This window comes from Scyliorhinus torazame, chromosome 2 (genome assembly GCF_047496885.1).
Source record: "Scyliorhinus torazame isolate Kashiwa2021f chromosome 2, sScyTor2.1, whole genome shotgun sequence".
NCBI lineage: Eukaryota > Metazoa > Chordata > Chondrichthyes > Carcharhiniformes > Scyliorhinidae > Scyliorhinus > Scyliorhinus torazame.
Genome location: NC_092708.1, coordinates 166,552,726 through 166,823,801, shown reverse-complemented (window position 1 = coordinate 166,823,801; position 271,076 = coordinate 166,552,726). Strand labels below are relative to the sequence as shown.

Genomic DNA, 271,076 nt, shown 5'->3' with positions numbered 1-271,076 from the left:
GGGATCCTGGAGCTGTGAAGCAACTGCTAACCACTGTGCTACCGATTGGGATCCTTTATATTAAAATGTGAAAATGAAATCATTTTCCATTTTTATATGCTTTTGTTCTATTTTGAACTAGATGATCTTCAGCTTAATATTAGACTCTTCCTCTGTGGTTGGAAATGCTGTTTGGAGCAAACGTTTCTCAAAATTACATTTGTGTTGAAAAACTTGAAACGAAAAATTCTTTAAAATTGATGTAAATTAAATGTTTCATTTGTATAGCTATGGATCTATTGAGAACCATTTTTTTGCAGTCACAAGCATGTAGTCATCTGATCATACCACTTCTTGCTACCAGAAGAGCAAGAACTTTAATTTCTAAGGTAACTCTTCATATCCGATCCATTACATTTAAAGGCTAGTTACTTATGGAGGCCAAGGCAGCAGTCAACATGCACACTGCATAATGAAATTAATAATCAATTAAACTGTTTTGATGATGAAGGACAAGGAAGAAATATTGTTCAGGACACCAGGAAAAATGCTTTGCTCCTTTTTGAATGATTCCATAAAGCCTTGTATGTCCAGTTGAACATGCAACCAGCACCTCCAACAATACAGCATTTTCAGTACAGTGGGGAGAGTTGGCCTCAATTATATGCTGAAACACGGGACAAGCTGAAACCCAAAACTCCTCTAACTCAATTTTTGTTTGTCTGCTAAATCATCTAACCAATACCACTGCACAGTGTTGAGTACCTTTTCCCATTTCAGCACCTTCTGTACTGTATGATTCTATGATTAGATAACCAACCATTCCTCCACACAAAGGTGGGAGATATTACAAGCCATCAACTGACATATTGTGATGCTGAGGAAGCCTTTTACAGAATTTGGGCCCTGTCTATGATTTGAAGGGAAAATATTTTAAACTGTGTTTAATCCAGTTTATATTATGCCCTTTTTGCAATTCTTGGATCTGGACGATTGGCAATAGCTGGCCTTTCTGTCGGGCGTATTTCTGGAATTTCTTGCTATCTCTGTTAGAATTCAAATGTTCATGTCCTGTTCTATATGCACAAGAGATTTTAACAAGAGCGGAAGCTGGGAGTCAGAGCGGAGGTTTACTGAGAGCTGAGAGCCGAAGCGGAGGTTGAAGAAGAAATATTTAAAGACTAATATTTAGTACTCTCAAATTAACAACTTTAGAGTTTGAAGAAATAGGTCTGCATCTGTCTTGTGAGATGGTGGTTTACGCTGTGGTGGTGAACGCTCTTAACTTCGCCGGTTGTGGCTCAGGATCATTTGCTGCATAGGATGAATGTGGGCTGACAAGGTGCAAGATACACTGGATTCTTTTCTCTGGACCCTATTCTTGGCCAGCTGAGCTTTTTATTACCGCTTGCCTCTTCCAAAGCTCCTCCAAACAGCCAGCCTCACAGGTCACAGCTTTCGGTGACTCTCCAGTTTCAGTGTCTGCCATCTTCATATCTCCCTTGCCAGTCTCCTTGTAACAAAGGCATGGAGGTCCAGCAGGTTGTGACCAGTTCAAGGTACAAAGTCTTCGGGTAATTGGTTGTCATTCATCTGGTGAACATGACTAACCCCACAGATGACATTGGCTTTGCAATGGGTGTATGCTGATGGATTAGCACGGTCAACCAACACTGTATAGATGACCTTGTCTTGCCAAGAGATGTTGAGGACAAGTCTGAGATAGCGATGGTGAAAACTTTCTCCAGGTCTCGTTACTGCAGAGGAGTGTGCTGAGGTTATGCACTTTGGAAAGAGGAATTTAGGCATAGACTATTTTCTAAATGGGGAAATGCTTAGGAAATTAGAACCACAAAGGGTCTTTGGTGTCCTTGTTCACAATTCTCGTAAGATTAACGTGCAGGTTCAGTCGGCAGTTAGGAAGGCAAATGCAATGTTAGCATTCATGTCAAGAGGGCTAGAATACAAGACCAGGGATGTACTTCTGAGGTTGTATAAGGCTCTGGTCAGACCCCATTTGGAGTATTGTGAGCAGTTTTGGGCCCCGTATCTAAGGAAGGACATGCTGGCCTTGGAAAGGGTCCAGAGGAGGTTCACAAGAATGATCCCTGGAATGAAGAGTTGAAGTATGAGGAACGGTTGAGGACTCTGGGTCTGTACTCGTTGGGGTTTAGAAGGATGAGGGGGGAATCTTATTGAAACTTACAGGATACTGTGAGACCTGGATAGAGTGGACGTGGAGAGGATGTTTCCACTTGTAGGAAAAACTAGAACTAGAGGATACCATCTCAGACTAAAGGGACAATCCTTTAAAACAGATGAGAAGGAATTTCTTCAGCCAGAGGGTGGTGAATCTGCGGAACTCTTTGCCGCAGAAGGCTGTGGAGGCCAAATCACAGTGTCTTTAAGATAGAGATAGATAGTTTTTTGATCAATAAGGGGTTATGGGGAGAAGGCAGGAGAATGGGGATGAGAAAATATCAGCCATGATTGAATGGAGGAGCAGACTCGATGGGCCGAGTGGCCTAATTCTGCTCCTTTGTCTTATGGTCTAATGGGTGCAGGCTGAATAGACTTTGCAGTTTGGTGTTCTCAGTCAGGTTCCACGCTCACTTAGCTTGGACACAACAGATGCAGCTTTTATAATCTGTATGTTGATTTCAGCATCGAATAAAAGATTGATGGTGATTGTGCTGCTGATATACATGAAGCTATCACCAGCCTCCAGCATCACATTATCAATGTTGAAAGATGTCATTGTCTTTCTGATGCTGGTGGTCAAACCAAACTCTTTCCAGACCTGAGAGAGTCCGTACATTTGCCACTGAATTCCTCAGTATGAAATGCTAATATGGCATTGTCAATGTAGAGCAACACTCTGGGAATTTACCTGTCCTGATGTGGAATATACCACACATTTTTGTTATGGATCTCAGATGGGCAAAGCTAAACAGTTTTCTGTCAGTTTTGGTATGTAAGTAGGCACCATCTTTACCAACCAGCCCCTGGGCATGATCGGGTCTCCCTCCATCAAGATCAACAGAGAAAGCCATCCAAACGTGGAATATTTCACATACATGGGGAGCCACCTTTCCTCTAAGGCTGACATTGGTGCGATCCAACATCATATCCAATCTGCAAGCGCCTCCTTCGGACGCCTAAGGGTGAGAGTCTTTGACGACTGTGGCATCCGTGATGACACCAAGATCGTTGTGTACAAGGCAGTTGTCCTCCCAGCTCTTCTGTATGGCTCAGAAACGTGGGCGACGTACAGATGGCACCTCACGGTCCTATGGAGGTACCATCAATGCTGTCTTGAGACTGATTCTCCACACCAGGACAGGCAAACTAATATCAGGGTCCTTGAAGGAGCCAAGAGCACCAGCATAGAGTCCATGATCATCCAAAACCAACTCCACTGGGCCGACCATGTGCTCAGGATGTCGGTCCCGACTGTCAAGGCAAATCAGCACCAGCTGAAGGAAGGCTGAACAAGAGGACAAAGGAAGCGCTTCAAAGACACCCTGAAGGCTTACCTCAAGTAATGCAAAATAGATGTCAATGCCTGGAAGACCACTGTTCTGAGGAGATCTACTTTTAGGAACCTCCTGATTTGAAGAGATACAATTCTTCGAAGCAAGAGGACTTCTGAAAAAGCCTGAGAAAGGTATACCAGCGATCTAGAGTCCCACCTCCCTGAAACACCTGCCAAGTGTGTGGTCAAAGATGCGGCTCTAGGATCAGGATCATTAGCCATGCAGGAACCCACAGCCCATGACCAGTAACACGGAGCTTCTTTGGTGGATAATCATACTTGTTAGCGAGTGATTGCCAATTAAGAATAAGGCACTACAGGTAAAGGTAAATTACAACAGCAAAGAGAAGAATGTACCATCAGAGGTCGGTACCAGAACACAACCCTGTTTAACCCTGGTCTGAAGTTACCCTGTCATTGCTCACCCATTATCTTGTCATGGAAAGAATAGATCATATTGACCAGCTTTGTCGGGCAGCCACTTTTCTCCAACAGCTTAAATAGACTTCTCATGCTTCAGCGAGGTAAATAAAGGCAATATATCATGGTCTCCTTTGTTCATGGCATTTTTCTTGCAGCTGCCAAATCAATTTCAGATCTTCCAGTTCCGAAACCGCATTGGGATTCGGGTCACGCTCTGTGACCTGACAAGGGCAACAATACTTCTCCCAGTGCTCAGCAGGCAGATGTCTCGATATTTGTTGCAATCTCTGTGGTCACGTTTGAGATTGTACTTGGCTGCAATCATTGCATAATGTGATGAATGTAGGAATTTCTTGTATATTATATTTAATATCTGTTGCAGTATGTTTTTTTAAAGCCTGAGTTCAGAAATATCTATCTTTCAGTAATATTAGATAATCTAGCTTAAGGAATCCAGCCTCTCTGGCTGCAAAAGGTTCAATTAAGATGTTGTACAAGTGAGATCATCATTCATTCCAATCATGCATATTGTTTATCTATATAGTGCTAATGGAATTTTGTTTATAGAAAGAAGGTTCCTTGGGGTTTAGATAATTGAACGGTTGACGCAGCCTCAGTAAGATGGTCATAACCCAGTCCGTGGGATATTATAATAACATAATAATAATCTTTATTGTCACAAGTAGGCTTACATTAACACTGCAATGAAGTTAATGTGAAACGCCCCTAGTCGCCACATTCCAGCGCCTGTTCGGGTACACTGAGGGAGAATTCAGAATGTCCAAATTACCTAACAGCACGTCTTTTGGGACTTGTGGGAGGAAACCGGAACACCCGGAGGAAACCCACGCAGACACGGAGAACGTGCAGACTCCACACAGACAGTGATCCAAACCAGGAATCGAATCTGGGACCCTGCCACTGTGAAGCAACAGTGCTAGCCACTGTGCTGTCGTGCCACCCATCAAAATGACTTAATTAATGGGAGGAGTCAGCTCTGTAGCAGGCAGTTTAGCTTTTTGCTTGGAGCTTGAAGCTGAGCAGGAGATTTTGCCAACAGCTGTCAGGTTAAGCAGTCATCTCCTAAAGACAGCAAGATTTGACTTCCGGTTGCGGCGAGACTTCCGTTTGCGACGATGCGGGGCTACGCTGCACATTTCGGCGGCTCCAGCTAGAACGGACTTTTGGGCTCTCCAGAGGAGCCCCAACGGAAATTTTTTGACCACTTCTCGTGTGGGAAGGGGAGAGCAAGGTTCCCCTTCCATAGTGTATGGAGGGGACCAGAAGTGGAGCGGGGAAAAAAGCGGCTTTGGAGCAGCGAAAGAAACGAGGGAGAAAAAACAAGATGGCGGAGATCGAGCAGCATGGGGGCCGGAGCAGCAGGAGTTTCTCAGGCGCTGTGTGGAGGAGCTTAAAAAAGAGGTGCTGGCGCCACTGCTGACGGCGATCGAGGGGCTGAAGGAGACCCAGAAGGCCCAAGAGGTAGAGATCCGAGAGGTGCGGGGAAAAAACCACCGAGAACGAGGATGAGATCTTGGGCCTGGCGGTGAAGATGGAGGCGCACGAGGCGCTGCTCAAGAGGTGGGCCGAAAGATTCGAGGACCTGGAGAACAGGTCAAGGAGGAAGAGTCTTCGGATTCTGGGTCTCCCTGAAGGGGTGGAGGGGGCCGATGCCGGGGCGTATGTGAGCACGATGCTGATGGGTGCGGAGGCCTCTCCGAGTCCCCTGGAGCTAGATGGGGCTCAACAGGTCCTGGCGAGGAGACCCGAGGTCAACGAACCGCCAAGGGCGATAGTGATGAGGTTTCATCGTTTCGCGGACAGAGAGTGTGTCCTGAGATGGGCCAAGGAGCGGAGCAGTAGATGGGAGAATGCGGTGATCCGAATCTACCAGGCCTGGAGCGCGGAGGTGGCAAAGATGAGAGCTGGTTTTAATCGGGCCAAGGCGGTGCTGCATAGGAAGAGGGTGAGATTCGGAATGCTGCAGCCAGCGCGACTGTGGGTCACATTTCAGGATCGACACCACTACTTTGAAACGCCTGAAGAGGCTTCGACCTTTATCCAAACGGAAAAATTGGATTCAAACTGAGGGTCTGTGGTTGTGGGGGGGATGTCGATTGTATACAGGGTTTTAACTATGCGTAAGGAATGTTCCACGGGTGAGGCGATGGATGGGGATGGGGGAAGAGATTTGATGGGGTGACTGTGGGGAATGTGGGCGCCGGTGCTGGAGGGAGGGGAAGCCCAGGGATGGGGGAATTAGGATAAGGCCGCAACAGGAGCTGCGCCACAGGGGGTGGGGCTGGCTCAGGAAAGCGCGGGCTTTTTCCCGCGTTAGGGAAGGGCAGAGGGGGGGGGATGGAGGAGCGCGATGAGGGGGGATTTCCACCCGGGGGGGGAGGGGGTCAACGGGAAGGCGGGGGAAGCTGGGGTCAGCTGACTTACGGAAGTGTTATGGGGGGAGCTAAAGAGCTAGATTTGGATCTAGCGGGGAGAGAGTGGGGGGGGGGGGGGAAATAGGGTTGCTGCTGCATTGGCCGAGGGGGAACTGAAACCGGAAGAGGTGGTCGGGGCAGGGGTTTCCCGTCTGGGGGACTGGAGGGTGCGGGAGGCACAGGCACGGGACTGGCCTAAAACAGGAGATGGGTAGTCGGAGGGGGGGTAGGGGGGCGGGCAGCCCCCCAATCCGGCTGATAACGTGGAATGTGAGAGGCCTAAATGAGCCGGTTAAGAGGGCCCGAGTGTTCGCGCACTTAAAGGGACTGAAGGCAGACGTGGTCATGCTTCAGGAGACACATTTGAAGGTGGCAGACCAGGTCAGGTTAAGAAAGGGATGGGTAGGACAGGTATTCCATTCGGGGCTGGATGCGAAGAATAGAGAGGTGGCAATACTGGTGGGGAAGCGTATGTCGTTTGAGGCCAAGAACATAGTAGTGGACAATGGAGGTCGATACGTGATGGTGAGCGGTAGGTTGCAGGGGACGTGGGTGGTATTGGTAAATGTATACGCCCCGAACTGGGACGATGCTGGATTTATGAAGCGTATGTTGGGGCGCATTCCGGACCTGGAGGTAGGAAGCTTGATAATGGGGGGCGGATTTTAACACGGTGTTGGACCAAGCATTAAATCGTTCCAGATCTAGGACCGGAAAGAGGCCGGCTGCGGCCAAGGTGTTTAGGGGATTTATGGACCAGATGGGGGGAGTGGATCTGTGGAGATTTGCCAGGCCTCTGGCCAGAGAATTTTCTTTTTTCTCCCATCTACACAAAGCCTACTCCCGGATAGATTTTTTTTGTTCTGAACAGGGCGCTGATCCCGAAAGTGGAGAGAACGGAGTATTCGGCCATAGCCATCTCAGACCACGCCCAGCACTGGGTGGAACTGGAGCTGGGAGAGGAGAGGGACCAACGCCCGTTGTGGCGTTTGGATGTGGGATTACTGGCAGATGAGGAGGTGTGTGGGAGGGTGCGGGGGTGCATTGAAAGGTATTTGGAGGCCAACGGCAACGGGGAGGTGCAGGTGGGGGTATTATGGGAGGCGCTGAAGGCGGTGGTCAGGGGAGAGTTAATCTCCATCAGGGCTCACAGGGAGAAGAGAGAGGGCAGGGAAAGGGAGAGGTTAGCGGGGGAGATTTTAAGGGTGGACAGGAGATATGCAGAGGCCCCTGAAGAGGGACTACTCAGGGAGAGGCGAAGTCTCCAGACGGAGTTGGACCTGTTGACCACAGGGAAGGCAGAGGCACAGTGGAGGAAAGCACAGGGGGCGACGTATGAGTATGGGGAGAAGGCGAGCTGGATGCTGGCACATCAGCTCCGTAAGAGGATGGCAGCGAGGGAGATAGGTGGAGTCAAGGATGGAAGGGGAACTACGGTGCGGAGTGCGGTGAAAGTAAATGAGGCATTTAAGGCCTTCTATGAGGAGCTGTACAGATCCCAGCCCCCAGCGGGGGAAGAGGGGATGCGACGATTTTTGGACCAACTGAGGTTCCCGAGGGTGGAGGAGCAGGAGGTGGCTGGTTTGCGGGCGCCAATTGGGTTGGAGGAGCTGATTAAAGGACTGGGGAGCATGCAGGCGGGGAAGGCCCCGGGTCCAGATGGGTTCCCGGTTGAGTTCTATGGGAAGTACGTAGACCTGGTAGACCCGTTGCTGGTGAGGACTTTCAATGAGGCATGGGAGGGGGGGGACCCTACCCTCGACAATGTCTGAGGCGATGATCTCTTTGATCCTGAAGCGGGATAAGGACCCACTGCAATGTGGGTCGTATAGGCCGATTTCGCTCCTTAACGTGGATGCTAAGTTGCTGCCAAAAGTGCTGGCTACGAGGATCGAGGACTGTGTCCCGGGGGTGATTCACGAGGACCAGGCGGGATTTGTAGCCCTACCTGCTACAGTAGTGAACTCGCCAACATTGAGGGCATTTAAAAGTTTATTGGATAAACATATGGATGATAATGGCATAGTGTAGGTTAGATAGCTTTTGTTTCGGTGCAACATCGTGGGCCGAAGGGCCTGTACTGCGCTGTATTGTTCTATGTTCTATGTAAAGGGCAGGCAGCTAAACACCAATGTGCGGAGGCTCCTAAACGTGATTATGATGCCATTGGTGGAGGGAGAGGCGGAGATAGTGGCAGCTATGGACGTGGAGAAGACCTTTGACCGAGTAGAGTGGGAGTATCTCTGGGAAGTGTTGCTTGGTTTTGGGGAGAGGTTTATCAGTTGGGTTAAGCTCCTATATAGAGCCCCAGTGGCGAGTGTGGTTACGAATCGGCGGAGGTCAGAGTATTTTCGGCTGTATCGAGGGACGAGGCAGGGGTCCCCCCTGTTGTTTGCATTAGCAATTGAACCTTTGGCCATGGCATTGAGGGAGTCCAGGAAATGGAGGGGGGTGGTCCGAGGGGGAGAGGAGCAACGAGTGTCGCTGTATGCAGACGACCTGTTGCTGTATGTGGCGGATCCAGTGGAGGGGATGGTGGAGGTCATGCGGATTCTAAGGGAGTTTGGGGACTTCTCGGGCTATAAGCTCAATGTAGGGAAAAGTGAGCTCTTCGTGGTGCATCCAGGGGACCAGGGAAGTGGGATAGACGACCTACCGTTGAGGAGAGTGGAAAGGAGCTTTCGGTACTTGGGGATCCAAGTAGTTGGGGGGGCCCTGCATAAACTTAATTTGACGCGGCTGGTGGAGCAGATGGAGGAGGACTTGAAACGATGGGACATGTTGCCACTCTCGCTAGCGGGCAGAGTACAGTCGATTAAAATGATGGTCCTCCCAAGGTTTCTTTTTGTGTTCCAGTGCCTTCCAATTATGGTCACCAAGGCCTTTTCTAAGAGGGTAGGCAGGAGCATCATGGGTTTTGTGTGGGCAAACAAGACTCCGAGGGTAAGGAGGGGTTTCTGGAGCGTAGTAGAGACAGAGGAGGGCTGGCGTTGCCGAATCTGGGTGGCTACTACTGGGCAGCCAACTTGTCGATGATCCGTAAGTGGGTGATGGAGGGAGAGGGGGCGGCATGGAAGAGGTTGGAGATGGCGTCCTGCAAAGGAACGAGCCTGGGGGCGCTGGTGACGGCACCGCTGCCGCTCTCGCCGACAAGGTACACCACGAGTCCGGTGGTGGCGGCAACGCTAAAGATCTGGGGGCAGTGGAGACGACACAAGGGTGCGATGGGAGCCTCGGTGTGGTCCCCGATCAGAGATAACCATCGTTTTGTCCCAGGAAGGATGGACGGGGGGTTTCAGAGCTGGCATCGGGCAGGGATTAGAAGAATGGGGGACCTGTTCATCGATGGGACGTTTGCGAGCTTAGGGGCGCTGGAGGAGAAGTTTGGGCTACCTCCGGGAAACGCTTTCAGGTACATGCAAGTGAGGGCGTTTGTGAAGCAGCAGGTGAGGGAATTCCCGTTGCTCCCGGCACAGGGGATTCAGGACAGGGTGATTTTGGGTGTATGGGTCGGAGAGGGCAAGGTGTCGGCGTTATATCAGGAGATGAAAGAAGAGGAGGAGGCTCAGGTAGAGGAGCTGAAGGGCAAATGGGAGGAGGAGTTGGGGGAGGAGATTGAAGAGGGTCTGTGGGCTGATGCCCTAAGTAGTGTTAATTCCTCTTCCTCGTGTGCCAGGCTCAGCCTGATACAGTTTAAGGTTATTCACAGAGCGTATATGATAGGGGCGAGGCTGAGTAGGTTCTTTCGGGTGGAGGACAGATGGGGGAGGTGCTCAGGAAACCCGGCTAATCACACCCATACGTTCTGGTCGTGCCCGGCACTGGATGGGTTCTGGACGGGTGCTGCTAGGGCTAGGTCTGAGGTGGTGAAAGTCCAGGTCAAGCCAAGTTGGGGGCTAGCACTATTTGGAGTGGCGGACGAGCCGGGAGTGCAGGAGGCGAAAGAGGCCGGTATCCTGGCCTTTGCGTCCCTGGTAGCCCGGCGGAGGATCTTGCTAATGTGGAAAGATGCGAAGCCCCCCAGTGTGGAAGCCTGGATAAACGACATGGCAGGGTTCATTAAGCTGGAGAAGATTAAGTTCGCCTTGAGAGGGTCTGCGCAGGGGTTCTTCAGGCGGTGGCAACCGTTCCTAGACTATCTCGCGGAGCGTTAGAGGGAGGTCGGTCAGCAGCAGCAGCAACCCAGGGGGGGAGGGGAGGGGGGGATGTTTCTTTCAGGGGGGGTAGAAGGGTGGGCGGGGAAGGGGGTTTCTCCTTGGGGCACTTGAAAAAGGAAATACATAAACATATGGGAAAGTCGATATGTGCAGGAGGAACCCGTTGTACAAAGTACTGTATTATGTTGAATTGATATGTTTATGTCTTGCTATGTGACTTTTCTTTTCTTTTTTTGTTACGGGGGGGGGCATTTGAATGGTTGAAAATCTTTGTTTGAAAAATTCTGAATAAACATATATTTTTTTAAAAGACAGCAAGACTTATAGCTGGTGTCTGAAAGCCTTTCTCTCCCTCTTCAAGCAGTCTTTCCAAAACATTTCTATCCAGAGGACAGCAAGTATCTCTGTTAACTTTATCTATTTAAGGGGGCGGCATGTGGCGCAGTGGATAGCATTGGGACTGCGGCGCTGAGGACCCGGGTTCGAATCCTGGGTCACTGTCCGTGTGGAGTTTGCACATTCTCCCCATGTCTCCGTGGGTTTCACCCCCGCAACCCAAAGATGTGCAAGTCAGGTGGATTGGCCATGCTAAATTGCCCCTTCAATGGATTTAAAAAAATAATTGGATGCTCTAAATTTTTTTTTTTTTTAACTTTATTTATTTAAAAGTGCTTTTGTCCTGTGGTGGGGTTGCATAATTAAAGATAGAAACAGTATCAGAAGTTGAAGTGTTTCCTTTTATTGTAAAGAATTGTTCAACTGTTAATTGAAAGCTATTTTCTGTGACGTTAATCTATTTAATCCTATGTTAAGAATAAAGTTTGTCACACAGGGTATCGCTGTACGCGGACTTCCTGCTCCTGTACGTATCAGACCCGCTGGCTGGGATGGACAGTATACTAGGAATATTGAGAAAATTTGGCAGGTTTTCAGGGTACAAACTGAACATGGCTAAGAGTGAGATGTTTGTAGTGCAGGCGAGGGGCCAGGAGAACAGGTTGAAGGGGCTGCCATTTAGGATGGTCGGGGAATGTTTCCGATACTTAGGGATACAGGTGGCACGAGACTGGGGCAGGCTGCATAAGTTAAATTTGACTAGAGTAGTGGAACAAATGAAGAGCGAGTTCAGGAGATGGGATGCACTCCCGCTATCACTTGCGGGGAGAGTGCAGACGGTAAAGATGACAATCCTCCCAAGATTCCTGTTTATTTTTCAGTGCCTCCCGATTTTCATCCTTCTTCCAAAGGGTCAACAAAGATTATTATGGGCTATGTCTGGGCGGGGTAGTCACCGCGGGTGAAGAAAACGATGTTTGAGAGGAACAGTAGTGAGGGGGGGCTGGTGCTGCCAAACCTCAGCAACTACTACTGGGCGGCCAACATAGCCATGGTAAGGGGTTGGATGGTGGGTATGGGGTCTATTTGGGGGCGAGTGGAGGCGGCTTCGTGCAGGGGCACCAGTTTGGCAGCCCTGGTCATGGCCCCCCTACCTCTCCCGCCGGCCAGGTACTCCACCAGCCCAGTAGTGGTGGCAGCCCTGAGGATCTGGGGCCAGTGGAGGAAGCATGTAGGGGAGGTGGGAGCATCGGTCTGGTCTCAAATATGCGACAACCACCGATTCGCCCCTGGGAGAATGGACGGTGGATTCCGAGCGTGGCGGCGGGCGGGGGTGGGAAGGATGGGCGATATGTTCTTGTGGGGGGGGAGCTTCTCGAGCATGAGGGCCTTGGAGGAGAAATTCGGACGAATCAGAGGGAATGACTTTCGGTACTTGCAAGCGCGTGACTTCATACGTAGACAGGTCCCATTCTTCCCACGCCTCCCGCCAAATGGGATCCAGGACAGCGTAGTGTCTAGGGGAGAGGTAGGAGAGGGGAAAGTCTTTGATACTTACCATGAACTTATGAAAGGGGAGGAGGCCCAGACAGAGGAACTGAAGCTCAAATGGGAGGAGGAACTCAGCGAGGAGATGGAGGAGGGGGTATGGGCGGAAGCCCTGAGTAGGGTAAATTCAATTGCAACATGTGCTAGGCTCAGCCTGATTCAGTTCAAGGTCGTCCACCGGGCCCACATGGCGGTGGCCCGGATGAGTACATTTTTGGGGGTGGAGGATAAATTCGCTAGGTGTGTGGGAGGGCCAGCAAATCACGCCCACATGTTCTGGGCATGCCCAAACCTTAGGAGATATTGGGAAGGATTTGCAGACGTCATGTCCCAGGTACTGAAAACTAGGGTGGTGATGAGTCCAGTGGTGGCAATTTTTGGGGTCTCGGAAGACCCAGGGGTCCAGGAGGAGAGGGAGGCCGACATCTTGGCCTTTGCTTCCCTGGTAGCCCGGTGACATATACTGCTGGCTTGGAGGGACTCAAAGCCCCCAAAGACCGAAGCATGGCTCTCGTATATGTCGAGCTTTTTAGGGCTGGAAAAAATTAAGTTCGCCTTATGAGGATCTGTATTCGGGTTCACCCGAAGGTGGCAACCATTCAAGGACTTCTTCGCGGGGAATTAAATGTCAGCAAAGGGCGGGGGGGGGGGGGGTGGGGGGGGGGTAGATAAGAGTAGTATAGGAGGGATGGAGGGATAAATAGGCGGGTACTGTTTATGAGAGAGGTGTGGTATTTTGGACTATGTTTCTGCTTTGTGTTGATATTTGTACATTGCTGTACACTGCAACTGTTTACAATGCCAAAAATACCTCACTAAAATTGTTTTAAAAAACAGAATAAAGTTTGTCAGGGCAGCACAGTAGCGCAGTGGTTAGCACTGCTGCCTCACAGTACCTCGGACCCGGATTCGATCCTGGCCCCGGGTCACTGTCTGTGTGGAGTTTGCACATTCCCCCCGTGTCTGTGTGGGTCTCGCCCCAGAATCCAAAAAAGATGTGCATGGTATGTAAATTTGTATTTAGAGAACCCAATTCATTTTTTCCAATTAAGGGGCAATTCAGTGTGGCCAATCCACCTACCCTACACATCTTTGGGTTGTGGGGACGAAACCCACGTAAACACAGGGAGAATGTGCAAACTCCACATGGACAGTGACCCAGAGCCGGGATCGAACCTGGGACCTCGGCGCCATGAGGCATCAGAGCTAACCCACTGTGCCACCGTGCTGCCCCCAGGGTAGGTGAATTGGCCATATAAATTGCCCCTCAATTAGATAAAAATAATTGGGTGCTCTAAATTTATTTTAAAGAAGAATAATTATGTTTTAATATAAAATATCCCTATTGTCAGTGGAATCACTCCTGGAGCAACATATCCTTTCATCATAGTTTTATAAATTTAAAAAAGTGTTTGGGGTTCTTGTCTAGTATCCTAGCAAACCATAAGACCAGAAGACATCGGAGCGGAAGTAAGGCCATTCGGCCCATCAAGTCCACTCCACCATTCAATCATGGCTGATTTCAACTCCATTTACCCGCTCTCTCTCCATAGCCCTTAATCCCTCGAGAAATCAAGAATTTATCAACTTCTGTCTTAAAGACACTCAACGTCCCGGCCTCCACTGCCCTCTGTGGCAATGAATTCCACAGACCCACCACTCTCTGGCTGAAGAAATTTCTCCTCATCTCTGTTCTAAAGTGACTCCCTTTTATTCTAAGGCTGTGCCCTTGGGTCCTAGTCTCCCCTGCTAATGGAAACAACTTCCCTGCATCCACCCTATCTAAGCCATTCATTATCTTAAATGTTGGGGCCTAGTCTGGGATCTTAACAAAATTGGGGGCTCATCTGGGACTGTTGAACTTAAAAGACAGTATGAGGCATTGAATTTTGACTTTAAATGGCTAAGCGTTTCCTGGGTGTGGAAGAGGTTACTCTGGTTGGTTTACAAAAGGTGGTTAAAACAAAACTTTTGGATTTTGCAGTCAATCTGTAGTTGACTTTACCTGAAGGCGTGAGGAAGGTGGAGATAATTCAAGTGATAGCTCAGCATTTAAATTTGCCAGAGACACCATCTGAATCATTAGAATTAGCTAAAATTCAATTACAAATGAAACAATAAAAAATGCAGGAAAAAGAGAGAGAGGAAATGGCAAAGGAAAAAGAAAGCTTCTCAAAGGGTAATTGAAATGAGAAAACTTGAGGTGGAATTGAAAGATTAGCAAGGGAAGAAAGGGATAAAGAAAGAGTGACAATGGCAGAAGAAAAAGATAATTTGAACTTCGGAAACTGGAACTGCAAAGCGAATATTAACTTGAAATGTTGGAGTTAAAGGCAGAAGTTAAGGAAAGTCTAGAGGAAGGATTAACCTCTCTTAATCAAACGGCTAGTTGGGATATGTTTAAATATATTCAAGCATTGCCAAGGTTTGACAAGAAAGATGTGGAAGCCTTTTCTTAAATCTTATTTGAGAAAGTAACTAAACCATTGAATTGGCAAAAGACCATGTGGGTATTGTTGGTTCAAACAAAGTTAATAGGTAGAGTTAATGAAGTGTTTGCATCACGGTCAGGAGATTTCTAGAAATTATGATGAGGTGAGAAAAGCCATCCAAAGAGGATATAAACTGGTGACAGAAGTCTACAGACAGAAGTTTAGAAATTTAAGGAAAGATACAGGTCAGACAAAAAAGGGTTTGAAAGAATTTTTAAAATAATTTTGATCAGTGGATAAGAGCATTAAACATAGACCAAACGTATGACGCTCTTGAGGAAACAGTTATTTTGGAGGAATTTATTAGACACATAGAACATACAGTGCAGAAGGAGGCCATTCAGTCCATCGAGTTTGCACCGACCCATTAAGCCCTCACTTCCATCCTATCCCTATAACCCAAAAACCCCTCCAAACCTTTTTGGACACCAAGGGTAATTTTAGCATGGCCAATCCACCTAACCTGCATGTCTTCGGACTGTGGGAGGAAACCCACCCCGACACGGGGATAACGTGCAGACTCCGCACAGATAGTGACCCAGTGGGGAATCGAACCTGGGACCCTGACGCTGTGAAGCCACAGTGCTAGCCACGTGTGCTACCGTACTGCCCTAATGATTCATTTCCTGTTGTACTGAGAAGAGCAAATGGTTAAAAATGCAAGACGGGTGGCAGAAATAGATCATTTTGAATTGGTTCACAAACTAAGTTTGGTTTTCAACATGAATTTCAATCTGTCTATGATGGAAACTGCGGAAAGATGAAATCCACAGATGGGCAAGGCAAATTAGGTCTAGTTGGAGGTATTAAGGGGAGTTTGCCTCAAGTTAAAAAAGAAACTTATGATAGTGGTAGAAAAATAAGAAAATTTAAATGTTTTCATTGTAATAAGATTGGACACCGTCGCAGTGTCGGTGGCTTAAAAAAGTACTGGGAAGACGGACTCTTTAAGACAAGGTAAGCCAGTGGGGTTTATCAAAGTGGCAAAAGAAACCATAATTGTAACTGAAGAGGTGCAAAAGAGTGCGTAGTCTGTTCAGAGGTTGGTAGGTAAGCAGGTTCCTGTCCAGTATCCTAGCAAATGTTGGGGTCTGGACTGGGAAATGTTGGGGTCTGGACTAGGATCTTATTAGCCAAGCATACTACTACCCCCCCCCCCCAAGTTTAGGGAAGTTATATCAATGTTCAGCCTATGAAATTCCATGTTGATCATAGCTGTCAATCCCATGCAGACATTTCAGCCTGTCAATCAAAGAGTGGGCATCTTTATTTTTGTTTGTTTGCCTAGCACAATGGATTTGGTTCACAGAGAATCTAAGGTCTGAGTACCCATTGAAGTAGATGGACTGAGGTGGGTGAGCACCTTGCACCTCATGAGGGGGGAACTACACACTTGAGGTGGGTGGTAGCTGACTAATGGGCCCCGATGGTTCCTTCCACCCTTGGAGACATCATTTGTTTTCAATACCAGTCAAGTTTAACTCATCATTTGGAACTGCTATCTCCTGTGTTGCATAAATGTTTTGCAGCAAAACTGACGTGTCCTCTCCGCGCAAGCCTGGACAAAAATTATTTATAATTCAACCTCCCCAGTTGAGTCCAAAAGGAATGCACAGTACTACATTTGGCACCAGCTTGGTTGCAGGAGTTGCCTGAAAGATTACGTATTTAGGCATCGGTCAACCATCGGGCTCCACTCCACTCCACTGTAGCCTTAGCCTACAACTCTCCAGAGGTATCCACAAGGCAGTGGAGTTACCTTCCCTTGGCCGGCAGTTTGGTTTGTGAGTGTGTGTGCCACATGCCATTGGGTCTGCATCTAGGGGCCGAACTGCTGAGTTACACCGAAGCTATATGCTTGAGCCACGAGAGGCTCAGTTTCCATGTGTTACCATGAGGAGGCAGAGCTGAAGACAATCCATGGGGAGGCTGGACACTTGTCAGAGGCTTTATGCACTTGGCTCTCCTTTTTGAATTCCTGCTAGCCAGCGGTATGTGCTTCAAATTAGTACACATACAGCAGGAAGCTTGCTAACCTTCTTCACCCTATACTAGATGTCTCATAATATACACACAGGTAAATGATGATGCACAGACAGGCAGTGATTGACACACAGGATGACCAGTGAACACACAGAACACAGCAGCCAATCACCAGACTGGACACGACCACTATAAAGCCAGAGGGCACTAGTTTTCCTGCTCTCTTGGGAGCCAGCCTCTGAGACGGTCAGAGCCCGTGAGCAGCAACTAGAACATACACCATGTGGTAGTAAGATAGTCTGGTCAGGTTAGCCTCAGGTCTCCAGTCAAGTCAGCATAGTGTCACCCACAGTTAATGTATGTATGATAGTTCGGAGATAGTGGTGGCGATGGATGCCGAGAAAGCATTTGATAGAGTGGAGTGGGATTATCTGTGGGAGGTGCTGAGGAGATTTGGTTTTGGAGATGAGTATGTTGGATGGGTGCAGCTGTTGTATAGGGCTCCAGTGGCGAGTATAGTCACGAATGGACGGGGATCTGCATACTTTCGGCTCCATAGAGGGACAAGGCAGGGATGCCCTCTGTCCCCATTATTGTTTGCACTGGCGATTGAGCCCCTGGCAATAGCATTGAGGGGTTCCAAGAAGTGGAGGGGAGTACTTAGAGGAGGAGAAGAACACCGGGTATCTCTGTATGCGGATGATTTGTTGTTATATGTAGTGGACCCGGCGGAGGGGATGCCAGAGATAATGCGGACACTTCGGGAGTTTGGAGAATTCTCAGGATATAAACTGAACATGGGGAAAAGTTTGTGGTGCATCCAGGGGAGCAGAGCAGAGAAATAGAGGACTTTCCGCTGAGGAAGGTAACAAGGGACTTTTGTTATTTGGGGATCCAGATAGCCAAGAATTGGGGTACATTGCATAGGTTAAATTTAACGCGATTGGTGGAACAAATGGAGGAGGACTTCAAGAGATGGGACATGGTATCCCTGTCACTGGCAGTGAGGGTGCAGGCGGTTAAAATGGTAGTCCTCCCGAGATTCCTCTTTGTGTTTCAGTGCCTCCCGGTGGTGATCACGAAGGCTTTTTTCAAAAGGATCGAAAAGAGTATCATGAGTTTTGTGTGGGCCGGGAAGACCCCGAGAGTGAGGAGGGGATTCTTACAGCGTAGTAGGGATATGGGGGGGCTGGCACTACCGAGCCTAAGTGAGTACTACTGGGCCGCCAATATCTCAATGGTGAGTAAGTGGATGGGAGAAGAGGAGGGAGCGGCGTGGAAGAGATTGGAGAGGGCGTCCTGTAGAGGGACTAGCCTACAAGCTATGGTGACGGCCCCATTGCCGTTCTCACCGAAGAAATACACCACAAGCCCGGTGGTGGTGGCGACTTTGAAAATTTGGGGACAGTGGAGACGGCATAGGGGAAAGACGGGAGCCTTGGTGGGGTCCCCGATAAGAAATAACCATAGGTTTGCCCCGGGGAGAATGGACGGGGGATTTGGAATATGGCAAAGAGCAGGAGTAACGCAACTGAAAGATCTGTTTGTGGATGGGAGGTTCGCAAGTCTGGGAGCGCTGACCGAGAAATATGGGTTGCCCCAAGGGAATGCATTCCGGTATATGCAACTGAGGGCTTTTGCGAGGCAACAGGTGAGGGAATTCCCGCAGCTCCCAACGCATGAGGTGCAGGACAGAGTGATCTCAAAGACATGGGTGGGAAATGAGGGACGAGGGGGAGATTATGGTAGATGAGCTGAAAGGGAAATGGGAAGAAGAGCTGGGGGAGGAGATTGAGGAGAGGCTGTGGGCGGATGCCCTAAGTAGGGTAAACCCATCGTCCTCGCGTGCCAGGCTAAGCCTGATTCAATTTAAGGTGTTACACAGGGCGCATATGACTGGAGCACGGCTCAGTAAATTTTTTGGGGTAGAGGATAGGTGTGCGAGATGCTCGAGAAGCCCAGCGAATCACACCCACATGTTCTGGTCATGTCCGGCACTACAGGGGTTCTGGGTGGGGGTGACAAAGGTGCTTTCGAAAGTAGTGGGGGTCCAGGTCGAACCAAGCTGGGGGTTGGCTATATTTGGGGTTGCACAAGAGCCGGGAGTGCAGGAGGCGAGAGAGGCCGATGTTTTGGCCTTTGCGTCCCTAGTAGCCCGGCGCAGGATACTGTTGATGTGGAAGGAGGCCAAGCCCTCGGGGGTGGAGACCTGGATAAATGACATGGCAGGGTTTATAAAGCTGGAACGGATTAAGTTTGTCCTAAGGGGATCGGCTCAAGGGTTCACCAGGCGGTGGCAACCGTTCGTCGAATACCTCACAGAAAGATAGAGGGAATGGAAAAGAAGAAGGCAGCAGCAGCAGCCCAGGGGGGGTGGGGGGGGGGGGGGGCGGAGGAACCAGAAGGACTCTCAGGGATGTTAATATATATGTATAATATGTATAGGTCGTTGCTATAAATAATTGTATGTTGGACTGTTAAATCATATTTTTGGAGAGTGTTTATCTGAGACAAGGCAGTTGCCATTTAGTTTTAGTTTTAGTTTTTGTTATATATTATTTATTCTTTGTTTATAAAACAGGTCATTATTATTTATCCTGTTATATTATTGTGTAAAGGATACACTATGTACTGTGATGGTGGACCAAAAATTTTCAATAAAATATTTTTTTTTAAAAAGTATGCATGATAGTTAAGAGTTCAATAAAGTTGAGTTGCATTTCTTCAAGTGTTGGAAGCCTGTCTCTCTCACTGCTGCAGTAAACGCAGTCCTCTCAGACCCGGCATACCCAACACATCATGGTACCAGTGAGTCATGCTCGAGTTTGACGGACCTACCTTGAGATAGTCTGCCTTTGACCAGCGATCACCAATCTGGTAACATGGACAGCGTCCGCCATCCCCCGCAGCTCCGCATCGCCAGCAACCTCGGTGCTAACTGGAAGATTTTCAAGCAGAAGTTCCAGCTGTATCTTGACGCCACCGACCTCGAAACCGCATCGAATGCCAGGAAGATCGCTCTCTTCCTCTCTACAGCCGGGGACCACGCTATCCACATCTTCAACTCACTCACCTTTGCTGAAGGCGAGGACAAGACAAAGTTTAAAACAGTCCTGCTGAAGTTCGACAGCCACTGTGACATCGAAGTCAGCGAGAGCTTTGAACGCTATGTGTTCCAGCAGAGGCTTCAGGGTAAGGATGAACCTTTTCAGTCCTTCTTAACCCATCTCCGTATCCTCGCGCAGTCCTGCAACTAGGGCTCCACTTCCGGCTCCATGATCCGCGACCAGATCGTTTTCGGGGTCCACTCCGATCCCCTTCGCCAGCAGCTCCTTAAAGTTAAGCAGCTCACCCTCACCATCGCCATCGAAACCTGCGTCCTCCACAAGCACGCTAACAACCGGTACTCCCATATCAAGGCGGCAGAGATGGCGCGGCAAAGCCCGCACAATGCGGAGCGGGTGCAAGCTGTAAAACAGCTCCAGGGCCTGAGTCTGGATGAGGGCGGCCATTTTGTGCGCTTTTCCCGGGCTTCTGCGCCTGCGCGCCACGACCAAGAGGACGGCGAGGCCGACGACAGAACTGCGCAGGTGCACACATCGTGCGACCGCACCGCGCGTGCGCGGTGACGCACGGAGCGTCCTGACGTCGCGCCATGACGTGCAACAACTGTGGCTCCGCCCATTTAAAGCGGCAATATCCCGTGAAACCTCGATGCTGTCTCCAGTGTGGCAAGCTTGGACACTACGCAGCCCTGTGCAGATCAGCTCAACTGCCCAATACACAGCAATCACAGTCGCAGCGCAGGAACGTCCGGTCAGTACAGCAACCTGTTGCAGACTCCGACTCCGACATGGTTCCAGATTCCGACACCGAGGGCCTCACATCCCCATTCCGGGTGGGCATCATCACCAAGCATACGATGCTTTCAGCGAAGAAGGTGAAACAACTCCCAGTGATGAGCATTGATCCGGACGATGAGTGGTGTGCCACCCTTACGGTCAACAAGGCTCGCATACGCTTCAGACTGGACACCGGCGCTTCAGCGAACCTCATTTCAATGTCTGACCTTGACACCATCCACGTCAAGCCAAGCATTCTTCCACCGGCCTGCCAGCTCCTCGACTACAATGGCAATGCCATTGCTGCCACTGGCTCATGCCAGCTTGCGGTATCCTATCGTTCTTCATAAGAAACCCTGCGTTTTGAAATTGTAGAAACCAACAGAGCTTCCCTGCTCGGTGCTCAGGCCTGCAAAATCCTGAATCTTGTGCAGCGGGTTCACACCATGTCGTCCGCAGAGGCAACGGCCTCGCCGGATGTCAACTTACAAGCCCAATTAGATGACATCATAGCTCAATACTACAGCATCTTCGAAGGTATGGGTACACTCCCTTACCGATACAAGATACTGCTGAAGCCGAATGCCACACCTGTGGTTCATGCACCGCGCCGGGTGCCGGCACCCCTTAAGGACCGCCTCAAGCAGCAGCTGCAAGACCTCCAGGTCGAGGGCGTCATTTCTAAGGTCACTGAACCCACGGACTGGGTTAGCTCCATGGTCTGTGTCAAAAAACCGTCAAGGGAACTTCGCATTTGTATCGACCCCAAAGATTTGAACCGTAACATCATGAGGGAACACTACCCTATACGTAAACGAGAAGAGCTCACCAGCGAAATGGTTCACGCCAAGTTTTCACGAAGCTGGATGCCTCCAAGGGGTTTTGGCAAATACAGCTGGATGCGTCCAGTCGAAAGTTGTGTACATTTAACACCCCGTTTTGTCGCTACTGTTACAACCGGATGCCCTTTGGCGTCATCTCCGCCTCGGAGATGTTCCACCGCATAATGGAGCAAATGATGGAGGGCATCGAGGGGGTGCGAGTGTACGTCGATGATATTATTATCTGGTCCACAACTCCTCAGGAGTACATCGATCGCCTCAAGCGAATGTTCCTCAGGATCCACGATCATGGCCTCCGACTCAATAGAGCCAAATGCTCGTTCGGTCAAGCAGAAATAAAGTTCCTTGGCGACCATATTTCGTAGTTCGGTGTGCAGCCAGATGCAGACAAGGTGTCGGCAATCAATGCCATGAAGACCCCGGAGAACAATAAGGCGGTCCTCCGCTTCCTAGGGATGGTCAATTTCCTTGGGAAGTTTATCCCCAACCTTGCATCACACACCACAGCTCTCTGCAATCTTGTAAAAAAAACTACGGACTTCCAGTGGCTCCCCGCTCATGAGCAAGAGTGGCGTGAGCTCAGGGCGAAACTCACCAAGGCCCCGGTACTGGCGTTTTTCGACTCCGCCAAGGAGACGAAGATCTCCATCGACGCGAGCCAGACTGGCATTGGGGCAGTACTCCTCAAGCGCGACAAATCATCCTTCTGGGCCCCAGTCGCATATGCCTCCAGAGTCATGACACCTACTGAGCAACGATGAGCTCAGATTGAAAAAGAATGCCTGGGCCTCCTCACAGGGATTGACAAATTCCATGATTACGTGTATGGACTCCCCAAATTCACGGTCGAGACAGACCACATGTCATTGGTTCACATCACCAAAAAGACCTCAATGATATGACGCCACGGCTACAACGTATCATCCTCAAACTCCGCCACTATGATTTCGACCCGGTCTACACCCCGGGCAAAGAGCTCATTGTGGCCGACGCACTCTCTAGATCCATCACCACGCCGTGTGAGCAGTCGGACTTTGTCTGTCAGATAGACGCTCAGGTGAAGTTTTGTGCATCCAACTTTCCGGCCACTGATGAAAGGGTCGTGGAAATTCGTCAGGAGACGACCAGGGATCCTTTACTTCAGCGGGTAATGCGACATCTCACGGATGGTTGGCAAAAGAGGCAGTGCCCCCAGTTTTATAATGTAAAGGACGATCTAGCGGTAGTGGACGGCATATTAATGAAGCTGGACAGGATAGTAATCCCACAGAGCATGCGAGAGCTGGTCCTCGGCCAAATCCACGAGGGTCACCTGGGGGCCGGGAAGTGTCGCCGTCGGGCCTGAGAGTCAGTATATTGGCCAGGCGTCAGTCAGGATATCGCCAACACGGTCCTCAATTGCCCAACGTGTCAAAGGTTCCAGCCGGCTCAGCCCAAAGAGACTCGACAGCCGCATGAACTGGTGTCCTCTCCATGGTCCAGAGTTGGTATTGACCTCTTTCATGCAAAGGGCCGATGTCCTCCTCGTGGACTACTTTTCCAACTATTCCGAGGTGGTCTGACTGACTGACCTCACGTCAGCAACAGTCATCAAGGCATGCAAAGAGACTTTTGCCCATCATGGCATTCCACTTACAGTTATGACTGATAATGGCCCTCGTTTCTTCAGCCAGGAGTGGACGGATTTTGCCCAGCTGTACAATTTTACGCACGTCACTTCAAGCCCCCACTACCCCCAGTCGAATGGGAAGGCTGAAAAGGGGGTCCACATTGTTAAAAGTCTGTTGTGCAAAGCTGATGACTTGGGTTTGGATTTTAACCTGGCACTGCTAGCCTACAGGACGACTCCTTTGTCCGCTGGCCTGTCCCCAGCACAGCTGCTGATGAACCGCACACTACGAACGACGGTGCCGGCTATCCACATCCCGGACCTTGACAATTTTCCGGTCCTGCAGAGGATGCAACAGTCTCGGGATCAATGCAAGTCGGCGTACGACGCCCACGCCACAGATCTCCCTGCTCTGGCTCCTGCTGACCGAGTTCGTGTTCAGCTACCTGATGGTGGCTGGTCTGCCACGGCTGTGGTGGTTAAGCAAGTGGCCCCGAGATCGTTCCTCGTTCGCATGCATGATGGCTCCTTTCTTCGGTGTAATAGGCGGACACTGAGGCTACTTCCATGCCCGCCACCTGAACGTGATGTCCCGCCTCGCATGCTGGTTCCTCAGGACGCGCCCTTCCACGAGGCCACCGATCTGCCAGTTCTTTTACCGACATCTACATTGGAGACAGTTCCGCCCGTTCAAGTGCAGGCGGCCCCTGACCCACCCTTGAGGCGGTCAACCAGAACTCGTCGCCCGCCACAGAGACTGAATTTATAGACTGAATGTTGCATTGCCTTATGATCCGTTTACACATCTGTACATATTGTTTCTTCCTAATTTGTTATCTGCCCTCTATCTGCACTAGACACCTTCCCATGTAAATACGTTAACATACTTTGTATATAGTCAGGCTCCTGTACACACACACACTATTTATTGATCTGCACACATTTTTTAAATAAGTAAAAAAAAAGGGGAGGGAGATGTCATAATATACACACAGGTAGATGATGGTACACAGGCAGGCAGTGATTGACACACAGGATGACCAGTGAACACACAGAACACAGCAGCCAATCACCAGACAGGTCACGACCACTATAAAGCCAGAGGGCACTAGTTTTCCCGCTCTCTTGGGATCCAGCCTCTGAGACAGTCAGAGCCCGTGAGCAGCAACTAGAACATACACCATGTGGTAGTAAGATCGTCTGGTCAGGTTAGCCTCAGGTCTCCAGTCAAGTCAGCATAGTGTCACCCCACAGTTAAAGTATATATAATAGTTAAGAGTTCAATAAAATCGAGTTGCATTTCTTCAAGTGTTGGAAGCCTGTCTCTCTCACTGCTGCAGTAAACGCAGTCCTCGCAGACCCGGCATACCCAACACATCAAGATGGATTGCATTGACTTGTTGGAAACACAAGCATGCTTTGACACAATGAATTTTAATATGGCAATAACCAAGTTAAGGGCCTTTGTGCTGGTTAGTTCTCTCATTGGAAACAAGGCCCCACAGGGCCATCTGTCACTTGTCTTTCGGTTTTGCTTTTACTGAACACTGACCCTTTACTGACCTTTGTTCTATTGACATATTTTGCTATCTTAACTTTATGGCACTATTAGCACTTCTTAAATCCTTAATGCAACCTTTGTATTGTGCTCATGACATCTTTATCAATGTCTCCTTGGCTCCGACTTATCCGTGGCCTTACATTCTGCCCCACACCCCTCTCCAACGATATAATCCATCCCATTTCTGTCCCTTTTCATTTCTGTGGAAGTCATATGGACTCAAAACATTAACTCTGTTTCTCTCTCCACAGATGCTGCCAGACCTGCTGAATTTATCAAGCATTTTCTGTTAGTTCAGATTTCCAGCTTCTGCAGTATTTTGCTTTTATTAGAATAATAACATTGTACAGTACCTGCTGCGTTAACGTGACCATGAAGTCATTGTTGTGAAATACCATCTGGTTCAATAATGTCTTTTCGGGAAGGAAATCTGCCATTGCTCTGGCTTATACGTGAATCCAGACCAACAGCAATGTGGTTGACTCTTAACTGCTCTTCAAAATGGCTCAACTAGCTACTCGGTTGATTCAAACCATAACAAAGACTAAAAGGAATGAAACGAACATACAACAATGGTGTATCCAGCCCAGTCGACCCTGAAAAATCCTCCTTACTTTAAAAAAAAACCTCAAGAGTACCCAATTCTTTTTTTCCAATTAAGGGGCAATTTAGTGTGGCTAATTCACCTATCCTGCACTCTTTTTGGATTGTGGGGGCGAGACTCATGCAACCATGTGGAGAATGTGGAAACTCCTCATGGACAGTGACCCGGCGCTGGAATCGAACTCGGGACCTTGGCGCCATGAGGCAGCAGTGCTAACCACCATGCTGCCCAAAAACCTCCTTCCTAATAACTGGTGCCCGGGAGAGTTATCTCACATAGTGTAAGGTGCTCAATGAGTATAACTATGCTTACGACCTACCATGTCATCCGCCATCCCCTCAACTGATGAATCAGCACTGCTGATCTTGTAATCCTCTACGTTGAACACAAATTGGAAGAAGCACTGAGGGTGGCAAGGGCACAGAATGTACTCTGACTTCAATATCCATCACCATAGTGGCTCAGTAGCATGACTACTAATCGAGATGGTTGAATCCTCAAGTACGTAGCTGCTAGACTAGATCTGCGGCGACTGGTGAGAAAGTCAAGAGAGAGAACCTTCTGGACCCCTATCCTCACCAATCTACCTGTCACAGATGCATCAGTCCATAACAGTATTGGAACTACCACCCCACAGCCCCTGGGGAAACAAAGTCCTGTCTTGACATTGAGGATACCTCAATTGAGTATTGTGTGACAGTACTACTGTGCTAAATGGGATAGATTTTGAACAGATCCAGCAACTCATACCAGGCATCTATGAAGTCCTGTAGGCCATCAGCAGAAGCAGAATCATATTCGACCACAATCTAAGTTTGTGATGATATTGTCCATGCTATCATCACCATCAGGCTGGGAGTCAAACTTGGTTCTATGAAGATCACAGGAAGGCATATCAGGAGAAGCACCAGGCTTATCCAGAAATGAGTTGTCAACCTGGTGAAGCAACAACAGGACTGCTTACATGCCAAACAGCATAAACAGCATGCAACAGGCAGAGCTAAGCGATCCCACAACCAATGGATCTAAGCACTACACTCCTGCCATGTCCAGTTGTGAATGGTAGTGGACAATTAAACAACTCACTGGAGGAGGAGACTCCACAAATATCCGCATCCTCTATCGTGGGGATCCCAGCACATCAGTGCAAATGATGGGGCTGAAGCATTTGCAATAACCTTCAGGCATGAGTACCGAGGGGATGATCCAATCTGTTGTCCTCATGAGAATCACAGCATTACAAGTGTCAGTCTTCAGCCAATTCAATTCACACCACATGCTATCAAAAATGATTGAAGGCACTGAATCCTGCAAAGGCTCTGGGCCCCAACAATGTTCTGGCAGTAGTAGCAAAGACTTGTGCCCCAGAACTAGCCATTCCCTATGCCAAGCTGTTGCTGGTAATGTGTAAAATTGCCCAAGTATGTCCTGTCCACAAATCAAAACTAGCCAATTACTGCCCCATCAGTTGATATCAGCAAAGTGAGATTAAGCAGCACTTATTCAGAACTAACTGTTCACTGATGCTCAGTTTGGGTTCTACTATGGCCACTCAGCTCCTGACCTTATTACAGCCTTTGTCCAAACATGGATAAAAGAGCTGAACTCCAGAGGTAGGGTGAGAGTGACTGGCCTTGACTTCAATGCAGCATTTGACCAAGTGTTGCATCAAGGAGCCTGAGCAAAACTGGAGTCAATGGGAATCAGGGAAAACTCTCCATTGTTGTGTCAGAGATAGCATAAAGGAAGATGATTGTGGTTGTTGGGGGTCAATCCCAGGACATCACTGCAGAAGTTCCTCAGGGTAATGTTCCAGGCCCAACCATCTTCAGCTGCTCTATCAATGACCTTCCTTCCATCATAAGTAGGAATGCTGGCGGATGAGCACACAATGTTCAGTACCATTTGTGACTCCTCAGATACTGAAGCAATTCATCTCCCATGTGCAGCAAGACCTGAACTACAACCAGGAATGCTAAATGACAAATAACAATTGCCCCACACAAGTGCCAGGCAATGACCATCTCCAACAAGGGAGGATTTAAGCATCTCCCCATGATGTCTGACGTATTACCATTGCTGAATTCATAGAGGTATGGATAGAGTAAATGATAAGAAATTGTTCCCACTCGGGAGCATCAAGAACTAGAGGGCAAGATTCAAAACAATTGGCAAAAGGTGTAACAGTGATAATGAAATATTTTTCTCCCAAAGTGTGGTTAGAGTCTGGAACAAACTTCCTGAGAGGATGGTGGAGGCAGGTTCAATCAAGGTTTTGTTAAAACCCCCACTACTGTCAAATGCAAGAGTATCCCGAAACCCAGACCGGTAACTTGGAACCCTGATTCTCAGTGGTATATTTTCAATTTGGTGTACATGTGTAAAAAATTGTGAACCAGGGAGGAATAGTTCAGTCATTGTATGAACAATTAATAAAGAATATTTATTAACTTAAAAGAAAAAATACTACAAGAAGGACAATAATATGCTACAACACACAATTACACTGATGGCTATACACAAAGTATTACAGTAAATTACCCCTTGGTTCCAACTACCTATGTTCCCTAAAACTGAGTCACCCCTTTGTTCCCAAACAACTCTACGAGTGCAATCAAGTAAATAATTACCACTCACAAGTTATGTGGCCATGTTTGGGTAAATGGTCTTCCATTTCAGCGAAGGTGAAATCTGCTCCGTTTGAGTTTTGATCTTAACAGGCTCCATTTTCGGGAGACAGTTTCTGCAACTGGGTGTGACTGGTGATAGCTAATGATGTTTGCCTTTGTCTCCCCCTTTTGCCCAGTCACTGCTGTGGATATAACACTTTTTCCCTTTGATGTTATACATCGTGTGAATTTGACTTTTCCATATACGTGTCAATTTCCTTATCTCTCCACTTTGAAGTCACCGTTGTTTTCCTCTCGTCACCTAGGTAAACGCTTGCTTTTCTCAATGCATCTCGACATCTCACTGTTTTATTTAATTTAATTTTATCTTTTGGACAGCACGGTAGCACAAGTGGATAGCACTGTGGCTTCACAGTGCCAGGGTCCCAGGTTCGATTCCCCGCTGGGTCACTGTCTGTGCGGAGTCTGCACGTTCTCCCCGTGTCTGCGTGGGTTTCCTCCGGGTGCTCCGCTTTCCTCCCACAGTCCAAAGATGTGCAGGTTAGGTGGATTGGCCATGATAAATTGCCCTTAGAGACCAAAAAGGTTAGGAGGGGTTATTGGGTTATGGGGATAGGGTGGAAGTTAGGGCTTAAGTGGATCAGTCCAGACTTGATGGGCCGAATGGTCTACTTCTGCACCGTATGTTCTATCCCAGTTTCATTTTTGAAATTAATTTCCTCCAATTCCTAGTATTCAAAAGGAAATTGAATTGCTTTCTGGAAAAAAAAAGTGCAAGTTTACATGGATAAGGCAGGGGAGTGGGACTGTAGAATGCTTTCAGAGAGCCAGTGCAGACTATGGGCTGACTAGCCTCCTTCTGCCATGTATAGATTAAGTGACAGCATCTTCCAAACCTGTGACCTTTACCACCTGAGAGCAGTAGATGCATACATAGATACATAGAAGATAGGAGCAGGAGGCCTTTTGGCCCTTCTAGCCTGCTCTGCTATTCATCACGATCATTGCTGATCATCCAACTCAATAGCCTAATCCTGCTTTCTCCCCATAGCCTTTGATCCCATTCTCCCCAAGTGCTATATCTAACCACCTCTTGAATATATTCAATGATTTAGCATCAACTACTTCCTGTGGTAATGAATTCCACAGGCTCACCATTCTTTGGGTGAAGAAATGTCTCCTTATCTCTGTCCGAAATGGTTTACCCTGAATCCTCAGACTGTGACCCCTGGTTCTGGACACACCCATCATTGGTAACATCTTCCCTGCATCTACCCTGTCGAGTCCCGTTAAAATTTTATAAGTCCCTATGAGATCCCCCCCTCATTCTTCTGAACTCCAGCGAGAACAATCCCAACCTAGTCAATCTCTCCTCAGATGACAGTCCCGCCATCCCTGGAATCAGTCTGGTAAACCTTCGCTGCACTCCCTCGAGAGCAAGAACATCCTTCTGCAGAGAAGGAGACCAAAACTGCACACAATACTCCAGGTGTGGCCTCACCAAGACCCTGTATAATTGCAGCAACACATCCCTGCTTCTATACTCAAAACCTCTCGCAATGAAGGACAACATACCATTAGCCTTCTTTGCTGCCTGCTGCACCTGCATGTTACCCTCAGCGACTGGTGAACAAGGACACCCAGGTCCCGCTGCACCTCCCCTCTCCTAATTTACAACCATTCAGGTAGTAATCGGCCTTCCTGATTTTGCTTCCAAAGTGAATAACCTCCCACTTATCCAGATTATACTGCATCTGCCATTGATTTGCCCTCTCCCAACCCGTCCAGATCATGCTGTAGGATCCCTGCATCCTCGTCACACTTCACCTTCCCATCTAATTTGGTATCATCTGCAAACTTTGAGATGTTAACATTTTGTTCCCTCATCCAAATCATTAATATATATTGTGAATAGCTGAGGTCCCAGCACCGATCTCTGTGGTACCCCACTAGTTACTGCCTGCCAATTTGAAAAGGACCCATTAATCCCTCTTTGTTTCCTCTCTGCCAACCAGTTTTCTATCCACCTCAATACATTTCCCCCAATCTCACGCTTTAATTTTGCACAATAATCTCTTATGCGGGACTTTGTCAATGCCTTCTAAAAGACCAAATATACCACATCGACTTGCTCCCCCTTGTCGACGGTACTGGTTACATCGTCAAAGAATTCCAACAGATTTGTCAAGCATGATTGTCCCTTCATAAATCCATGCCTACTGATCCAGCCATTGCTTTCTAAATGTTCTGCTATAAAGTCCTTGATAATGGATTCAAGCATTGTCCCCACTACCGATGTTAGGCTTACTGGTCTATAATTCCCTGCTTTCTCTTTACCTCCCTTTTTGAATATTGGAGTGACGTGAGCTACCCTCCAATCTGCAGGGACAGTTCCAGAGTCTATAGAATCCTGGAAGATGACCACCAATGCATCCAATATTTCCATAGCCACCTCCTTAAGCACTCTTGGATGCAGATTCTCAAGCCCTGGGAATTTATCTGCCTTCAATCCCATCAATTTTCCCAGCACCATTTCCCTACTAATGTTGATCTCCCTCCGTTCTTCCCTCTCACTAAACCTTTCGTTCTCCAACATTTCTGGTATCAGGGGCGAAATTCTCCCCCAACGGCGGGATGTCCGCCGACTGGCGCCAAAGCCGGCGCCAATCAGACGGGCATCGCGCCGGCCCAAAGGTGCGGAAGGCTCCGCATCTTTGGCGGCCTAGCCCCAACATTGAGGGGCTAGGCCGACGCCGGAGGGATTTCCTCCCCGCCAGCTGGCGGAAATGGCGTTTGTTTCCCCGCCAGCTGGCGCGGAAATGCGGCGCATGCGCGGGAGCATCAGCGGCCGCTGTCAGTTTCCCAGCGCATGCGCGGGAGCGTCAGCGGCCGCTGTCAGTTTCCCGCGCATGCGCAGTGGGGAGAGTCTCTTCCGCCTCCGCCATGGTGGAGGCCGTAGCGGAGGCGGAAGGGAAAGAGTGCCCCCACGGCACAGGCCCGCCCGCGGATCGGTGGGCCCCGATCGCGGGCCAGGCCACCGTGGGGGCACCCCCCGGGGTCAGATCGTCCCGCGCCCCCCCCCCACGACCCCGGAGCCCGCCCACGCCGCCTGGTCCCGCCGGTAAATACCAGGTTTGATTTACGTCGGCGGGACAGGCAATTCCTGGGCGGGACTTCGGCCCATCCGGGCCGGAGAATCCAGCGGGGGGTCCCGCCAACCGGCGCGGCCGGATTCCCGCCCAATCTCCGGGAGCGGAGACTTCGGCGGGGGCGGGGGCGGGATTCACGGCGGCCAACGGCCATTCTCCGACCCGGCGGGGGGTCGGAGAATGACGCCCCTGATTTGTGTCCTCTTTTGTGAAGTTAGAACCATAGTATGCATTCAATTGCTCAGCTATTTGTCCTTTATTATGCATTCCTGTTTCTGTCTGTAGGGGGCCTACATTTCTCTTTACCAATCTCTTTCACTTCACATGTCTATAGAAACTCTTAGTGTCAGTTTTTAATGTTCCTGCAAGTTGCCTTTTGTATGTACTTTCCCCTTCTTACTCAATAGCTTTGTCCTGCATTGCTGAATTCTAAACTGCTCCCAATCCTCAAACCTATTATTTTTCTTGGCCAATCTGTATGCTTCTTCCTTGGATCGGATATTATTTCTAATTTCCTTTGTAAACCAAGGATTGGCCCTCTTACCCACTTTGCTTTTGTGCCAGACAGGAATGAAGTTCCCCCATGCGTTCCTTGAATGTTTGCCATTGTCTATCCAGTCATCCTTTAATTAACTCTCCCCAATCTATCAAGGCCAACTCATGTCTCATATCTTCATAATTCCCTTTATAAAGATTCAGCACCCTAGTCTCTGAATCAACTATTTCACTCTCCATCTTGATAAAAAAAATTCTACCTTGTTATGGTCGCTCATCCCCAAAGGGTCTTGTACAGCCAGATTGACAATGATTCCCTTCTCATGACACAGTACCCAGTCTAAGAGGACCTGTGTCTAGTTGGTTCCTCTGCATATTGGTAAGAAAACATGGATGGTAACATCCAGCCCTTCAAATTCCTCTCCAAGCTACACACCAACCTGACTTGGAATTATATCTTCATGAAAGGCAGGTCATGTTTGACTAATTTAGTGGAATTCTTTGAGGACATTATGAGTGCGGTGGACAATGGGGAAATGGTGGATGTGGTGTATCTGTATTTCCAGAAGGCATTTGACAAGGTGCTGCACAAAAAGCTGCTGCACAAGATAAAGGCGCATGGTGTTATGGGTAATGTATTAGCATGGATAGAGGATTAATTAACCGACAGAAAGCAAAGAGTGGGGATAAATGGGTGTTATTCTGGTTGGCCATCAGTGGCTAGTGGTGTGCCTCAGTGATCAGTGTTGGGTCCACAATTTACATAAATGATCTGGAGTTGGGGACTAAGTGTAATGTGTCAAAGTTCGCAGATGCCACTAAGATGAGTGATAAAGCCAAGTGTGCAGAAGACACTGAATGTCTGCAGAGGGATATAGATAGTTTAAGTGAGTGCACAAGGGTCTGGCAGATGGAGTTCAATGTTGATAAATGTGAGGTCAACCATTTTGGTAGGAATGACAGCTGATAAACAAAATTGCAGCATGCTGCTGTGCAGAGGGACCTGGGTGTTCTTGTGCATGAATTGCAAAAAGTTGGTTTGCAGGTGCAGCAAGTAATTAAGGCGGCAAATTTAATTTTGTTCTTCATTGCTAGAGGGATGGAGTTTAAAAGCAGGAAGGTTATGTTGCAGCTGTGTAGGGTGCTGGTGAGACCACACCTGGAGTACTGTGTACAGTTTTGGTCTCCTTACTTGAGAAAGGATGTACTGGCACTAGAGGGTGTAGAGGAGATTCATTAGGTTGATTCTGGAGTTGAGAGGATTAGCTTATGAGAGACTACGTGGACGGGGACCATACTCATTGGAATTTAGAAGAATGAGGGGGAATTTTATAGAAACATAAAATTATAAAGGGGATAGGATAGAAGCAGGGAGGTTGTTTCTGCTGGCGGATGAAACTAGAACTAGGGGGCATAGTCCTAAATCTGCTCCCCCTTATTTTGAGGCTGAGTTGAGGTGGAACTTCTTCACCCAAAGGGTCGTGAATCTGTGGAATTCCCTGCCCAGTGAAACAGTTGAGGCTACCTCGTTAAATGTTTTTAAGCCAAAGGTAGATAGATTTTTGAATAGTAAAGGAATAAAAGGTTACATTGAGCAGGCGGGTAAGTGGAGCCGAGTCCATAAAAAGATCAGCTATGATCTTATTGAATGCCGGAGCAGGCTCAAGGGGCTCTAGTTCTTATGTTCTTACAGCTTTAGGCAATAGGACAGATGGGAGATACTGAGCAAAAATACTGAGTCAAAAGAAAAATACTGCAGATACTGGAAATCTGAAATAAAAACAGAAAATGTTGGACTACTCAGCAGGCCTAGCCACCTCTGGAGAGGGAAATAGTGTTAACATTTCAGGTCAATGACCAAACATATTTGTTCCTCTGTGATATATTACAATATTTCACCCAATTAGTTATTTAAGCTGCAACTATTCCTGTAATACTTTAGACATGTATTTAAAGTTGAAGGACAATTGTGAAAAATGACATGGTTTTTGAAGGCACACTATTTTGGATTCAAGGAAATTTGTGGTTGTTCATTTGTGCAACATTGTTGGGAGTTGGTAAAGAGACTATCAACACAACTCCTTCCACAATGGGCAGGTTTAGCAGCCAAGGCTCATTCAACCCACATTCATCCATTGAATGCGTATCAGAATGCGCTTTATACAATTATCCCTCCTTTATTGTTAGGAAGTCAGGTATGATGTGGACCTGGATAGAAGACCCTAGCAAGTGAGGCTACTGGCCACAGCTCAAAGTTGGAAATTAACTCCTTGGTTGCCACGTCCATTAGTGGACACAAATCATTTATTTCTTTTATGAATAGACCTGTAAATTAATTTGGTATGAAGATCAGTTCTCTATTCAAAAAGAACTTGCATCTCTAATATGTTAATCAACAAACCAATTTAAGAAATAATGTACCCAACTGAATTATTCGGAGGTGATTGGTATGATCAATTTAATCTAATTTTCCTCTCGTGAACAATGTATTTTTAATTAAAAAAAAAAAACCAGCATGAATGCTCTGTAGCAAGACCTCATTACAAGACAGCAACTGTGATGAGGTTAGATTATGGGTAACTGGTGCGGTACAGAGTTGTACGCAGTAGTCAGGTGCTGTGTTTAGTTGTTGTACTCTCCGGAATTGGCTGATAACAGTTCATTGCAGTTGTGATGTCGGTGGCTTTGGAACTGTTTGGCTACATCGAAAGAAAGAAAAATCAGTCCAGCACTGCTTGTTGAAAGTAATCAAAGACTGGAATGAAGGTTTTTTTGAAAATACTGTACCACAATTTTATTAGCTTTTTTCACGTGTGCACAGTATGGCTTAAGTTTTAAAAGAATAGTATGTGTCACATCAACATAATAAAATGATTTTGCTACTACATCACTACCTGGACAAACACATTAGAGAACAAATGTATGCATGAATTTATTTTTGACATTTAAAATACATTTAGTGTAGTTCTACACTATTTCTACCCCGATTCGGCATGTTTTGTAATGTAGTTGCTGAGAAGTGCAGATGTTAAAACAGAAAACCTAAAGTCATCCCTGTCAATCTTAAAAACTCAATTGTGCACAGAAGCTGATGCTCCTGAAGTTCAGTGTCTCTTTGCCATGTGTAATCAATCACTCATTATCTTCATTCTCATCATTCTGCGCATGATATATACTCTGATTACGTCTCTTAATTAGTTTTATTCCACTGCTTCCATTCTCATGCTCGTTGCTAATTCGTTTCACAGCCTTTGTGCGTGTGCTTTTTCCTTCTCCCTCAGTCATGCTGCTGTCTCCAGACTTGCCCAGATCTTCATTTGCAGAGTCCTGCATCTCATCAGAAGATACAATCATAGAATCAGGGAGATCTCTTATATCAGAGAAATTTGCTGAGGAGTCCATAAAGGGGTGGTCTGGTGATGGTTCTATGGAATGTGTGCTGAGTTCCCCATTATCATCATCTTCCAGTGTTATTTCATCTGGATTTATGGAGGAAGAAAGTCCAGAAGTGTCTGTGGTATAATCACTGGGCTCCTCAGGATTATCAGCGCTGTCCAGATCATCCTCTTCCTCCATAAGCCCTTCATTTTCCATCTGTTTCACTTTAGCATTCAGGTCAGTGAGGCCAAAGGTGGCACAGAACTCCGTTGTCTGGGGGTTAATCACATGGAGAGGTTCCCTTGATCTCTGTAAGTGTGCTGGGTCATAGGCAGGCACTATCTGGCTGAAGTTACTGGGGATCTGGAGGTTATGGCCTTGCTCTTCCAACAGTTCTTCAATGTCTTCTCCTGACACACTGAAGTCCCACCTGTATCAAAACAGAAGAAGAGATCAATACAATTGGCAAAAGTAACACAAAGAAATCAGATGAATATAAACAGGATTTTAAGGGTTAAATCAAAATTTTACTTAGCTGAACACAAGTAACAGTTTGGGTTATGGAATCATAGAATGGTAGAGTCTATTTGGCCCATAGTGTTCATGCTGACTTTCTGCAAGAGCAGCTCAGCTCGTCTCTCTCTTCTTTTCCTTCTGGTACTCATCTACTTCCCTTCTGAAAGCCACAATTGAATCTGCCTCCAGCACCTTCTTAAGCAGTGCATTCCAGATCCCAATGATTTACTGCACAAAATCTTTCCTCAATTCATTCATGGTTCTTGCCCTTTGTTTGACCCTTCTGCCATTGGGGTTCCTATCCACTATATCTACACTCCTCACGATTTTGAACACCTCCATCAAATCTACTCTTTTAAAAAATTTTTTTAGAGTACCCAATTCAATTTTTCCAATTAAGGGGCAATTTAGCGTGGCCAATCCACCTAGCCTGCACATCTTTGGGTTGTGGGGCCAAAAACACGGGGAGAATGAGCAAACTCCACAGGGACAGGGACCCAGAGCCAGGATTGAACCTGGGACCTCAGTGCCATGAGACAGCAGTGCTAACCACTACGCCACCGTGCTGCCCCCATCAAATCTACTCTTAACTTTCCCCAAGAACAGCCCCTGCTTTTCCAATCTATCCATGTAAGTGATGTCTCTCATCCCCAAAACCATTCTCTTCAATCTTTTCTGCACCCTCTCTCAAGCCTTCACCTAAAGTATGGTGTGCAGAATTGAACACAATATTCCAGTTGAGGTCAAACCAATGTTTTATGACCGTTCAACATAACTCCATTGCTTTTGCTCAGTTTGAAAATGAGGACTTTAGAATTGTGCATTTTCAGCTTTAAAATGCATGGATTTCAAAAACAACCTGATTTTTCAGAAATATTTATCCTATTGTGAAATAGGCACTTTAAATACTGCAAATAGGCTAGACTTACTTTGCATGTAGACTGTTATTTTCTGGCATGTTCCATGTTTTAGAGGTGACATTAATTAAATCATTTGTAGCTTTTAGAATGGTCAGCCATTCAGAATCATACTCTAGGTGATCTGAAGCGTTTGGGTCATGCTCTATTTCCACAATCTAAAGTCAAGAGAAAAAAAAAAGCATTGAAAGTGCAAATCACACACTATGCTGCAGCCAGTAATGTAGAAATTAATAGGTTCTATTCAATATTCTACAAGCCTAATTTATCATTACAATGATATTGCACTTTTTCTCTGGCCTCTTGTTCAATAACACTGAACACTGAATGCAACCACGAGTAGCAGAAATAAGTCTTTATGCTGGTCATTTGTTTCCAATCAAAATTATGTCAAATGTTACACAATACCTGTAGAAAATCTCTGCGAGGGAGGCATTTATCTAGAGCCAAAAATTTTGTTGCTTTTGGCAGCTGCTCACCGTTACTCTTCTGTAAGGGAACAAAAAGAATAAACCACTTTGGGTTAAGTTGTGTCAATGTACAGTTATAACAGACCATATCATCTTCACCATCAGAGCCTTGGTAAACACACTAATTAAAATTAATTCTCTGAATGCGAATGGCATTGACAAGGTTGGTAATTATTGTCCATTGCTGGTTGCCAATGTGTAGTGGTGGTGAGTCACATTCTTGAATTGTTAACGGCGATTTGTTACAATGGAGTGAGGGAAATTAAGAGTCCACCACACTGGTGTGGACTAGAATCACCAGACCATATAAAAGACAACAGGTTTTCTTCTCTGAAGGACATTAATGAGCCAGATGGGATTTCCATCAGCTTTAAATTCACACACGTGATAAAAGTCAACTAAATTTCTCAAGTTCCCAAGGTTCTCCACCTTAGTAGGCCAGGTTTCAGAATTACTAATCCTATAACAGAACCACTTCACAATCGTATTACTGAAAAAGGGATACCACTCACTACCTATCTCCAATTCATAGTAGCCATTGAACACCTGCCAAAAATTATCGAAAGGACATTATGCTTGGACATAACAGTTTGTGAATAAGGTAATGCAGTACACATCTACTCTATGTGAGAATCATATTTATTGATAAACAAGGTTAGGTAATCAATTACTGTAAACATGTAGGTCCTAAAGCTGGGAAGAGAAATTCAGCAAATCTTGCAGCATTCATGTACCAAAGTGCGCAACCAATATGATCTTTCTTAATTATCCAAGGCACATTACCCACTATCTTTGAAATATGTAGCACGAGAGTGATCCCTTGATCAAGTCAGAAGAGGGGTCATTACTGTACCTCTTTTTATATAGTGCGAGTTTCTCTTCAGAAAAGCAAACAAATATATTGCCCCGGATTTTCCGCTCTGGATCAGGACCAGAACCCCTATTTCTGACCCTGATCAGACAAAAATATACACACTTGCCCTCCTCCGATTTTTCAGGGTAATCTTCCAAAGGAGGACTTGCAGAACTCAAATTAGCATAGGACAACACGGAAGAGTGACGAGGATCCACACAGAAGCCACACCACTTTTATGGAAGTGGCTGCAATATTCTGGTCAGTAAAGAGTTTAAATGTCTCAAAGCTTTTTTGAAAAACTAAGGAGAGAAGGTAAGTGGCTGGAGGAGGGGAGTGGGAATGAGAGAGAGAGAGAGAGAGAGAGAGAGAGAGAAAGGGGTGGGTAAGGGAGTAAGTAGTGTGAGCAAGATAAATGGATAAGGAAGGCAAGGAGGATGGGTAAGGTAGCTGGGTGGGTGGTGAGGTTGGGTCGGGTGAAAGTGATTGGTGGACCAGTTCTGTAGTCACCCAGGTTTTAAACTGGGTAACATTTCCTGGGTAACTATTCACACAAGTTGGAACCGTCCAAAGTCTCTGGCTCTAACTCAAGAGTTGAAGATTTTTTGGAAAGTCCCAGGGAACAGGGGAATTGTCCATCGCAAGCCCAACATCTCAGGCAATTCCCACTGAGGTCACTGCGTTGGAACTTCAGAGGGATCCATTATGCATCTTGAGAGCATGTCTGGTCTCTAACTAGCTGGAGACAGAAGATTTGTGCAAATGTCAAGTTTGACTGGACATGCTATAGTAAGATAGCATTCTTCCTTCCCATTCCTTGGTTTGAGTTATCATCTCTTTCACCCTCAACAGCAAACATTTAAAAAAAAGTATTTTAATTCAAATTTTACCATTTGAAAAACATTACAACACAACACAACCCCCCCCCCCATTCCACCTCTTTCCCTCTCTCTCTTTCTCCTCCCTCCCCCCTGAACAGTAACTAGTTCTCCAAAATGCAGAATATACCCCGGCAGGTCTGACACACCGAATATGGCCCCCAGGGGTCGGCTCCAAGTCCACATGCAAGATTGCTGAAAAGCAACCTCCAAAATGTCTCCAACGTTGGGCAGGACCAGAACATATGTAGATGATTAGCTGGGCCCCCCCCCACACTGTTCACAGATGTCCTCTACCCCCTTAAACAGCCATCTCATCCTCTAGTTCATCAGCTGCTCTCAGTGTACCACCTTTAGCTGAATCAACCCCAGCCTTGCACACGAGGTTGTGGCATTCACCCTCCGCAGCATCGCATACCACAATCCCTCCTCTAGTGCCAACCCCCTCCAGAGAAACATCTTCCTCCAAAAGCCTTCCTTAAATCGATGAGACAACTCCATCCTCCAAAACGAGGAGGCAAGTGCTACAGGAAAGATTGGAAAGAACTTTTTTGCAAAGTCCTGCACGTACTTAAAACCCTCCCCACCACAAACCCAAACTTGTGAGACGCCCCTCCTAGAACAAGTCCTTCATCTCCATCACCTCTCTTCTCAATGGCAAACATACTGTTTACAATAGTCGAGTGCAGCAGGAGTTGTTTTTTGGAAGTTGGGTGAAAAGCAGTTTACTCTGCAAGTGATCTGTGACACACCTTCATGAACGAGCGAAGTGGAATCCCACTTCATTTTCAATACAGGCTGGAAACCGAGCTGCCCCCCCCCCCCCCCCCCCCCCCCCGCCGAACCATTTGGACAGCCTCCAAAGTAATTCCTTCTCTTACCTTCAATACATTTTTACACAATACCACTTTCTCTCTCTGCTTGGCAGGATGATGAAGATCATAGCCAGCAGTAACATGGGGAGCATTTGGCACATTATTCTTGAGCTGGCATTTAGGAATAGCAGCCAATTAATCCCACACCCTTTCTCTTAACCCATGGCTCTGCAAATTTCCTTCAAAATATATATCCAATTCCCTTTTGAAAGTTGACCTTCAATTTACAAGTGCTAGAAATATTCATCAATTCTAGTAGATGTGACACATTTCATAACCCTTGCTTCTTCCGCATCTTCAATAATGGAGCGTATTATAAGAATTCCATTAGCCTCGGCAAAACAAACCAGTTTGCACCCAATTTCTGCTGATATTGAAGATCAACACGCATTAATTTAAAACACTTACTCGCATTAAGAGAATAACAAAATCCTAAAGAATTCATAATTCCTTATAAAATAACAGAACAGTGTATTCTGCAAGTTGGAAATGAAATCAGAAATGTTGGAAATCACTCAGCTGGTTAAAAGGAAGAACAAAGGGAAGGTCTGTGATAGGGTGGTAGATAGAAGAGATGATGGTGCAAGGATGGTGGTAATGGCAGAAGTAAATAAATAAAAGATGTATCCAGAGGAGGAGTATATGGGAAATGCAAAATCATCAACATCTGCCACACAAGAAAATCAAAACAAAAATAGGGCCAGTGGCTATGACCTGAAATTATTGAATTCTACGTTCAGTTCAAAGGCTGTAAAGTGCCTAATTGAAAGATAGGATATTGTTTCTCGAGCTAAATTTCCAAGTTTTCACAATACGCCATTATGATAATAATAATCTTTATTATTGTCACAAGTAGGCTTACATTAACACTGCAATGAAGTTACTGTGAAAATTCCCGAGTCTCCACACTCCGGCGCCTGTTCGGGTACACAGAGGGAGAATTCAGAATGTCCAATTCTCCTAACAAGCACATCTTTCGGAACTTGTGGGAGGAAACTGGAGCACCGGGAGGGAATCCACGCAGACACCGGGAGAAAATGCAGACTCCGCACAGTGACCCAAGCGGGAATCAAACCTGGGGCCCTGGCGCTGTGAAGCAACAATGCACCTTCACTGTGCTGCCATGAAGGTGCCGTGAACAGGCATGCTTGCTTTTCACAAATGTAGTGTCATTTCTCTAGTTTCACACCACAAACAACAAGCATACTTTATTTCTGTAACATGCAATTAAGATAGAAGATGTAAAGTCTACATTTTTCCTCTCTCATCTTACCGGATGCTGCATTAAAGCTGCAAACTTCACATGTAGATGTGCTGCAAACCAATAAGAAGGCTTGAGATGCTGCAGAAGTTCTGTAGCTGCAGGACTGCCCAAAGTATTGGCCTCAACGTCTGGACGAAGGAAGGTCTTATGCTTAAGCAGTTGTTTTTTGTTACCATAGTGATAGATACCTCGTGGCCAATCATGTGACAGGAAGATGTCCATGTGTTGTTTTATCTGAAGATAGAAAATAAGAGTAATGATGATGGTTCATTTCTTTTTTGCCCTTTGATGTGAAATGTAGACATGTAAGAAATAGACAACCTATGAAGGATGGTCCAAGCTTTATTACCTCTAACACAGGACAAATTGCTTGTGTCTTGTGAACGCGGAGCTATTAATTTTTAAAATTATTTTTGCATGGATGAGAGCGTCACTACAAGACCAGCATTTGTTGCCACCCCTAACAGCCCTTGAGAAAGTTGTGATGAGCCACCTTCTTGAACTGCTGCAATCCATCTGGTGTAGATAAACACTCAGTGCTGTTAGGAGAGTCCCAGGTTTGTGACCTAGCAACAGCAAAGGAAAGGCAGTATAGTTCAAAGTCAGGATGATATGTAGGTTAGAACATAGAACATACAGTGCAGAAGGAGGCCATTCGGCCAATCGAGTCTGCACCGACCCACTTAAGCCCTCACTTCCACCCTATCCCAGTAACCCAATAACGCCTCCTAACCTTTTTGGTCACTAAGGCCAATTTATCATGGCCAATCCACCTAACCTGCATGTCTTTGGACTGTGGGAGGAAACCGGAGCACTCGGAAGAAACCCAAGCAGACACGGGGAGAACGTGCAGACTCCGCACAGACAGTGACCCAGCGGGGAATCGAACCTGGGACCCTGACGCTGTGAAGCCACAGTGCTATCCACTTGTGCTACCGTGCTACCCTGCGGTACAGTTCCAAGTCAGGATGATATGTAGGTTGGAGGGGAACTTGCAAGTAGTGGGGATTCATATAATCCGCTGAACAGCCTTTTTAAAAACCTTTGCCTAAAATATAAACTATTGGGAACGCAAGATGAAAATTCAACATTTCTAAATGAAATACATGGAAAATTGCCAAGCATCATTGGTAGAAAGCTCAACTTGCATGTATAATATGGGATACCTGTGGACCTTCTTTCTCTGGATAATTAATGTCAACCACCATTCACAACTGGATGCGGCAAGACTGCAGAACTTTGATCAGATTTGGTTGTGGGTTCGCTTAGGTCTGGCTATTGCACGCTACCTGTTGGTATGCTAGTAGCTCGGTGTGCAGCTTCACTAGGTTGACATCTCACTTTTAGGCCTGCCTGAATGCTACTCCTGCCATGCCCCCTAAACTCTTCATTAAAAACAAAATATATATTTTATTTCAAACTCGAACAAAAATTGGGTTACAAAACCGACAATCACAATTACTACAGTTTGTAACATTTTTCCCCTTAATCCCCTCCACCCCGACAAACAATGCGATCTGTGAACATGGATAAGAACAGACGCCAACGCACATAGAACCCTTCCTCCAACCCTCACAGGGCAAACTTGACCTTCCCCAGGCTCAAAAATTTGTGCAGGTCCCTACCCATGCCAAACGTCAGTTCAGCAAAATCCTTCACCAGGCAATCAATCCTGCAGCTCAGAGACTCCAAAAAAATCACCACCAAGGGGCACAGCGCGATATGAAACTTAACTATCTCTGACATAGAAAGCTCTCTGTTTCTCACACCCTCAGAACATCTTGCCATGGTTCGCCTCTCCACATTTCTCACAGCGATCCTCCATCTCCCCCACCCTCACTCGGTCCCCAGTTCATCTTCCCACCTGCCCTTAATCCTTTCCACTAACAGCATCTCTCTCTTTCTCAACGACCTATGAATATCTCCAATCCTCCCTTCCACCCACACATCTGCAACAAATAGCATTTATACTCCGGCATTTCAGGGAAAGTGGGCAGTTTCTTCCATGCGTATTCCCGAATCGAAGCATTGGAACTCGCTTGGGTAACTCAAACTTCTCCCAAAGCTTCGCCAAATCTGCTAACCATTCCCCTAAAATTAGATCCCTCAACCTCCATATCCCTGCCCTGTCACCTCATACATTGCGTCATCTCTGTGGGCGCAAACCTATGATTCCCACCCAACGGATCAATACCAACTCCCACCCAAAGTGCTTCCATAACTGATTCCACATAACTGATTCCAAATCTTTATTGATGACACCACCACCGGGCTATTGGTATATTTTTCTGGGGCAAATGGAGCAGGACCACTTACACTCGACCCCTTGCAGGAGTCCTCCACCCGCACCCATTCTGACCACCCCCCCCCAACCCATTGTCTCACCATCTCCACATTAGCTGCCCAGTAGTAGTGCAGAGATTCGGAAGCACCAACCCCCCCTCACCTTTTCCTCCGCAAAAGGGCCCTGCTAACCATCTGTATTTTGCCTGTCCACATATTCAAAAATAAATCCACCTACCATTCGAAAATAATACCACTGGGAGACAAATTGGGACTGGAAAATCAATAGGAACCTAGGTTACGCATTCATCTTAACAGCCTGCACCATCCTTGCCAATGGCAAGATGTCCCAGCTCCTCAGATCCCCCTTAACCCCTCCACCCAGCCCCATTAAATTCCACCTGTGCATCGTTACCCAATCATGCGTCACCTGAATCGCCAAATATCAGAACCTGACCGTAGCCACCCTAAATGGCAATGCCCCAAGATTCATACTCATCCCCAAGTCATTCACTGGGAAAAACTTACTCTTTCCCACATTCAATTTTGTACCACGAAAAGGCCCTAAATTTCTCCAAAAGTTCAGAATTCTTCCCATACACTCCCAACGGGTCCGCCACATATAGCAACAAGTCATCTCCATACAACACCCATGCTCCTGACCCCCCTTCACAATTCCCCAACACCCAGAAGGCAATCACCAAAGGCTCTATCGCCAATGCAAACAATAATGGTGACAAAGGGCACCCCTGCCTCGTTCCCCTGTGCAGCCTAATGTGCATAGAATCCACGGCATTCATTCACTCACCATTGGGGATGCGTGGAGTAAGCTTACTCATGTCCCAAATGTCAGCCCAAACCTCCGCAAGGCTTCAAACAAGTGCAGACACTCAAAACTCGGTCAAAGGCCTTCTCCACATCCATTGACACTATCACCTCTGGCACCCTGCTCCCTGACGGGGTCATGACCATGTTCAATAGCATCTTAATGTTGTTCTACAGCTGCTGCCCCTTTATGAACCACATCTGATCTTCTGATACCACCTCGGGGGCACACCCCTCCAATCGCCTTGCTAGCAACTTCATTACCTTCACGTCCATACTTAGCAACAAAATAGGTATGTATGACTCATATTCCAACAGATCCTTATCTTTCTTAGGAATTAAAGAAATAGAGGCCTATGACAATGTACCCAGCAACTCCACCCTTTACAGTGCGTTCTTAAACATACTCAGAGAGATAGGGTGGCACGGTGGCGCATTGGTTAGCACTGCTGCCTACAGCGCTGAAGACCCAGGTTCGAACCCAGCCCCGGGTCACTGTCTGTGGAGTTTGCACATTCTCCCAGTGTCTGCGTGAATTTCACCCCCACAACCCAAAGATGTGCAGGTAGGTGGATTAGCCACTCTAAATTGCCCCTTAAGGGGAAACAAATAATTGGGTACTCTAAATTTATTTTTAAAAAAACACTCAGGAGGTGCTGGTCCAAATCCCCCAAAACATTTAGTAAAACTAGACCAGGAAACCATCCGGTCCCAGCGCCTACCCAGATTGCATCAACCCCCCCCTTCAACCCCAATGGCTCCTCCAATGCTTGCCGCCTTCTCCTCACCCACCTCTGGGAACTCCAACCCATCCAAGAAGCATCACCCCCCCCCCCCCCCCCCCCCTCCAATTGGCAGGCTCAGACCTACACAATCCCTGATAAAAGGCCTCAAACATCTCATTAATTCGGTGTTGACCACCCGCCCCCTGGACGTGCACAATTTCCCACACAGCCCCCTCAACTGTTGGGCTAGCAAGCGACTAGCCTTATTGCCGTACTCATACTGGGCGCCCATAACCCTACGAAGCTGACACACCACTTTTGCCATTGTCAGTCGGTCAAAATGCCTCTGCAATTCCTTCCTTTCCGCCAGAAGCTGCCAGGTCAGGGTTGCCAAATACCTGCGGCCTAACTCCACAATACCCTCCAGCACCTCAACCTCCCCTCCACCTTATCCCTATGGGGATGGAAGGATATCTCCCTCCTAACCACCGCCTTCAATGGGCTGGATTCCCCGCACCCTGCCGCCTAAATCACGGCCGGCGTGGGGGCGGAAAATCCATTTTCCCGCACCGGTTCCCCGATTCTGCGGGCCCCAAAAAGTGGCGTACTCGGAGAATACGACGTGCCGCCGAGGACCTACCTGGGGCCATTGACAGAGGCCCGCTCTGCCATTCTCCGCCCCTGACCGGCCGAAGTCACGATGGCGTGGGTCTAATATGGTCCAGCCGGTAGGGATACTCGCATGGCGGCTGCGGACTCAGTCCGCGGCTACTCTGGTAGGGCTGATCGGAGGGCAGGGGGGGCCTTATAGGCAGCAGGGAAATGTTTGTGCCGGCGATTTGGGGGGTTATTATTCGGGTCCAGCTCCACGGTCAGAGTCCGCCATGGAGTAGGGCGGCCACCGCCTTGCGCATACGCGGCCTCCGACCCGGAAGAGCGGCGGCCCGTATCTGTAGCAAAAGCTGCCAGATCTATGCCGGGTCCCTGCTAGCCCCCTGCAGGGCTAGGAATTAGTGGCCCTTTCAAGCCAGTTTTTCTGGCGTGAAACTCCACCATTTTGACGCCGGAGTGGGGACATAGTCCCAATAAAGGAGAATCCAGCCCAATGTCTCCCAGAAAGTAACTGCAGAGAGTTCCCCCATTCTGATTAAATTCCACGTCATTCTTTATGGCTAATTGCACCTCATCACAAAACACTTTAGCCACGAGCAACCCCGAATCAAATCTCCACCCTGCCTCAAGCCTCAGGTTCAAAATGACTATGCTTGCATACTAGCCCCCACCACAAAATCGTCTATTCGGGAGTATACCCGATGAACTTGGGAGAAAGGAATATTCCCTCTCTCCCAGGTGCCTGAACCGCCACAGATCAATCCACCCCACCCCCTCCCCCCATCTGTTCCATAAACACCTCCAGCTCCTTTGCCAGCCCTGTCCTAACCTTGACCTGTCCACCCTTGGGGGCAGCACACAATTAAAATCCCCCTCCCCGTTAACAGCTTATGGGAATCCAAATCTGGAATGGACGGCAAGTTTCTCAGCAAAATCCACATCATCCCAGTTGGGTGCATACACATTGACCAGAATTACCGGAGTCCCCACCAACACCACACTCACCATTACAAACATACTCTCCTGATCTTGCACCTCCTGCGACACTACAAAAATCACTACTTAACTAAATATGGTCGCAACGCCCATTGACTTAGAGTCGAACCCGGAGTGGAATGTCTGCCCAACCCACCATCTCCTCAGTCACATCTGATCACTTACCTGTAAATGCATTTCCTGCAGAAAAAACACATCTGCCTTTAGACTTTTAAATGTAGGAATACCCTTGACCTTTTAACCGGCCTATTTAGCCTTCAGCCATTCCAGGTTACCACCCTCACTGGGGGCTTCAGCCCCCCACTCCCCCAAAGGTCTTCCATCATCCTCCAATCTGTCAACCCATCTATCCACTCTTCAAACTACTCATGCCCACACAAAATGGCCACCCCCTCCATCCTTCCAGAGGTCTACCTTGAAAAGCAACTGTTTCACAAACCCAACCACCCCCCACCCCGCCATACTTACTCCGCACTTCTCCTCCCCCTACAGACCGACCAAAATATCCCTGGTAGGCTAAACCAACAGCCCCTTAAGCACTAGAAAGTGCACATAAAATAAAACATCAGCCTTCCATACAAAAATCAACAACATATTACAGACTCAATAAAACATACCTGTGACAAACAAAGGGTCCCAACCCCAACCCAACCCGTGGCCTCGGACAAAGTTATTTGCCTCTTCTGGCGCCTGGAAATAATGTTTCATGCCCTCAAACGCTACCGACAACTTGGCTGGGTAAAACACTCAAACCGAAACTTGCTCTGATAGAGCACTGCTTTAGCCTTGTTGAACTCCATTCACCTCTTGGCCAGATCAGTTCCAATAACTTTATAGATCCAGACCCGATTCCCCACCCAGCTACAATCAGAGTTGCCTTGGCCCACCTCAGTATCTTCTCTTTATCTTGAAACTTGTGCATATGCATAATCATAGCCTGGGGCAGCTCCCCCACCCTCAGCTGCTGTCTCAGGGACCGGTGCACCCGATCCACTTTGGGGTTTTCTCAAGTATCTTTTCATCCACCAACTTTTCAAACCTCATCATCACTAGCTGGTGGCACTCGTTTTCTCCCTCTGGCAAACCCATGATGCGCAGATTCTGCCATTTGGACCGATTCTCATGGTCATCGGCCCTGGCCTGCAGCACCTTGCATATTTCCCCCAACATCGACATCTCTGCTTCCACGGATACGATTCGGTCGCTCTAGTCGGAGATTGTCTTCACTTCTTTCATCGTCGCACGCTGTGCATCCAGGCCCTTTGCCACAGAATCCCGTGAAGAGGTGCTAACGCTCCCTCAATTACTCTTGACCAGTCTCCCTGCATTTCCTTGCGCTGCTGTCTAAACTCATCTTTTATTAAAATAAATTTAGGAGTATCCAATTATTTTCCCCTCCAATTAAACGGGCAATTTAGCGTGGCCAATCCACCTACCCTGCATATCTTTGGGTTATGGGGGTGAAATCCACGCAGACACGGGGAGAATGTGCAAACTCCAAACAGACAGTGACCCGGGTCCGGGATCCAACCTGGGTCCTCAGCGCCATAGGCAGCAGTGCTAACCACTGCGCCACCGTGCCGCCCTACGGAACTCATCTGTAAATGAAGCTCATAAGCTGCTCCATTTGCGATGTGGCCGTGGATGGCGACCCATCCATCTCCACCAATCTTTCCAACAGTGCTGTGCCAGGAGGTTCCTCCAACTCCTGAGTTAGGGCTCTCACCGACTTCTGCCGGCTCTGATACCCCACTGTCATCCCACACTGGGGGAGAATCCACCATTCACCTCACAATTTGTCACCAAAAACCACCGCTTGAATGGGCAGAAAGTTCCAAAACCATCACCTCCATGCAGGACCAACCTGTGTGCGACCGATCAGACAATGGCCGTCACCGGAAGTCCACTGTTCATTACACCAGGGTTGCTCCCCTTGATGGGAATAGTAAAGAGGAATGAGATGGGCTATGAGATTAGATTGTGATTGAATAAAATTCTGCTGTTGCCGATGGTTCACAATGTTTCAAGGATGCTTTAAGCAGCTAGATCTTTTCTGAAACTATATAGTTTAGCACAGCAGTATTGCTGCACAGCCCAATAGACGGCAAGCCTTAATCTCCACAAGGACTGTGTGGTGGTCAGTACAACTAACACTGTTGTGGACAGATGTATCTGCAACAGGTAGATTGGAGAGGTCGAATAGGTTTTTACCTTGCTGGTTTGACTCACCACAAGGACTGTGTGGTGGTTACTACCACCAACAAGGTCATGGACAGATTCATCTGCAACAGGTTGATTGGCAAGGGCGAGGTCCCTTGTTGGTTTGACTCACCACCTTGGGGAAACGGTTGTGTAGTGGTATTGTCACTGGACCAGTAATCCAGAGACCCATGGTAATGCTCTGGGAACCTGGGTTCGAATCACACCACGGCAGATAGTGGAATTTGAATTCAATAGAAATATGGAATTAAAGGATAATGATAACAGTGAAACCATTATCGATTGTTGTAAAAATCCAACTGGTTCAGCAATACCCCTTTAAAGGAAGGACAGCTGCCTACATGTGACTCCAGCCCACAGTAACGTGTTACATTTCAGAGGCCATTTATCACTTGAAACCAGATGGATCACCTGGCATTGACAATGGCAAACACAGCCCTGTCGACCGTGCAAAGTCCTCCTTACTAACATTTGGGGGCTAGTGCCAACATTGGGAGAGCTGACCTATAGACAAGTCAAAATCACAGAATCATATCTTACAGATAATGTTCCAGACATCATCAGCACCATCCCACTAACAAAAAGTGGCATACCAGAGGTGTGAGTTACCCTGGGAACCCTCAACATGTCTCATGGCATCAGTTCCAACTGATGGGCAAAGAAACCTGCTGATTACCATGTACCTCGTCCCCTCTGTCTATGAATCAGCACTCCTCCATGCTGAACACCACTTGGCAAGGAGGTATGAGGAGAGATTGAATCGGTTGGGATTATACTCGCTGGAGTTCAGAAGATTGAGAGGGGATCTCATAGAAACCTAGCAAATTCTAACATGACTGGACAGGGTAGAAGCAGGAAGGATGTTCCCATTGGTGTGCGTGTCCAGAACCAGGGATCACAGTCTGAGGATATGGGGTAGACCATTTAGGACAGAGAGGAGGAGAAATTTCTTCACCCAGAGAGTGGTGGGCCTGTGGAATTTGTTACCAGAGGAAGTAGTTGAGGCCAAAACATTGCATGTTTTCCAGAAGCAGTTATATATAGCACTTCGGGCAAAGGGGATCAATGCATAAGGGTGGAGAGAGTGGGATTAGTCTATTGAGTTGGAGGGGCGAAGGGGCCCCGAGAGCAAAAAGAGGATCAAACAATATGTGGGGGGGGGGGGGGGGGGTGAAAGTGGGATTAGGCTATTGAGCTGGTTGATCAGCCATGATCAATATGAATAGTGGAGCAGGCTCGAGGGCCGAATAGCCTCCGCCTGCTCCTTTTTTCTATGTTTCTATGAAAGAAATGACTGCTTTCCCCCAGACACCAAAACAGATTACTGACCATGGGCAAACTAGGCGACGGGAACTGTGCAGATATGTATGGATGACTACTGGAGGTTCACTTACCCCTGGAGCAGACAAGAGTAAAGTAGAAGGAAGGGCTAGGTAGGGAGCTAGAGGGAGGGCTCTGGATCAAGGAACTGCACAGATCAAACATCACCTCCATGTGCACAGGGTTAAGACTAACGCACCTAACCAGCACAAGAATGAGCGGATTCTTTCAGGTGTAGGAAAAGTGTGCCAGGGAGGCCCGGCCAACCAAACCCACGTGCTCTGGTCTTGCCCAGACTTATCGGATACTGGACATCCTTCTTTGAGGCCATGTCCAGGGCTAAGAGGGTGAGGGTGGAGCCCTGCCCGTTGGCGGAGGTCTTCAGGATATCAGAACAGCCAGTGGGGAGTGGGTCAGACGCCCTGGCATTTGCCTACCAGATTGCGCACCAGAGACTCCTGCCCGCCTGGTGATTGGCAGCACCACCTAAAATTGCAGACTGGCTGTCCGACCTGGAGGACTATCTCAAACAAGAGAAAATAAAATATGCCATTAGTGGATCAGAGGGAGGGTTCCACAGCAACCAGCATCCAATAAGCATAGGCGGAGGGGGAAGAGAGAGCAGAGGACATGTATCCATTTCAACTTTCACTTTCATTTAGGCTAAACAAGCGCACATTGTAATACAAGTTTTATGACATCCGTTGGTGGCCATGGTGTGAGTGGTCACACACAGGACAGCTCCTGCTTGAAGGCACAAGCTCTTTTACCCGATACTGTTTGGAATTTTGATGAAAAGGCGAAGGTGAAGGTTGTAGCAGTAGTTTCCCCTGGGAGCGGTATATCCGCTGGTTACCAAACCCGGCAGAAAACTGAGGGCCATTGGTCTGAAAATCTATTCCCCAGAGAGCAGCGGAGGATAGGTCATTGAATATGATCAAGACTGACTTGAATAGATTTTTTTTATTTTAAAAAAAATATATATTTTATTCAGATTTTTTCAGTCAAACAAGAACAGTACAAGATTTTCCCCTTTTTACAACTTTAAAACAATATAAATAATAATGACCGTTTTTAACAAATAAATAATATATTAACTGAACGGCAACTGCCAACAACAAAATAATAACTCTTCAAAACAATGAAGTCCCACACGCCAGTATAAATAGCTAATATACAAACAACTATAAGAAACCCCTGAGGGCCCGCGTGGCCCCCCCCCCCCCGGGTTGCTGCTGCTACCTTCCCCATTTCCCTTATCGTTCTGCGAGGTAGTCAAGGAACGGTTGCCACCGCCTGGTGAACCCTTGAGCCGAACCTCTTAGTGCGTACTTTATCCGCTCCAATTTTATAAACCCTGCCATGTCGTTTATCCAGACCTCCACGCCCGGGGGCTTAGCTTCCTTCCACTTAAGCAATATCCTTCGCCGGGCTACTAGGGACGCAAAGGCCAAAACATCAGCCTCTCTCGCCTCCTGCACTCCCGGCTCTTCTGCAACCCCGAATATAGCCAACCCTCAGCCTGGCTCGACCCGGAACCCCACCACCTTCGAAAGCACATTTGCCACCCCCACCCAGAACCCCTGTAGTGCCGGGCATGACCAAAACATGTGGGTGTGGTTCGCTGGGCTTCCCGCGCATCTCCCGCACCTGTCCTCCACTCCAAAAAATCTACTTAACCTTTCTCCAGTCATATGCGCCCTATGTAGAACCTTGAATTGTATCAGGCTGAGCCTGGCGCATGAGGACGAAGAGTTTACCCTACTTAGGGCATCTGCTCACAGCCCCTCCTCGATCTCTTCCCCCAGCTCCTCTTCCCATTTTCTCTTCAGCTCATCCACCATGATCGCCCCCTCGTCTCCCTGTAAATATCTGACACCCTACCATCCCCCACCCATGCCCCCGAAATCACCCTGTCCTGAATCTCTTGCATCGGGAGCTGCGGAAATTCCCTCACCTGTTGCCTCGAAAAAGCCCTCAGTTGCATATACCGAAATGCATTCCCCGGTGGCAACCCATATTTTTCCGTCAGTGCTCCCAGACTCGCAAATGTCCCGTCTAGGAACAAATCCATCAGTTGCCCAATCCCTGCTCTCTGACAGACTTTAAAATCCCCCATCTATCTTCCCCGGGACAAACCTATGGTTGTTCCTTATCGGGGACCTCCCCGAGGCACCCGTCACTCCCTTATGCCGTCTCCACTGCCCCCAAATTTTCAGTGTTGCCACCACCACTGGACTTGTGGTGTACTTTATCGGGGAGAACGGTAAAGGCGCCGTCGCTAATGCTTGCAGGCAGGTTCCCCTACAGGATGCCATCTCTAGTCTTTTCCACGCCGCTCCCTCCCCTTCCCCCATCCACTTGCATACCATTGATATATTGGCGGCCCAATAATAGTCACTTAAGCTCGGCAGTGCCAGTCCCCCCCTATCCCTGCTACGCTGCAGAAACCCCCTCCTCACTCTTGGGGTCTTCCCAGCCCACACAAAGCTCATAACACTCTTATCCACTTTTTTGAAAAAAGCCTTGGTAATCATCATAGGGAGGCACTGGAACACAAAAAGAAATCGCGGAAGGACCACCATTTTGACCGCCTGCACCCTACCCGCCAGTGACAGGGGCACCATGTCCCATCTCCTAAAATCCTCTTCCATCTGCTCCACCAATCTTCCTAAATTAAGCTTATGCAAGGTTCCCCAGTTCCTGGCTATCTGGATCCCTAGGTACCGAAAATCCCTTGTTACTCTCCTCAGCGGCAAATCATCTATTCCCCTGCTCTGTTCCCCAGGGTGCATCACAAACAGCTCACTCTTCCCCATATTCAGTTTATATCCCGAAAATTCCCCAAACTCCCTGAGTGTCTGTATTATCTCGGGCATCCCCTCCACTGGGTCCGCGACATACAACAACAAATCATCCGCGTATAATGACACCCGGTGCTCTTCTCCTCCCCTAAGTACTCCCCTCCACTTCCTGGAGCCCCTCAGCGCTATGGCCAGTGGCTCAATTGCCAACGCAAACAGTATCGGGGACAGGGGACACCCCGGTCTTGTCCCTCTGTATAGACGGAAGTAGTCAGATCTCTGCCTGTTTGTGATCACACTTGCCACCGGGACCCTATATAAGAGCTGAACCCACCCAATAAACCCCTCTCCAAATCCAAATCTCCTCAACACTTCCCACAGGTAATCCCACTCCACTCTATCAAATGCTTTCTCAGCGTCCATCGCCACCACTATCTCCGCCTCTCCCTCCGGCGGGGACATCATCATCACACCTAGCAGCCTCCGTATATTAGTGTTCAACTGTCTCACCTTAACAAACCCAGTTTGATCCTCTTGAACCACCCCTGGGACATAATCCTCTATCCTCATCGCCATCACCTTGGCCAAGAGCTTGGCATCTACATTCAGAAGGGAGATTGGCCTGTAAGACCCGCACTGTAGCGGGTCTTTGTCCCTCTTCAGGAGCAACGATATCGTCAGGGGCAACGTTCCCCCCTTCCCTGGCCTCGTTAAAGGTTCTCGTCAGAAGCGGGGCTAGTAGGTCCATATATTTCCTATAGAATTCCACCGGGAACCCATCTGGTCCCGGGGCCTTCCCTGCCTGCATGCTCCCAATCCCTTTTACCACCTCCTCCACCTCAATCTGTGCTCCCAATCCTGTCCTCTCCTGCTCCTCCACCTTCGGGAATTCCAGCTGATCCAGGAAGTGCATCATTCCCTCCTTCCCTTCCGGGGGTTGAGCCTTATACAGCCTCTCATAAAATGCCTTAAACACCCCGTTCACCCTCTCTGCTCCCCGTTCATCTCACCCTCCTCGTCCCTCGCCCCACCAATCTCCCTCGCCGCCCCTCTCTTCCTCAATTGTTGGGCCAGTAACCGGCTCGCCTTCTCTCCGTATTCATACTGTACTCCCTGTGCCTTCCTCCATTGTGCCTCTGCCCTGCCCGTGGTCAGCAAGTCAAATTCCGTATGCAACCTTCGTCTTTCCCTGTACAGTCCCTCATCCGGAGCCTCTGCATACTGTCTATCCACCCTCAAAATTTATTTCAACAATCGCTCCCTCTCTTTACTCTCTTGTTTCCCCTTATGGGCCTTTATGGAAATCAGTTCCCCTCTGACCACCACCTTCAGTGCCTCCCAGACCACTCCCACCTGAACCTCTCCATCATCGTTAATCTCCAGGTACCTTTCGATACATCCCCTCACCCTTACACACACACCCTCATCCACCAACAGTCCCATATCTAATCTCCAGAGTGGGTGCCGTTCCTTTTCCTCTCCTACCACCAGGTCTACCCAATGTGGGGCATGGTCCGAGATGGCTATGGCCGAATACTCCGTCCCTGTCACCTTCGGGATCAGTGCCCTTCTCAGGACAAAGAAGTCTATCCGAGAATACACCTTATGAACATGAGAGAAGAAGGAAAACTCCCTACTCCTGGGCCTAGTGAATCTCCAGGGGTCTACTCCTCCCATCTGCTCCATGAAATCCTTAAGCACCTTGGCCGCTGCCAGCCTCCTCCCCTAGACCTGGACCGGTCCAGCCCTGGATCCTGCACCGTGTTGAAATCTCCCCCCATTACCAACTTTCCCGCCTCCAGGTCTGGGATACGCCCCAGCATACGCTTCATGAAGTTTGCATCATCCCAGTTCAGGGCATATACGTTCACCAGAACCACCGCTTCCCCTTGTAATCTGCCACTCACCATCACGTATCTACCCCCACTGTCCGCTACTATGGTCCTCGCCTCAAACACTACCCGTTTCCCCACGAATATAGCCACCCCTCTATTTTTTGTATCCAAGCCAGAGTGAAATACCTGTCACACCCATCCTTTACGTAATCTGACCTGATCCGCCAGTTTCAGATGCGTCTCCTGTAGCATGACCACATCTGCCTTTAATTTCTTTAGGTGCGCGAGTACCCTTGCCCTCTTAAATCGGCCCATTCAGCACTCTGACATTCCACGTGATCAACCGGGTTGGGGGGCTCTTTACCACCCCCCCCCCCCCAATGTCGACTAGCCATCCCCTTTTTTAGACCAGCTCCTCACCCGGTTCCCACGCTCCCGTTTGTCCCCCCGATGGTGTCCTCCCGTCCCGTCCACCCCGCCCCATAACAGCTCCCCCTTTCCCTTAGCAGCAGCAACCCAGTTAACCCCCCCCTCCGCTAGATCCCTTTCTAGCATAATTGCTCCCCCCATGTTGCTCCCAGAAGTCAGCAAACTCTGGCTGACCTCGGCTTCCCCAGTTTATCCTTGGCCCCCCATTGTGTAAGGCCCCCTCCTTCCTGCGCTCCCTTTCCCGCCGCAATTACCATAGCGCGGGAACAAAGCCCGCGTTTCCCACTCGGCCCCGCCCCTAATGGCGCAGCTCCCTCTCTCCTTCCCCCTCTCCTTCCCCACCGGCGCCCACAGTTCACCATCCCCCCCCCCCCCCCAACGAGGGGAATAGAGAAAATTTCCCCCCCCTTCCCCATCCCATACAATCCCCCCACTACTTTATTACAGAAACTCTTTCTCTCTCCAGTCTAGTCCAACTTCTCCTCTACAATAAATGTCCACGCCTCTTCTGCCGTCTCGAAGTAGTGATGTTTCCCTTGGTGTGTAACCCAGTCTCGCTGGCTGCAGCATTCCAAAGTTAACTTTCTTTCTATGTAGCACCGCCTTGGCCCGATTGAAACTCGCCCTCCTTCTCGCCACCTCCGCACTCCAATCCTGGTACACGCGGATCACCGCATTCTCCCACCTGCAGCTCTGTGTCTTTTTCGCCCATCTCAGGACCATCTCCCTGTCCTTATAGCGGTGAAACCTCACCACTATGGCTCGAGGTATTTCTCCTGCCTTTGGTCTTCGCGCCAGGACTCAATATGCTCCCTCCACTTCCAATGGGCCAGTCGGGGCCTCCGGTCCCATTAACGAGTGAAGCAATGTGCTCACATATGCCCCGACGTCCGCCCCCTCTGCACCTTCGGGAAGACCCAAAACTCTTAAGTTCTTCCTCCTCGAGTTATTCTCCAGGGCTTCCAGCCTCTCTACACACCTTTTATGCAGTGCCTCGTGCGTCTCGGTCTTCACCGCCAGGCCCTGTATTTCATCCTCATTCTCGGCAGCCTTTGTCTTTACATCACGAAGCTCCAACTTCAGGGCCTTCTGTGCCTCCTTTAGCCCTTCAATCGCCAGTAGCATCGGGGCCAACACCTCCTTCTTCAGCTCCTCCACACAGCGCCGCAGGAACTCTTGCTGTTCATGGCCCCACACCGAACGGCCTCCTTCCGCCGCCATCTTGCTTAGTGCTTCCCTTCCTTGCCGCTGCTCCTGAGGATCCTCTGCAATCCGGCCACTACTCTCTCCTTTCTCCATATATATCCGGGGGGGATTCCCTTCTATTTCACCGCACAATGGTTTTAGCCGTCAAAAATTGCCGTTGGGGCTCCTAACAAGAGCCCAAAAGTCCGTTCCAACGGGAGGTGCCGAAACGTGTGACTCAGCTGGTCATCGCCGCACCCGGAAGTCCACGTGAATAGATTTTTGATTGACAAGGGAGTCGAGGATTATGAGGGACAAAAAGGAAAGTGGATTTGAGGCCCCAATGAAATCAGCCATGATCTTATCGGTGGCGGAGCAGACTTGAGAGGCTGAATGGTCTACTAATTGTGTAGTTGTATCCTCTAAAGCTAATTAAACTTCTTCTAGTAGGAGAAGTATGTAGCCAGAGTCAGGACTGGTACCAGGACGGTGATATCCATATATCCACTATGTGGCAGGTTTAGCAAATTTAAAGATTATAAATTGGCACATACGATTCAATTGCATAGCTAGACTGTTAACAGCAAAAAGCAGCTCCCCAATATTTTTATGCAAGTGTTTATTCACTTATCACTTTTCAGTGCTGCATTACTTCCATTCTACTGCAACAGTCTGGGGCTGGTTTAGCACAGGGCTAAATCGCTGGCTTTGAAAGCAGACCAAGGCAGGCCAACAGCACGGTTCAATTTCCGTACCAGCCTCCCCGAACAGGCACCGGAATGTGGCAACAAGGGGCTTTTCACAGTAACTTCATTTGAAGCCTACTTGTGACCACAAGCGATTTCTTCTTCTTCCTTTTTTGGGTTTGCTGTTGGGATTGTAAGAGGTGAAAAGTTGATGAGGGGATGCATGTTCTAATCCCCCCTCCTGTTTTATGGGACTGTTGTGTTTAGCATTTGTTTGGTTTGTTTTTTGGGGGAGGCGGTCTGGGATTCAGAAATCTTTGTTTGGGTAGGGAAGGGGAAGGTCAGCACGAAGCCTTCGTCCTTGAGCGAAAGAAGTGAGGGGGGGGCTGTCACGCTAGCAGGTAATGCTGGTGAACGGAAGTGAGGTGGTGGGGGAGAAGGCAGAGAGAGAGGTTGCTGCGACGTAGCAGGGGGTGAGGGGTGACATGGGCGGAGAGGGGGGGGGCCATCTTGGATGGGCTGGGTATAGGGTGAAATTATGGGGACAGGGGTTAAGTGGGGGAGATGACGGATGGTAGAAGGGATTGGAGGCTGGTAATGTGGACCGTCTGGGGACTGAATGGGCTAGTTAAAAAGGTTGCAGGTGTTCGTGCACCTCAGGAGCTTGAAAGCAGGGGTGGTCTTTCTGCAGGAGACACACCTCCATGTGAAGGACCAGGTTAGGTTAAGGAAGGGGTGGTTTGGGCAGGTTTTCCACTCGGACTTGGATTTGAAATCGTGGGGAGTGGCGATTTTAATGAGCAAAAAAATAGGATTTGTGAGTGCGAAGGAGGTGAGGGATCCGGGTGGGAGATACGTGATTGTGAGTGGGGTATTGGAAGGGGGGCCGGTAATGTTGGTAAATGTGTATGCCCCAAATTGGGATGATGTGGATTTTATGAGGGGGTTGCTGCCAGCGATCCTGGATTTGACCATGCAGCAGTTGATCATGGGAGGAGATTTTAACTGTGTCCTAGAGCTGAGGGTGGATAGGTTGAGCCCCAGGTCGATGGGTAGGGTACAAATGGTAAGGGAGCTGGGGGGAGGGGGGTTTATGTAGAGGATAGGTAGGGTGGATCCATGAAGCTTTCAGAACTCGGTGGGGAAGGGAGTGTTCCTTCTTTTCACACGTCTATAAAGGTGTATTCGAGGATTGATTACTTTGTAGTGAGTCGGGAGATTTTGGTTGTGGTGGAGGGGGCAGAGTATGCGGGATAGTTACCTTGGACCATGCACCCCACTGGCTGGAGATTCCGTTCAGTTCGGAATGAGAGCAGAGGCTGGGGTGGAGGTTTGATTTGGAATTGTTGGCGATGGAGGATTTTGTGATACGGTGCGGGCGGCGATTAAGGAGCATGTGGGGTTGAATCAGAATGGGGAGGTGTCGGCGGTCATTTTTGAGAAGCACTGAAGGCAGTGGTACTAAATGGGCTTTCCGCAGCCGTATTCATAACCGTAATATTCACGTTTTCACACATATCCCTAAACTCACCATTAGAAAATTCTCCCCCATTGTCCTTAAGGAATTTTGCCAGTGGGCCCATTCCTGTCCCTATCCATTTTTCCACGATTTGATCCAGAATTACTCTCTTTTCTTTACTTTGTACAATCGTTGATTGACTAAATCTGGTTACTAAATCTACAAAATAAATATATTATTGGCTTCATCCCAGGTCTTAAGGTCCATGGCCACAATGTCGTTAAAATCCCTGGCCAAAGGTAGGGTTACTATCGGTCGTGCTGCTGTCCTTCTGTACTTCCTACAAACTTCACAACGATCATTAACCTGTTCTATCAGTTTAGTGTAGTCTTCATCCCTTATCCCTGCATCCTTTAATAAATTTTTCAGCCTCAGAGGAGACGGATACGCGAATTGCCTATGCAGTTTTAATACAAGAAGCTTTTTATCAGCTAAAGTCCCATTTTCTTTTTTATAAAAATATATTTTAAAGTTTTCAAACACAATTTTTCCCCCTTACAAATCAACAAAAACGGCAACATGATAACTGATAGATAACATGGTTTAAATAAAATAGTGAACTAACAAAATAGTGCTCCCCCCCGCCCCTTCACCCCATCTAGAACAAAAACAATTTACCCCCCCCACCCTCTGGGCTGCTGCTGCTGGCTATCTATTTTCCCCCTAACGTTCCGCTAGATAGTCGAGGAACGGTTGCCACCGCCTGGAGAACCCCTGAGCCGATCCTCTCAGCGCTCATCCGCTCCAGTTTTATGAACCCTGCCATATCGTTTATCCTGGCCTTCACGCCGGGGGGTTTCGCTTCCTTCCACATGAGTAAAATCCTTCGCCGGACTACTAGGGACGCAAAGGCCACAATATCTGCCTCTTTCGCCTCCTGCACTCCCGGCTCATCCGCTACCCCAAATATAGCTAACCCCCAGTTTGGCTTGACCCGGACCTTCACCACCTTCGAGATCACTCCCCTCCAATGCCGGACACGACCAAAACATATGTGTGTGGTTCGCCGGGCTTCCCCCGCACCTGTCCTCCACTCCGAAGAACCTGCTCAACCTCGCTCCCGTTATAGGTGCTCTATGTAGCACCTTAAATTGGACCAGGCTAAGCCTGGCACACGAGGAAGAGGAATTTACCCTACTTAGGGCATCAGCCCACAAACCCTCCTCAATCTCCGCCCCAAGCTCTTCTTCCCATTTTCCTTTCAGTTCTTCTACCAGCTCCTCCCCCTCTTCTCTCATCTCACGGTATATTTCGGACACTTTGCCCTCCCCGACCCACACCCCCGAAAGCACTCTATCCTGGATCCCGTGTGTCGGGAGCAGCGGAAATTCCCTCACCTGTTGTCTCGTGAACGCCCTCACCAGCATATGCCTAAAGATATTCCCTGGAGGCAGCTCATACTTTTCCTCTAGTGCTCCCAAGCTCGCAAACGTCCCATCTATAAATAAGTCTCCCACTCTCCTAATTCCTGCCCGGTGCCAGCTCTGGAACCCTCTGTCCAACCTCCCTGGGGCAAACCTATGGTTGTTCCTGATCGGGGACCACACGAGGCTCCCAACACACCCCTCTGTCGCCTCCATTGCCCCCAGATACTTAATGTTGCCACCACCACTGGGTTCGTGGTAAACCTTTTCAGGCAGAGCGGTAGTGGCACCGTCACCAGCGCTTTTAAGCTCGTTCCTTTTCAGGACGCCATCTCCAGTCTTTTCCACGCCGCCCCCCTCTCCACTTACGGATCATCGCCACATTGGCGGCCCAGTAATAGTCGCCCAAATTCGGCAACGCCAGTCCCCCCCTGTCCCTGCTACGTTGCAGGAACCCCCTCCTTACCCTCGGGGCCTTCCCTGCCCACACAAAGCTCATGATGCTCCTATCTATTTTCTTGAAAAATAGTGAGTGCAGGCCTTAGTGATCAATATAGGGAGACATTGAAACACAAATAGGAACCTCGGGAGGACCATCATCTTAATCGCCTGCACTCTGCCCGCCAGTGACAGCGGCTGCATATCCCACCTTTTGAAATCCTCTTCCATTTGCTCCACCAGCCGAGTCAGATTGAGTCTGTGTAAGGTTCCCCAACTCCTGGCTATCTGAATCCCCAGGTATCGGAAGTTTCTTTCCACTCTCCTTAGCGGCAGGCCATCTATCCCTCTACTCTGGTCCCCAGGGTGTATTACGAAAAGCTCACTCTTTCCCATGTTAAGCCTATATCCCGCGAAATCTCCAAACTCCCTCAATTACTGCATAACCTCGGTCATCCCTCCCACTGGATCCGCCACATACAGCAGTAGGTCATCTGCGTAGAGTGACACTCGGTGTTCCTCTCCCCCTCTAACCACCCCTCTCCATTTCCTGGAGTCACTCAGCGCTATGGCCAGTGGTTCAATTGCCAGCGCGAACAGTAATGGGGACAGAGGGCACCCCTGTCTTGTTCCCCTATCTCTGATCTTTGCCGATTTGTGACTACACTTGCCATTGGGGCCCTTAACCCAGCTGACAAACCCCTCCCCTCCCCGAACCTCCTCAGCACCTCCCATAGATACTCCCACTCTACCCTATCAAATGCCTTCTCTGCATCCATCGCCGCCACTATCTCTGCCTCCCACTCTGATGGGGGCATCATTATCACCCCCAATAGCCGTCGCACGTTGACATTCAATTGTCTCCCCTTTACGAACCCTGTCTGATCTTCGTGCACCACCCAACGGGGCACAATCCTCTATCCTCATTGTCAGCACTTTTGCCAGCAACTTGGCGTCCACATTCAGGAGTGAGATAGGCCTATAAGACCCGCATTGCAGCGGGTCTTTATCTCGCTTCAGGATTAGTGATATTGTCACCTCCGACATTGTCGGGGGTCGTGTCTCCCCTTCTCTGGCCTCGTTAAAGGTTCTTACCAGCAGCGGGGCCAACAAGTCCACGTATTTCCTGTAAAATTCCACCGGTAACCCGTCAGGTCCCGGGGCCTTCCCTGCCTGCATGTTCCCCAGGCGTTTGGTCACCTCGTCCACCCCAATTGGCGCCCCCAGGCCTGCCACCTCCTGCTCCTCCACCCTCGGGAACCTTAGTTGGTCCAGAAACTGCTGCATCCCCTCTTTTCCCTCCGGGGGTTGGGACCTATATAACCTCTCATAAAAGGTCTTAAACACCTCATTTACCTTCCCTGCTCTCTGCACCCTAGTTCCCGTTTCATCCCTAACTCCCCTATTTCCCTCGCCGCTGTCCTCTTACGAAGCTGGTGGGCCAACAGGCGACTCGCCTTTTCCCCATATTCATATCTCATCCCCTGTGCCTTCCTCCACTGTGCCTCGGCCTTCCCTGTGGTCAGCAGGTCAAACTCCATCTGGAGTCTTCGCCTCTCCCTATATAGTCCTTCGTCCGGGGCCTCCGCATATCTTTTATCCACACTCAAAATTTCCCCCAGTAATCTTTCCCTCTCTTTGGCCTCTGTTTTCCCCTTGTGAGCCCAGATGGAGATCAACTCTCCCCTGACCACCGCCTTCAGCGCTTCCCATACTACCCCCACTCGGACCTCCCCATCATCATTGGCCTCCAGGTACCTTTCGATACATCCCCGCACCCTTCCGCAGACTCCCTCATCCGCCAATAATCCCACATCCAGTCGCCAGAGTGGGCGCTGTTCCCTCTCCTCTCCTAGTTCTAGATCCACCCAATGTGGGGCATGGTCTGAAACAGCTATGGCCGAGTACTCCGTTCCTTCCACCCTCGAAATCAGTGACCTTCCCAAAACGAAGAAATCTATCCGGGAGTATACCTTATGGACATGGGAGAAAAAGGAGAACTCTTTGGCCAGCGGCCTAGCAAATCTCCACGGAGCCACTCTCCCCATTTGGTCCATAAACCCCCTAAGCACCTTGGCTGCTGCCAGCCTTCTTCTGGTCCTGGATCTAGATCTATCTAACCCTGGGTCTAGCACGGTATTGAAGTCCACCCCCATTACCAGGTTTCCTACCTCCAGGTCCGGGATACGTCCCAGCATCCGCTTCATAAATCCCGCATCGTCCCAGTTCGGGGCATATACGTTGACCAGCACGACCTCCATTCCCTGCAGTCTGCCACTCACCATCACATATCTGCCCCCGCTGTCCGCTACAATGTTCCTAGCCTCGAACGACACCCGTTTCCCCACCAATATGGCCACCCCTCTATTCTTTGCGTCCAGCCCTGAGTGGAACACCTGTCCGACCCATCCTTTCCTTAACCTAACCTGGTCCACCACCTTCAGATGCGTCTCTTGAAGCATGGCCACGTCTGCCTTCAGTCCTTTTAAGTGCGCGAACACTCGGGCCCTCTTAATCGGCCCATTTAGGCCTCTCACGTTCCACGTGATCAGCCGGACTGGGGGGCTGCCCGCCCCCCTCCCCTGTCGACTAGCCATCACCCTCTCTGTGCCAGTCCCACGTCCCGCGCACCCACCCGCCCTCCAGGCGGTGCATTCCCGCCTCGACCACCTTTTCTCTTACCAGCTCCCTTTCGATCTCAGCAGCAGCAACCCAGTTGGCCCCCCCTCCCTCCCCCGCTAGATCCCCATCTAGCATGGTTACGCCCCCCATATTGCTTCCGAAAGTCAGCTGACTTCAACTGACCCTGGCTTCTCTCGCTCTCTCCTTGACCCCGTGTGAGGAACTCCCATCCTCCTTGCACCTATCTTCCCGCCATCATCTCACTGGCGCGGGAAAAAAACCAACCCGCGCTTTCTAGAACCATCCCGCCCCCTATGGCGCAGCTCCCCCTACAGCCCCATTCCCATTCCCCATCCCCCGCCTGTGTCTCTTTTTCCCCCCCACCTGCGCCCACATTTCTCAGTGTCCCCCCCCCTCCCCAATTTACACCTCTATACATCAGCATTGTCGTTTCCCCTCCAACATCAGTCCCTCAGTTCTGGTCCAGTTTCTCTTTTTGAATGAAGGTCCATGCTTCTTCCGACGTTTCAAAATAGTAATGTCTATCCTGGTGCGTGACCCATAATCGCGCCGGCTGCAGCATCCCGAACTTTACTTCCTTCTTATGCAGCACCTCCTTGGCTCGATTGAAACTCGCCCTCCTTCTCACCACCTCCGCACTCCAGTCCTGATACACTCGTATCACCGTATTCCCCCATCTGCTACTTAGTACCTTATTGGCCCAGCTCAAAACAACCTCTTTTGTGTCTCTTTAAGCCCCTCAATTGCCTGTAGCATCGGGGCCAGCACCTCCTTTTTTAGCACCTCCACACACCGTCTTAGAAATTCATCCTGGTCCGGTCCCCATGTCGCCTGGGCTCCCTCCGACGCCATATCGTTTCTTTCTTTCCTCTGCCGCTGCCCTCGAGGATCCTCCGTGATCTGGTCGCCGCCACCAGTCTTTTTCTTTCACACTGGGGAGGGGGGTGGGGGGGGGGGGGTGGGGGGGGGGCGGGTGGGGGGAACGGGACACTCCTTGTTGCTTCACCCCACACCGGGTTTCGTCGCAAAAATTTCCCGTTGGGGCTCTTAAAAAGAGCCCGAACGTCCGTCAAAGCTGGAGCCGCCGAAACGTGCGGCTTAGCTGATCATCGCCGCAACCGGAAGTCTAAAGTCCCATTTTTCAACTGCAATTAACATATCCTTAACAACTCTACTTGAAATATTATTTGTCAGTGATGGAATACAATAGTGTCCCGACTGTGAAAATTCTACGTCCACTGTCTTTTCAAAAACTGTTGCCTTATCCTATTCCATATTCAGTTTCACGTGTGCTTTCTTCATCGATGGTCTGCTCAGAAGCAAAGGTATCTCACTTGATACAACATCCGTGCTAATTAAATGATTCACTCCGGCAATATTGCAAGGGATCACCACTCTTTTCAGCGACTTCAGAGTATTAGCATCCCCAAAACTGAAACTTGTGGAACTTTCAAATTCCTTAACCTTGTTACGATTTTCAGCATTCAAGGAGTCCAGGTAACATTTTAACCAGTCAATTCCACACACAGTAGATATGCAGCCACTGTCCAATACAGCACAATTGAAAGATTCTGCAACACCTCATTACCAGCGTAAAACGGCTTGTTAATAGGACAATGCCTTCTTTCTGGTCACTATCCTTTTCCTTTTCTATGCCATGTGTCGCTTCAAACATTCTATTATAACGTATTGGACAGTTGAAAGCATAAATGGTATTGGGAGTCACATCGAAAACATTGATTTATCATGCCCCGTGCATTTCTGGGGTTCATCCTCGTATTGTAGGATCTAATTGGGATTCTGTGTTCACAATTTCCGGGTTCCGATCTCCTTCTATAGTTTTGGAACCTGTTCGTAGCCGTACGATTTCACCATCCTGTTAGTAGTGTATCTTCCATATTATGCCTTATTGCAGGCGGACCTATTTGGGTCATCAGAATCGAATGTTTCCCCAGAAACTTTTTTATAGCTTCTGTCATCTGATCGAATAAGGTATCCTTATCTGCAAACTGAACTCCTGTCAAAACCAGGAGCCTATTCATGTTGCTCACTCTAGCACGGTCAAGTAATTTAAAGGCCAACACAGATTGTGGAAATTCCAGGTTGCGTTTCTGCAGCCTTTTACATAGTCTGCCAAATTCCATTATATAGTCTTCAATGGAGAAATCCTCTATTTTCCGGAACCTATCAAATTCCGACCATGTTTCACACGCACTTAAGTCATCCTTTTTATAAATCTTATCCATATAATGTAAGAGTCTGCAGATCTTCTGAATCTAACTCTACCAATTCCAGCTCAGAAAACACTTTGCTCTGGATTTTACTGTCATAAGGTAGAGAAAGAACCAATGCCATACCTTGTTTTCTTTTTCCCAAGGCAGTTACCTTAGTCCACATAACTACTGCACTTCTCCATTGGTCGTACGATCCCCTTTCAGAAAATAAGGGGAGGTAGTCATATTCGGCCATCTTTATCCTAGGTTCAGCCATATATATATATCTTTTCTTTTTCTTCGCACTCACTCCTTGGTTTGTTCTGGAAAAGTTGTATCTTTCAACCCTTCACATTTGCACAGCAATCATTCTCTGCTACCATTTGTCAGACGTTTAGCTGCTGTTGTGTAGAGTCAACGGTTCTGGCCCTTTTCACCAACACCTTTATTTCACTTTAACAGATTCTGCACAAAACTCTATCATCACATCACCTGACACAAAGGCCACCTGAAGCCCCATTACATAATCAATGTCAATTATTGGATACTTAACATAAATGAGACCACTAATTGGAATGTCTCTTAACCCATTACTTAACAAATATTGCAGATACGAACTGGGGATGTGGTGTTGGACCCGGGGAACATAAACAAGGCGTTTAGGAAGTACTACCAGGGACTGTACAAGGCAAACCCAGGGAGGAGGGGGACATGGGGCAGTTTGTGGACAGCTGGAGTTTCCCCAGGTGGAAAAAGCAAAGAGGCAGGCGTTGGAGAAGCCCCTGGATCTGAGGGAGGTGCTGGATAGTTTCAGGGGTATGAAGTCGGGGAAGGCCCCAGGGCCAGATGGGTACCCGGCGGAATCTGCGACGGACCTGGCGCCACGTATGTTGGGGGCGTTTAATGAAGTGCTGGAGAAGGGGGAGCTGCCAGAGACGATGGCGCAGGCAGTAATCACACTAATCATGAAAAAGGGGAAGGACCCGGTGGAACGTGGGTCGTATAGACGTATATCACTATTGATCACGGATGTGAAAGTATTGGCTGGCGGGGAGGATGGAAGATTGTGTCCCGGGGTGTTTGCAGAAGATCAAACAGACTTCATGAGGGGCAGGCAGCTTGCGAGCAATATAAGACAGCTGTTGAATGTTGTGATGAATCTGTCGGGGGCTCGGGTACCGGAGGTGGTGATGTCCATTGAGGTAGAGAAGGCATCTGATCGGGTGGAGTGGCGGTATTTGTTTGAGGTTTTGTGCCGACATTTGTAGCATGAGGGCGGTTGCTGTTTGTGGCACCAAAGGTGAATGAGGACAAATAATGAGTTCGTGGAGCTTTGACTTACACAGGGGTACGAGGCAGGGGTGTCCGCTGTCGCCGTTACTGTTTGCGCTGGCCATAGAGCCGTTGCCGATGGCTCTCAAGGGGTTGGCGGAGTGGCCGGGGATTAACAGGGGACAGAGGGAACATCGGGTGTTGCTCTATGCCGATGACCTGTTGCTGTACGTTTCGGATCCGCTGGAGAGTATGGGAAGGATTATGGGCCTGCTGTGGAAGGGTAGGGAAGAATTGGGATATACAAATGGCTGGGGGAGCAGGGAGGCAAGCGGGTGGTGAAGCTCAAGGAGAAATGGGGAGGTGAGGTAAATTGGGGAGTATGGAGTGATTCACTGCATAGGGTAAACGGAACCTCCTCCTGTGCAAGGATGAGTCTGATACAGTTTAAGGTGCTACACAGGGTGCATAGAACCTGGCTAGAATGAGTGGGTTCTTTCAGGGAGTAGCAGATGAGTTTAAGAGGTGTGGGCGGGGGCCAACGAATCACATGCACATGTTCTGGGGTTGTGAAAAATTGGGAAGATTCTGGGCGGGAGTGTTCGCGGTCTTAGCCAGGATAGTGGAGGAGGTGGACCCGGAGCCTTTGGTGGCGCTATTTGGGGTTCCAGAGTTGGGACTGAGAAAAGGTGGGGGATGTTTGTGACCGTGTGTGAGGAGCTGTTCGTCGTAGGGGGGCAGGGGGTGAAAAAGGGGGAAAAAACCTTATACAGACTATATAGTTGATTGCTGGGAAGTATGTATCCCGGGGTGTTTATTTGCTGTAACCTGCTCTGATAATTAACAAAATACATTAAAAAAAGTAAAACAACTTTTACATGTAGGCATTGTCTAATAACTGAAACCACTGTTGGTGTTCTAAATTTTGATGCACGCGTTGATTTTTGACTTGTTCTGTAACGGTTGATATAAAATGTGAAAAGCTCAACAAAAATACTTAAAAATGAAAATGACTGCCTTTGACATTAAGGCAGGATTTCACCGAGTGCAGCATCAAGGAGCCCTCACAAAACTGAAGTGAATGGCAATCCGGGGGAAAAGCCTTTGCTGGTTGGGAGTCATACCTAGCATAAAGGAAGATGGTTGTGTTGGTTGGAGGTCAATCATCTCAGTTTCAGGACATCACTGCAGGAGTTCCTAGGCCCAACCAACTTTAGCTGCTTCACCAATGACCTTCCTTCTATCACAAGGTCAGAGTGATCACATGTTCAGCATCATTCATGACTCCTCCGATACTGAAGCAGTTCATTTCCAAATGCTGCATGAGCAAGTTTCCCAGTTTGGGCTGACAAACAGCAATAAACATTTGCACCACACAAGTGGCAGGCACTCACCATCTCCAACAGAGAATATTTAAAATTTTTTTTTTTTTTTTTTTAAATTCTCCTCCTTTTTCACATTTTCTCCCACATTTACATCCATCAACAATAAACAATAATCAGCAAGATATGTCAATCCCCATAATAACAACGATCCCATCTACCCACCAACCCGCATGTTTACATAAACAAATGACAAAAAGAAATCAGGGATTACCCGTAGTCACCCTTAATCTTACACAGCTCCCCCCGCCGGTCTCCAGCTCCTCCCGTCCACTGCCTCTTGTAAAACTCCTCCTCCCAACCTCTGTTCCTTCCCCCCAACTTTCCACCCCGGCTAGACCACTTGGACCCTGTTCTGCCAGGCTCCGATGGCCGCAGACCCTCCCCCCACCTCACTCCAGTTCACTGGCCGGCTTAAACCAGCCAGCGTGGAGGCCCCCGCCCGGGTCCCTTTCCCATTTGCCCGGCCCTAGGAAAGCCCAAAGATCCCCTTTTAGCACACAAACCCCGCATATCCACCTACACCCCAAAGAACTCTCATTTCGAGTGAAAGTCCCGTCCCTTCCCTTGTCCAAATATATACCACACTGGCTCCTTTAATCTCTACACCCACACACAGTGATACAAAAAAGAAGAAAATACAGTCATGAGGTTCCATCGGCACATGGCCATTCCTCAGTTTGTCAGTTCTGCTACAGTCCTTCTGCTTTCGCAAACTCCTCCACTGCTTCCGCCGTTCCAAAATAAAAGTCCCTGAGCTTGTAAGTCACCCTCAGCTTTGCTGGATATACAATGCCGCACCGCACCTTGCTAATGTACAGTGCCCTCTTCACCCGGTTGAAGGCAGCCCGCCTCCTTGCCAGCTCCACCGTAAAGTCCTGGTATACACGTATACCAGCTCCAGCCCACTGCACCACCCGCTTCTACTTGGCCCAGCTCAGGACCTTCTCCTTCACCTTCCGCATCTCTTTCCCCATCGAGGCAAGTTGATCACCGTGCTGCAATAACGTCTCCTCCACTTCCTTCAGCGCCTCCCCTTGCTCTCGCACCTCCGCCACTGCGCTCGCCACCTCCGTCCTCACCGGGGAAACCGCCTCCTCCACCAGCACACTCAAAACCTCCCTCATCTCCTTCCTCACCGTCTCCATGCATTTCGCAATCTGCGCCAACTGCTTTTCAAATTCCGCAGCCATCACCTTAGCGTAAGCAATGCGGCCTTCCCTGGTGCTCCAGCCTCCATTTTCCTTGGTGACCCCGCGGTGACCTTTCCACTCCCCGACAGACCTTCAGCTGTTTTTTTTTCCGGCCGTTTTCTTGCTCACCCTCGACAATTTTCTTTGAACAACAGAGAATCCAACCATCGCCCATGACATTCAACTGCATTACCATAGCTGAATCCCTGACCATCAACATCCCAAGGGTTACCATTGGTGCCAAACTGAACTGGACTAGCCATATAAATACGGTGGCTACAAGAGCAGGTTGGAGGTTAGGAATCGTTTTTTTTAATAAATATTTTATTGAAAATTTTTGGTCAACCATCACAGTACATTGTGTATCCTTTACACAATAATATAACAGTATAAATAACAATGACCTGTTTTATAAACAAAGAATAAATAATATATAACGAAAACTAAATGGCAACTGCCTCGTCTCAGATAAACACTCTCCAAAAATATGATTTAACAGTCCAATATACAATTATTTATAGCAACGACCTATACATATTATACATATATATTAACAACCCTGAGAGTCCTTCTGGTTCCTTCCCCCCCCCCCGCCCCCTGGGCTGCTGCTGCCGCCTTCTTCTTTTCCATTCCCTCTATCTTTCTGTGAGGTATTCGACGAACAGTTGCCACCGCCTGGTGAACCCTTGAGCCGATCCCCTTAGGACGAACTTAATCCGTTCCAGCTTTATAAACCCTGCCATGTCATTTATCCAGGTCTCCACCCCCGGGGGCTTGGCTTCCTTCCACATCAACAGTATCCTGCGCCGGGCTACTAGGGACGCAAAGGCCAAAACATCGGCCTCTCTCGCCTCCTGCACTCCCGGCTCTTGTGCAACCCAAATATAGCCAACCCCCAGCTTGGTTCGACCTGGACCCCCACTACTTTCGAAAGCACCTTTGTCACCCCCACCCAGAACCCCTGTAGTGCCGGACATGACCAAAACTTGTGGGTGTGATTCACTGGGCTTCTCGAGCATCTCGCACACATATCCTCTACCCCAAAAATTTACTGAGCCGTGCTCCAGTCATATGCGCCCTGTGTAACACCTTAAATTGAATCAGGCTTAGCCTGGCACATGAGGACGATGAGTCTACCCTACTCAGGGCATCCGCCCACAGCCCCTCCTCAATCTCCTCCCCCAGCTCTTCTTCCCATTTCCCTTTCAGCTCATCTACCATAATCTCCCCCTCGTCCCTCATTTCCCTATATATGTCTGATACCTTACCGTCCCCCACCCATGTCTTTGAGATCACTCTGTCCTGCACCTCCTGCGTCGGGAGCTGCGGGAATTCCCTCACCTGTTGCCTCGCAAAAGCCCTCAGTTGCATATACCGGAATGCATTCCCTTGGGGCAACCCATATTTCTCGGTCAGCGCTCCCAGACTTGCGAACTTCCCATCCACAAACAGATCTTTCAGTTGCGTTACTCCTGCTCTTTGCCATATTCCAAATCCCCCATCCATTCTCCCCGGGGCAAACCTATGGTTATTTCTTATCGGGGACCCCACCAAGGCTCCCGTCTTTCCCCTATGCCGTCTCCACTGTCCCCAAATTTTCAAAGTCGCCACCACCACCGGGCTTGTGGTGTATTTCTTCGGTGAGAACGGCAATGGGGCCGTCACCATAGCTTGTAGGCTAGTCCCCCTACAGGACGCCCTCTCCAATCTCTTCCACGCCGCTCCCTCCTCCTCTCCCACCCACTTACTCACCATTGAGATATTGGCAGCCCAGTAGTACTCACTTAGGCTCGGTAGTGCCAGCCCCCCCACTATCCCTACTACGCTGTAAAAATCCCTTCCTCACTCTCGGGGTCTTCCCGGCCCACACAAAACTCATGATACTCTTTTCGATCCTTTTGAAAAAAGCCTTCGTGATCACCACCGGGAGGCACTGAAACACAAAGAGGAATCTCGGGAGGACTACCATTTTAACTGCCTGCACCCTCCCTGCCAGTGACAGGGATACCATGTCCCATCTCTTGAAGTCCTCCTCCATTTGTTCCACCAATCGCGTTAAATTTAACCTATGCAATGTACCCCAATTCTTGGCTATCTGGATCCCCAAGTAACGAAAGTCACTTGTTACCTTCCTCAGCAGAAAGTCCTCTATTTCTCTGCTCTGCTCCCCTGGATGCACCACAAACAACTCACTTTTCCCCATGTTCAGTTTATATCCTGAGAATTCTCCAAACTCCCGAAGTGTCCGCATTATCTCTGGCATCCCCTCCGCCGGGTCCGCTACATATAACAACAAATCATCCGCATACAGAGATACCCGGTGTTCTTCTCCTCCTCTAAGTACTCCCCTCCACTTCTTGGAACCCCTCAATGCTATTGCCAGGGGCTCAATCGCCAGTGCAAACAATAATGGGGACAGAGGGCATCCTTGCCTTGTCCCTCTATGGAGCCGAAAGTATGCAGATCCCCGTCCATTCGTGACCACGCTTGCCATCGGGGCCCTATACAACAGCTGCACCCATCCAACATACTCATCTCCAAAACCAAATCTCCTCAGCACCTCCCACAGATAATCCCACTCCACTCTATCAAATGCTTTCTCGGCATCCATCGCCACCACTATCTCCGATTCCCCATCTGGTGGGGGCATCATCATTACCCCTAGCAGCCTCCGTATATTCGTATTCAGCTGTCTCCCCTTCACAAACCCAGTTTGGTCCTCATGGACCACCCTCGGGACACAATCCTCTATCCTCATTGCCATTACCTTGGCCAGAATCTTAGCGTCTACATTTAGGAGGGAAATAGGTCTATAGGACTGGCATTGCAGCGGGTCCTTTTCCTTCTTTAGGAGAAGCGATATCGTTGCCTCAGACATAGTCGGGGGCAGCTGTCCACTTTCCTTTGCCTCATTAAAGGTCCTCATCAGTAGCGGGGCGAGCAAGTCCACATATTTCCTGTAAAATTCAACTGGGAATCCATCCGGTCCCAGAGCCTTCCCCGCCTGCCTGCTCCTAATTCCTTTCACTACTTCCTCTATTTCAATCTGTGCTCCCAGTCCCACCCTTTCCTGCTCCTCCACCTTGGGAAATTCCAGCCGGTCCAGAAAGCCCATCATTCTCTCCCTCCCATCCGAGGGTTGAGCTTCGTATAATTTTTTATAAAATGCCTTGAACACTCCATTCACTCTCTCCGCTCCCCGCTCCATCTCTCCTTCCTCATCCCTCACTCCCCCTATTTCCCTCGCTGCTCCCCTTTTCCTCAATTGGTGGGCCAGCAACTTGCTCGCCTTCTCCCCATATTCGTACTGTACACCCTGTGCCTTCCTCCACTGTGCCTCTGCAGTACCCGTTGTCAGCAAGTCAAATTCTACGTGTAGCCTTTGCCTTTCCCTGTACAGTCCCTCCTCCGGTGCCTCCGCATATTGCCTGTCCACCCTCAGAAGTTCTTGCAGCAACCGCTCCCGTTCCCTACTCTCCTGCTTTCCTTTATGTGCCCTTATTGATATCATCTCCCCTCTAACCACTGCCTTCAGCGCCTCCCAGACCATTCCCACCTGGACCTCCCCATTATCATTGAGTTCCAAGTACTTTTCAATGCACCCCCTCACCCTTAGACACACCCCCTCATCTGCCATTAGTCCCATGTCCATTCTCCAGGGTGGGCGCCCTTCTGTTTCCTCCCCTATCTCCAAGTCCACCCAATGTGGAGCGTGATCCGAAATGGCTATAGCCGTATACTCCGTTCCACTCACCTTCGGGATCAACGCCCTTCCCAAAACAAAAAAGTCTATTCGCGAATAGACTTTGTGGACATAGGAGAAAAATGAAAACTCCTTACTCCTAGGCCTGCTAAATCTCCACGGGTCTACTCCTCCCATCTGCTCCATAAAATCTTTAAGCACCTTGGCTGCTGCCGGCCTCCTTCCAGTCCTGGACCTCAACCTGTCCAGCCCTGGTTCCAACACCGTATTGAAATCTCCCCCCATTACCAACTTTCCCACCTCTAGGTCCGGGATGCGTCCTAGCATACGCCTCATAAAATTGGCATCATCCCAGTTCGGGTCACATTCGTTTACCAAAACCACCGTCTCCCCCTGTAGTTTGCCACTCACCATCACGTATCTGCCCCCGCTATCTGCCACTATAGTCTTTGCCTCAAACATTACCCGCTTCCCCACTAATATAGCCACCCCCCTGTTTTTCGCATCTAGCCCCGAATGGAACACCTGCCCCACCCAACCTTTGCGTAGTCTCACCTGGTCTATCAGTTTCAAGTGCGTTTCCTGTAACATAACCACGTCTGCCTTAAGTTTCTTAAGGTGTGCGAGTACCCGTGCCCTCTTTATCGGCCCGTTCAGCCATCTCACGTTCCACGTGATCAGCTGGGTTGGGGGGCTTTTTACCCCCCCCCCCCTTGTCGATTAGCCATCCCCTTTTTCCAGCTCCTCACCCGGTTCCCACGCAGCTGTGTCCCCCCCAGGCGGTGCTCCCCCGCCCATCCCACCCCATGCCAGCTCCCCCCTCTCCCCAGCAGCAGCAGCCCAATAATTCCCCCCCCCCCCCCCACTAGATCCCCCACTAGCATAGTTACACCCCCCATGTTGCTCCCAGAAGTCAGCAAACTCTGGCCGACCTCGGCTTCCCCCCGTGACCTCGGCTCGCACCGTGCGACGCCCCCTCCTTCCTGCTTCCCTATTCCCGCCATGATTATCATAGCGCGGGAACTGAGCCCGCGCTTCCCCCTTGGCCCCGGCCCCAATGGCCAACGCCCCATCTCCTCCACCTCCTTTCCTCCCCCCACCACCTCCTGTGGAAGAGAAAAGTTACCACATCGCAGGATTAATAACATAAAACTCCTCTTTCCCCCCTTTTTACCCCCCCTCTTCGCCCCCCCATACTCGCCCCACCACTTTGTTTCAAACGTTCTTTTTTAATAACCCGCTTATTCCAATTTTTCTTCCACGATAAAAGTCCACGCCTCATCCGCCGTCTCAAAGTAGTGGTGCCTCCCTTGATATGTGACCCACAGTCTTGCCAGTTGCAGCATTCCGAATTTTATCTTCTTTTTGTGAAGCACCGCCTTGGCCCGATTAAAGCTCGCCCTCCTTCTCGCCACCTCTGCACTCCAGTCTTGGTATACGCGGATCACCGTGTTCTCCCACTTACTGCTCAGAGTTTTCTTTGCCCATCTAAGGACCATCTCTTTGTCCTTAAAACGGAGGAATCTCACCACTATGGCTCTAGGAATTTCTCCTGCTCTCGGTCCTCACGCCATCACTCGGTATGCTCCCTCCACCTCCAGCGGACCCGCCGGGGCCTCCGCTCCCATTAACGAGTGCAGCATCGTGCTCACATATGCCCCGACGTCCGCTCCCTCCGCACCTTCAGGAAGACCAAGAATCCTTAGGTTGTTCCTCCTCGCGTTGTTCTCCAGCACCTCCAGCCTTTCCACACATCTTTTATGGTGTGCCTCTTGCATCTCCGTCTTCACCACCAGGTCCTGTATGTCGTCCTCATTCTTGGCAGCCTTTGCCTTCACGACCCGAAGCTCCCGCTCCTGGGTCTTTTGCTCCTCCTTTAGCCCTTCGATCGCCTGTAATATCGGGGCCAACAGCTCCTTCTTCATTTCCTTTTTGAGTTCTTCCACGCAGCGTTTCAAACACTCGTGTTGTTCAGGGCCCCATATTAAACTGCCACCTTCCGACGCCATCTTGGTTTTTGCTTGCCTTCCTTGCCGCTGCTCTAAAGGATCCACCGCAATCCGGCCACCTTCCTCCTTTTTTCATCCGTATCCAGGGGGTTTCCCTTCTGGTTCACCGCACAGTACCTTTAGCCGTTAAAATTGCCGTTGGGGCTCTTATTAAGAGCCCAAAAGTCCGTTCCACTGGGAGCTGCCGAAACGTGCGACTCAGCTGGTCATCGCCGCACCCGGAAGTCTTCGAGGTTAGGAATCCTGTGCGAGTAACTCATCTTCTGACTCCCCAGAGACTATCCACCTTCTACAAGGCACAAATCAGGAATGTGATGGAATCTGCTCCATTTGCCTGGATGAGAGCAGCTCCAACAATGCTCAAGAAGCTCGACACCATCCAGGACAAAGCAGCCTGCTTGATTGTGCCATTCACTCCTTTCACCACCGATGAACAGTGGCCACCGTGTGTACCACCTACCAGATGCATCGCAGGAGCTCACCAAGGTTCCTTAGGCAGCACCTTTCAAACACACACCCACTACCGTTTAGAAGGAAAAGGGCGGTAAACACATGGGAACACCGCCACCTGAAGTTCCCCTCCAAGTCACTCACTACCCTGACTGGAAATATATTGTTGTTTCTTCATCGTCGCGGAGTCAAAATCCTGTAACTCTTAACTCCCTCCTGAACAGTACTGTAGGTGTTCTTACACCAAAGAGACTGCAGCGATTCAAAAAGGCAGTTCACAACCATCTTAAAGGGCAACTAGAGATGGGTCCCTGTAAATTAATTTTTTTTAAAAAACCTGCTACAGGCCCAAATCTGGCAGATACGTTCTTCAGGATTCAGCCAGTAGGGTTGCTACTGTGCAACTCTTGATAATGGGTGACAAAGTTACCCCCATTCAGAGTACATTCTGTGCCCTTGCCATCCTGAGTGCTTCTCAACATGTATATCAATTCACTGGAGAATGGGAATACCTACAAAATAATTCACTCTCTGGAGAACGGAATACCTATAAAATAATTCACTCTTTAAAAAAAAAAATATATTTTTAAAAACAGTACCCAATTTATTTTTTCCTGATTAAGGGGCAATTTAGCGTGGCCAATCCACTTAGCCTGCACATCTTTGGCTTGTGGGGGCGAAAATCACGCAAACATGGGGAGAATATGATAATTCACTTAAAAAAATTATATATATTTTATTGAGGTATTTGAAAATATTTTAGAACAGTAACATAAACAATGACATCAACATGGTAAAATAAACATTCCCTCCTCCCAGTCCAATCTTAACGCACCTCAACCATACGATACGACAACAATCCGCCCCCCCCACCCCTAGAATATTGCATCTGCTGACATTTTAATTTTCCCCGAGAAAGTAGACGAATGGCTGCCACCTCCGGGTGAACCCCAACATTGACCCTCTTAAGGCAAACTTTATTTTCTCGAGACTGAGAAATCCAGCCATGTCACTAACCCAGGTCTCTACACTCGGGGGCTTCGAGTCCCTTTCGCACCCTGAACTCCCGGCTCTTCCGACCCTCCAAAGATCGCTACCTCCGGACTCGGCACCACCCGTGTTTTTCGCACCGTGGACACTGCCTTAGCAAAACCCTGCCAAAACCCTCTAAGCTTCGGGCATGCCCAAAACATGGGGACATGATTTGCTGGGCTTCCCGCGCACACCTATCCTCTACCCCGAAAAACTTACTCATCCTAGCCGCTGTCATGTGTGCCCGGAAGACTACCTTAAATTGTGTCTGGCTAAGCCTCGCACATGAGGAGGTATTAACCCTGCCTAGGGCATCCGCCCACAGACCCGCCTCTATCTCTCCTCCTAGCTAGTCCTCCCACTTGCCCTCAAGCTCCTCCACTGGAGTTTCTTCCGCCTCCGTAAGCTCCTGGTAAATATCCGATACCTTCCCTCCCCCACCCCCACCCAGGTACTGGAGACTACTCTATCCTGTATCCCCCGTGGCGGCAGCAGTGGAAAGGCCGGCACCTGTTTTCTCAGGAAGTCACGTACCTGCAAATACCTAAAACCATTCTCTGCTGGCAATTTAAATTTATCCTCCAAAACTTTTAAGCTGGGAAAGCTCCCGTCTATAAATAGATCCCCCATCTTTCTAATTCCTGCCCTCTGCCAACTCTGAAACCCGCCATCCAGCCTACCCCGTACAAACCTGTGGTTATTATAAATCGGGGTCCAAACTCTCTTATATGTCCTCCATTGCCCCCAGATCCTCAGAGCTACCACTACCACTGGACTTGTGGAGTATCGGTCCAGCGAGAACAGCAGAGGTGCTGTTACCCCAGTGCTCCCAAACTTCTGTCTTTACATGACGCCACCTCCATCCGCTCCCATGCCGCCCCCCTCCGCTCCCATGCCGCGCCCCCCCCACTCCCATGCCGCGCCCCCCCCACTCCCATGCCGCGCCCCCCCCCCACTCCCATGCCGCCCCCCCCCCCCACTATCCACTTCAGAATCATGGCTATATTAGCCGCCCAGTAGTAGTTGCAGAGGTTTGGCAACGTCAACCCATCCTCCCCCCGACTGCACTCCAGCAACACTTCCTTCACTCGCGGGGTTTTACTCGCCCACACAAAGCCCAAAATAACCTTATTCACCTGCTTGAAAAAGGCCTTAGGGATGAAGATGGGGACGCACTGAAAGACAAACAGAAATCTGGGGAGGACTGTCATTTTCACGATCTGTACCATTCCCGCCAGTGATTGCGGGAAAATGTCCCATCTCTTAAAAGTCCCCTTCCATTTGTTCTACCAACCGGGATAGGTCTAACTTGTGCAGTTCCTCCCATTCTCGGGCCACCTGGATTCCCAGATATCAAAAGCTCTTCCCTACCATTCTAAGTGGCAGCTCTCCCAGTCTCTTCTCCTATCCTCTTGTCTGGATCGCAAACATCTCGCTTTCCCCCATGTTCAATTTATACCCCGAACAATTGTCAAATTCCCCCAAGATTCGCATTACTTCCCCCATCCCCTCCAGCGGGTCCGAAATGTACAAGAGCAGGTCATCTGCGTAGAGAGAGACCCGGTGATCCTCCCCCCCCCGAACCAGCCCTTTCCAGTTCTTAGAGGCTCTTAATGCCATGGCCAAAACAAACAGTAGTGGGGAGAGGGGGCACCCTTGCCTCGTCCCTCGGTGTAGTTTAAAATACCCCGACCTAGGACTTCCGGGTGCGGCGATGACCAGCTGAGTCGCACGTTTCGGCAGCTCCCGGTGGAACGGACTTTTGGGCTCTTAATAGGAGCCCCATCGGCAATTTTAATGGCAAATAACACTGTGCGGTAATCCAGAAGGGAATCCCCCCTGGACACGGATGGAAAAAAGAGAGGAAAGTAGCCGGATTGCGGTGGATCCTCTAGAGCAGCGGCCAGGAATGCAGGCACAAAGCAAGATGGCGTCGGAAGGAGGCAGTTTAATATGGGGCCCTGACCAACAAGAGTTCCTGCTGTGTTGCGTAGATGAACTCAAAAAGGAGATGAAGAAAGAGCTGTTGGCCCCGATATTATAAGCGATTGAGGGGCTAAAGGAGGAGCAAAAGACCCAGGAACAGGAGCTTCGGGTCGTGAAGGCAAAGGCTGCTGAGAATGAGGACGACATACAGGGCCCGGTGGTGAAAACGGAGATCCACGAGGCACAACACAAAAGATGTGTGGAAAGGCTGGAGGTGCTGGAGAATAATGCGAGGAGGAAGAACCTAAGGATTCTTGGTCTTCCCGAAGGTGCAGAAGGGGCGGACGTCGGGGCATATGTGAGCACGATGCTGCACTCGTTAATGGGATCGGAGGCCCCGACGGGACCGCTGTAGGTGGAGGGAGTCTATCGGGTTATGGCGCGAAGACCGAGGGCTGGAGCAATTCCTCGAGCAATAGTGGTGAGATTTCTCCGATATAAGGACAGAGAGATGGTCCTCAGATGGGCAAAGAAAACTCGGAGCAGTAGGTGGGAGAATGTGGTGATCCGCGTATATCAAGATTGGAGTGCGGAGGTGGCGAGAAGGAGGGCAAGCTTTAATCAGGCCAAGGCGGTGTTGCATAAAAGGAAGGTCAAATTCTAAATGCTGCAACCGGCAAGACTGTGGGTCACAGGAAACCCGAGACACTACACGTGTAGTGTCTCCCACCCGCCCTCCTCCTCTAACCTAATAATAAAACCCATTGGTGTGAGGTAAGTACCATATTTTATTATTGTTATTAATATTTTTTTTGTTTTTAAAATTTAATTTAGTTGTTAGCCAGATCTTGGTAGAAAGTTAGAGGGATGGCAGGGAAGGGAGTGCAACGTTCCTCCTGCAGGATGTTTGAGGTGAGGGATGCCGTTAGTGTCCCTGCTGATTTTACCTGCAGGAAGTGCTGCCATCTCCAGCTCCTCCAAGACCGAGTTAGGGAACTGGAGCTGGAGTTGGAAGAACTTCGGATCATTCGGGAGGCAGAGGGGGTCATAGATAGCAGCTTCAGGGAATTAGTTACACCAAAGATTGGAGATAGATGGGTAACTGTAAGAGGGACTGGGAAAAAGCAGTCAGTGCAGGGATCCCCTGCGGTCGTTCCCCTGAGAAACAAGTATACCGCTTTGGATACTTGTGGGGGGGACGACTTACCAGGGGTAAGCCATGGGGTACTGGCCTCTGGCACGGAGTCTGTCCCTGTTGCTCAGAAGGGAAGGGGGGAGAGGAGCAGAGCATTAGTAATTGGGGACTCTATAGTCAGGGGCACAGATAGGAGATTTTGTGGGAGCGTGAGAGACTCGCGTTTGGTATGTTGCCTCCCAGGTGCAAGGGTACGTGATGTCTCGGATCATGTTTTCCGGGTCCTTAAGTGGGAGGGGGAGCAGCCCCAAGTCGTGGTCCACATTGGCACTAACGACATAGGTAGGAAAGGGGATAAGGATGTCAGGCAGGCTTTCAGGGAGCTAGGATGGAAGCTCAGAACTAGAACAAACAGAGTTGTTATCTCTGGGTTGTTGCCCGTGCCACGTGATAGTGAGATGAGGAATAGGGAGAGAGAGCAATTAAACACGTGGCTACAGGGATGGTGCAGGCGGGAGGGATTCAGATTTCTGGATAACTGGGGCTCTTTCTGGGGAAGGTGGGACCTCTACAGACAGGATGGTCTACATCTGAACCTGAGGGGCACAAATATCCTGGGGGGGAGATTTGTTAGTGCTCTTTGGGGGGGGGGGGGGGGGTTTAAACTAATGCAGCAGGGGCATGGGAACCTGGATTGTAGTTTTAGGGTAAGGGAGAATGAGAGTATAGAGGTCAGGAGCTCAGATTTGACGTCGCAGGAGGGGGCCAGTGTTCAGGTAGGTGGTTTGAAGTGTGTCTACTTCAATGCCAGGAGTATACGAAATAAGGTAGGGGAACTGGCAGCATGGGTTGGTACCTGGGACTTCGATGTTGTGGCCATTTCGGAGACATGGATCGAGCAGGGACAGGAATGGATGTTGCAGGTTCCGGGGTTTAGGCGTTTTAGTAAGCTCAGAGAAGGAGGCAAAAGAGGGGGAGGTGTGGCGCTGCTAGTCAAGAGCAGTATTACGGTGGCGGAGAGGATGCTAGATGGGGACTCTTCTTCCGAGGTAGTATGGGCTGAAGTTAGAAACAGGAAAGGAGAGGTCACCCTGTTGGGAGTTTTTTATAGGCCTCCTAATAGTTCTAGGGATGTAGAGGAAAGGATGGCGAAGATGATTCTGGATAAGAGCGAAAGTAACAGGGTAGTTATTATGGGAGACTTTAACTTTCCAAATATTGACTGGAAAAGATATAGTTCGAGTACAATAGATGGGTCGTTTTTTGTACAGTGTGTGCAGGAGGGTTTCCTGAAACAATATGTTGACAGGCCAACAAGAGGCGAGGCCACGTTGGATTTGGTTTTGGGTAATGAACCAGGCCAGGTGTTGGATTTGGAGGTAGGAGAGCACTTTGGGGACAGTGACCACAATTCGGTGACGTTTACGTTAAGGATGGAAAGGGATAAGTATACACCGCAGGGCAAGAGTTATAGCTGGGGAAGGGCAATTATGATGCCATTAGACATGACTTGGGGGGGATAAGGTGGAGAAGTAGGCTGCAAGTGTTGGACACACTGGATAAGTGGAGCTTGTTCAAGGATCAGCTACTGCGTGTTCTTGATAAGTATGTACCGGTCAGGCAGGGAGGAAGGTGCCGAGCGAGGGAACCGTGGTTTACCAAAGAAGTGGAATCTCTTGTTAAGAGGAAGAAGGAGGCCTATGTGAAGATGAGGTGTGAAGTTTCAGTTGGGGCGATGGATAGTTACAAGGTAGCGAGGAAGGATCTAAAGAGAGAGCTAAGACGAGCAAGGAGGGGACATGAGAAGTATTTGGCAGGAAGGATCACGGAAAACCCAAAAGCTTTCTATAGGTATGTCAGGAATAAGCGAATGACTAGGGAAAGAGTAGGACCAGTCAAGGACAGGGATGGGAAGTTGTGTGTAGAGTCTGAAGAGATAGGCGAGATACTAAATGAATATTTTTCGTCAGTATTCACTCAGGAAAAAGATAATGTTGTGGAGGAGAATGCTGAGCTCCAGGTAAATAGATTAGATGGCATTGAGGTACGTAGGGAAGAGGTGTTGGCAATTCTGGACAGGCTGAAAATAGATAAGTCCCCGGGACCTGATGGGATTTATCCTAGGATTCTCTGGGAGGCCAGGGAAGAGATTGCTGGACCTTTGGCTTTGATTTTTATGTCATCATTGGCTACAGGAATAGTGCCAGAGGACTGGAGGATAGCAAATGTGGTCCCTTTGTTCAAAAAGGGGAGCAGAGACAACCCCGGCAACTATAGACCGGTGAGCCTCACGTCTGTAGTGGGTAAAGTCTTGGAGGGGATTATAAGAGACAAGATTTATAATCATCTAGATAGGAATAATATGATCAGGGATAGTCAGTATGGCTTTGTGAAGGGTAGGTCATGCCTCACAAACCTTATCGAGTTCTTTGAGAAGGTGACTGAACAGGTAGATGAGGGTAGAGCAGTTGATGTGGTGTATATGGATTTCAGCAAAGCGTTTGATAAGGTTCCCCACGGTAGGCTATTGCAGAAAATACGGAGGTTGGGGATTGAGGGTGATTTAGAGATGTGGATCAGAAATTGGCTAGCTGAAAGAAGACAGAGGGTGGTGGTTGATGGGAAATGTTCAGAATGGAGTTCAGTCACAAGTGGAGTACCACAAGGATCTGTTCTGGGGCCGTTGCTGTTTGTCATTTTTATCAATGACCTAGAGGAAGGCACAAAAGGGTGGGTGAGTAAATTTGCAGACGATACTAAAGTCGGTGGTGTTGTCGATAGTGTGGAAGGATGTAGCAGGTTACAGAGGGATATAGATAAGCTGCAGAGCTGGGCGGAGAGGTGGCAAATGGAGTTTAATGTAGAGAAGTGTGAGGTGATTCACTTTGGAAGGAATAACAGGAATGTGGAATATTTGGCTAATGGTAAAGTTCTTGAAAGTGTGGATGAGCAGAGGGATCTAGGTGTCCATGTACATAGATCCCTGAAAGTTGCCACCCAGGTTGATAGGGTTGTGAAGAAGGCCTATGGAGTGTTGGCCTTTATTGGTAGAGGGATTGAGTTCCGGAGTCAGGAGGTCATATTGCAGCTGTACAGAACTCTGGTACGGCCGCATTTGGAGTATTGCGTACAGTTCTGGTCACCGCATTATAGGAAGGACGTGGAGGCTTTGGAGCGGGTGCAGAGGAGGTTTACCAGGATGTTGCCTGGTATGGAGGGAAAATCTTATGAGGAAAGGCTGATGGACTTGACGTTGTTTTCGTTGGAGAGAAGAAGGTTAAGAGGAGACTTAATAGAGGCATACAAAATGATCAGGGGGTTGGATAGGGTGGACAGTGAGAGCCTTCTCCCGCGGATGGAAATGGCTGGCACGAGGGGACATAGCCTTAAACTGAGGGGTAATAGATATAGGACAGAGGTCAGAGGTAGGTTCTTTACGCAAAGAGTAGTGAGGCCGTGGAATGCCCTACCTGCTACAGTAGTGAACTCGCCAACATTGAGGGCATTTAAAAGTTTATTGGATAAACATATGGATGATAATGGTATAGTGTAGGTTAGATGGCTTTTGTTTCGGTGCAACATCGTGGGCCGAAGGGCCTGTACTGCGCTGTATTGTTCTATGTTCTATCAAGGGAAACACCACTACTTCGAAAAGGCAGATGAGGCATGGACATTTATTGTCGAGGAGAAGCTGGAGTGAGCGGGCCAGAAAAAGAACGTTTGGGACAAACGTGGGGGGGGGGGGTTAATTTGTGGGATGAAGGGGGGAAAAGGGGGAAGAGAGGACTTCCCAAGTTGTTAAACCTGCGACCCTGTAACTTCTCTCTCTTCCTCATGTCATGGGGGAGGGAGTGAGGGAGGATGAGGAGCTGAGGGTGCCGGCCATTGGGGGCGGGGCCAAAAGGGAAGCGCGGGCTTTGTTCCCGCGCTATGGTAATCATGGCGGGAACAGGGAAGCAGGAAGGAGGGGGCCTCGCACAGTGTGAGCCGAGGTCACGGGGGGGAAGCCGAGGTCGGCCAGAGTTTGCTGACTTCTGGGAGCAACTACGCTAGCTTGGGATCTAGCGGGGGGGTAACTGGGTTGCTGCTGCTGGGGAGAAGGGGGAGCTGGTATGGGAAGGCGGGGGGGGGTCGGGGCTGGGGGGGGGGGGGGGGGGGGGGGGAGGTGCCGCCTGGGGGGGATACAGCTACGTGGGAACCGGGTGAGGAGCTGGATTGAAAAAGGAAATGGCTAGTCGTCGAGGGCGGGGGGTAAAGAGCCCCCCAACCCGGTTGATCACGTGCAATGTGAGAGGGCTGAACGGGCCAATTAAGAGGGCACGGGTACTCGCACACCTAAAGAAACTTAAGGCAGATGTGGTTATGCTTCAGGAGACGCATCTGAAGCTGATAGACCAAGTTAGACTTCGCAAAGGATGGGTGGGGCAGGTGTTTCATTCGGGGCTAGATGCAAAAAAACAGGGGGGTGGCCATACTAGTGGGGAAGGGGGTAATGTTTGAGGCAAAGACTATAGTGGCAGATAATGGGGGCAGATACGTGATGGTGAGTGGCAAACTGCAAGGGGAGGCGGTGGTATTAGTGAACGTGTATGACCCGAACTGGGATGATGCCAATTTTATGAGGCGCATGTTAGGACAAATCCCGGACCTAGAAGTGGGGAAGTTGGTAATGGGTGGAGACTTTAATACGGTGCTGGACCCAGGGCTGGACAGATCGAGGTCCAGGACCGGAAGGAGGCCGGCTGCAGCTAGGGTGCTTAAGGATTTTATGGAGCAGATGGGAGGAGTAGATCCCTGGAGATTTAGTAGACCTAGGAGTAAGGAGTTTTCGTTTTTCTCCTATGTACACAAAGTATTTTCACGAATAAATGTTTTTGTTTTGGGAAGGGCACTGATCCCAAAGGTGACGGGGACGGAGTACACAGCTATAGCCATCTCGGATCATGCTGCACACTGGGTGGACCTGGAGATAGGGGAAGAAAAACACCAGCTTCCACCCTGGAGAATGGACATGGGATTATTGGCAGATGAGGGGGGGGTGTTTTAGGGTGAGGGGGTGTATTGAAAGGTACTTGGAACTTAATGATAATGGGGAGGTACAGGTGGGAGTGGTCTGGGAGGCACTGAAGGCAGTGGTTAGAGGGGAGCTGATATCTATTAGGGCACATAAAGGAAAGCAGGAGGGTAGGGAAAGGGAGCGGTTGTTGAAAGAACGTCTGAGGGTGGACAGACAATACGCGGAGGCACCAGAGGAGGGACTGTACAGGGAAAGGCAAAGGCTACATGTAGAATTTGACTTGTCGACTACGGGTAATGCAGAGGCACAATGGAGGAAGGCACAGGGTGTACAGTACGAATATGGGGAGAAGGCGAGTAGGTTGTTGGCCCACCAACTGAGGAAAAGGGGAGCAGCGAGGGAGATGGGGGGGGGGGGGGGGGGTGAGAGATGGAGCAGGGAGCGGAGAGAGTGAATGGAGTGTTCAAGGCATTTTATGAAAGATTATATGAAGCGCAGCCCCCGGACGGGAAGGAGAGAATGATGTGCTTTCTGGATCAGCTGGAATTTCCTCAGGTGGAGGAGCAGGAGAGAGTGGGGCTGGGAGCACAGATTGAGACGGAGGAAGTAGTGAAAGGGATTGGGAGCATGCAGGCGGGGAAGGCCCCGGGACCAGACGGATTCCCAGTTGAATTCTGTAAGAAATATTTGGACTTGCTGGCCCCGCTACTGATGAGAACCTTTAATGAGGCGAGGGAAAGGGGGCAGCTGCCCCCGACTATGTCAGAGGCAACGATATCGCTCCTCCTAAAGAATGAAAAAGACCCGCTGCAATGCGGGTCATACAGGCCTATTTCCCTCCTGAATGTGGATGCTAAGATTCTGGCCAAGGTAATGGCAATGAGGATAGAGGATTGTGTCCCGGGGGTGGTCCATGAGGACCAAACTGGGTTTGTGAAGGGGAGACAGCTAAATACAAATATACGGAGGCTGCTAGGGGTAATGATGATGCCCCCACCAGAGGGGGAAGCGGAGATAGTGGTGGCGATGGATGCCGAGAAAGCATTTGAGAGTGGAGTGGGATTATTTGTGGGAGGTGTTGAGGAGATTTGGCTTTGGGGACGGGTATATCAGGTGGGTACAGTTGCTATATAGGGCCCCGATGGCGAGCGTGGTCACGAATGGACGGGGGTCTGACTATTTTCGGCTCCATAGGAGGGACGAGGCAGGGATGTCCTCTGTCCCCGTTATTGTTTGCATTGGCGATTGAACCCCTGGCCATAGCACTGGGGTTCCAGGAAGTGGAGGGGAGTACTGGGGGGGGGGGGGGAGAGAGAGTGAAGAACACCGGGTATCTCTGTATGCGGACGATTTGTTGCTATATGTGGCGGACCCAGCGGAGGGGATGCCAGAGATAATGCGGATACTTGGGGAGTTCGGGAATTTTTCAGGGTATAAACTGAACATGGGGAAAAGTGAGTTATTTGTGGTGCATCCGGGGGAGCAGAGCAGAGATAGAGGATTTACCGTTGAGGAAGGTAACAAGGGACTTCCGGTACCTGGGGATCCAGATAGCCAAGAATTGGGATACATTACATAGGCTTAATTTAACACGGTTGGTGGAACAGATGGAGGAGGATTTCAAGAGATGGGACATTGTGTCCCTGTCATTGGCAGGTAGGGTGCAGGCGGTCAAAATGGTGGTCTTCCCGAGATTCCTTTTTGTGTTCCAGTGCCTCCCGGTGGTGATCACGAAGGCTTTTTTCAAAAGAATTGAGAAGAGCATTATGAGTTGTGTGTGGGCTGGGAAGACCCCGAGAGTGAGGCGGGGATTCTTGCAGCGTAGTAGGGACGGGGGGTGGGGGCTGGCACTACCGAGCCTAAGTGAGTACTACTGGGCCGCCAATGTTTCAATGGTGTGTAAGTGGATGGGAGAAGGGGAGGGAGCGGCGTGGAAGAGATTGGAGAGGGCGTCCTGCAGGGGGACTAGCCTGCAAGCAATGGTGACGGCGCCGTTGCCGTTCTCACCAAAGAAATACACCACAAGCCCGGTGGTGGTGGCTACATTGAAAATTTGGGGGCAGTGGAGACGGCATAGGGGAGGGACGGGAGCTTTGGTGCGGTCCCCGATAAGAAACAATCATAGGTTCGTTCCGGGGAGAATGGATGGGGGATTTGGAGCATGGCAAAGAGCTGGGGTAGTACAACTAAGAGATCTATTTGTAGATGGGAGCGCTGACGGAGAAATATGGGTTGCCCCAAGGGAATGCATTTCGGTATATGCAATTGAGGGCTTTTGCGAGGCAACAGATGAGGGAATTCCCGCAGCTCCCGACGCAGGATAGAGTGATCTCAGAGACATGGGTGGGGGATGGTAAGCTGTCGGACATATACAGGGAAATGAGGGACGAGGGGGAGATAATGGTAGATGAGCTGAAAGGGAAATGGGAAGAAGAACTGGGGGAGGAGATTGAGGAGGGGCTGTGGGCTGATGCCCTACATAGGGTAAACTCATCGTCCTCGTGTGCCAGGCTAAGCCTGATACAATTTAAGGTGCTACACAGGGCGCATATGACTGGAGTACGGCTTAGTAAATTTTTGGGGGTAGAGGATAGGTGTGCGAGATGCTCGAGAGGCCCAGCGAATCACACCCACATGTTCTGGTCATGCCCGGCACTACAGGGGTTCTGGGTGGGGGTGGCAAAGGTGCTTTTGAAGGTGGTGGGGGTCCGGGTCGAACCAAGCTGGGGGTTGGCTATATTTGGGGTTGCAGAAGAGCCGGGAGTGCAGGATGCGAGAGAGGCTGACGTGTTGGCCTTTGCGTCCCTTGTAGCCCGGCGCAGGATATTGTTAATGTGGAAGGAAGCCAAACCCCCGCGTGTGGAGACCTGGATAAACGATATGGCAGGGTTTATAAAGTTAGAACGGATTAAGTTCGTGTTAAGGGGTTCGGCTCAGGGGTTCACCAGGCGGTGGCAACCGTTCGTCGACTACCTCACAGAAAGATAGAGGGAATGGAAAAGAAGTAGACAACAGCAGCAACCCAGGGGGGAGGGGGGGGGGGGGGAAAGGAATCGGACGGACTCTCAGGGATGTTATTGTATATGTATAGGTATTTGGTATATGTAATTGTATATTGGATTGTATTTTTGGAGAGTATTTATTTTGGACAAGGCAGTTGCCATTTAGTTTCGTTTTTTGTTTATATATTACTTATTTATTTGTTTAAAACTGGCCACGGATATTTATATTGCCTTATTGTTGTGTAAAAGAAACACTACGTATTGTTATGTTTGGCCAAAAAACTTGAATAAAATATATTTTAAAAAAAAATACCCCGACCTCAGCCAGTTGGTACACACACTTGCTACTGGTGCCTGATTGAACCCTCACCAAACCCAAACCTTCCCAGTGCCTCCCACAGGTAATTCCATTCCACCCGATGAAAAGCCTTCTCCACCCGTTCAAAAGCCTTCTCCGCATCCATCGCTACCACCACCTCCGCCTCCTCTCCTTCTGAGGGCATCATAATAACATTGAGAAGCCTTTGAACATTGGCCTCGAGTTGCCTGCCCTTAACAAATCCCGCTTGGTCTTCCCCTATCACCCCCGGGACACAGTCCTCCATCCTTGTGGCCAGTATCTTAGCCAGCAGTTTGGCATCCATTCAGTAGAGAAATCGTCCTGTATGACCCGCATTGCTCCGGATCCTTCTCCTGTTTCAGGATCAATGAAATCGAGGCCTGCGACATTGTTGGGGGAAGGACTCCCTTCTCTCTTGCTTTGTTAAATGTCCTCACCAGCAGTGGGCTCAATATCTCTGAAAGCTTCTTATAGAATTCCACCGGGTAGCCGTCAGGCCCCGGGGCCTTGCCTGACTGCATGCCCACCAGCCCCTTGATTATTTCCTCAATCTCAATTGGGGCTCACAGCCCTTTCACCAGGTCCTACTCCACCCTCGGGAACCTCAACTGACCCAGAAACTGTCTCATCCCTCCACCCCAGCCGGGGGTTCCGACTCATATAATTTACTATAGAAGTCCTTAAACACCTCATTTACCCCCGCTGGGTTCAGGACATACAAGTCTAGACTGACCTCAGGTAAATTCTAGCCAGAAAAAAGTCCGTCAATCTGGAGGAATTAGTTAGGCAACAACGTTGGAAGTATTTCATGTTCTGTATTACAATTGAGCCACATCTATCAAAGTAAACACTGCTATACCAATTTAAGGATATTACAGGGAATGATGACTTATCATTCTTACCCTGGTTTAGCACAGGGCTAAATCGCTGGCTTTGAAAGTAGACCAAGGCAGGCGAGCAGCACGGTTCAATTCCCGTACCAGCCTCCCCGAACAGGCACTGGAATGTGGCAACTAGGGGCTTTTCACTTCATTTGAAGTCTACTTGTGACAATAAGCGATTTTCATTTCATTTAAAATACGTTAGATGTAGAAAACTCGGAATATTGCAACAGGCCCACAGATCAAATCTCCAATTACATGACAATATGAATGACATGGACAGCACTAATGTTTCTAACCTGCTTAAGTTTGAAGACTTCAATATTTCTGACATGATAAGCACTTCGCATTGTCTGCTGATTATATGGCGGATATTCAAAATGGCCTGGAAATTAAAAAAAATCAATAGAGTTTTTAATGTAATAAAAATGACCATCTTTCATTATATTAGGAAGTTTTCCTCATTATACTCCACAAACCCAAAGGGTGGCCCACCAAACCCAAGAACAAAAGTCCTGGGGATAGATTTTAAAGAAACTTTAGAAGTGAAGCCATGTGATCAATACTGGTTCTTTGTGGCACATTAATTCTATAGGACTTCATGTCACATTCATATATTACCATTCATTGGAGTAACACTCCCAAATTGATAACGATAAAAGAAGATGCGTCATTTTAGAATCTGCATTGTTCAGTACAAAATCATTCCAAATAATTGTTTTCGACAAAAATTACAGGATTGCGGCAATTTTTAGTTGGCATTCACTATTTGGGAAATTGAGCTTCGCTAAGTTACAGCAATTTACCTTTCCTGTAGTCGTGTGGTTTAAAAATACCAGAGAGCCCTCCTATACGTACACCACGGTACTTCACCACGCCAGCATACCCTAGAATCAAATAACAAATTTGCATTCTTTCTGAGAAACAGACTTTGAAGATGAGGCCCATAAACCTTTGGCCACCCTTTAATGTTGATACCTTGTTACAAGAAAAACATCAGCCAGTTATCTGAAATCGTTACTGGGCTTCCATTCAAATTCTTTAGCATTTTAGGTAGAATAGTTTACAAATATAAAACAAGAAAAACTAAAAGTTCACATTGGCTCTGCATAGCTTCTGTCAAGGTGATGCAAACCATGTTGCCATTCTTTCTAACCATCCCATCATACTCACAATGACCTAGAATTGTAATTAACATTTTACAGTCAATTGTAAACCTGCTTTTTATAAATACAAAAAAAACACATTTTCAAAAAGAAAGTAATTTGAGACAACAAAGCATTCAACAGGAGCGATTTTAAGTTGAAGACATAATGTCAGCGAGTTTTACAGGTCCTTAAAAATCTTGCTGCCACCTTTTCATAGGAGGTATAATATAATCATGTATTAGCCAAAGTCAGGAAACAATTAACTCCATTATCAGACAACACATTGGCTTTAAAGCCAAGAATTGTTGCAAGATATATACTGAATAGAAATATCAGTAGTGTAATACCTAGGTAGTAAATGTTTGGTGCCACCCATCCTCCGTAAGGCAACTCCTGCAAGTGATTCGAGGCTTCATGATTGCCTCCTATAAAGATGGTGAGAACCGAGGCTTTTTTTTCTCCAGAGTAATATCTACATTTAACAATTCAACATATGCCATTTTACTTCACAAACAGTTCATTTTATACAGCATACATTATTAAGAAAATACAATTTGTTGGTTAGGTACATTTTTCACCAGATATAAAAATTCTACACAAATTTTAAAAAGATGTTTTACATTCCAAACAGACGCTTGCTACAGCAAGCATTTGAACACAGCAGCTAAAAGGTGAATCAATCTTAATTTACACACAATAAACATAAATAATAAACAAATAAATAAAGTGATATGAAAGAACAACCTTGAACACCTACTTACTTGTAAAAGGTTTGCATTTGTCTGTATTTAATAGGTACAGCCATGCAAATCATGTCAGCTTCATTCCTGACTGCTTGAAAATCTCCACAGCACAACAAGAGGTCCACCTTAACATTGTCCTTTTTCTCCAAAAACTGAATACTCTCATAGATTTTGTCCAGCTCACCATGGCAGCAACCTTCTACTGCTACCTTCATTGTAACAGTGTGCAACAGCTTGCACTACAAGTTCCAATGAGCTGGGTGTCTTTAGGAGCAATCTCCCTTCCTGGGCCCTATTTAAGCACACTCATGTCACAGTGTACTGACCCAATTAAACTATCATAGACTCTGAAATTAAAGAAAGGGCAATATTCATTAATTACTGAAGTTAAACTTAAAGGTTTATATATTCAAATACAGCTTTTAAGGTTTTTCTTACAGGCTGTTGAATAAATAGTTGATTAAGAGACTCAAAAATTGAATGCAGTTGTAAATTAAATCTTAAAAGACTATTTAACAATAGAATCAACAGTTAAGATATGACTGCTTAAACTCAGACAGTGAAATATGTTCAACTGTCAATGTCCCATTAGGCCTGAATCAAACTATTAGAACAAAGCATTACCAATTCAACTTCTTTGATAGCTTAATAACTGACCAGAATTATAAACTAGCAAAACATGCCTGGTTCTACAAATCATAAAACAATAAGATATGTAGTTGCTCCCTTTGACTGTTATAATATTGTATAAAATACTATCATACATTAATTAAATAAAATGCTTTAAAAAAAATCATAGTTTTTATGTTTAAGAGGAAAAAAGTAAATTCCTGTTTCAGTTAGCTATATTTCAAAGCATAGCAAACTATTTCAGTAATATCCAAATCTCATCTCTAAATGATAAGATTTCACTTAGTTTAGAATGATTACTCAAACTATAAGTACTTTAAATCCAGGCTTGAGATTCAACATCTACGTAGCTAAAATATCAGTATCCCTATTGAATCGGTTAATCCATACCTGAGCACATGTTTGATGTCATGATAACATGCTTTATGCCAAATAATGATTTTTAATGCATCGGCCGGAAATTGAACATTTAAAAAGAGACTTTTAAAAAACATATAGACTAGAAGTGTGACTGGAGCTTCAACAAATGGCTACCCAATTTGTGTCACTTCCACTCCATGTTCAAATCTACATGGAGACACCACGTATCTCCGACGGAGACACCATGTATCCAAATCAAGAGACTTCAGGAGAATTATATATTCACCAAGGGATTCTTAGACACAAACTGAACTTACAAGGGGAATGCACTAGTCACAACCAGATTGAAAGGCCTGAGCATTTAAGCCACTGCTTTCTTTACAGTAAGCAAGACAAGCAGTTGAGACGGCGATGAGAGAAGACTGGAGCGGGGACCCTCCTTCCTCCCTCTCTCTCCCACCCACCTTCCAAGCTCCAAACCCAGCATCACTGTCTCCAGGTGGATGGCTAAATCAGCCATTTAATCTTAATCAGAAACATCAGTACCACTAAAGGAAAGTCGCAAAACCACAGAATTTAGCCTGGCACCAGCTAAGTAACCAAAATGCAGGTAGTATACCCCTTTATTTCTCAAGACTTAAAATTTTTTATAAAGAGTACCCAATTCATTTTTTTCCAATTAAGGGGCAATTTAGCATGGCCAATCCACCTAGCCTGCACATTTATTTGGGTTGTGTGGGCGAAACCCACGCAGACACGGGGAGAATGTGCAAACTCCACACGGACAGTGACCCAGAGCCGGGATCGAACCTGGGACCTAGGCGCCGTGAGGAAGCTGGGCTAACCCACTGCCCCACCGTGCTGCCCTATTTCTCAAGACTCTTAAGTTGATAAATCTATTCTTACCCACACCGTAATCAATTACCGTGCATGGGAAATTCAGGATTGTGTCCCCACATGCGAAGGTTGCCGTGTATTTTAATCTTATACTTAGATCGGTTCAGGTATATTAAAGCCAAACTCTTCAAGAAAGCCTTCCAATTGCTTATTTTATGATCACAGCGCGTAAAAAGTTAAATGCTCGCTGTCTTACCAAGTATATCCTTTTCAAAAAATCTGTTGCGGTCAAACGAGAGCTAAAAGGGGAAAGCCATTTAACTGCCACAGGCCCCCCCACAAACAATCCTAACACATCATAATATAGAAAGGCAGTTACAGTATTGAAACAAGGGCTACATTTTATGCAGCTAGTTACTTGTTGAACATGACTGACCAACAATAACAAGTTTTTAGGTGTCCTGATCACCAACAACCTGCCCTGGTCCTCCCCATGCCAACCACTATAGTTAAGAAAGCCCACCAATGACTCTACTTTCTCAGACTAAGGAAATTTGACTCTTACCAATGTTTACAGATGCACCATAGAAAGCATTCTTTCCGGTTGTATCCCAGCTTGGTATGGAGCCTGCTCTGCCCAAGACCGCAGGAAACTACAAAAGGTCGTGAATGTAGCCCAATCCATCACACAAACCAGCCTCCCATCCATGGACTCTGTCTAAAATTCCCACTGCCTTGGAAAGGCAGCCAGCATAATTAAGGACCCCACGCACCCCGGACATACTCTCTTCCACCTTCTTCCGCCAGGAAAAAGATAAAAAAGTTTGAGGTCACGTACAAACCGACTCGAGGACAGCTTCTTCCCTGCTGTCATCAGACTTTTGAGTGTACCTACCTAGTATTAAGTTGATCTTTTCTCTACACCTTGCTATAACTGTAACATTACATTCTGTAGTCTCTCCTTCCTTCCCTTTGTACGGTATGCATTGTCTGTACAGCATGCAAGAAACAATACTTTTCACTGTATACTAATAATACATGTGACTATAATAAATCAAATCAAGGAATACCTGCCCAACTTTGACTGCAAACTCATAAACCTAAAATAGTTACCACAGTCGATGTAAAAGGCTGCAAAGAAACTAGAATTACACCCAACAAACCTGATGGGGGTCTATGCTCAAACACTTTGGGTTTGTGTCATAGAAACATAATAAATTAAAATGTTTAATATTAACAATCCAGTGTAGTAGGAATATTGCTTTCACACCAAATCCTGACATTTGAACATGGTTGGGCGAGCAATCTGCAATTTCATTCCTGAATATCTGTAGCAAGCTACTTCTTATACAAACAATTCATTGAATCATCATCTAAATCAGCCTGGACTTAATTGACAGATTACTCCATTCTAAAAATTGATGTACATGGCAAAAATAAACAAAAACAGTTGCCTTTTTAGCTGCTTTAAAAAAAAATGCAAAATCGAATCTATCCCCAGATAAAAGCATTGTTAAGAAACAATTCATAAGACATAGGAGCAGAATTAGGCCATTCGGCCCATCACGTCTGCTCCGACAATCATGGCTGATTAGGTTTTTCATCCCCATTCTCCTGCCTTCTCCCCATAATACTAATCTTTATTATTGTCACAAGTAGGCTTACAGTAACACTGCAATGAAGTGCAAGGACCCTAGTCGCCACATTCCAGCACCTATTCGGGTACACAGAGGGGGAATTCAGAATGTCCAAATTACCTAATAGCACGTCTTTTTGAGACTTGTGGGAGGAAACTGGAGCACCCGGAGGAAACCAACGCAGACACTGAGAACGTGCAGACTCCACACAGTGACCCAAGCAGGAATCGAATCTGGGATTCTGTCGCTGTGAAGCAACAGTGCTAATCATTGTGCTACCATGCTTATTAATTAAGAATCTATCTATCTATCGTAAAGACACTCCGTGATTTGGCTTCCACAGCCTTCTGCGACAATGAGTTCACAGATTTACCTCCCTCTGGCTGAAGAAATTCCTCCTCATCTCTTGTTTTAAATGATAGTCCCTTCAGATAGAGGCTGCGTTTTCAGGTTCTAGTTTCTCCTACTAGTGGAAACATTCTCTCCACGTTTATTCTATCTAGGCCTCTCAGTATTCAATAAGTTTCAATTAAATCCCCCTCTTCCTTCTAAAACTCCATTGAGTACAGACCCAGAGTTCTCAACCGCTCCTCATAGGACAAAAGTCCTTCATTCAGGGGATCATTCTCGTGAACCTCCTCTGGACCCTCTCCAAGCCCAGCACATCCTTCCTTGGATGCGGGGCCCAAAACAGCACACCATATTCAAAATGGGGTCTGACCAGAGCCCTATACGGCCTCTACAGTACATCCCTGCTCTTGTATTCTAGCCTTCTTGACATGAATGCTAACATTGCATTTGCCTTCCTAACTGCCAACTGAACCTGCATGTCAACCTTAAGAGAATCCTGAACAGGACTTCCAAGTTCCTTTGTGTTTCTGATTTCCAAAGTATTTTCCCATTTAGAAAATAGTCTATACCTCTAGTCGTCTGACCAAAGTCATTGGGGATAATAAGTACTATGCCAAAATAGCAATCATTCATGTGAACCTCACCTGGGATGCAAGTAATTTGACCGAGATGCGGTTCACAATCAAGTCCGATTGTTATAACCTGGCACCCACGCTTGAACACTTCCAGTAATGAGGAGGAGGTATTTTTGGTCTTCTCCCCAACTCACAGGAACCTAAGCCAAATGCAATGTATAATCTAGAAGAGTTTAGCCAACAGCATAAGGAGGCGATGGAACAGCAATTCTTCGTACATGCCTGGCTCAGCTATATGCTAGATGAATCATCATTAGCTGGATGTTAAACAAAGTTAGAAAACATTTATAAAGAGCGATTGACAGTTGCAAACTAAGAACGTAAATGGAAAAAGTCTAGAGACAGGGTGTAAGATTGTATGCAGTGGTCTAGCTTATTAGAGTAAACAAAGTGAGACAATGTTCAGTGAAATTAAATTAATCTTTCTTGACTTTCCAAATAAAAAGAAACATAAAATGCAACAATCAGTATAGTTTTTGATCCTTTTAAAATACTAGAAACAATGAGTTATCTATTCACTGGCAACATTTCACTCAAAATTAAAAGATCACTGGAGTTCATCATCCTCAAAGTAAATTAAATAAAACAATTGTTGTGACCAAATAGTGCAGACATACCATAATAAGGTGACAATATTTGTACAGCCAGCCCAGACAATGTGGGAACATTAAACGAATCATATTGATGTGCAAACGCAGATTTATTATTAGAATCAATTAGACAGTTGACAAATTTAAATACTAGGGGTGCGCATTTATTTTCAGGGCTGTTAAGAGACTTACAAGGAGCGTCTAGACAATCCCTGGTCTACCTCCGTAAACTGCAAGTGTGAGTCTAGAGCTGGACTATTTGACTACCGGGGGCATTACCTTAAGAGCCTCAGTTTACACATGCGCTTCTCCCCCATCAAAATGGCCGGGGGCGGAGAGGGGGCGGCACTCTGATTATATCGGACGACCGGAAGAGTTTGCTCCTTCGAGGAGGCCACCAATCAGTAAGCAAACTGACATCCCCGCAACATAGCCGGAGTCTCCGTCTGTTGTTTCCTACCTACCTGCTCTCCCTCCCTCCCGCCAGCCCGAGTTCCGCCGCCGCCGCCGCCGCGCTCTTGGAACCACACCGCCAAACAACCAGCGCGCATGCGCTGCGCCGCCCTCCCCCCATTCAAGTAAACTCAGTGCAGCGCCACGCCGCAACATTCAACACTTTCAGAGGAAAGAAGCCGAAAGGACAGAGAGAAAAATTACTAAACCAAACAAAACTCTGCAGCTCATTTTTCGGAACATATATATATTACAAGAAGAAAGTATAATTGTTTTAAAAAATCTCCAAGCGATAACTTACAATTTATCCGAATCTGCGGGTGATGGATAAGGTAAATATACATAATTCAAATCCTCACTTTCGATGAATTTGATGCGACAATTTATATATTTTAAAAATCAAAACAAGTAAATAAGCCGCCGGCCGGTAGCGCTGTAAAGTCTATCATGCGAAGGGCCGCGTGTTTTTATTGTGCGGCTGTGGCAAGTGCGCTGGCGGTGTTGCGGCTGCGCAGTGCAGTGTTGCCCGGTCCGGCCTAGTCAGTCCGGGGTGTGTGGGGGAGGGGCTCCCGGGGCGGCTTCGCTGCTGCTGCTGAAGATGGCGTGCCTGCTGGAGGCCCCGATGCGGATGAGCGTGCTCTCGGTGAGTATGTAACCCCGCTCGCACTGACTCGCTCTCCTCAGGCCATGGCTGTGAGTCCCAAGCGAAGGGCCGGCATGTCTGGTGTGAGGTGGGCGGCGGGTATTTCCGTGTCTCGGCTGCAGCTCCTCGTATTAGCGTCTACGTGAATATCGGCATGCTGCAGCTCCCGGCTTGGGCCTGATGTTTACTGTAAACCTTCCTCTTTTTAAAGTACAAATCGCCAGCCTTCCTGCATTTCACATAATTTAACAGTAAATATGCACCGGGATAACTCACTTTTGTGAAGGGTTATATGTATGTCTACGTTTTGACATTTATTTTTATGTTTGTGTATCCATTTTAATTGGAAGAAGAAACCTACTTACTCGTATCTATGGTCACACTGTTAGTCCATAGCGGTTATTCTTTAAATCGTCAGGAAATTGCAATTCCCTTAATTAAGAAACTAGTAACTAGATAGAGTACAAACAAAGTGCTGGAACAACTCAGCAGGTTTTGCAGCATCTGTGGCGAAAGACAGTTATAGTTTCGAGTGCAATATGACTCTTCGGAACTCGTTTAGCGTCATTTACGGCACAGAAGTAGCCCATTTGATCCATTGAATGCATGTCCGCTCTCTGTAGAACCGTGCAGTAAGTACCTATTACCTGGCTTTATTTCAGGAGCCATGCAACTTTATCTCCCTCATACCCATTCAGCCTCCTTTTGAAATTATTCATTGTTTCTGCTTCCACCATCCTCATGGGCGACCAGTTCCAGGTCCTAACCACTCACTATGTTGATATAAAAAAAGCTCTTCTCACATCCCTGAAAAACCATAGTTAATTTCCACTGTGTAAGTATGCATTTACTGATTAATTTGGAAAACAGTGATTTCCAGCTTCCTTCTGCCATTTTAAGTGCAAAGACCTCTGTTATCTATCTGAAAAAGCTCAACTGACGTGTCAAAATGTTCAGCACATCATAGGCTGAGTTGAAACAAAACCTTTATAGAGGCAGCATGGTAGCATTGTGGATAGCACAATTGCTTCACAGCTCTAGGGTTCCAGGTTTGATTCCGGTTTGGGTCACTGTCTGTGCGGAGTCTGCACATCCTCCCCAAGTGTGCGTGGGTTTCCTCCGGGTGCTCCGGTTTCCTCCCACAGTCCAAAGCTGTGCAGGTTAGGTGGATTGGCCATGAAAAATTGCCCTTAGTGTCCAAAATTGCCCTTAGTGTTGGGTGGGGTTACTGGGGATAGGGTGGAGGTGTTGACCTTGTGTAGGGTGCTCTTTCCAAGAGCTGGTGCAGACTCGATGGGCCAAATGGCCTCCTTCTGCACTGTAAATTATATGTCTATTTATAAGAATAGAGATGCTGTTTTTCTGAAAACAATTTTGGTCAGATCTTTAAGGTGGAAGTAAAAGACTCAATGGTGGCACCGTAGCACAGTGATTAGCACTGTTGCTTCACAGTGCCAGGGTCCCAGATTCAATTCCTGGCTTGGATCACTGCCTCTGCGGAGTCTGCAAGTTCTCCCTGTGTCTGTGTGGGTTTCCTCCAGGTGCTCCGTTTCCTCCCAAAAGTCCTGAAAGACGCGCTTGTTAGGTGAATTCTCCCTCAGTGTGCCCGAACAGGCGCTGGAGTGTGGCGACTAGGGGATTTTCACAGTAACTTAATTGCAGTGTTAATGTAAACCAACCTGTGACACTAATAAAGATTATTATTAAATGAGTTGGATAGTTCTCCCAGATTATCTTTCAATCACTATTTCCATAACCTTGCCAGACTCTACCCCTCCCTTGGTTCTTCTGCTGCTGATGCCCTCGTCCGTGTATTTGTTACCACCCAGATTCCTTCAGAAATGGTTTGATACAATTCTCATCCTTGTTTCGACATCCCTCAATAGCTTAGCCCCTCCTGGCTCTGTAGGAATGTATTCAAACACCATTGGTGGCCATGCCTTCAGCTGCCTAAGCCCAGATCTCTGGAATGGACTACTTAGAGAGACAGTGACATGATGGGCCAAATGGCTACTTTACCATTCTATGCTTCTAAATCTCATTTCCTGTATATCTTTTGCTCTTTTAAGACACTCCTTAAAATCTACCCCATGCCAAGCTTTTGGTCATCTGTCCTGATATCTCTGTATGTAGTTTGGTGTCGAATTTTGTTTTATAATACCTCTGTAAAGCTTCCTGAGCATCTATTACGTTAAGGTGCTATGCGAACCTTACTGTGCACAAATTAGCTGCCATGTTTCTATGTTTCAACAGTAACAACGGTTCAAAAGTACATCATTGGCTGTGAAGTGCTGTGTCATGTCCTGAGGTTGTGAAAGATGCTATATAAATGAAAATCTTTTGTAGTTAAATATTTGTTTCTGTAAGCTTTGAGGAGAGTTAGTTATTTCTAATAACTTGATTTACCAGTCGGCATGACAGTGGCATTTCAGTAATAATGATGGACTGCATTTAAATAATTCCATACCTCTGTTTTCTCTGGAGAAAAGAAACAACTAGTTTATTTTTTAGTTTTCTGCAAACGTTTCAGATTGGGGATTGCTGTATCAGCAAAAATAAATAATATAAACATTTATCATTTTGAGATTCCCCTGACAGTTGTTTACTTGTGGCAAAATGCACTGTGTTTGCATTGAAGATGAGGATTGCTTGATTGCAGCCTGTTCAGGATCTTGTAGGCTCTCATTTCCCAGCTCAGGATTTCTGAAACTCTAACTGTGACCTAGCTTTTTCTGATGCCTATCCTTGACCAGCTAGATTGGGAACAAATTCAGCTTAGACTGTTAATTACCTAAATTATACAGCAGAGAGATTTGAAGGTTGGAACAGCTTTCTAGTATTTAATTGACTTTAATTGGTCTCAGTGCCTCAAGTTAGAGAAAGGAAAGTTGACCGCAATCTTGCACTGAAGCTTAGCCTTTGCAGTTGAATGGTCAGTCGTTAAATTGCTCATTCGGAGAGCTGGCACAGACATGATGGGCCAAATGGCCTCCCATGTTGTGACAATTCTGTGATCAAGGTGCTTTCCTAAATAATGGCCATTTGGGGAAGGTGGTGTTGAAACATTTATGCCTGTGATCAATTTATTCTCTAAAGGAAGGGAGCATTTGTTGAGAAAAGCAAGTTCTATCATATCTATGTTGATCCCTAGCTCTTTAATCTGAACCTAATGTAATATTCAAACTCAATGCTGAACATTATAATGGGACATTATATGAAACATTAGACACACGGCAAGGATTAATTTATTTATACATACATTTAATTGTACAGTTATCAACTGCTTTGGAAATGTTCAGACTACAAGGTTACCTTTGATGCAAAGTTACTTTGTCACAATATATTCATAGTAAATAAAAAGTATGAGCTATTTCCCCTCAATCACTGCAATCTTCAATGGGTCATTAGAGATAAAAATGCTTTAAATGAATTTTTATTAGTGAACCTCCTCGTACAACACCTGCGATTTCTAATGGAATATTGATTAAAGTTGTATAAATGTAATTTTGACTATTGAGAGAAATTTGGTATTTTTACAACATTGTTGGAGTTCACACGCTTTCCTCCTGAAACCATGATTCTACATTGCAGTCCTGATGCACAAGGGCATATATTGTTTTATGTAGGAAAGAAAGAATAGTAACATTTGTAAAATAATCTTGCAGTTAGCCATTGTTTAGAGCTCTGCATAAAATTGCTGATTACGGTTCAGGAACCTGATTCCAATCTGCTTGCTCAGCTCTCCAGTTGTGGCATGTATCGTTCACTTTCAAAAGGATACACCATCTAACTTAAGCCACCTAAATACTCACTATTAATGATTTTGAATTCTAAGTTGGAATGAATATGAGTTTTTTTTGCAGAGTAATTGTTGCTGAACTGTGCAAAATTTCAGCATTTTCAGTTGTCTTGATAATGCAAAAGAAACAAAGTTCAATGTTGCAATTCTTGATTCGAACGTATGCTTAAATCTCTGATGTTTGCATCTTAGAAACTCACACTAGCTGTGTTTAAGCGATTGTAATTTACTGGTTATTTAATTGAGGTGCTATTTCTTTAAAAAAAAAAATAAGGAGCATGCTGCTTTCCAGTGCAGATTTTAAGGATCTCTTTTGGTGGTCATTGTCACTTAATTCTGCAGTTTCTTGATTTTCTCACTACAGAACAGCAATACAGTGGAACTCTGAGTGTAACAATGAAGGTAAGAAAAAGGGGCAGTAAAATAGTTAATAAAATTACTTTAGATTGTTGTACTGTATATCGGTAGGAGCATGTCAGTTATTTTTTGGGTTACATCAGTGAGTGCAATAGATACCCTAGGTGTGACAAATGTAATAACTCACTAAAAATAATTAAAAGCCTATCATTGTTTACTTAATATGACCTAAGGGACAAGATGGCTATTTCCCTGAATTGCCCTAACTTTTTATGGTCAAACCCAGCTGTAATACAATGAGAAGTTAGATCCAATACTCCTGGGATATTAGATATGACTTGGATGAGATAATATATAGAAGGGGCAAAACATCATTTTACTGTTCTGCCACATTGACATGATGATTGGAAGTATCAGGGTGATGCATTTCTTTTTAAATGGCATTGGTAGTACCTGTGTACAATATAGATGGAAAAGACCTGGCATTAAAATGTCTTAAAATAGATAATGTCATTGCATTTATTCCTGGGCTAATTAAACTGTTACATTTATTCCTGGGCTAATTAAACTGTTACATGAGACCAATGTGTTCTATGGAAAGTAAGTGGGTACGTGGAAAGTGTGGTACAATATTTGCATAGTTGTGTTTGTAATAAAGTGGAAAGCAGGATAACAAATGTAAAACAGCGTGTAGTATTTTATACATGTGGTCTAACCTAACTATTTTCTGCTAAATCTACAACATAGTAATGTGAAAGAGGAATATAATACCATTCTGTAAACATCATGTAACAAACTCTCACCAAAATCTACTCATAGGTTATCATAGAATCCTACAATGGTTATAAGCACTGAAAAAGGCCAATTGATCAGTCATGTCTTTTTCCAGATACCTATAAATTGGTATCCACTGGTTCTCAACCAATTGAACAGTTACTCTCGATTTACTCTGTCTAGACCCCTCATGATTTTGAACACCTTTATCAAATCTCTCTACCTTTTCTTCTCCATCATGCTCACGGTCCAATATGAATGAACCTTCTTCAACAAAAGATCAATGAATGGGCTTAAATTATGAAGAATAAGCATAAGTGTAAATGATCAAAGGTTCGGACAGGACTTCTCAAACTGTGGGCGTGAGATTAGATTTTGAGGTGGAGCAGCACGAGGCTTCTTTAAATCCTTGCTTTCATTATTATTGATGGGCACTGCCTAATTGACTGCCCGCTTGAGGCCCAATTGCTGCTTCAGAAAAGCCTGTGACTAGGCACACGTAGGTGTAGTTTTTTGTGTGGAGAAAACCTGCAGTTTCATTAACTTCCCTCTATGAGGGATGGGATGTGAGGAGTTGGGAAGGTTGCGGGAGGGGAATGTAGGGCACACTCAGCGCCTTGCCCACTCCCACCCGTGCCAGCAAGTGAAGCCTCTTCTCTCTCTTTTCTCCTCCCCACTCTGGGGTGGTCACACAAAGTCTGGGATATTAAAATTGGTATTGGGAAGCACGAGGCTAGGAACATACTTGTTGCTAGGTGGTGATGGTGTCGAACTAAGGAAATGAGGTTACAGTTTTCTCTACATAGTTTTTTTTAAATCAAAAAGCTATCAGCTATTTGGCATGGTGGGTAGTTGGTAATGGAATTACTTTGTCAAAGAAATGTGTTTGACTGAATTGTCTTGTATTAATCTATGCTCTTTATTTAGCTCAGTACTGAGAATTTTAATTTCTCTGAAAATGTAAGGCACAGTCGTTCCTAATGGAACTGAATGATAATCTGAGTCATTAGATGTTTGTAACCTGGTACTTTAAGCTTTACTTTATGGTTTGTAAATCAGGTTAAATTATTACAATTCCACTGGGTTTAATGTTACTTTAGCAAACTGGTGTATGCCATTTGATACAAAAGGGAAGAAATACTCAAGAAGAAGAATTGAAATTTTGATAATTTAATACATTATTGATTTGAAATGTATATAAAACTTATGCTTGATTACTATGCATTTGTATTAAAATAGATGCTGAAATGTTGCCTGGCTCTTGGAGTACTGTTCTCTAGCAGGACAGGGCATAGTTCGAAAGCTTAAAAGAAAAGAGATTAGAGTATGAGTCAGGAGGCAATGCAATATTCCTTATAGGAAGGTGTTACTGTTAAGTCAGAGAATTTCTTTTTTTATTATTCAGATTTTTAATAATATTCTAGAGCCAAAATTGGCTCAAATGTTGCGAGTGTTTAAAAAAAAAAAAACACACCTGTATGCTGACCTAATGCTAACCAGTTGCAGATTAAACATAAGAGATGTTATATCACTTAGTGAGTGCCTTCATGGGCTGACTTCATGAAGTCACAAATTGTTGACGTACACTCAAAAGTGCAGGGCTCCGAGGTAAAGGCAAATTAATTGGATTAAGTGGACAGCTCTTTCAAAGACCAAAGAGAAAATGCTGGAAAATCTCAGCAGGTCTGGCAGCATCTGTAGGGAAAGAAAAGAGCTAACATTTTGAGTCCAGGTGGCCTTTTGTCAAAGCTTTTATCCAGCTCTTTCAAAGAGCTGGCACAGCTACAAGGGACCAAATGGCCATCACCTGTTCTGTCATTCTATGTCTGTGATGAACACCTATGTGATTTTGGAAGGACAAACAATAGGGGACCAGCCCCCTCACAATGTTCCATCTCCAAAAGCCAATGCTTGGTGAAAGTAAAATTCCTGGTATCCCAGAAAATGCTTCATAGAATTTACAGTGCAGACGGAGGGCATTCGGCCCATCAAGTCTGCACCGGCCCTTGGAAAGAACACCTTACTGAAGCCCACGCCTCCACCCTATCCCCGCAACCCCACCTAACCTTTTGGACACTAACTGGCAATTTAGCATGGAAACCGGAGCACCGGAGGAAACCCACACAGACACTGGGAGAAAGTGCAAACTCCACACAGACAGTCGCCCGAGGCCGGAATTGAACCCGGAACCCTGGAGCTGTGAGGCAGCAGTGCGAGCCACTGTGCCATCGTGCCGCCCCAGAGACTTACTGCAACTTGTCTCAGGATGTGACAATATTGTAAGGTACTTGGGTTGACATCTAAACCTATTGATGAGATTAAATGAATGCTTTTTGTAGCACAAGATGTCTGCTTTTTACTGAAGCAATCCAAGACTATTTGTACCACCCCTCTCTTTCCCCATAACCTACTCTGCATCAAGTCATTCCCTTAATTATATAATGGCCTCTGCCTCAACTGTTCCCTGTGCCAAAGCATTTTGTGCTCCAATGTAAACCTACTTGTGACTATAAAGATTATTATTATTATAAATTGTCCATATGAAAACATTTCTCTTAACCTCGTGCTGTGCAGTATGTTAGCCACAAGCCACATTGTTGCTGATTGTGAATCACATTTTGTATTGTGTGTATGTTGCTTTCTTACCAGAGTTTGCACATATAGAAATACAGGAACAGCAGTAGTCAAGCCTGATCTACCACTATTCAATGAATATGGTTGATCTGCAACTGAACGTCATATTTGCCTCCTCTCCCTTAGATCTTTGTTGGACGTATAATCAATTCAAAAGCCAAACATCGCAGATCCTGGAAACCTGAAATAAAAACAGAAAATGCTGGGAATACTCAGCGAGTGTAGCAGCCTCTGGGGCGGGGGTCCGAGATTATGGACATAGTCTTTCAGGTGCCTGGCGGTTTTCTCAGCAGATCTTCTGATGCTTGGAATAAAAAACGTCTTTTGGCATTTTACAGGTGCTGGTTTAGCACAGGACTAAATCGCTGGCTTTGAAAGCAGACCAAGGCAGGCCAGCAGCACGGTTCAATTCCCGTACCAGCCTCCCCGAACAGGTGGCGGTATGTGGTGACTAGGGGCTTTTCACAGTAACTTATTTTGAAGCCTACTTGTGACAATAAGCGATTTTCATTTTCATAACACCATTACACTGGTCACATAGAGCCTCTTTTAAAAAAGGGTGCCCGATCAGCGAGCTACAAAAAGATTACCCCGGGGTCCTTGGCACCGTGAGGCAGCAGTGCTAACCACTGCTCCACCGTCACATTGCCTTGACAAGGTATAAATATTTAGTGATGGAGGATCATGTAGTGGGGAAGCCCTTTAATTATATTTCAATTTCCTTTCTGGGCGGAAAGTTCGTTACCTCACTGGTGAGAGATGTTAAAGTTGCAAAACAAGGTCTCACCAGTGAGAATCTCATTTTCCAATTCTCGTGTGATTTTGCACCCACGTTACCGTTTGCACTCATGGTGAATGTGGGCACAACATTGACCCCGATGTTTCAGATCTGTGACCTTTCATGAGAAAAATCTGTCCATTTTACTTTTAAAATTAAAATTTGATCTGGATTCAATTGCTGTTTTCGGAAGAGAGTTCCAAACTTCTATCAGCCTTTGTGTCTAGAAGTGTTTCTACTTTCACTCCTGCAATGTCTGCCTCTTTTAGACTGTCCTTTCGTCCTAACTTTCCCAACAAATGGAGATAAGGCCCTATCTGTTCCTGTAATATCTTGGATACTGCTATCAAATCATCCCATAAATAGCCGTCTGAATTTAAGGAAGGCAACGCTAGTTTGTTTAGTGTTTCTCCTAGATCCTTGGGATCCAGCTATCATTCTAGTGGATCTACACTGCGCTCTCCCCATGGCCAATGTATCCTTTTGAAGGTGTGGAAAACTACTAGAAATGCTGCAGGCCCTTGCAGAGTTGAAACATGACTCCAACCGACTTGTATTTTATTTCTCCAGATTTAAAGGCCAGCATTCCAGTAGCCTTTTTGATTATTTTCTGTACCTGTTCATGACCTTTTTAATAATTTGTATATTTGGACCTGGAAGTCTCTTTGGACTGCCACTGTTTCTAGTTTTCCACCACTCAGAATGTACCCTGTTCTTTCCTTTTTGCATCGAAAGTGGTTAAATTGGCATAGCCACATCAGTGATATATATTGGGCAACTCTAATTTCTCATTGTTGATGTTATACTGCGGAATATGCTGCACTGACCTTGATCTTTCTATACTGGGTGACCAAAATTACACCATCTTAATTGTGACCGAACCTTTATTTTGCATTAATTTATTACTTATTTACTCTTGTACTCTTAGCCTCTATTTTTAAAACCCAAACTCTGTCAACCTTTTTTATTTCCATAGTCAGGACACTTACACCTCTAAGGAATTTATATTTTGGGCTCTTGGCCATAGTTCGTCTGCCCTTGAAGTAGCCGTTAGATTTTATTTTGGTCAGATGCCCTTAACCAACATCACTAAAACAGTTTGGCTGTTTTATCTCACTGCCAATTGTGGAACCTTGCTGTATGCAAATTCACTTGCCACACTTTCTTCTATTACAACAGTGACTACAGTTCGAAAGTACTTAATTGATTGTGAAATACTTTGGAATGTCCTGAGGTTGTGAAAGGGACAATGTAAAATATTTTTATTTTGTATTTTTGTTTGTTATTCAAGCTAATCTTAATTTTTTGTGATACTCAACTCCGCAGCAATTGGACTCCTTTTATTGACTTACTATTGTGGATAATTATTGTTTTTAATTTTGTAATATATTATAGAATCTGAGCGCACCTGCTTAATTCCATATCACAAACAGAAGATACTGGAAATTGATGTTCTATCATCAGAACTGGGAGATGTTGTTTTAAGTTTGAGCCAGTATAGAAGCAGAGGAAAGGATTGGATGGTTGGGAGAAAGAAAAGAAGGGGGAAGGTATGTGATGGAGTGGAGGGCAGGGGTGATTAAATGGCAGAAGGGATGATGTTGTAAAGCAAAGGGGAAATAAGCAACGTGAGTCTGGAGGAGGTGTAAATAGATACAGCAGAAACTTTAGCAGTACCTGCTCTCTGAGAAATCACAGAGAAATGGGAGAGATCACAGGAAATGGGTGAGAATTTTGGCTTGTGGAACAGTAAGTATGGAAATATCTGTTCGCATATATGGATCTGAAACACAAAAATATAATTTAATTTGGAATTCATATGTAATTTCTTTGCAGTGTTAATGTAAGCTTACTTGTAATAATAAAGAATATTATTATAATGCTTCAGAGGAGATGTCGAGGAAAGAGGTTATGCCTGTGGAAGTGAGTTTTATTGGTTATCTTATGAAACAGAAGGAAAACAGAAAATAACAAAGGTGAACCATGTAAGAGTTGAGTAAAGAGCAGAACTTGTTCAAGGTTGAGTTCCCCCCCCCCCCCCCCCCCCTTTGGTATTTTGTATGTGCTTGTTTTGAGTGAATGGGGGGAAAGTGGACAAAGATAGAAAATAGGAAGTATTTCTGTAAGGATAGCTGTCAATTGGCGTTCTTGCGCACTTCTTTTTTTATTTTGGTTATCCTGCTAAGATTAGAGCTTTGAGTCTGTAGTTATATTTTCCCCAATAGTTAAACTTTAAATCTTTACACAATGCAGTGACTACTTATGTTTAAAATTGTCCACAAATTTTGTGGAGCGCTAAAGGCATTTTAAATCTGTCGGATCAATGCTGTTCCATATCCGAGCTGTCTGAGACTGCACCAACCTGTCAACTTCTCATCCTTCCCCTCTGACATGGGGTTGGATCTGGAATAAGGACTTCCACTACAATCTTTACATTGCACAAATAATTTGACAACCATGCAAAAATTGCAGAATAAACATTGTCAAAATAAACTAATTGAAAGATTTTAACCACGGTCATAAAGGACGAGGACTGGAATTCTTTTAACAACTTTCTCTGGAAGTTTGTGCTCAACAAACTGATCTTATGCCAGAATGTGATATTTTTCAATCTTTTTATCCAATCCTCATTTAACATTTCCGTATTAGGTCGGCAGTAGTCCGACGAGGGCAACGCCTCCTGTGCATGTTCCTTTCTCCTTATTTAAATTAATCATATTAACTTATTGAGTCTTGGTTCTTGCATCAGTTAGATGTTTTAATGGCTCCTGAATAGATTGTCCGTTTAGTGATAGTTGTACAGCATGATGGACATTTGTAGATTTTCATTTACTTTGATCTCCGTTAATGGTGGCCCTACTGCCTTGAAGAAATATTTGTCACTTGCTCTAGATTTAATTCTGTGCTGAAGTGGGGGGAGTGCTTTCTTTGGTATTTCTGTGATTTCAGGCGACATTAGAGAACCTAAGAAGTTAGGTCAGGGAAAGGAGTATAGAGGTAATTATCAATATGTAGTTTAGGCTGCTAGACTCCCTGTATAATAATTGAATTTATGTGACTATAAAACTAATATAAATGACTGGTGAATCATGCTGATTCTCATGAATCACAAGCCCAGTTTATCGCTAAATGCTCTCCCTTCCACCACATTCGTGATGCTTTCCTTTTTTTCAAATGCAATGGAGTGTCATTAGAAAATTGCAGACTTTTTACTATTGCTAACAAAGCCTCTGCTCTGCAACACTGATATGACATTATTTTGAAAAAACAATCCTGCTGGAGACTGAGGTAATGAATTTAAGTAGAGCAAGTATAATGTTGCATGTGCATTGCTCTTTATTCAATGGCATTGCACTCCAGATCTCTGCCATCACCTTCAGTCCTACAACCTCTTCCAGCCCTACACACACATATCTGTGCTCCTCTAATTCAGGCCTCTTCAGCATCCTCGTTTTATTTGTTCCACCATTGGTTTTGGGGCTTTAGCTGCCTAGGCCCTAAACTCTGGATTTCCTCCCTACACCACTTTGCGTTTCTACCTTGCTTTCCTCTTAAAACCTGACATACCTTTTCCTAGCTTTTGATCATCTACTCTGATATCTCCTCATGTGGTTCAGTGTCATTTTGTTTTATAATACTCGTATGAAGTGCCTTGGGACACTTTTTTATGTTAAGTCCTATATAAATGTACATTTTTGTTGTAATAAACTAGTCTGTGGAGTACTATTGTGCATCTCTTATGCTGTTATAAGTCTACTGATACAGGATCTGTAAGAACCCTATTTCAATATTTATTGCATTTGTTCAGACAATAATATGCTTATTCAAAATATAATTCTCACCCTAAACACCAGTGGCTGGCATTACAGCACTGCCTAATATACAGTTTCTTTAAGAAGTACTGTACCATTGAAATTTAAAGTTGAATATATTTAATATTGAATATCGGAGACCGTACTTTGACCATATTAATGTTTTTTTCTAAAGCAGAATTAAAGTCTAATGTGTTGTCCAATACATTAGCCACTAACCACCACTGGGCAGATTGTGAATTCAGATGCTGCTAATTGTAGTTTTGTTATGAGAGTAAGCATTATACATTTCTCAGCCAAATAATGATACGTTCTGGTTGTTCAGTGTGCCTATTTGTTACCTGATAAAATGCTGTTTAGCACGGTGAACAGGCTGCATTAAACATCTGTATGGAGTCCGAGTGAATAGTTGGAATAACCTCTGCATGCTGGAACAACAATTAAGCCCAACCAGCAGTACAACAAGGCACAATATGGCAAAAGGAAAACCACATGTTCTTAAGAGCTTGTTGTGGAACTGACCACAGGGATGACTTTGATGAAATTAGATTACCTCTGGCAGCTGCTGGACAAAAACTTGGAAGCTGCAATTTCTGCACATGTGCTGTGATAAATTCATGCCAGAATTCCAAACTTTGCTGAAGGAGAAAGGCGGTGTTTTCCATTTAAAATTAGTACATGTGGCAAAGAGTGTTACCGTAGCCATTGGTCTAGAAGAGAGTGATAGTCTTGTTTGTAAAATGATACGCATTATCTCTATAGTTTATCTTGCTCAATGTGGTCCATTTATTTTGTGTAAAACTCATACAATTTGGGTGGTAGGTTATTATTGATTACGAGGTTAACCTTGATGAGTGTCTAGTTGCTAACAGAAGGAATCCTGTTCATGAAAAGTGCAACTATTAATCTAAGCACTTCATTCTCTTTAGGAAGTTACAGCCAGCAGTCGTCATTATGTTGACCGGCTCTTTGATCCTGACCCCCAGAAGGTGTTGCAAGGTGTCATGTAAGTACTGTATGAGGATATGTAACCTATATCTTCTGGATCCTTGTGTAAACTTCCACCTCCATTATAATTTGAAAACTATGTCTCACTTGTGAGAAGCTAATCAGTCACATAGACTGCAGTTAATTAATTTAATGACTATTTACAATGCTGACTGTATATTTTAAATTCTGGGAATCAATGAACAAATGGTCTCAGCTGTGGCAATTAAATATACTTTGATCTCTGTATGCAACTGGTTTAATGGAAATTGTTACATAAGAAATATTTGGAACTTTTAGTTTAAAATCATAATTGTGTGGCAGTTTTTTTTAACATGCATACTGCTATGATTTAAAGTCCTGAAGAGAATCACATTTTAAATTCTGATCTCCAGATCAGTCATAATAAATAACAATGAAAGTGGTGTCCTAATTAGTTTTGTAAATAATGACTGTAGACCTCTCTTCTAAAGAAGAAGCTTAGTACTTGGTTCCAGTGATTTTTGACTGAGACACAATTTTGTTTGGCTTGCCTTATCAACCTAGAGGGAAAAAGTTATTTTCTTTAAACATAAGATGAGCTGGGATTTTAAAATGTTAACTCAGCAAATGGTGTTTGAATATCCCTTTGAAAACCAGGAATAACAAGACCAAGCACTATAGAGAAGGGCATCCTAGAAACTGACGTCACCTGAAACTGGTGCAACAACTGGGCAAAAAATACACTGGAAGTGGAAGACTGATGGTGGCCATATGTAGCCCACAGACAGCCCGTTGGTTTACAAAAGAACAATACAGCACAGGAACAGGCCCTTCGGCCCTCCAAGCCTGTATGGGTCATGATACCAACCTTTGCCAAAACCCTCAGTACTTCCTTGGGCTGTATCCCTCTATACCTATCCTATCCATGTGTTTGTCAAGATGCCTTTTGAACGCCGTTAATGTAAAATGGACACTTCTGAAATTGTGGGGATAGATAAGAGTATCCAGGAGTGCAAATTTTGGAAACAAAATCTTTTGCTTTCAAATTAAGTATTGAAGTATCAAACCATTTTGCTTTTGGTGGGTTTTTTTTAATGATCGTTTTGTGTCTTTGCTTAACTTTTTGTGCAGTGACATGAAGAATGCTGTAATTGGAAATAACAAACAAAAAGCAAATCTGATTGTCCTGGGAGCAGTACCAAGGTATTGTAATAATTTTATAATTTTCTATGTTCGGGTCATGGGACCAGGAGTAGGTCCTTTAACTTTGGAGCTCGGTCTGCCATTTGGTGTGAAATGGCTGATCTGGGACTAATTCAACTTGCCCACCGTTTCCCCATTATCCTTTAATATCTTTGTTTAACAGAAATCTAGGGTGGGATTTTCCACAATGCCCCGTGTCGTCTTTTGTGGTGGTGGCGATGGCCTGCCATTGGCAGGCAGCGGGATCAGAAAATCTTGCTGTTATCAACAGAGTTTCCAGTTCGATCTACCCCTTGCAGTGGGGGTTTGCCATCGGTCAGATCGGCCGGAAAATTATTCTCAGATTTTAAAATTAGCAATTGACCCAGCGTAATGACCATTTGTGGGAGAGAGTTACAAACTTCTACCAATCTGTGTCAGCCATCAGTTGGTCGGATTTTTGCCATGTGAGCCAGAAAGTCGTGCCACTCCAGGACTCCAAACTCGACCGAGACTCCAGTACAGTACTGATGAAATGAGGCACTGTCAGAGTTTCCGTCTTTCAGATGAGATGTTAACCAAAATCATCTTTCTGTGTCACCTTCGAAGTACTTAAAAGATCCCATGGCATAACTTCCGACCAGTATTTAAATGTTTATCCATCAATCATCATCAAAAAGACAGATTATCTGATTTTAACATATTTCTGCTGATGGGAGAGTACTCTGAAAATTAGCTGCCACATTTCCTACATTAGAACAGCGACTAGGCTTCAAAGTTCTTCATTGGTTGTAAAGTGTTTTATGACACCTGGTGGGTCGTGGAAGATGTTGAATAAATAAAAAAGTGTTACCTGACTTCATTTTGAAAGGACAAGCTCTAATTATATGCTATGTGCCCTTGTCTTGGATTCCCCAACCAGTAGTAGTTTCTCTTGACCTGCGTTATCAGTTCCCAATAATAACTTAAACTTCGAATAAATTACCCCAGAACCTTTAAAAATGCACCAATAGAAAGGTGGACAAATATTTAATTTTATTTATTCTTTCACAGGATGTGGCTGTCGCTGGCTAGGCCAGCATTTGCTGCCCATCCCTAATTGCCCTGAGAAGGTGGTGGTGAGCGTTTTTTTTAACCACTGCAGTCCATGTGGTAGTGGTATACCCACAGAGCTGTTAGAAAGGGAGTTCCAGGATTATGATCCAACGACTGTGAAGGAACAGCAATATAGTTCCAACACAGGATAGTCTGGATGGCAGGGGATCTTGCAGGTGGTGGTATTTTCATGCATTTGCTGCCCTTGTCCTTCCAGGTGGTGGAGGTCATCGATTTGGAAGGCACTGTCGAAGGAACCTTGGTGAATTGCTGAAGTGCATCTTCTATATGGTGCACACTGCTGACACTGCTTTGGTGGTTATATATGGTGCACACTGCTGCCACTGCTTTGGTGGTGGAGGAAATCAGTGTTGAAGGTGGTGGATGGGGTGGCAATCAAGCATCCCGTTTTCCACATTACCTGAGTAGATGCCAGTGTTGTAGCTATACAGGAAGAGCTTGACGAGGGGCATGGCTAATTCTGGAGCACAAATATCTAGTACTACGTATGGAATGCTGTCAGGTCCCCTAACCTTTGCACTATCTAGTGCGTTCAACCATGTTTTGACATCAGATGGAGTGAATGGGATTGGCTGAAGACTGGTATCTGTGATGGTGGGGACCTTGGGGAGAGGCCGATATGGATCATCGACTTGGCACTTCTGGCTGAGGATAGTTGCCAGTGTTTCTTCCTTGTCTTTTGCACTGATTTGCTTGGCTCCTCCATGATTTTAGATATTTGTGAAGCTGCTGTCTCCAATTAGTTGTTTAATTGATCAGCACAATTCACGCCTAGATGTGGCAGAACTAACTAGTTGGATGTGGCATCACTTAGCTCTCAATGTTGCATGCTGCTTCTGCTATTTGGCATGCAAGTAGTCCTGTACTGTCGCTTCACCAGATCGACACCTCAGCTTGATAACCTGCTTAGATAAGGAAGAACATCTTGTGTGGCTAAGCCTTAATAGCTCCTGAGAAGCATTGCCCATGTTTTGGGACAGATAGGTAATTTCACTTCGAAACAACACATTTGGAGGATGGGGCATGTCAAATTCACTTTCTTGCAATCCAAGGTGTTTTCTGAGGGACTAAGGACTGTAATTGGTGTAGAAGAGACTTTGTTTTTCACTGTAATATATATGTGATGCAGTGAATTTTTGAAGCTGGTGAGGGGCAATGTTCCCTTTCCTATCATTACCAACAATTAACTTGTGCAGGGTGAAAACACTTGTCCAAAATATAGAACTTTTGGAGAGCATCCTGATAATTCAGTTCTTATGCACTAAAAGGACAATTTTCCAGAAAGTTGAATGAAGCAAAGCGAGCAATATAACCAAAGTGAAAATTTAGTATAATTTGAATTATCAAATTTAAACTAAAAAGCCCTATACAGGCCAATTGGTGCAATCTGCTCGAGCAACTTCAAGTATTTTGGAATTAAAAAAATTGTGTACTTTTGACTTCAACTTGAGTTTAAATATTTTCAATTACCTTTTTTGTTTTGCAGGTTACTTTACCTACTGCAGCAAGAGACTTCGACAGTCGAACTTAAAACCGAATGTGCGGTCGTATTAGGAAGTCTTGCAATGGGCACAGAAAATAATGTCAAGTCTTTGTTAGATTGTCACATAATTCCAGCATTGCTACAAGGTACTGCTGTTTTGAATGCATTAAAGTTCAAGCGATCATCATTTTGGTTTGTTTGGCATGAAGCTGCCCTATTGATTTTCATGGTAGTACTGAGTCATTGAGACCAGAACAATCTCAAGGTTCATCCCTGGCCTGTACTATTAGTTATTGTCAGCTTGCTTCAGCATCCTAGGCTACTTTGGAGGTGTGAACAGCCAGGATTCCTGTTTTTGATTGCTGTTCAGTGACTCCTGTTTGGAAAAAGTTGCAAATATTAACATCTGGCTAATGCATGATGAGGTTCAAGCTTGCCTGTGATGTGTTCCAAGCCCATGTGAACAAAATGATGAATGGCCATATAATTAAGTTAATGGAAATTTGCTGCTGCACACAGACCTGATGCGTAACTAGACATTTTTTTATTCATTTGTGGGAATGTTACTTGCAAAGCCAGGATTTGATGCCCGTTCCTAACTGCCCTTAAGAACGTGGTGGTTCATAATTTTATTGCAGGGGTTAACCTGGATCCTTTTTTTTTCTTTTTAATTTTCGAGTATCCAATTTTTTTTTTCCCAATTAAAGGGCAGTTTAGCGTGGCCAATCCATCTACCCTGCACATCTTTGGGCTGTGGGGGTGAAACCCACGCAGACGTGGGGAGAATGTGCAAACTCTACACGGACAGTGACCCAGGGCTGGGATTCGAAACCGGGTCCTCAGTGCCACAGTCCCAGTGCTAACCACTGCGTCACATGCCACCCCCAACCTGGATCGTTTTGCAAATTATTGTAGAATCGTAGAATGGTAACATCACAGAAGGCAGCCATTTGGCCTGTTGTTTCCATGCTCTGTCTTCCAGTTCTCTGGGAGAGCAACTCGACTAGTCCCCCACCTTTTCCTCAGCCCTGAAAATGTTTTTATTTCAGATAATTAATCAGTTCCCTTTTGCAAGCCATAATTAAATCCCTCTCCATCACACTCTTGTGACGAGCATTCTAGATCCTCTCCACATGCCATGTAAAAATGAATTTCCACAGGTCACTGTTGTTTCTGTTGCCAGTTGTTTCCGGTTCTCGACACATCTGCCAATTGGAATGGTTTATCCCTATCTACCAGAGACCCCTCACAATAGAGCCAAGCCTCATTATGCATTTTTGGCTGACAGCTTCGACATCCATTAATTTGTTGAAACCGCTGCACCGAAGGGAAAACATTGCTTACTTGTCAGTTATTTCTCTCTGATCTATTCTGCCAATTACACAATGTTTATTTACATAAGATAGATGTTTCAAGTGCTTGCAGTTCCTGCTACTGATAGTTTAAAATGTCTGGATATAGGTCTAGTAAAAGCTGTTTTATTTTTTTTTAAGGTATCAGTGGCATGGAAGTGCCAACAGTTGGCATGGAGTGTGAGGGGCCATTGGGGAGGGTTTGGGGGGGCATGTGGCACAAGTTGGCATGGAGGGGGTGAGAGCAAGAGGATTTTTTTTTTGTTCTCTATTATTGATTTTATTGCAATTGGGAAGAAGTCCCAGAGCACTGAGGCAGGCCTTTTAAACCTCAACACCTGATCACTCACGTGGCTGTTTCCGAATTCTTTCTGGGGGTGACGGGCTGACTTCTGTTATCACCTTCCCCAAACCCCAGGAGGAAATCTTGCCTTTGTCGGCACTTCAGGTGGATGAGCTGAGCTGGAAAATTTCCTGATTTTCCTAACCTACTTCCATGTTCACCACTACTTTGTTTCCTGTCACTCAATTAAATCTGTATCCATGGTACCACTGTCCTTTTTATTCCATGGGCTTCAACTTTGCTGCCCTTGTGTAGCCCTTTTTCAGATGCCTTTTGGAAGTCCATGTTCACCAGATTAATTTCATTACCTTCATTAACCCCCTATATTTGCACAAGCTCCCAGTGTCTGCATGGGTCTTAACCTCCACAGCCCAAAGATGTGTAGCATAGGTGGGTTAACCTTGCTAAATTGCCCCTTAATTGGAAAATGTAAAAGAAAATTAACCCCCTGTTTTACCTCATCAAAACCTCAAGTAAGTTAGTTGGACATGATTTGTCTTTAACAAATCTGAGCTGGTTTTCCTTAATCCAGATTTGTCGAAGTGGCTCTTAATTTTGTCCAGAATGATCATTTTGAAAGGTTTTCCACCACTGGTGTTACACGTAATGGATTACAGTTGCTGGACTTATTTTGCACCGTTCTTTAAACAAAGGTGTAATATTTGCAATTTTCTTGTTCTTTGGCCCCTGCTTCTAAAGAGAATTGGAAGGTAATGGCCAGGGCCTCCACAGTGTCCACATCCCTCAATATACTTGGATACTGCATCACTGACTCCCTTGATTATTTCCCAACTGTAAACACAACCAGCACATCAAGCCTACCACCTCCACCAATTTGCAGACCATCCAGTGCCTCAAGTTACTTCATCTTTCGCTATGACCTGGGCATCACCTTCCTTATTAAAGACAGATGCAAAGCATTGAGTTAGTGTCTCAGCCATGCCCTCTGCTCTGCTGCATAACTCCCTTTTCAGGTACTAATTGGCCATTCTTCTCATTTTACTATCTTTTTACTATTTATATGAAAATACTTTCACATTTCTCCTTGTATAAGCTGCCTGTCTCAACCCATAACCTCGGACTTCTCATTTATTTTTGTATTTGCCATGATTCTCAATTGTAATATCAACTTGATGTCTGTCACATGCACGCTTTTTCTGCTTTGGATTTGTTGCTTTTCCCCCTTGATGTATCTCTGCTTTTTGAAGGCAGCCCTTTGTTTTGTTTAAATCTTGCTAGTCAGTCTTTGATTCCAGTTAACCAGGGCTGGACCTTTTCTCACCCCATTGAAATTGGCCCTCCCCCAATTAATCGTTCTTACTCCAGATTGCTCCTTGTTCTTTTCCATTGCTGATCTAAAACTTATGATATGGTGATCACAAGTGTTTCCCAGTAACACTTGAACCACCTCATTCCCCAGAGCCATACCTACCATTTTCTCTTTCCCAATTGGGCCAGAAACACATTAATTTGGAAAATACTCCTGAACTTACTTCATAAATGCTTCTCTCTCTCTGTCCTTTACACTACTTGCACATTTGTTCCTCTATATTTTTCCCATTTAGATGATGGCTATAGAATATACCTGGCTGTGTAATGGTACCTCTATTTTTTATTAGCTCTCACCAAATAGATGCTGTCCTTAACCCTTCTAGGCCATCCTCTCTCCTGACCGATGCTCCCACCGCTCCAACGTACCTCATCCACTGACCCCAGATCCTCAAGGCCGCTACCACCATGGGGCTGGTGGAGTATCTCGCCGGCGGGAACGGCAGAGGTGATGTTATCAGCGCCCCCAAGCTGGTGCCCCTACATGATGCTGCCTCCATCTGCTCCCAAACTGACCCTGCCCCTGCCACTCACTTTCTTATCGTAGCAATATTGGCCGCACAGCAGTAATTATTGAAATTTGGCAGGGCAAGCCCCCCCTCCCCTCGATTCCTCTCGAGCATCACCTTCTTCACTCGCGGGGACTTACTCGCCCAGACAAAGCCCAGAATGATTTTGTTAACCCTCTTAAAAAAGAACCGCGGGATGAAAATTGGGAGGCATTGGAATACAAATAAAAATCTTGGTTGGACCGTCATCTTAACCATCTGCACCCTCCAGGCCAGCGACAGCGGTAGCGCATCCCATCTCCGAAACTTGCCCCTCATCTGCTCGACCAACCGGGACAAGCTCAACTTGTGTAACCGGCCCCAGTCGCGCGCCACTTGTACCCATAAGTACCTAAAACTGTCCCCCACTAACCTAAACGGTAGCTCCCCCAGCCGACCCTCCTGACCTCTTGCCTGGACTACAAATATCTCACTCTTTGTCATGTTTAGTTTATATCCCAAAAACCAGCCAAATTCCCCCAATGTCACCATGATCTCACCCATCCCTGCCCCTGGATCTGCTACATATAAGAGCAGGTCGTCCGCGTACAGCGAGACCCTGTGTTTCCCCCCCCCCCCCCCCTGCCGAACCAGCCCTTTCCAGCCCCTTCAAGCTCTCGGAGCAATTGCCAGCGGCTCTATAGCTAACGCAAACAGCAGTGGGGAGAGGGGGCATCCCTGTCTTGTCCCCCGGTGCAGTCTAAAATAGTCCAAGGTCATCCTATTCATCCTTGCACTAGCCTCCGGGGCCTGGTACAACAGCCTAACCCAGTCGATTAAAGCCCCTTACGAACCCAAATCGTCCCAACTCCTCACATAGATAGTCCCACTCCACCCGGTCGAACGCCTTCTCCACGTCCATGGCCACAACTACCTCAACCTCCCTACTCTCCGTGGGCATCATAATCACGTTGAGCAGCCTTATATTGGCCACCAACTGCCTGCCCTTGACAAACCCGGTTTGATCCTCCATAATCACATCTGGCACACCATCTGCAATCCTGGAGGCCAAAACTTTGGCCAGCAACTTGGCGTCCACATGAAGCAGGGAGATCGGCCTATATGACCTGCATAGCTCCGGGTTCTTGTCCCGCTTCACTATTAACAAAATAGTGGCCTGTGACATCGTCGGGGGCAGCACCCCTCCATCCCTCGCCTCATTGAAAATCTTGACCAGCAACAGCCCTAATATCCCCGAGAATTTCTTGTAGAATTCCACCGGATACCCGTCCGGTCCCGGGGCTTTACCCGACTGCATTGCCTTCAAGCCCTCAACTATTTCTTCAGCCCTAATCGGGGTCCCCAGCCCATCCACCAGCTCCCTGCCCACCCTTGGGAAGGTCAGTTTATCCAAAAAGCGTCTCATCCCCTCGGGCCCCGTAGGGGGTTCCGAGTGATAGAGTCTACTGTAAAAGTCTCTGAATGCCCTGTTTAGCCCAGTCGAGTCCCCTACCAAATTCCCATCCCTCTCTATTTCCCTGGCTGCCTCCCTCTTCCTCCGCTGTTGTGCCAGCATTCTGCTGGCCTTCTCCAGATTCGTAAAATGCACCCTTCGCCTTTCTTTTAAAAAAAAAATAAAATAAAATAAATTTCGAGTACCCAATTCATTTTTCCAATTGAGGGGCAATTTAGCGTGGCCAATCCACCTACCCTGCACATCTTTGGGTTGTGGGGGCGAAACCCACGCAAACACGGGGCGAATGTGCAAACTCCACACGGACAGTGAGCTGGGATCGAACCTGGGACCTCGGCGCTGTGAGGCAGCAGTGCTAACCACTGCGCCACTGTGCTGCCCCGCCCCTCTAATTTCTAAGCTGCTCCACTGCCTTGCCTGTGGACAACACCCCAAACTCCGCCTGCAGCCTCTGACGTTCCCTTAAAAGCTCCACCCCCCCCCCCCCCCCCGCGGTCGCCGCATACCTCCTATCTATCTGTCGGATCTCCTTTTTAAAAAAAAAAATATATATTTTATTGAAAATTTTTGGCCAACCATCACAGTACATTGTGTATCCTTTACACAGTAATATAACAATATAAATAACAATGGCCAGTTTTATAAACAAGAAATAAATAATATATAAACAAAAACAAAACTAAATGGCAACTGCCTTGTCCCAGATAAATATTCTCCCAAAATATGTTTTAACAGTCCAATATACAATTATCTATAACAACAACCTATACATATTATACTTATATATTAACATCCCTGAGAATCCCTCTGGTTCTCTCTCTCTCTCTCTCTCTCTCTCTCTCTCTCTCTCTCTCTCTCTCTCTCTCTCTCTCTCTCTCTCTCTCTCTCTCTCTCTCTCTCTCTCTCTCTTTCCCCCCCCCCCCCCCGGGCGGCTGCTGCTGTTGTCGTCTTTTCCATTCCCTCTATCTTTCTGTGAGGTATTCGACGAATGGTTGCCACCGCCTGGTGAACCCTTGAGCCGATCCCCTTAGGACGAACTTAATCCGTTCCAGCTTTATAAACCCTGCCATGTCATTTATCCAGGTCTCCACCCCCAGGGGCTTGGCTTCCTTCCAACAGTATCCTGCGCCGGGCTACTAGGGACGCAAAGGCCAAAACATCAGCCTCTCTCGCCTCCTGCACTCCCAGCTCTTCTGCAACCCCAAATATAGCCAACCCCCAGCTTGGTTCGACCTGGACCCCCACTACCTTCGAAAGCACCTTTGTCACCCCCACCCAGAACCCCTGTAGTGCCGGACATGACCAGAACATGTGAGTGTGATTCGCTGGGCTTTTCAAGCATCTCGCACACCTATCCTCTACTCCAAAAAATTTGCTAAGCCGTGTTCCAGTCATATGCGCCCTGTGTAACACCTTAAATTGAATCAGGCTTAGCCTGGCACACGAGGACGATGAGTTTACCCTACTTAGGGCATCAGCCCACAGCCCCTCCTCAATCTCCTCCCCCAGCTCTTCTTCCCATTTCCCTTTCAGCTCGTCTACCATAATCTCCCCCTCGTCTCTCATCTCCCTATATATGTCTGACACCTTACCTTCCCCCACCCATGTCTTTGAGATCACTCTGTCCTGCACCTCCTGCGTCGGGAGCTGCGGGAATTCCCTCACCTGTTCCCTCGTAAAAGCCCTCAGTTGCATATACCGGAATGCATTCCCTTGGGGCAACCCATATTTTTCGGTCAGCGCTCCCAGACTTGCAAACGTCCCATCTACAAACAGATCTCTCAATTGTGTTACTCCTGCTCTTTGCCATGTTCCAAATCCCCCATCCATTCTCCCCGGAGCAAACCTATGATTATTTCTTATCGGGGACCACACCGAGGCTCCCGTCTTTCCCCTATGCCGTCTCCATTGCCCCCAGATTTTCAGAGTAGCCACCACCACCGGGCTTGTGGTGTATTTCTTCGGTGAGAACGGCAACGGCGCCGTCACCATGGCTTGTAGGCAAGTCCCCCTACAGGACGCCCTCTCCAATCTCTTCCACGCCGCTCCCTCCTCTTCGCCCATCCACTTACATACCATTGAGATGTTGGCGGCCCAGTAGTACTCACTCAGGCTCGGTAGCGCCAGCCCCCCCTATCCCTACTACGCTGCAAAAATCCCTTCCTCACTCTCGGGGTCTTCCCGGCCCCCACAAAACTCATGATACTCTTCTCAATCCTTTTGAAAAAAGGCTTCGTGATCACCACCGGGAGGCACTGAAACACACAGGGGAATCTCGGGAGGACCACCATTTTAACCGCTTGTACCCTCCCTGCCAGTGACAGGGATACCATGTCCCATCTCTTGAAGTCCTCCTCCATCTGTTCCACCAACCGCGTTAAGTTTAACCTATGCAATGTACCCCAATTCTTGGCTATCTGAATCCCCAAGTAGCGAAAGTCCCTTGTTACCTTCCTCAGCGGTAAGTCCTCTATTTCTCTGCTCTGCTCCCCTGGATGCACCACAAACAGCTCACTTTTCCCCATGTTCAGCTTATATCCTGAAAATTCTCCAAACTCCCCAAGTATCAGCATTATTTCTGGCATCCCCTCCGCCGGGTCTGCCACATACACCAATAAATCGTCCGCGTAAAGAGATACCCGGTGTTCCTCTCCTCCCCTGAGTACTCCCCTCCACTTCCTGGAACCCCTCAATGCTATTGCCAGGGGCTCAATCGCCAGTGCAAACAATAATGGGGACAGAGGACATCCCTGCCTCGTCCCTCTATGGAGCCGAAAATACGCAGTCCCCCGTCCATTCGTGACCACGCTCGCCATCGGGGCCCTATACAGCAGCTGTACCCATCTAATATACTCAGCTCCAAAGCCAAATCTCCTCAACACCTCCCACAAATAATCCCACTCCACTCTATCAAATGCTTTCTCGGCATCCATCGCCACCACTATCTCCGCTTCCCCCTCTGGTGGGGGCATCATCATTACCCCTAGCAGCCTCCGTATATTCGTATTCAGCTGTCTCCCCTTCACAAACCCAGTTTGGTCCTCATGGATTACCCCCGGGACACAATCCTCTATCCTCATTGCCATTACCTTGGCCAGAATCTTCGCATCCACATTCAGGAGGGAAATAGGCCTGTATGACCCGCATTGCAGCGGGTCTTTTTCCTTCTTTAGGAGAAGCGATATCGTTGCCTCCGACATAGTCGGGGGCAGCTGTCCCCTTTCCTTCGCCTCATTAAAGGTTCTCATCAGTATCAGGGCAAGCAAGTCCACATATTTCCTATAAAATTCGACTGGAAATCCATCCGGTCCCGGAGCCTTCCCCGCCTGCATACTCTCTAATTCCTTTCACTACTTCCTCTATCTCGATCTGTGCTCCCTGCTCCTCCACCTTAGGAAATTCCAGCCGGTCCAGGAAGCACATCATTCTCTCCTTCCCATCCGGGGGCCGAGCTTCGTATAATCTTTTATAGAATGCCTTGAACACTCCATTCACTCTCTCCGCTCCCTGCTCTATCTCTCCTTCCTCATCCCTCACTCCCCCTATTTCCCTCACTGCTCCCCTTTTCCTCAATTGATGGGCCAGCAACCTGCTCGCCTTCTCCCCATACTCATACTGTACACCCTGTGCCTTCCTCCACTGTGCTTCTGCAGTACCCGTTGTCAGCAAGTCAAATTCTACGTGTAATCTTTGCCTTTCCCTGTACAGTCCCTCCTCCGGTGCCTCCGCATATTGCCTGTCCACCCTCAGAAGTTCTTGCAGCAACCGCTCCCGTTCCCTACTCTCCTGCTTTCCTTTATGTGCCCTTATTGATATCAGCTCCCCTCTAACCACTGCCTTCAGCGCCTCCCAGACCACTCCCACCTGAACCTCCCCGTTATCATTGAGTTCCAAGTATTTTTCAATGCACCCCCTCACCCTTAGACACCCCCCCCCCCCCCCCCCCCCCCCCCCCTCATCTGCACGGGTCTACTCCTCCCATCTGCTCCATAAAATCTTTAAGCACCTTGGCTGCAGCCGGCCTCCTTCCAGTCCTGGATCTCGACCTGTCCAGCCCTGGCTCCAGCACCGTATTAAAATCTCCCCCCATTACCAACTTTCCCACCTCTAGGTCTGGGATGCGTCCTAGCATGCGCCTCATAAAATTGGCATCATCCCAGTTCGGGGCATATACGTTTACCAAGACCACCGCCTCCCCCTGTAATTTGCCACTCACCATCACGTATCTGCCCCCGCTATCCGCCACTATGGTCTTTGCCTCAAACATAACCCGCTTCCCCACTAGTATAGCCACCCCCCTGTTTTTCGCATCTAGCCCCGAATGAAACACCTGCCCCACCCATCCTTTGCGTAGTCAACCAACACAGTACATTGTGCATCCTTTACACAACATTGTAACAATACAGATAATAATGACCTTTTTAAAATTTAAACAAAAACAACAACAAATAAATAAATATTAAATAACAAAAAATAAAAACTAGCCCTAATTGGCAACTGCCTTGTCTCAGGCCACCCCCCCCCCCCCCCCCCCCCAAGTCCTGGGCCGCTGCTGCTGCCTTCTTTGTTCTCCCCTATCTATCTTTCCGCAAGATATTCGACGAACGGTTGCCACCGCCTAGTAAACCCTTGAGCCGACCCCCTTAGGACGAACTTAATCCGCTCTAACTTTATGAACCCCGCCATATCATTTATCCAGGTCTCCACCCCCGGGGGCTTGGCTTCTTTCCACATTAGCAATATTCTGCGCCGGGCTACTAGGGACGCAAAGGCCAAAACATCGGCCTCTTTCGCCTCCTGCACTCCCGGCTCTTGTGCAACCCCAAATATAGCCAACCCCCAGCTTGGTTCAACCCGGACTCCTACTACTTTCGAAAGCACCTTTGTCACCCCCATCCAAAACCCCTGTAGTGCCGGGCATGACCAAAACATATGGGTATGATTCGCTGGGCTTCTCGAGCACCTCGCACACCTATCCTCCACCCCAAAAAATTTACTGAGCCGTGTTCCAGTCATATGTGCCCTGTGTAATACCTTAAACTGAATCAGGCTTAGCCTGGCGCACGAGGACGACGAGTTTACCCTGTTTAGGGCATCTGCCCACATCCCCTCCTCAATCTCCTTCCCTAGCTCTTCTTCCCATTTCCCTTTTAGTTCGTCCATCATAGTCTCCCCTTCGTCTCTCATTTCCCTATATATATCCGACACCTTACCGTCCCCCACCCATTTCTTTGAGATGACTCTGTCCTGCACCTCTTGTGTCGGGAGCTGCGGGAATTCCCTCACCTGCTGCCTCGCAAAAGCCCTCAGTTGCATGTACCTGAATGCATTCCCTTGGGGCAACCCATATTTCTCGGTCAGCGCTCCCAGACTCGCAAACTTCCCATCCACAAATAGATCTTTCAATTGCGTTATACCTGCTCTTTGCCACATTCCATATCCCCCATCCATTCCCCCCGGGGCAAACCTATGGTTGTTTCTTATCGGGGACCCCCCCAGTGCTCCGGTCTTTCCCCTATGTCGTCTCCACTGTCCCCAAATCTTCAGTGTAGCTACCACCACCGGACTCGTGGTATAGTTCCTTGGTGAGAACGGCAATGGGGCTGTCACCATAGCCTGCAGGCTGGTCCCCCTACAGGACGCCCTCTCTAATCTCTTCCACGCCGCTCCTTCCTCCTCTCCCATCCACTTACTCACCATTGAAATATTAGCGGCCCAATAATACTCACTTAGGCTCGGTAGTGCCAGCCCCCCCCTATCCCTACTACGCTGTAAGAATCCCTTCCTCACTCTCGGAGTCTTCCCGGCCCAAATAAAACCCATGATACTCTTTTCTATCCTTTTGAAAAAAGCCTTCGTGATCACCACCGGGAGACACTGAAACACAAAAAGGAATCTCGGGAGGACCACCATCTTAACTGCCTGCACCCTCCCTGCCATTGACAATGCTACCATATCCCATCTCTTGAAATCTTCCTCCATCTGTTCCACCAACCGCGTCAAATTTAGCCTGTGCAATGTGCCCCAATTCTTAGCTATCTGGATCCCCAGGTAACGAAAGTCTCTTGTTACCTTCCTCAACGGTAGGTCTTCTATTTCTCTACTCTGCTCCCCTGGATGCACCACAAACAGCTCACTCTTTCCCATGTTCAATTTATACCCTGAAAAATCCCCAAACTCCCCAAGTATCCGCATTATTTCTGGCATCCCCTCCGCTGGATCCGCCACATATAGTAGCAGATCATCCGCATATAAAGATACCCGGTGTTCTTCTCCTCCCCTAAGTATTCCCCTCCATCCCTTGGAACCTCTCAGCGCTATCGCCAGGGGCTCAATCGCCAGTGCAAACAGTAATGGGGACAGAGGACATCCCTGCCTTGTCCCTCTTTGGAGCCGAAAATATGCCGATCCCCGTCCATTCGTGACCACACTCGCCACTGGGGCCCTATACAACAGCTGCACCCATCTAACATACCCCTCTCCGAACCCAAATCTCCTCAACACCTCCCACAGATAATCCCACTCCACTCTATCAAATGCTTTCTCGGCATCCATCGTGCTTCCGCATACTGTCTGTCCACCCTCAAAAGTTCTTGCAACAACCGCTCCCGTTCCTTACTCTCCTGCATCCCTTTATGTGTCCTTATTGATATCAGCTCCCCCCTAACCACCGCCTTCAACGCCTCCCAGACCACTCCCACCTGAACCTCCCCATTGTCACATTGTCATTGAGTTCCAAGTACTTTTCAATGCATCCCCTCACCCTTAAGCACACCCCCTCATCCGCCATTAGTCCCATGTCCATTCTCCAGGGTGGGCGCCCTTCTGTTTCCTCCCCTATCTCCAAGTCCACCCAATGTGGAGCGTGATCCGAAATGGCTATAGCCGTATACTCCGTCCCCCTCACCTTCGGGATCAACGCCCTTCCCAAAACAAAAAAGTCTATTCGCGAATAAACTTTGTGGACATAGGAGAAAAACGAGAACTCCTTACTCCTAGGTCTACTGAATCTCCACGGGTCCACCCCTCCCATCTGCTCCATAAAATCCTTAAGCACCTTGGCTGCTGCCGGCCTCCTACCAGTCCTGGACTTCGACCTATCCAGCCTTGGTTCCAACACCGTGTTAAAGTCTCCCCCCATTATCAGCTTTCCGGTCTCTAGGTCTGGGATGCGTCCTAGCATTCGCCTCATAAAATTGGCATCGTCCCAATTCGGGGCATACACGTTTTCCAACACCACCATCTCTCCCTGTAATTTGCCACTCACCATCACGTATCTGCCCCCGTTATCCGCCACTATAGTCTTTGCCTCGAACATTACCCGCTTCCCCACTAATATAGCCACCCCCCTGTTTTTCGCATCTAGCCCCGAATGGAACACCTGCCCCACCCATCCTTTGCGTAGCCTAACATGGTCTATCAGTTTCAGGTGCGTTTCCTGTAACATGACCACATCTGCTTTAAGTTTCTTAAGGTGTGCGAGTACTCGTGCCCTCTTTATCGGCCCGTTAAGCCCCCTCACATTCCACGTGATCAACCGAGTTGGGGGGCTTCCCACCCCCCCCCCCCCCTTGCCGGTTAGCCATCATCTTTTTCCAGCTTCTCGCCCAGTTCCCACGCGGCTGTATTTCTCCCAGACGGTGCCCCCCCGCCCATCCTTTCCCGCACCCCCCCCCCCCCCCCCCGCTAGACCCCCCGCTAGCGTAATTACTCCCCCCATGTTGCTCCCAGAAGTCAGCAAACTCTGGCTGACCTCGGCTTCCCCCCGTGATCACGGCTCGCCCCGTGCGGCGCCCCCTCCTTCCTGCTTCTCTATTCCCGCCATAATTATCATAGCGCGGGAACCAAGCCCGCGCCTCTCCCTCGGCCCCGCCTCCCATGGCCAACGCCCCATCTCCTCTCCCTCCCCACCTCCCCCCATCACCACCTGTGGGAGAAAGAAAAGTTACCATACCGCAGGATTAATCATACAATCCCTCTTCGCCCCCCCCCCCCCCCCCCCCCCCCCACTCGTCCCACCACTTTGTCCAAACGTTCATTTTCGTAGTCCAATCATTCCAATTTTTCTTCTACAATAAAAGTCCACGCTTCATCTGCCGTCTCAAAGTAGTGGTGCCTCCCTTGATATGTGACCCACAGTCTTGCCGGTTGCAGCATTCCAAACTTTATCTTTTTTTTGTGAAGTACCGCTTTGGCCCGATTAAAGCTCGCCCTCCTTCTCGCCACCTCCGCACTCCAATCTTGATAGACGCGGATCACCGCGTTCTCCCATTTACTACACCGAGTTTTCTTCGCCCATCTAAGGACCATTTCTCTATCCTTAAAACGGAGAAATCTCACCACTATGGCTCTGGGAGCTTCTCCTGCTCTCGGTCCTCGCACCATAACTCGGTATGCTCCCTCCACCTCCAACGGACCCGTCGGGGCCTCCACTCCCATTAACGAGTGCAGCATCGTGCTCACATATGCCCCGACGTCCGCCCCCTCCACACCTTCAGGAAGGCCAAGAATCCTCAAGTTGTTCCTCCTTGCGTTATTTTCCAGTGCCTCCAACCTCTCCACAGATCGTTTCTGGTGTGCCTCCTGTATCTCCGACTTCACCACCAGGCCCTGTATGTCGTTTTCATTCTCTGCTGCTTTCGCCTTCACGACCCGAAGCTCCTGCTCCTGGGTCTTTTGTTCCTCTTTCAGCCCTTCAATCGCCTGTAATATCGGGGCCAACAACTCTTTCTTCATTTCCTTTTTTATCTCCTCCACGCAGCGTTTCAAAAACTCTTGTTGTTCAGGGCCCCATATGAAACTGCCACCTTTCGACGCCATCTTGGTTTCTGCTTGCCTTCCTTGCCGTTGTTCCAAAGGATCCGCTGCATTCCGGCCACTTTCCTCTCCTTTTTCCATCCGTGTCCAGGGGGAACACCCTTCTGGTTTACCGCACGGTGTTTTCAGCCGTCAAAATTGCCGTTGGGGCTCCTATCAAGAGTCCAAAAGTCCGTTTCACAGGGAGCTGCCGAAACGTGCGACTCAGCTGGTCATCGCCGCACCCGGAAGTCTCAAACGTTCTTTTTTAATAACCCGCTTATTCCAGTTTTTCTTCCACAATAAAAGTCCACGCCTCATCCGCCGTCTCAAAGTAGTGGTGCCTCCCTTGATATGTGACCCACAGTCTTGGCGGTTGCAGCATTCCAAATTTTATCTTCTTTTTGTGAAGCACCGCCTTGGCCCGATTAAAGCTCGCCCTCCTTCTCGCCACCTCCGCACTCCAGTCTTGATATACGTGGATCACCGCGTTCTCCCACCTACTGCTCCGAGTTTTCTTTGCCCATCTAAGGACCATCTCTTTGTCCTTAAAACGGAGGAATCTCACCACTATGGCTCTAGGAATTTCTCCTGCTCTCGGTCCTCGCGCCATCACTCGGTATGCTCCCTCCACCTCCAGCGGACCCGCCGGGGCCTCCGCTCCCATTAACGAGTGCAGCATCGTGCTCACATATGCCCCGACGTCTGCTCCTTCTGCACCTTCAGGAAGACCAAGAATCCTTAAATTATTCCTCCTCGCGTTATTCTCCAGCACCTCCAGCCTTTCCACACATCGTTTATGGTGTGCCTCGTGCATCTCCGTCTTCACCACCAGGCCCTGTATATCGTCCTCGTTCTCGGCAGCCTTTGCCTTCATGACCCGAAGCTCCCGCTCTTGGGTCTTTTGCTCATCCTTTAGCCCTTCGATCGCCTGTAATATCGGGGCCAACAGCTCCTTCTTCATTTCCTTTTTAAGTTCTTCCACGCAACATTTCAAAAACTCTTGTTGTTCAGGGCCCCATGTTAAACTGCCACCTTCCGTCGCCATCTTGGTTCTTGCTTGCCTTCCTTGCCGCTGCTCCAAAGGATCCACTGCAATTTGGCCACTTCCCCCTCCTTTTTCCATCCTTTTCCAGGGGGGATTCCCTTCTGGTTTACCGCACAGTGCTTCTAGCCGTTAAAATTGCCGTTGGGGCTCTTATTAAGAGCCCAAAAGTCCGTTCCACCGGGAGCTGCCGAAAAGTGCGACTTAGCTGGTCATCGCCGCACCCGGAAGTCCTGTAGGATCTCCTTAACCAGTCGGTCCGTCTCTGCCCTATCCGTCCTGTCCCTCTGAGCCCGGATCAAAATCAGCTCCCCTCTCACCACTGCTTTCAGCGCCTCCCAGACCACCGCTGCTGAGACTTCCCCCGTGTCATTGACCTGGAAGTAGTTCTGCGTGCACTTCCTCAGCCTCTCCCACACCGCTTCATCCGCCAACAAGCCCACATCCAATCTCCATTGCGGGCGCTGGAAGCTCTCCTCACTAACCTGCAGTTCCACCCAGTGTGGGGCATGATCCGAAATAGTGATGGCCAAATACCCTGTGTCCACCACCCCCGCCAGCAAATCCTTGCTCAAAATGAAAAAATCAATCCGGGAATAAACCTTATGCACATGCGAATAAAAAGAAAACTCCCGCCACGTCGGCTGCCTAAACCTCCATGGGTCGACCCCCCCCCCCCCCCCATCTGCTCCATGAACCCTAACAGTTCCTTTGCCATTGCTGGCACTCTCCCCTTTTTTGAATACGACCGGTCCAGGCCGGGGTCGATGACTGACAGTATTAAAATCCCCTCCCATCACCAGCTTGTGCGAGTACCCTCTTTATGAATTCTACGTCATCCCAGTTTGGCGCGTACACCATGACGACCTTTCTCCCCTCCAGTTTGCCGTTCACCATGACTTAACGGCCGCCCCCGTCCGAGTCTATTCTGCCCACCTGAAATTGCACCCGCTTATTGATTAAAATCGCCACCCCTCTAGTCTTGATGTCCAGCCCCGAATGAAAGACCTGACTGACCCAACCCTTCCTTAGCCTGACTTGATCCGCCACTTTCAGGTGTGTCTCCTGCAACATCACCACGTCCGCCTTCAGAGCCCTCCGATGCGTGAACACACGTGCCATCTTGACCGGCCCATTCAACCCTCTAACATTCTAGATGATCAGCCTAGTTGGTGGGCACTGCGCGCCCCCCCCCCCTCCGTCGATCAGCCATCCCCTTTCCTGGGCCTGCCTCAAGCCATTGCGCCGCGCTTCCATCCGCCTGCCTCCTGGCAGCCCCCACCCCGACCTCCTCTCTGTCCTGAAACCCAAGTCCCTCCCTCGTCCGCAGAGTAACTCTTTCCCCCCCCCCCCCCCCAGCAACACCACTTTGTAACCTAACCCTGGCCATATATTGAACATATACACCCCCCCCACTCCCACTGTGCTTCTGTAGACTAGCTTACCCAGCTAGCCTGGTGGCCCTCGCCTCCGGCGCCAAGACATCTCCCACCTATTGTTCCATGCCCCCCCCCCCTTTCCCATCGAAACCACTTCCCTCATCAAACCGACCCCAAACAATCTCCCAATTACCATAGGAGACAACCCAACACGAGAAACCCACAAAGAACCCCCCCCAATAGTGCAAATCAAAGTAATAAAAAGTAAAAAGCCCCCTCCAGCCACCCCCACCAAAACACCGAAAACCCATAGAACCGAATAACTTTTACTTCCCCATCTTCACCCAAACTTAAAAGCAGAAGAAAAATGACAATCAAAACATATAAACATCCCTCAGAAAAGTTACAACTTAAAACTAAAAAGTTCTCTGTTCAGCACCAGCCCTTCTTGGCAAAGTCCATCGCGTCTTCGGGCGACTCAAAATAATGGTGCTGGTACTCGTGCGTAACCCAAAGACGTGCCTGGTATAGCAGCCCAAATTTCACCACCTTATACAAGATCGCCTTTATTTGATTGAAGCCTGCTCTCCTTCTGGCCCCCTTCACACTCGGGTCCTGATAGACACGCAATATGCTATTGTCCCATTTGCAGCTCCGCGTACGCTTGGCCCACTGGAGAACACACTCCTTGTCCAAAAATCTGTGGAACAGGACCACCATCACCCTTTGGGGGGTGGGGGGGTGGTCCCCCGGCCGCGGTTTCCTCGCCATCGCCCTGTCCACCTTCAACGGTCGGGGCAAAGCCCCCTCCCCCAGAGGCTTCTGAAACATACTCGCCACAAATGCCCCAGCATCAGCCCCCTCAGGGAAACCGACAATCCTCAAGTTCTGCCGGCGAGCTCTGTTCTCCAGATCTTCCACCTTCACCAGTAGCTTCTTTTGCTGATCCTTCAGCATCTCTAGCTCGACCACTGTTTGTTGCTCTTCCTGGTCCGCCAGCGCTTTCTCCAGCTTCTGAATCGTCCGATCCTGGGCATCCAACTTGCGCTCCAGCCGATTGATCGACTCCTTTGTCGGGTCAAGACAGTCCTGTTTCTGTCTGACAAAGCCTTCTTGGATGACCCGCATCAACTCCTCCGTCGATGGTTGGGCCGTCGCAGCAGGGGTCCAAACAGCCATGTTATCTTCAGTTGCAACCTCCACCCAGCCCTTGCTTATCTTTTTATTTCTTCCTTTTCGATCCCTTGGGGTTCTCCGTTCCATGCATCAATGTGTGGATCCAGAGCCAAATTATCTGCACCTTCAAAGCCAAAACTCAAAACCACAAAGTCAGGCCAAAAGTCCGACCAGATAGGGAGCCACCAAATGTGCGACTTACTCCCTCATAGCCGCCACCAGAAGTCGACCCACTACATTTTCAATCTCGTTTCTGGATCAACAGTATTTGCATACATGCACAGTAACTTAATTTAGATTTAAATTTTTAGCTCTTATTAAAAATAAATTTAGAGTACCCAATTCATTTTTTCCAATTAAGGGGCAATTTAGCGTGAGCAATCCACCTAGCCAGCACATCTTTGGGTTGTGGGGGCGAAACCCACGCAAACATGGAGAGAATGTGCAAACTGCACACTGACAGTGACCCAGAGCCGGGATCGAACCTGGGACCTCGGCGCCATGAGACAGCAGTGCTAACCATTGTGTCACCATGCCGCCCCAATATATCTTGTAACAAATAATTAACTGAAGAATGTTGCTGGGTGAAATAAAGCATTGAGTGTAATAGATCCTCCTTCCATCCGTGAAATAGGTCTCCTCCTTCCGGACCTGAAATTTATAGAGGCTTGCCTTCGATGCCTTCGCACAATATTAACAAGCCCTGTGACACCAGTGGAGGTGCTTTATACAGTAAGTACAATGTATTTGATGCATGAATAGATTTTGTAGTTATTGCATCTGTTTACAAGGGCATTTCAGTTCTTTGGATGCCTGAAGAGAGTGGCGAGATGCAAATTTTATTTTCCCGACTCTGTTGTTTTTAGCTAGCTTTTGCTTTGCAAAATCAGGATATAATCAAGAGTGCCTACTCAAAAGGCATAAGATCACACACAAACCTCTAGATGGCTTCTCTTGCATTGCCAGCTGGCTGACATGGCAACAAAAGCTATTGCTGCCTGCCTTTTAACCACAAGTGTAGTATGGCTCCTTACAAGCGGTCGGCAAGGAATGAGAAACTAAAATGGAGCGTGTGAGGAAAGATGCACACCATCAAAGTTTATTAGTGTGTTGGAAGTTTCGGGAGACCCAAGTTATTTCTGAAGGATATACAGTATTTTAACTTTTGTTTTGTTTCTGTCCCTAGGATGTTACTGTGGTTCCACATCTCATGTCCTTGCTCAGTAGATCTCGATATACACAGGAGTATATCTGTCAGATTTTCTCCCATTGTTGCAAGGTAAGAGACTTGAAATGTAAAAAGTACATTTTGTTTATAAAGGCACAAACTGAAAAATCTTCAAAACATTAATGCTGACTTTTTAACTGTAGACTCAAAAAGCAGTCTGTCATCATTTTAATTATTGTGTTAAACCATCTATAATAAACCTGAACCACATTTGACAAAATTAGCGCAACCATTTGTTTTTGGGAAAGCATGTGCAGTGACTTGTAATTTGAATTTATTTTACAGAAACCTGTGATTAATATTTTTATGTGTTGTATTTTACTAACATGAAGGAGCAAACACCAGAGCTAGTTAAAAAGGATTTTGCATAAATTTGCTTCAGCTCTGGGACCAATCTGCACCATTGGGATTGACCAATTTCAACTGACCACAGAGTAGCAGCATAAGTTTATCTGATTCAACGAAATGGGAGTCCTCTTTAGTGAGAACGTTGGGGTGGGGGTAAAACACTAGTGGACAGGAGCAAGACATAGTGGGGAGAAGTAACTTTATTCTTCATATGGCCTGCTTTGTACTAATTTTGGAGTATTTACTTGTATTGAGTCCCAAAAGTAGGACGATATTTCATTTTTCACCTTGGATGTGAGCAAGTTAATTTTGATAGGAATAGATGAGCCCCACTTTGTCACATTTTGGGATTTTGATGCTAACTATTCTCTGCTTTATTTTCACTGGCCACTCCTGGAAGCTGACCTTTTATTTCCTACTCACTGGAATGTGCTATAGGTTGGCAAATAGCCACCCGCTTATTTATCAGCACCGCCACCCACCTCATCTTCATGCCCAGATGCGAATGGAACACCTGCACTACCCATCCTTTCCTCAACCTTGTCTGGTCCCATAGCTTTAATACATCTCTTGTTTTAAAAAAAAAAGTCACATCCGCCTTCAGACTCCGCAGGTGTATGAACACGCGTGACCATTTCAGCCCTCTCGCGCTCCACGTGACCAGCCTGATTGGGGGGATCCCCGCGCCCCCTCCCTTGCCTATCAACCCTTGACTGCTCCAATGAGTTACAGGCACCAGATTTGTAAGTAAAATATTGAAATTAAACTTTATTTATAATCGGAGAAGAGATAAACATGTAATGGCAAGAATAGAACAACAATCTGTTAATCTAGGTAGTCCCCTAACCCCGTCCCACCCTCCACCCAGACACACACAAGACAGACACACGGAGGAGGAAATGAAAGGATCAAAATAACTGGGTGTGAAATGAATCTTTGCTGCTCAGATTGTGGTCTTTGTAGTTTGTGATCTTCCAAGGATGTGAAGTGTTGAAATCATCGGTTGGTTTGGAACTTCTAATGTTTGACTTCAATTAGAACATGCAGGCTAGAGAATTCTCTCCAGGGAATCTTTTTCATTTGAATGACTTGCACCAGGCTGGCCCTCAGACTCACTGAGATAATATTAGATCCTTCACCTGAGGATTTCAAACAGGTTTTTAAACAGCCCCCTCTACCTGCAGGTGGTGCTGGACTGGAACCTCCCACACATTGAACTGACTGCAGAGAGAAAGGTCTTTAAACACAGGCCATCAGTTGAGATAAATAAGATTCAGCTCCCCAACATTTTAATCAGAAGTGGAAAGTTCACAGGTCGGGTTGGATAGTATTTTGACCACCCGCCTTAGCTGATAGAAAGAGTGTTTTAAATCACCAGCCTTCCAAACAGTTTGAGGTTTTAAAACCAGCCAGCCGGACAGACATTAAAAAGGAAAACCAGGATTGGAAAGAGGTTCCTTCCAATGGATTTTCCACCATGATAAGGCATCAAATTATTAACCATTGCTACCGTTCTGGTATACGGGTTTCTTGATGATTAGGTTTTAAAATCTTGAGTGTGAATACATCTTCCAGTCAACAAATTTGAGTTAACATCTCAAAAGGAATTGAGCTGGCCATTGTATAATCCTGTAACAAAATTAATTTGCAAATATCGGAAACTTTATCAACCAAAAGGAAACTAGTAAACAAGATTATTCTTGTGGAAAAATATATCTCGATAGTTTTATCTACTGGCTGTTCCATGAATCAAAGAGGCTGCACATTCAGAAATGTTAACAAAGTAATTTTTCCTCCACATTGATCTGTTAATCTAAAGTCATGCAAACCGATACAATCCAGGCGTTTCCCCTATTTGATGCAGATCAAAACTCTGCTTCTGCTAACATTAGTTTGATTTTCATTTGCATTCAGAAGGGTAAAAGTTAATGGTATTCTCTGGCACTTAAAGTAAACGCTGTTTGTTAGCACTGTTGACGAATATGATGGTTACATTTATGTAGCATCAATATTCTACAGCCTGTACTTGCCCCTTGCTGCACAACAGCACAAATCTGACTCAAAATTGCTGAATGAGGATGAATACATCCCACCTCCCTTTCTTCGAACTTCCACAGTACAACTAACACTTCTGAATAAGCCTCAAGTTAGAAATGATAAATTGTGGTGAATTAACCTGATTAGAGTGCTTGGATGAGAAGGGAATCCTGGGCATAGTCAGAGGAATTAAGATTGGGCCAAACCTATTCTGGAAGGAGTCAGTGTGGCAGATCATGTACTCCAGTGGGAGAGGAAGTAGTGATTTTAAAGCAAGGACAGTGAGTTGGTGAGTTCTGATCGATTTAAGAAGGATTCTAGTGTAAAAACATAATTATAATTTACAATTATGATTAATCACTAACTGGATTTATTTTACATGATACATTTTCTGTTTCTACTTGTGTATAATTGCATTTGTTTTCTCCCAGCTGGCTAAGTTGATGGCACTGGAGTCTGGGTTGCAATTCCTCACTTTGAGGACATTGCACACCCAATATTATAATTTAAAAATTAACACTTGCTATCTCTGAATACTCCACTCTTTTATTTGTATGCTGTTACTAATTAAATTTAACTAAGTATTAGAAGGTTGAGCACCCTGAAGTGACAGCAATTCTTATGGTGGAGAGATATCTTTTAACATCTTTTCAATCATCAGACATTTTAAAATTCAAGCTTAGTGCACCTTATTCGCCACTTCCTGATTTACTTTGTCTTGTCATTTGCTCATCTGCCAGCATTTCTGAGTAAACCAAGTCATAGAACATAGAAAATACAGCACAGAACAGGCCCTTCGGCCCATGATGTTCTGCCGAACCTTTGTCCTAGATTAATCATAGATTATCATTGAATTTACAGTGCAGAAGGAGGCCATTTGGCCCCCTGAGTCTGCGCCGGCTCTTGGAATGTGCACCCTACCCAAACTCAACACCTCCACCCAACACTAAGGGAAATTGTGGACACTTAAGTGCAATTTATCATGGCCAATCCACCTAACCTGCACATCTTCGGACTGTGGGAGGAAACTGGAGCACCCAGAGGAAACCCATGCACACACGGGGAGGATGTGCAGACTCTGCACAGACAGTGACCCAAGCCGGAATCGAACCTGGGACCCTGGAGCTGTGAAGCAATTGTGCTATCCACAATGCTACCGTGCTGCCCTTGAGAACAAATAAATCTACACTATATCATTTTACCGTAATCCATGTACCTATCCAATAGCTGCTTGAAGGTCCCTAATGTTTCCGACTCAACTACTTCCACAGGCAGTGCATTCCATGCCCCCACTACTCTCTGGGTAAAGAACCTACCTCTGATATCCCTCCTATATCTTCCAACTTTCACCTTAAATTTATGTCCCCTTGTAATGGTTTGTTCCACCCGGGGAAAAAGTCTCTGACTGTCTACTCTATCTATTCCCCTGATCATCTTATGAACCTCTATCAAGTCGTCCCTCATCCTTCTCCGTTCTAATGAGAAAAGGCCTAGCACCCTCAACCTTTCCTCGTAAGACCAACTCTCCATTCCAGGTAACATCCTGGTAAATCTCCTTTGCACCTTTTCCAAAGCTTCCACACCCTTCCTAAAATGAGGTGACCAGAACTGTACACAGTACTCCAAATGTGGCCTTACCAAAGTTTTGTTCAGCTGCATCATCACCTCACGGCTCTTAAATTCAATCCCTCTGTTAATGAACGCGAGCACACCATAGGCCTTCTTCACAGCTCTATCCACTTGAGTGGATAGTCAATAGGAAAAACTTGAAATTGAAATGAATAGGGGCTGGTTTAGCACACTGGGCTAAATCGCTGGCTTTTAAAGCAGACCAAGGCAGGCCAGCAGCACGGTTTGATTCCCGTACCAGCCTCCCCGACCAGGCGCCGGAAAGTGGCGACTAGGGGCTTTTCACAGTAACTTCATTGAAGCCTACTCGTGACAATAAGCGATTTTCATTCATTCATTCATTCATTCATTCATTCATTTCATTTCATGTGAAAATTGCTGTATAAATGCCTTAATTTTAATCTTTATTATTGGTGGTCCTTAGCTGTAGCTTCTTCATTTTAGAAATATAGTTCAGCTATTTTAACAGTTCATTGTAGACATAATGAAAGGACCATTGTTTTAATGACACAAATAAAATTATCCTTTTTCCCCCCCAGTCATATTTCTTTCAAAATAGATGTGTTCTAAGTCAATCCATTTCTGCATGGATAGATTTTTACCATTTTGATCCAACTAAAACTTAACAAATTCTGCCTTTCAAGTCATAACCATGTAGTTGTATTTAATATGTGGATGATCTTTTTTCCTTTCTTCTCTCCCCCTCTTTAAACTTTCTCTTTGGTAAGTAGAGTAGAACAGAAATATTAACATGTCTCTTGTTTTTGTTAGACTCCGGAGCACCAGGCTGTGTTGTTCACCCATGGTGCAGTTCAGAACATTGCCCATCTACTGACTTCACCTTCGTACAAAGTAAGTGCTTGAAAATCATGTTGAGAAGAAATATTCAGTAATGATACTTTAAGTGTAGCCAAGACCCCTGAAGTAACATTATAGCAGAAATGCCCAATTTAATTTCGAACCAAAAAGGAAGAACAATTTTACTTATGAAAACAACCATTTTGGTTTGAATTATTCCTTAATGATCAAAGTTTTTGATTTGTTCAACGGCATACGAGGAAAATGTCATGTGTTTAGGATTATGCTGGAAAACCTCCATAATGTTTTCAATATGCCCTACTGATGTTCTTTGATCTGCAGGAAATGGTTGGTATTCATAGCTACTGGTGCAGGTGTTTATGAGCTGATCATTGATTGGAAGCTGCTTACCAAAGCCAACCTTCTTTCACTTTTCAGTTGATATTGTCGAAGGAATATCTCCGTCAGGCCTCCTTTTTAATATTAAAAACAAACAAGAGCCCGAATCATAGAATCCCTACAGTGCAGAAGGAGATCATTTGGCCCATTGAACAAAGAACAAAAAAGTACAGCACAGGAACAGGCCCTTCGGCCCTCCAAGCCCGTGTCGACCATGCTGCCCGTCTAAACTAAAATCTTGTACACTTCCTGGGTCCATATCCCTCTATTCCCATCCTATTCATGTATTTGTCAAGATGCCCCTTAAATGTCACTATCCTCCCTGCTTCCACCACCTCCTCCGGCAGCGAGTTCCAGGCACCCACTACCCGCTGTGTAAAAAAAACTTGCCTCGTACATCTCCTCTAAACCTTGCCCCTCACACCTTAAACCTATGCCCCCTAGTAATTCACCCCTCTACCCTGGGGAAAAGCCTCTGACTATCCACTCTGTCTATGCCCCTCATAATTTTGTAGACCTCTATCAGGTTGCCCCTCAACCTCCGTCATTCCAGTGAGAACAAACCGAGTTTATTCAACCGCTCCTCATAGCTAATGCCCTCCATATCAGGCAACATCCTGGTAAATCTCTTCTGCACCCTCTCCAAAGCCTCCACATCTTTCTGGTAGTGTGGTGACCAGAATTGAACACTATACTCCAAGTGTGTACTCCAGCTGAACTAAGGTTCTATACAGCGGTCTAAGGTTCTATACAGCTGACCCGCTCCCCTGCCCTATCCCCGTAACCCCCACCTAGCCTGCACACCTTTGGACAAGGGGCAATTTAGCATGGCCAATCCACTTGATCTGCACATCTTTGAACTGTGGGAGGAAACCGGAGTATCTGGAGGAAACCCACACAAACCCTGGGAGAAAGTACAAACTCCACACAGTCACTCAAGGTCAGAATCAAACCCTGGTCCCTGGCACTGAGGCAGCAGTGCTAACCACTGCCACCATGCCACAACAAAATAGATTACAATGAAAAGTTGTAGGAGTTGAATAAGTTACAGATATAAGAAAGGTCATGGCTCTGCTGGGATGGAGATGTAATGGGTGACAGGATTTGTAGAATAGAAGCCGAGAAGCATAGTTTATGGGTCCAGAGTTTGAGAGGCCCACCAAAAGAATATCGACCACTCTAGACTTAAAAGAGAAGCTTTCGAGGCAAATAGAAATATAGGAAATGGGTGCAGGAGTGAACTATTTGGCCCCTTGTTCTTGACCCCTCAGCCATAGGAAACAACATCCCTGCTGCATCTAATCTGTCCAGCCATATCAGAATTCAATGAGATCCGCTCTCATTCTTCTAAACTTTCGCAAATACAGGCCTAGTCAACCCAATTTCTCCTCTTACAAAAGTCTTGCCATCCAGAACTCAGTCTGGTGAACCTTTGCTGTACTTCTCCTATGTCAAGTATATCCTTTCTTAGATGAAGAGACCTAAACTGCACACAATACTCCAGGTGTGGTCTCTCCAAAACCTTGTACAGCTGCAGTAAGACATCCTTGCTCCTGCACTTAAATCCTTTTGCAGGGAAGGCCAACACACTATTACCTCATAACTGCTCACTGCACCAGCATGCAATGAGCTGACATTTAGCATAAGGTTGAATAGGATGTCCAGGCTGCAAATTGTCTGATCTAATCTTAGAGTGGTCATTGAGAGGGATGGAGTTGGTGATCACGGACTTTCAATGTTCAGCTCAATGAAGTTGTCCTCTACAAGACTGAATGGCAGCAGAGATGTTGTGGAGAGGTTGAAGTAGTTGGAGAGGCAGAGCTGTGTTATTGGCATAAGTGTTGAAGCTTGTTACTGACGCCTGACCATCCCTCCTCAGTGGCTACGAGATTGAGCCAGACACGTAACTCTTTTAAGACAGTGCAGAAAGATCGATTCGTTCTGCGAGACATAATTAAGAAATAGGGCTTGCTTGTCATAAACAAACTTTATTAAAACAATATTTAAAATCTTAAACTTCAACTTGACCACTAACCGGTTACATGTAGTTTCTTAACCATAACATTAGTTCCCATCAAACAACACTTCTCATGAAATTACAGCTCTCGTTCCACTTATACATACAGGCAAAGGCAACACTTGCATTTAGGAAGCAATCTTTCTTTTGTTAGGGATATTTGTTCAGAATCCTTTTCCAAAGTCACTCCTCTGTGACTTTTTTCATGACCTCTTTGAAAGCTACTTACATCTTTCGAGTATTTTTAGATGGGTCAGTTTTTGTCCTATGTGTGCAGGAGGGTTTCCTGACAGTATGTAGATAGGCCAACAAGAGGCGAGGCCACATTGGATTTGGTACTGGGTAATGAACCAGGCCAGGTGTTAGATTTGGAGGTAGGTGAGCACTTTGGTGATAGTGACCATAATTCGGTTACGTTTACTTTAGCGATGGAAAGGGATAGGTATATTCCGCAGGGCAAGAGTTATAGCTGGGGGAAAGGCAATTATGCGATTAGGCAAGACTTATGATGCATAGGATGGGGAAGGAAACTGCAGGGGATGGGCACAATTGATATGTGCAGCTTGTTCAAGGAACAACTACTGCGTGTCCTTGATAAGTATGTACCTGTCAGGCAGGGAGGAAGTGATCGAGCAAGGGAACAGTGGTTTACTAAAGCAGTCAAAACACTTGTCAAGAGGAAGAAGGAGGCGTATGTAAAGATGAGACATGAAGGTTCAGTTAGGGTGCTTGAGAGTTACAGGTTAGCCAGGAAGGACCTAAAGAGAGAGCTAAGAAGAGCCAGGAGGGGACATGAGAAGTCCTTGGCAGGTACGATCAAGGAAAACCCTGAAGCTTTCTATAGGTATGTCAGGAGTAAAAGGATGACTAGGGTAAGAGTCGGGCCAGTCAAGGACAGTAGTGGGAAGTTGTGCGTGGAGTCCGAGGAGATAGGAGAGGCGCTAAATGAATATTTTTTGTCAGTATTCACACAGGAAAAAGACAATGTTGTCGAGGAGAATACTGAGATACAGGCTACTAGACTAGACGAGATTGATGTTCATAAGGAGGAGGTGTTAGCAATTCTGGAAAGTGTGAAAATAGGTAAGTCCCTTAGGCCGGATGGGATTTATTTGGGAAGCTAGGGAGCAGATTGCAGAGCCTTTGGCTTTGATCTTTATGTTGTCATTGTCGACAGGAATAGTGCCAGAAGACTGGAAGATAGCAAATGTTGTCCCCTTGTTCAAGAAGGGGAGTAGAGACAACACCGGTAACTATAGACCAGTGAGCCTTACTTCTGTTGTGGGCAAAGTCTTGGAAAGGATTATAAGAGATAAGATTTATAATCATCTAGAAAGGAATAATTTGATTAGGGATAGTCAGCACGGTTTTGTGAAGGGTAGGTCGTGCCTCACAAAGCTCATTGAGTTCTTTGAGAAGGTGACCAAACAGGTGGACGAGGGTAAAGCATTTGATGTGTTGTATCTGGATTTCAGTAAAGTGTTTGATAAGGTTCCCCACGGTAAGCTACTGCAGAAAATACGGAGGCATGGGATTGAGGGTGATTTAGCGGTTTGGATCAGAAATTAGCTAGCTGTACGAAGACCGAGAGGGTGGTGGTTGATGGGAAATGTTCAGCCTGGAGTTCAGTTACTAGTGGTGTACCACAGGGATCTGTTTTTGGGCCACTGCTGTTTGTTATTTTTATAAATGACCTGGAGGAGAGCGTAGAAGGATGGGTGAGTAAATTTGTGGATGACACTAAAGTCGGAGTTGTGGACAGTGCGGAAGGATGTTGCAGGTTAGAGAGGGACATAGATAAGCTGCAGAGCTGGGCTGAGAAGTGGCAAATGGGGTTTACTGCAGAAAAGTGTGAGGAGATTAATTTTGGGAGGAGTAACAGAGTACTGGGCAAATGGTAAGATTCTTGGTAGTGTGGATGAGCAGAGTGATCTCGCTGTACATGTACATAGATCCCTGAAAGTTGCCATCCAGGTTGATAGGATTGTTAAGAAGGCGTATGGTGTGTTAGCTTTTATTGGTAGAGGGATTGAGTTTCGGAACCATGAGGTCATGTTGCAGCTGTACCAAACTCTGGTGCGGCCGCATTTGGAGTATTGCGTGCAGTTCTGGTTGCCGCATTATCGGAAGGATGTGGAAGCATTGGAAAGGGTGCAGAGGGGATTTACCAGGATGTTGCCTGGTATGGAGGGAAGATCTTATGAGGAAAGGCTGAGGGACTTGAGGCCGTTTTCATTAGAGAGAAGAAGGTTAAGAGGTTACTTAATAGAGGCATACAAGATGATCCGAGGATTAGATAGGGTGGACAGTGAGAGCCTTTTTCCTCAGAAGGTGATGGCTAGCACGAGGGGACAAAGCTTTAAATTGAGGGGAGCTTTAAATTGAGGGGAGATAGATATAGGACAGATGTCAGAGGTAGGTTCTTTACTCGTAGAGTAGTAGGGGCGTGGAATGCCCTGCCTGCAACAGTAGTGAACTCGCCAACATTCAAGGCATTTAAATGGTCATTGGATAATCATATGCATGATAATGGAATAGATTGATTTCACAGGTCGGCATAACATCGAGGGCTGAAGGGCCCTCGATGCTGTGCTGACTATCCCTATTCAAATTACTGCGCTGTAATGTTCTATTCTCTTTTGCCTGTCCCAAATCAATTCTCTCTCTTTTAGCTTCGCCCAGCCCTTCAAACAAAGGTCCTCCTCTGGAATGTACAGACTGGAACTTAATCAGCTGCTTGATTGCCCACTCTAGCTTATACAACTACAGGTCATCAGACTCTGTAATAGGATAATGGCTAGTCATGCAGAAAGACAATATATCTCTGTATCACCTTAGGCATTCCCTATGAGTTCAGGGGTGAATGGGACCATGTGACTCAGCCAGGTGTGGGCATATCCTTTTGAGTCTGGGCGAACAACATTTCATTCAATCGGTTCAGCCCTTAAATTGCCTGCTACACCTTGGACTCCCATTTCTAGACCCAAATTCCTAATATCTCCCGCATCTTGACAAGCTAAATTTCAAAACTTTATATAGCTTAATGTTAAATTGGTTTAAATGTAAGTGCATGTATAATTCAAGCATTTATTCAATTCTGTTTCTCAATAGGTTCAGATGCAAGCACTAAAATGCTTTTCAGTTTTGGCTTATGAAAATCCACAAGTTTCTTTGACTCTTGTAAATGGTGAGTAGCGTATTTTGCTGAATTTCGTTGTCTATATATTTTCTGTCCTGTATCATTTCCAAAAGCATGGAATGTTACTTTTCAAATAACTACAATCTAGTATGAAATCCAGTGCGAGTTGAACCATAGAATTTTTAATGGGGCTGTTCAGTCAATGTGATAGTGTCAATCTAGGTGTACTTGCTGTATGAAGTTGTTTTGCTCTTAATTTTTAGAAACCAATTTTACAGAAAAAATTGAAAATCAGTGCAGTGTCTTTTCCCTCCACATAAACATTCTTCCAAAGAATGTTTACTTTGGTGATCGGTGGCACCCTCTGGTGTTTTAGGCTTGTGATTGCATTGATGCTGTTCTATCTTTTTTAGGATTCAAAGCCACAGATGGTTTGCATATTAGTATTTTATACAGTTTTCTGTCGCTGAAATTTGGTTTATATTTGTTTTAGTATAATTAATCTACCATTTGCTGTTTCTGTCAGTGAAGTAAAAGCTAATACTTTAAAAGCTATTACAAACTCTATGCAAACAGCCTCTTTCGAACATTTTGGTTGCAACATGTCTAATGACTCATATTCTTCTATTTTAGTGTTGGTAGATGGCGAGTTATTACCCCAAGTATTTGTGAAGATGATGCAGAGGGATAAACCTATTGAAATGCAGCTGACCTCTGCAAAATGGTACCTAGTCATTTTTTTCACTAGTGACATTTTGTCAAGGGTACATGACGTGCCATTTAAATTAGATCTACAGATAAACTGCTTCCACAGCTTTAGATCACAGCTGTTCAAAACATTATGGTTTATGGTATCATTTCAGGATATTTGCTTTGTCCTTAATACATTAACTGAATTTATTGTATGCTCTATATAATTAACAAAAACACAAAATAAATTCTGAACATTCCAGCTATTTCTGTAACTTACATTCCAATTTTATCATTTTACAGTTTGACTTATATGTGCAGGGCTGGAGCAATCCGGACAGATGATAACAGTATAGTTTTAAAGGTTGGTATGAGATTTCAACAGTATTCAACCTGTTTGTGATTGGAGAGTAGTTTTTTTGTGATGATTTCCCCACCCCCACCCGTAAGGCAGTTCAGCCGTGTAATATTTAAAGTTTCTGACTAAAACGATTTTGACTTCAGGACTGCAAATTCGAGGTAAGTTTGATAAAAGGCAATAAGGGACAGTTCAGTGAGAGTGCAAAGCTCCACTCTTGTATTTGTGCAGTCACTGATCCTTGTTTTGGAGTGTGATCTATAACTGAGATATTGCACAAGACAAATGTCACCTTCAGCATGTCAAAGAAAATCCTAGTATTCACATTGGGGGAAGGAGCAATCAATAGAGGTCAGTTGGTTCTGATTGTGAAAATTCTGTTAAAGTAAGGCTGCTTCAGGATGTTCCATCTTGTTTCAGAATCTAGAATGCTGTTTTTCCAAGTTTCCTTGCTCCAGCTCTAATATATTTTACCTCTTCACAGTAAACTTGCAAGTTAGTTTTACTCTTGAATCAGTTATTCCTTGTCTTGCTGAGCAACAATTCAGGTCTGAAACAAGCTCCAGACTGTTGAAGCTGTTTGTTTTCAATATATTATCTCTGTTTTATTCTAATATGTAATTAACTATGAATTCAACAATTTGAATTGTATAACTACTTGTAAAGATGTGCCCCAAGGCACTGCATGGAAGCAAAAGGAAGTGGAGTCAAAGAAGGATATTTTAAGAACAATGACCAAAAGCCAGGTCAAAAGAGGTGGTTTATGAAGAAGCTCTTAAAGGAGGAGAGCGCGGTGAAGAGGCAAAGAGACTTGGGGAAGGAATTCTAACTTAATGTGCAAAGCAAGCTGATGGCCTGGCCTTATTTGAAATACAGGGTGGGATATGAAGAAGTCCAAATTAACAGCAACAATGAGCATGGTGAGCAGGGTTTGTTGGGCTAAAGAAGGTTACAGAGGAAGGGTGGCAATTGAGGTGTTTAAACTCAGGAATCCAAAATTTTACATTTGAGGCATTGGGCCATGGAGACCAATGCAGTTCAGTAAGCACAAAACTGTCAGCTAAGTGGCACTTCTTGGGGGATAGGATATGATAACTGTGTTTTGGCTGAGCCGAAGGTTGTGAGGGAGGAGAGCATTGAGTGGCCTAGTTTGGGGATTGCAATTGCATGAGGGTTTCCGCAGTATGCTCCCACAGCTGCAGATAAATGTACTCTGTTTACTTCATAAACATCTACCATTCAGTGACCAATGATGTAAATTATTTGTGCACTGCTTTTCCCATTTCAGTTTTAGCAAACAAACTCAAGGTTGCATAGTCCACATGTATTTACCACGCTAATGGGTATTGAGATCACATGCCCAGTGGAGTTACTATTTCTCATTTTTATTTACTAAACAGAAATACAATTGACCATTCCTGAATTTCTAATTAGTCCCATGTGGCTCGGAGCCTGATGTATTGGAGAACATTTTCTTACACCTATTTAAGAAACACAGTACCTCAGCATGCAGTTCTTGTTGATTTTTCTTTACTTTTATAAATGTCTGTCTGCATTAAAAAAAAAAAAAAAAAAAAAAAATTGTTTGCTGGTATGCATATTTCAATTATGAGGTGGGTGCACACCCTCACACAGGTTGTTATGGAAGGATCAGCATCTGTCTTAAATATCTTCATTCTTATCACTGGAGACCTGGCTTATATGGTTTGCCCAGAGATTTTATTGGGAGGATTCTGTTTGTGAATTCTCTATTGTTCAGCAATGATGTGTGGTATCACCCCTGGATCACATGTCTGTGCTTGCTTTTGTCAGTTCTCAAGGCCATTCTCATACATCTTATGTCATCGTCTAAGTAAGTTACAGTTAACCACTTCATAAGAAGAGTATGAAACAAGACCATTTGTTCATTAAGGCCTCTAGAACCATGCACACAGTCTGGAAAGGCTGCTGCAGAAGCCCGATATAGATCAACCTCTGCAGTTTAAATACTGCTGAGGAATATGGACACCAGGCTTTTCCAATGTACTTTTTTCTTAAGAGCCAAATAAAGGCAATTAAAAATACATAATAGAAACAGGCCAGTATGGTCTGCCTGTATCTCTCTCCACACAAGTTGAGTTGAGAACACTGCTTGAAGGCCTTGAACGTTTGGTCATGTGATATTGTAACCATGTGAACAGGTGACATCTGCAAACTTTTCTATTCCTGCTTCTTTGCACTCTGATTTGGCCTCAACTACTTTGTAAAGGTGAATACTCTGAACTGGGGACCTCGGTCAGAGCTGATCTGTTCTTGAACTTCACGTATCTAAGTGCCAGGTCTGGATCAAATAAATTGAGAGATGGTCTAAAGGCTGAGTCTTGGTTTTTGGGGCACTTCTCACAAGGTAGCTCAACCTCAACTCAGCGCAGCACCAACATTTCTGAACCACTCCCCATGATTTTTCATAGAATGATAAAAATTACATTTCTGAGGCCACTTTGCATCAGTTGCCAGTGTTGGTGTTCTCTCCTCTATCCAAGCCCTTCAGAACCTTCTATATTTATCTTCAGATATTTGTTCCATTTTCTTCAAAAGGTGATCAGGTCTCTACTTCGATAGTCACTTGTGGCGAAGCATGGTATGAGGTCTAATAATGAGGTCTTCAGTTCAAGAATCCTCCTCCCATTCCCCCTAGATTTTCCCTTCCCTGACCCCACTATTTTCTCCTCGGCCCACCGTTCACACTCTCCCTTCCTCCCTCCCTGCCTTTTACTTCCTCTCAGTGGGATTGGTGACATTCTGGGAGGGTTGGAAATACTCCAAGCCAGTCAGTCTCCTTTATTGGTATTTAGTACATTGATTTAAGAAAAAATATAAATCATGCACACAGGCTACTGTGTGGTATACAAGTGTTTGAAAAAAAATTTGCCCTGTTTTACCAGATAATGGGCTGGATCTTGCTGGAAAACTCATGGTGTGTACAGTAAATGATGCACATGTACAAATTAAGCAGTGTGTTCCTGGGGTCTTGCTGATTGTTCTATGTCAGTTCGCTGTTTGCTTTGCATAAACACACCATCCTTGACCTCCCCTTTTATTTTTTTTAAAAGCCTGCACAGTCTTCATATTCACTGACTTTTTTTTCTTTCATGGGATGAGGGCTTTGCTGGCAATACCGGCATTTGATGCCCATCCTGAATTGCCATTGTAGAGGGCAATTAAGAACCAATCCCATTGGTGTGGGACTGGGGTTAGGCAGGACAGACCTGATCAGGATTGCAAATGCCTTCCCTCAAGGACATTAATGAACCAGGATGGGGCTTTTTAAAAAGAATTAGAGCCAATGATGGTTTCAGGAGATTTTTTCTTTAACTCATTTTTTCAGTCTTTCATTACATCAGTTTATCTTTCTGTACCTGGTTTTGATTCTAATTCACCCATCTCTATTTTACTACTTTCTTTCACAATCATTAAATCTCTGGTTAGCAGGATAGACTGTTGGCCCCACAGTTAACTGGGGTCCTTGATGCTCCTTTGCCCATGCCACACTGTTACATACCCACGTTTCCAGCAAGTTGCAGTGCAAAGATTCTTCTAACTGAAGATTGTTGAAGGGTTTAGTTAATGGTGCAGTGTGGGATGTCGTGCTTCAGCAGGATCCAGCTTATTCTGCGGTCAAGCTATCCCCCTTGTCAGGTTGCCCACAGAAACCAACTAAGATGTACAGGTATAAGATGTGACATCCTTTGTGATATCATTTGTGATATTTTAATCCATCCAAAATATGCATATGTTCAATTCATTACGTTACACAGATGTTCATCTGATGGAAAGTAAAATGCAGTTTGAAGATGGCCTATTTTTCAGACTGGCTTGTGAAATATAAGTCATTTTGGCGTTCATTCTCATGGTGACAAGGCAGCACTCTGCAAAATCTAATCCTGAAAAATCCTCCAGAGGGTCTCCCACCCACACTTTAAGAAATTTAATGTATTGTGTGTATTGAAAATATTCTGATTAACATCACCAAATTCCTTATCTGTTTAGACACTCCCATGCCTCGTTAGGATGTGCAGTAAAGAGAGGCTGCTGGAGGAGCGGGTGGAAGGTGCTGAAACCTTGGCATATCTGATAGAACCTGATGTTGAGTTGCAGAGGATTGCTAGCATCACAGATCATCTTATTGCAATGCTTGCTGATTACTTCAAATATCCAAGTTCAGTCAGTGCAATCACAGATATAAAAAGGGTAAGTTTCCTAACGAAATTTGCAAACACTTTGCCTTTCCTCAAAATGAACTGCTTGTTATGAGGTAGATAAATAAATTGCAGTATTTAATCTTGATTAGATGATCCATTATAAAACCAGCTTATGTTCAAGGTTTTAACCCAAATAATTGCATAATAGTAATTTACTGTCCACCTAACATTTCGTATTTCTATTCCTTTTGTATTACTCTTGCTGACGAAGATTGGCCAAAGAGCAGCAATCTGTGAATTAATTGTTCCACTCCTGCCTTCAAGGTAACTTCACATCAGTGGGATATAGTCTGCAGGATGAAGATTGTTTTTCCCACTATCTCCAGGAGATGGAGCCCTCCACTTAAAACAAAATTTATCCCATAATTATTGCTGATCACCTTCAATAAATCTTCAGCAAAGACAGCTGTTTGAATTATTTGTGCCTTGTAGTGATGGAACATAAAGCTGGCATTTATTTACTGCAATTAATGTACTATTTCTTTGTTACGTACAGTATCAGCAAAATAGATCTGCTTTTGCCTGGAATGATTAGTCTTATTGTAGCTGTGATTTCTTAAGTTTAAATTGAAAACCATTTTTTAAGACAAACATGTAAGTAAGGCCATCGTTAAAATGGATAACTGCGGAAGAATTGTTTGACATTTTCAAGTTATTTTAATGCACTGGTGCAAGAAAATAGTATTTGAATATTGATTGTATTTGGTGTGTCACTATCTGTTTTATTGACGGTTAATTAATTAATTGCACCATATACAAAATTGTGAAAGTCTTCAATTCTTCATCTTTCCTAATATTCTTCAGCTTGACCACGACCTCAAACATGCTCATGAACTTCGCCAAGCTGCATTCAAGTTGTATGCCTCCCTTGGAGCGAATGACGAAGACATCCGGAAGAAGGTGAGTCTGGGAGAGGGGCGTCCCCCGGTCCTGGCAACCAACAGGCAGGGAGTGACGTCAACCTGAGAACAAGGTGAAGAGAATTAACAGTGACTTTACGAAAGAGCATAATCAGATCTGAAGAATGAATGGGATTGAGACTCATTTGTCTAGAGAAATGAGTTGTGACGTGTTCATGTTGGAATGACAAGTACTGGTGTTTCCTGTGTTGAACCTGCACCGGACCTTTAAATTACATTCTTTGCATGAGTTCGTAACAATAGTAACAAAATAAGCACTGTGAAGTGTAGTGTATAGTACTGACTCACATAATGCAGTAGTACTGTAATACCAGTTATATAAATGCTTGCCTACCTACCTGCTGCAAACCGGAAGTCTCAGCTTCTGTTTCTGTATCACTTTTAATTTGTGGCCTGCTGATGTGTTCATTTGTGTTGCTGATGTGCAAGTTTAACTGTAAATAAAGCTTTGTGCAATGACATTGCTGGTAGCTTGTTTTCTGAATCTACAGTAAACCAAAACACTTTCCAGGTAACTTGAATAATGGCATTTTAAATGTATTTGAACTTTAATCCTTACACAGTGAGTGATAAGCCATCCAGAATGGCATTTTGCCTTATCTCAAATAAGGAAAGACCGTGTTGTGCATGCAAGTGTATCTACCCATCAAGACTGAGAGCCACCAGTGCTGGAAAACATGCATGTTGCTCTGGCAATGTGACTGAAATCTCAACCTTAAGAGTGTCCTTTTGCTGCAACAATGTGGCATTATCAGTTTCTTGTACTTCCTATGCTCTTTGTGAGCAAGATTGTCAAATTTAACAAAGTAATGTGGACTTTGAAAAGAGTCTGCTTACATTAATTTCCTCAAGCAATTGTCACCTCTGGCTTAGAGTGGGGTCCTGGTATCTTACTGATTGCTTAAACCATTTCAGTTTTTTAAAGTTTCAAGTTCAAAATGAAAGAAATGGCATTTTGACCGTTTTCGTTTGTTTGCAAGTTGCAATTCTGCAGTCATCAGTTTCTAACAAAAATGTACAGGAATGATAAAGACTATGAATAAATTGTAGCTGTGTCAGAATCTGAACTTGGGAAGGTGAACAGACCTAAAAATAAACGTGCAGATCCCCAATGTGTTATCCTGTGAGTCTGCATTGTGCTTTTTCTGCGTTAGTTATGCTTGTTACAGACTTGAGTAATATTTAGGTCAGGGCACCTGAAGTGCCTTATTCTAATATGACTTTCAATGTGCGCAGATGCTACAAGTGCCTTTTCAGCACCTCTGGGCAGAATGTTGAGGGCACTAATGTTAACTGAGGAAGTGAAGAAGAACATCCAATAAACAATTTTAAGATTAGAAAACACCTCTTCCACTTTAAAGGCTTTTCCACAGTTGTAGTGAAATCATTTTTTGGAGATAAATTAAAGTACTTGTTGAACTGTTTTTTTGTGAAATTGGTGTAAAAAGGTTAATTGCATTAACCCAAGTTATCGAATCATCACATAGAAAGAAGCTGCTTGACCCATTGTACTTGTATTGGCTCTAGGTCTCCAGGTCTTGCTGTTCTTGCACCCAACTTACAAACTGTATCATTAGGTTATATAGTGTAACCTCATTTATAAGACATAGGAGCAGAATTAGGCCACTCGGCCCATCGAGTCTGCTCCGCCATTCAATCATGGCTGATATTTTTCGCATCCTCATTCTCCTGCTTTCTGATCCCCTTATTAATCAAGGACCTATCTATCTCTGTCTCAAAGACAATCAGTGATATGGCCTCCACAGTCTTCTGCAGCAAGGAGTTCCACAGATTCACCACCCTCTGGCTGAAGAAATTCCTCCTCATCCCTGTTTTAAAGGATTGTCCCTTCAGTCTGAGGCTGTGCCTTCTGGCTCTAGTTTTTCCTACTAGTGGAAACATCCTCTCCACATCCACTATCCAGGCCTCGCAGTATCCTGTAAGTTTCAATAAGATTCCTCCCTTATCCTTCTAAACTCCCCAACGAGTACAGACCCGGAGTCCTCAACCGCTCTTCATATGACAAGCTCTTCATATGACAAGCTCTTCATTCCAGGGATCATTCTTGTGAACCTCCTCTGGACACTTTTTTTTCCAAGGGCAGCACATCGCTCTTTAGGTACGGGAACCAAAACCCCTCTCAATACTCCAAATGAGGCCTTATACAACCTCAGACATACATCCCTGCTCTTGTATTCTAGCCCTCTCGACATGAATGCTAACATTACATTTGCCTTCCTCGCTGCCCACTAAACCTGCATGGCAACCTTCAGAGAGTCTTGAACTAGGACTCCCAAGTCCCTTTATGCTTCTGATTTCCTAAGCATTTTCCCCATTTAGAAAATAGTCTATGTCTCCATCCTTCCTTCCAAAGTGGATAGCCTCATTTTTCCATGTTGTATTCCATCTGCCACTTCTTTGCCCATTCTCCTAGCCTGTCCAAGTCCTTCTGCATCACCCCCGCTTCCTCAATACTACCTGCATATCGTTATCATCTGCAAACTTAGAAACCGGGCCCTCCGTTCCTTCTTCCAGATTGTTAATGTATATTGTGGAAAGTTGTGGTCCCAACACCGACCCCTGAGGCACACCACTAGTCACCGGCTGCCATCCTGAAAAAGACCCCTTTATCCACACTCTGCCTTCTGCCAGTCAGCCAATCCTCTATCCATGCCAGTATCTGACCCTTGCAGGGCTGGTTTAGCTCAGTGGGCTAGACAGCTGGTTTGTGATGCAGAACAAGGCCAGCAGCACGGGTTCAATTCCCGTATCAGCTGAGAATTCTGAATTCTCCCTCCGTGTACTTGAACAGGCGCCGGAATGAGGCTTTTTACAGTAACGTCATTGCAGTGTTAATGTAAGCCTACTTGTGACAATAAAGATTATTTTATTTATTTAACACCATGGGCTCTTAATGTATTTAACAGCCTTAATGTATTTAACACCTTGTCAAAGGCCTTCTGGAAATCTAAATACATCACGTCCACTGGTTCTGATTTGTCTAACTTCCTTGTTACCTCCTTCAAAGAATTCTAACAGATTTGTTCGACATGACCTCCCCTTGATGAAACCGTGCTGATTCTGTCCTATTTTATCATGCACTTCCAAATACTCTGCAATCTCATCTTTAATAATGGACTGTAAAATCTTACCAGTGACCAAAGTCAGGCTAACTGGCTTATAATTTCCCATCTTCTGCCTCCCTCCTTTCTTCAACAGGGGTGTTACATTAGCCATTTTCCAGTCCTCTGGGATGCTCCCTGCCTCCAGTGATTCCTGAAAGATCATCACCAATGCCTGCACAATCTCCTCAGCTATTTCCTTAGAACCCTGGAGTTTAGTCCACCTTCAGACCGTTCCATTTCCCCAGAACCTTCTCCTTCATGATGGCCACTGCACTCACCTCTGCCCCCTGATTCTCCTGGAGTTCTGGTATTCCACTTCTGTCTTCCACCGTGAAGTCTGATGTAAAGTAACTATTCAGTTCCTCTGCCATTTCTTTGTTTCCTATTGCTACTTCTCCAGCCTCCTTTTCCAGTCGCCCAATGTCTATTCTTGCCTCTCTCTTACCGTTTATATATTGAAACCAACTCTTGCTATCTTCTTTTATATTACTAGCTAGCTTGCACTCATATTTCATCATCTTCTCTCCTCTCCCCCCCCCCCCCCCCCCCCCCAACACACACATTGCTTATTTAGTTGCCCTCTGCTCGCTTTTAAAGGCTTCCCAATCCTCTGGCTTCCCACTAATCTTCGTTACTTTTTGTATACGTTTTCTTTTGCTCTTATGCTGTCCTTAACTTCCCTCATCAACCATGGGTGCCTTGTCCTCCCCTTGCCTTGTTTCCTCCTCCTTGGGATGAATTTCTGTTGTCTCCTGAATAACCCTGAAAAACCCCTGCCATTGCTGTTCCACTGTCTTCCCTGCTAGGCTCCTTTTCCAATCGACTCTGGCCAGCTCCTCCCTCGTGTCTTTGTAGTTACTCTTATTTAATTGTAATACCGTCATACCTGATTCCAGCTTCTCCCTCTCAAACTGCAAGGTAAATTCTTATCATATTGTGGTCACTGCCCCCTAAGTGTTCCTTCACCTTAAGATCCCTAATCAAGTCTGCTTCATTACACCTCACCAAATCCAGAATTGCCTGTTCCCTAGTGGGCTCTGTCACAAGCTGCTCCAAATAAACATCTCTTGGACATTCCACAAATTCCTTTTCTTGGGATCCACTACCAACCTGATTTCCCCAGACCACCTGCTTATTGAAGCCCCCATGATGATTGTAATATTGCCTTTCTTATATGCCTTTTCTATCTCCCGGATCTATTTTCTGCTCCACATCCTGACTACTGCTAGGGGGCCTGTACATAACTCCCATCAGGGCCTTTTTACCTTTTGCGATTCCTCAACTCTGCCGACACAGATTTTATGCCTTTTGATCCTATATCGCATCTTGCTATCGATTTTAAATTAATTCATTACTAACAATGCAACCCCCACCCACTTTGCCCATCTGTCTGTTCTTTCGATAGGACACATATCCTTATATTTAGATCCCATCCCTGATCCCCTTGCAGGCACGTCTCTGATGCCCACAACATAGTACCGGCCAGTTTCAATGTCCGCAACAAGCTCATTTACCTTCTTCCGTATACTGCGTGCATTTAAACACCACATCCTTGGTCCTGCATTGACCACATTCCTTCTCATATTTGTCACCTCTTTTTTGCCCTGCCTGAAGTTAGATTCCTGCCACCTTTTATGCTCTCCATTCTATTATGTGGTCTAGAAACTTTACTAATCTCTCCTGAGCCCTCTGCTTCTTCAACATGTTTAAAGTCTTCGTCATTAACCTGCACTTCTACGTTCTCCTTTAACTTTGGTTTTCTAATTCTCCATACAACTGGACCCTCACCCCCCACTATTTAGTTTATATTTATAGCCTTTGTAATCCTGCCAAAATGAATTATTTCACATTTCTCTGTTAATTCTTTAAATATTTGTTTATGGGATGTGAACATCACTGGCTTGACCAGAATTTGTTTCCCATCTTTAATTGCCATTGAGAAAGTGGTGGTGAGACACTTTCTTGAATGCTGCAGTCCTTGAGGTGCAGGTAAACACAGTGCTGTTAGGGTTTATTCAAAACGTTTTTGACCCAGTCACAGTGAAGCAACAGTGATATGGTTCCAAGTAAGGATGATGTGTGGTATGGAGGGGAACTTGCAAGTGATGTGTTTCTATGCATCTGCTGCCATTGTCCTAGGCAGTAGAGGTTGCGAGTTTTGACGGTGCTATCCGAGGAGCCTTGGTGAGTCATTGCAGTGTATGTCTTGTCTATGGAACGCGCTCCTGCCACTGGGCGTCGGTCGTGCTGGGAATGAATGTTTACGGTGACGGCTGGGTCAAATGGGTTGATTTGGTCCAGATTGTGTTGAGCTCCTTGAGTGTTGTTGAAGCTTCACTTATCCAGTCAAGTAGAGAGTATTCCATCGCACTCCTGACTTGTATCTTGTAGATGGTGGACATGCTTTGGGAAGTTGAGGTGAGTTACATTTGCCCAGTTCACCAGCCTCTGTCCTCCTGACATTTGTTACTATCCTCCTCACTGTCTTGAGTTTTGTGCCACCTGCAAACTTTGAAATTATGCCATGTATGGATCCCAAATTCAGGTCATTAATATCTATCAAAAGGAACGGAGATCCCAACGCCAACCCTTGGGAGACACCACTGCACACTTCCTCCAGTCTGAGGAAACAACTGTTGATCGCTAGTCTTAATTTTCTGTCCCTTAGCCAATTTTGTATCAACGCTCTGCAATCACACAAACGTTTGCCAATACGTCGATTTATGTGTCTATTGCAAGACCCTCATCAAAGAGCTCAATCAAGTTAGTCAAACATGATTTGCAATTAGCATCTGAGATGGCTGTCATTGATTAACCCTTATTTTCCCAAATGGCAATAAATTTTGTCCTGGATTAATGTCTCAAAATGTCTTCATCATTGATGGCTTGGTAATGGTTGGATATTTCTCTCCTCTCATTTCAACAAGGGTGCAACATTTTGACACCTCTTCCATCTCTACTACCTTTTGCTGTCTTTGGTGGAGAAAGGTGCAAAGTACTTCAGCCATGCCCTCTGCCTCCACAGATAGATCTCCTTTTTGATCCCTACCTATGACTACCCTCATACTATCTATGCTTATGAAAGATATTTGGGTTTCTTTTTATGTTACCTGCTAATTTATTCTCGTGTACATTTTGCCCCTCTTTTTAGTTTTTCCCCATACAATTGTGTTTGGCTTGCTTCTCTACTGAATTATTGTGACATTTATCATTAACCCTCCTTTTCCAGTTTTATTTTTACCTCTGTATCTGGAGTTATCCAGGATCTCGTTTTCCCTCTCTTGTAGGAATGTGCCTAGTCAGTACCCGAGCTATGTCCTCTTTGAAGGCCTCCTGTTGTCATTCACTGTTTTAGTTGCTGGCCTTTGATTCCATCCACCTGGGTTAGATCCCCTTTTTAAAAAAAATAAATTTGGAGTACCCAATTCATTTTTCCAATTAAGGGGCAATTTAGCATGGCCAATCCACCTACCCTGCACATCTTTTGGGCTGTGGGGGCGACACCCACACAAATACAGGGAGAATGTGCAAACTCCACACGGACAGTGACCCAGAGCCGGGATCGAACCTGGGACCTCAGCACCATGATGAAGCGGTGCTACCCATTGCACCACCGTGCTGCCCTAGACCCCCTTTCAACTGATTGAAATTGCCTCTCCTTGAGTTGGGTATTTTTAAGGATTTTGTTTTGCTTGACCTTTTCCTTAAAAACACAACTGTTTCTCCATATATACGCTATAAAAACGGACTAAATTTCTCCTTAACCACTTCGACTTGGAGGAAAACAATCCCACTTTCTCTTTCCACATAAATTAATTCCCTAATCCGTGATATGATTCTGGTAAACCTCAGATCCTACCCCAAGGCACTTGACATCCTCTCGCAACTGGTGCCCAACTGTGATTTACCCTAAATATTACTAAATTATAGGGCAGCATGGTGGAGCAGTGGGTTAGCACTGCGGCCTCACGGCACCGAGGTCCCAGGTTAAATCCTGGCTCTGGGTCACTGTCCGTGTGGAGTTTGCACATTCTCCCCGTGTTTGCGTGGGTTTCGCCCCCACAACCCAAAAATTTGCAAGCTAGGTGAATTGGCCATGCTAAATTGCCCCTTGATTGGAAGAAATTAATTGGTTACTCCAAATTTAAAAAAAAAAATATATACCTAAATTATTGGTAAAGCTCTGGGAAACAATTTTCACTGGCCTAATTTATGAGGTCCACTTTAGTATGTTATTACAGAAATCTTGTTGCCTCTATGGATTTTATACTAACTGACAAAAGTTAATTCCTGTTTACATTTTGTGATGCAAATTTCATCAACTTCTTACACTGGAAAGTACTTGCACATTGTGTTCAAATGCTCCACTGTCTTAGGGCTTAAGGTAGTTTAAAAAATATATATATGAAAGAAAGATTTCCAAATAAAGGCAAAGGGCCTCATTCCCATATGATTTCTAAAGATATTCATCGAAATTGGCCTGTATTTATACCTCCACAACATGTAATCATTTTTAGACACTTTTTCACCTGTTCCTTCTGCATGCATTGTTAATTAGCGACTATATTATTGACCTCTAATTCACACTAACATCCTTTTTAATATAGTGGGGCAGTGAATCAAATTGCCTTTTGCACATTGTATTGATGCAACAAGACAAATAATTAAATTATATTTGTATGTGGGCGCTGACTTGTATCTGCATGAATGGGAACCAAATCGACTCAAAATTCACTCATCATGCTACGCTGTCTTAATCCATTCATTATTCATTTGTAAATGGTAGGTAGGTGTTCTGCTGCATATACTGGGAAATTGAGTTGAAGTCTCATGGTTTCCTGCTTTTTTCAAGTCCATCCCCCATCCATCCTTCCCCCCCCCCCCCCCCCCCCCCCCCCAATTTCATTAGAATTTAAAACATGCCCATTCTACCTTCACCTACTTACATTCTGCTGTCCAATTAGAAAGCAGTACTTTTACTGATCGTCAATGACTCTGGCTCACAGTCTTGCTGTCCAAGCATCGAGCATTATCTGTAAGGCCACTGAAAGAATATTAATTTAACTAGTGTTTGCCTGAAATTTCTCAACAAAAGTGACATTAGGAGTTCATATTGCATTCTGCATATTATGAAGGTTTGTCAGTAACTTGCGGTATGCTATATTTACTATCAAGAGCAAACGGGCTTGGGCATAATCATTGAATATTACATGTATACAAGACATGCAAAACCTTGGAAACAAAAATATTCCCACTGTGGAATTTTGATTTGTACATTGTAGCACACAGCACATTCTTGCGTCTGCTCGAGGATCTCTGCTGTCTCTGACCTATGGCCTCTACAGTTATACGGCTCTAAAATGAGGTCCGCCCTATGACTTTGAATATATTTCTGCATGAATCATCAATGTGAAACTTCACATGTCTGTAATTCATGTATAACTATTGTTTGCATTATTTGGCATACAAAATCAGTCCACATCAGGATTTCTGGAATATTAAAAGAATGAACTGTGGCAAATAATGCACAGAATTTTGGCTATTGAACTAAGGCTTGTTAAGGTGCTGCTCAAATGATTTGTTTGCTCATCTTATCAGTTCTAACTATTAAGAGCTGTAGAATCCTTTCGGAGTTGTTGTCAACATATATAAATACATTTTTGATTTATCTGCGCAGTTAGAAAATGGATAGATATTATTTTCCAAGGCATTGGTCAGATACTTTCTGCATGAAGTCACGTTTTACATCATGAGTTGTTTTAAATTCTTCCCCACCCTTGCTCAAAATGCTTAGTGAATATTTTTGTAGAGTCCTAGGCCAAATATCAGTCCTGATTAAACCAATTGCAGTACAAGTAAAAGGGAATATTTTTAGCTTGTAGGGAAAACCTGCTGTGGTCTGACATTTTTGTTTGCTTTTCTATGCAGCCTCTCCTGCCCACTCCAAAGCTGTTTTTTGATTTTGAAATAAGTTTTAGGTGTTTTTGATCAATTCCCAATTGGTTCTATGTTCTTTTGTGCTATCATAGTCATTACTTTTATTCGTTCAAAGTAGATAGTTAACCTTAATTTTTGCAGTGCTGCAAATTCAAAGGAAACCCCTTATTTGGATTTCTTTTGTATTTGCATGCAAAGCTGCAGGGAGCCTTTTAACAGCTTCAGGATGGACTGTCTTGTGGTATACCTCATGCATAATTTTAGCAACCGAAAAACTTTGGGACTACTTTGTTCATTGATTTGCTGTAAAAGGTCTCCTATTTGGGAGACCTCTTTTGGGTAATTTTATGATCTCTTGATGAATATGAATCACAGGATATTTAAACCACCCAATTTCTTATCAACGCTATTCAGGATAATGTGTTTCCCATTTGATGCTTTTTAGCAAAAAAGTAATTTCAATTCAACAACATTTTAAAGTGTTTGAGATGTCAGTAGTACAGTGGATTATTAAACTTGATATTTGAAGGAAAATATATATAAAATATAAATTTATTTTGTGGTGCAGTCGTCTTTTTCTGAGGTTGTGGTTAAGATGAATTGTTGGGGCAGAATAGTTGAAAGCTGTGCCGTGTCCCTCCCTATGCTGTACATGGCTAAGGGGCGTCATGCTGAAAAATGCCAGAAGTCTTTTTGAAAGTTCTGTTCTCCAGCCAGCAGGGCATCCCTCATCTTCAATACAAAATGATTCCCCACAAAAATGGAATGCTCACCATTTCAAAACAGATTGAGAATTCAGAAAAACTTTAAATGTTTTTTAATGTTGAGTTGATACCCTTGATGTTAATGAATAAGTTGAAAATGTTGAGGTTGTTGATGAGCTACTACGTTAGTTATTTTCCAGCGCAGTTTTCTAAAACACATTCTCTTCTTCCTGCATTCAGTATAAATCAGCATAAAAATACAAATGCCTGTACCAAAATTGATGCCCTAACTTTGAAAGTTAGCAATATTGTTGCAAGCATTCTGATTTTAGCCATTGTTTAATTAATGATTCGTGATTTAACCATTGTTTAATTCGGTAAAGCGGTAGATGCAGAACTGTTGAACTGTTACCTGTAACGGAAAATTGCTGCTGGGTAGTGCTGTCAATTTAAAGGTTTAAAAAGCAAATCTATTTTTCCCTCATGAGATCCTATCAAATGTTGTAACTTACATTTTACGTTTGAGGAATAAGTAAGTACCTTTAGCACTTTGGGTGGATTATAATTCACGTTCTGCCATTGATAATGAATGGGTGAATATTTGTTTTTTAAATGACACAGTAGATTTAGTTATTTTGTTTTCTTCCTAATAACCTTAAATGTTTTGTGATGAAGGTGTAAATCATCAATGCTCTGCTGTAGCAACATATTTCAAGATTTTTTAATACTATTTTTCATGCAAGTGATCTGAAAGCCGATCAGTCTAGGTATTCAAATTATATCCTGAGCAACCCAAAGATTAGATAACAACTTTCAAGTTCCTTCTATGCATTTTGAGCTATCGGTTTTAGAATAAATCAACAAATGATTGTAAGATAGCATTTCATCCAACTTGGAGGTTGCCATCATTACATTGAAAAACTGAAAATTATCGGAAAATTCTTGTCACTCTATCAACTAACAAGCTTGATTTTGCAATGGAGACTTTTGGGATCAATCCTATGGAAAGGTAATATAAGAGCAAAGTCAGTACAGCTTATGACTGTTGTGGGACATTTAGATTTAAAATTATGAACTGGTTATAGAGCACCATGTCAGCAGGGTTATTGAAATATTGATTATAGTAATTCATAATTTAAGATGTTCATTATTTCCAATAATGTTATTAAAGCATGCATGAACCATATATATGTTACATATATGAATTGAAGGTTGGAATTTTGTCCCCTCTATGCAAAATTAATTATTGCATGAAGAAGCATCTGTCAAGTTCTGGGAAATCTGACTTTTCTGTTGGTATGGCAGTCCAATTTTTGCAGTCTGCTCTACTCTTAGTAACTACCAAAATTGACAATTGTCCTCGTCAGTCACCCCAGCTACATCCTACGAATGCGTCTTAATGTTAAAAGCTACCTACGTTTTTTGCGCATTAAATTATTACAAAGAATTATCACCAACCAATGTATCTTTTTTTTCTTGGTATCTTTAGTTTCATTAACAAACCCTGAGGAAACTGAGTTGCAGTAAGCCAAGCTGTATGAAGGAGAAGAATGTACTAGTTAATAACTTCATTAATAATTTACCCCCCTCACACCATCGTCAGTAATAGCATCTAGCCAAAAGCCTTAATTTCATCAATAGATATTATTTAAAAAAATATATATAAAATGTTCCAATGAGATTCTTTTTAACCATTTGGTCAATTTACTCTGGCACTGCTGATGGTGATTAAATAACAAACCTCATTAAACCTATATTAAAAACTTTTTAAAATGTCATTAAATACTGTATTGCATATGTTTACAGTCATCGTAATTAGATGTGTTACAATGATCCACAACAAACTAGCCATTCTATTGTTTATTCAACAGCGTTTTAAATGACTAACAGCATGGCTAATTCATAGTGGACCATTGTGATGTAGTATTGCCATGTTTAATTGCTGGTCGATTAGTGGTAACGAGGAGTATGTCTCGTTAATTTGGTAGTGGCAACTTTGTCAAATTTGCTCATTTGGTAGTAGTTTCACCTGTTGCACAGAAGGTTCAATTTCCAGGCCTATTCTAGAGTTTGAGTTCACAATCTAGGGGACACCCAAATGAAGTGTAGTGGGTGACTCCTTTCGGTGAGACATTAAGCCAAGAGGCCGGTATCTGTCGATGTTAAAGATCGGCTTTCATTATTCAAAAAAGCATAAAGAGTTCAGGCCATGCCTTCACTTAATGCCATTAAGCAACTGCTGTTTAATGTACTTTGCTATGTGCAGAATGAGTTTGTGTTTGCCAATGTAGGTGGTAACTACATTGTTGAAGGGAATTCTTACTGGGATATGATTAAGTGGAATGAGAAAAATATCATCCTTGATTGAATGGCGGAGCAGACTCGATGGGCCGAGTGGCCTAATTCTGCTCCTATGCCTAATAGTTTTGTATAAAGCAAGTCTTTATATTGGGAGCATAAGCATTTGGCTAAAGATTAATGATGGTTAGTTGGATAGAAGGAACTCTATTCCAATTTAAAAAAATTAAATAGCATCCATATGAGACCGTTTCACTTTTCATCATACTAAAGTTATGGAACAAACCCAATCGGGGTCCACCCTGATTTGGGAACAAGTCTGAGTGAAATGCATTGGAGGAAACTTTGCTCTGGAGGTTTGTCTGGCCCTGTCTATTGATACATTACAGCAGTTGCTAAAAGTTTATATAGTGTAAGTGCAGCCTCTGGAAGACCAGATTTATATTTTAAGTGAATCCAACATTCTTGCAGCTCTATTGCATTATACTGGCTATTGTGCATAACAGGCAAATCATCTTTACATGAGCATGCCAGCCATAAAAATATTTTGAGGTAATTTTAAATAACGTACACAAGATGCACTTTCAGTTAAAGAAGTGTAATTCTGTCCATGTATGTTGTAAAATAAGGTGCACCCACCTAAGTTGCTTATACTTAGATCCTTTTAGTACTGGCCGCAAGAGTATTTAGATGCAAATTACTACTGTCTTTCGCTTTCACCCGCACTGCACCTCACTGTGTCAATTTCAGTTCTTAATTGACGGGTTATCAAGTAAGTCTCATTTTGTCGATGTTGACTTGAAGAAGCAGAGATTTCTTGTCCGTTTACTTGGCTAGGACATTGGAAAGAAACATAATACTTATATATTCTGTGGATCAACGGTATTCTGGTGCTGTTATCATCAGTCTCCAGCGTGGGTTCAGCACTGTTAGTCTCTGTTAGTATTGTTTTCATTTAATTGAACTTGTATGTTATGATTAAATGGTGAGTGTTTGAGGGTGCAATTTAATGTTCAGAGATAAAAATAGAAATTTGTAACTGCTGGAAATCTGAAATAAAAACAGAGGACATTATAAATACACAGCAGGCCTGTGGCATTTGAAAGAGTGTGTATTTGGAGAGCAGAACTTCCTTAATTAAATCTGCTCTCAGAATTTTGGTAAAAGTAAAGATCAGTGAACAATGAGAATCACCTTGCCTCAGTATTGCTGTTGGATACGTTCAGGGAAACATCTGCAGTCCTTCAGATGCAGGGCAAATAGGAATTTGTTTGTGCCATTCTCTGTAAGATTTAACCGGAGTTTGATGTATGAATGAGGACATGCACTTAGGATGTGACTCGCTGACTTAGTTTAATATGTGTTTAATCAAAGTTAGATCTCTCATTGGGCAGTTTTCTTTCATTTATTGTTATTCATTTATGTCATTTTTTGAGAGAAAGAGCAATGTACCTGAAATGAATTTCTGTATGAAAGTGAAATTGAGTTTGAATTGAAAAGATAGTTTAACTTTTCGGGTATAGACTGGAAACGTTGGCATTTCTTTTCTCTTTATGGTCCCTGACAGACCTGTTAGGTATTTACCACTTCTGTCTGTAATAATCCGATAAATCTCACCGCAGCCAAAGGTTTTTGCACTTGGGGTTTATTTAAAATGATAACCTGAGTGACCACTTCATTTCCAACTACAATTCAGAGCTATGTGTGTCATAATAACAGCATTGGTATGTGGTGCTGGTTTCTGTGGCACAATGTCACAAAATAATTCACTAATTGTGAAGTTGGTAATTTTAAATAAGTAATCTACAGCCAAGAAATTCTTTAGGTGGAAAGGTTTATTGAGAATTAAAAATACAAATTGAAATCTGATTTGTTTCATTTTCATTTTCTGGCATAAATTTGAATTTTACAGTCAATACAAATATATATTTCCAGAGACAATCTCCAGAGTATGAGTTTTCAAAACTACCCATGTGTGCATGAAGTTTTTATTTAACGAAAAATAGCCTTCAATAGATTATACTAGTTGAGTTGAGAGACTGGTTACTTCATCATGATTTTCTAAAAATTTCCTTTTATTATTTTTAAGGGATTTTCAGGACTAGCTAAGCTCTTGAACAAAAGTATAATACCAAAATCCAAATTTGTATTGCAAGATTTTAACCAATTTGTAAATAGTGAAAAGTGGAATTTGCGTTTTTATTGCTGTACAAGATTTGATTTAATGTGATTTTATGACTGCTTACAATGCTAAGAATTTGCCATCAGGATGGTTTATGGGAACAGGTGCTATATTGCTTTGCTAAAATGCTGTTTCCCCTCCAGGACACACACAATGTGTAAATTGAATAACAGATGGGCAATAATGTCTATGTAGTTATTGTGCAGCAGTTATTTTCCTCCTGCATGTACCAGTTTATAACAACATTTTGATAAAATGTCCCCTGTGAGGATCAAGTTTAAAGTCAAGTCTGATCCATCTAACAACAGGCTGCAAAGCTTTTAGTAACCTCCCACGTACTGCCCAAGATTTGAAATGAATACACCTGTTTGACCTAAAATTATAACTACGGAACAAATACATCAGCATTCAACTTAGTACACTTATTTTTCTTTTTAAAATTGCTGGCACATGGAGTGCAAATTTAAAAAAAACAACTGAGATGGAAGAGGACATTTGCTTTCTTTGGAATTCCTTAAGAGCCTTGTGGTTAAGATACTGGGCTAGATTGTGACATAATGGTAATTTATGAAATTGAATTCGATGGGTTGCTGGGCTAGCATCAGGGGGTGAAATATGATGGTGAAAGCTGCCAAGTTGATGTAAAAGCTCAGTGGATCACTCATGGGCGGCACAGTGGTTACCACTGCTGCCTCACAGCCCTAGAAGCCTGGGTTCAATTCCGGCCTTGGGTGACTGTGTGGAGTTTGCACTTTCTCCCAGTGTCTGCATGGGTTTCCTCCGGGTGCTCCGGTTTCCTCCCTTAGTCCAATGATGTGCAAGTTAGGTGGATTGGCCATGCTAAATTGCCCCTTAGTGTCGGAAAGATTAGGTGGGGTTACTGGGTTATGGGGATTGGGTGGAGGTGTGGGGTTAAGTAGGGTGCTCTTTCCAAGGTTTGGTGCAGATGCGATGGGCCGAATGGCCTCCTTCTGCACTAAATTCCTTCAGGGGAAAGGGGCTTCTTATCGCTACCTGATCTGGTCTAAAAGTGACTCCAGTCCTACTGTGTATGTGTCACTTAAGGCCCTCAAGGGGCAATAAAGATACTCCCACTAATGCCGCCTGCATTCTAATAACAAGTAAAAAAGAAAATTCTACAGTTTTGCATGTGTTGATGTGGGAATGGGAGGGTGGTAGGTGTAGAGCAAAAGAGGTGTTTTAGAAAAATTGCTTTTAAAAGTTGATTCCCATAAGAAGGGTGTTTGAGGCCGAGGCTGGATGCAAGTGTATCAGACTCTCGGGTGATGGTCTACCTTGGAAATGGCAACCCTGATTGGGAGGCTACACGTTGCCAGGTAAAACTTATAATATTACCTTGAAGAGCAGTGTGTTTTAAGAAGGATTTCATGAGGCAAGGCCTAACATGAAAGGCCTGATCTTAAGGGGTTGGTTTTAACAACTGGGACTTGATTGCATTTTGCCTTTACAACTGGTACTAGTGTTTGAAAAGCACCTTTAATGAGGTAAAATGCTACAAGAGCATTCTCAAACAAAATTTGTCATTGAGCCACAGAAAGAGATATTAGAACAGATGAGGTAGGTTAAAATAACTTTTGTTTTCATCCTGTAAATAAAGGTGTTGATACAGGGAAATCCAATTAACCAAATTTAAGGATTATTTATTTCTAATTTGTCACTTAGTGGCAAACATTTGGCATCATTTTGAAAATAAACTATGAAAACTTAATCGTTTGCTGTGTTTGGAAGGATTCAGAATACAGACACTGCCAATCAAGTCGATATGTTTGATCTACATTTCTTAGATTGGCTGAGTTACCAAGGGTGGCTTGGTGGTGCGGTCGTTAGCACTGCTGCCTCACGGCGCTGAGGACCCGGGGTCGATCCTGGCCCTGGGTCACTGTCTGTGTGGAGTTTACACATTCTCCCTATGTCTGCGTGGGTCTCGGCTCCACAACCCAAAGATGTGCAGGGTCGGTGGATTAGCCACACTAAATTGCCCCTTAATTGGGAAAAAAAATAATTGGGTACTGTAAATTTATATTTATTTAAAAAAAGATTGGCTGAGTTACCAAATCCAGGAGATGAACAATTGCCACTGCATGGGATCTTCCTACAAGCACAGTTCAGTTCAGGAACAATTGCTGCATGGATGGTCTTTTGTCTGCTTTCAAGTTGTTATGCTTTGAGATTCCTGTTGTGGATGGTTGACCTTAGATTGGTGGTGCCAGATATTAGAAAATATAGACCAATTAAACCCCAATGTGTGATTAATGGGTTGGTACTGATTGCTTCTCATCTAAAAGTCTTTCAAGCCCATATGAGTTTCTACTAATCTTGATATTGTAAAATGTTTTTTAAGAAATTGTGAAGTTGTGAAAACTATTTGAATCATTTTGTCCATTTCTTACTGAGCCCCAGCTAAAATAATATGTCTTGTTAAGTACAAAGGCTAGATTTAATTATGCTGCAAGTAAATTTGTGACATCACAAACCCTGTTAGTTACTTACGCTACTGTTAACTTTTCGTTATAGATTATTGAGACTGAAAATATGATGGATCGAATTGTGACGGGCTTAGCTGAGTCTAGTATCAAGGTGCGGTTAGCTGCTGTCAGGTATGGATGGACTCCTGAACTTTCCAGTCTGAAATATAATTTGATAGTTCCAAAACAAATGTAGTGATTAGTATTGATTTGACTTAGCAGTCACTGAATCTTTAATTAGCTTGCTAAGTTCTCCTGTAGCACTTTGCGGGGATAATAGTAGGGCGGCATGGTAGCACAGTGGTTAGCACTGTTGCTTCACAGTAACTTCATTGCAGTGTTAATGTAACACTACTTGTGACACTAATAAAGATTATTATTATTAATAAAATATAGAATGAAAGAGCCCAAATTTGCTAGCTGGCTATGCTAAGATTAATCATGAACTTGAAGTTTAAGCACTGCCGTTAAATAATTTGGAAGTATTCTTTGAGGGCCTGGCACTCTTTGGTAAAATTCTACTCTAGTATAACATCAATACGCTATCAATTTTAAATGATCAGTTGCATGACAGATAAAGTAAATTCTAGTTCTGAGAAAGAATGACTGCATCAGGTAACTAACTCAAGTAAACGTTAGTCTGATAGTTTTGTGATTATGCTTTCAAATTCCTGTTCCTGGGATGAAACTTTTAGCTGGTTGAAACATATATTTTTAAAAAAATGTAATCTAATAACCCTATTGATCTGTGGATAATTGAATTAGTAAATTATTCTAAGATGCATTTAATGAGTAACTAGTTAGGCAAATTCCAGTTTGGTATTGATTTTGTGTAAGATGTAAATTATATAGGTGGAATGCACCTTGAGTTTGTCTACAAGGTTGTTTTGAGTTGTAGTCTTGCATTAAATGGATGTATGTCAGCTTGACTGGAGAAACCCTCTGTTACGAGACTGAACTAAGACCGTAGAGGCCGATCCCAAACATAGAGGACAATGAGAAGAGAACAAAGAAAATTCAGCTGTTTGATCTTGGGAGACAATTTGGGGAAAACCTCTGTCAAGGTTTTGATGGTGTAGAAATAGTAATCCTCAAATTGAATTTTGATAGTGGGACAAGGAGGAAAAGTTTCAAATTAGTCAATGACCGATTTTCTACTGATGTCAGGAAGTTGTTCTTGCAAAATTGATCAATTGGATCAAGTTTATTTAAACTTTTGGACACTGTAAAGGTAGCTTGGTTTTTGGGACTTATCATTTGTGCAGTTCAATTTTTAATGGTTAATCGTTTTTTTAAAAAATGTCGGCACAGATGGAGGCTATTCAGCCATTATTTCTGCAATGCCATCTCTTTCTGTTAGCCTTGGTAACACTTTAAACCCTGCCTTTTCTCCATTTTCCTTAATATGGACTTTCCAAGTAACAGTAAATTTATTTTTTAAGAATGTCAGTTGACTTTCTTTATGGCCATCTGAGGCAAAATCATTCCTAGAATTCTAGGAAGATATTCCCTTTTTCTAGATTCTCCATTAATTGTAATCATTATTTGAATCAACTTAGTCGGGTCATCAATTAGACTTATCTGTTGGATATATATCCAAAGCTTACAAAATCTCATCAAAGCTCAACCTCCCAGGTATTTTTCGTGATGAATAGTTTAGATTTTCCTTGAGTAAACAATTATTTCTAAGGTAAAACTTTCCATTTGATGTATAATAGGTATTTTGCATAATTGAAGTAATACTTTTATGTTCTCTACCTCTTGTGATAAAGCCTGTGACCCATGAGTTTTTTGATTGCTATTTGTACTTGAAGGCTAATGTTTGGTGATTTATATACCCAAACCCCAAAAACATCTGTCTCCAGAATTCCCCATTTAAGCTAGACAACCTGCCATTGTTCGTCCAAATGTACCATTCACTCTTTCCTGAATTGTATTTACACATTCACGTAATCTATTTATGCCCTTTCATAATCTTTTTTTTTTTTAGACCACTCCCCCTCCCCTACCCCCGAGACCACTCCCCCCTCCCCTCACCCCCGAGACCACTCCCCCCTCCCCTCACCCCCGAGACCACTCCCCCCTCCCCTCACCCCCGAGACCACTCCCCTCACCCCCGAGACCACTCCCCTCACCCCCGAGACCACTCCCCTCACCCCCGAGACCACTCCCCTCACCCCCGAGACCACTCCCCTCACCCCCGAGACCACTCCCCTCACCCCCGAGACCACTCCCCTCACCCCCGAGACCACTCCCCTCACCCCCGAGACCACTCCCCTCACCCCCGAGACCACTCCCCTCACCCCCGAGACCACTCCCCTCACCCCCGAGACCACTCCCCTCACCCCCGAGACCACTCCCCTCACCCCCGAGACCACTCCCCCTCACCCCCGAGACCACTCCCCCTCACCCCCGAGACCACTCCCCCTCACCCCCGAGACCACTCCCCCTCACCCCCGAGACCACTCCCCCTCACCCCCGAGACCACTCCCCCTCACCCCCGAGACCACTCCCCCTCACCCCCGAGACCACTCCCCCTCACCCCCGAGACCACTCCCCCTCACCCCCGAGACCACTCCCCCTCACCCCCGAGACCACTCCCCCTCACCCCCGAGACCACTCCCCCTCACCCCCGAGACCACTCCCCCTCACCCCCGAGACCACTCCCCCTCACCCCCGAGACCACTCCCCCTCACCCCCGAGACCACTCTCCCCTCACCCCACCCCCGAGACCCCCCCTCCCCACCTTTCATAATCTTCTACTGTCTTCGTTGCAGTATTTGCTATCTTGGGATCATCTGTTGATATGGATTTATTTCCTTCGGTTCATGATCTAGATAATACATGTGATGGGGCATGTACGTGGGGCTGCACGGTAGCACAGTGGTTAGCACAGTTGCTTCACAGCTCTAGGGCCCCAAGTTTGATTCCCGGCTTCAGTCACTGTGCGGAGTCTGCACGTTCTCCCCGTGCCTGTGTGGGTTTCCTCCGGTTTCCTCCCACAGTCCAAAAATGTGCAGGTTAGGTGGATAGGCTATGCTAAATTTCCCTTGGTGTCCAAAGAAAGTTAGGTGGGGTTACGGGGATAGGGTGGAGGTGTGGACTTAGATAGGGTGCTCCTCCCAAGGATGGTGCACACACGATTGGCCGAATGGCCTCCTTCTGCACTGTAAATTCTATGAATATAATCTGGGGTGGGGTAATTGCAATCCTAGCTATCCCATTTATCTTAATTGTCTACCTCTACCTAATAATAATCTTTATTAGTGTCACGAGTAGGCTTACATTAATATTGCAATTAAGTTACTGTGAAAATCCCCGAGTCGCCACACTACGGCATCTGTTCGGGTACACTGAGGGAAAATTTGGAATGTCCAATTCACCTAACAGCACGTGTTTCGGGACTTGTGGGAGGAAACTGGAGCACCCGGAGGAAACCCACGCAGACACGGGGAGAATGTGCAGACTGCACACGGGTGTAACTTTTGATGCTTTTAGTACTATTGTATTTTCCCTAAATGCAGTGAGTTTTAATGAATGCATTCCCAGTTTATTTGCCTTCTAAGTTTAATATACATCAAGATCTTGTGATTTGTGTGATTTCATCCCAATACAGTTTTTGTTTTTATTTTGTCAAAGTACTTACCTGCACAAACCTTTAGCTTTTCCTCAGCCCTCTTGCATTACATCGTCCTTCTTTAATGTGAAAATTGAAAATAGCTGTTCAGTTCTCCATCCTCTGTTACTGTCTTGAATATGTCAGATTTTTTGATGCAGATCATAGACTAATATTGCCTTGATTTATTACTTCAGATATTGATGGGGATTGGATTTATTTAATCTGCGCAATCACTCGTCTTGAATGTTTGATTACAACTTATTCTTACATTGTTAGCGGGTCATCAAACACTCCATCCACATTTGTTTAAGGCTATATGGGTTTTGAAAGATGTGCATATTTTTCTGATTTCCATTCATAGATGTTTGCATAGTCTGTCCAGATCTGTGCAGCAACTCCGGACAAGTTTTCAGGATCATACAGTGTGGAAACCACTAATGAAGGTGGGTAATGGCATGCATTTTAAGGAGCATTAATTACATTGAAATTTAAGATTAAACTTTGAAGTATTTCGTGTCTAAATAGAGCTCAAGCTGTTGGAAATTAATTTGGTTGTTACCACCAATTTGAGAAGTGCGATGCACGTGGAAATTAAATAAGTTATTTATCTGCAAATAAAGGTCATTTGTGTACTGAGTAAATCACCTGTACAATTCGGTCAAGGACCTGTCAAGTGCACTATTGACAACTGATAGTTATAACAGGTTTGTACTTGGGATATAAATGATGGATCTGATTAAAAGGATCTCTGAAATTAACTTGCAATCCATCAGTGAATACTTCTTATTTAACAATTTGGGGGCGGCACGGTGGCACAGTGATTAACACTGCTGCCTCACAGTGCCAGGGACCCCAGTTCGATTCTGACCTCTGGTGACTGTATAGAGTTTGCACACATTCCGTGTCTGCGTGGATTTCCACCGGGTGCTCTGCTTTCCTCCCACAATTCAAAGATGTGCAGGTTAGGTGGATTTACCATGCTGAATTACCCCCAAGTGTCTAACGGTTAAGTGAGGTTCCGTGGATAGGGTGGTCGTTCAAATGCTCCGTGCAGACTTGATGGGCCAATTGCCTCCTCCTGCACTGCAGGAATTTTATGAAAGATATAATGATCAGGGCAGCACGGGTAGCATTGTGGATAGCACAATTGCTTCACAGCTGCAGGGTCCCAGGTTCGATTCCCGGCTTGGGTCACTGTCTGTGCGGAGTCTGCACATTCTCCCCGTGTGTGCGTGAGTTTCCTCCGGGTGCTCCGGTTTCTTCACACAGTCCAAAGATGGGCAGGTTAGGTGGATTGGCCATGCTAAAATTGCCCTTGGTGTCCAAAACTGCCCTTCGTGTTGGGTGGGGTTATTGGGTTCCGGGGATAGGGTGAAGGTGTGGACCTTGGGTAGGGTGCTCTTTCCAAGAGCCGGTGCAGACTCGATGGGCCGAATGGCGTCCTTCTGCACTGTAAATTCTATGATACTCAATCAACTGTTCTATATGCATAAAATCTATGGTACAAAAGGTGGCAAATTTGGTGTAACAAGTTTAGAATGCTATATTTCAGACCAGCAAATTGTAGGTAAAATTAATATTTTTCTCTCTTTTCATGGGATGTGGGTGTCATTGGCAAGGTCAGCATTTGGTGCTAATTCCTAATGGCCCTTGAACAAAGTGGCTTGCTAGATCATTTCAAGGGGAATTGAGATTTATCCACATTGCTACCCTGGAGTCACATGTAGGCCAAACCAGGTAAGGATGACAGATTTCCTTCGCTAAAGGAGATTATTGAACCAGATTTAATAACAATCGATGATAGTTGTCATGGTCACAATTATTGTGCCGAGCTTCATAGTCCAGATTTATTAATTGAATTTAAATTCCACCAGCTACCCCAGAGCATTAGCCTCGACCTCTGGATTACTAGCCCAGTGACATTACCACTGTCATCTCCACCAGTACAGGACATACAGATTAGCTATGGTCTTATTGAATGGTGGAGAAGACTTGGAGCTGATGGCCTTCTATCACTGAATTACAGAAAATAATCATAGAAAATATAGAGATGTTACTGCATTAATGGAAGCCATTCAGCCGATCAAGTCTGCACCTGCTCTCTTGAAGAGTAATCCAGTCAGTCCTACTCCCCTGCTCCTTCACTGTATTCCTGCAGTATTTTTCTGCTTCAATGTATATAGTCTCTTTTGAAGGCCACTTTGGAATTTGCATTCCCCCTCTATCAGGCTGTTTATCAATCCCTAATCCGTTGGAAACAGTTTGTCTCAATTACAAAATCTAAACCCTTCTAAAATCTAAATCTTAAACAAATGATCAAATCTGCTCTTAACCTTCACTGCTCTCAGTAGAACAACCCCAGCTTCACCAGCGTATATAACTGTCATACCTCATCCATTTTCGTACCCATCTCCAAAACCTTTATGTCCTTCCTAAAGTGCGGTGTCCAAAATTGGGCAGCCTACTTAGCTGGCTCCATACTAGTGTTTTATATATTTAACATAACTTCCTGGCTTTTATACCTTATGCCTCTAGGAAAGCATTCATGATCCTATTAACTACTTGTGAAACCCTGCCCTGCTATCTTCAAAGATTTGCATACAGTTATCCAGAGGTGTGTGTCTCCTTCCATCTCTTCAAAATTGTACCATTTAGCTTGTATTGTCTTTTCATTTTTCCAACAAAAATGTGTCACCTCATTTAACGGTGTTAAATTTCTTTCATACGTCCCACCCATTCCACCAACCTACATGCATCCTCTTGAAGTCTATTGCTGTCTTCCTCACTGTTTACTATGCATCTAGTTTCATGTCATCTGCAAATTTTGAATTTGCCCGGTACCCCTGAAGTTCAGGTTATTAACGTAGATCAAAAATAGCATTGGTTTTAGTACTGAACCCTGGGGAACTTATGTCTCCCTCCAGTCTGAAAGACACTTCACCGCATCTCTTTTTTTACCATCCCTTAGCTGCTGCAATTTTCACCCACATTATTGTTTCAAAAGCTTCTTTGTCATCCATATTAAACTAACTGACCTGTAATCTGCCTTTATTGAAGAAGATGTAATATTTAATATCTTCCAGTCCTTTGGCATCACCCAAGTATCTAACGTATATTGGGGGATTGTGGTCAACCCCACCGCAGTTTCAACCCTTAATTCCCTTAGCAACCGAGAATACGCCTCATCTAAACAGGTGATGTCTCCTTTTAAGTACTGCTAGTCTTTCTGGTATCTAGTTTTATGTAATCCAGTATCCCAACAATATTCTCGTTTATCACGGTTTTGGAAAAGTCCTTTTTCCCAAATGAGCAAAGTGTTGTTGATTACCTCAAAAAGGCCTCTGGTCCGCACAGACAGTGACCCAAGCTGGCAATCGAATCTGTGCCCTAGCGCTGTGAAGCAACAGTGCTAACCACTGTGCTACCTGTTTCCTCCAGGTGCTCCGGTTTCCTCCCACAAGTCCCGGAAGATGTACTTGTTAGGTGAATTGGACATTCTGAATTACCCGAACAGGCGCCATAATGTGGCGAGTGGGGGATTTTCACAGTAACTTCATTGCAATGTTAATGTAAGCATACTTGTGACACTAATAAAGACTATGTATCATTATTATTAAATCATCTCTACTACTCCCCTGTCAACCCGTTTGCTGTCAATAAGCCTATAGAAGACCTTTGGAATTCCTTTTGATATTAGCCACCAAACTATCCTTGTATGTCTCTTTGCCCATCTTATTTCCTTTTTCACTTTTCTGCACCTTCCATATTCAACGAGATTCTTCCTTCTGCTATCACATTGACATCTGTCATGTGTCCACTATTTCTGCATCATCCTACTCTCCCAATACCTTCTTCATCTGGAAATCTTTGGCATTGTTTGCCACCGTATCCTATCCAAGCTCATTTATTATTTTCACTGTTTCCAACAAAGGGGGGAGACAGTGGCACGGTGGTAATGGACTAGTAGTCCCAGGCTAAAACCCTGAGGACATGGGTTCAAATACACCCATTGTAACTGGTGGGAATTTTAATTCTATTGATGTAGTTGGAATTGAAAACTCTTCTCCGTAATGATGACTATGAACTATCATCTATTGTCATAAAAACCCATGCAGTTCACCTAATGTCAGTTTAGTGAAGGAAATCTGTCATCCTTATCTGGTCTGGCCTACATGTGACTCCAGACCCACAACAATGTGGCTGATTCTTAGTTTCCCTCTGTCATGGCCTTGCAAGGCACTAGGTTCAAGGGCAATTAGGAATGGACAACAAATGCTGGCCTTGCCAGCAATGCTTTCATCCCATGAAAGAATGAAGGAAAAAAAGAACTCTGTCTTTGACTCTTTCTAGCTCTGTAATATTTTCTTGAATTAATACTGTTTTCTTTCGCTCTCTCTATTATTTAACCTGCCTGCCAGGATATTGGTGTCAGCTCTGTTCAAGTTTGACCCTCATTCTGTTGATTTGCAGGACTAGGGCAGCATGGTGCTACAATGGTTAGCACTGCTGTCTCAGTGTCGAGGACCCGGGTTTGATTCCGGACCCAGGCAGGTCACTGTCATGTCAAGTTTGCACATTGTCCCCATGTCTGCGTGGGTCTCGCCCCCACAACAAGATGTGCAGGATAGGTGGATTGGCCACGCTAAATTGCTCCTTAATTGGAAAAATTAAAGAAACGATTTGCAGGACTAACATTCTGTAGTCATAAAGTTGCAGAAGTCTAGAGGGACTTCTTTTTGTTGATTAGAAGTATAAAATACCTGTATTTTGCTATGGGACATAATTATGCTGTTGAAATGGACAGTAATTTTGGGAGTCCGGTGGTACAGAATAATGCATAAATTCAGAAATTTCTGACAGCGAGACTATGCTTTTCCATAGGGTGCACTGGACTGATTACGCCCCAGATTGCTATCTCCCTTTCAATCTATGAATTGACAAAAACGTTCAGTCTGACATTCAGTTCCGCTGTAAATTTTCTTGAAAAAGCTGGACCTTTTGAATGAGGCGCAACTGGATTTTAAGGTTGTACTAACTTCATAATTACTGCTGTGAACTTCCTGTGAGTTACCATTGACCAGGAACTGAACTGGACTAACCATATAAATACTATGACTACAGAAGCAGATCAGCGTTCAGGAATCCTGTGGCAAGTAACGCGCCTCTTGTCTCCCGAAAGCCTGTCCACAATCTACAAGGCACAAGCCAGGAGTGTGATGGAATATACTCCCCTTGCTTAGATGAGGACAATTCCAACAACACTCTAGGAGCTTGACACCATCCAACGCAAAGCAGTCCTTTTGGTTAGCATAAAAACAGAAAATGCTGGAAAAACTCAGCAGGTCTAGGCACATCAGCTTTGAGTCCATATGACTCTTCAGAGCTAAAGTGAAAAAGAAATGTGATGGATTTTATACTGTTCGAAGGGCTTGAGCAAAATGGGTCAGGGCTATGTGGGAGCGTGGAAGAATTTTGACGAAGATGTCATGAGCACAAGAAAGTGTTAAAGACTAAAGAAGGTATTGATGGTGGCATAAAGGTAAGATGGAATATATTAATAGCAGAACAAGGGTTAGTGCTCTGAAAGCAAAACTTAAGAATAAGTGACAGATGACCTTGGGAGGGTGGGGGAACAAGTGACAGATAGCCCTGTAGGGGAGGAAGATTGTATTTGATGAACAAATGTGTTAAAAATGGGACTCAAAATGGAAGAGAGAGTTCACAGCCTTGTGCATCTTTTCCCTCTCTCATAGTAAGGGTTCTTCAGAGGTCTGAGTAGAAAAAATGGTTATTTTTGAATTCCCTAATTATTCGGCTGAATGTTTAATGGTATAGATTGTGGTGATCTGTAACCATTATCATTGCTGCACAGTGATCATTAAACGAGTGGTTTTTTCCCGAAAGTGGGGGCAGTTCTACTTCAGTTGTGCTATTCGATGAGCCATTCTGTGTTCTAATTCACAATTTAATACCTTATGCCTTGTGGTATGTTATGGTAGTTTAAACAAATCATTTGACACAGAAGGACTCCTATTTATAATAGAAACTTCCACAATTATAGGCATATAAATGGCTAAAGGGTAGTAAGAAGATGATGGGGGAAATTAGGGACCAAAAAAGAGATCTGCACACGGTGGCAAGGGACTTAATGAGGCACCAACAGAATATTTTACATCTTTGGCAAAGGTGAAGATGCTGCCGAGATCTTAGCAAAAAAGGGTGTATTTGAGGTACTGGATGGGCTAGAAATTGAAAATGGAAGGTATTAAAAAGGCTGGCTGAAAGTTGTTACGTTACCAGGACCAAATTGAATGCATCCAAGAATGCTGAAGGAATGAAAGGTGGAAATTGCTGAGGTACTGGCCATAATCTCTCAGTCCTCCTTGGATATGGAGTTGGTGCCACAGGTCTGGAGAATTGCAATTATTGTACCCTCTTTCAAATAAGAATATTGATAAATCCAGCAAGCACAGGACAGTCACTTTAAATTTAAAAAAAAAATTTAGAGTACTCAATTCATTTTTCCAATTAAGTGGCAATTTAGCATGGCCAATCCACTTAGCCTGCACATTTTTTGGTTGTGGGGCGAAATCCACACAAACACGGGGAGAATGTGCAAACCCCACACGGACAGTGACCCAGAGCCGGGTTCAAACCTGGGACCTCGGCGCTGTGAGACAGCAGGGCTACAGTCACTTTAAACTTGATGGTGGGAAAATTATCCTGCACAATGTTAACATTCACTTGGCCAGGTGCAAAATAAATAAGGAAAGCCGGAATGGATTTGTTAAAGGCAAATTGTGTTTAACTTGATTGGTGAGGTAACAGAGGTTGGTGATGTGTTGGGTGTTCTGGATCACATACAGGTCACCAACACTTGCTGTGCCCGAGACAGTTGCATTTGTTGAAGGACCGGAACGTGGTCGAGGTCTGGGACATGAATGGACGGCACTGTCGTCCTCCGGGTGCGACCCATGAACAGCTGGGCTGGTGACAGGCCAGTGGACAGTGGGGCCGAGCGATAGGCCAGCAGGGCGAGGTAGAAATCGGACCCAGCATCGGCAGCCTTGCAGAGGAGCAGTTTGACTATGTGGATGCCCTTCTCCGCTTTGCCGTTGGATTGGGGGTACAGGGGACTGGATGTCACATGCACAAAGTTGTACCTCCTGGCAAAGTTGGGCCATTCCTGGCTTGCGAAGCAGGGGCCATTGTCCGACATCACAGTGAGTGGGATGCCATGTTGAGCAAAGGTGTCCTTACAGACACTGATGACTGCAGACGATGTGATGTCGTGTGAACGTACCACCTCCGGGTAGTTCGAAAAATAGTCGACAATCAGGACATAGTCCCTGCCCAGCGCGTGGAACAGGTCGATGCCGACCTTGGACCAAGGGGACGTGACCAACTCATGGGGCTGTAGGGTCTCACGTGGTTGGGCCGGCTGGAAGCGCTGACAAGTGGGGCAGTTGAGCACTGTGTTGGCGATGTCGTCATTGATGCCGGGCCAATACACTGTCTCTCGGGCTGGTCGCGGCACTTCTCCACGCCAAGATGGCCCTCGTGTAGCTGTTCCAAGACGAGCTGGCGCATGCTGTGCGGGATGACAATGCGGTCCAGTTTCAGGAGAACACCATCGACTACCGCCAGATCATCTCTGATGTTGTAGAACTGCGGGCATTGGCCCTTGAGCCCTTGTTAGGTGACGCATGGCACGCTGTAGCAAAGGGTCAGCCGCTGTCTTGCGGCGAATTTGGACGAGGCGTTCATCCGTGGCTGGTAGATTGGAGGCCACGAAGGCCACGTGCGTCAACCTGGCAGACAAATCCTTTTGGGTCACATGGAGTGTTGACTGCGCTGGAGAGAGTGTCGGCGATGATTAGGTCTTTGCCCGGGGTGTATACCAGCTGGAAGTCGTATCGCCGGAGCTTGAGCAGAATACGCTGGAGCCAAGGCGTTATGTCGTTCAAGTCTTTCTGTATTATATTGACCAGCGGGCGATGGTCGGTCTCGACGGTGAATTGGGGAAGGCCGTACACATAATCATGAAACTTGACGACACCGGTCAAAAGGCCCAGGCACTCCTTTTCTATCTGCGCGTAGCGCTGTTCCGTGGGGGTCAAGGCGCGTAACTCGTATGCAACGGGGGCCCATGATGAGTCCTCATTGCGTTGCAGGAGCACTGCCCCAATGCCAGATTGGCTGGCATCGGTCAAAATCTTTGTCTCTTTCGTTGGATCGAAAAAAGCTAAGACCGGGGCCGAGGTGAGTTTGGTTTTGAGTTCTCTCCATTCGCGCTCGTGGGCAGGAAGCCATTGGAAGTCTGTCGTTCCTGACCAGGTTCCTGAGAGCTGTAGTATGAGATGTTAGGGATGAACTTCCCTCGGAAGTTGACCATGCCCTGAAATCGGATGACCGCCTTCTTGTCCTCTGGCGTTTTCATGGTTGTGACAGCAGCCACCTTGTCCACATCCGGCCACACATCCAACTGGGAGATGTGGTCCCCTAGGAACTTGAGTTCCGTCTGACCAAAGGAGCATTTGGCTCTGTTGAGGCGTAGGCCCTGCTCCCGTAGGCGTTTGAACACACGCTGGAGGCGACTGACATGCTCCTGCGGGGTGGTGGACCAAATGATTATGTCGTCGCCATAAACGCGAACACCTTCAATGCCTTCCATCATTTGTTCCGTGATCCTGTGGAACACTTCTGACGCCGATAATTTCCCAAAGGGCATCCTGTTGTAACAATATCTGCCAAAGGGGGTGTTAAAGGTACACAGTCTCCTGCTGGATTTGTCGAGCTGTATTTGCCAGAATCCTTTCGAGGCATCAAGTTTGGTGAAGAGCTTGGCACGAGCCATCTCGCATGTGATCTCTTCGCGCTTGGGAATTGGATAATGCTCATTCATGATATTGCGATTCAGATCCTTGGGATCAATGCGAATTCTCAGCTCGCCGGAAGGCTTTTTTCCGCATACCATGGAACTGACCCAGTCGGTTGGTTCTGTAACTCTGGAGATCACTCCTTAGTCTTGGAGGTCCTGCAGCTGCTGCTTGAGGTGGTCCTTGAGGGGTGCTGGGACTCTGCGAGGTGCATGCACCACAGGTGTCGCATTCTGTTTGAGTAGGATCTTGTAAGTATATGGGAGCGTGCCCATGCCTTCGAAGACGTCGCGGTGCTGGTCGATGATGGCGTCAAGTTGCGCCCTGAAGTCAGCGTCCTGGAAGGCGGACCTGTCATCAGGAGAGAGAGAGAGAGAGAGAGTGAACTCTTTGAACGAGGTTCAACAGCCTGTGCGCCAAGCAGGGAGTCCTTCGAGGAGCCCACGATCTCGAAAGGAAAGATGGCTTTCCGTGACTTGTGCATCACTTCAAGTTGGCACGAGCCGGTAGCAGGAATGATGTTGCCATTGTAGTCCAATAGCTGGAAGGCCGATGGAATGATGGCGGGTTTGACACACAGGCTTTGGAAAGCAGACCACGACATGAGATTGGCGGAGGCACCAGTGTCCAGGCGGAATCGTATTTGGGACCGGTTGACCGTCAGGTTGGCACACCACTCATCGTCTGGATCGGTGCTGTATACCGACAGCGGCTGGTGTCTTTGCTTCGGGGACAGCCTGTTTTTCGTTACAACACCGACTTGAAAAGGAGCCTTTGGGTCCTCGGTGTCACTGCTGTGTGGGAGGTCGGCATCGGACTCGGTGACCGTGGGTTGAATTGCCCGAACATTCCTGCGAGGCTGGCTGAAGCGATATGAGTTGGCAGGCTGAGCTGCTCGACAGCAGGCAGCATAGTGGCCAAGTCTTCCACATCGTAGACATTGTCGAGATTTTGCGGGGCATTGCCGCTTTAAATGGGCGGAGCCACAGTTGCCGCACGTCGTGACATCAGCATGTTCGCTGCGCCACCGCGCATGCGCTGTGCGGTCGTGCGTGGTGCGCGCCTGCGCATTGTTCCTCAACTTCGCTGCCCCCTCGGTTGGCGCGTACAAGCGCGGGAGTCCGCGAAAAGCACGCGAAATGGCCGCCCTCATCCAGGCTGAGGCCCTGGAGGTGCTCAATCACTTGGGACCCGTTCCGCCTCGTGGGGACCTTGCCGCGCCCTTTCAGCCGCTTGTATATGGGAATACCGACTCGTGGCGTTTTCATGTAAGACACCGGTCTCGATGGCGGTCGCTAGGGTGAGTTGCTTTACTTTGAGGAGCTGCTGACGTAGGGGGTCCGACTGAACACCGAAAACGATCTGGTCGCATATCATGGGGTCGGAGGTGGGACCGTAGCTGCAAGATTGCGCAAGGATGTGGAGGTGAGTAAGAAAGGATTGAAAAGGTTCATCCTTACCCTGCAAACGCTGCTGGAACACGTAGCGTTCGAAATTTTCATTCACCTCTACGCTGCAGTGAGTGTCAAACTTGAGGAGGACCGTCTTGAACTTCCTCTTGTCTTCATCATCTGCAAAGGTGAGAGAGTTGAAAATGTGGATGGCATGGTCCCCGGCCGTGGAGAGGAGAAGAGCAATCTTTCTGGTGTCCGAGGCGCCCTCCCTGTCCGTGGCTTCGAGGAAGAGCTGGAAGCGCTGTTTGAAAATCTTCCAGTTGGCCCCGAGGTTGCCAGCGATGCGGAGCGGCAGCGGCGGGCTGATGTTGTCCATGTTGCAGGATGACGGAATGTTGGCAGAAGGCAGATCACTTGCAGGTAGATCTAAGAAGTGCTAGTATCCCACCACGCCTGTTATCATGATGTGTTGGGTGTTCTGGATCACATACAGGTCACCAACAGTTGAAATAATGCAACGCTATTTTATTGAATCATTAACTGTTTAAAGTTACTTAGACTGTGGGTTAATACGATACTAGCTTTAACTAAAGACCTTTGCCTTGTCCTAACCTGTCGATGCACTCAGCACATGGTGAATGTCTGTGTTGCAGGCTGTGAGCTCTGTCCTCCTAGCTAGCTGGAACTCAAATGAGCGGGACCTCTGATGCCCCCTGTCTTTATAGTGCGTGTGCTCTCACTGGTGATTGGCTGCGGTGTTGTGTGTTGATTGGTCCCACTGTGTGTCCATCAGTGTGTGTCTGCACCATGATATACTGGTGTATATTATGACAGTTCGTACAGGTAATGCAGCTGATGTATATGTAGGGTGGAATTCTTCCCCCCCCCCACCGCCCCCCCCAAGCCGGGTGGGAGAATCGCCCGGGCGCCGCCCCGACGCCCGCACGCGATTTCCCTCTCCCCCCCCCCCCCCCCCCCCCCCCCATCCCCCCCATCCAAACCGGCGCGGCGCGAATCACGGCTGGCCGCTGAGAGAATCGCCGCTTGCTGTTGGTAATGGCCGAGCGGCGATTCTCCGGCCCGGATGGGCCGAGCGGCCTGCCCAACACGATAGGTTCCCGCCAGCCCTATCCACACCTGGTCGCTGCCGGCGGGAACAGCGCGGGAACGCTGGGGAGGGGGGGGGTGGCCTGTGTGGGGGGGGGTGAGGGGGTTCCTGCACTGGGGGGGGGCGGGCGGCTCAAAAGAGGTCTGGCCCGCGATCGGTGCCCACCGATCGGCGGGATAGCCTCTCTGAAGGAGGACCTCCTTTCTCCGCTGCCCCGCAAGATCAATCCAGCATCATCTTGCGGGGCGGCCGCAGGGAGGACAGCAACCGGGCATGCGCGGGTGACGTCATTTACGCGGCGCCGCTTCTAGCCCCCCCGGGGGCGGGAGAATAGGGGGCTGGGAACGGCCTCCGTTACCGGAGTGAAACACTCCGGTTTTCAATCCGGCGTCAGGACTTAGTCTCCCGATGGGAGAATTGCGCCCATGGACTTCCAATAGGCATTTGATAAAGTTGCATTTTGCTTGCCAGAAATGTTGAAGCTCACTGAATAAAACAGGCAATGTCAGCTGGATACAAAGTTGGCTGAGTGGCAGGAAACAGTGTGGTAAATTGTTGTTTTTCAGACAGGAGGATGGTATACAGTTGGGTTCCCCAGGGATCAGCACAAGGGTCATGGCTTTTCTTGATATTATTACAATCCCAGACTGAACCAAAACCCCAATATTTAGTTTATTTGTAAGACAGTGCAGAAAGAATCCTTCACCTACCAGTGAATGCATGAAGAAATAGTGCTTGGAAATTTTTGAAACAAAACTTTATTATGAATACAATATTAACTTCACACCCGAAAAGAACAGCTTACAATCACCCCTCAAAAACTACTACTGGATTTCCCATTAAACACCAAGAAAAAGAAACGTACAGCTCTCAATCGATCTTACTATGGGAGAATTGTGGACTCTGAGTCACTCAGATCAGACTTCAACTCTTCCAAAACTTTTTCCCCAAAACTCCCTCTCTAAAGCCTCACAAATGACTCTCTGCATTCCTTGGCTACACCCAGCAATGACCTCATCTCCCTAAGCTAAAAAAACAAATAACCTCTGCAGGCTGCAAAGCACATTAACTCCCTTAAAAGTCCATTATTCCAGACTGAAAACCACATTCTTTTGTCAATTTCACCTTCTCATAGAATCATAGAATTTACAGTGCAGAAGGAGGCCATTCGGCCCATAGAGTCTGTACCTGCCCTTGGAAAGAGCACCCCACTCAAGTATATGCTTCCTCCACCCCATCCCCTTAACCCAGTAACCCCAATTAACCTTTTTGGACTCTAAGGGCAATTTAGCATGGCCAATCCACCTAACCTGCACATCTTTAGATTGTGGGAGCAAACCCAGGCAAACATGGGGAGAAAAAAAGCACCCAGGCCCTGCAAAACAATTATTTAAACCAACATGACCACTGGAGCCAAACACACTCTAACCCCAAACTTAACCCTTGAATTGCCTAATACTTAGAATCCAATATTCCTGAAGTCTTCCAATCATCACAATACGCATTAATGACTTAGACTTAAATGTATAGGGCATCACTTCAAAATTGCAGAGAACACAAAACTTGGAAGTATTGTGAACATTGAATTCAAGGGGGGCAGGCTGGTGAACACTTGCCTTGAAATTTAATGCAGAAAAAAGTGCTTTTGTAGTGTAATGTTGAAAGCACCACCGTCAATTTTCACTGGAATGTTTTGCTTGCATTCTTCATGTTGGAGAATACAGTTGATGAAGTAGCCTGTTTTCTTTTATCTTTCAGTTATTACAAAATGCTCCTGATGAGGTCCTTGTCGTGGCGTCATCAACACTGTGCAATCTTCTCCTTGAATTCTCTCCAAGCAAAGAGGTTCGCCTTTATCAAATGAATGGGCATTTCACTGCCACTGCTGTTGGTATTAATTATTAAATGCACCCGAATGTTATCTGCCGACTGCCAAAATAAGTTGTTAGCAATTTGTTTCATATATTCATTTGGCCATAATAAGATGTAAAATTGTATTCTATTGTCCAACTGAATTACATTTTTATACTATTCATTTGCCATTGGAATAACGCAACACAAAATTGCTCAAACGTGATTGGTTTAAGTTGTTCGTGCTGTTGCTGTTGAAATGGCGAGCGTCAAGGCGATACATAATTTTGGTCTGATTTTTATATCTATTATCAGATTCTGAGCCTTTGGGAAGAGCTAGAAATCCTTTTTTGAAATAAATTAATTGTTTAAAAAGAATATAATCTTGTATTTTACAGCCTATCTTGGAGTCAGGGGCTGTAGAGCTATTGTGTAACTTGACTCAGAGTGAAAATCCAGCCCTCAGAGTCAATGGAATATGGGCTTTAATGGTAAGAACTTCTCGTACTAAGGCTCATCATATTGTCCTGTTTAAACTGTTTTGTTCTTACGATCTCACTCTATTTAGACAATGGTTCAAGAGATTTTTTTGTTTGCAGCCCCACTCATTTTAGTTGTAGAGCTGTCTGGATGACAGGTCTGTTACTTAGTTGCTTTTTCCAATGTGTTTGTTGCAAAGTTTACTTTCTGCAAAACACCGATAGAAGCAGACGCAGCCTCTGCATGAGTAGAAACAATTATTTGACATTTAAGTTCCACCGAGTAGACACTTTTAAGCTTTTTCTGCATGTGATGAATTTACAATGGGCAATATTGAAGATTATTTTGAGATTTGGTAGAAAACAAGGTCAGCATTGAACAGTTAAGTGTAGGAATGTTATCAAAAAAGTTGTGATTAAATTAAAATGCTTAATACACTCCCTTACCAATCAGTTCTTGAATTTGTTGTTTTTCCAGTATTCTTCCCCATCCCTTTTTTGGAGGCGGGGAATTACCAACATATTACCAAACCAAAGAGATTAGACAAGCATGACTAAATACTTGGGTCAAAGATTTGCAGTGAAGATTTTTTTGAGCACTTGTGGTTTGTGTGAATCAATGGTGATGCACACATTTGTATCCCATCCATAACTTCCCCAGAGAGGGTGGTGGTAAGCTGCCGCCTTGAACTGCTGCAATCCATATGGTATAAGTAGACCCACAGTGGTATTAGGGAGGGAGTCTCAGGAATTTGACTCGGTAATGGTGATGTATTTCCAAGTCAGGATGGCATTTGATTTGGTATGGAGCTTGGTGGTGTTCCCATGCACCAATTCCCTATGTTCCTCCAGGCAATAAGGCTGACGTTTTCGGAAGGTGCTGTCAAAGAAGCCTTGTTGAATTGCGGCTGTGCATCTTGTACATGGTACCCACTGCAGCCACGGTGCATTGATGGTAGAGGAAGCAAATGTTTAAGATGGTGGCTGGAGTACCAAGTGGGGTGTTTTGCCCTGGATGATGTTGAGCTTCTTGAGTGTTGACTGCACATATCCAGTCGGTGTCGAGTATTCCATCGCAATCTTGACTTTTGCCTTGAATTTGATGGACAAGCTTTGGGATGTCAGGAGTTCAGTTATTCACTACAGAACACCAAGCCTCTGATCTGTTCTTGTAGCCACAGTATTCGTGTGTCTCATTCAGTTATGCTTCTGGACAATGGTGACCATGCAAAATGTTGATGGTGAAGAATTCAGTTTTGATAATGCTGTTGAATGGCAGGGGGGGCTAGATTCTCTTTTTGTTGGGAATGTTTATTCCCTGGAGTGTGGAGTAAATGTTACTTGCCATTTGACAACCCAAGGCTGAGTGTTGTCCCGATCTTGCTGCGTTGCTGCATGTGGGGACGGACTGCTTCATTATTTGAGGAGTTGCATGCAGAATTGAAAGCAATGCTGTCATCAGTGGACATCCCAGCTTTTGACAGATGGAGGGTCATTAATGAAGCAACTGAAGATGGTTGGGCCGAGGACCCTACCCTGAGGAACCCCTACAATTATGTACTTGGAGCTGACATGATCAGCTTGCAATAAACATAGCCATCTTTCTTTGTGTTAGTTATGACTCTGGCCATCTCTCTCTGGTGTATGTGGCTCAATATCACATATTCAATCAGTGAATGATCTCAGGAGCCAAATTATCACTGAACTTATAAGGATTGAAATTTTGGGAGAATGCACAACTCCTTCATCTTTATTGTGATTTGTGTACTCCAGACAAAAACAATAATTGGTGTTTGAATTAATAATTATCTTCAAACTAGCAAAATAGATTAAAATAAAATGCCACAATGTTGGACTGTTTAAACCGGCAAATATATTGCTTGGATTATTTTAAGACATTTTTGTACTTCATGCCAATTATGTGAGTTTAAGCATAGACCCCAAATTGTTAATTAGTCCATATAACTCTGGTCTTGACCTCTCCTGTTAAATATTGTTTCCTTTCTCCCATTCTCAATCATGTTTAATTTAACATATATAACTCCAATATGCATCAGGTTGCTCACAATTGTTGGCTATTAAAGCATGGAAGATGGCTGGCTACTTGTGCCAAAGTCCCTGTGGCCAACACTCTACAAAGGCTATCTACTTAGTTTCTTTTCCCATATGCTTTTACTCCACAAATATTTATCCACTTCAGTATTTAAGAGCCAATATGTTCTGGTTTATATCAGAGTAAACCTCTGTTGAAGAAAATTCTCCCAATGTTCCCTTCTTCAGGCACTGGTTCCTTGGTTATATCCTTTACTGCTGATGTTTCTTCGTAACATTATTTTGACCTGACTAAAGACTGATTCAATTAATATGTGAATTTTGCTTTACAACTATAATTTTCATGATGTATTTCCCAGATATTTAACGCTTTCATTGAAGTACAGTTTTGCAATCTGCCTGCGTCTCTGTAGAAGTGAAAAAGATGTACCTCAGGGGATGGGTATATGTGTCACAATCCCAGGAATGTCCTAAAGCTGGGCCGGAGGGGATGAGGTGCTTTTTGGACAGAATGACCTTCCTAAGGGTGGGCAGGGGGCTGGTAAATGGGCTGGGGGCCCCGATCAGGACCGAAGAAATAGCTGAGGGCTTGAAGGCAATGCAGTCGGGTAAGGCCCCGGGGCTGGACGGGTATCTGGTGGAATTCTACAAGAAATTCTCGGGGATATGAAGTCCATTGTTGGTCAAGGTTTTCAATGAGGCGAGGGATAGAGGGGTGTTGTCCCCGATGTCACAGGCCACTATTTCGTTAATATTGAAGTGGGACAAGAACCCGGAGCTATGCGGATCACATAGGCCGATCTCCCTGCTTAATGTGGATGCCAAGTTGCTGGCCAAAGTTTTGGCCTCCAGGATTGAAGATTGTGTGCCGGATGTGATTTATGGAGGATCAAACCGGGTTTGTCAAGGGCAGGCAGTTGGTGGCCAATATAAGAAGGCTGCTCAATGTGATTATGATGCCCACGGAGAGTAGGGAGGTTGAGGTAGTTGTGGCAATGGATGTGGAAAAGGCGTTCGACCGGGTGGAGTGGAACTATTTATGGGAGGTGCTAGGACAGTTTGGGTTCGGTAGGGGCTTTATCAACTGGGTTAGGCTGTTGTACCAGGCCCGGAGGTTAGTGCAAGGACGAATAGGATGACCTCGGACTATTTTAGACTGCACCGGGGTCAAGACAGGATGCCCCCTCTCCCCACTACTGTTTGCATTAGCTCGGCAGCACGGTAGCACAAGTGGATAGCACTGTGGCTTCACGGCGCCAGGGTCCCAGGTTCGATTCCCCGCTGGGTCACTGTCTGTGCGGAGTCTGCACGTTCGCCCCGTGTCTGCGTGGGTTTCCACCGGGTGCTCCGGTTTCCTCCCACAGTCCAAAGATGTGCAGGTTAGGTAGATTGGCCATGATAAATTGCCCCTAGTGAGCAAAAAGGTGAGGATGGGTTATTAGGTTACGGGTATAGGGGGGAAGTGAGGGCTTAAGTGGGTCGGTGCAGACACGATGGGCCAATTGGCCTCCTTCTGTACTGTATGTTCTATAGCGCTGCTGGCAATTGCTCTGAGAGCTTCAAAGGGCTGGTTCGGGGGGGGGTGGGGGGGAACACAGGGCCTCGCTGTACGCGGACGACCTGTAGCAGATCCAGGGGCAGGATGGGTGAGATCATGGTGACATTGGGGGAATTTGGCTGGTTTTCGGGATATAAACTGAACATGACAAAGAGTGAGATATTTGTAGTCCAGGCAAGAGGTCAGGAGGGTCGGCTGGGGGAGCTACCGTTTAGGTTAGTGGGGGACAGTTTTAGGTACTTATGGGTACAAGTGGCGCGCGACTGGGGCCGGTTACACAAGTTGAGCTTGTCCCGGTTGGTCGAGCAGATGAAGGGCGAGTTTCGGAGATGGGATGCGCTACCGCTGTCGCTGGCCTGGAGGGTGCAGGTGGTTAAGATGACGGTCCTATTGAGATTTGTATTTGTATTCCAATGCCTCCCAATTTTCATCCCGAGGTCCCTTTTTTTAAGAGGATTAATAAAATCATTTTGGGCTTTGTCTGGGTGGGCAAGTCCTCGCGGGTGAAGAAGGCGATGCTCGAGAGGAATCGGGGGGGGGGGGGGGAGGAAGAGGGGGCTTGCCCTGCCAAACTTCAGTAATTACTACTGGGCGGCCAATATTGCTATGATAAGGAAGTGGGTGGTGGGGGCGAGATCGGTTTAGAAGCAGATGGAGGCAGCTTCATGCATTGGCACCAGCTTGGGGGCGTTGATAATGGCACCTCTGCCGTTCCCACCGGCGAGATATTCCACCAGCCCCGTGGTGGCGGCCTTGAGGATCTGGTGTCAGTGGAGGAGATACGTTGGAGCGGTGAGAGCATTGGTTTCGTCCCCAATATGTGACAACCACCTGTTTGCCCCAGGGAGCCTGGATGGGGAGTTTCGAGTATGGCGAAGGGTGGGAATTGAGAGGAGGGAGGACTTGTTCCTGGAAGGGAGCTTCCCTAGCTTGAGGACGCTGGAGGAGAAGTTTGGGTTGGGGACTTTCTGCGCAGGCAGGTATCATTCTTCCCACTCCTGCCACTAAGGGGGATCCAGGATAGGGTAGTGTCTAGGGGATGGGTGGGGGAGGAGAGCGTCTCCGACATCTACAAGGAACTAATGGGGGCGGAGGAGACGTAGACCGAGGAGCTGAAGCGTAAACGGGAGAAGGTATTTGGGGGAGAGATGGAGGATGGCTTATGGGCGGATGCATTAAGCAGAGTCAACGCGGCCGCTACATGCGCAAGGCTGAGCTTGATCCAATTCAAGGTGGTCCACCGGGCCCACATGACAGTGGCCCGGATGAGTAGGTGCTTTGGGGTGGAGGACAGGGTGTGTAAAATGTGCGGGAGGACCAGCGAACCATATCCGCATGTTCTGGGTGTGTCCAAAACTTTGGGGATTTTGTCGGGTTTGCGGACGTTATGTCCAGAGTATCGAAAACAAGGGTGGCAATGAGCCCAGTGGTGGTGATTTTTGGGGTGGCGGAAGATCCAGGAGTCCAGGAGGAGAAAGAGGCAGATGTTCTGGCCTTTGCCTCCCTGGTAGCCCGGAGACAGATATATATATTTTTTTGTAAAATATTTTTATTCTCCACTTTCACATTTTCTCCAGAATTTACACCCCACCCACAAGCAGTAAATGGTAACAAATACAAAATCAATTTCCTTATCAACAACAACGATCCCATCCTCCCACCACCCCAAGCAATGGCCCACCTGACAATATAAACGTCAAATAGAACAAACCCTCCCACGGTGGGACAAACAAAGGAGAAATAAAAGAGAAAGGAATTAGGAATCGCTTATGGTCACCATTAACCTATAGAATCTCTTCTCTCCCCCCCCCCCCCCCAACATTCAATGCTATCTAATCCCCGAAAGAGCACCGTAGATGATACCCATCCTAACCTCTGTTCCTTTTCCCCCCCCCCCCTCCTCCTTTCCACCCCAGCTAGACTCATCAGGACCTATTCTGCCAGGCTCTGATGGCCGCAGCCCCTACCCCCACCTCACGTTCACTGGCTGGCTTAAACCGGCCAGCGTGGAGGCTCCCGCCCGGGTCTCTTTCCCCCCTTGCCCGGCCCCAGGAAAACTAAGAAATCCCCTTTAGTACACAAACCCCGCATACACACCCAAGCTCCAAAGAACCATCATTGCAAGTGAAAGTCCCCTCTCTTCCCTTGTCCAAGTATATACAATGTTGGCTCATTTAGCACATACACCTGCCGCAGTCAAAAAATACAGTTACATGAGGCTATATCAGTACATGACCACTTCTCAATTCAGCCACAGTCCTTCTGCCTTCGCAAACCCCTCCGCTGCTTCCGCCATCCCGAAATAGAAGTCCTTGGATTTGTAGGTCACCCTCAACTTAGCTGGGTATACTATGTCGCACCGCACCTTACTGATGTACAGCGCCTTCTTCACCCGGCTGAAGGCAGCCCGCCTCCTCGCCAGCTCCACCGCAAAGTCCTGATATATGCGTATACCAGCTCCAGCCCACTGCACCACCCGCTTCTGCTTTGTCCAGCACAGGACCTTCTCCTTCACACTGTACCTACAAAAACACAGAGTCACTACTCTTGGCGGCTCACTCTCCTTTTGTACAGGCCTCCACGACCGATGAGCCCGATCCAGTTCATATCGGGAGGGATCATCACCCTCCCCCAATAGCTTCGCCAACATCGTGGCAAATTACTAAGTCGGCTTCGGGCCTTCCACTCCTTCGGGCAGACCCCCAATCCTCAGATACTGTCGCCTGGACCTGTTTTCCAAGTCGTCCATTTTGGCTCGCAGACCCTTGTTGATCTCTATCACCTTCCGCATCTCCTTCCCCATTGAGGTAAGTTGATCGATGTGCTGTAACAATGTCTCTTTCACTTCCGTCAGCGCCTCGCCTTGCTCCTGTACCTCCGCCACTGCGTTCAATACCGTCGCCCTCACCGGGGCAATCGCCTCCTCCACCAGCACTTTCAATACCGCCCCCATCTCCTTCCTCATCGCCTCCATGTGTTTTGTGATCTGCCTTTCGAGCCCCGCGGCCATCACCGTAGTCATTTATTCAACTGTGGGCAATGCGGCCTCCCCTGGTGCCCCAGCCTCCCATTTTACTTGCCGTCCCTGCGGTGATCTTTCCACTCCCCGACGGACTTTCAGCTGTTTTTTTCACGGCCGTTTTTTTTTTTAACTTGTTCTCGACATCTTCCTTCACTGCCTTCTCCCTGCTTTTGCCGCCTCTGTTACCCCTGGGACCTGGCATTCGACCCCGGAAATGCCGTTCCCAAGCGGTAGCCCTCCAATGTGCGGCTGCCTCCCGCCCGCCGTCACCGGAAGTCCCCGGAGACGGATATTATTAGCTTGGAGGGACTCAAAGCCCCCGAAGTCGGAGGCCTGGTTAACCGACATGGCGAGCTTTCTCGGCCTGGAGAAGATTAAGTTCGCCTTGAGAGGGTCAGTGTTAGGGTTCGCTCAGAGGTGGCAACCATTCATTGACTTCTTCACGGAGAATTAATCGTCAGCGGGGGGTGGGTGGCGGCTAGGGTAGCGTAGAATAGGAGGTTAGATAGGCGGGTCTTGGAGGGACGGGTGTCGGTGTTTGCACTATGTTTATCGTTATTTGTACGCTGTTTTTATACTGTTGTTTGTAATGCCAAAAAATACCTCATTAAAATTGTTTGTTTAAAATTAAAAAAAAAAAAAAATAGGAGTCTGATGTAGGAGTCCTTGTTGTCGAGATGCTCTAGGGATGATTGTAGGCCCAGGGAAATGGCATCTGCTGTGGACCGGTTGCGACGGTATGCGAATTGCAGTGGATCAAGGCATTTTAGGAGTATGGAGATGATGCGCTTCACGATCAACCTCTCGAAGCATTTCATTATGACTGAAGTCAGGGCCACCGGACGGTAGTCATTGAGGCACGTTGCCTGGTTCTTCTTTGGTACCGGTATGATGGTGGTCTTCTTGAAGCAGGTGGGGACCTCGGAGTGGAGTAGGGACAGGTTAAAGGTGTCCGCGAACACCTCTGCCAGCTGGTCTGCGCAGGCTCTGAGTGCACGACCAGGGATCCCATCCAGGCCCGTCGCCTTCCGAGGGTTCACTTTCAGGAAGGCCAATCCGACTTCGGAAGCTGTGATGGTGGGTATGGGTGAATTATGGGCTGCTGGGGCACTCGACAGCGGATTGTTGGTTACCTGCTCGAACCGAGCATAGAATGCATTGAGTTCATCGGGGAGGGGTGCGCTGCTGCTGGAGATACTGCTCGGCTTCGCTTTGAAGCCCGTTATGTTGTTTAGTCCTTGCCACAATCGCCGAGAGTCTGTCTGTGACTCTAGCTTGGCTTGATATTCTCTCTTGGCATCTCGGATGGCTTTGTGGAGGTCGTACCTGGATTTCTTGTATAGGTCAGGGTTGTCTGACTTGAACGCCTCAGATCTGTCCTTCAGTAGGGAGTCAATCTCGCGATTGAGCCATGGTTTCCGGTTGGGGAACGTACGTACTGCTTTCTTTGGCACGCAGTCATCCACATATTTGCTGATGAAGTCTGTGACGGTGGTGGCATACTCATTTAAGTTGGTCGCTGAGTTCTTAAATATGGACTGTCTCTAAGCAGTCGCGTAAGAGCTCTTTGGTTTCCTTGGACTTGTGTGAAGCATTGGACGGACACACTGTATGTACTTCAGTTTAAGCCTAACTGGCACTGAGTTAGCCTAATCTTTTCACTCTTGTACTCTGTAAAACTAATGAACCTGTATGCCTTTTATCAGCTTTATTGACTTGTCCTGCCACTTTCAAGATTCCAGATTACTCTGTTCCTGACTTCCTTCAAAAAGGGCCTGATTGAAATATTAGTAGAGGATAAGCTAGATATGGACAAAAAATATAGAGACAGGAAAAATAACTTTATATTAAATGCGAAGTCAAATTCGCTTACTTTATTTTTCTCTTTTCTGCTCTCTTCATCTGCACACTCATTTTTGATGCTTTGCAAAAGATAATTCCATACACATGCCTTTCTGTGAATACTGGCAGCATTGCAGCCTACAAGTTAAACTAGTGCATAAAGGATCATCTAACCCAAGTATATTTTTCTGTCAGATATCCCAGTTATATGAAAATATTTTGGGACAGGAGGAAAATATGAATGGATATATTGGTCGAGACTGGGTCCAAACTTGAGTGCCTTGATCAGAAATCTAAACCAGAATACACTTGTAGACAAGTCTGTCTAATGAGATTACCACAGCTTTTTATGCAATATGTGAGTGAATTGGATAATCTTGATTGGATTTATTTATCAATTTGTGGATTACCGTGTCAGTTTTAAGTTGGAACCTCAGAATTGAGCTTGTATTCAATAATGGAATGCAGAATGTGGATCTCTTGAGACATATCTGCTGATAAGAATTCCATAGCTGTTCAAAAACAGGCTGACATGTATTTCATGCCATGCTGAACATTGCGTTTCTTTTGAAAAAGAGCCTTCAAACTAAGGTGATGTGTGTGATTTCACTTTCAGACTTTGCTGAGTTGGAGATAATTATAAGCCTTGCAACTCTTCTATGATGAGGTGACCTTGTTCCAGGCTGTACTACTTGTCATAATAAGCTGCTATGACCAAATGCACTGGTTGGAGTGTTATTTTCTTATTGTACTCACTTATTTAGACATGGTATGACAATATTGAGAAATGTAATATTTAGATTTTCATTTGTTGCCGTTGAACATTCTCAGAGCATCGGGTGCATCTGCTGTAATGTAACTGGCTCAGCCTATCTAAGAAAAGGTACGGTCCCCTCCAGTGTGGCAGTTTTGGATGTGACGGACCGACTGTAGACTTATAGGCGCGATTCTCCGCTCCCGCGCCGGTTGGGAGAATCGCCTGGGTCGCCAAATTATCCCGCGACGCCGGTCCGACGCCCTCCCGCGGTTCACGGAAGCGGCCAGATCGGCACAATCTCGTTTTGCGCGGCGCGGTACAGTGAATCACCCGAGACAGCCAAAATGGCGATTCACCGGTACCCCGCGATTCTCCGGCCCAGATGGGCCGAGCGGCCTGCCCAAAACGGCGGGTTCCCCCTGGCGCTGTCCACACCTGGTCACTGCCGGCGGGAACAGCGCGGGAACGCTTGGGGGGGGGGCTCAAATGGGGCCGGCCTCTCTGAAGGAGGACCTCTTTTCTTCCGCAGCCCCGCAAGATCTGTCAGACATCTTCTTGCGGGGCGGACTCGGAGAGGACGGCAACAACACATGCGCGGGTGACGCCAGTTATGCGGCGCCGGCCACGTCATATATGCGGCGCCGCCTTTGTGCAGCGCCAAGGCCTGGCGCGCATAAATGACACAGCGCCACTCCTAGCCCATTATCGGGCCCTGAATCGGTCGGGATAGGGGCCGTTTCGCGCCGTCGTGAACCTCGACGGCGCGAACACTCTGCCTCCATTTCGGAGAATCCCGCCCATGAAGTCAAGTCATAGATATCTAACTCATTTTAAACCTATGATTTTAATGAAGTTGGTGAAGAGAGCAATATTGTAGATATTGTACACTTTTAATTTTATAAGATTAAGGGTAGAAATCTGTGGGATGAAGGTAGAATGTTAAGAATTCAATGGTGAATTGGTTAGATAATTGAGAGTTGGGGGTAGTAAATGTTTCAATGTGCAACTGATTATTTCTTTGGAGTAGCACTACCTAACTCCAATGGAAGAGCAAAAGGTGAGCAGGAGTCAGGGATTCTGGGCAGCTAAATTTCTCTTTGACTTCATTGTGATTTTATACAAACAGTGAGGCAGGATACGTGGCACTAACTTCGCAGTCCTGTTTCGACACCAGATTTGTAGCGGCTTATGAAGGTGGAATGATTTCTTTTTCCTATTTTGCTCCCATTTCTTACTGTAAGTTGAAAAATACTGAAACATATTTGTAATGTCAATTGAGGTCTCAACTGTGCAATACTGGAACTTGTAGTGAATTTGAATCATTTATTATACATCACATTTTGCAGGACAATTTCTTTTACAGAACTTACTCATTGTTTAATAATGCTCTTGCTAAATATTGTAAAGGTGAAATAAAACCAATATTTTACACTACGTAATTTAACTTTTGTGCTGTGTACTGTCTGATGTCGAAGTTAACACTAACCAAATTTTTAAAACAAAGTACAGATTGTACTTTATTTTTGAAACTGGCACGAAATGTATTGTGTATATACCCCATTGTTTCCTTGTTCTGTTCGCTCTCGCATGCATCTACATATTCTTTTTATGCACAAAGTTTTAAAATACAATATATATGTCAAATGGAAGTCTTAAAGATTTAAGAAACAGGCTATAAAAGATAAGCTGCACATAATTTTTCCATCAAGAGATGACTAGCAAAATGATACTAACTTTTTATTTTTTTAGAATATGGCTTTTCAAGCTGATCAGAAGATAAAGACAGACATTTTGCGAGGACTGAGTACGGAACAACTCTTCAGATTACTGTCAGATTCAGATGTGAATGTACTAATGAAGACTCTGGGGCTCCTCAGGAATCTTCTTTCCACTAGGCCTGTATGTATTTGTAATTTGAACCTCTGAACTTTTCTATTCTAACCATCCTCTCTCTGATCTCGAGTGTTATGATGTTGAACTGCTAAAATGACCCTGGTGTTGAAGATGACCAAACCCAGGAATTGTAGATAATAATGAAAGTGCTGAAATCAATCAGAGTATAATAATAACTGTTTATAAATTTCAGAATCATGGCCAGTGACCTTTTAAAGATTTGTACCTCTTTAAAAAGTGTACATGCGTATAGCATTAAACAAGACCCCAAGAAATTAGCTTTTATATATTTTCAGGTAATCATAAGTATGTAGGTGTGTACAGAAATTATAAATAGCCGTTAACAGTATTTCCAGGAGAGGTTCTATTCTTCGGTTCTGGAGAGTCTTGGATTTCTGTGTGAAAAATCTTATTTACTTGATGTAAAAAAAATGATACTCTCTTGAATTTCAGAAGCAAGTATTCCCCACTTGATGCATAAGAAACACCTTTCATTTCAGTATTGTATTTTCTACTCCTTTCTGATTTCACACATTATCCCAGCTAAGAGGACAGACATGCAATTTATTTCCCTAATTTTCATCAATATTGTTATGAAACTTGAGCTTAGAAGGGAGTGACTAGAGAACTTTTATTCTTCCACCCTCTGCTCATCAGCAGTTCAAATTAATAAGCCTTCATAAAGACAGGCATACTCAGAATCTAGAAATTCATGCTGCGAGCGACTGGGATTTCAATGCTCTGCAGAAAGTACTATTGCAACAGTAGTTAAGTATCCACGTGAAATCTGATTTTCAGCACATCAAGTCGTTTAATAATTATAGCTCTGGACCTCTTTTTATAATGGTATTTGCATTAGGGAGGTGGAGGTAGTGATCGCAATGGATGCAGAAAAGGTTTTTTTTTAATTAAATATTTTATTGAAAATTTTTGGTCAACCAACACAGTACATTGTGCATCCTTTACACAATATTATAACAACACAAATAAAAATTACCTATTTTATAAACAAAAAATGAATAAATAATAAATAACAAAAATGAAAACTAGCCCTAATTGGCAACTGCCTTGTCACAAGTAACACTCTCCAAAAATATAATTTAACAGTCCAATATATAATTATCTGTAGCAACGACCTATACATACTATACAGTATATATTAACAACCCTGAGAGTCCTTCTGGTTCCTCCTCCCCACCCCCCCCCCCCCCGATCCTGGGCTGCTGCTGCTGCCTTCTTTTTTCCATTCCGTCTATCTTTCTGCGAGGTATTCGACGAACGGTTGCCACCGCCTGGTGAACCCTTGAGCCGACCCCCTTAGGACGAACTTAATCCGCTCTAGCTTTATAAACCCCGCCATGTCATTTATCCAGGTCTCCACCCCCGGGGGCTTGGCTTCTTTCCACATTAGCAATATCCTGCGCCGGGCTACTAGGGACGCAAAGGCCAAAACATCGGCCTCTCTCGCCTCCTGCACTCCCGGCTCTTGTGCAACCCCAAATATAGCCAACCCCCAGCTTGGTTCGACCCGGACTCCTCCTACTTTTGAAAGCACCTTTGTCACCCCCATCCAAAACCTCTGTAGTGCCGGGCATGACCAAAACATGGGTATGATTCGCTGGGCTTCACGAGCACCTCGCACACCTATCCTCCACCCCAAAAAATTTACTGAGCCGTGCTCCAGTCATATGTGCCCTGTGTAATACCTTAAACTGAATCAGGCTTAGCCTGGCACACGAGGACGACGAGTTTACCCTGCTTAGGGCATCTGCCCACAGCCCCTCCTCGATCTCCTCCCCCAGCTCTTCTTCCCATTTCCCTTTTAGTTCATCTACCATAGTCTCCCCTTCGTCCCTCATTTCCCTATATATATCTGACACCTTACCATCCCCCACCCATGTCTTTGAGATCACTCTGTCCTGCACCTCTTGTGTCGGGAGCTGCGGGAATTCCCTCACCTGTTGCCTCGCAAAAGCCCTCAGTTGCATATACCTGAATGCATTCCCTTGGGGCAACCCATATTTCTCGGTCAGCGCTCCCAGACTCGCAAACTTCCCATCCACAAACAGATCTTTCAGTTGCGTTATTCCTGCTCTTTGCCACATTCCATATCCCCCATCCATTCCCCCCGGGGCAAACCTATGGTTGTTTCTTATCGGGGACCCCCCCAAGGCTCCAGTCTTTCCCCTATGCCGTCTCCACTGTCCCCAAATCTTCAGTGTAGCCACCACCACCGGGCTTGTGGTGTAGTTCCTCGGTGAGAACGGCAATGGGGCTGTCACCATAGCCTGTAGGCTAGTCCCCCTACAGGACGCCCTCTCTAATCTCTTCCACGCCGCTCCCTCCTCCTCTCCCATCCACTTACTCACCATTGAGATATTAGCGGCCCAATAATACTCACTTAGGCTCGGTAGTGCCAGCCCCCCCCTATCCCTGCTACGCTGTAAGAATCCCTTCCTCACTCTCGGGATCTTCCCGGCCCACACAAAACCCATGATGCTCTTTTCAATCCTTTTAAAAAAAGCCTTCGTGATCACCACCGGGAGGCACTGAAACACAAAGAGGAATCTCGGGAGGACCACCATCTTAACCGCCTGCACCCTCCCTGCCATTGACAGGGATACCATATCCCATCTCTTGAAATCCTCCTCCATCTGTTCCACCAACCGCGTTAAATTTAACCTATGCAATGTGCCCCAATTCTTAGCTATCTGGATCCCCAGGTAACGAAAGTCCCTTGTTACCTTCCTCAACGGTAGGTCCTCTATTTCTCTACTCTGCTCCCCTGGATGTACCACAAACAACTCACTTTTCCCCATGTTCAATTTATACCCTGAAAAATCCCCAAACTCCCCAAGTATCCGCATTATTTCTGGCATCCCCTCCGCCGGGTCCGCCACGTATAGTAGCAAATCGTCCGCATACAAAGATACCCGGTGCTCTTCTCCTCCCCTAAGTACTCCCCTCCACTTCTTGGAACCCCTCAACGCTATCGCCAGCGGCTCAATCGCCAGCGGCTCAATCGCCAGTGCAAACAATAATGGGGACAGAGGGCATCCCTGCCTTGTCCCTCTATGGAGCCGAAAATATGCAGATCCCCGTCCATTCGTGACCACGCTCGCCACTGGGGCCCTATACAACAGCTGCACCCATCTAACATACCCCTCTCCAAAACCAAATCTCCTCAACACCTCCCACAAATAATCCCACTCCACTCTATCAAATGATTTCTCGGCATCCATCGCCACTACTATCTCCGTTTCTCCCTCTGGTGGGGCCATCATCATTACCCCTAACAACCTCCGTATATTCGTGTTCAGCTGTCTCCCCTTCACAAACCCAGTTTGGTCCTCGTGGACCACCCCCGGGACACATTCCTCTATTCTCATTGCCATTACCTTGGCCAGGACCTTGGCATCTACATTTAGGAGGGAAATAGGTCTAAGAGAAGCGATATCATTGCTTCAGACATAGTCGGGGGCAGTTGTCCCCTTTCCTTTGCCTCATTAAAGGTCCTCGTCAGTACCGGGGCGAGCAAGTCCACATATTTTCTATAGAATTCGACTGGGAATCCATCCGGTCCCGGGGCCTTTCCCGCCTGCATGCTCCTAATTCCTTTCACCACTTCTTCTACCTCGATCTGTGCTCCCAGTCCCACCCTTTCCTGCTCTTCCACCTTGGGAAATTCCAGCCGATCCAAGAAGCCCATCATTCTCTCCCTCCCATCCGGGGGTTGAGCTTCATATAATTTTTTATAAAATGTCTTGAACACTCCATTCACTCTCTCCGCTCCCCGCTCCATCTCTCCTTCCTCATCCCTCACTCCCCCTATTTCCCTCGCTGCTCCCCTTTTCCTCAATTGGTGTGCCAGCAACCTGCTCGCCTTCTCCCCATATTCGTACTGTACACCCTGTGCCTTCCTCCATTGTGCCTCTGCAGTGCCTGTAGTCAGCAAGTCAAATTCTACATGTAGCCTTTGCCTTTCCCTGTACAGTCCCTCCTCCGGTGCTTCCGCATATTGTCTGTCCACCCTCAAAAGTTCTTGCAGCAACCGCTCCCGTTCCTTACTCTCCTGCTTCCCTTTATGTGCCCTTATTGATATCAGCTCCCCTCTAACCACCGCCTTCAACGCCTCCCAGACCACTCCCACCTGGACCTCCCCATTGTCATTGAGTTCCAAGTACTTTTCAATGCACCCCCTCACCCTTAGACACACCCCCTCATCTGCCATTAGTCCCATGTCCATTCTCCAGGGTGGGCGCCCTCCTGTTTCCTCCCCTATCTCCAAGTCCACCCAGTGTGGAGCGTGATCCGAAATGGCTATAGCCGTATACTCCGTTCCCCTCACCTTCGGGATCAATGCCCTACCCAGCACAAAAAAGTCTATTCGCGAGTAGACTTTATGGACATAGGAGAAAAACGAAAACTCCTTACTCCTAGGTCTGCTAAATCTCCACGGGTCTACACCTCCCATCTGCTCCATAAAATCTTTAAGTACCTTGGCTGCTGCCGGCCTCCTTCCAGTCCTGGACTTCGACGTATCCAGCCCTGGTTCCAACACCGTATTAAAATCTCCCCCCATTATCAGCTTTCCCATCTCTAGGTCCGGAATGCGTCCTAGCATCCGCCTCATAAAATTGGCATCATCCCAGTTCGGGGCATATACGTTTACCAAAACCACCGTCTCCCCCTGTAGTTTGCCACTCACCATCACGTATCTGCCCCCGTTATCCGCCACTATAGTCTTTGCCTCGAACATTACCCGCTTCCCCACTAATATAGCCACCCCCCTGTTTTTCGCATCTAGCCCCGAATGGAACACCTGCCCCACCCATCCTTTGCGTAGCCTAACCTGGTCTATCAGTTTCAGGTGCGTTTCCTGTAACATAACCACATCTGCCTTAAGTTTCTTAAGGTGTGCGAGTACCCGTGCCCTCTTTATCGGCCCGTTCAGCCCTCTCACGTTCCACGTGATCAGCCGAGTTGGGGGCTTCCTACCCCCCCCCCCCCCCCCCCCCCCCCCCTTGTCGATTAGCCATCACCTTTTTCCAGCTCCTCACCCGGTTCCCACGCAGCTGTATCTCCCCCAGGCGGTGCCCCCCAGCCCATCCTCTCCCATACCAGCTCCCCCCTCTCCCCAGCAGCAGCAACCCAGTAATTCCCCCCTCCCACCCCCCCCGCTAGATCCCCCGCTAGCGTAATTACTCCCCCCATGTTGCTCCCAGAAGTCAGCAAACTCTGGCTGACCTCAGCTTCCCCCCGTGACCTCGGCTCGCACCGTGCGACGCCCCCTCCTTCCTGCTTCTCTATTCCCGCCATGATTATCATAGTGCGGGAACCAAGCCCGCGCTTCTCCCTTGGCCCCGCCCCCAATGGCCAACGCCCCATCTCCTCCACCTCCCCTCCTCCCCCCATAACCACCTGTGGGAGAGAGAAAAGTTACCACATCGCAGGATTAGTACATAAAACCCCTCTTTGCCCCCCACATTCGCCCCACCACTTTGTTCGAACGTTCTTTTTAATAACCCGCTCATTCCAGTTTTTCTTCCACAATAAAAGTCCACGCTTCATCCGCCGTCTCAAAGTAGTGGTGCCTCCCTCGATATGTGACCCACAGTCTTGCCGGTTGCAGCATTCCAAATTTTATCATCTTTTTATGAAGCACCGCCTTGGCCCGATTAAAGCTCGCCCTCCTTCTCGCCACCTCCGCACTCCAGTCTTGATAAACGCGGATCACCGCGTTCTCCCATTTACTGCTCCGAGTTTTCTTCGCCCATCTAAGGACCATTTCTCTATCCTTAAAACGGAGGAATCTCACCACTATGGCTCTGGGAATTTCTCCTGCTCTCGGTCCTCGCACCATCACTCGGTATGCTCCCTCCACCTCCAACGGACCCGCCGGGGCCTCCGCTCCCATTAACGAGTACAGCATCGTGCTCACCTATGCCCCGACGTCTGCTCCCTCCACACCTTCAGGAAGACCAAGAATCCTCAGGTTGTTCCTCCTTGCGTTGTTTTCCAGTGCCTCCAACCTTTCCACACATCGTTTCTGATGTGCCTCCTGCGTCTCCGTCTTCACCACCAGGCCCTGTATATCGTCCTCATTCTCGGCTGCCTTTGCCTTCACGACCCGAAGCTCCCGCTCCTGGGTCTTTTGTTCCTCCTTTAGCCCTTCGATCGCCTGTAGTATCGGGGCCAACAGCTCTTTCTTCATTTCCTTTTTGATCTCTTCCACACAGCATTTCAAGAACTCTTGTTGTTCAGGGCCCCATGTTAAACTGCCACCTTCCGACGCCATCTTGGTTTTTGCTTGCCTTCCTTGCCGCTGCTCTAAAGGATCCACTGCAATCTGGCCACTCTCTCCTCCTTTTTCCATCCGTATCCAGGGGGGATTCCCTTCTGGTTTACCGCACAGTGTTTTTAGCCGTCAAAATTGCCGTTGGGGCTCCTATCAAGAGCCCAAAAGTCCGTTTCACAGGGAGCTGCCGAAACGTGCGACTCAGCTGGTCATCGCCGCACCCGGAAGTCCAGAAAAGGCTTTTGATCGGGTAGAATGGGACTATCTGTGGGAGATACTGGGACAGTTCGGATTCGGGCGGGGCTTTATTGAGTGGGTCAGGTACTGTATCGCTCCTGTGGCAAGTGTACGGATGAATAGGACAACATCGGACTATTTTAGACTGCACCGGGGGACGAGACAGGGATGCCCCCTCTCCCCACTGTTGTTTGTGCTGGCTATAGAGCCGTTGGCAATTGCTCTTGAGCCTCAGGGGCTGGAGAGGATTGGTCTGGGGGGAGGGGAGTGGAGCACAGGGTTTTGCTCTCTGCGGTTGACCTGCTTCTGTATGTTTCGGACCCAATAGATGGGATGGAAGAAATCATGAGGACTCTAGTGGAATTTGGCAAGTTTTCGGGGTATAAGCTTAATATGGGAAAGAGTGAGATGTTTGTGGTCTAGGAGAGGTGACTGGGAGAGCTGCCGTTTAGGTTAGTAGCAGGAAGTTTTATGTACCTAGGCATCCAGATGGCGTGGGAATGGGACCGGCTGCATAAATTGAATCTGGCCTGGCTGGTGGACCAAATAAAGGACGATTTTCGGAGATGGGACGCACTTCCGTTGTCTCTGGCTGGGAGGGTGCAAACGGTGAAGATGATGGTCCTCCCGAGATTCCTGTTTGTATTTCAGTGTCTACCCATCTTTATTCCGCGGTCCTTTTTTAAGTGGGCCAACAGAGTGATCACGGGCTTCGTCTGGGCGGGCAAGATCCCGCGAGTAAGGAAGGTAATGCTTAAGCGGAGTCGGGGAGAGGGCGGGCTGGCGCTGCCAAATTTTGGCAACTATTACTGGGTGGCTAATATAGCCATGATCAGCAAGTGGGTGGTGGGGGAGGGGTCGGCATAGGTGTGTATGGAGGCGGCTTCATGTCAGGGCACCTGTTTGGGGGCGTTGGTAACTGTGCCTCTGCCGTTTCTGCCGGCACGGTACTCCACCAGTCCAGTGGTGGTGGCAGCCCTGAGAGTTTGGGGGCCAGTGGAGGTGGCATGTGGGAGCATCGGTCTGGGCCCCAATCTGTGAAAATCGCAGGTTTGCCCTGGGGAGTATGGACGGGGGGCTCCGGTTATGGCGGAGAGCAGGGATTGAGAGGATGGGGGCTATGTTCATAAAGGGGAGCTTTCCGAGTATGAGGGCTTTGGAGGAAAAGTTTGGGTTGGCGAGGGGAAACAAATTCAGGTATCTGCAGGTGTGGGACTTCCTCCTTAAATAGGTGTCAACCTTCCCGCTCCTACCGCTAAGGGGGATTCAGGACCGGGTAGTTTCCAGAGGGTGGGTAGGAGAAGGGAGCATCTCTGACATTTATAAGGAGCTTATGAGGTGGGAGGAGACGCAGACCGAGGAGCTGGGAGTGAGATAGAGGATGGTCTTTGGGCAGACGCGTTGAGTAGAGTCAACACGTCCGCAACATGAGCCAGGCTCAGCCTGATACAATTTAAGGTTTTTCACCGGGCTCACATGACAGTGGCCCGGATGAGCAGATTCTTTGGGGTGGAAGACAGGTGTGCAAAATGTGCGGGAGGACCGGCGAACCATGTCCACATGTTTTGGACATGTCCGAAGCTTGGGGGATTTTGACAAGGGGTTGCGGACGTCATGTCCACGGTGTTAAAAACAAGGGTGGTGCTGAGTCCAGAGGTGGCGATTTTCGGGGTGTCAGAAGCCCCGGGAATCCAGGAGGAGAAAGAGGCAGACGTTCTGGCCTTTGCTTCCCTGGAGTGGATACTATTAGCATGGAGGGACTCAAAGCCCCCGAAGTTGGAGACCTGTCTATCGGACATGGCTAGCTTTCTCGGTTTGGAGAAATCAAGTTCGTCTTGAGGGTCACTGTTGGGGTTCACCCGGAGGTGGCAACCGTTCGTCGACTTCTTTGCGGGAAATTAATCGTCAGCAGACTGGGGGGGGGGGGGGGGGGGGGGGGGAGTAGTTTAGATTAGAGTAGGGGGTCAATAAGGGTGGGACCTGCACGAGAGGTAAATGGCTTTTGCACTATGTTTATGGTTTCATGTATATTGTTTATTATGTTGTTACTATACCAAAAATACCTCAATAAAATGTTTATTAAAAAAAACAGGGATTAAAGGGTAGGTTTGAGATGCGTATTTACTGCTGTGGTAGCAGTTTCTGAGAAATAGATTTACATAAGAGTTTCAGCTTGGCACACCTCCCTCCTTCCACTACCAGATGACGTTTCACCTCCGAATATCAGGTCGGTGTGATTCTGCTCATCGGCCACCAGATGCAGCTGGGTCCAGGGTGTTCAGATCAGTGCAGTTCTTCTTGCTGGCTACCAGATGGTGCTGTACATAGGATTCTCAGGTCGGTGCACTCCTGCCTCTCTACCACCAGATGGAGCTTTCGCCTCCCTGTGTGATTCGTACAGCCTGCCTGAGTAAACTCAGGTTCTACTATTTTGACTCAACTCCACACCGGAACTCTGGCTGTTCTTTAAGGAATATTCTCAGTTTAAAATCCAATTTTGAGCTCTTCACAGCCCCTGACACACACAGCTCGACGGTTACTAATTTGGGAGAACGGCTTGCACTTTCACATTCAGGATCTCGTTCCCAGTTCTGATGGCTGTCTTTAAACAAGAAAGTCGTCACAGATTTGGCTAGAATGTCTCTTAAAATCATCTTGCAGCAAGAGGAGAAGAGAGCCTTCAAGGTCTTTATTCACTGGCTTTCCTCACAGAACTGAACAAAATATGGAACTCGCCAGAAGACCCACCTCCTTTCCTGAAAGTTTCTAACTGGCTTCACCAACCTCAGGCTACGATAAGAGAAGGCTGAAGATTCCACATCCACCGATTGGCTGCTTGCCAAGTCTATCAAATGACATCACAGGATCTGCCATAGAACCTAAAGAGGCCTGGCCCAACTGGAGAGGGGAATTCTCGCTTTGTCTATCTTCTGCATTTTAACAGAAATCCCAAATGGTGCAGTAATGTTACGGCAGCAACCCAAAAGACTGTAAATCAAAGCAGGCAGCAGGACAAGAACACAAAGCGGGACACAGGGTAGACAAAAGGTTTTACAACAATATTCTAACAGTATAATAGGCTATGTTGCCTTGCACAATTTTAATTTCATCAGCCTTGCGTGCACTCATCAATCAGTATCATTTACTTTGTGATGGTATATGAAACAATTGAATGTTGAAGGAAAGTCTGCTTGGTTTAACTTTGAAAATACATAATGTGACTCTGTTTTATTGCTAGCACATAGACCAGATAATGAGCACTCATGGAAAACAGATAATGCAAGCTGTGACCCTCATCCTTGAAGGAGAGCATAATATTGAAGTTAAAGAGCAGGTATGTTTCATTTTTCTTGGGCACATTTATGCTACACGCTGGGAACATTTTCATTTGAATATATGTTATGTATATTGTCAATGTAAACAGCCTGCAATTTATCCTTTCAACATGGAATATCAAAGCATAAATTGGATATGAAACCTAATTTTGCAGGGGCTGACTTTTTGTCAATGCAGTGTACTTGCCATGTCTGGGTTGAATATAGATGCTACCTTTTCAGAAGAGATGAAATGGCAGTTGCAGCATTTCCTTTAGCTCCTGCTTTTACCGCTGAGGACCCAGGTTTGACCCCGGGTCACTGTCTGTGTGGAGTTTGCACATTCTCCCTGTTTCTCCGTGGATCTCACCCCCCACAACCCAAAGGTGTGCAGGTTAGGTGAATTGGACACACTAAATTGCCCCTTATTTGGAAAAGATAATTGAGTACTTTAAAAAAAAATTTTTAATCCCCTGCTTTTACCGTCGGTGGCAAGGCTTTTGACCATCTTAACCTCACACTGTGGAACTCTTTCCCTAAAGACTGCTCACTGCCTTTTTATTTCTATCTCTACATTCAAAAGCTTCCTCAGAATATATTTCTTTAGCATTCCTATTGTTGTTCCCGCAAATCCTTCTGCTGCCACTTGCATCCATTTTTACCTCTGCACATGCCTTTGGACATGTATTATGCTCCAGGCATGCGGCAAGTGCAAGTTGTATGTTCACATTAAAGGAAGCAGTTTGAATAAAATTGTTTCATCACTAGATTAGATCATGACTAGTAATTGTAACATAAATTACTGATTATGCAAGTGAGTCTGTAGAAAGTAAACTGGATATTTAGGGTTTGTTAATATTTCAAGATGGGTTTGCAGAAGAAAACTGAAATTGCTGAAGATCTATACATTGTACATGTCACTTCCTCTGGTTAATTTGACATGGCTGATATTATTTTGAATGTGTGCATTCTTAGCTTTGCTGCCTTTTCCAAATTTTGATTCTAGGAATAAGAGTATTAAGTTGCCTTCTTTTGGGACTCGGTGCAAATATGATTCTTTGGAACTTTTTGTTCTGTTCCTTTGCCCGATAATGCATTTAAAATATTTACTCCATGTGACACGTAATAAAAGATTATTACTATTAACAAGTAGGCTTACAATGCGATTAAGTTACTGTGTAATTTTGGTGTGGACAGATATTTTAAATACTGGCTAGACTTATCTATGTTTACTGTTCAAAAAAAAAAATTGGATCCAATTTGGATCGTGCAACCTGATTATTTTTCAAACCGTGTACCTAGCTGCTCAATAAAGCTCTGAGTATTGTCATGACAGTGTTAAAATGATTTTGCATTCATGAAAGGCTTAACTATGTACATCAGATTTCAAGTTCAAGTGAGATACTTTTGTAGAAGTAATAGGTTGTTTTTCAATTTTCTAGTCCATGATTCTGCAGTTACAATGGAAGCAATAACAAGACATAAAATGCTAACTTTGCTCGGTAGCGCAGTGGTGGGTAGCACGGTAGCACAGTGGTTATCACAGTTGCTTCACAGCTCCAGGGTCCCAGATTCCTGGCTTGGGTCACTGTATGGTGTCTGCACTTTCTCCATGTGTCTATGTGGGTTTCCTCCGGGTGTTCCGGTTTCCCCCCACAGTCCAAAGATGTGAGGTTAGGTGGATTGGCCATGATAAATTGCCCTTACTGTCTAAAAAGGTTGGGTTGGGTGGGGTTACGGGGATTGGGTGGAGACGTGGGCTTAAGTGGGGTGCTCTATCCAAGGGCCGGTGCAGACTCCATGAGCCGAATGGCCTCCTTCTGTACTGCAAATTCTATGCTGACAATCAATAAAATTGTTTTCAGGAATCTGCTCTGCTCAGCTTATTCCTGGATCTAATTGATGAGATCCCTTATACCAGAAAAATAAGCAAATGTTGCATGACAAAATCTGTTTTGTACTTTTATTTAAATTACTGGTTAACATCAATAACGCCATTCTTAGCCATTTTTTTACTCTCTAGACGCCTTGTGTCAGCACTAGTTCATTTTGGATGTTTCTCTGTCACTGAATCAAAGGAAGCATTAAAATCAATTGTTAAAATATAGAACATAGAACATTACAGCGCAGTACAGGCCCTTCGGCCCTTGATGTTGCGCCGACCTGTGAAACCACTCTAAAGCTCATCAACACTATTCCCTTATCGTCCATATGTCCATCCAATGACCATTTGAATGCCCTTAGTGTTGGCGATCATAAAATTTATGTCTGTCACTCTGATGTGGAAATTAAATATAAAACATGTGTCGAGTCTGTCATTCCAGAGCAATAAACAGCAACATTTGTGGGTACAGCTTGGACCTGGTTGGGCTCCATACTAAAAGCAAATATGCAGCTGTGTTGGTGATTGTATTTGACAGCTGGGCTGTCGTGATTATTAATGTGTGGTTACTGGTTGTGCTGACACTACACAGTTATGCAGTTAAAACTGAGGGAAGAAAGAAAAACTCATTTTGTTTTAGAACAAAGTTTTGACATCAAAAGCTAGCACTTTTGATTGGTGATTTTTCATTTAAGTTAACTATTCTGAATTGTGGGCATAATTACTTTAAAAATAGCATTGGAGAGGTTGTGTTGTGAGAATAAAAGTTTGCCTTACAGAAATGTGCAAGTGGAATTTGAGGTGTAACTATTTTTCCTCCGTTCGTGGTCTATTAGCATGCTAATAGACTTGGTGATTCTTGCAATTACACAAATTGTACAAAAGTATTTGCAAATCCTGAAGAGAACTGGACCAACATGCAAAATTCTGAAATTATGACATGCACCAAATCATGATTGCACACATTAATTGGAACAAAATATTGGGGGCCAGTTTTTTTGGCTGCAAAGATTTGTAATTAATCCAAAGGTCCTGTCAGATTGGGATCAGTGCTTCTTATTACCAGATTTGATAAAGGAGGATGTTGACCATTTGAAAAGTTGAGATCAGATTTTGCAAGGGAGCCAATACCTGCACTTGACCTAATCGAAGTTGAACCTCTGCAGAAAAATAAACATCTATTTGGCTATAATAGAAGGAAACTACTTTGAGGCTCCAATGCAGCAGGAACACTAACAGAAATATGCTATTCTTTGTAAATACATTTTCAGACAACTCAACTACAGGAACATCATTGCCAGTGAAAGTCAAAGACAGCGCTGCCCAAAAGCGTCATACCAATGTAGACCATTTGCGGCACACGTGTATTAAAACACTGACATTGTTTGACAGGGTCAACTATTTAATAATCTTTTTTTCACAAGTAGGTTAACATTAACACTGCAATGAGGTTACTGTGAAAAGCTACATTCCGGCGCCTGTTCGGGTACACGGAGGGAGAATTCAGAATGTCCAAATTACCTAACAGCACGTCATTCGGGACTTGTGGGAGGAAACCGGAGCACCAGGAGGAAACCCACGCAGACGGGGAGAACGTGCAGACTCTGCACAGACTGACCCAAGCTGGGAATCGAACCTGGAACCCTGGAGCTATGAAGCAACAGTGCTAACCACTGTGCTACTGTGCTGCTCAGAGCAGCAGCATGTCAGAGCCTTTCATCACATTGCTAAATTCAAAAAAAGTGCAGGGGACTCTTGTTGATATCCATGTGGTTATTCAAATACTGAGACAAAATTAATTTGCCTAAATTAACTGAAAAGCGCTCCACTCATTATCAGTGATGGTGAAGTTCAAATTGTGGATTTCAATGACCATTTCCCAGGCAACGTTTATTCTAAAGCAATCATTTGTGTCACCCTATTTGAAGATGGCAAAGGTGACTCCAGATATGGTTATGGACTTTCATGGGTTCCCTTGTAATTGGCACGAGCTTGAATGCAGTTACAATGAGACACAGACTAAAAGATCATTTTCATCATTTGAGCATGCCATAAGAATCTCGAAGCAGATTTTCATATGGCTTCAACAGATCAGAGGGCGTCCATGTTTTCACCAGGATTTTAAGGATTATCATTTGCTGCAAAACTTTGCTTTGTATTATAGTGATATAATTTGAAGTTATGTTGCTGCAACGGTAAACGTAGCAGGTATTCCGAGTTGAAACCTTTACAAGCACCAGGGAGGTGAACAATCAGTTAATTCTTTGAATTGTAGTTAATTAAGGAGGAATGTATAATGGATCACTGGAGAAATTTCCAGTATTCTTCAAATTGTACTGTCGGGTTTTCAATGTTCACCTTTCTAAAAATGTATTATTTTATGGGATATGAGCATTGCTGGCAAGGCCAGCATTTGTTGCACACGCCTTTGACCTGAGTGGATTGCTAGGCCGTTTCAGTGAGCATTCACATTGCTAGGAGTCTGGAGTCACATGTAGGCCAGACCGAGTAAGGAGGATAGATTTCCTTCCCAAAGGGATATTAGTGATGGGTTTTTACAATAAATGATGAGAGTGTTCATGGTCACCATTACTGAGTTTAACTTTTATATTCCACATTTATTAGCTGAATGTAAACACCATCAGCTGCTATCAGCCTGGGTTCCGGGATTACTAACCAAGTAACATCATTATCATGCCACAGTCCCCCCTGAATTACTGCAACAGGCATCCAGGAACTTGGTTGAATGTTTCATCTTTGGAACAGTGGGTGAAATCTTCCGCTCTAGAATGTACGTTCGGTGGCAGGCACGAAAGTGCAAGTCATTCCTGCTGTGGGGGGTAGTGGAGGCAGCTAAACATTACGATCCCAGACCAGACCCCAATAGTGGCTAGGGTGCTGGCCAGAAATCGCAATATTGTATTTAAATTTGTAAGACTGAGGAAAGGATAACTCGCTCCAGGAGTGATTGCACGAAGAAATGGGGATATTGTATATTAAAACAAACTTCATTACTAATGTAGTATTAAAATATCTTTACCATCACACCAGAAAATAATTTACAATTACCACTTAAACAATACTACTCAATACAGTGAATATAATACCCTTCACTGCTCTTTATTCTGACTCAAACAACAAGAAAACACATCATTCACTGTTAAAATACCATTAGCACATAGGAATACCTGCTTTATATAGATGTTCTTTGAGAAAGAGAGATCTTTTGACACTGCTTTAAAGACAAGATCTGACTCCTGCAAAAAAACTGGCTGTATTTCTTCAGATGTTATTTCTGCTGGTTTCAGCTCTCAGACACATCTGCACTACTTTAAAGACTGCTGATCTTTTAACTGAACCACAAGGAGAGCAACCTGCTTTACTTCTGGTCACAGCTTCATTCAGCTCACAGCTGAACTCTGCAAAATACCTGATCCCTTAGCTCCACATAGCAACAACATCACCGTAGCAAGTTAGGATTTAATTAACTCCACAGAGAATCCCCTTAATCCAAACAAAACTGCATTAGCCTAAGCCTTTTGTGATGGTTCAGTTGCATCCTTGGCTCCCAGATGTACTTGCCTTTCAAACTAGAATTTATGTTACATATTCCAGTTTGTACTTTGAATTCCCAAGTTTCATCACCGCGCATAGAATTAGTCAAAGCAACCAGAGAAAAGTTAGAAATTAAAAAATTTGAAGTTAGAGATAAGCCAAAGCAGAACGAGAAGAGAGCAAAAACAATACATACAAACAAGGATCATTATACGCATTTACATGTCATTCTCTCTTTCTCCTTCCCCCCCCCCCCCCCCTCCCCAAGCACAGGAACAGGCCCTTCGGCCCTCCAAGCCTGCGCTGATCATGCTGACCATCTAAACTAAAATCTTCCACACTTCCAGGCTCCGTATCCCTCTCTTCCCATCCTATTCATAAATTTGTCGCGATGCCCCTTAAACGTCACTATCGTACCTGCTTCCACCACCGCCTCTGGCAGCGAATTCCAAGCACCCACTACCCTCTGTATAAAAAAAACTTAGATTATCATAGAATTTACAGTGCAGAAGGAGGCCATTTGGCCCATCGTGTCTGCACCGGCTCTTGGAAAGAGCACCCTACCCAAGGTCAACACCTCCACTCTATCCCCATAACCCAGTAACCCCACTCAACACTAAGGGCAATTTTGGACACTAAGGGCAATTTATCATGGCCAATCCACCTAACCTGCACATCTTTGGACTGTGGGAGGAAACCGGAGCACCCGGAGGAAACCCACGCGCGCACTGGGAGGATGTGCAGACTCCGCACAGACAGTGACCCAAGCCGGATTCGAACCTGGGACCCTGGAGCTGTGAAGCAATTGCTCTATCCACAATGCTACCGTGCTGCCCCGTACATCTCTAAACCTTGCCCCTTGCACCTTAAACCTATGCCCCTCATAATTTTGTAGACCTCCATCAGGTTGCCCCTCAACCTCCGTCGTTCCAGTGAGAACAAACCGAGTTTATTCAACCTCTCCTCATAGCTAATGTCCTCCATACCAGGCAACATCCTGATAAATCTCTTGTGCACCCTCTCTAAAGGCATTTATACTCAATGCCCCGGCCAACGAAGGCAAGCATGCTGTATGCCTTCTTCACTACCTTCTCCACCTGTATTGCCCCTTTCAGTGACCTGTGGACCTGTACTCCTAGATCTCTTTGACTTTCAATACTCTTGAGGGTTCTACCATTCACTGTATATTCCCTACCTGTATTAGACCTTCCAAAATGCATTACCGCACATTTGTCCGGATTGAACTCCATCTGCCATCTCTCCGCCCAAGTCTCCAAACAATCTAAATCCTGCTGTATCCTCTGACAGTCCTCATCGCTTTCTGCAATTCCACCAACCTTTGTGTCGTCTGCAAACTTGCTAATCCGACCAGTCACCTTTTCCGTCAAATCATTTATATATGCTACGAACAGCAACGGTCCCAGCACTGATCCCTGCGGAACACCACTAGTCACAGCCCTCCAATCAGAAAAGCACCCTTCAATTGCTACTCTTTGCCTTCTATGACCTAGCCAGTTCTGTATCCATCTTGCCAGCTCACCTCTGATCCCGTGTGACTTCATCTTTTGTACCAGTCTGCCATGAGGGACCTTGTCAAAGGCCTTACTGAAGTCCATATATACAACATCCACTGCCCTACCTGCATCAATCATCTTTGTGACCTCCTCGAAAAACTCTTATCAAGTTAGTGAGACACGACCTCCCCTTCACAAAACCGTGCTGCCTCTTGCTAATATGTCCACTTGCTTCCAAATGGGCGTAGAACCTGTTTCGAAGAATTCTCTCCCGTAATTTCCCTACCACTGACGTAAGGCTCACCGGCCTGTAGTTCCCTGGATTATCCTTGCTACCCTTCTTAAACAAAGGAACAACATTGGCTATTCTCCAGTTCTCCGGGACTGTGGGTCCCCTTTGGCCTCTTTACCTACGTTGGACTGCCCTGTGTTGGCCTTAGCTTGTCTTGCTCGACGTGCTGTTGCTTCATCTGCCTTTTCCTACTTGCCTTCAGACTTGTTTCCTGTGGCCATGTCACCTTTTGTATGCAGGCTTTTAACCCTTAACTGCACCAAAAACCTATGATGCACCACGTCTGAAATTCCTACACTCATCACATGAGCATGCATGATTGTAATGCTGTATATATCCTTATTTATGCATCCATGCAAAGCACGGCGAATCTCGTGGGCAGGAACTCTCTTTCACCACCATTACTTCCTGGGTTTGACGATCCAGGCGCCATATTCAAAGGGCATCTGGTCAGCCTCCCTCCCTTCCCTCTTTTAGTCTGCCTCCCAGATCCATCCTCCACTCCACCCTTGTACCCTACTATCCCCTCTCCTTGCACCCTTGCTGCAGCATTTGATACCGGCACCCCATGTGAGTGAAGTTGAGTGGTCCCCCAAGAAGGCGGAAGCAGCATCAACTGACCTCTATGTGAAACCATGCAGGCGCATGGCACTTGTATACGTCATGAATCTGAGTGTTGTTGTAACTGTAAAACCTCAGGTACTTTCGACCAGTTTACTTATTCAAAGGTTTTAACTAGGGTGTCTTTATTTACGAGGAAACAAATCACAAACACAAGTTCAAAATTCAACTATATTTATTAACACAATTAAACCTTGCATTACCCACTTAAAAAAAGAGGATACCCCAGATTCAAGTATACTACCCGCAAAGATGGGTTGGTAGGCTGTGGATCTGATCGCTGGAATTCCTCTGGTCCGTCTTCCACCCGTGATTATCGCTGGCGGTTTCTTCCTTGCTTCCTTCCTTCCTTCTGGTCTGATCAAGGTCACCTCACACACCGAGTCTCTGCTGCTGGTGTGCCTGAGATGCAAACCTTTATCCCCCTCCCTCCCCGCCTTTCCAGAAACTTTTCTGGCACCCGGCCAATGAAATCTCAGGAGGGGGTCCCAATACCCAGTGGGTTTTTTTTTTATAAATGTTTTATTGAAATTTTTTTCCCCAAACAACAATTTTTCCCCTCTTACAAAGCAAACGCAACAATAACAATACAGAAATTTTAAACAATACACAAGTAACAAAACCCCTTTATCTTTGACCTAAACTAACCCCCCCCCCCCCTCCCCCTGGGTTGCTGCTGCTGGTCATCTGTCTTCCCTCTAACGTTCCCTAGGTAGTCGAGAAATGGCTGCCACCGCCTGGTGAACCCTTGAGCCGATCCTCTCAGGGCAAACTTTATCTGCTCCAGTTTAATGAACCCCGCCATATCATTTACCCAGGCCTCCAGTCCGGGGGGTTTCGCCTCCTTCCACATGAGTAGGATCCTGCGCCGGGCTACGAGGGACGCAAAGGCCACGACATCGGCCTCTTTCGCCTCCTGCACTCCCGGCTCTTCCGCAACTCCAAATATAGCTAACCCCCAGCTAGGTTTGACCCGGGCCTTCACCACCCGCGAAATCACTCCCGTCACTCCCTTCCAATACCCTTCCAGTGCCGGGCATGCCCAAAACATATGTGTGTGGTTTGCCGGGCTCCCACCACACCTCCCACATTTGTCCTCCACTCCAAAGAACCTGCTCAATCTTGCTCCCGTTATGTGTGCTCTATGTAGCACCTTAAATTGAATCAGGCTAAGCCTGGCGCATGAGGAAGAGGAATTTACCCTGCTTAGGGCATCAGCCCACATACCCTCCTCTATCTCCTCCCCTAGTTCTTCTTCCCACTTTCCTTTTAGTTCGCCCACCGACTCCTCCCCCTCTTCCCTCATCTCTCGGTAAATCTCTGACACCTTGCCCTCTCCGACCCACACCCCTGAAAGCACCCTGTCCTGTATCCCCTGTGTCGGGAGCAATGGAAATTCCCTCACCTGTTGTCTAGTAAATGCCCTCACCTGCATATATCTCAAGAAATTTCCCCGGGGCAACTTATACTTTTCCTCCAATGCTCCCAAGCTCGCAAAAGTCCCATCTATAAATAAATCTCCCACCCTCCTAATTCCCAACTGGAACCAGCTCTGAAATCCTCCATCCATTCTTCCTGGGGCGAACCTATGGTTGTTCCTGATTGGGGACCCCACCAGGGCTCCCCGCACCCCTCTCTGTCGCCTCCACTGTCCCCAGATATTCAATGTTGCCGCCACCACCGGGTTCGTGGTAAACTTTTTAGGTGAGATCGGTAGCGGCGCCGTCACCAGCGCCTCTAAACTCGTCCCTTTACAGGACTTTCTCTCCAGTCTTTCCCACGCCGCTCCCTCACCCTCCATCATCCATTTACGTATCATTGCCACATTGGCGGCCCAATAGTAATCTCCCAAGTTCGGTAGTGCCAATCCTCCTCTGTCCCTACTACGCTGAAGGAACCCCCTCCTTACTCTCGGAACTTTCCCTGCCCACACGAAGCTCGTGATGCTCCTGTCTATTTTATTAAAAAAGGTCTTAGTGATTAGTATAGGGAGACATTGAAATACAAATAAGAACCTCGGGAGGACCATCATCTTAATTGCTTGCACCCTGCCCGCCAGCGATAGAGGCTGCATGTCCCACCTCTTGAAGTCCTCCTCCATTTGTTCTACCAACCGTGTCAGATTAAGTCTGTGCAAGGTTCCCCAGCTCCTAGCGATCTGAATCCCCAGGTATCGGAAGTTTCTTTCCACTTTCCTTAGAGGCAAGCCTTCTATCTCTCTACTCTGGTCCCCTGGATGTATAACAAATAATTCACTCTTCCCCATGTTTAGCCTATACCCCGAGAAATCCCCGAACCCCCTCAAAATTCGCATAACCTCTATCATCCCCCCCGCTGGGTCCGACACATAACAATAGGTTATAACATATAACAACAGCATATAACGAGACTCGGTGTTCTTCTCCCCCTCTAATCACCCCTCTCCATTTCCTGGAGTCTCTCAACGCCATGGCCAGAGGTTCAATTGCCAACGCGAACAACAATGGAGACAGCGGGCATCCCTGTCTTGTTCCCCTATATAGTCGGAAATACTCCGATCTATGTCGACCTGTAACTACGCTTGCCATTGGAGCCCCATAAAGAAGTCTAACCCAGCTAATAAACCCGTTCCCAAACCCAAACCTCCTTAACACTTCCCATAAATACTCCCACTCCACCCTATCAAATGCCTTCTCTGCGTCCATTGCCGCCACTATCTCTGCCTCCCCCTCCACTGGGGGCATCATTATCACCCCTAATAGTCGTCGCACGTTAAACCCAGTGGGTTTTTGATGTCTGTGTAGCACAATCAATCACTCACGAGGCGAGATGAGATTAAGTTAATCGATGGCTTTATTACGCAGACTTGTTCCCCAGCAGCTCGGTTACAGAATGCGGCTGCTGGGAGAACCCGGGTTCTTATACTCTGCCTTACTGAGTGGAGCCAGTAGGCGGGAGATCCAATCAGGACCCAGTGTCTGTCCACCAATAGCCTCTCTGCATCACTGGGTACCGTACTACCCCTAATACATCCTACCACATTCACCCCTTGTTAAAAAAGAACCCGGCGTGGTGGTGGGTCGCATGGTGGTAGGGGTTTATAAGGTTGGTACTGGGATTCCATTAACACAGTGGCAATGCAACGATGTCAACTGTTAACTATTTACAATGCCGCTTTTACTGGGCCACTGAATTATTTACAGATCTTGCTTTGTCACGCAGATTCGATGAGTCGAATGGGTGCCCCGGTCGTCCTTGCCGATCGTCTCAGCCACGGTGGTGGTGCAGGCGCTGGCTCGGGCACTGTCGTCTCTGGGAGCGTCGCGATGTTTGTTCCTGTTTCACTACTCCTGGGCGGGCAGGGGAGGAGGACCGATCCACCCGGGAAGGGAGCAGCAGTGGGGTGCGCCGGCGGGAGGGAGGGGGGTGTGGGGAGCTCCGGCGGGCGCCAGGTCCCGCAGGGAGACCGTGTCCTGTCGGCCGTCGGGGTATGCCACGTAGGCGTATTGAGGGTTTGCATGGAGGAGATGAACCCTCTCGACCAACGGGTCCGATTTGTGCGCCCGCACATGCTTTCGGAGCAGGATGGGTCCTGGGGCTGCCAGCCAGGTCGGAAGTGACGTTCTGGAGGATGACTTCCTAGGGAAGACAAGGAGGCGCTCGTGAGGCGTTTGATTAGTTGTGGTACACAGCAGTGACCGGATGGAGTGAAGGGCATCCGGGAGGACTTCCTGCCAACGGGAAACTGTGAGACCTCTGGACCGTAGGGCCAGTAGGACGGTCTTCCAGACCGTTCCGTTCTCCCTCTCTACCTGACCGTTTCCCCGGGGGTTGTAACTGGTCGTCCTGCTCGAGGCGATGCCCTTGCTGAGCTGGAATTGACGCAGTTCGTCGCTCATGAAGGAGGACCCCCTATCGCTATGGATGTAGGCGAGGAAACTGAACAGTGTAAAGATGGTGCAGAGGGCTTTAATGACCGTGGCCGCGGTCATGTCGGGACAGTGGATGGCGAAAGGAAAACGGGAGTATTCGTCAACCACTTTCAGGAAGTACGTGTTGCGATCGGTGGAGGGGAGGGGGCCTTTGAAGTCCAGACTGAGGCGCTCAAAGGGACGGGAAGTCTTTATCAGGTGTGCTCTATCTGACCTGAAAAAGTGCGGCTTGCACTCTGCGCAGATTTGGCAGTTCCTGGTGGCTGTTCGGACCTCCTCGACGGAGTAGGGGAGGTTGCGGGTCTTCACGAAGTGGTAGAACCGAGTGACCCCCGGGTGGCAGAGGTCCTCGTGGAGGGCTTGGAGACGGTCCACTTGTGCGTTGGCACATGTGCCGCGGGATAGGGCATCGGACGGCTCGTTCAGGTTTCCGGGACGATACAAGATCTCATAGTTATATGTGGAGAGTTTGATCCTCCACTGCAAAATATTGTCGTTCTTGATCTTGCCCCGCTGCGCATTATCGAACATTAAGGCTACCGACCGTTGGTCAGTGAGGAGAGTGAATCTCCTACCGGCCAGGTAATGCCTCCAATGCCGCACAGCTTCTACTATGGCCTGGGCTTCCTTTTCCACTGAGGAGTGACGGATTTCTGAAGCGTGGAGGGTACCGGAGAAAAAGGCCACGGGTCTTTCCGCTTGGTTGAGAGTGGCTGCCAGAGCTACGTCGGATGCGTCGCTCTCGACTTGGAAGGGGAGGGACTCGTCAATTGCGTGCATCGTGGCCTTTGCGATATCCGCTTTGATGCGGCTGAAGGCCTGGCGGGCCTCTGTCGACAGGGGGAAGGTAGTGGACTGAATTAGCGGGCGGGCCTTGTCCGCGTAGTTGGGGACCCACTGGGCGTAATAAGAGAAAAAGCCCAGGCAGCGTTTCCGGGCTTTGGAACCGTGAGAGAGGGGGAACTCCATGAGGGGGCGCGTGCGTTCAGGGTCGGTGCCTATGACTCCATTACGCACTACGTAGCCCAGGATGGCTAGACGGTCGGTGCTAAACACGCATTTTTCCCTGTTGTAGGTGAGGTTCAGGGCGTAGCGGTCTGGAGGAATTTGCGGAGGTTGGCGTTGAGGTCCTGCTGGTCATGGCCGCAGATGGTGACGTTGTCAAGATACGGGAACGTGGCCCGTAAACCGTGCTGGTCAACCATTCGGTCCATCTTCCGTTGGAAGACCGAGACTCCGTTAGTGACGCCGAATGGAACCCTTAAAAAGTGGTAGAGCTGCCCGTCTGCTTCGAAGGCAGTGTACTTGCGGTCGCTCGGGCAGATGGGGAGCTAGTGATATGCGGACTTAAGGTGCACGGTGGAAAAGACCTTGTACTGTGCAATCCGATTGACCATGTCGGATATGCGGGGTAGAGAGTATGCATCCAGCTGCGTGTACCTATTGATGGTTTGACTACAGTCTATGACCATCCTCTGTTTCTCCCCGGTCTTTACAACTACCACCTGAGCTCTGGACTATTGCTGGCCTGGATTATGCCTTCCCTCAGCAGCCGCTGGACTTCTGACCGGATAAATGTTCGGTCCTGGGCGCTGTACCGTCTGCTCCTAGTGGCGACGGGTTTGCAATCCGGGGTGAGGTTCGCAAACAGGGAAGGCGGTTCAACCTTGAGGGTCGCGAGGTCGCAGATAGTAAGTGGGGGTATAGGGCCGCCGAATTGGAACGTTAAACTCTGGAGGTTACACTGAAAATCTAACCCCAGGAGTGTGGGAGCGCAGAGGTGGGGGAGGACATAAAGTCGGTAATTCTTAAACTCCCTCCCCTGCACTGTGAGGTTCGCGATGCAGAACCCTTTGATTTCTACGGAATGGGATCCTGCTGCCAGAAAAACCTTTTGGGTTCTCGGGTGGATTGAAAGAAAACAGCGACATTCCGTATCCGGACGGATAAACCTTTCCGTGCTCCCAGAGTCGATCAGGCATGGCGTTTCGTACCCGTTAACCAGCACCGTCGTCGTTGCTGTTTGGAGCGTCTGGGGCCGCGACTGGTCCAGGGTCACCGAAGCCAGCTGCGGTTGCTGCATCGGGGCGTTTTCTTCAGGCCCCGTGGAGCCGTCCATGCTGGGGTCCTTGGCTGTCAGCCAAGATGGCGGCGCCCACGGATCGCACACGGCCCGGGGGCGGACAAAATTCCCGCGCCCATGAAACGCATGTGGCCGGGGGGGGGCACAAGATGGCGGCGCCCATTCCCCCCGCATGGAGTCCGGGACCCAAAATGGCGGCGCCCGTTGGCTGCACTTGGATCGTTGTTTGGGGGGGGGGGGGGGGTGGATCTGTGGTCCCAGTTCTCCCCCGGAGATCGCGGCGACCCCCCCCCCCCCGGGACTGGCACACCGCTGAATAGTGCCCTTTCTTGCCGCACCTTTTACAGATGGCCGAGCGGGCCGGGCAGCGCTGCCGGGGGTGTTTCGACTGCCCGCAAAAGTAGCAGTGCGGCCTCCCCGGGTGGTCTGGTGCTCTGGCCGCGCAGGCTTGCGGGGGGATGGGGGGTGCCGGAGAGTCGGTCGCGGTGTGGGTCCACGGAGCCCAAGGGGCTGCCACGCGGTCAGGGGCGTAAGCGCGGGCATTCTGCGATGCCACATCGAGGGAGGCCGCAAGGGCCCGTGCCTCCCAGTGAGTCTCCTTCCAGCAGTCGCTGGCGAATGTGGGATGAGGTCATACCTGCTACGAAAGCATCCCGGATGAGGAGTTCCGTATTTTCGTTAGCTGTCACCGGTGGGCAGTTGCAGTTCCTCCCCAGTATGAGCAGCGTGCTGTAGAACTCGTCCAGCAATTCCCCTGGGATTTGTCGTCTCATCGCGAGTTGGTGACGTGCGTAGACCTGATTGACGGGCCAAATGTAGATCCCTCTCAGCATGGTGAGCGCCGCCGGGAAATCCTCTGCGTCTTCTATGAGCGTGTAGATTTACGGACTCACCCTGGAATGCAGGACCTGCATTTTCTGGTCTGCCGGGGGCTGTTCGGAGGTATCCCTCAAAACACGCTAGCCAGAATTTGAAAGTGGCCGCTGAGTTTGCTGCGTGGGGGCTGATTCGCAGACACTCCGAGGCGATCTGGAGCTCCATAGTCTTTTAAAGTGTGCGTAATAAATTGTAGCACAATCAATCACTCACGAGGCGAGATGAGATGAAGTCAATCGATGGCTTTATTACGCAGACTTGTTCCCCAGCAGCTCGGTTACAGAATGCGGCTGCTGGGAGAACCCGGGTTCTTTCCTCCGCCTTACTGGGTGGAGCCAGTAGGCGGCAGATCCAATCAGGACCCAGTGACTATCCACCAATAGCCTCTCTGCATCAGTGGGTACCGTACTACCCCTAATACATACCACCACAGTCTGCCTGATAGGACACCATGACCACCCCCAGGTGTCCATCTGTTGCTTACATTTTTTTTAAAATAAATATTTTATTGAAAATTTTTGGTCAACCAACACAGTACATTGTGCATCCTTTACACAATATTATAACAACACAAATAACAATGACCTATTTTATAAACAAAAAATGAATAAATAATAAATAACAAAAATGAAAACTAACCCTAATTGGCAACTGCCTTATCACAAGTAACACTCTCCAAAAATATAATTTAACAGCCCAATATATAATTATCTGTCGCAACGACCTATACATATTATACAGTATATATTAACAACCCTGAGAGTCCTTCTGGTTCCTCCCCCCCCCCCCCCCCCCCCCCCCCCCCCCCCCGCCCCGCTCCTGGGCTGCTGCTGCTGCCTTCTTTTTTCCCATTCCATCTATCTTTCTGCGAGGTATTCGACGAACGGTTGCCACCGCCTGGTGAACCCTTGAGCCGACCCCCTTAGAACAAACTTAATCCGCTCTAGCTTTATAAACCCTGCCATGTCATTTATCCAGGTCTCCACCCCCGGGGGCTTGGCTTCTTCCCACATTAACAATATCCTGCGCCGGGCTACTAGGGACGCAAAGGCCAAAACATCGGCCTCTCTCGCCTCCTGCACTCCCGGCTCTTGTGCAACCCCAAATATAGCCAACCCCCAGCTTGGTTCGATCCGGACCCCCACTACTTTTGAAAGCACCTTTGTCACCCCCATCCAAAACCCCTGTAGTGCCGGGCATGACCAAAACATATGGGTATGATTCGCTGGGCTTCTCGAGCACCTCGCACACCTATCCTCCACCCCAAAAAATTTACTGAGCCGTGCTCCAGTCATATGCGCCCTGTGTAATACTTTAAACTGAATCAGGCTTAGCCTGGCACACGAGGACGACGAGTTTACCCTGCTTAGGGCATCTGCCCACAGCCCCTCCTCGATCTCCTCCCCCAGCTCTTCTTCCCATTTCCCTTTTAGTTCATCGACCATAGTCTCCCCTTCGTCCCTCATTTCCCTATATATCTGACACCTTACCATCCCCCACCCATGTCTTTGAGATCACTCTGTCCTGCACCTCTTGTGTCGGGAGCTGCGGGAATTCCCTCACCTGTTGCCTCGCAAAAGCCCTCAGTTGCATATACCTGAATGCATTCCCTTGGGGCAATCCATATTTCTCGGTCAGCGCTCCCAGACTCGCGAACTTCCCATCCACAAACAGATCTTTCAGTTGCGTTATTCCTGCTCTTTGCCACATTCCATATCCCCCATCCATTCTCCCCGGGGCAAACCTATGGTTGTTTCTTATCGGGGACCCCCCCCAAGGCTCCAGTCTTTCCCCTATGCCGTCTCCACTGTCCCCAAATCTTCAGTGTAGCCACCACCACCGGGCTTGTGGTGTAGTTCCTCGGTGAGAACGGCAATGGGGCTGTCACCATAGCCTGTAGGCTAGTCCCCCTACAGGACGCCCTCTCTAATCTCTTCCACGCCGCTCCCTCCTCCTCTCCCATCCACTTACTCACCATTGAAATATTAGCGGCCCAATAATACTCACTTAGGCTCGGTAGTGCCAGCCCCCCCCTATCCCTGCTACGCTGTAAGAATCCCTTCCTCACTCTCGGGGTCTTCCCGGCCCACACAAAACCCATGATGCTCTTTTCAATCCTTTTTTTAAAAAAAAGCCTTCGTGATCACCACCGGGAGGCACTGAAACACAAAGAGGAATCTCGGGAGGACCACCATCTTAACCGCCTGCACCCTCCCTGCCAGTGACAGGGATACCATATCCCATCTCTTAAAATCCTCCTCCATTTGTTCCACCAACCGCGTTAAATTTAACCTATGCAATGTGCCCCAATTCTTGGCTATCTGGATCCCCAGGTAACGAAAGTCCCCTGTTACCTTCCTCAACGGTAGGTCCTCTATTTCTCTACTCTGCTCCCCTGGATGCACCACAAACAACTCACTTTTCCCCATGTTCAATTTATACCCTGAAAAATCCCCAAACTCCCCAAGTATCCGCATTATTTCTGGCATCCCCTCCGCCGGGTCTGCCACGTATAGTAGCAAATCGTCCGCATACAAAGATACCCAGTGTTCTTCTCCTCCTCTAAGTACTCCCCTCCACTTCTTGGAACCCCTCAACGCTATCGGCAGGTGCTCAATCGCCAGTGCAAACAATAATGGGGACGGAGGGCATCCCTGCCTTGTCCCTCTATGGAGCCGAAAATATGCAGATCCCCGTCCATTCGTGACCACGCTCGCCATCGGGGCCCTATACAACCGCTGCACCCATCTAACATACCCCTCTCCAAAACCAAATCTCCTCAACACCTCCCACAAATAATCCCACTCCACTCTATCAAGTGCTTTCTCGGCATCCATCGCCACTACTATCTCCGTTTCCCCCTCTGGTGGGGCCATCATCATTACCCCTAACAGCCTCCGTATATTCGTTTTCAGCTGTCTCCCCTTCACAAACCCAGTTTGGTCCTCGTGGACCACCCCCGGGACACATTCCTCTATTCTCATTGCCATTACCTTGACCAGGATCTTGGCATCTACATTTAGGAGGGAAATAGGTCTATAGGACCCGCATTGTAGCGGGTCCTTTTCCTTCTTTAAGAGAAGCGATATCGTTCCTTCAGACATAGTCGGGGGCAGTTGTCCCCTTTCCTTTGCCTCATTAAAGGTCCTCGTCAATACCGGGGCGAGCAAGTCCACATATTGTCTATAGAATTCGACTGGGAATCCATCCGGTCCCGGGGCTTTTCCCGCCTGCATGCTCCTAATTCCTTTCACCACTTCTACCTCGATCTGTGCTCCCAGTCCCACCCTTTCCTGCTCTTCCACCGTGGGAAATTCCAGCCGATCAAGAAGCCCATCATTCTCTCCCTCCCATCCGGGGGTTGAGCTTCATATAATTTTTTATAAAATGTCTTGAACACTCCATTCACTCTCTCCGTTCCCCGCTCCATCTCTCCTTCCTCATCCCTCACTCCCCCTATTTCCCTCGCTGCTCCCCTTTTCCTCAATTGGTGTGCCAGCAACCTGCTCGCCTTCTCCCCATATTCGTACTGTACACCCTGTGCCTTCCTCCATTGTGCCTCTGCAGTGCCCGTAGTCAGCAAGTCAAATTCTACATGTAGCCTTTGCCTTTCCCTGTACAGTCCCTCCTCCGGTGCTTCCGCATATTGTCTGTCCACCCTCAAAAGTTCTTGCAGCAACCGCTCCCGTTCCTTACTCTCCTGCTTCCCTTTATGTGCCCTTATTGATATCAGCTCCCCTCTAACCACCGCCTTCAACGCCTCCCAGACCACTCCCACCTGGACCTCCCCATTATCATTGAGTTCCAAGTACTTTTCAATGCACCCCCTCACCCTTAGACACACCCCCTCATCTGCCATTAGTCCCATGTCCATTCTCCAGGGTGGGCGCCCTCCTGTTTCCTCCGCTATCTCCAAGTCTACCCAGTGTGGAGCGTGATCCGAAATGGCTATAGCCGTATACTCCGTTCCCCTCACCTTCGGGATCAACGCCCTTCCCAGCACAAAACAGTCTATTCGCGAGTAGACTTTATGGACATAGGAGAAAAACGAGAACTCCTTACTCCTAGGTCTGCTAAATCGCCACGGGTCTACACCTCCCATCTGCTCCATAAAATCTTTAAGCCCCTTGGCTGCTGCCGGCCTCCTTCCAGTCCTGGACTTCGACCTATCCAGCCCTGGTTCCAACACCGTATTAAAATCTCCCCCCATTATCAGCTTTCCCATCTCTAGGTCCGGAATGCGTCCTAGCATCCGCCTCATAAAATTGGCATCATCCCAGTTCGGGGCATATACGTTTACCAAAACCACCGTCTCCCCCTGTAGTTTGCCACTCACCATCACGTATCTGCCCCCGTTATCCGCCACTATAGTCTTTGCCTCGAACATTACCCGCTTCCCCACTAATATAGCCACCCCCCTGTTTTTCGCATCTAGCCCCGAATGGAACACCTGCCCCACCCATCCTTTGCGTAGCCTAACATGGTCTATCAGTTTCAGGTGCGTTTCCTGTAACATAACCACATCTGCCTTAAGTTTCTTAAGGTGTGCGAGTACCCGTGCCCTCTTTATCGGCCCGTTCAGCCCTCTCACGTTCCACGTGATCAGCCGGGTTGGGGGGGCTTCCTACCCCCCCCCCTTGTCGATTAGCCATCACCTTTTTCCAGCTCCTCACCCGGTTCCCACGCAGCTGTATCTCCCCCAGGCGGTGCCTCCCTCGCCCATCCCCTCCCATACCAGCTCCCCCCTCTCCCCAGCAGCAGCAAGCCAGTAATTCCCCCCTCCCACCCCCCCCGCTAGATCCCCCGCTAGCGTAATTACTCCCCCCATGTTGCTCCCAGAAGTCAGCAAACTCTGGCCGACCTCGGCTTCCCCCCCGTGACCTCGGCTCGCACCGTGCGACGCCCCCTCCTTCCTGCTTCTCTATTCCCGCCATGATTATCATAGCGCGGGAACCAAGCCCGCGCTTCTCCCTTGGCCCCGCCCCCAATGTCCCAACGCCCCATCTCCTCCACCTCCCCTCCTCCCCCCATCACCACCTGTGGAAGAGAGAAAAGTTACCACATCGCAGGATTAGTACATAAAACTCCTCTTTCCCCCCCTTTTTAACCCCCCTCTTTGCCCCCCACATTCGCCCCACCACTTTGTTCAAACGTTCTTTTTAATAACCCGCTCATTCTAGTTTTTCTTCCACAATAAAAGTCCACGCTTCATCCGCCGTCTCAAAGTAGTGGTGCCTCCCTCGATATGTGACCCACAGTCTTGCCGGTTGCAGCATTCCAAATTTTATCTTTTTATGAAGCACCGCCTTGGCCCGATTAAAGCTCGCCCTCCTTCTCGCCACCTCCGTACTCCAGTCTTGATAAACGCGGATCACCGCGTTCTCCCATTTACTGCTCCGAGTTTTCTTTGCCCATCTAAGGACCATTTCTCTATCCTTAAAACGGAGGAATCTCACCACTATGGCTCTGGGAGTTTCTCCTGCTCTCGGCCCTCGCGCCATCACTCGGTATGCTCCCTCCACCTCCAACGGACCCGCCGGGGCCTCCGCTCCCATTAACGAGTGCAGCATCGTGCTCACATATGCCCCGACGTCCGCTCCCTCCACACCTTCAGGAAGACCAAGAATCCTCAGGTTGTTCCTCCTTGCATTGTTCTCCAGTGCCTCCAACCTTTCCACACATCGTTTCTGATGTGCCTCATGCGTCTCCGTCTTCACCACCAGGCCCTGTATGTCGTCCTCATTCTCGGCTGCCTTTGCCTTCACGACCCGAAGCTCCCGCTCCTGGGTCTTTTGTTCCTCCTTTAGCCCTTCGATCGCCTGTAGTATCGGGGCCAACAGCTCTTTCTTCATTTCCTTTTTGAGCTCTTCCACACAGCATTTCAAGAACTCTTGTTGTTCAGGGCCCCATGTTAAACTGCCACCTTCCGACGCCATCTTGGTTTTTGCTTGCCTTCCTTGCCGCTGTTCTAAAGGATCCACTGCAATCCGGCCACTTTCTCCTCCTTTTTTCCTCCGTATCCAGGGGGGATTCCCTTCTGGTTTACCACACAGTGTTTTTAGCCGTCAAAATTGCCGTTGGGGCTCCTATCAAGAGCCCAAAAGTCCGTTTCACCGGGAGCTGCCGAAACGTGCGACTCAGCTGGTCATCGCCGCACCCGGAAGTCCTGTTGCTTACATTTAACCTATTCCCATATAAAGTAACAGTACAAACTCTGGGTGATGGAAAGTCTGGCACGATCTGAGCTACGGGCAATAGACCTGTGCATTTCAATGGGGTACGATGATCATCTGCGTCTCAGTAGGGAGCGATAATCTTTGATGGGTGGTCAATGGGACAGGCCCAGACATGTTTTGGCAGCTTATCTGTCGGTTGTGTATTTGTCTTTGGTCAAGTCTGAATTCCACAGCCTGCCTGAGGTTTGACTGCAGTATGATTTTCAAATGCCCAATACTTTAATTTTGGCTATCCAATTTAATTGGGTGTATTCTTTTATTTAAAATATCCAATTTTAATCGGGCCTAAATCTAGGCCTTGCTATGTTACTACAATGTTCTGATTTCCTGCTAGGAGTGGGGGGGGAAGATAGATGACTTAATTTGGCAGAGGGACTTAATTCCATCATGTTGGCATTTTAATGAGTGTGCATGAGATGTTAACCCATGCAAAAGGGCTTCCTGACATTGTTCGTCGGGAACACAACCCACCTTCAAAGTCTCGAGAACAGAATTCCAACTGTTTATCTCATGCCGGAAAACTGGTTTTTGGCTCCATGCCAAATTAGGTGTTTCCAGCATCCAATGAGACTGGAAGATTCTGCCCATCATCTCAACAATTCTACACCCTTAAGTACTACACTGGGTTGTCAGTTTAATTTGATGTTGATCGCCAATGCAGGGCTCAAACCCATACCCTGTGATCCAGAGGAGAGTGCGTCCAGCTGAATCAAGCCAAATGATTCTGATGTAAACAATTCGGAAGTTTTGGATTTAATTGTGTGTGACTCCTGCTTCATCAGTGTTGCCATTTTGAATGGGGTGGGAAATGAGATCTGCAGTTGGAGGTTCTCACCCACATCACACTTATTTATGTTAGTACAAGGAAATGCCTGACCTATACTTCAGAACTACTCCTACTTCTCACACTCCATTACAGTGCTTGAATGGTTAGAGGAAATTAGGGCTGTGGGGTCAGTGCCCCAACACTTCAAATTGAGATAAATATGGAAAAATGCCCTAAACGTAAATTTATTACTGTTGTTGCAAAATGGTTCTTGCTTCGCAATTGTGCAAAAGAGTTTTTGGAATCTGAGTTTGACCCGTGTCTGGAGGGTGTAATTTGCCACCCGGCAGCATAAATGGGGCCTGCTAAATTCAGATTGCTTCTGTCACTATCAGTTCCTCAAAGCCTGAAGGTGGGGATTTAAAATTATCCATTTAAAGCTGTGGTGCCTCTCAAAAAATGTAAATAATGTGATGTGATTACTTGTATATACATTATATGATTTAGATACTCTTTGTAATCTTTTTTAAAAAATATTTTTTTATTCTACATTTTCACATTTTCCTTCAAATATTTACACCCCACCCACAAACAGTAAATGGTAACAAATACAAAATCAATCCCCTTAACAGTACCAATGATCCCATCCTCCCACCACCCCAAACAACGGCCCACCTGTCAATATATGCATCCAATAAACCAAACCCTCCCACGGTGGAAACAAAAAACAAAGTAGAAAAAGAAAAAGGAGTGCGGGACCGCCCATGGTCACCATTGACTCTATAGAGTCCATCCCTTCCCTTGTCCAAATATATACAACATTGGCTCCTTTAGCCCCTACACCTGCACGCAGTGAAACAAAAAAGAAGAAAATACAGTCATGAGGTTACATCGGCACATGGCCATTTCTCAATTTGTCAGTTCTGCCACAGTCCTTCTGCCTTCGCAAACTCCTCCACTGCTTCCGCCGTTCCAAAATAAAAATCCCTGAGCTTATAAGTCACTCTCAGCTTCGCTGGATATACAATGCCGCACTGCACCTTGCTAATGTACAGTGCCCTCTTCACCCGTTTGAAGGCAGCCTGCCTCCTCGCCAGCTCCACCGTAAAGTCCTGGTATACACATATACCAGCTCCAGCCCACTGCAGCGCCCGCTTCTGCTTGGCCCAGCTCAGGACCTTCTCCTTCACACTGTACCTACGGAAGCACAGAGTCCCTGCCCTTGGCGGCTCACTCGCCTTTGGTACAGGCCTCCACGACCGATGAGCCCGATCCAGTTCATATCGGGAGGGATCCTCCCCCAATAATTTTGCCAGCATCGCGGCAAAATACTCAGTTGGCTTCGGTCCTTCAACTCCTTTGGGCAGTCCCACAATCCTCAAATTCTGTCGCCTGGATCTGTCTTCCATTTTTCCTCGTGGATCCTTGTTAATGTCCATCACCTTCTGCATCTCCTTCCCCATCGAGGCAAGTTGATCACCATGCTGCAATAACGTCTCCTCCACTTCCTTCAGCACCTCCCCTTGCTCTCGCATCTCCGCCACTGCGCTCGCCACCACCGTCATCATCGGGAAAATCGCCTCCTCCACCAGCGCACTGAACCTCCCTCACCGTCTCCATGCATTTTGCAAACTGCCTTTCGAATTCCGCAGCCATCACCTTAGTTATTTCTTCAGCCTTAAGCAATGCGGCCTCCCCTGGTGCTCCAGCCTCCGTTTTCTTTACTGACCCCGCGGTGACCTTTCCCCTCCCCGACTTTCAGCCGCTTTTTTCACGGCCGTTCTTTTGCTTGTCTTTGACATTCCCCTCCTCTGTGCTGTCTCCCGACTTTTACTGCCTTCGCTGGCCCTAGGACCGGGCGTTAACCCCCGACAATGCCGTTCCCGAACAGGAGCCCTCCAACGCGCGGCTGCCTCCCGCCTGCCGTCACCGGAAGTCCTCTTTGTAATCTATTTGAATACTTTGAGCATTGTTATTTAGATATACCAAAGTGATTCTATCACTATTGCCTTATTCATCTCGTAGATGTTTGGGGTGGAATCTTCTGCGCTAGGACAAAGTCCTGTGGAAGGGACAGGAGGAAGTCTGAGTGACTCCCGCCGCACAGTGTAGTGGGTAAACCTACTGGATTATGTGATCTTCAACTCATTAATAATATAGGTGCAAGGTTCACTGAATCTTGTGGTGGGACAGGCAGGAAGTTGGCCACCCTGTCGACCACTCCTGATTTTTGCCTCCTAACAGGCCCTATTTATACTGCCTTGCTTTGAGTGTTCCAACCTCCCCTCCCCTCCGCGCTCATGTGTTTCATCTTCGTATTTGAGGTTGTTTTAATTTTTAAAAAAAAATTTCGAGTACCCAATTCGTTTTTTCCAATTAAGGGGCAATTTAGCGTGGCCAATCCACCTAGCTTGCACATCTTTGGCTTGTTGGGGCGAAACCCACGCAAACATGGGAGAAATGTGCAAACTCCATACGGACAGCAGCCCAGAGCCAGGATCGAACCTGGGACCTCGGCGCTGTTGGGCAGCAGTGCTAGCCATTGCGCCACAGTGCTGCCCTGGTTGTTTTCATTTTCGTGAATTTAACTACTGTAGCATGAATCCATTACCCAAACTTTCTTACAGTATGTTCTGTATCTGTGCCAATTTACTAATGCGTTTTTTTTAAAAATGCCATCCAGACATTATGTATACTTGCTAATATCGCAGATGGAACAACAGCGAAGGACCTCATCATGACTAATGATGACATATTACAAAAAATTAAATACTACATGGTAAGTAATCGTTTTTCTGAAATTTCTAAATGATCAATTTTGTTTTTCCGTGGCATTGATCTTCATTGTAGGAAATAGTTAAAGCAGTCAATAAACCCCATTGCTATTCTGAAACTAATTGGTTTGCAGTGTTTTCTGTAGACCTATTGAAAGTGCAGTGCTCAGCACAATGGCTGTGTTAGAGGAGCTGCTGTTTGTGGAAAATCTTTTCTACTGCAGACACTGTTTGAGTTGTGCGCTTTTATTACTGGAAATATGGACTTTAAAGTTGCATTAGTAAATGCCTTAATCCAGCTAGGATTTAATTTAAACACCAATAAAAATTTCTAAATAAAATTATTTGTCATGCAATCCTCAATCATATTTCATGTCAATATCACTTCTGCATATTTTACTGTAATTGAGGCCATCTTTTCTAATATGGCAGAACTAGTGAGACATGATTTTTCATCAATTGATTGCAACCTTTACTTTCCTACTATGGGTTATATCTTATTCTTGCAGCTAAGCTTGCAGGACCATTTTTTAGATGAAGATAATTCCTTCTGATTGCTCAATTATCAGAATATGCGGGAGGGAAATTTTACAGGAAGGCCACATACTTTCCTGTTAAAATTTGAAAGGCTCGCTGAGCTGAGCTGTTTCTCGTTCATTAATTTAAAGGTGGTATGTTGAGCACTTGTGCTGTTCCCATTTTTTTTTTTCCAAAATCTCATTTGTAACAGATTGTCCTTTGAAGTCATTAGAAGTAAAGTTCACTTCTGTGGAAGTTTGATTAGTTCTGCGAAGAAGTAGCCTGATATCAGCTGTCATATTTGTATCACTAATTAAAGCTACAGGCGCCATAGCAGACCACCAAAACCTGGAAATAAAAATGAATGATATTCATTGCAACTGTTATGATCTCCATGGAGACCGATAACTTTTAAAAAGAGATGTGGATTTCTCGGCAACCGACAGAGAATCACATGACAAGATTTTAAGACTTCTACTGTTACTAACAAATTAAAATCAACATCGACTAAACATTACTGAAACATAATGTCACCATTGTCCCAGAAGATCATAGGCTGCTTTCCCCTTGGAGAGAGCTGACTAGTGGTGATTTAACCTGAGGATCACTACACCTAAAGCGATAGGCAAGGTTAAGAATGCGGGCCTTCATGAATAATCTTACTTAACAAAAAAAAGTACAGCACAGGAACAGGACCTTCGGCCCTCCAAGCTTGCGTCGACCGTGCTGCCCGTCTAACCTAAAACCTTCTACACATCAAGGGTCCGTATTCCTGTATTTGACTATCCTATTCATGTATTTGTCAAGACGCCCCTTAAACGTCACTACTGTACTTGCTTGCACCACCTCCTCTGGCAGCAAGTTCCAGGCACCCACTACCCTCTTGTGTAAAAAACGCTTCCCTCGCAATTTAAACCTATGCCCCCTAGTAATTGACTCTTCCACCCTGGGAAAAAGCTTCTGACAATCTACTCAGCCCATGCACCTCATAATTTTGTAGACTTCAATCAGGTCACCCCTCAACCTCCATAGTTCCAGTGAGAACAAACCAACCTCCCCTCATAGCCAATGCCCTTCTTACCAGGCAACATCCTCAAAACCTCTTGTCCCTCTCCAAAGCTTCCACATACTTCTAGTAGTGTGGTGACTGGAATTGAACACTGTATACCAAGTGTGGCCTAACTAAAGTTCTATACAGCTGCAGCTTGACTTGCCAATTTTTAGATTCAATGCCCCGGCCGATGAAGGCAAGTATGCCATATGCGTTCTTGACTATCTTCTCCACCTGCGTTGCCACTTTCAGTGATCTGTGGACCTGTACACCCAGATCCCTCTGCCTGTCAATACTCTTCAGGGTTCTGCCATTTACTGTATATTTCCCACCTGTATTAGACCTTCCAAAATGCATTACCTCACATTTGTCCAGATTAAACTCCATCTGCCATCTCTCCGACCAAGTCTTCAACCAATCCATATCCTGACGTATCCTCTGACAGTCGTCATCACTATCCGCAATTCCACCAACCTTTGTGTCGTCCGCAAACTTGCTAATTAGACCAGTTACATTTTCCTCCAAATCTTTTATATATACTACAAACCGCAAAGTGCCCATATGACTTCCGGTGCCATGGGTTTGTGAGATAAGGAGGGAGAGGAGGTGCCAGGGGGTTGCAAAGTAAGGAGGGAGGGAGTGAGGTGCCATGGGGCTAAGAGGTGAGGAAGGAAAGCAAAGTCAAATAAAAACCCATTGAGGTATCGAGTTGCAGTTTTGGCACCTCTCAAAAGAACAAAAGAAAGCTGCTGATGAGAAGCAAGGAGGAGAGATTTGGAACTCTCAAAAGAACAGATCTTGTCGGCAATGATGGAGAATAGAAGTAAAACTCTCCACGGTAAGGAAGGTTTCACCAGAACTAACTAAAGCATTTGAATCGGTCGGATACCGGAATCTCTGGAGTTCCGGATCATCAGGACCGTCATGACCTGAGGGAAAGGGGGCTTTGTCGAGATGTACCTTGCTGGTGATCATTAGACCCAGAAGACTTGGTGGAAGTGGAGTGATGGTGAAAGACACTGGCAATTTGACTCAGCATATCGAGGAGTAACTGAGCTCAGCTGTAGAGCTGGGAGAAGCTACTGGACTTACTCTTTGATACTACCGTGTGCCTGAAGCATAGATTGAAGTTAAAACAAATTTATCTTTTTGTTAAACTGATGTATGATTTGCCTGTGAGCTAATATTTGAATTATGTTGCCATTAGGTTGTTTGTAACCATAAAAGTCTTAAAAAGTGATATCTTGCCCTTTGGTTAAACATTGATAAACATTACTTCATAAACATTACTTAATATCCAACTAATATACCAAAGTATAGTAAAAGCACTTTCCATTAAATAGTTGGCACTCATAAAAGCTTTATGCCATGTTTAAAGGCTATGTTGTGCTCTCAGTGGATAGGTAGCCTTGTAGACTGAGTCCCATACTCTCCCAGCTTTCCAACAGGATCCCTTCTTCCTAGCACATCAGGACGAGTCTTCCAGTATTCCGTTGAAAGTTCCTTCACTCAATTTTCTGAGTATCATTGAACTGACTTCCGGCAACAAGGCATCCTCCCGTCCTTCAATTTCCACAAATCATGTCTCTTCAAATAGGGAATCCATTCTCTCCAGTAATCTGCTTAGTGGTCAATACAAAAATAGTCTATTCATCTACAGTAGCAGCTGTTTCTCTCCATCTCCCGGGGTCTCGTGTCCAGCAAGACCAGCTGCCCTTGTGTCAAGGTATGAAAACTGGCACTTGACTTTCTGTGGGTTTTGATCTGGGTCTTTGTCCCCATGATGACCTTATCACATGGGTTCAGAATGCATTCACCATCTCCGATTCCAGGACATCTGTCTTACCTTGTATTAAAGGCGACAGTTTAAAACATAAATGCCTTATGAAATCTTGTATTTGTAACAATCTTTATCATAATTTCACAGCATTCTCCCCCCCATACCTCATTCTAAGCCCTACTCTTCTTTAGGAGGGGGTAATTAACTGATGCTCTTTGTGCTTCTGCATTAAAACATCTGTACAAATGCCTTAATACTGTTCTGTAACATACTCTCCAAGAACTTGTGGGGGATAGAATTGGAAATTCCTAGGGATTTAATTAGATTGCTCTTCAATAAGAATTCTAATTAATATTTGTAGGTACCAGGCTGTCCAGAACAGACATGTTTAAGCATTGGTTGGTATATAATGCTACTACTTTCTAAGCTCAGGATCCATAGAATAATTTAATGAGAATCTGGATAGTGTCACCTAGCTAATGGCAAAATGAAGTGGCACAAGTAAACCTATTCATGCCAAGTTTCGAAAATATGCTGAAGGCCAGATCCAAGAGTAATGTTTGGAAATTAGTGGTCTTAAGCAGCAGCATCAGGAGCCACTGACTTGCCTTAGAGGTACCTGTTTGATATGAATCAACGCAATCCAATTGTTAATCTGGGATGTGTACTCCAACTCCAAAATCCATATAAATAAAATGAACTAATTGAATCTACTGCATTGTTTAAAAAAAAAAATGCTTTCATCAATTATCCCACACCATGTCCCACTCGCCCGTTAATCCGGTTGACATTCCATGACCCTCTTTCAAGATTGCTTTTTCCTTATTTGACCCAAGACTGACTGCACTCCCTTTGTTGGGCTGCAAGATATCTGGTCACCTTTGATCAACCAACTGCTCCAGCTGACAGAATGCTACTGAGGCACAACCTCCGATGTTTCCATTGAACGGGCACCATCTGATGGAAACAGTCATTCGAAAATCCTCCACAATTGACTCGGTGCTCCAAATGTGTGCGCAGTTTGTTTGAGCAATAGAGAGGCCTGGCCATGGAGATGGATCGAGTCTCTGACCATTTCCATTGGCTGGGTTTAATTTGTCTGCCGTCCACTAGCGGAAGCACTGACTTACAAAATCAGGATATCCTGATTATGCCACAAAATTGAATTGCAGCTCCAGATTAAAATCAACAATCCTGATTCTTCAACATTTGCTCCTTATTTCTCAGATTTATAACATTTTACTTCAGCAGCAAAGGGAACTGTAATGTTCAGTGAGATGTATCACTGACCGGGGAACTGCTAACATTAAATACATTTTGTATTATCTAGCCTCTATATTAATACAATCAATTATTTTCCAGGGTCATTCAAATGTAAAACTTCAGTTAGCTGCTACTTTGTGTATATCTAATCTCATTTGGAGTGAAGAGGAAGGTAAGGGCATCACTTGTTACCTTCGAGTTTACATAGTTGTTTCCTTGTAATTCAGACATTGTTACAGATTTTTTTTCTTTCTTGAAACATTAAAATGATAAAATATTTGCTGATTACTTAACCTGCCAGCTGTCTTTGTTTCACAATTAATTTTTTTGAATATTTAACTTTGTCCCAATATTTCAGTATACTGTCTGGTGGCCAGAATTGCTAGTTTTCTGTGTGAAAATGTATAACAGATTTCCTAATTTGTTGATTTCTTTTAAAGGGACATTGTCGGATTCCCCTGATCACTCACCAGGCTTAAGCAGTGAGTGGCTGAGTATACAGACAAGGAAGGTGCCAGGTTTAAACACTGGTCTGTGCTGATTTAGCTGATCTCAAACAGAATGGAAATATGGGGGTATTATTAAGTGGCCATAATCTCTTGGGTTTGAGGTGGGGAAAAAATAAGCCAGAAATTCTCGTTCCTTATTTGCCAGCATTCTTTGCTGGGATTCTGAATGTGGATATCAGCTGTGGACAACATTGGGCTCTCTGATGTCACCACGAACAGCAGCTTGCTGGCCCACAGTGTCTCAGTTCACACCTGAATAATTGTTCCTTTGGTGAGATGTGCCAGTGGGTGGCCACCATCCATTAAACCGTACCCCAACACAGAATTAAAGTGTAATGCCCATTATGGCATACATTCAACTGTGTATTTGGCGCAAGCAATTACTGTTCCGAAAGTAGAATCTGCATAAACATTCCCCAGTGCAGACTATTGGGCTTTTGACATTGCCGTTATAAGCCTCTTAGAAAAAAACTGGCAGATAAAGATGTCGTATCTATGAAGACTTTCAAATCTCAGTGATGTTCTTTGTGGGCTACAAGCACTCATAATTCTGAATAAGAGCTTTTGGAATGCTAAAGGGCTTTACTGTACATCGGTCTTTGTACCCGATTAAACATGCAAAAGAAATGTTTCGTAGTAAAACACTTTCTAATTGAAGGATGTAAAATATACCATGAGATTAGTTTCATACAGAACACTACATTTGTGCCAGTCTGTGACTAATAACCAATGATGTTGAAGGATTAACTTGTACTTTATTTATTAGGTTCCCATGAGCGTCAAGATAAACTCCGAGAGATGGGAATAGCAGATATTTTACATAAATTGGTTCAATCTACAGACCCCAACCTATGTGACAAGTAAGCATTATATATGCATGCATAAATCTTGTCCTTGTTAGAATACCTTCCATCCTTCTATTAATCTCATAAATGTTGTCAAATAGTCTGTGGCATAAATTAAAGTGAAAAGTCAGTTAATAAATTGTGACATATAGATATGATACCATGTTTGTAATTTTTGTATGTTACAATAGAGTTGTGGATTCGGTAAGAAATAAACTGTTTTAGGCTGCAATTAAGAAAAATGCTCCCTGGACAGATTTTAATGATTAATCATCTTGCATAAGAGGGATAGGATCTCCTAGGCTTTGTGCCAGTATTGTTATGTGATTTCTACTGTGCTGCCACCTTATGTGCAATCCTTCCAAGCTAGTTCTTAATTTTTACAAGTTCTGTCTGAAGCACAGTACTGAAACTCTCAGCTTTATTTTAAAGTATTTATTTGTACAAATTCTTTGCATGGTTAGTGGTTTTGAAACAGTTGACATTAACCTTAGACACTACATGCAATCTCTATGCATTGAGATAATTCTATTTCTCTTGTTCTTCAAATATAACCGATTGGTAATTATTTTAGGACCAAGATTGATAACCTATTTATGCTGCGATTTCCATATTTGTTCTAATTTTAAATACTAGTTGTTGCTGACCACAAAAGTAACCATTTGAGTTTCGATAAATGTTTTAATAGAATTTTAGCTGACTACTGTAAAATCAGCATATCAAGAATTATTTCTGAATTTGTTACAGGGCAAAAACAGCACTGCAGCAATTCCTGTCATGAGTAATTAACCTTGTGGGGTCCCATCCGCGACTTAATGGACAACAGGCAGGAGGCTCAGTGGAAAGCTCACCCCTGATCCTTTTTTGCACAAGTCACCTTGGACTGCAGTTTTTGTGTGCAGTGATTCGTGAAGAAATGTTAGTCATTCAGGAAGAAAAAACAAACAATGCAGTGGACAAAAAGGTTCAGTCTCAATGTGATTGCTTCCACGAAGACTAAACAAACAATCGATTTTTTTCCCGCCTCTAGTCCGAAAAAAAATCTACTCCTCCTGCAGCTATTTAGTGTGTGATTGGTTACTTTTTGAAATTTTTTTTTAAAAATAGTGTTTTCTACAGGTTTTCCAGGGTGGAGTATTGCTTGCTGAACTAAGGCTATACTTGGTGTAAAGAATTTGCTTATACACAACATCCTAAAGAGAATGTAATATTTAAACAAAAGTGTGGAAAAAATATAATTTTGGTTGGAAGTTCTATATGTAAAATATTGTATGTATTTGATGAACAACAATTCATCTGTGTTTACTTTGGAACTGTTTTTAGGCCTACACAGTTAGTATTAAAATTCTACATTATATATTGCAACCTACAACCTTCCATACCCTCCCCCCAGAGGATATTCCTAGCAGAAGGCGAACATAGATGCAATGTCACTGACCTTCACGTAAAGATCCAGGTGTAAATCCAACTCAGGGACAGGTAATGAAGGAATTCTCTCACTCATCCTCTTTAACTCTTTTTAGTTGCACTTTTTGAACAATCTACAATTCTGCTTCTCGGCATCAGGATTGTAACGTGTGGCTGAGCTCCAATGGATTGGGTGTTGGTGGCCTTTGTCAGATGCACAGAGACTTGATCTCACTGCTGCTACCTGTACACCTAACTGCACAGACTAGGGATACTTGGTACTTCGTGCATGGGAGATAATGCATAAGGCTGTTCAGAAGTTGAGGAATATTGATGGATCAGTTTAAGGAAGCTCCATGCCATACCTGAGGCACGATAGAGATGAGCCTGATATCTTAGAGCAAGATAAACTATGTTGACACACAAGACACTGGAGCTGCATGTATGATGTTTCCATAATGCAGCTGTATAAAGATCATACATCTTCCATACAAATGGGTGTTGCTACATAAATGACTTGTACATTCACATATACCAAACCTGGCATTGGTACACTGTTCAATGTGCCATAGCCGGCGCTAACAATGCCACTGCTGGTGGAGTGAAACTTTTACTTTGCACTGTCACCCCTTGTCTTCACGAATGCAAAACAAATGATGGCCAGTATTGGCATCCATTCAAATGTCCTCCTCTCCAATTGAAAATAAAAGCTACACTACAAATTTTAGATTAACTTTACACTTAAGTATGTTATCTGAATATGATACTCAAATAAAACCTGTGTAGGCCAATTGAAAAGAATGCAGTTCTTTTTATTTTTGCAGTGTTTTCACCTTAATTGGAATTTCCCAGTTCGCACAATTAGCTCCTTGTGTTATGTTGCTTTTGCTTTTGCCCTTACAACTTTCTCCAAATGTTGGCATTTGAATTTTTAGCACCTGTTTTTACGCTGCCGCAAAAGGTTTGTTAGTATTTGTATACTACTGGGGTTAGTGCAGCATTACAAAGAGGGGCTTCCATTCTGGTTCTTGACAAATAAAAATAGTAGCAAGTTTTGTAAGGATTTGCATTGAAATTTCCAGTGTTCATATTTGTGTTGTCTTGGTTGCTGCATGTGTCAGTGCCTGGCTGCATGAAGCTGTTATCATTATCTTAGCAGATACATTTTTGTAGCAGATGATCTGTACAGAAATATGGATGGAAAAATGTAAACAAAGTAATCAAAGGTTGAAATACTTGAGCATGAAGAATTTGAACGTGAAACAATTTATAAAAAAAAAAATCTGAAGAACACTTTTTTAAAAACGAGTTGTGACCACTACATTTTAAGTACACTCCTCCCAAATGGATTGTTTTGATTACATTGCATTTTAAACTGATCTCACTCAGTTTTTGTACATACCTGCAGCTGATTTGAATAGGTTTCTGCTTTTATACACAGGTATTTTAGCAGCACTGTCTGTGTAATATATTGCGAAGAGACTATCACATTTTTCTGATGTCATTTTAAGCTCTGCTGACAGAAGTCAATTAAATAAAATGTGGCTTCTTAGGCTTTTTATATAACACTGGTTATGAAATTATAGTTATGTCCTCTAATTAACAAGGGTCTATTATGATAACAGTATAATGTACTCACATTCATGGTGTCTGTGCAGGAAATTTATATTTTCTTATTAAAAATGATTTTCAGTTAACCTATTGTACAGAATCCAAAGATTCACTTTCCTCCATTAGTCAAGAATTCCTTCTACTTGTAAGCCTTTTAAAGAAAAATTTGAAATGGCTGTTCTTGCAGGGAATGTGACTTGCCTAGTGACACAAATTAGAAGAGCTTCTGGGAACACCTGGGACTCTTAGTAATTGCATTTCCCATTGTACAAACCAAGGAAGTTCTCGGCTCAGTTCTCAGTCCATGCTGATAGGTCTGTCTGCCAGGGGTTGCAATAGGCAGATCTCTGAGCGAGGGTAGGGGAAATTAACTGAGGTTCCTGCTTCTGATTTCGACTTGCTAAAAATAATGCAGAGGTGAGTGCCTAGTGAAAAAATGATTTTTCTAATTTTTGAATAATTTATTAAAACTGTAAGAATGATGATTTTTAGAAGGGTGCCAATGACCACCGCAAGTGACTGCTTTTTATGAGAGCAGAAGAAATATTTTGAGCGGGAGGGGAGGGTATGGGAAAGCAGTTTCTGGTAGTGAAAAGCAGAAGGGCGAAACATGCTCATGCATTACTGCTTGTTCCTTCAGTCCATCTGCATGTTGATGTTTCAGTCTGTCCTTCGAAACTACGCTGTAATTTATTGGATCAGATGATTGGGTTAACTTTGCAGCTTAATTCTCCTGGTGAAAAGCTGCACATTTTAGGAGAGATGCTGTAGCTCTATTTGTTGGGCACTTTGTGATGTCCTATTACATGGAAATAGAATCTAAGAAAAGGGCATATACCTTGGTGAATTATATGCCACCTGGGCAAAGGAGTTTGTATAAGTGCATACAATGGTTGCTGGCAGCATGCAGAGCAAGCAGATCAGAACTCGCTGCCGACATTTGCAACATCACCGTTCATCCTATTCCTTATGTAACCTTGCACAATGTTCAATGACATGAAGAACCACTCCCCTTCTAACAGTGCTATTTGAAGGGATCATGAACTACTTGTGAGTTTGTCGTTGGATAATCTCTCGTGCAGCGGTACCTGTTTTTGAAGGTTTCCTATATTTCACAATAGTACCCAGGGTGTTGCTGTGAGACATGGGTGGCGTGGGAGAAGTTCCTCTGGAAATTAAACATGACTATGAGAACGAAGCGAGTCACGCAAAGCAGGTCAAGCTGCTAGAAGATGGAGGAGTCAAAGTCAATATTTTCCTGCTTCTGTAGTAGAAAGAAACAACACACTCGTTAAGACAGAATAACCAGCTTTATTTTCGAAACAACTGCATGCAGTAATGGCTGAAACTTGAAGTCAGAGAGCAGTCAACAAAAATGCTGAGTCTTTCACAAGTTCCGCGCTTTCCTGAAGAATTAACTCAATATTTATACATTATTTTTATCAAGATTATGTGACAACAGTATGGTCAGGAGTTTGATCGGAAATACAAACGGAAGCAAAGACCAGACCATGTTTGGTCATATCACTCATACCATTATTTAGTCCTTGGAGGGAACATTGAAAGGTCGGAATAGCCTTGTTTCTTCCTGAACTTATCTTGTTTTAAATTCCTGCAGCCCTGGGTTATGACGAGTTAGTTTTATCAGGAGTTGCCGAGGTCCGGTGTTTTGGAATGGCTCGACCTTTGCTGATCTTTTCAGACTTCAAGTTATGCAGAGTTGGCCTCCGGCCATACTAGTCTGAAAATGGTTAGGGCAGCATTCTTTACCTGGGCCTGGTGAGCTGGAATGAGTAGTTTCAGTCTTTCTTATATTGTATCAAACCTTTTGACCAGTCTTCCCGTTGACCAGTTTTCCCATCATGCCATTACTTAATTCGTACCACATCACATTCCCTTCTTTTGTCATATCATGACAACTAGTTAAATAGGTATATCCATGATTCGTTTGAAAGTGCATTTACACAAGCAATGCAATCCTATCCCTAGTAGAATTAGGAGTAGTAAAATGAAGGCCTCAAAGATCCAATCAAATAATCTGTGACCCAACCATCCTAGCCAACTCGGCGGGTTATAGTCATGAAATTCACTGCCAATCTCTTAAATTTGAGCAGCCTGTCTCTTAATATGGTCGACCAGGTTAGTGATATTTTCAAAGCCATCTGGAATATAAGTACAGCACTCCTGACCTATGATGGCGCACGTTCCTCCCTGTGAGGCTAACAGATAATCCAAAGCCAGTCGATTTTGTAATGCCCCAGTCCGGACAGCTACTAGCTCAGCTGAGACCTCAGCCAGTGCCTGTCCAGTTTCCCTGGCTTCTGCTGCCGTTACATTCGCCAGTTGTTCCAATGCTGTAGCCATGTGGATCAGTTCGTCGGATGCCTTGCCCGTTCCGTACAAGGGAAAGGCCATCATAAAGAACTGTTCCGTTTTAGAAATAGTCCTTTTTGCTTGCGAGGGGGAGGGCTTAAGGGTGGGTAGGTGACGCATTTGAGGTACAACATATCCCAAAAAGCAGGATCCTGTCCAATCAATGGGGAACCATGGATATGCTTTAGTGCCGCATATGAAATAGGTTCCATTATAGGCTGTAAAATCATCAGTTGATGTCATCCAGGAGATTGGGGATGTCTGTCCCCATGAAATGTTGGAGGTTATATTCTATACCCTGGACCAATCACAGTTAAACATGCCCTTGTTGGATATGCCTGGTACCGGTCCTTGCCAGTCAACTGTAAGGTTGCACCTACTTTGCCCCATTAATTTTCCTTTCCCTGATTTATTAAAACACATGGAACCTTGAACATTATACGAGTGGACAGTGAGGGAGGTTGGAGTCGAGGCATGATTATAGGTAGGTTGATACGAAGCTGAAAATGTAGTCATGTCATAGCCAGCAGACCTCCATATTTCCATATCCCCCCCCTATCTCCCCTGCTCCCTGTTTGATTTTGTCGTAAAATCCATTCAACCGTCTCTGCGATATGAAAGGGGAGGGATTGGAGAGGTATTCCCTCCCTCGATTGGACGGAGATGTGGGTACAAACCCAACACTTGCTTACGTTCAATTTTTCGGCATAAAGATATGACATGTATAAATAGGTATTGGAAGGCAGGTCTCGTTTAGGTCGTTTGTTTTTTTTACTACCTAGTAGCCATTAAGGCTAAATAGTCCAGAGTCCAAAAATTATAATGAAGATCCTCATCCTGTGTTTTCGTCTGGGTTGGAGACTATCTTCTTGCAATCGGATAGATGTATCCAACTTGAACGTCCTTCAAGTTTGATGGAAGTTGGTGTAGTCAGCAGTATGAGGAAGGGTCTGCTCCAGCGTTGTCCTCGTTTCTTTCTGTCCCAGTTTTTCACCAACACGTGGTGTCCGGGTTTGATCACTGGATATCGAGGGACGGCTGTCCCTGCCGTTACCGGGAGATGTGCCTGTTTTACCTGAGAGTGGAGACATTTCAGAGAAAGTGTTAATTGCTTCAAATAGTTCTGCATTTGTTCCCCCATCACATGGAGGTCTACTCCCTCTAGGGGTTTTTCATGGGCATCCCAGGGAGTCCTCATTGGCCGACCATAGACTATTTCTGCAGCTGACAGTCCGGTCCGCGAATGGGGAGTCACTCGCATGTGAAACAGTGCCAAGGGTAATACTTTTAGCCAAGTTAACCCAGTTTCTTCAGTTAATTTAGATAATTTTTCTTTTGAAGTCCCGTTGGCTCTTTCCACAATTCCTGCAGCCTGCGGGTGATATGCGCAGTGCAGTTGCTGTTTAATTACGAGTGCTTCACACAATTCAGTATTGATCCGAGCTACAAAATGTGGTCCATTGTCTGAGCTCACCATTTTGGGTACCCCAAAACGAGGAATGACTTCCGTTAACAACAACTTCACCACTGTATGTGCCGTACAATTAGTGGTGGGGAAGGCTTCAATCCATTTACTAAACACATCGATTATTACTAAACAATATTTATAGCACTGTGCTTTTGGCAATTCGATAAAATCAAGCTGTATACAGGCAAAAGGGTCATCTGGCAAGGGAGTGGTTCCTGGAGGGCATTTAATGCCTTTATCTTTATTATGTTTCATGCAAATAACACATCGATCCATCCGTGTTTGCGCTGCTGTATTCAAATCTGGGTGCCACCAAGTTTTCAGAAGTAGCTGTACCATTCCCTCCTTGCCAAGATGGGTACAAGAATGCAAATATCAATAAGTACCGGCAATAAAGAATTCGGAATACAAACTTGACCAACGGGAGTAAGCCAGAGGTCTCGTGTCAAGGAGTGTGAACACCCCATTGACTTCCATGGTGTGCGCTCGGAATCAGAGGCGTCGCTCTGTAAATTTTTGAACTTCAGTTATGTTTGGCATGCCCTTCGTTCCTAATGCAGGTACCTGGTTTAGAGCCTGATTAGCCCCACTGGGAACAATCAGAGAGGCTGTTAAAGCCGCAGCCGAATCAGCACGGGCATTTCCTAATTGAACAGGAGTGTCCCCCTTTGTGTGCGCAGCACATTTAATAATTGCCAATTGATGGGGAAGCTGAATAGCATCGAGGAGATTTTTAACCCAAAGAGCATTTTGAATGGGAGCTCCCCAGAGGCGGCCAAAATAGTGGGTCACGCCAAAGGCGTGTAAACATTAGTACTTTTATCTGTGGCCAAAATACATGCTCGAGTATGGGCAAATAGCTCGGCTTTTTGTGCTGAGACAGGGGTCTCGAAGGCTGCTGCTTCCTGCACATCAGTGTCGGTTACCACGGCATATCCCCACTGTGGGATGCCAGTGAGAGAAATGGAGGTACTGCCATCAACATAAAAAATTAGATCTGGATTATTAATAGGCCGGTCCGTTAAATCCGGGCGAGACGCGGTAAGGAAGTGATTCCGAAGCAAACAATCGTGTGGCGGGTCCGCAAGGTTATCGGGGAGCTGTTCGAGGAACACAGCAGGATTTAAGGTAGAACAGTAATGAAAGGAGAGGTAGGGGTTTTGCAATAGTGAAACCTCATAGTGGCTCAGGCGGGCTTGAGTCAGATGCTGGGTTTGCTGAGACGTTAGAAGAGCCACAATAGAGTGCGAGGTATGCACGTGTACTGGCTGGTGAAGGGTCAGATTAGAGGCTGCCTGTGCTAACAAATGGACAGCCATAAGAATTTGGGTGCAGGGAGGTAGACCGCAAGCTACAGGATCCAATTTCATAGAATAATAGGCGACCGGGCGACGCTGGTCACCGTGTTCTTGTGTTAGAACACCAGTGGCACATTCATCAAGAACATTAACGTACGACTGAAAGGGTCTGTCATACATAGGTAGTCCTAGCACTGGGGCGGTAGCCAGGGTGTTTTTGAGAGAAACAAAAGATTGTTTTGCTGAATCAGGAAGTTCAAACTTAAGAGGAACATTTTGAGAGGATTACGGAGTTAAATCTTTAGTATGGACAGTAACATTCGGAATCCATTGTCTGCAAAAGTTCACCAATCCTAAAAAGGCTCGCACCTGCTTGGGCGATCTAGGACATGGGGTCTGCAGTATTGGAGTAATGCGTTCCTGAGTAAGGGAGCGATCCGTAGCACTTATTAGGACACCCAAAAATTTGACCTGCCGTTGGCCTTTATGAACTTTAGTGGGCGGGATCACATATCCCCATGAATGGAGATGGATGAGCAGGTAAACGGTGTCACGCTGGTTAGCGTTGAAGTCAGGGCTGGCAAGGAGTAAGTCATCAACATATTGGATGATGGTGGAGCCACCAGGAGTTGATGATGTCGCTAACTGGGAGTGCAATGCTTGTGAGAAAAGGGTTGGAGAATGAATGAAGCCCTGAGGGAGCCTAGTCCAAGTGTATTGGTTTCCCTTAAATGTAAAGGCAAACAAATACTGTGATTCAGGGGTGAGGGGTATTGCAAAAAAGACAAGTTGTAAATCAACAAGGGTGAAAGCAGTCGCTTCCGGTGGGACATTACGAAGGATTGTCGCCGGGTTTGGGACAATAGGATGTAAGGGTTCCACTATCTGATTAATATGTCGGAGGTCTTGGGCCAAACGCCATTCAGATGGTCTTCCTATCTTTGGAACTGGAAGAATCGGGGTGTTACAGGGCGATTGACATGGTACCACAATTCCCTGTTGAAGGAATGATTGAATCATGGCCGAGACTCCTTCTTCAGCCTCGGGGCGCAAAGGGTACTGTGAAATCGAGGGCAAGGGCATGTCAGGTTTAACTTTAATAACAACTGGAGGGACATTAGTGAGACCAACTTCGTGTTTGGAGGCCACCCATTAATCTGCGGGTAGTTCAAAAGTCATTGATTGGACTGAACGATGGTGGTGCAGTGTGCCAATTGTGGTGTTGGGTGCTCTGAGGTACAGATGAACCAACACGGTTGCGATTGGTACAATGCAGTTTTATTCCAACTAGTTATTTACACATCTGACTTGGTACTCAGCACGTGGTGACTGTGTGAGTGTCTTGTTAATGAGGTCCTGGCCTTGTCCTGTCTCCAGATGGACTGGTCAGCAGGTGTCGTGTTTCTTGTCTTATACTGTGTCTGCTCTTGTCTGTGATTGGCTGTCGTGATATGTGTGCTAATTGGTCTGTTGGTCTGTCTATCATGATGTGTGTGTTGTGATGTGTGTTTGAATATCATGACATCCCCTTTTTTTTTTACAAGATTATGTGCCTACGTGGTTATAAATATAAATGTGTCCTGAGTGCAGCTAAAGGTGTGTGTGTGTGATATTTACAGCATGTACATGTGGCGTAACTATATACAAGTGGCGATGTCAGGTGTGACATGCTAACGAAGTTGTACCATAACAAAAGAAGAAGAACGTTGAAATTTGGACCGATCAAACGAGGCCTGGAACGATAAAACAGTGACATGTTACAATACAGTAGTTGCTAAAATTTGACGTGTGAACAGTCTCATAAGTCCAGTCGAGTAGGTGGGCGACGAATTTGGGTTGACCGCCTCAAGGGTGGGTCGAGAACCACCGGCTGAGGTGCGAGCCTGGCCACGGGCGGCGACAGAAGGGGCATGGTATATGACAGCTCCACGAAGTCGCTATCAGGAACCAGTGGAGGACACTGCGTCTGTGTATGGTTCCGTTGCGAGCGTGGAAGTAGGCGAAGGGCTCGGCGATTGCGCCTACGCACGGATCCATCCGGCATGCGTACCAGGAACGAGCGGGGAGCCACGCGTCGGAGAACTTTGGCAGGTGCTGACCAGCCACTGTCTGGTAGGTGAATGCGGACGTTGTCTCCAGGGGCCAGGGAGGGAAGATCAGTTGCCCTTGTGTCGTACGATCTCTTCTGGCGATCGCGCTGCAGTTGCATCCTATGCAGTACCGGAGCATGGTCTATTGTTGGTGCCAGGATGGAAGGCACAGTGGTTCTGAGGGCGCGACCCATCAGCAGCTGTGCTGGCGAGAGACCCGTGGCTAGTGGGGCCGAGCGATAGGCCAGCAGGGCGAGGTGGAAGTCCGATCCGGCAGCAGCAGCCTTGCAGAGGAGCCGCTTGGCAATGTGAACGCCCTTCTCCGCCTTTCCATTGGACTGGGGTTGCAGAGGGCTGGACGTCACGTGTGTGAAGCCATACGAGGCTGCAAAGGACGACCATTCATGGCTGGCAAAACAGGGCCCATTGTCCGACATGACAGTCATCGGGATGCCGTGGCGAGCAAAGGTGTCTTTGCAGGCCCTGACAGCAAACAACGTCAGGTCGTGCAGGCGTATGACTTCTGGGTAATTGGAGAAGTAGTCCACTATGATAACATAGTCCATGCCAAGCGCGTGAAATAGGTCGACACCCACCTTCGCCCAGGGGGACGTCACCAGCTCATGGGGCAGAAGCGTCTCAGGAGGTTGCGCCGGCTGAAACCTTTGACAGGTTGTACAGTTGATCACCATGTTGGCAATATCGTCACTGATGTCCGGCCAGTATACCGCCTCTCGGGCCCTCCGTCTGCACTTCCCGACCCCCAAGTGGCCTTTGTGTATTTGATCGAGAACCAGCTGGCGCATACTGTGCGGAATCCCAATCCGGTCCAGCTTCAGAAGGATCCCATCAATGATGGGTAGGTCGTCTCGTACATTATAGAACTGCGGGCACTGCCCTTTGAGCCATCCTCCGTCATGTGGCGCATCACGTGCTGTAAAAGGGGGCCGGCCGCTGTCTCTCAGCGGATGCGGGCCAGACTGGAGTCGTCAGCCGGCAGATTTGCCGCTGTCAAGGCCACCTGTGCCTCGACCTGACATACGAACCCCTCCGCATCTGGCGGCGTGCTCACTGCTCTGGATAGGGCATCCGCCATGATGAGGTCCTTCCCTGGAGTGTAGACAAGTTGGAAGTCATACCTCCTGAGTTTAAGTAGGATGCGCTGGAGGCGATGGGTCATCTCGTTCAGGTCCTTGTTTATTATGCTGACCAGGGGGCGGTGGTCAGTTTCAACTGTGAACCGTGGAAGACCATAGACGTAATCGTGGAACTTGTCTAAACCGGTTAGCAAGCCCAGGCATTCTTTTTCGATTTGCGCGTAGCGCTGCTCTGTGGGGGTCATGGCCCGCGATGCATAGGCAACCGGGGCCCACGACGACGTGTCATCCCTCTGCAGGAGCACTGCTTCAATGCCGGATTGACTGGCATCAGTTGAGATTTTGCTGGGACGAGACATGTCGAAAAACGCCAACACTGGTGCCGCGGTGAGTTTGCGTTTGAGCTCCTCCCATTCCAGCTGGTGTGTGTGTTGCCACTGGAACTCTGTAGATTTTTTGACGAGGTGGCGCAGAGTCGTTGTGTGGGAGGCAAGGTTGGGAATGAATTTCCCTAGGAAGTTGACCATGCCAAGGAAGCGTAGGACAGCCTTCTTGTCGGCCGGCTGCGGCATGGCTGTGATGGCGCTCAACCTTGTCTGCATCCGGACGGACCCCTGACCGGGAGATATGGTCCCCCAGGAACTTCAATTCGGTCTGGCCAAAGGCGCATTTGGCTCGGTTGAGGCGCAGTCCGTTGTCCCGTATGTGGGCAAAAACGCGTTGGAGACGATGTATGTGCTCCTGCGGTGTGGTGGATCAGATGATGACATCGTCCACATATACGCGCACCCCTTCGATGCCTTCCATCATCTGCTGCATGATTCTGTGGAAGACATTGGATGCCGAGATGATGCCAAATGGCATCCGGTTGTAGCAGAATCTGCCGAAAGGGGTGTTGAAGGTACATAGCTTTCGGCTGGACGGGTCCAGTTGGATCTGCCAAAATCCTTTAGAAGCATCCAGTTTTGTGAATATCTTCGCTTGGGCCATTTCACTGGTGATCTCCTCCCGTTTGGGTATGGGATAATGTTCCCGCATAATGTTGTTATTGAGGTCTTTGGGGTCTATACAGATGCGGAGCTCGCCAGAGGGCTTCTTGACACACACCATGGAGCTGACCCATGGCGTGGGCTCCGTGACCCTGGATAGGACCCCTTGGTCCTGGAGATCCTGCAGCTGCAGCTTGAGGCGGTCTTTAAGTGGCGCAGGAACCCTGTGAGGTGCGTGAACGACCGGGATGGCGTCCGGTTTGAGGCGAATTCGGTAGGTGTATGGCAGTGTTCCCATGCCTGCGAATGCCTCCTGGTTGTGGACGAGGAGCGATTGGAGCTGTGCGTTGAACTCTGCATCCGTGAAGTCAGACGTGCCGCCTGGAAAGAGAGAGAGAATTTGTTGCACAAGGTGGAGAGCCTTGCATGCCTGTGTGCCCAGCAGGGAGTCCTTCGATGAGCCAACTATCTCGAACGAGAGTGTGGCCGTGTGTGTTTTGTGTGTCACCTGGAGCTGGCAGGATCCCATGGCCGGGATAACGTTCCCGTTGTAGTCAACCACTTGCACCGGGATGGCTGGATTGGCGGTCTGACCTTCATGGCATAGAATGCTGACCATGCTATGAGGTTGGCGGAGGCGCCAGTGTCCAGGCGGAAAGTGATCGGCGATCGGTTGACCATCAGGGTGGCACTCCATTCATCGGCTGGATTGATGGTGTTGACCCGGTTCACATCAATGACTGCAACCCGGAAGGCGTCTTGGTCATCTGTGTCGTCGGTTTGGATGTCGTGATGTGGAGGCTGGATGGTCCGCACGTGTCTGGGAGGTTGTCCGAGATGTGGAAGATCCACAGGTTGAGCCGCTCAACAGTAGGCAGCGTAGTGGCCCATCTTGCCACAGCGTAGGCATTGTCGGGTTTTTGCAGGACATTGCCCTTTTAAATGTGCAGCTCCACAGTTGCTGCACGTCATGGCGTTTGTTACGCCACTGCACATGCGCAGGTCGGGCGCGCCTGCGCAGCACGTCCCTCTGTGTTGCCGTAGGTTTTGGGGCGCACAAACGCGGGAGGCCTAAAAAAGCGCGCGAAACGGCCGCCCTCGTCCGGGCCGCGGGCCGGGAGAAACTCGATTGCCTGGATGCGTTCGGCCTTGTGGGCGGCCTGGCTTGCCGATTCGATCGCTTGGGACCCCCTCCGTGCCGATTCGGTAGCCTGAAATTGGGCATAGCGGCTGGTCGCATTTTCATGCAGGACACAGGCTTCAACTGCAGATGCTAAGGTCAGGCCTTTAATTTTTAGAAGCTGCTGGCGTAGGCCACTGGAGGCAACGCCAAAAATGATCTGGTCCTGGATCATGGACTCTGAGGTGGAGCCGTAACCGCAGGACTGCGTGAGTATGCGGAGGTGTATCAGGAAGGACTGAAAGAGCTCATCCTTACCTTGTAGGCGCTGCTGAAAGATATACCTCTCAAAGCTTTCATTGACCTCAATGTTGAAGTGCTGGTCGAGCTTGAGGAGGACCGTGTCATATTTAGATTTGTTCTCGCCTTCCGCGAACACCAAGGAGTTGTGTACATCGATGGCGTGCTGACCTGCGGTAGTGAGGAGCATGGCAATCTTTGTTTCGTCCGAGGCGCCCTGTTTTTCGTTGGCTCGCCTGAACAGTTCGAATCGCTGCTTGAAGAGCTTCCAATTGGTGCCCAGGTTCCCAGCGACTTGCTGCGGCTTGTTGCGGGTGTCCATGGCTCAAGATGGCAGATTTGCCGGTAAGTATCGATTCACTCACTGGTACCATGTGGTGTTGGGTGCTCTGAGGTACAGACGAACCAACACTGTTGTGATTGGTACAACGATCTGACTTGGTACTCAGCATGTGGTGATAGTGTGAGTGTCTTGTTAATGAGGTCCTGGCCTTGTCCTGTCTCCAGATGGACTGCCCAGGAGGTGTCTTGTTTCTTGTCTTATACTGTGTCTGTCCTTGTCTGTGATTGGCTGTTGTGTTATGTGTGCTTGTTGGTCTGTCTATCATGATGTGTGTGTTGTGATGTGTGTTTGAATATCATGACACCAATGAGGACAAATTGACTGGTCTGCCAATTCTAAACCTCAAATGAAACGGGCTGTGTCTTATTATTGGAGCAATGGCCACAACCGTGAGACCTGTTACAAAGACACTTCGCCCAGAATTAAATCCGAATTCATCCAACATCCCTCTCAAAGAAGAGCTCCTAAAGGTCAGAACTCTCAGACAGATCCACGTTACTATCGCCCAGATTGCACGGACCCTCCTGAATTTGGTTACCGCTCACAGGCTCCTTACCCCTTCACTCCACACATGGAGGATTTCGACAGCGCTCCTCCGCGTTGTCCTCCTGCCAAATATAATGTCACTTGCTTCAACTGTCAACGTACAGGCCACTACGCTAGGGATTGTCCAGCACCCAGATGACGAGGTAGATTTCAACCCCTTCGGCAGACACCCTTTACTACCTCTAACCCCTACTGACTAGCCAGATCAAACTTTCCGGTCCTCTTAACAGACCACTCTGACGAGCCCACCGCTACGATTTACATAGAGGGTGTGCCTATCCCCTTCCTGATTAACACCGGCGCGACTCATTCTACGCTAGACTGGACATTAATTCAGAAACATTGCTTTCCCCTTTCTGATAAGCAAGTGGAACTTGTTGGTTTCATGGGGGAAGGTGCTATTTATCCGTTTACGAAGCCGCTCTCTGTTCAATTTGAGGGCCGGGAATGTTGCATCCCTTTCACAGTTACCCGCGTCCTCGGTGTCAACCTGGCCGGACGTGAGTTGCTGTGTCCTTTGCAGGTGGAAATTGTTTGCCTTAATAACGGCATTACTATATCAGCTATCCCGCAGGCCCAGCTTCGAAATTTTCCCCTTTTCACTGCTCCACAGTGGAGGTCGGTTGATTTTGATCCCTCACATTTTTCACCTCCCTTAGATATTCCCGATCCACATGTCACTCTTTGCTACGATCATACAGGATGCTCGCCTGATTTGGAGAGCATTTACCAAGACGCCCTCGGTTCTCTACAATCCGTTTCCTTTGTTGGCCTCGCTAATGGAAAAGAAGGGTCTGCCTTTCTTCTCAATTTATCCCATGGCCTCTGGCGTCAGTCGGGACTTGTGTCACCCCACGTGACCCTTTCTGTGAACGAAGGCTACAGTGCCAAGTCCTTGGGATTTCTGGCAGCTTCTGCCATATCACAGAGGGCTATCAGCAGGAGGTTGCATCTGCCAACAGTCTTTAAGGATCAGTTTTCTTACCTCAGCTTCAGCCAAGATCAGTGCTTTAGATATCTTCACTCACTAAAGAGATTAGAAATGAAAGATCCCAAATGTGACCTCGCAGCAGGCCAAGGTCAGAATTGCCTTTGGCTGGCAATGTACCTATGTCATCTGAACATGGCTCCTTCCAGGCTGCGTGGATATATAAGCAATATCACACAGGTTTGAGGTACACTGTTAAATAAGGGAGGTCACTAAATCTTTAAAAAGGGGAGCTCATTCACAGAACCCGGCCTTCATGTTGGCTGTGGGTAACACTCCCACCTGAGTCTTCAAAGTAGTGGGTTCAAGTCAAGGATGCTACCTCATTCCCCCTTGCCAGAAAAAAAGCAGTCGGAGGGAACATGAGGGTTGGCACAGATTGCAGGTTGCTATTTACTCGATGCACATTGTCTTGAATGAACTTTGAGAACTTTGCCATTTTCATGAAGTGCAAGGGAATGTGTAGCTGGTGTGTAATCACAGGTAGCTCATCATGCAAGTGAATGCCTGTTATTCTGGCAGCAGTCATGCTACCTGCATTCTGTGGCAATCATCTCTGCCACGAGTATTTGATCTCCAGCAGGAAGTTAAAGCTTGGCAACTGGGCAAAAGGAGTTATCTACTGTTGACGTGACCCATGACTCTGGTCCAGAACCTATTCACACGTGATCAACAGGCCTACAATAAGAGCAATGTCACCACAAGGAACATTAGCGAGCACACTGGTACAAAAATGAGGTTGGTTAATTTAAGCAGCCCTGATTTCTCCTTCCAACCTGTCTGTGAACAAAGGTATTATTGATTTTTGATTTCCCCCTTTATAAGTGATGGTGGAATTTTCCCTGATCTTCAGTTATGTACTGATCGAATCCTCTATGAAAAACTTGCACATCAAACTTGAGATAAGATCAAATAAAAGGGTTGGTTTATTTCCTCACACACAAAAAATGCAGGAAGGGGTTTTGCAATGTCTACCCCTTTTGCACTCGACAATAAGAGGGATAAGGGAAAGAAAGGGTGTTCAGGGCAAGGCCCACAATAAAAATGAGTTCCGGTTTTACGCAAATCCAGAATCAATGGTGTATTCCTTCGCAGGATACGTGGCTATTTGCAGTGTGATCTAGCTTTCCAGAAGTGAAGACTTCCTTGATGGGAGAAGGCATGTTGAGTTAAATTAGCCTTGAAGGCACCAGTTCCAATGTTCCAGGGTTCAATGTAGATGAGGGCAGATAGAAAATAGAAGAAGCCATTCGGCCCTTCGAGCCTTCATTATGATCATGGCTGATCATCAAGTTTTTCCCCGAGGCTTTTCCCCGGGGTAGAGGGGTCAATTACTAGGGGGCATAGGTTTAAGGTGAGAGGGGCAAGGTTTAGAGTAGATGTACGAGGCAAGTTTTTTTACACCGAGGGTAGTGGGTGCCTGGAACTCGCTACAGGAGGAGGTGGTGGAAGCAGGGACGATAGTGACATTTAAGGGGCATCTTGACAAATACATGAATCGGATGGGAATAGAGGGATACAGACCCAGGAAGTGTAGACGATTGTAGTTTAGTCGGGCAGCATGGTCGGCACGGGCTTGGAGGGCCGAAGGGCCTGTTCCTGTGCTGTACATTTCTTTGTTCTTTGTTCAATACCCTGATCTCCGCGCCCCCCCCCCGCCCATATCCTTTGATCCCTTTTACCCCAAGAGCTATATCTAATTCCTTCTTGAAATGACACAATGTTTTGGACTTAACCAATTGCTGTATTTCATAAATTCATCACTCCGGATGAAGAAATTTCTCCTCACCTCAATCCTAAAAGATTTACCCTTATCCTCAAGCTATGAGCTGGTTGCTCTTGCCCCTTTCTTCCACTTCTGCCTTCTTGTTGTCCCTTCGAACTGCTGTTTGCCGTCATCTTTGTTCCCCCTCGGCCCTGTTCGTGCCTTTAAGTTTGGGGGAGTTTTAGGTGGCTTTTGGGGCCAAAAACTCAAAGAAATTTGCTATATTGGGTCCAATTGAGAGGAGAGCCATCTGATGTGCGTCCGCTCAGCACATCACTGCCACCGGAAGTTGTCTCTAAATAATTGTGACATCAAATTCGACCCCTGGTCAGATTGGATTTCTTTTGGCAGCCAGATGGTGTAAAATGTTTGATCAATTCCTCCACCACTCTTAGCTGAAATGGGTGGATGACTTCAGGAAATTTAGTTGATATATCCATGATAGTCAACCAATCTTGATTTTGGTAAGGGATCCCCACAATCAACAAAAATGCGTGAAAAATGTTCTTCAAAAGCTGGGGTAGGACCAATGGCATGGTTTAATTATAGCTTGTGGTTTCCCCCACTATTTAGGCAAGTGTGACAATTTTTTTCAGAAATTAGCCCCATCTCTCTAATCCAGGGCAGTAGAAATGTTTTAGTATCTTGTATTTGTTATTCCTTATCCTCAAATGTTCCCCTAAAGGTATTTCATGTGCTAATCTTCAAATCTGTTTTCAGGAGTGTAGCCACCTAAAATGGCTGATTCCCTATTAATTTGGCCAAAACCCGATTTAAAATGGTTCACCGAAAAGGCTGATGGGAAAAGCAGCCAACAGGACACAAACAGACAGCTGCAGACAGAATAGCATATTCGGCTCTGGGGAAGTCGGCCCAGAGCGATACTCAAGACCATTAGCAGCACATCAACCCAGACATCTACAGTTTAATCGGCTATCCCCGGGAACAATTGCAACATATTAGCAATTGAATGCCGGGCCAGACCTGCCGGCGCCTGCAGTGGCCGAAACAAAGACAGGTGAACGACCACCCCCCGATCAAGGAATCGCCCCGTTATTGGACGTATCGAACCCAGTGATTGGGAACAAGTCCAATCACTTGGGACTCAGGGTCAAGGGCCGCCCTGAGAGGCGGGAATCCCCTGGGCCCTATAAAGTACGGGGCCAAGTTCAGATCTCTCTCTCTCTCCCTTCTTCGCCTGCTCGCGACCTTCGCAAGAACATCGACCAGAAAGCGGAAGTTTGACTCCAGCGATCGCTACCGATAGAGACTCCTAGTCATCGACCTGTATCAGCCTTTTGAATCCCGCGGGCCAGATCCGATTGGATAAGCCTTTCGTTCCCCTGACCTGGTGGGCCCTTCCTAAAGCTAAGTATTGGCCAGTAGTGATAGGTTTCTATATAGAGAATAGCATTATTGTGTAAGCATTACTTGTATATAATAAATTACCGTTGATTTCAATCTTACTAAGCGGTGTGCTGACTTATTAATCATAACTCGAGCTTGAACTACGTGGCGGTATCAGAAAGATACCTGGCGACTCATGAACAAAGGTGACGTAATTAGAACTAAATAAACTAAGGCTAATAAGAGCAACAGGAGGTAGTACAATCTGATGTTCTTCTGCTCATCTGTCATTTGCGCTCACATATGGTGGTGTCCACTCTCATCAGGACGTTATCCTTGTCATAATAACATTCAGGGATGCTCTGCTTTCAGCGTTGAATAGTCTGTTTGATAAATGTGGCATAACTTGCAGCTCAATCAGTCTGTTTGAAGTAAACACATCTCTTTTTGGGTGCGATCTATTAGCCACGTCGCGTTTGAACCCGGTAGATGCCGGGTGAAGCCTCCCATGGACTTCCTGACAGCCAGTATGCCTCGCGAGATCAGGATCCTGCCCATAATCAACGTGACCAAGCTGGGAGTCACTTAAATCAGTTTTGAAGTGACTTCAGTGAGCTCACCCAGGATCTATTGGAGGTCCCGGTTAGGTGCCGTTCAGTACTGGTCCTCACAAACATGGACCAGGTGGGATGGCATTCAGGGCAGAGGGGTGGGGGGGCATCAGGGACAGCACAGGGTGACTCCCTGGTTTCCCCCCCTCCCAAGAATGTGGGCACCATGGCACTGTCACCCTGACACTGACGAGGTGCCCAGGTGGCACTGCAAAGCTGGCACGAGTGGTGCAAGGATGGATGGAGGGGCACGAAGTGTGCGGGGTGCAGGGCCGGTAAGAAGGGGCTTCTGGAAGGTTTTGAGTCATGAAGGATGGGGTTCCTGGAAGAGAGAAGGCCTGTAAGGGGGTGTGGGTGGGCCTGAAGAAAGGGGGCCCTCAGCGATCCCATAGCGGGGTGGCTTCAGCGACCTCATAGCGGGATGCCTTCACTTGGGGTGTGTGCGTAATGCCCATGTGTGAGGGACCTTCAAGTTCACTTAGATCGGGGCACTCTTTCAAAATAGCATCCTGATCTCTGAGAAGCTGGTCTGGCCAGCGTGGTCAGCTCCCCAGTGATGAAAATAATTCTAAGTGTGGGATAAACCGGTGAGACTCCCCAGGGCCCCCAAAAACTGACAAAGTATGGTTTTGTTTTCCCCATGAACGCCTGTGATCAGAACTTCTTTTAGCATCCCATTCATAGAATTTGAGAATTTACAGTGCAGAAGGAGGCCATTCGGCCCATCAAGTCTGCACCAGCTCTTGGAAAGAGCACCCTACTTAAGCCCACATCTCCACCCTATTCCGTAACCCAGCAACCCCACCTAACCTAAGGGCAATTTAGCATGGCCAATCCACCTAACCTAATCTGCACATCTTTGGACTGGGTGGAAACCGGAGTACCCGAAGGAAACCCACGCAGACACGGGGAGACAGTGACCCAAGCCGGGAATCGAACCTGCGACCTTGGAGCTGTGAAGCAGCTGTGCTAACCACTGTGCTACCGTGCCACCTTTGGAATGTGACATATCTTTATGCCATGTTAGGGATTGACTTGCCCCTGTATCTCCCAGAATTTTAATGTCTTTCCCCATTCTACCCTATCCACATGGAAAAAGTTTTTCTTATACACACACACACAATCCTTGACATCTATCAGCTGCTGGTCACTTTGTCCCGGTACAATTTGTGCACACATATTCATTGCTACTGGGTGCTCGCTCACTCTATGCCGACATCCTACTTGCTTTTCTTGTTCTTCTTTCCCTGATATCTCCATTCTCTGATTTCATTTTTCCCTTTTCAAGATTGATAACTCCAACCATTTGCACTGTGAGTGCTGCTTTGGCTGAGTGAGAGTGCACATGAAGCAGGATAGTGACAGGGAGTTAGGTGGAACAAGGAGAAGGTGAAACTGGCAGCTGAGGCTAGAAGGGAGAGAACTGGGAGCAGAGTGGGAGAGAGGAGTTCCAGACACTGGTGACTCCAGGGGGCGGAGTGGGAGAGAGGATTCCAGATACCGGTGACTCCGGGGAGCAAAGTCGGAGAGAGGAGTTCATGACTCCGGTGACTCCGGGGAGCAGAGTGGGAGAGAGGATTCCAGATACCGGTGACTCCAGGGACAAAGTGGGAAAGAGGATTTCCAGACACCGGGGATCAGAGTAGGAGATAGGAGTTCCGGACTCCGGGGATCAGAGTGGGAGAGAGGAGTTCCGGACTCCGGGGATCAGACTGGGAGATAGGAGTTCCGGACTCCGGGGATCAGACTGGGAGATAGGAGTTCCGGACTCCGGGGATCAGAGTAGGAGATAGGAGTTCCGGACTCCGAGGATCAGAGTGGGAGGGAGGAGTTCCGGACTCCGGGGATCAGAGTGGGAGAGAGGAGTTCCGCAATCCGGGGATCAGACTGGGAGATAGGAGTTCCAGACGCCGGGGATCAGAGTGGGAGATAGGAGTTCCGGACTCCGGGGATCAGAGTAGGAGATAGGAGTTCCGGACTCCGAGGATCAGAGTGGGAGGGAGGAGTTCCGGACTCCGGGGATCAGAGTGGGAGATAGGAGTTCCGGACTCCGGGGATCAGACTGGGAGATAGGAGTTCCAGACTCCGGGGATCAGAGTGGGAGATAGGAGTTACGGACTCCGGGGATCAGAGTGGGAGAGAGCAGTTCTGGACTCCGGGGATCAGAGTGGGCGAGAGGAGTTCTGGACTCCGGGGATCAGAGTAGGAGATAGGAGTTACGGACTCCGGGGATCAGAGTGGGAGAGAGCAGTTCTGGACTCCGGGGATCAGAGTGGGCGAGAGGAGTTCTGGACTCCGGGGATCAGAGTAGGAGATAGGAGTTACGGACTCCGGGGATCAGAGTGGGAGAGAGCAGTTCCAGACTCTGGGGATCAGAGTGGGAGATAGGAGTTCTGGACTCCGGGGATCAGAGTGGGAGATAGGAGTTACGGACTCCGGGGATCAGAGTAGGGGATAGGAGTTCCGGACTCCGAGGATCAGAGTGGGAGAGAGCAGTTCCGGACTCCGGGGATCAGAGTGGGAGATAGGAGTTCCGGACTCCGGGGATCAGAGTGGGAGATAGGAGTTCCGGACTCAGGGGTTCAGAGTGGGAGATAGGAGTTCCGGACTCCGGGGATCAGAGTAGGAGATAGGAGTTCCGGACTCCGGGGATCAGAGTGGGAGAGAAGAGTTCCCGACTCCGGGGATCAGTGTGGGAGAGAGGAGTTCCTGACTCCGGGGATCAGAGTGGGAGAGAGGAGTTCGGGACTCCGGGGATCAGAGTAGGAGATAGGAGCACCAGACTCCGGGGATCAGAGTGGGAGAGAGGAGTTCCGGACTCCGGTGAATCCGATGAGGAAACAGAGTAACTGACCTGAGGTTAAAAAAAAGTTTGAAAAAAGTGACACCACCAGAAAGCTGTGACTTGATTGGCTGGTAGGGAATCTGCACTCAACTTGAAACTAAAATATTGTTAAACTAATGAAACCTAACTAATTACTTACTAAATCATAAGTCGTGGATTCTCTAAACCAAAGCAGGTAACAAAGAAGAGTAATAAAAACCTAATTGATTACTTTAACTTATATAGCTTAATCTTTTGTTAAAAGGGAGTTAATTAGGGGCTTAGTCATGGCAGGAGAGCTTGCACCCATGGTATGTTTCTCCTGTGCTATGTGGCAGATCATGGAAGTTCCAGTTGTCCCTGGTGGCCACGTGTGCAGTAAGTGTGTCCAACTGCATCTACTGACTAACTACATTTCGGAACTGGATCTGAGGGTGGATTCGCTGTTGAGCATCTGCGATGCTGAGCGGATTGTAGACAGCACGTTCAGTGAGGTGGTCACACCGCAGGTGAGGAGTGAACAGGCAGAGAGGACATGGGTGACCACCAGGAAGAGTAGAGGTAGGCAGGTAGTGTAGGAGTCCCTTGTGGCCATCCCCCTTTCTAACAGATATACCACTTTGGATACTGTTGGGGGAGATGACTGTACAGGGGAAAAGTGTCACAGCCAACTTAATGGGGGGTGTTCAAAGAAGAAATAGGGAGGGTACACGCCAAATTGTTACCTCTAGAGCAGGCATTGTCAAACTCGGGGGAGGGTCGCGGGCGGGTGTCGGGAGGGTCGTGGAGTCGCCTGTCGCGGTGCTCCTGATCGGCAAATCTGCGCGCAACAGTCGCAGCAGCCGGCTGTTAATAACGCCGTTTGCAAGCGGCCTTCAAAATGGCCACGATCATGTAAAACAAATACGGCCGCACCGCGCATGCGTGCCCGATCATCGGTGCGCATGCGCAGTGCGGCCGCTTTTTTTAAAAAACGGTCGCAGCTTTTTGTTTTACAAGTTCGGGAGGGTTTTATTCATTTATTTTATTCATTTAATTTTTATTTTTTCATTTATCTTATTCATTTCATTTTTCTTTTTCTTTACAAGTTCTGGGGGGATTTATTTGATAAAATTTTACAGGAAAAAAATGCAGAACTTTGGACAGATGGAGACTCCATACTTTCCAACACTGGAAGGCTTCACCTTCACCCGACAGGTTCCATTGGAGGAGCGTGTACGAGGGCCAAAGGGACCCAAAATCATTTCCTCCATTTTTGTCAGCAGCAAACCAGGTAAGAGAAAATGGTGGGTCGCGCAGGTCGGCCGGCGTGGGTCGCCAAACTCGGCCGGGTTGGGTCCCGAAGGTTGGCCGGTTGGTAAAAATGGGTCCCCGGAAAAAAAGTTTGAAGAACACTGCTCTAGAGTATTAGGAAGGAGCAACAAGCCCAGAGAACCATGGATGACCAGAGATATTCAGGATGCAATCAGAAGGAAGAGAGAGGCTTTTAATAAGTACAAGGAGAGCAAATCAACAGAGGCATTAGTGGAGTACAGAAAGTGCAGGATGGAGTTTAAGAAAGCAATTAGAAGAGCAAAGAGGGGATATGAGAAATCTCGAGCTGGTAGAAGTAGGGGAAATCCCAAGGTATTCTATAAGTATATCAATGGGAAGAGGATAACTAGGGAAAAAGTCAGGCCCATTAGGGACCAAGGGGGGAATCTGTGGGTGGAGGCAGAGGATATTGAAAGGGTGTTAAATGAATATTTCACATCTGTCTTCACCCAAGAGAATGAGGAGGCAGATATGGAACTCCGGGAGAGAGACTGTGAGGTTATTGAGCAAGTTGTCACAGGGAGGGACAAGGTATAGGAAGTGTTGGCAGTGTTGTTAAAAGTGGCGAAATCTCCAGGTCTGGATGAATTATGTCCCAGGTTGCTGTCGGAAGAGAGGGAGGAGATTGCAGGGGCCCTGATCCAAATTTTTAATTCTTTTGTGGCCACAGGAGAGGTGCCAGAGGATTGGAGAAGCATGAATTCACTATTTAAGAAAGGCTGTAGGGATAAGCCAGGAAGTCTCACGTCAGTGGTGGGAAACTAATGGAGAAAACTTGGAGAGGCAAGGTTTGATCAGGATTAGTCAGCATGGCTTTGTCAGAGGGAGGTCATGCCTAACAAATTTGATTGAATTTTTTGAGCACGTGACTAAGTGTGCAGATGAGGGTAGTGTAGTTGATGTAGTTTTCATGGATTTCAGCAAAGAATTTGACACGGTACCACATGGGAGACTTATAAAGAAGGTAAATGAACATGGGATACAGGGGAACCTGATAAGATGGATTCAAAGCTGGCTGAGCTGTAGGAAACAGCAGGCGATGACAGACGGTTGCTTTAGTGTCTGGAAGCCAGTGTCCAATGGTGTACCACAGGGATCTGTGCTAGGTCATTTATATAAATGACTTATCACTATGTGGGGGGTAGGATCAGTAAGCTTGCGGATGACACAAAGATGGGCCGGGTGGTTAACAGCGAGGCTGAGAGTCTTGGGTTACAGGAAGATATAGACGGGATGGTCAAATGGGCAGAAATGTGGCAGATGGAATTTAATCCTGAAAAGTGTGAGCTGTTACACTTTGGAAGGAGCAATTTGACAAGGAAATATTCAATGAATGGCACCACTGGGAAATCCTGAGGAACAATGAGACCTTGGTGTGTTTGTAAATTGATCTCTGAAGACCGAGGGGAAGGTTAATAGGGTGGTGAAAAAGGCATATGGTACATTTGCCTTTATCAATTGTGGCATAGATTACAAAAGCAAGGAAGTCATGTTGGGAGTTATATAGAACTCTGGTGAGGCCACAGCTGGAGTTCTGGTCGGCACATTATAGAAAGGTTGTGATTGCACTGGAGCGGGTGCAGAGGCGATTCACCAGTTTTGCTGTTTAGCTCGGGGCTAAATCGCTGGCTTTGAAAGCCGTCCAAGGCAGGCCAGCAGCACGGTTCGATTCCCGTAACAGCAACCCCGAACAGGCGCCGGAATGTGGCGACTAGGGGCTTTTCACAGTAACTTCATTTGAAGCCTACTTGTGACAATAAGTGATTTTCATTTTCAGGGTGTTGCCTGGGACGGAACAGTTAAATTATGACGAGAGGTTGGATAGGCTTGAGTTGTTTTCGCTGGAGCAGAGAAGACTGAGGGACGACCTGAGCGAGGTGTACAAGCTTATGAGAGACATGGATAGGCAACAGCTGTTTCCCTTAGTTTTTTTTTTAATAAACATTTTATTGAGGTATTTCTTTGGCATTGTAACAGCAACAAAATCAATGTACATAACAAGGAAAATATTAACAAAGTGCAAATACCGCCTCCCTCTCCCGCAGGTCCAACCATTACTTACCCCCCTAATCTACACTAGCATAACCCCCCTTCTCCCCCCCCCTTTCTGCTTACGATTAATTCTCTGTGAGGAAGTCGACGAATGGTTGCCACCTCCGGGCGAACCCCAGCAGAGACCCTCTCATGGCGAACTTAATTTTCTCCAGGCAGAGGAAGCCAGCCATGTCCGATAGCCAGGTCTCCGATTTCGTGAGCTTCGAGTCCCTCCATGCTAGTAATATCCGCCTCCGGGCTACCAGGGAAGCAAAGGCCAGAACATCTGCCTCTTTCTCCTCCTGGATTCCCGGATCCTGCGACACCCCGAAAATCACCACCTCTGGACTCATTGCCACCCTCGTATTTAATACCGTGGACATGGTGTCGGCAAACCACTGCCAAAATCCCCTCAGTTTTGGACATGCCCAGAACATGTGGACATGGTTCGCTGGCCCCCCCGCGCATTTCGCACACCTATCCTCCACCCCAAAGAATCTGCTCATCTGGGCCACTGTCATGTGAGCCCGGTGAACAACCTTAAATTGGATCAGGCTGAGCCTGGCAAATGTTGCGGTCACCTTGACCCTACCCAACGTGTTCGCCCAAAGCCCCTCCTCTATGTCTTCCCCCCCCCCCCCCCCCAGCTCCTCCTCCCACTTTTGCTTCAGCTCCTCGGTTTGCATCTCCTCCGAACCCATAAGCTCTCTATATATGTCCGAAACGCTCCCCTCTCCTGTCCATCCTCTAGAAACCACCCTGTCCTGAATCCCCTTTAACGGCAGGAGTGGGAAGGTTGGTACCTGCCTCCGCAGAAAGTCCCTCACCTGCAGATATCGAAATTCATTTCCCCCAGCCAATGCAAACTTCTCCTCCAGCGCCCTCATACTTGGGAAGCTACCTTCCAAGAACAAGTCCCCCATCCTCTCAATCCCCGCTTTCCGCCAAATTCGGAACCCCCCATCCATCCTCCCCGGGGGAAACCGGTGATTATCGCAGATTGGGGACCATACTAATGCCCCCTCTGCTCCCACATGTCTCCTTCACTGCCCCCAGAGTCTCAGGGCCGCCACCACCACTGGCTTAATGGAGTATCGCGACGGCGGGAACGGCAGAGGCGCTGTTACCAGCGCCCCCAGACTTGTGTCCTTACAAGAAGGCGCCTCCATGCCAGCTCCCCCCCCCCCCCCCCCCCCCCCCCCCCCCCCCCCACCAGCCACCTCCTCACCATAGCTATATTAGCCGCCCAGTAATAATTGCTGAAATTCGGCAGCGCCAGCCCACCATCCCTCCAACTTTGCTCAAGCATTGCCCTCTTCACTCGCGGGGACTTGCCCCCCCCACACACAGCCCACAATAATTTTATTGATCCGCTTAAAAAAGGATTGCGGGATGAAGATCGGGAGGCATTGGAAAATGAATAGGAATCTTGGGAGGACCGTCATTTTTACCGATTAAGCTCTGCCCGCCAGAGACAAGGGGAGCGCATCCCACCTCCAGAAATCCTCCTACATCTGCTCCACCAGCCATGCCAAGTTCAATTTATGTAGCCTGTCCCAATCCCGCGCCGCCAAGATCTTTGTTACCTGCTTTGGTTTAGAGAATCCACGACTTATAATTTAGTAAGTAATTAGTTAGGTTTCATTAGTTTAACAATATTTTAGTTAACCAAGATCGCAACCCCTCGAGTCTTTGCATCCAGCCACGAGTGGAAAACATGACTAATCCAGCCTTTCCTCAACCTGACCTGGTCCACTACTCTAAGGTGCGTCTCCTGCAGCATTACCACGTCCGCCTTCAGTCCCCTCAGGTGCGCAAACACACGTGCCCTCTTTACCGGCCCATTTAGCCCCGTACATTCCAGGTGATCAGCCTGGTTGGGGGAGGCAAAGTGCACCCCCCCTCCCCCCCGGCCAATCAGCCACCCCCTTGCTTGGGCCCGCCTCCAGTCCCTGCGCCGCACCTTCTCCGGCCCGCCCGACGGCGGCCCTCACCCCCGACCTCCTCAGTGTCCCTCCACCGGAGTCCCTCCCTCGTCAGCAGAACCCCCCCCTTCCCCCCCCCCCCCAGCAACACTACTCTAAAACCTAATCCATCTAGTAAACTAAATGTATACACCCCCCCCCCCACTGTCCTTCCGTGAACTAGCTCACCCAGCTAGCTTGGTGGCCCCGCCCCCGGTGCCAAGAAGTCTCCTACCTATTGTTCCCTCGCTCCCCTCCCCCCGCTCATACAAACAAACTCCCTCATCTAACAATCCCCAAACAAACACCCAACAGCAAGAAAACACAAAGACAAAAGCACCACCCAGCGAAACTCAAACAGGCACATCTCCATCCCACAAAAGTGTACATCAATAAAAACAAAAGGATATTGCCAACATCTACCGAGAAAAAGAACCCAAAACCAAAAATTTTACTTTTTCCCCCACCCTTTTTCCCTTAAACAGAGCCCCAAAAACAGACACAAAACAATAAAAGGCATAACCAATTTTAAAAACAAGAAAACAAAACCCCAAAAAACAAGGGGAATAAACAAAAACAGAAAAAAGGGGCCCAATATAGGCCAACAGGTTGTCTCAAAGTCCGAGAGTTCTCAGACCCCCACCAGTCCTTTTCTTTTAGCAAAGTCCAGCGCCTCATCGGGCGACTCAAAATAGTGATGCTGGTCCTCATGCGTGACCCAAAGATGCGCCGGATACAGCAGACCGAACTTCACTTGCTTCTTGAAGAAAATAGATTTGAATTGGTTTGACTTCCTCACCACCTCCACGCTCAGGTCCTGGTACACCCGCAGGATGCTGTTGTCCCACTTACAACTCCGCGTTCGCTTGGCCCACTGAAGAATGCATTCCTTGTCCAGGAACCTATGGAATCTCACCACCATTGCCCTCGGAGGGTCCCCTGCCCGCGGCTTCCTAGCAAGTGCTCGGTACGCCCTGTCCACCTCCAGCGGTCGGGGGAATGCCCCCTCCCCCAGCAGCTTTTCGAACATACCCGCTACGTATACCCCAACGTCTGCTCCCTCCGGGAGCCCGACGATTCTTAAGTTCTGCCGGCGGGACAGGTTCTCAAGGTCCTCCACCTTCTCCAGGAGCCTTTTCTGTTGCTCCCGAAGCATTCCCACCTCCAGCTCCCCCGCTGTTTGATGCTCCTCCTGTTCAGCCAGCGCATTCTCAACCTTCTGAATCGCCCGGTCCTGGGCATCCAGTCTGCTCTCTCGCCGATCGATTGATTCTTTAATCGGGTCCAAACATTCCCGCCTCTGCCTGGCAAAACCACCGGATCTGTTGGTCGCTGCGCTGCCACCCCAGGGTTCCAGTCCTCGGCCATACTGTCTCCCGTTGCAGCTTCAACACAGCTCGTGGCTAACTTCTTGTTTCTGCCCTTTTGTGCACTTCTGGTCCTTTTCTCCATGCACCGATACGTGGAAACGGTGCCCAATTGCCTCAGCCTTTTAAAACCGGAAAAGGTCCGGCGGAAAGATCCAAAAGTCCGACCAGAGCGGGACCCACCAAATGTGCGACTTACTCCTTCATAGCCGCCACCGGAAGTCAGCTGTTCCCCTTAGTTGAAGGGTCGGTTACGAGGGAACACAAGTTCAAGGTGAAGGGCGGAAGGTTCAAGGGGGATTTGAGGAAAATCTTTTTTTATCCAGAGGGTGGTGACAATCTGGGATGCATTGCCTGGGAGGGTGATAGAGGCGGGTTGCCTCACATCCTTTAAAAAGTACCTGGGTGAGCACTTGGCACATCTTAACGTTCAAGGCTGTGGGCCAAATGCTGGCAAATGGCATTAGGATTGGCAAATCTAGTTCCTTTTGTGCGGTGGTGCAAACTCGATGGGCCGAAGGGCCCTTTCTGCAGTGTATTTTTCTGTGATTTTTGTCTTTCCCTTCCCTTTAAAAACCAGCATCCTGATTTCATGTGGCCCAGTTTATTGCAATGGTAACATCTAAACCTCTTGATATCTTTTGGAAAGGATGAAATCTCTTTAGCATTGCCTTTTCTCAATGGTGGTGAAAACTCACTCCCCCTCTTCCTTGACTGTCTTTTCTCACACCTTCCCATTTACTATCTTCTGATTAAAAGAATTATGGAAAAAGGGTTGGTTCTATGGACTAGCTCGTAATCATTAACTAGCTCTGTTACCTGTCTAGTAGTCTGAACTTTTTGTTCCTCCACGTGTGTCCCAACAATCGAAGAGATTGAATTAAAAAAATTCTTCTAAAACCTCTTCAAGGGTTTCAAACATTTTCGGGATCTTTCAAGCTCGTATCCAAAGATCAAAATAGTTTTCCTTTAGTCTTTCTAATTCAAGATGAGTTTGCCCATGCTGTTTACTTGCATTTTGAAACTTCTGCTCACATGCACTAAGCTTAGCTCTTTTGACTATCTCATAGTCATTCTCCTGATCCAAAGATGCCTTGCCTACAAATTTAATCTGCAAGACTATTGTCTAGTTCTCTTGTGGCCATTTTAATTGTTTACATGTCTTTTTAAAAGATATAAAGAATACTTCTACATCCTTCTCCTCAAATTTTGGAAGTACCTCTAAAAATCGAAACATCTCCCCATTAGGTTCATGTTTAGAACTACTCTTCCTCATACAGCTCTGTTATGCCTGTTGCAATTTGCTGCATTTTAATTTGATGTTCCTTCTCTTTATCCTTTTTTCCCCTGCCATCCTACTTATTCGTGACAACAACAAGAAGAAAACATCTATTAAACATGAAAAAAATGGATTATAATACAATACTGCTTTACTCCCCCTTAGTTTAACAATTACACACAGATTTTAAGATGAACACAGATTAGAAAGTACATCTTTAGCTATAATGGCCTCATTAACACAAAGTCCCTTTATGCACACAACTGTGGTAAAATTCACACACTCCACTCTGAACTCAAGTTAGTGTCTGTGGATTTCTCTTCTGAATGCCCCCAATTGATTGTCACATAAGAGTGTCCAAATTCCAGTCCCCAAAACACACTTTAAATCTTCTCTCTCAATAATGCTTTCCATCAGCAATTTCCATTCTGGAATCCCGTCTGGATTTTCCAAATGACGATTAAACAATGCTTCTACTCCACTTTTAACAGCTTTTGACACCACCCCCTTTCAGATTTCTTTGTCTTTACTGCTGTTCGCAGAACCAAAGACCATTCCCAAGTCCTGTTCACTTGGGCTAAACGGTGTGGTGGTCATTGGGTAGGTTTGACCAAAAGATTTATAGCTGTTGTTTGGGAAATGGAGGGGCCTCAGTAGAGTTTAGGATTAAGGGAGGAGGGGAGGGAGGAAACAATTGCTTTAACCCTTGATCCCCAGACTACTAAAATGACATCAAACTTTTGATTTACCTCTGAGGTCTGCTGTTCCACTTTAAATTAGGTTACTACAATTGTCTCTTTAACTCAGGCCCTTTGTTTACCTTTCCTTGAATTACTCTGAGTAATACCTTGGCCCCTGTTCTTTTAACTCCAGTCATCATAGGATATTTTTTCTGACCCAATTTCCTGGTTATCTGGACAGTAACTGGTTCCTTGGAAGCCTGCCTCAGTGGATCCCTTGTCTTGTCCAGTCTTTCTTCTGGCAGATTTGAGAGATGTTCACTCCCCAGTGTCTCCAATGCAATCAAATTCAACTAAAACTAAAACTTAAACACTTTTCTACCTTATAACGGCCTCCAGCTGTTAAGCAACAGCAACACACACTTATGCATTTTATTTATTCTTCATGCCGTAATCCTCTCTCAGCACAATGTGAAACAGTTGGGATTGAAACCAATCCCCACACATACAAATACCTTTGTCCAGGAAGAATCTAACTCTAGGTTTGACCCTTCTAACTTAAACCACTGTTATGGATGTTGGTTAGCTCTCAACAGCAGCAAAGAGACTGGAACTTTAAGCTTTAAGAAGGTGTGGAAAGATCAATTTGTTCCAGGAGTGAGAATATAAGAAATAGGACTTGGTTATTTATAAACAGGCTTTATTAAAACAAAAGGAAAGAAAACAATATTTATACTTTTAAACTTCAAACCTAACAATAACAGATTACATGCAGTTTCTTAACCGTAACCGTCCGGGAGAAGCAAGTGACAACACCAACACCAGATCCATTCCCGTATTGTCCTCTCTGTATTGGACATAACCAATGTAATTGTATCTCCGGCACCCAAATGTATATGTACCTCCCCAGTTTCTCCCCCCCACAAACGTGTGCCTACTTATGTGTTAAAAATAATATTGCTAACTGTACAGAGTTGCTATTGTTGAGCTAGTGTACAATATCGTACCAGTTTTTCTTTTTATTAAGTTTTCTTCTCTTCTATGTATATAAATTTTATTCTGTGTACATAACGGTAAATATACTTTGTTCAAAAACCCAACAAAAAGCATTTATAAAAAAAAGAAATATAGGGCTCCCATGACGGCGCAAATGCACCTGTGCACCGAGCTCTGAGATCCCGGACAGATCCCCACTCGGCACCTGGAATGGCCCCATGGCGTAAAGGTTCAGGGCGACCGTCACCTTGACGGCCACCGGGAGTGGGGGTCCTCCCCCATTCCCCCGTGGTGCCAGGTGCACCATGATCTGGCAGATATATCAGAATGTCCTCCTGCTCAGCTGGAGTCTTCAGCATGCCCAACCTGGCAGATCCTCGAATGACAGGCCCTGCTGGTACAAACGGGGCCTCACGTGGCGCATCCTTTGCAACTGCTCTTCCTCGCCTGTTGGGTGGCTGGCTCTCTCCATCCTCAACGACTGCCTCCTGTTCCTTTGTGGCGCATTCCCCTGCTGCAGCCGCAGTGCACCCTGCTGGGCTGCAGCAACTGGGAAGAAGGCCATCATTGCTGATTGTATTTCAATATTCATTGTCTGCATGGGGTGAAAGGCCGACATGTTAGCATGGTGCGTACCGCTGTACCCAACCAGTTCCACCGGGCTACACTAGGTACCATCGGTGCCCGGCAAAGTGGGGGCTTATAGCCCTGGTGCCCGTCATTGCTGCCAGCGGTACTGTTAGCTGGTGCTTCCCATGCCAGTGGTACGCTCCACGGCTCCTGTCTAGCGCCCCCTGTATGGGCTACTCTGGGCATTGCCCTTGGGTGATGCCCTGCAGGTGGATGGTGGCCGGTTGGGGGGTGTCATAATATCCACTCATGTATATAATGAGATGCAGACAGGCAGTGATTGACACATAGGATGACCAGTAAGCATACAACACAGCACAGCCAATCACCAGACAGGACACTACCACTATAAAGCCAGAGGGCACTCGGTTTCCCGCTCTCTTGGGACCCAGCTACTGAGACAGTCAGAGTCCACGAGCTAGCACAGTGCAAACACCATGCGGTAGCTAGTAAGTCTGGTCAGGCTACTACAAGATCACTAGTCAGATCAGTATAGTGTCGACCCACAGCTGAATATGTACAGCAGTTCATCTAGCTGAATAAAACTGTGTTGGATCGTCTCCTGTGTTAGACGTCTGTTTCTAACTTCCCTGCATCGAGTGCAGTCCACATCGAACCGACCTGCCTAACACATCAGGGGGGGGTGTCTTGACTGAGGGGAGGGTATGGGGCTGGTGGGATGGGGGCACCTTTCGGCCGGTGTCACTCTGCAGCACAAGCCCAAGGTGGGTGGTCAGTGGGGTGTGCAGCAAAATGGCTGCCTTGCAGGCCGCGGCAATAGTGGTCCATGCCTGGACTCCACCCCAGTCTCATGGGGTGGCACCCCAGCCCCACGCCCATTCCCAGTGTCCAGCCCAGCAGCCCACAGTCGCGCCACTCCATGTCCTACCTCCTCTCCCTCATCAGCCAATGAGCCTGTTATTCCACTGTTAAAAGCACAAGTGAACCTCGTCATCGGGAATTCCCCTTGGTGGAGGTGGAGAATCGTGGGGGCCCTGGAGAATACCGGGTCAGAACCACTAGTGATATGCCAATGCCGTTTACAGTATGCGCGGAGTGCAACGCATTGACGCCGCTGTCGAATCACTGGAGAATTGCGATTTGGCGTGAAACCGGCGCCTGCCGCGACTTTGCCGTCTGAACCGATCCTTCGCCCAATTGCGTCTTGCACTTCTGGTGTCAGCCGACGGAGTTTTTGGAGGGTGGTTAGGCTGACTGGCAAATGCATTAATAAAGGCTTCAACAGCACATCAGCTGAGGTAAGCTCGCAGTCTTGGAAATGTACAATTAGAAAAACATTTATACAGTGTCTTTCATGATCACAGAGCGTTCCAAAGTGCTTTACAGCCAATAAAGAATTAAGCCAGTTTTTATGGGTGGTGGTATTGGGATTTCCCATTCCTGCATGCAATGAGTTGATGGAGAATACATTGCTGCTAATCCCTGCTGTTGTGTTATGTAGTTTGGAATAACCCAGTCTGCCACTTGGTGCAGTTTTAAGTAAAACATGCTCCAGACTTTGAAATGAGTTCAATGTGTTTATTGAACTATTAGCACAGTTTTCAATGAGTTCGACTCTCTGCTAATCTAATTGTAGTAACTCAGTCTAATTGAACCAGCCTGCTCTAAGCCACATGCTGGGATGTGATGCTGAAGATACACCCTGTCTCACCCTGTTTTGTTGGTGTATGTGAATGTATGTACATGTGAATGAGTCTGTCTAATGTGACTGACTGAGGAACACAGAACAGAGCAAACAAAACAAATGTTCATAAGTCCAGTCTCTTAGGCTTACGTCTGATCCTGGCCAACCACCGGAGAGGTGGTGGAGGGAATGACGGCACCTTGACAGGCGGGATGGAAGCCTGACTGGTAACCAGGTGGCCTGGTGGCAATTCAACATGTGGAAATGGAGGGGAAAGTGGTTGTGGGCAAGCAACTTTGCGCAGTGCCCGTCGATTCCTTCGTTCGATGGAGCCATCAGCCACACGTACAACATAAGAACGAGGCACGGCCTGTCGAACAACGACAGCCGGGGCAGACCACCCACCATCCGGTATCTTGATCCTGACAGTGTCTGCCGGGAATAGCACGGCCAGATGAGTGGCATGGGCATCATAGCCCTGCTTTTGAAGTTCTTGAAGCTGCTGCACCTTCTGCAGCACCGGGAGGAGATCCAGGTTGGGCAGGTGTATGGCTGGAAGCGTCGTCCGCAGGTCCCTGTTCATCAGGAGTTCAGCCGGCGAAATACCAGTGGACAATGGAATCGCCCTGTACACAGGCAGTGCAAGGTGTATGTCGGAGGCAGAGTCCGCAGCCTTGCAGATGAGCTGTTTAACAATGTGCACCCCTTTTTCGACTTTTCCATTGGACTGCGGATAGTGCGGACTGGAGGTGACATGCTTGAAATTGTATGACCTGGCAAACGTGGACCATTCACAACTGTGAAAGCACGGGCCAGTGTCGCTCATGACGGTGATTGGGATGCCATGCCTTGAGAACGTCTCCTTACAAGCTTTGATGACGGTCCGAGAGGTGAGGTCTGGTAGCTTCAGCACCTCATGGTAGTTCGAGAAGTGGTCGATGATCAGTATGTAGTCGCGACCATTCGCATGGAAAAGGTTGATGCCAACCTTGGACCACGGAGAGGTCTCTAGGTCATGCGGCTGGAGCGTCTCCTTGCTCTGCGCTGGCTGGAACCGCTGACAGGTAGCACAGTTCAGGACCTTGGGCGCAATTCTCCGACCCCCCCACCGGGTCGGAGAATCGCCGGGGGCTGGCGTGAATCCCGCCCCCGCCGTGTCCCGAATTCTCTGCCACTAGAAACTAGGGGGCGGGAATTGCGCCGTGCCGGTCGGCGGAAATCGCGCGGTCGGCGGGCCTACCCCCGGCGATTCTCCGGTCCGCGATGGGCCGAAGTCCCGTCGCTGACAACCCACGCCAGCCGGCGTGGATTGAACCACCTTTCGAATGGCGGGACAAGGCGGCGCGGGCGGGCTCCGTGGTCCGGGGCGATCTGGCCCCGGGGGGTGCCCCCACGGTTGCCTGGCCCGCGATCGGGGCCCACCGATCCGCAGGCGGGCCTGTGCCGTGGGGGCACTCTTTTCCTTCCGCCTTCACCATGGTCTTCACTATGGCGGAGGCGGAAGAGACCCCCTCCACTGCGCATGTGCGGGGATGCCGTGAGCGGCTGCTGACGCTCCCGCGCATGCGTCGCACGGCAAAGTTATTTCTGCGCCAGCTGGCGGGCGCCAAAGGCCTTTCCCGCCAGCCGGCGGGGCGGAAATCACTCCGGCGCGGGCCTGCGATTCGATGTGCTGGATGATCTCCAGCGTCTCACTGGATGTGTTGACGGAGTGGGACAATGCATCAGCGATGATGAGCTCCTTGCCAGGTGTGTACACCAAGATGAAGTCATACCTTCTAAGTTTAAGCAGGATTCTCTGCAATCGAGGCGTCATGTCATTCAGGTCCTTATGGATGATGTGGACCAGAGGCCTATGATCCATCTCGACAGTGAATGTCGGCAGGCTGTAGACATAATCATGAAACCTGAGGATGCCAGTGAGAAGACCTAAGCACTCCTTCTCAATCTGTGCATATCTGGTCTCAGTGGGTGTCATTGCCCGTGACGCGTAAGCTACTGGATGATGTGTCAGCTCGTTGAAGTAACACCGCACCAATGCCATCCTGACTCGCATCTGCGGATATCTTTGTCTCCCGGTCTGGGTCGAAGAATGCTCGGACAGGTGCAGTGGAGAGCTTGGCTTTCAGCTCCAGCCACTCTGTCTGGTGTTCCGTCTTCTACTCAAAGGCAGTTGATTTTTTTACCAGGTAGGGCCGTGGTGTGTGTGGCCAAGTTCGGGATGAACTTGCCCAGAAAATTGACCATACCCAGGAAGTGCAGTACTGCCTTCTTGTTCTCAGGAACTTTCATTGCCTCGATGGCTTCATTTTGTCTGTGTCCGGGCGCACACCATGTTGCGAGATCTGGTTGTCTAGGAACTTGAGCGTGGATGTTCCGAAACAGCACTTTGACCTGTTTAACTTTAGGCTGTAGTCATGTACTCGGCGGAATACCTTCTGGAGACGGGACACGTGTTCTTCAGGGGTCGTGGACCAGATGATGATATCGCCCACCTACACATGAACCCCTTCAATGCCTTCCATCATCTGTTCCATGATGCGTTGGAATATCTCCGATGCCGAGATGATGCCAAATGGCATGCGATTGTAGCAGTATCTGCCAAAAGGCGTGTTGAAGGTGCAGAGCCTTCTGCTGGATTCTTCCAGTTGGAGTTGCCAAAATCCCTGGGATGCGTCCAATTTTGTGAAGAAGCGCACGTGTGCCATCTCACTCGTGAGTTCCTCCCGCTTCGGGATGGAGTAATATTCCCGCATGATGTTCTTATTAAGATCCAAGGGATCAATGCAGATGCGCAGGTCCCCCGAAGGCTTCTTTACTCACACCAGCGAGCTGACCCAGTCAGTCAGTTCGGTGACCTTGGATAGGATGCCTTTTTGCTGAAGATTCTTGAGCTCTGCCTTCAGGCGCTCTCTCAGTGGAGCAGGGACTCGTCGTGGTGTGTGGATCATTGGCTTGGCATCAGGTCGTAGCAGAATCTTGTATTGATACGGCAGCGTGCCCATCCCGTTGAACACACCTGGATACTGGGCGAGGATGTCGTCGATGCTGGCCTGAAGATCCAAATGGGAGGACGTCGTGGTGTAAACCCTTTGAATGAGGTTCAGCTGCTTGCAGGCGTGTGCATCTCGTAGGGATGCCCTGCCTGGCC

The 271,076-nt window shown here is 46.6% G+C and overlaps 2 protein-coding genes across 11 annotated transcripts; one reads left to right on the top strand and one right to left on the bottom strand.

Moving 5' to 3' along the window:
• Positions 1–34,387: 34,387 nt before the first annotated feature.
• dbr1 (debranching RNA lariats 1) lies at positions 34,388–96,056 on the bottom strand. 5 transcript variants are annotated; one of them, XM_072479293.1, is made up of 9 exons: positions 95,896–96,056; positions 90,120–90,448; positions 89,706–89,830; positions 89,017–89,097; positions 88,510–88,595; positions 40,781–41,005; positions 36,840–36,920; positions 36,444–36,589; positions 34,388–35,428 (listed from the first exon to the last, which is right to left on the bottom strand). In XM_072479293.1, exons 2-9 carry the CDS (start codon positions 90,314–90,316, stop codon positions 34,753–34,755), a joined length of 1,617 nt encoding a protein of 538 aa, XP_072335394.1. In that variant the 5' UTR covers positions 90,317–90,448; positions 95,896–96,056; the 3' UTR covers positions 34,388–34,752. The 5 variants fall into 5 exon arrangements, with proteins under 5 accessions (XP_072335394.1, XP_072335420.1, XP_072335413.1 ...); XM_072479319.1 differs by lacking the exon at positions 95,896–96,056 and adding an exon at positions 95,606–95,623; XM_072479312.1 differs by lacking the exon at positions 95,896–96,056 and adding an exon at positions 95,421–95,585.
• On the top strand, positions 95,706–236,943 carry armc8 (armadillo repeat containing 8). Of its 6 annotated transcripts, none has more exons than XM_072479262.1 (24): positions 95,706–95,926; positions 100,401–100,438; positions 109,321–109,397; positions 110,492–110,563; positions 113,145–113,287; positions 131,158–131,255; positions 131,710–131,802; positions 136,537–136,617; positions 142,091–142,166; positions 142,752–142,842; positions 143,112–143,172; positions 147,196–147,396; positions 148,212–148,307; positions 165,109–165,191; positions 169,040–169,121; positions 181,818–181,904; positions 182,309–182,401; positions 193,370–193,519; positions 203,287–203,382; positions 227,782–227,877; positions 232,585–232,657; positions 232,926–233,015; positions 233,761–233,854; positions 234,587–236,943. In XM_072479262.1, the coding sequence occupies exons 2-24, from the start codon at positions 100,433–100,435 to the stop codon at positions 234,618–234,620; spliced, it is 2,073 nt and encodes a 690-aa protein (XP_072335363.1). In that variant the 5' UTR covers positions 95,706–95,926; positions 100,401–100,432; the 3' UTR covers positions 234,621–236,943. The 6 variants fall into 6 exon arrangements, with proteins under 6 accessions (XP_072335363.1, XP_072335343.1, XP_072335372.1 ...); XM_072479252.1 differs by lacking the exon at positions 95,706–95,926 and adding an exon at positions 96,118–96,237; XM_072479242.1 differs by lacking the exon at positions 100,401–100,438.
• The last annotated feature ends 34,133 nt before the right edge of the window (positions 236,944–271,076 follow it).

Excerpts from the sequence above, each read along its gene's own strand:
- dbr1 (XM_072479293.1), bottom strand. The coding sequence starts at position 90,316 with ATGAAGGTAGCAGTAGAAGGTTGCTGCCATGGTGAGCTGGACAAAATC. Across the intron at positions 89,098-89,705 it reads ACCAAACATTTACTACCTAG|GGTATGCTGGCGTGGTGAAG; the intron begins GTATTACACTAC and ends ATTTGATTCTAG. Across the intron at positions 36,921-40,780 it reads CAGCTTTAATGCAGCATCCG|AAGAGTAACGGTGAGCAGCT; the intron begins GTAAGATGAGAG and ends GTTCCCTTACAG.
- armc8 (XM_072479233.1), top strand. The coding sequence starts at position 96,193 with ATGGCGTGCCTGCTGGAGGCCCCGATGCGGATGAGCGTGCTCTCG. Across the intron at positions 113,288-131,157 it reads AATTCCAGCATTGCTACAAG|GTCTCCTCCTTCCGGACCTG; the intron begins GTACTGCTGTTT and ends TCCGTGAAATAG. Across the intron at positions 147,397-148,211 it reads CAATCACAGATATAAAAAGG|CTTGACCACGACCTCAAACA; the intron begins GTAAGTTTCCTA and ends AATATTCTTCAG.